Raw genomic sequence first — 279,373 nt, 5'->3', positions numbered from 1 at the left:
CCAGGCTGGGCCTGGTGACCAGAAAAACAGGTGATTAGAAGATTGAAACTTTCAACCCCACCCACCCATCCCAAATAAAGATTAAAACTGTGTAAGAACTCTTGAACATTGAGATTTGAAGAGCTGCTAGGTTAGTGAATACATCAAGGTGCTGGGTTGGGGGGTGAGCCCAGAGAGAGTATACTAGCCCTGCACCTCTTCTCTATGCAACTCCTCCATCTGGCTGTTCTGCATTGTACGCCTTTTTAATAAGTCAGTTAACGTAAGTAAACGTCCCCCTAAGTTCTGTGAGCCATTTTTCCAAATTATGGAACCCAAGGAGGGGATGGTGGGAACCCCAATTTAGAGCTGGTAAGTCAGAAATGCAGGGAGAGCCTATGCTTGTGATTGATGTCTGAAGTAAGAGTTATTTTATGGGACTGAGCCCTTAAACTGTGGGATCTGATGCTGTCTTCGGGTAGATAGTGTCAGATCTTAAGTTGCATTCGTTGAGGTTTTGGAGTGGTGGGGGGCTGGAACAGACAGGCAAGAAAGCATTCTTGAGATGTCTTTGGTGCAAAAACATGATTTTTTTATTTTTATTTTTTTAAATATTTTTATTTATTTCTAGGAGAGAGAGAGAGAGAGAGAGACAACGTGAGCAGGGGAGGGTCAGAGAGAGAGGGAGACACAGACTCTGAAACAGGCTCCAGGCTCTGAGCTGGCAGTCATCACAGAGCCCGACGCGGGGCTCAAACCCACGAACTGCGAGATCATGACCTAAGCGAAAGACGGACGCTCAACCGACTAAGCCACCTAGGCGCCCCAAAAAGGTGATTTTATTAAAGCATGGGGATAGGACCTGTGGACAGAAAGAAAGGCACTGGGGTTGTGAAGAGTGACTGATTATATGTTATGGAGTTGGGAGAGGTAAAGGCAAAAGGGAGGCATCCTAAAGGACTTTAATATGCTAAAGAGGACTCATCAGACACCAGAGGCCTTGCTGTTGTCCAGCAAAGGTTGTTTTCCCTCTAGGGTCGGAGTTCCTGGAGAAATGTTNTTTTTTTTTTTTTTTTTTAAAATATCTGGGATTCATTGTCTCACCCCTTGGAAGAATGAAGGAATGGACACAAAATGAGCAGCAGACAAGTTTATTAGAATATAAGATTTGAAAGGAAGAAGACTGTGAAAGCTCTCTATACCAAGAGGGAGCATTTGAAAGTGAACGTCTGTGTCTATAGGGCAAGTGTCCTCACTTTATAAGGTTCTGGTCAGCCCTCCCTCCCTTCCCCCTCCTTCCTTCTCAGGTTTTACCCTTACTGGCTGGTTAACTCCAGGAGCTGGGTTGTCCATTCCTGATTGGCTTGATTCCATTGTATGAGGTGTGTCTATGGCCAGGTAATCCCTGTGGGTCATATGTTTTATGGTTTACTACTTATTTTTAGTCAGGTCTTTGTTAAATTCCTGAGGGAAACCTGAGGGAGAGTAGGTGGTGTCTGTTACAGACTAAAGAGGAATCTTCCGCCTGAGGGGTTTTGCTAAGGTCAGACACTCCCAGCTTTGTTCCAAAATACGTGCTTCTCCCCACCCAGGGACCTCAGGGCTTAATTTTTCCCTCTCTGACTACTGAATCCTATCTTTTCCTATCATAAATGGGCGCAGATTATAAAAAACTTTAACTATCCTACCATTTCCCTCTTGTCTTTGTTTCCCACCTTACTATGAAGGGGAGAGTGATGTTGGGGCTCCAGGAAATGGAGTCTATAGGTTTCCAGAGATTAGGCTGTTGATAAGATTGCAATTTTCTTGTCATTTACTTAGACTTTTCTCAATTGATGGAGACTCATGCATGACTGTGATCCCCATCAGTTAACCATTTGTTTTCCCCTTTCCTTTGTTCTTGGGCAGCCAGGAGTGCCTGAGGAATGTCACACACATCCCACCTGCAGGTGGGGGTGTTGTTAGCTGGTGCTTTGCCCTAAGCTTTGCCTTATGCTTCCTCAGCGCTTATGTAGGACACCCAGTCAGTGTCTTCTTCTTTTTTTTTTTTTTCAAATTTCTGACAGAGAGAGACAGCGTGAGCAGGGGAGGGTCAGAGAGAGAGGGAGTCACAGAATCTGAAGCAGGCTCCAGGCTCTGAGCCAGCCATCAGCACAGAGCCCGATGCGGGGCTCAAACCCACGAACCATGAGATCATGACCTGAGCCAAAGTCGGATGCTTAACCGACTGAGCCACCCAGGCGTCCCCCAGTCAGTGTCTTCTAAGTGTTGGAGAAATCTTTGATGTGGGAAAATCTGTCCATCCTCCCAGGTGTCAGAGGCTTTGAAAGTAGAGAAGAATAGTTTTCCTCTAAAGGTTATTTCTACATTTTGCTACTGTGAACCATGCTGCTCTGAACATTACTGTACAAATACCTGCTTGAGCCCCTGCTTTCAGTCCTTTTGAGCATATACTAGAAGTGGACTTGCTGCATCATATCATGATTCTAGGTTTGATTTTTTGAGGAACTACCTTACCATTCTGCAGCAGCTGTACCATTTTACATTCCCACCAGCAGTGCAGGAGGGTTTCAGTTCCATTTCTCCACATTCTTTTCAACCTTGATTATTTTCTGTTTTTGTCTATTATTTGTTTATTGTTTTGTTTTCAGAATAGTCATCATAAAGGGTATGAACTGGTGTTTCATTGCAGTTATAATGTGCATTTCCCTAGGGATTAATGATGTTAAGCATCTCTTTATGTGTCTATTGACTATTTGCATATCTTCTTTGGAGAGATGTCTATTCAAGTCTTTTGCCTATTTCTTTTTTTTTATTTTTATTTTTTTTACACTTATTTATTTTTGAGAGACAAGAGTAAGACAGAGCATGAGCAGGGGAAGGGCAGAGAGAGAAGGAGACACAGAATCTGAAACAGGCTCCAGGCTCCAAGCAAGAGGTCAGCACAGAGCCTGATGCAGGGCCTGAAACCACAAAACCACGAGGTCATGACCTGAGCTGAAGTCAGACGACTGACTGAAACACCCAGGCATCCCATCTTTTGCCTATTTCTTAACTGGACTGTTTGTTTTTGTTGTCATTGAGCTATAGGAAATCCTTATTTATTCTGAATGTTAACCCTCTATTAAATAAATGACTTATAAGTGTTTTCTCACAATTCTGCATGTTGCCTTCTCTGTTAATAGTATCTTTTGACATACAACAGTTTTTAATTTTAACAAAGGACAATTTATCTATTTTTTTTTCTTTTATAGTTTATGCTTTTGGGGTCATATCCAAGAATTCTTTCTCATCCTTTGTAAAATTAAATGCATTTTGAAGAGCCTGATTCCCTAGAAGAGCTGTGCTATTGCTTTTCTTTTTGTTTTACAAACTGAAGCATTAGCATAATGATTACAACAAATAACGTAAATTCCTGTGTGATGTCATCTGAGTCTATATATGCCCTGGGCACTGTCACCTGTCCTGTCTTTCCTCCAAGATAGTAGAAATACTCTGGCTCTTAGGGGACAAATCACTCATAAAATAAACATATGAATAAATAATTACCAACATTGAAATATTTTAAAAGAATTTTAAAAACCTAGTCTAGTTTTCTCTTACAAGAGCACTGTGTGGTCAAGTGGTGATAGTGGTAATGGTAACATCTTCATCACATTTAATACGTGCTAGACACTTAAAAGCAGTTTGTTTTTTATTTCTTATTTTTAGTTTTTTGTTAAAAGGACTTTAAATCTGTTAACTAACTTAATCCTTACTATTATTATTGACAATTTAAAGGCTATGAAATTGAAGTATAAAAGCATTCAGTAACTTGCTCTGGATCACGTAGCGAGTAAGTCCTAGAGCCAGGATTCAAGGCCAGGTAGGCTGTTACAGTGCTGGTCTTTTCCACTTCACTGCGCTACCTCTAAATGACCAGTGATCAGAGGGGACACCACTGAACATGAAACAAACTCCTGTTTACAATGACACATATTCCAACGTTAAAAGGTCCCACTGTATCTTGTAGAAAAGAAAGATGCATGGTTGACATCTCTGAATCTACTTTTTCAATTTATTCATCACATAGTTACTAAATGTCTACTATGTACCAGGCACTGTTATGGATACTTGGGCTACAGACAGTCAAGTTTCCTGCTCGGATGGAACTTACAGTCTAGACAGGAAGAGTGACAATAAACAAGCCGACGACCATCCACTATAATGTCTGGTCATGGTATGTGCTGTGGAGAAAGTAGAGTGAGAGCACACAAGATGATGAGGAAGGCTACTTTAGTTCGGGTGTTCAGGTAAGATCTTTTTGGGGAGGAGGCCCTGGAACACAGACGTGAAGAAGTAAGGAAGAGAACCATGTAGTGAGGAACAACAGAGCCAGACTGCTTGGTACTGTGTGACCTTGGAAAAGTTTCTGGAATTTTCTGTCTCTCAGATTTTCTTATGGACAGAATATTTGTGTCCATCCAAAATTCCCATGTTGGAATCAATGTGGTGGTATTAGGAGATAAAACCTTTGAGAGGTAATTAGGTCATAAGGGTGAAGACTTCATACGTGGGATTAGTGTTCTTCTAAAGGAGACCACAGGGAGGCGCCTGGGTGGCTCAGTCAATTGAGTTTCAACTTCAGCTCAGGTCATGATCTCAGGGTTTGTGAGTTCAGGCCGCGTTGGGCTCTGTGCTGACAACTCAGAGCCTGGAGTCTGCTCTGGATTCTGTCTCCCTCTCTCTGCCCCTCTCCCACTCCCGCTTTGTCTCGTTCTCTTTCTCTCTCAAAAATAAATAAACATTAAAAAGGGGGGGGGGGCACAGGCAGCTTTCTAGCCCCCTTTCTGCCATGTGATGACACAAGGAGAGGTTGGCAGCCTGCAATTTGAAGGAGGGTTCTCACAAGAACCCGACCATGCTGACCCCCAAACTCAGATTTCCAGCCTCCAGAACTATGAGAAATCAGCTTCTTTACTGGCTACCCAGTCTTTGGCAATCTTTTGCAGCATCCTGAGCTGACTGAGACAGGTTCCTTGATCTATGAGACAGAGGTAGTTGCCTCAGGGTGTTGTGAAGATTAAGTGGTTTTCCAGTATCTCATTGATTCTAAGACCTTGTTTTTACTTTTTCACACCTCAGAATCACAATGTTCTTACAAGGAATGGGGCTCACCCCTGCTGGTGTCCATGCGGCAGTCCTGATAAAGTCGTTGATTGCTCATCGGCCAAGACTGTCACTGTTCCTGGTGACAAAACAGGATACTTGGAATTGTTCCATGTTTCAGGCCACAAGTCATTAAGGACCATCTTAGGATGGAACCTGAATCCTGACTATTGGGAAAGGTTCAAGGTGACACCTTATAGTAAGATTCAGAGAATGGGTGTCAGTGCCTTGAAAGAAAAGCTTGGAACTGGAATCCTAAAGTGAAGCACTCTCAAAACTTATTGAGAATAGTCTCCAGATGTAAATAAGTTTTAGAAATACATTAAATAACTTCTTTCTCTTATAGTTTTCTTTCTATGTGTGAACATTTGTGATCTCTGATTTTTAAAAAATGCATTAACATAAGCGCCATCTTTGCTAAGTATAAAATGAAAATTCAAATTCAAAGTACAAGAAAGCCATGTTCCTATTTAATTAGCATATTTTCATAATGGCTCATAAAATAATAACATATTTTATAGACAATGCATCTTAGCATCAGTGTAACGTAGGTGAATCTTTTAGAATAGTGCCCGATACTAAGTAAGAAAAAGTCATAAAAGGTTATATATTGTATGATTCCAATGCCAAGGTGAGACTATAGAGATGGTAAAAAGGTCAAGTGCTGCCAGGGGTTGGGAAATAAGAGATAAAAAGGTGGGGCACAAATGACCTTTAGGACAGTGAAACCACTCTATGGTACTATAATGCTGGATACATGTATATTAGGTCAACCCAGAGAAAGTACACCAAGAATGAGCCCTAATGTGAAGTATGGACTTTGGTTCAATTTATTTGAATACTTATAGTCAATGGAGGTTCATCAATCATAAAAAATGTGCCCTCTGTTGGGTGATGTGGATAATGGGGAGGCATACCCATGCTGTATTTGGGTAACCTGTGTACCTTTTGCTTAATTTTGCTGTGAACCTAAAACTGTTCTAAAAATTCAGATTTATTATTTTTTAAAGAAAAGCTGAGGGGCTTCTGGGTGGCTCAGTCTGTTAAGCATCCAGCTTCAGCTCAGGTCATGATCTTGTCATTCACAGGTTCAAGCCCTGCATTGGGCTCTGTGCTGACAGCTTAGAGCTTGGAACCTGCTTCATGGATACTGTCTTCCTCTCTCTCTCTACCCCTCCCTGTCTCATACTCTCTCTCTCAAAAATAAATAAAACAACACAGAATAAATAAATAAATAAATAAATAAATAAAACATTAAAAAAAAAAAAGAAAAGTTGAGGTCCTAGAATAAACTACAGATTTCTATGAATATTTTTCTAGTCATTTTTCTCTGCCTTATTGTGTTATCCATCTTCCGTCACACCCACAAAATAAGTAAGCACAGACCCAGAGGAGATGAAAACATCTCCAACTTGAGAAGAGAGTGTTCTAAGGAACTCAAGAGAGAAACATGTGAGGAAATTTGAAAAGTGGCACTGATACCCATCTTCCAAAGCTTTAACTTCAGGATGATGGATGTAGGGGATGATAATGCAATAATGCACTCAGAGGAATTGGAAAGTTTTTGACTAGTGGAGGTGTATGCTTTATTTGCCATCTGCCCTGGGAGGTGGGGAGCACCTGTGGAGTTCTCACACCATCATGGTCATGGTGTTTGAGGCATCCAGGCTGATGGGCCAGAGGTGAACTCAGCTCCTTCACTTACCAATGGAGCACTGAGATCAGCAAAATGTTTCTGATATAGCCAAGAGGATTGTGGGTGTGACATTGGAAGATAGAGAAAATGGGAATACGGGGGGACCAGGACAATTCCCTCATTTCATATGGTCAGTAGGCTCTGAGGGCTCCTAGAAAACTAGATACCATGTTAGAGGAAAAAAGATTGAGGAAAAAGTTTAAAGAGGTAGCGTTTCCCCTAAGAAAATAGAAGATGTCACGTTTTACTCTGAATTTGCCACATTGTATTTCATTACTGACAGGAGTAGGGTTCTTAAGGAAGAAATCATGTTTAGTTCTGTGGGGAAAAGGGGTAGTTCTAAGGCTATGACTTGAAAATTCTTACCTCCTATATGCATATATCCTTAGAAAAGCCATTAATTTGCACAAATTATGAGTGAGGCATAATGTCCTCTAAACCCATAATATGAAGAAAAATTTCTTCAACTACCAAGGAGTTTCCCTTATTTTGTAGTCACTTTCTTAGAGGAATATAGACAAAGAGTTTATCAAAATCATAAAAGAACAATAGTAGGTTCTTTTGAATGTTCACTTTGTTTCCAAAGGAAGAACTAGATTAAACTTTTGCAATTCAGTGATACACATACTTTTTATTGTATTCACTAGGAGAGGGAAGATGCCAGCCACTTTTTTCCACCATGGATTAATTGACATTCTAAAGAAATACTCAGGGAAGCTTGTTTTCCTTAAAAACAACAACAACAACAACAACAACAAATATGAACTCCTCCTACCTATATAGAAATTCCATCAGAAGATTGAGGGACCCTAAGAACAGACATAAACAGATTCGAGAAAATTTTGTGGGATAATCTACAATAAGAAAAGTCTCAAATGTTGTATGTAAACAAACAAACAAACAAAAAAAGGTGAATGCCAGATTGTGTGATCAACACAAGATGATTGCAAATGGAATGTGGGAGTTAATCCTGGGAATTCATGAGCAAGTCTGGACCTGCCCAGGAGGTCACCAACAGTTATGTCAGGAGAAAACATTTCATTCACAACAAAGAGTTCTCATAAGCAAAACTTAAAAGTAAAATGTTATAAATTATGGATTTCTTAATTTTGGATTCTTTGCCATTGGCACACACATGGCTTCATTAAGATGTCTGTGTCAGGGGCATCTGAGTGACTCAGCCAGTTAAGCATCTGGCTTCATCTCAGGTCATGATCTCATGGTTCATGAGTTCGAGCCCAGCATCAGGCTCTGTGCTGACAGCTCAGAGCCTGGAGCCTGCTTGGGATTCTGTGTTTTCCTCTCTCTCTGCCTTTCTCTTACTCGTACTCTGTCTCTACCTCAAAAAATAAATATTAAAAAATTTTTAATGTAAATAAATAAATAAATACATAAATAAATAAATAAAAGATGTCTGTGACAAAGTTGGGAGCACCTGGATGGATCTGTCAGTTAAGCATCTGGCTTCATCTCAGGTCGTGATCTCATGGTTCATGAGCTCAGAGCCTGGAGCCTGCTTGGGATTCTGTGTTTCCCTCTCTCTCTGCCCTTCTCTTACTTATGCTCTGTCTCTACCTCAAAAAATAAATATTAAATTTTTTCTATAAATAAATAAATAACGTCTGTGACAAAGTTGGGAGCACCGAGGTGGCTCTGTAGTTAGGTGTCCAACTCTTGATTTCAGCTCAGGTCATATCTCAGGGATTGAGCCCTCTGTTGGGTTGCATGGAGTAGATCTGAGCTTCCCCTCTTATTGAATAGTAAATTTCACATACGCTGGAATCAAGAGCTGGGAGAGACAAGGGCATCTGCAAACATTCATGAGCAGCACATTGCTCTTGTCTTAATGTCCTTTGCTTCAGTAAACAAGTCCATTTGGGAGATGGCCAGTGGTGGGTGTTGTTGGGATTTTCTTCAGCTGCACCAACACAAAGAAATCTTTTTATCTTTTTTAATTTTTAATCTTGATCTCATTTGGATTACATATATTTGTTAGTTTAAGAAACATATTTAAATTAAAAATCCTATGTTTGAGACTATTTTTCCATTTTGTAGTTTTTACCAGTTTTCCCAATAATGCCCTTTTCTGTTCCAGATCCAATTCAAAGTTATGCACTGTGCATACTTGTCATTTCTATATGGTCTTCTCCAATCTTCATGACAAAAATTTTTTAATAACTAAAAGTTTTGATATCTAATAAGTTTTCTAATCTATATAAATTGAAAACAAAAGGATAAAAAAAGCCTAAAAGTTAGATATGTCTATTACATGTGTCGAGAACGATTGAGAAAAAATGATGAAATATCTTCTTTTTTTTTTTTTAAGTAGAATTCACGCCCAGCACAGAGCCCAATACAGAGCCCAGTGTGGGGCTTGAACTCACAACCCTGAGATCAAGACCTGAACTGAGATCAAGAGTTGGATACTTACCCAATTGAGCCACCCAGGTGCATCATAATGAAGTATTTTTTTTTTTTAGTATTTTTTTAAAATTTATTTATTTCTAGGAGAGAGAGAGAGAGAGAGAGAGACAGCGTGAGCAGGGGAGGGTCAGAGAGAGAGGGAGATACAGACTCTGAAACAGGCTCCAGGCTCTGAGCTGGCAGTCAGCACAGAGCCCCACGCGGGGCTCGAACCCACAAACCGCGAGATCATGACCTAAGCGAAAGTCGAATGCTTAACAGACTAAGCCACCCAGGCGCCCCCATAATGAAGTATCTTAAACTGAAGAAACTAATGACTTTACATTGAATAAAAGTGAGCTCTTGTAATGTATAGCCCTGTGAGTTTTGACAAACCCATCCAGTTGCTCAACCACAGCAAACGAGGTATAGAAGAGCTTCATCAATCATAAAACTTTCTTTATTCTGCCACTTCATAGTCAGGACCTTAAAACACCCAAACTCCCCCTAAAACACTCAGCCTATGGCAACTACTTTATTGACAAAGTTATTCACATATTCATTTAACAACTTTCAATATCAGTAGAATGTGTAGTGACACTACTGTTCTCATTTCCAATACTGATAACTTATGACTTTTCTTTCTGATCACATTTACTGGAGACACATCAATTTTACTGACTTTAAACAGCTTTTGATTTTATTGATTTTTCTCTCCTGTGACTCTATTTTATATTTCATTGATTTTTATACAGATCTTGATTATTTCCTTCTTTCCTTTCTGGTTTAATATGCTCCTTTTCCTAGTTCCTTAAGATAGAAGCTGAGCTTAGTGATTAGAGAGTCTTCTTGTGTACTAAACATTTATTTCTAGCAATTTCCTTTCTTTTTTGTAATTTTTTTACATTTATTTATTTTTGAGAGAGAGAGACAGAATGTGAGAAGGGGAGGGGCAGAGAGAGAAGGAGACACAGAATCCAAAGCAGGCTCCAGACTCTGAGCTGTCAGCACAGAGCCCGACATGGGGCTTGAACTCACAAACTGCAAGTTTGTGACCCAGCTGAAGTTGGATACTTAACCAGCTGAGCCACCTAGGCAGCCCTAGCAATTTCCTTTCAAGTACTGCTTTATCTACTTTGAACACATTCAATACATTTTGTTTTATTTTCATTTGTTTAAAAATATTTTCTTTTTTTAAAAAAGTTTTTAAAAGTATATTTATTTATTTTAAGAGAGAGAGAAAGAGAGAGAGAAAGAGCAGGGGAGGATCAAAGAGAGGGAGAATCCCAAGCAGGCTCCTCATTCAGCGCAGCGCCTGATGCAGGGCTTGAACTCATGAACCTTGAGATCATGACCTGAGCCAAAATCAAGAGTCAGACGCTTAACCAACTGAGCCACCCAAGCACCCCTAAAAATATTTTCTAATTTCCACCAAGTCTTGCTCTTTGAGCCATGGGTTACTTAGAACTGTGTTGTTTAATTTCCAAAATTTTCAGGATCTTCTAGGTATTGTTCTGTTCATTACTAGTTCAATTTCTGAATGATAACATGTTTTGTATGATTTCAATTATTTTAAATTCATTAAAATTCAAGTTTGTTTTATGGATACACAATTTTATAGAAGGTGCTCTATTATGGTATATCTCCATCTGCACTTGAAAATAATGTGTATCCTACTCTTATTGGAAGGAATGTTCTATTAAAGTCATTTAGGTCAGACTTGTTTGATAGTGTTGTTTGTATCTTCTCTATCCTCACTGGTATTTAAAATCTATTTGTTTTATCAATTACTGAGACGGAAATATTGAAGTCACCAACAGTAATTGTGGATTAATCAATTTCTTCTTTTGTTATGATTTTTTGCTGCAGGCATTTTGAAAGTCCCATTGTTAGGTTCATATACATTTAGGATTACTATGTCTTCTTGATAAATTGACCTCTTTATCATTATTTAATAATGTCTGTCATCATCCCTGGTAATATTTCTTGTTCTAAAGTTTACTTTATCTGATATTTATCTTCTCCAGCTTTCTTTGGATTAGTGTTTTTATAATAAATCAATTTTTCATTTTTTTACTATTAACCTGTATTTAAAATTAGTTTTTTATAGATAGCATATAGTCGAGTTACTCTCTTATCCAATCTGATAATCTCCATCTTTTAGTTGATACATTTAGACTATTGATATGTGTTTGATTAAAACCTACCATTTTGTTTATTGATTTCTACTTGTCCCACGCATTCTTTTCTCCTGTTTTTCCCACTTGTTTTTGGATTGAGTATATTTTCATTTTCAATATTATCTCCACTTCTGGCCCAAATCTTTTTAAACAATTCTTTTTGAACAATTTTATTTTTAGTGGTTGTTCCAAGATTCACAATATTTGTGATTAAGAAAGCATGTTTCGAGCACCTGGGTGGCTCAGTTGGTTAAGCATCCAACTTCAGCTCAGGTCATGATCTCACGTTTGTGAGTTCGAGTCCCATGTCTGGCTCTGTGCTAACAGCTCAGTCTGGAGCCTGCTTTGGTGCTGTGTCCTCCCCCCCCCCGCCCCTCCCCTGCTTATGCTCTGTCTCTTTCTCTCTCTTTCAAGAATAAACTAATATTTTAAAAAATAAAGCATGTTTCCCTAAAAGAATATTATACAACTTCAAGTATTATTTAAGAACCTCCTGAAACATGCTCCCAATCCTTCCCTCCCATATCTGATACTGTTGCTGTCATGCATTTTACTTTTACATGCACCATGATGTATCACTACTCATTTTATTTTGGATGGCCAATTATTTTTTAGAGTGATTAGAAATAAAAAGGAAACTTTCATATTTTTATTTTCACCATTCCCAAAGATCTTCACTCTTGTGTACATCCAAGTTTCTCTCAGAGCATCTTCCTTTTGCCTGGAGAGTTGTCTTTAGCATGTCTTAGAGTATAAGTCTGCTAAAAAGAATTCTCTTGGCTTTTGTTTACTGATCCTTTCCTCAGCTGTACCGATTCTCTTGACGGGTCCCCTAAAGTTGGGCCCACTAGAGTTGTTTTTCATCTCTGGTACCCATTTTTTCCCAAGCATTTCTATTTGGTATCCTTTTTCAGTTTCAATTCTCTGGGTTGATGATATTCTTCCTCTGTTCACATGTGTTGTCCATCTTTTCTCCTAGAGGTTTCCATAGATTAATTGTTGTCCACTTAAACTAATGTCTAATAATTTCAATAATTGGGCTATCTCTGAGTCTCGTTCTATTAATTGCTTTCTTTCCTGAAAGTAGTTGTATTTTTTTTGTTTTGTTTTGTTTTGTTTTGTTTTGTTTTTGGATACTTGTTGTGGTATGTAGAATAGTAGAGTGAGGTTGATACTTTTTATGCCTGCAAATAGGAATACTGAATCTTCTGCTGGTGTTTGAGTAAATAGGGTCAGAAATCCAGCTGGTTCAATTTTATTCTTGCTTCAGGGTCCCACCAGTTTAATTCTTCTGATATTACCTTGTGCTTAAGGTAAGAGCTGGCTTACTAGATAGTTTTATCAATGTTGCTGCTCTACCCTCAGCTGTAGCCCTTCTCTGTGTACCTACATATCAGAGAAATTGTCTCTTTTGATACTCGTGCCTTTCACTCAGTGGTAGACTGATATTGCTTTACTTAGTGGTTGCTGCCATGGTAGTGGTAGTGGGGTAGTAGGGATACTCTTTTTTACCCTTCTTTTGCTTCATTCTTGGGCAGACCCTACATCAAGGGTCTCAGAGCTTCCTTAGTGATCTTGCCCTTCCACCAAAGTAGGAAATCTCATATTGTTTGGGCCTTGTACAGTTTCTAACCCTCCTCTAGTCATATGAGTTTTTCTTTTTCCCTTTTTCCCAGCTGAAATGAATATTAACGTATGCCCTGGGGAGCAGGAGGGTTTGCTGCCTTTCCACTGACAACTTAAATACTTGTTCCTTAGAGGAGAAGGGTCAGGGAAGGGTTTTGCGCTTTTTTTCCATAGTAGTGCCTTCTCCCCTGTTTAGGCCATCAAGAAAAGTTAGGATTGGGGCACTGGGTAGCTCAGTTGGTTAAGTGTCCAACTCTTGATCTCAGCTTAGATTATGAACTCATGGTTCGTGGGTTCTAGCCCCACATCAGGCTCTGTGGTGACAGCACGGAGCCTGCTTGGTATTCTCTGTCTCCACCCCTACCCCACCTGTGCTCTCTTTCAAAATAAATGAATAAACTTAAAAAAGAAAAGAAAAGTTAGGATTCTGTTGGATTTCCTGAAATCTTCTGTTGTACAGTAAGAGCAACATATAAAAAGTTTGACCACTTTAAAAAAAAAATACAGTTAACTAGAAATCATTTCACACAGAAACAATTCATTCAAGATTTATTTTTTCCTGGCTCAGTTATAAGCTTTGGAGAAAATGGTTATTAATTTGAACTAAGGTATAATAACTCTGGACCTCCGGGTGAGGTGCTAATTCAACACTGAGTAAGAATCTGGACATGAAAAAGTATCACTTCATGGTGAACAAGTCTCAGTCCACTGGAATGGAATGAATGTTCAGCAGTAAACACACAGATATGATCAAAGCCTCAGTGCTTTTAGACATAAATTTCCTAGTTCGGTCTATCTAAGAGTATCTGAAAATAGAACTCCTTCACTATTGTATCTCTAGCAGCTGTTCCTGGCATATAATGGTCACTTACCTCCCCATAACGTTTTTTCTATGACTTAATTAATGAATGAGAAAGTCCCATGTTTTTTGCACCATGAATTTTGAAGCCTCAAGGAGACACTGGGCTTTCTGCTATGTATAAGAGTATATGAGAGTCTCAGTCATTAATTGGAACAATAAAAGAGGTACACAAATTATATCTCGGGCTGGTAAACAGATAATGTAGTTGTGTTTCTTTAATGACATTCATGTTATTTTGTAAACTTCCACTTTATTTTATTTTTTTAATGTTTTGTTTATTTTTGAGAGAGAGAGACAGAGTATAGCCTGGGGACGGGCAGAGAGAGATGGGGACACAGAATCCAGAGCAGGTTCCAGCCTCTGAGCTGTCAGCACAGAGCCCAATGTGGGGCTGGAAGCCATAAACCATGAGACGTGTCCTGAGCCAAAGTCGGATGCTTAACTGACTGAGCCACCCAGATGACCCTGTAAACTTCATTTTCAACCCATTATTAATTTTGGACAAATCTCAACCAAAAAGAAGCAAATAAAGGAAATGGACTTAGAAAATTGGTGGTGGAATAAAAAATTTAAAGTAAAGTAAGCATGAGGGAAGAGCAATTCACCAATACGTATAATTAAATGCCATCTATTTGTCTAGCTTTATGACAGGCACTGTGGAATGCAGGTGCAAAACAGTATTGAAAAGAGTCTCATCAAATAGCTGCAATAGAACAAAAGTTGATAGAAAAACAAATTAAGAGGGGAAAAGAAGCCATATCTACACAAACATGTACCTTATTGACAAAAATATTTAAAAACTCAAAAAGAATTAGACAAAGAAGAAGTAAAACAAAGCAATGAGACCAACCAGTAGGATGTATTGATCATTTTAAGTCATCAAAGAATATCTAAAATCTATTGATCTATAGCAATTAATTACCCTTTCTCTGGCTAACCCACCTCTGAGAATCTAAAATTTTCTTCAACAATAAGTTGTGTTTTAGTCTAAGTTGTTTTTCACAATAAAAAATAAATCTTAAAAAATGTCAGGTTCTGTGCTGCCACCTTAACCTACTGTCACGGTCAGACTATGTTGCCTTGGCAACTTCACGAGATGAAATGTGCTGCTGTGTCTACCTGTGATGTCACAGCAGATGGCCTTGTCTTGGCAAGGTTCCTCTCTCCTTAGCTATTTTTTCTGTATGGACTATCTCAGCTTCATTATTCATAGGAAGGATCACACAATGTCCATTTTGAATGTGGTACACTTATAACTGTTAGGTTGTTCTAGAGTCCTTCATTTTCTTCCTCAATATCAGTCAATCAAAGCAGGACTGGAAGATAGGGGGTCCATAGGTTCCTGCAGTTTATACTGTTTGCTGCTTATGCAATATCCATTCCTTCCTTCCTCCTTCCTAATGTTGTTTAGGTAACCACCACTCACCACTCCCTGACAGTCATATTTGTGACTTTAGAATAGCTTAACTTGGGGTACCTGGGTGGCTCAGTGGCTTGAGCATTCAATTCTTGATTTTGGTTCAGGTCATGATCCCAAGGTTGTAGGATCCCAAGGTTCTCTCTCTCTCTCTCTCTCTCTTTCTTTCTCTCTCTCCCCCCCACACTCTTTCCCTCCCTCCTTCTGCTTCTTTCCCATGCTTGCTCTCTTTCTCTAAAAAAAATACAGAGAAAAAGAGAGAGAGAAATAGCTTGACTTACCTGCACTCCAGAAATGGATCCTAATAATTAAACCAGGTATAGTAATTCTATCCTATAGCTAGTGATTTATTCAGGGACCCAGGTTTAAGCAAATCAGTGCTCAGGCATTTCTTTGTGACTGTATTGGTACAGGATTGAGCATATGATCAATTTGGCTCAGTCAGATTACAAAGAATTTCTATTTTATGTTTGGAGGAAAGAATCTATTTCACTGGCTAGACAAGAACAAGGATTTTTTTTTTCCTGCAGTTACATGTTGGGAGCACATGGGATGCAAGCCCAACCCAAAGCTGAGAATTGGGGGAAGGGCAGCACAGAAAGAAGAAATGGAATAAAGCTGGGGTTTCTCAAATCATGTAGGTGCATAGACTAGAGATGATCTGCTATCTAGAGTGAGGACCTGAACATCTGCCACATGTCATGCAAGGGCTGCCCTAATGCGGATGCACAGTAAATGTTCATGGAAGTATGGTAGGAAAGAAATAGATGAGTTGGTTAGTTCTTGTACAGTAGTCTGCCCCCTGCAGAATTACATACCCATAAACATTTTTTGAAGAAAACTGAGGATGATAAAAGTGATATGTCCAAGCTTTCATTACTCTTCTTCAAAACACTGTAGCTCAGAAATGCTCACTTTCTTTGACTTCATGTCTTCATATCTTGCTACTCCTTTATACACACTTGGAACTCTTAGTATACTGGACCCACTTGCTGCTCCTCAAGAACCAAGTGTCCCCTCACACTCACTTGTGCCTGAGCCCTAGGTCCTTCTCTCCTAGTCTGTCTGACAAACTCCTTCTCCTCTATTAAGAAGGGATCTTGAAAAACTTTCTTGACTGTCTCTTACAAGATTTGGGTCTTCCATGATAACTTGTGTATCTCTTTTCATTAATCTTTATTTACTTCCTGACTCATGCATACTTGAGACCTCTTGTATAATCTAAATTTGTATTTTTCTTACCTTGAATTAGTACCACTTACTTTCCTCCGTATTAGTTTGCAATGGATATTTTCCCACTGCTTTCTTTCAACTTCTTTGCCATAATAAAATTATTTGGAATTCAAATTGCATTCTCCAAGGAGTTATCCTCACTTTCCATTCTAGAAAAATACTGACAGAGCTGCCTAGATAGTAAAAGCCTGTGGTCTTTATAGATAGGAACGTCCTTTAAAGATTATCTAATCAATATATCTGTTTCAATGATTAGGAATCTGAGGTCAAAGAGGTGAAATTACTTCTCCAAGTTTATAGAGCTACTATATACTAAAGCCAAAACAGAAACCCTGATATTCCAATAGACGGTCAAGTGTGATGAATTTTTCCCCCGAGTGCTAAAGGCAATGCCAAATATACCATCTTAAATTCAACGTACTCATGATTTTATGATTAAAATACTAAACATCAGCTGAGTAATCTCACATTAATTTCAGAACCTCTGGTCACAGGTGTGACCACAGGGTACTACAAGCCAATAAATAACATATTTAGGTAGGATCACAACATGTGTCAGAAAAGATAGAGTTAGCACAGAGCAAGATAACTAGCAAAAAATGTTTTATACCCCCAGAACTAGTCTTAGAATTTGGGGTTCTTAAAACTGAAAGGGACCCCTACAACCGCCTTCTATGTGTCAAGCATTTCAATAGGCTATTATATTTATTCAATACAAAACAAATAATGTTGAGGAAATTATTAACTTCTGTTTTTAAGATGGCAGGACTTGGGTTCAGATAAGATAATTTACTCAAATCTATAGCCAAGAAATTATGGAGCTGATCTACAAACACAGGTGTGCCCAGCTCCAAGGCGGTAGCCTTTTGTACCTAAATCAGATTTACCTCCTTCAACCACAGGATTCTCCTTTACATATTACAGGGAGCTGGGTCCCTATCTTCATCTGAAATACCATAGTCTGGGGTAGATTCTCTTTTGAGACATAGCTCTTTCTATATTTGAATGGCTCTGAGTTTTCTTCCTAAGTTTTGACCTGCAGAGTTGCCTGCCAGAAACTTCCAATGAGTCTTTTGGAACAAACCTAAACAAACTAATTCTTTAAGTCCATTTTCCCCCACCTTCCCTCACCCTGAGTCTTCATTTCTTCAGAGAAAACAGTATTAATTTTAACTATTCCTTGTAAAACTTTCCTCCTGGGCAACTTCCCAGGTGGCACTTCTTGCACCTTATATTTTATAATTGCCAGTGTCACTGCTGAAGTGCAGCACTCAGAACAGGACACAATACTCCACTTGTAGTCTGTTTTCCACTTGATACAGAGGGCATTAAGTTTCAATGAATGCATTTGAAGTTTATTAGCTTTTCATCAGGATCCCAGTGCACTAAGACAGATTTTCTGAGCACCACTCTGCAAGGCTTGAGAACACTCAAGAAACTCTCAAAATCTAAGCCAACAACACTTAAGAGTTATCTCATTAAAAGGAAACACTGTTAACACGCAGTCAAATGCCGCCGAATTAGATCTCAAGTCCCAACATTAAAGACTTTTACAGGAAATTACAAGCTACTCAGTCCCTGTGTTACTTTTGTTCAATTAGCTATAGAGCTGAGTTATCCTTGGTAGAACTTTTGCAAGCATCTGTGCTGAGATGTGCATTGGCCTTCATCTGATGCCATTTCCATGAACACCCCAGTTATTGAAACCAGGTCATAAGAATAACAGAACCACAAATTCCAAATTGGGTCATCATATGCTAATATATTTAATTCATTCCTCTGATTGCACTTTTAAAGAATGCTTTTTACTTTAATGGGTTCACAGACCACCTGTTGAACCCTTCTCTCCCACACAAGAGACAGTCAGCAACCAGCCTAGAAAATCATTTTTCTCTATGTCCTCAATAACCAAGAAAAAGAGTGGTCAAAGAAATGTTCAACCAACACTAAATAACACAGACCTTTTACACTGTCTGTGCAGAAGCAATATGTTAGAAGAAAATAATACCTTTTGAATGTCACAGCTAATAAATACTGTTTGTATGCTTGTGATAGATAAAAGCCTTAACTAGATTATAAATTAGATAAAGAGCATTTCTGCCTTTGGCACCATATTGCATACATGGTAGATAAAGCTGTATACATTTGCATGAATAAATGAATGAACCAGTAGAATCAAACCTACTAATGGTTGACATTGGCTTCAATCATTAGGTTTGAGTGTTTCTTGGTGGAGCCTTTAGATCCTCTTTCAGTGAGATGGCCTTTAGATTTTTTGATGTCGTTTCTTATTAGTAATGCCCATAATCAGTGCCTCTGGACAAAGTCAGATTCCTCAGTTTCATATTCTTTCATAATTTGGTTGGATGAATGAGTGTCCTGAACTTCGCCACACATATGGTTTTATTCTTCTATTTTGGGAGAGATGATCTGATCAAAAAGAATATTTTTGATCAGGTCCATCTGGTCCAGACACAGACCTTCCAGGCTAATAAAATAGGCCTTATCACATACATGGGTTTAGGAAAAGGTCAGATGTTTTTGACAGTATTCTGACAGAATTATTATTCTGTAAGGAGTAAGGTAAAAATTTATGTTAATAGGGCAAATGTGTTGTTTTCATAACTCATAAGGATATAAGTTATCTTAGAAGAAAATATTTACTTTGATGAAGAGTGTTTGCTCTTAGGTAATTTGTGATGTATTGATATAGAGAGTAATTTGAAAGCAGAAAATACAATCTTTCTCACTCATAGAATGAGAACTTGTACCTTGCCATTTTATGTAAGATATCAAAACTTGGGCTAAGAAAATCCTTTCATGTCCAGCAAAGGTATTAGTTAAGATAAAGACTGGGGCCTTGTTCTCAAGTATAGACCACGCACACATACACATACACACACACACACACACACACACACACACACACACACACACACACACGTTTGCCCTCTACCACATAGTAGAGTAAGGAGCATCACAGTGGATTAAAGTAGGTGGGTGAGGGAACCTGTTGCAGCAGAGCTACAATAGCACTTACTGCATTGTGTCATTGTATTTATTATTTGACTATTTGGCTAATGCTTGTTTCTATACACTCCTGTGTACTCCTCCCTCTTGTACCTCTGGTTCCTACTCTGATGCCTAGCATGTAGTACTCTATTTAAATGAATGAAGGGTAAATACATAAACAAAAAATTCCCTTTCTTAGTAAAAATAAAATCCATAGTCTTCCAGGTTGGAACCAGAAGGAGAATCTTTCAGTAGTGAGGCGTGGCTGGTAAATCAGCCCAAGTCTGTCCCAGTGATTCATCTTTCCTTTTGGGATTTATCACTCATTGTCCCTGACATCTCCATGGTGGCCTACATCCTCTTCATATTCTTGTCCAGGTAGGGACACTGGACTTCTCTCTTAATATCTTTTATTCTAGATGATAAAAAATGGGGGCGCCTGGGTGGCTTAGTCGGTTAAAGCGTCCGACTTTCACTTAGGTCATGATCTCGCGGTTCGTGGGTTCGAGCCCCGCGTCGGGCTCTGTGCTGACTGCCAGCTCAGAGCCTGGAGCCTGCTTCAGATTCTGTGTCTCCCTCTCTCTCTGACCCTCCCCTGCTCGCGCTGTCTCTCTCTCTCTCTCCTAGAAATAAATAAAACATTAAAAAAAATTTTTTTTAAAGATGGAGAACTAGAACATCCAAATAAAATTTTATTGCAGACTTATGGGTAATAAAAGGAAAGTAAACACAGAGTGCCAAGAGCTTCAACAGTCCAGTTTAAAGAGGGCTTTTTAAAAATCTTGAGTGGTGTAACAATAAATTATCGGATAGATTACAATAATATAAAAGAAACCTAAATAAGTTAATATTTGTTTCTTAATAAAATACTAAAATGGGTTTGTAAATGCTATAACCATGAAATATTTCAGACCATGTGGTCTAAATTTCTGTATTTTCAGGGAATCCAAAATATGAAAAGAATTACCAACCATTATAGACGGCTATAAGAGATAGAACTGAAATTCAGTCCTTTCGACATCCAATCCAGCTCTTTGGTCCCCCAACTTAATGTTAATTACCAACTGCCCAATATTTAAAGTTCCTGTGGGCCCTAATCACTGAAATCTAAAATAGATTATAAATCAGATTAATTCTGCTTGTGATATTTTTATTAAAAAACACTTTATCTTTTTAACTTCTTATTATTTTGTAACTGAAGATGTAACCCAATGGATTAAAGAAACCTTGATAGCTACTGTTCGCTGATGAATGTGTTTGTAAGGTAGTAAGACAGGAAAGAGAAAAGGTAGTTGCTTGTTTAGAAAATGATAGACTTCAGAGATAATTACAACTTCTCTTTCAATTTGTCAGATGGAGTTTTGTGGATAATTCAGTAGACAATCACATTCAGGAGATGATCACATAAGAAAGGAATGAATTGAATTGTTCTGGGCCAAGGGTGTGATGGAAGAGGTCTTCAAGGCTGGATTAAGATGGTGATACAAAGGGAATGTTGAGCAAATTGCCTGGAAGGAGCATGAGAATGGGAAGAAGAAATGGAGACAAGGGAAGTGAGGTAGTTTATTTACCTAGAACATCTGCCTAGAAGCTTTCCAATTCTTTCAGGTAGCCAACTGACCTCTATTAGATTGTCTACCTGGAATCGGATATTGCACCATCTCACAAAGCTATATCTCCAAGTGCACTGCACTCAGAAATGGCTACTTTGCTAAGTTCTTAGATGAACAATTGCTATTAAGGAAGCTCAATCATAACACTAGAAGAGAGAAATGAAAGTCATGATGTAGGCAACAACTTCTGCCAAAGCAGCCTTTGGGCTAAACTCTGGAAAGATGTTATCATTTTCCAAGGGAATTAGACCACACTAAATGATAAACCTTTGTAGAAAAGAGAGCAGGCATGGTCATTAGGACAGGATGAGGGAAAACTAGGTTATCTACAGAGCCTGGAAAAAGACTATAGCGTGCAATGTTAATGGACTGAGCAAGTTTGGATGTGATTTTGACAAGCACAAGAATCAGAATTCTCATCAGAGGGAATAAATACGTCCCTGGGAGTTGCCATAAGGAAACACGCCAAATCTGAGTTACGTATTGGACCTAGCTAATAAGTTGTCACTGGACGTAACTAGAGGATGGGAGAGAACCAAGACAAAGCACCTTGGAATTCTATGGATTGGGGCAGCTATAGGAGTGTTGAAGGGAAATACTTGGGATATATATCAGGCACTCAGTATTTATTCAGTGCACCAAGGCTGAGTCTGTGGCACCAAAGTCCATCTACCTTTGGTGCACTGGATAAGAAAAGTGATTCAGAGATTAAAAGCATTGTTTCTAAATCCTGGCTTTGCAGCTTCCCAGCTATGGGGCTTTGGGGACATAAATTAATTAATCTATTTGGACCTCGGTTTCCCTACTTGTGTAACGAGATAATGCCTAACTCATGGACCTTAGCAAGAAGATTAAAGGAAATACTGTTTTAGTTCATAGTTCAGTATGTGGCACATAGTCAGTAAATGGTCAATACATTATTTTAATTATTTTTTTACAGATAAGAGCAAAAATTGTTAATGTGCCTGTGGCTCTAACCAGAACTGGCAGGAACTAGATGAGCTTGCCTAACAGCGGTGGCATGAGATCTAGTTGAGCAAGCCAAGGAAACTGAAGAATTTAGAGGTACAAGATGGGTCTCAACTGTCAAAGGGTCCATCTTTGTTTCCTTAATTAATTAATTAATTTTATTTTATTTTATTTTTCTGGAGAGAGAAAACATGTGAGCAAGTGTAGGGGGCAGATAGAGAGAGAGAATCTTAAGCAGGCTCCATATTTAGCATGGAACCCAACACAGAGCTTGTTCCCATGACTTTGGGATCATGGCCTGAGCCAAAATCAAGAGTGAGAGGCTCAGCTTACTGTGCTACCCAGGTGCCCCAAGGGGGCCATCTTTGAATGCATCTATTTAGTTAATTTCTTCTAAAGTTTCTTGCCAAAAGTGGAGTACAGAGGGGCACCTGGATGCCTCAATCGGTTAAGTGCCCAACTCCTGGTTTCGGCTGACTCATGTCATGACCTCATGGTTTGTGGGTATGAACCTCGCGTCAGGCTCTCTGCTGACAATGTGGAACCTGCTTGGGATTCTCTTTCTCTCCCTCTCTCTCTGCTCTCCACCTATTTGTGCTCTCTCTCTCTTAAAATTAATAAATAAACTTTAAAAAGATGGAGTACAGAAATTTCATGTTCTAGTGTCTGCAAAGTTTTATTGTTTTAAGAATCATAGAAGGTCCAAAGCTAGCATTTCAAATTAAGACTCTGCTGGATATGCTTTACTCCATAGAGATGAGGCATTTAAACCATTGGAACATAAGAGTATACTTGTACTGCAGAATACTCTAAAAAACACTTGGATAAGAATTCATTTTGTTAAGTAGTTAAGTAGTTCCCCTGTAATCTTGTTCAGACTATCAATTGACATGGCAAAATTTCACTTTAGATAATGGAGAAAATATATTTTAGTCCAATTTCTGCCCATACCATCACAAATCTATGGGATCTGGATAAATGAGATTTTACTGTGCCTGAGAATATTAGGGGATTTCCTAAAGAGATTTACAAATGTAAGTCAAATCAACTTCACAGTTACTGAAGACTCCTATCTCCCCATCAGTTGTGAGCGTGGAGACACAGTGTAATATAATAATCCTAATCAGAAAAGTCATTTTAAGCTTAATTTAGTAAAGAAGAAAAAACATAGACCAGAGATCTGCTCCACATGAAATACATAGAGTTGTGGAGATTTAACTCTGCCCAAGAGAAATCCAAGATATGGAATTTATCCATCTATTCAACAACAGGAAAATTGAATTGAGTGTCTATGGCACTGGGGAGACAGAAGTAAGTACAAAAAATAAAGCGCCTGTCCCCATGGACCTTACATTCTAGTGCAGGGAGACAGATAATAAATACATAAATGAACACACATATATAATGTAATTCAGGTGGAGATAAAAGTAATTAGGGAAAAATATAGCAGAATTAGTACTGGTAGATGAATGGGAGAAGATGCTTTTACAGACAGCATGTCAGGGGTGGGCTCTCTATGGAGGGTACAGGTGAACAGAGACCAGAATAATATGAGGAGGTGAATTTAGCAGAAGCCAGGCATGGCAGAGTCCTCTGAGACATTCCATCAACCTTTGTCCTGCCAACCACAGAGGCTTCTGCCTTGACAGCAATGCCCCTCTGAGACTTGGAGAAATGACTCCTTTTTTCTCCAAAGATGTGCAGCAAGGACACAACTCCTATCTGCCATGTACTCTACCACCTCTATCACCACCAATTTTCACCACTTTCTACTGCCATCACTAGTTTAATATTAATGGTCTGTCATTATGGATGTAGCAGCTCAACTTTTCAAGTACTTAGATACTCAAGTGTCTGTATCTTATGAGTCTAGGTAAAAAGAAAGAAAAACATATGCAAGAACTAACTTAGGTAGCTTAAAACATCTTCTATATCCTCAAAGCCTTTGGAGCGAAGTCTCCTTGGAACAAATAGAAAGAAGATGAAGTTCTTCAGATGGGAGGGGGGATGTTTGTGTTTTTTAAAAGATATTAAATATTCATTCTGTGAGTTTCTTGTCAGTGCGAGACACTTCCCAATTAATTGAGGTCAAGAGTGAAGGTAGAAAAGAGATAAAAAGATATCATGCATTGGTCATATTCTGAAGGAGACAAGACACTGAGATATAATGGTTGAAAGTATGAGATTTGAGTCAAATAATTTCAAAGCTCAGTTCTTAATTGTGTGGTCTTAAGTTAACGAATCTTACTGGGCTTCAATTTCCTCAAGTGTGCAATGAAACCTATTGACTTGGTCCTTCATCATATTATTATTGGTCTCTGCCGGGAGATTATCTCCAAACTTATGGATTAATCACACCCTTCCTCCAGCTAAGTTTCACTTAATTGAACAATAAGGAAATAACACAGTGAGTTCACTTTATTAGAATCAGGAATGAAGGCAGAATGTTCTGGTGCCCAGAGGATGATCCCATACTGAACCTATTCTGTTGTCATTCCTGGATTCTAGTTATCTCCTGTCTCTAAGAAGTTCTCCAGATGAAAGAGTTGTACCATTAACATGATAGATAAGATCAAAGCTGCTGTCCCTGACTTAAGTTCCTTCACAAGGCTTGGTTTTAAAAAGAAGTTTCTAGAAAACAATGAACTCAATATATTCAAAGCCCAATGCCCCTTGTACCAAATTTACCTTCCGCAGTTCCCAGGCTAGTGGAGGGACCACAGAGAGCACTCGCATGGCTGTACTCATTGGCAACATGACTCATGTATCAGATGCACTTCATTCTGGCAGGCATGTAGAGGCCCTTTTCCCTTTGGTATCAGGAATAAACTAGCTCCTTGACAACCGGCATGAAGTCTGCCTACCTGGTGCTGATAGAGGAAGAGGGAAAAAAAAAGGCTTATAAGCCTATGGGGGCGTTGGGGAGACAGCATAGAGTCATATGTGTGTCTGTACAGGGAGTAGTTAGGGGAAGAGATGAACACTGAAACATGCCTCTTGTCAATATGCTTATTTGATAATGATGAATGTATTAAATAGAAGTATGCATATAAAGTAGTAACAGCACTGTGCATCTAGTAAGCATTCAGTACACGATGGCTGCTCTTCTAATTAATAACCATGAAGCATGCTTGCATTGGTCAGGAGTAATATGATAGCAAGAAACAGAACCCAAGGTTAAACTACCTTCAACAGGGGCACCTGGGTTGCTCAGTCAGTTAAGTGTGTGACTTTGGCTCAGGTCATGATCTCTCGCTTCAGATCCTCTGTGCTCCTCTCATTTTGCCCATCCCCTGCCTTCTCTCTCTCTATCTCAAAAATAACTAAACAGTTAAACTACCTTAGACCGAAAAAAGGAGTTTTTTAATGTATCAGTCAGAAAAAAACAGAAAGCACAATTAGTTATCAGAGAGAATCATATATAAGAAATAGTTTCATGGATGTAGGAAGGCTGAAAGGACAAAAAAGGAACCCTGAGCTAACACACAGATGGTAACTTGCAGGAAGGACACCTCCCTTGGCTGGGGCACAAAACAAAAGAAGTAAGCTTCCAGAACCACGGATCTCAGAGAAGTGGCTCTGTGGCCCTAATGCTTAGACTTTTGAGGAAATGGCTATTTCCACCCCCGCTACTATTGGTTCCTCTGAACGGTGGTGAAGAATCAGCAACTGAGTGACAACTGCCACCGCTGGGAAGACACTGGTAATAATAGCCAGATAACAGAAAGGAAGCCCCTGCCTTTCTCTTTGGGTCTCCTTCTCTCCTTCTACTGTTTCCTGTAAGTGAGAAAAAAAAAAAAAAAAAAACAGCTGGAAGAGAGTTGTGGGAAATGCAGTTTGCAGAATATAGAAAGGCAGGATGGAGCAGAGAGACAACAGGTAAATAATTGGCAAATTGGTCATGGATTACAAGGAAGGTTCAACTCAGAAACCACAGAAACCAGGACATGGATGTCTGGACCCATTATCTCTTCTCGAATTTTTGTTCCTCACTGCTCATCAACTTAGGTGGTCTGTTCTCCATGGATGTAAGCCATAGCCTACCAACACTGACCCCTTACAACTTTGGCCACTTACGGAGAGAGCTTAGTTGTTTTTTTTTTATTCTAGTTTTAAAAATCTTAAGAATGATGCTAACTAAACTTCCAGCTAGAAATATAAGCTCCATCTATAACAAGCCAAATATGACCGAGAACATAGGAATTGCCACAGGAAAAAAAAACAAAACAAAATACCAGAGTAGGTATTGGAGAAGAAACCAAGAAGTGGATGCAGCCAGGTCTCAGGATAGGGATCTTGGAAAGACAAAACAAAAGCTAGCCTCCGCAATGGTAGCAAGGGACCGAAGACAGAAAAAAAAAATGCTTTGGAGTAGGAGAAGCAGGGATGGAGGAAAATTTCTCAAATGGCTGGTCGCTGAGGTGAGTTGTTGAATCCAACAGCCTGTGGAAAGTGGAGGAGCCTAGAAAGGGCTTCAAGGGGAGAAGAAACATTGTTTGGAAAGATGTGGAGACCTAAAAACACCCATGATGTCCAGGGCCCAAAAAGTAATCAATTTGGTGCAGAGGGAATAAAAGTGAGTATTTAGTAAGAACTAAAAAGCTAAATTAGGGGCAAAACATGGAATACCTGGCTAAAATGCATTTTTAAAAATTCTTTAGACATAGAGATTTACAGAGTTTCATGCTGCAGGAGTTAGGAAGGATGGATGACAGAGGGAAATAGAACACAGGGGATACTATTGCAGTATAAGAATCTGTGCCCTTAGAGGTTTGCCCAGGTGAATTGAAACTTAACTAAATTATGTCTGCCTCCACCTTAGTCTTGCTCTAATATGAACTTGACCTCAATTTGCAGAACTTTTTGTGTTTTTGCTATTTTTTCCTCTTCAAGGTGGAATGAATAAAATTGTGCTGGTTGACTTAGATCATGCATATGAAATAGTTGACTTGGGGGAAGCAGAGATGAGGGCATCTCAAACTTGTACTCACAAGGGGTATTTCTGTTCTCTTTTGTAATATTTCAGTGATGAATCACTAATATTTTTGGAGACACCAAAATTCCCACAAGAATCAGGCTTGTACTCTAAAGTTTTCATGTAGCCTCTGTTTTGCTCTCGGAATACCATAGTTAACACTGAGGCATGGATCCCATTGTGACTCCTTCCTTTCCTTCACTTCCTTTTGGCCCGAATCCCATTAACTACTGCACCACAGTGAGAAGAGGAAGAGAAAGATCAGAGCAGTGAAATGTCAGGCATTTGTTTGTTCTTCAGGATTCTCAGGAATCTGGAGCAGGCACAATAAGGAAATAAGCTAACAGAGCCAACTTTGCCATATATGAGCTGAGCTGGTGACCAGGGTCTTCTCGGTTTCTTCATTTTTATTGTGAGAATAAGAACAATTGTATTTTACAGATAATATAAAGACAAAATGAGGTAATATTTGCAATTAAAAAAAATCACTTCTTAAGTCCTTTCTGATTTTTAAACATGGACAATCTAATGGCCACATGAATGGAACTGAGGCCAGAATTCACTCACTAGCCTATTTTGGTTCAGGTGACGTTTGTGGACCTTGCTGCTTGGCTTTTCTCTCCAATTCCCCTGCCATGTTTAGTGGCCAGCAGGCTCAGAGGCGTTCAAGATCAGAGATAAGGATGCCCAAATTTCTAGGTGGGCCGAAATCTGAGAAGGACCCAGAACTCAGAAAAGTTAGAGCTACTCTGGGAATAACTTCAGCTATCAGATGGATGAACCAACTTGAAAGCAACTTCCAGGATTGCTACCTATATGAGAATGTTGACTAAACAGAAGATGATAATAAAAAAAAAAATGTGTGAGCGAAGACACAATCATAACTGTTTCTTAACAAAGTGTGCAATTATAATCAAGTTGTGTTTTTCCTAGATAGGCAGTAACTCAGTCAGTCACTCAAAGGCAGCAGCTTTAAAACTTCTGAGAACTTCTAATTATCCCCAGGGTAAAACCCAAACTCCCTGTCCCTTATCTCTGGGTCCCTTCCTAAACTGGCTCCAATGTATTGCCTTCACAATCCCAGTTTCTCTCCCTGGACAACTCTTCCTCTATTGGATCCAGCCTTCTCATGACTCTGTGCCTTTGGGGCTGGTGGCTCCCTCTCCCCAACTGTCCCATTGCCACTTCTACTCTCTTTTCATAACAGAGATAAGATATCACTTCCTCTGAGAAGATGGGCATTTGTACTTCCTCCCTCCTTATAATGCATCCAACCTAAAACCCAACTATTAAAGTACATTGTCTTTCAACTAGACTATGGGTAGTCCCTTCAAGGCAGAAGGTAGGGCTGATTCATGATTACATTCCACCTCCCTGTCTCTCTCTACTCCAGTTTGGCATTATAAAATCTTTACAAAGAATGGGGGAAAATATCTGTTTTGCATGAATATCTACCCCTGAACACAATCTTTTCTGGGTTCACCCTTTCAATGAGAGCTAGGGTCCCACAGACCTTGTCATAGTCCTAGTATGCCACCTACTAACTATGTGGCCATGGTCAAGTTACTTAACTTCTTTGAGCCTCAGTTCTTTTGTTTTTGTAATGAGAATGGTAATAATAATTACATTCTGTAGGAAATATGAGGACCAAATAAGAAAATATTTACAATTTTTAAAAATATAAGTAAAAGAAATGCCACATACAAATTAAATATTTTAAAGTGGAAACAACTATGTGGGTTTTTTAAGGTATGTACTCAGAGGGTTAGAGTAGAAAGTAAAATTCAGCCAGACAGGAAACAATAAACAAAAGAAAGGAGGTGAAGATAATTAGAGCATTTCATAAATGGCTTCTGATAAGAGGTAAATAGAAGTGGCTAATATTAATATCTGAAATGAAAAGTTGAGAATTTTTCCAGAGATTAATCAATGGCTTCTTGTGGTAGAATGTAAAAGTCACAGTACTGTTTTAATATTGACATTAAAACTCAAATGTTAATACAATAATTTCTATTAAAGTACAAAAAATGCAAATTTTTATTTCAAGAGCAGAATACATTGTTTAGCTCTTTTCCTTCTGCTGTGTTTCTCTATTGCTTTATTACATCCACCCTTCAAAACCAGTTTCTAGGTTTTACTCCATTCCCCTTCTAGCCTCTCAATTCAGGCTGTATAGTTCTGCCCCTCCTCTCACATAAAAACCATTTTTAAAAAGTGTTTTTCAAAGCAGCTTGGAAAATCTGAGTCATACAATCAAGTCACTTATAATCTCCACCTAGATCAGAGGTTGAAAAGGAAAAAACCTCACTTTTCTATCTTTTATAGAGGGAAAAACCCAGTTCCTTCCTACTGTGGGTCTGTATCCCAGTGTCTCCTTAACTTCTTACCCAGGACACTTCCCTTCTGACACAAAATGCATAGAGGCTTTTCCCCACACCAAGCAATTCTTTGTGACACCAGTTGGGTGTCTTACAACTTAATTCTGACACTATCTTCTGGAGAAAATGTCAAACCACACAGGTTAAGGGTTCTGTCTCACAAGACCAAGATTGCTCGTCTCCCCACATACACTTCAGAAGCCAGTGCCAAGCCCACATTATCACCCACTGGCTATGAATCAGGTTCCTTCAACCCCGTCCTCAGTTTTGATTAATTTGCCAGAGTGGCTCACAGAACTCAGGACAACACCTACTTACTTTGAACCGGTTGATTCAAGGGCATGATAAAGGACACAGACGAACAGCCAGATGAAGAGACACATAGCATGAGGTCTGGGAGGGTCATGAGCACAGGGGCTTCTGTCCTGGGGCACTGGGGGCCATCACCCTCCCGGGTGGAAGCCCTCTAAACCCCATACTATGGAGATTTTATAGAGGCTCAATTACGAAGGCAGGATCAATTATTAACTCCATTCCCAGCCCCTCTCCCCTCTCTGGAGGATGAGATGCAGGGCTGAAAGTTCTAAGCTTCTAATCCTGCCTTGGTCTTTCTGTTGACTAGTCCCCACCCCAAGGGCCATCCAGGAGCCCACTCAGAGCTGCCTCATTAGAACAAAAGTTGCTCCTAGTGCTCTTATCACTTAGGAATTTATAAGGGTTTTAAAAAAATTTTTTTAATGTTTTATTTATTTCTGAGAGAGAGAGAGAGCAGGGGAGGGTCAGAGAGAGAGGGAGACACAGAATCTGAAGCAGGCTCCAGTCTCTGAGCTGTCAGCACAGAGCCCAAAGGGGCTCAAACCCACTAACTGTGAGATCATGACCTGAGCCGAAGTCAAACACTTACCCGCTTAACCGACTGAGCCACTCAGATGCCTCAGGAATTTATAAGGGTTTTAGGAGCCTTGTGCAGGAACCAGGGGGCAGAAACCAATATATACATTTTTTCTATTATCTCACAGTGGTCGGCTGCAATTACAAGAATACAATGTAGTTTGTGAGTCATTTTGAGGAGAGAAATAAAATACATCAGAGACACATCCTTCTCTTATAACTATGTGAAATGACAGTTGAAGATTTTAGGGGGAAAATAGATCGAAAAGTAATTGAAAGGTAAACTGGAACTGGGAGAGTAATAAAACAAAGGACAGCTATAATGAAAGTTACCCAATTATAATTCTCTGGGGAATATGAAATAATACCCTATCAAATTCTCTATCACAAAAGGCATTAATTTAAGGCCTGCAATTGTGAATACTTTTTCCAATCAAAGATTTCCATGGAGTCACAATAGTGGTATATAAACCATATAAACAATCAGTTAATGAAATGAGCCATAAAGAATGAGACAAGCAACTCTAATATTAACTATATATGCAGCTTCTCTCTTGCTTTTCCTTTTTATGGAGCAATGAGAAATGGGTGATGGGTATCAATAAAATTGAATGTGTGCACAGTAAAACAGCATTACTTAACTGGAGGGCATGTGGTCAGTCACCTGAACTGCTGATGGTAGAGTCTGATTGTCTGGAGATCATGGGAATGACAAAATGGGCAAATCAAAGTCATATTCCTATGGCATACATTGACCTCACACAGGTTCTAGTTTAAGATGCACTTTTTTTTTTAATTTTTATTTTTTATATTTATTTATTTTTGAGAGACAGAGAGAGACAGAGCACAAGTGGGGAGGGGGCAAAGTGAGAAGGAGACAGAATCCAAAGCAGGCTCTAGGCTCTGAGCTGTCAGCACAGAGCCCAACGCGGGGCTCAAACTCACAAACTGTGAGATCATGACCCAACCTGAAATTGGATGCTTCACAGACCCAGGTGCCCCTAAGATGCACTTACTTTTAAATTTTAAAGTAACCTTAATAATTATTTGGGTTACTCAAGATAAAACTGTTCTCTTCTTTTTCTTTCTTTTTTTTATTTTCTCTCTCTCTTTGGGTTAAATAAAGTAGAATACAGAAAAGTTTAAAGAAAATAATTAAACACCAACAGCAATGCCAGCACACAAAATAACCACTTTTGGTATTTTGTGTATTTCATTCTAATCTTTTTTTCATTGTATATGAATATGAATATATTGAAAAATGAAAATCATTCTCTCTATATAATTCATACCCTGCCTTTTTCATAGTGATCATTATTTTAAGCCCAGAGCTAACAAGTTTGGTTGTCTAAAATATTCAGAGCATTTTTGAAACAGCAAATTGTAAGAGAGGTTCAGGGACTGTTAAAGGAAAATATGCTCTCAACTCTCAAATGAATGCTTGAGAGTGTAGTAAGATAGAAAAATCTTTGAGTGAAGAAAATAATAAAAAGCTCAGGATTAGAGAGGAACTCGAAGAATATATAATTTAACCATTGTGCAAATGTTAATTCTTTCTAAGGCATCTTTGCAGAAGGAATACCTTAGCTACAAAGAATGTAGTACTTCCCAATGGAGTCCTTTCCATTTCCAGAGTGGTTCTTATACTAGTTAGGGCCGGGCTAGTATCTGTAACAGGTAATCTAGGCCAATAAATCTAGTCAAGTCAAGTCCAAAATAGGTTACCTAACTGGTAGCAGGCTCCCCTCCAGGTACTGATTCAGGGCATGATCTCCTTTCATCTCTGGCATGTAGCTTCCAAGGCTTCTAGTATCATCCACATGAAGCCAGTGGAAAGAGAAAGAGCATGGAGGATTATACAAGGAAGTTGTCCATGGAGCAGGCCTGAAAGCAGCAAATGTCACATTCTATTGGTAGGGATTTAATCACATGGACATACCTAACTCCAAAGAAGCCTGGGAAATGTGTCTAACTTTGTGCCCATGACAGGGAGACACTGGTTTTTGTAAATGACTAGTCCTTGGATGCCACGGTTTTATTCATCAGAGAGTTCATTCTCATGTTGAGCCAAAATTCCACATAGATTGGTTCTAATTCTGCCCCCAAGATAAGATAAAATAATTCAAATCCCTCATTCACAAGATAGCCCTTCACATGTTTAAAGAATTCATGTCTCTCATACGTCTTATTTTCTTTAATCTAAATACCCCCAGTTTCTTTAACTTATTCATGTGACATTACTATTAAAGCATAGTCATTTGGGGCCATTTGATATAGAAATAAGCACATTTATATACAGCAGTATACCCCCAAAACATGAATTTTTAGGCATGAATATAATAACTATTATACATAATACAACCTTCAGTTATCTATAAATAATTAAGCTTACAGGCAAAGTATGTAACACATTTAAAATATATGTCACTGAAAAATCATTAGAATAAAAAGGAACCCATTTTTTAAAAAAAAAGTTAAGTTCATGTGACAAGGTGTTATGATGGTACTTGTTTGCCCTATCTTAGTATCAGTTGAGGCACTCATACTGTACATGTCAGGATTTCAAAATGAGTCAGAGACATAATTCCTCCCTTGTTCATATTCTCACAAATCAGATTTACAAAGAAAATAATCCTGAGAAAATTGCCAGTGTCTCTTAAACTTCTCAGTCAGATAAAAAATAAAAGTGGGGCTGGATTTTTAAAAAAGTGGGATAGGAGATGTCTCTGAGGAGTACATTTGCCTTGCTGCAAGTCTCTACTTGGCTCACTTTGAAGAAGTGAAGTTAAAATCTTCTCAACTCCTGTCCTAGTGAAGTGAGCTTCAAGACGACCACTTGGAGTGATTCTGTGTGTCCTCTGCAGTTGGGAGGTACCAAGGAGAAGACTAGTGTCTAAGAAAGCAGAAGTAGACTGTGGGCTAGGTAGAAAGTGAGGAAGAAGTTGATTGATTAGTGTAGGGACCCAGAGCCAGGGTCGCTGTCACAGTGAGATCAGCCTTTATTCCAGAGTCTGACAGGGCAAACAATATAGGCGTGTTTCCTATGGATTGTGTGTGAGTCACACAGGCCATACAGTGTAGAGTCTTCACGAGCCTTATTTAAGAGTAAGCCAGATGAGCAAGAAGATACCCAGGAACTGAGAAAGTAATTGCAAGTCTTACCATTGAGAATAGCAATGCATCTGCCCAGGTCAAAAGAAATGGAAGAGAGTAGATTTAGCACAGCATTTACATAGAGTCCACAAAAGCACTTCAAGAGAAAGTCAGCCTTAATTATATTATAGGTCCATCCAGAGCTACCAATTTAATAATATTCCAGGGTCATTAGCACATAAAGCTATACAGTCAAGTAAAAACTTTCCCATCACTTTATCTCACCTCCCCACTCTTTGCCATATGCAAAGGTAGCATGTGAAGACCAGATGGGAAGGGACAGGAGAAAGAAAATCCAGATGTCCCATTCCTGCTGTGAGCTCCAGTTCAAAGCAGACCCAACTGGGGGAGGGAACAAAATGTGGGTTCAGAGTTTTTATTAAAATCTTACACAAAGCATTCCAAATACTGAATTGAAAATGTGCTTACAACTTAAAATAACTGTAACACTGTGTGTTTTCTAAGATTGAGCCAAAAAAAAAAAAATTATGAGATCTTCCCAATTTTCATTCAGGCATGAGGGGAAGATGATCACAAGTAGTTTGTTCAACATACTGTTTCCACTTGGGTATTTGGAAACTTTACTAATGTGGAACACCTCCTTCTCAGATGATTCCAGATAAAAGGAATTTTTATCTAAAATAAAAAGTGATTTAGTATAACCATAGGACATGTGACAGGGAACAAACAATTAGGAATACCTCCTGTCTGAATAGGATTGGCTATGTTTTGGTAACAAATAAGCCCAGACCCTAGCGGTCTTACACATACTAGTTTATTGTCACTCACAAAGTCTCCTTTAGGTCAGACAGCTCTCTGTGGCTGTTCCCTTCCAAACAGGGGTCCAGACTCCTTCTATTTCGTGGCTATACCATCTGAAAAAAATAGCTTCCAAAGTTACACAAGAGAACACTTGCAGAGCTCATGCCCACTCTCAAATGTTGCTGTGTGGGAATGATCCATGTCATGTTTGCTCAGACGACTCTCCAGAATTAGTCACATGGTTCGGTTCTACCTGACTGGAAGGGCCCAGAGCGTGTTCCTTTGTGGTCAGGAGGGAAAGGAAAGCTGGATGAGGTGGGCATCAGTTAGTTTGTGCAGGGATCCAAACCTCCTGACTGGCTACTGCAGTGTAGATAAGGACATTTAACATTGCATCACTGGGAGGGGAGGGTCATAATGTTCCTGTTCCTTCCTAACTGGAAATTCAGTTTTAATCTCGTGTCTCTCTTAGGAGGTAACTGTGCCAGAGGGAGAGGAGCACAATAATACACCCCTCCGCTACTGGGGAGGCATGCAATCTGGAGAGAAGTGAGGCATGGAGAGAGGTGAGAACAGTGAGGTTACCCAAAATACTATTGGTTTAAATATATAGATATATGGTTATTGGGTTAACAAACAATAGTGACTGGAAAGTTGCAAAATATATTTAAAGGAACGTTCTCCAAGGAAATGTCTGATAAAAATTAGTATTTGAAGCACTTATTAAGGATCAGCATGAAACAGAAACATATCTAAATGATGCTGACTGTCTCAGAAGGCCAGGGATAGGCATTGTGATAATACTGGTGACTTGATTAAATGCACTCAATATGTCCCAAAATGAGCAACATATTATATGGACTATTTATCCTTATTACAGAATAAAGAATGTATTGTGATACTCATTTTGTATATGATAAACAAGAAGAGATGAACTAAGGTCATATGAGCTAGGATTCTTTTAGCTATAAGCAACAGAAACCATTGTTTACATAATTTGGAAATGTACTTTCTCATTTAACAGCAAGTCTAGAGGGCCAGAGCAAGGGCAACTCCAAGGCTTAAGCCTATCACCAGGGTGCCAAGCTGTTTCCATTCTTCCAATCTATTCTCCTTTTGATCATAAGACAGCTGCCACCAGGATATGCTTCCCAACTAACATCTAGTTGGAGAAGGAAAATAAAACCGTTTTCCCTTTCTCAGAAGCCACCTGTTTTCCACCAGATCAGTGGTTCTCAACTGAGGATAATTATTCCTCCCCAGGGAAATTTGGCAATGTCTGGAGACATTTTTGGTTGTCATGACAGGGAGTAGAGGCATTACTAGCATCTAGAGGGTATAGATGCTTCTTTGGGATATGTGCAAGATAGTCTCCCACAACAGAGCATTATTCAATACAAAAGATCAATGGTATTGAGGTTGAAGAACCTTGTGTTGTTAGACTGAAGCTACGTAAGGCCAGAAACACATATGTGCACACCAGTTTATCCCAGCATGTAGCAGAGTGCCTGACACATAGAAAGTATGTGGTAAATATTTGCTTAAAACTCATGGAATAAATTTGATCCACATAATGGTTCTGTGGTGTAGTCAGGGTGGATAGCATTACTCCTTTTTTTTTTTTTTTTTTTTTTCAGGAAAAGATGTTTAGGTTCAGAGAGCTTAAGTGTCTAACTCAAAGTGAATGTCACTAAATCAAGATTCAAAGTAAACCTTTCTAAAAATATGTAGTAGTATTCTTCCTCCTTCCCCATGCTTCTTCATCAGTATAGATCTTGGTCTAGAACTATGTTCAGCTAGATTTCAAGAAGCCATGACTCAAGGTGACACACAGAGATCATCAGTTCCTAAAGCTAGGTTGCATCAGCTTTACACAACTTTTCTCTAGATACAGATCGACACTTATTTTGCAATTCATTATTGGAGTCTACCTACATGGGAAGCCTTTGCCCCTGGCCCCAGAGACTGGGATGCTACTTCAGTTTTTTTCTGTGAAGCAGGACTGAGATCTCAACAACCAAAGATGGAGCTGGATGTTTTCTGTGCTCCTATTTTTGCCGTTTCCTTCTCTCTGCTACTGGAAAGACTTTGATAGTTTGAGTGATCTACAGGGAAGTGAGGCAAGTTGTCCACTCTCTTTATCTGATTCTGGATGTTTTTATAAAACGTCTCCACATGAAAGATTAGATAAGTGTCCATGCCCTGGGTTTCTTGAAGATATCTGGGATTTGAAAGTTCATGAGGATTAGGAAGGACCTTCAAGGATTGCTGAGAGCAGATATCTAATTCTTAGCTTTTTGTTACTCCAATCTTCCCCAAGAGATTACTGGCATGATCGGACAGCACACATAAGTCATCTCTTGCCCAGTAGGAGTTAAATACATATTCTCTTCCTGTATCTCTTTTCATCCCTGGACATTTAAGTCCCAGATCAATCTTAAACCAAAGAGTAAAGTTTGAGGTCATACAGAAACCCTGTTATTCATGGTATTGAAGGGAAGTACCTAAAAAATGAGCCTTATATGTAAAAAGGACCTGACTGTCACCTTCATTTCTCTTCTTCTTTACTTGATCACTCAACTATTTTATTGAAACATGGAAACTAATGATTTTTTTTAAAAAAACCTTGGAGTAAGAAGACAGCCTCTCTAAATGGTCATGAAGACAAGGATGCTACCCAAGAGAAGTAATGTCACCAGTTGACAAATATTTATTGAGCCTGCTCTGTGTAACATTGCACTGGACTCTCTGGAAGGCTCAGAGACGCTTTAGACTCAGGTCCCATCTCCAGAAGCTCACACTACCTCTAATTTAAAATCTCATGGGTTGTACAAGGTATAAACTTGGTAGAACTGAATACTAAGTGTCTATAATTAACAATAATGTATTATAACCTCTGAAAAGAAGTCTCAAGACAATATGGGAAAAAATGGACAAATCTAGGGTGATAGAAATTAATTGTAAACAATTTAGTACAACATGGAAATTGTTGGCTCCATTTGAGAAGTTTTCAGAAATCAGATCAGATATGAGATCATCTTTAAAGAATGCAAAGTATTTAGGTAGAATAAGTTCACAACATATTGCCCAGGCCAATTTGCCAAAATAATTTCTTTTCACAAGTAGTAGTTGATTTGGTTTACTAGTTTCCAAAACATACACAACTCCAGGAAATGATTCATCATTTCTGCTATTTTGTTTTTAAATTGAGATTACTGAAATCTCTACTCTAAAAAAACCAAACTCTCAAGGTAATTTCAAATATATATGAAATTTGTTCCGTTGTTCCCTGGAGTTCTTACATAGTTCCCAGGGTGTGGGTAAATATAACACATCAAGGAAATCGTGAGTCAATAACACCAGTCTGTAGTTCTGAGCCACTACTTGTAGAGTTTTAGAGCACCTTCCCTAACTCCCATTTCCTTCTGTGGCCTACATGGTCCGAGGGGCGTCAGCTTTACTCCTTAGCCACTGGTGCCAGTCATCTGCATTTCACCACTGGCCTATTGATCTCTCTTCTCCAAAGCCAGAATGATCTTTCTAAACCTCAAATCTGAACCTAACACTACTTTGATCAGTGTAATCAGCGGTTCCTCATTACTCGTAGCAATGTCTACAGGGTTTGTGTACTCCTGTGGATAATCAAAACATGCCAAGTACAGTTTTTAGAGAATTGATTTCCAGATACCTAACTTCCATTCATGCTTTCCTAAAGTTGATGTCCCTGAAAAGGCACCATCAGCTAGAATATCCTTTTCTCTACTTTCCAAAAAATAGCCAAACATCACACTCATTCTAAATTGCTTTGGGAAATTCCTTAGGTTGTAAACAACCTCAAGGTACCACAGAAGAGAACAGTTTGAAATATTAGTATCGATATGGAGAATGTGAATATCTCTCATGAGTGAGTAGAAAAACTCTACTGCAAGTTTGGTGGGTTCTGCATTCCTTGTCTGCACTGCTAGAAGAAATTGAGAGAACTTAAACTGAAAGCTTGCTACTAAACATAGGCACATAAAAAATTCCATAAACTTGGCAATATTTCTGTAACAAAATATCTTCCACTTCTATCTTCTTATTTATATGAAACACTTATCAAAATCTAAGTTTTTAAAAACAATAGCAAATTCAATAGAGTTGATGTTTACCCTTGACTCATTCTAGCAAAAATTAATGTTTACTCATGGATTTTTAAAACCAACTTTTAAAATAGTCACTATCCTTTTTACTAAGAAATTTACTAAGGAATTTTAACGTCTGTTTACTAATTATCAAAATGTATATTTTTGGATGTTTGTCAGGCTATACATGTACTATATCAATTTTAGACAGTTTTACTAGCCAAGTATGTTTGTTGCTAATTTAGAAAAATGTTTTCACTTTTCAAAGTTTCAAACTATTTTTTGAATTTCAGGATTCTGGGTAAGGAATTAAGACATTGTTCTTATGCAAATAGTCATAATGATAACTCAATCAAGAAAAATGTGATAAAGATTTATGGTTACAGAAAATTTTGAAGTGTTAAAATATTTTTCTCTTAGGGAAATATGAAATAATCAATGAAATGTTTTCATAAATAAAAGTTATTAAGATAAAATTCTGAACAGAACCACATTTCTGTAGAAGAGTAGAGGTTCATACAAATGGAGTTTGTTTCTAAGATGGTTAGCCATCTTAGAAAGATGTCAATTCAAGAAGGGTTCAAATGGTGGCCTTTTGAATTGTTTGAAAAACATCTTTCTCTTATTGATAGAGATCCTGTCTCTGGCGGGTAACTGTGTGTACTCTGAGACACGTAAATGTTGAGGGTAATTAGGGTGTTCCCAGTAGCAGTGAAGTTTGCAGAGGAAAGTGCCTCCTACCAAAAGGAAGCAGGCCTGGAGCTGACCCAGGAGGAAACCTGAAAAGAGAAACTGAATTCAGGTCTGTGCCTAAGAGCTACAGGGATAGCTACTTTTATAGCAAGCACACATTGCTCTTTGTGTGGTACTTCATTAACAGCGTTCATAAGTACTTTGCTCTGTAGAGTTTATAACCTTTTAAGATCCTAGAATGATTTAAAATATGCAAAAGACTAATCTGGTTGATCACCAAAGAAACAAGAGACACCGCAGCCCAAGCCTATTCAAGAAAAATATTCTTTGAATCAGATGTTACCGAACATCTTTTTCAGAGCACAGAATAACACAACCATCAAATTTCAGTTCCTTCTTATAAAATCACACCCATTATATAACGCGGTAAAGTGAGAGTAGAGGAAATATTAGGCACTTCAGGACAAATTAACTTAATCATGCAACTTTCACTCTTTTTCCCAAGATGTATATATATCTATGTATCTTATATACAAAAAAAAAAATCTTTGTAGGCCTCAGTTTCTTCATCTGCAAAATGGGGATAATAGTAATTGTATCTCTTTCATAGGATTGTTTGCAGGTATTAGAAATAATGTGTGCAAATACTTAAAACAATATCTGGAATACATTAAACACTCTTTAAGGGTCTACATTTACTATCAAAATAGTGCCATAGCATTCGCAGATTATTCATGACTTAGATCATTTGTGAACAAACTCAAGGCTGAGGCTGCTATCCCAAATACCGGAAATCACTGTGAGATTTTTATAATTTCACAGAAGAAGGAGCTTAGATCTAGGCTGGGAAAGAATTTAAATGCACACACACACACACACACACACAATTTGAAGACCAGAAAGAAACAAGAAATATACATTTTTAAAAGGTGTTTTTCATAATAGCCACTAAAAATGAGAATGCTACATGAACCTAACAAATAAATATGAGTAAGACTTTTATAGAAAAAATTATAAAATCTTATTGAAAGACTCTAAAGACAGAAATAATGAATTGGAAAACTTTTAGATGTCTTAAGATTCTTTTAAGATTCTTCCCCAAATTGTTTGATGAAGAAATGAAACATAAAATCCTAAAATGTTTCCATGTAATTTGATGTTACGGGCTCATGTCTCCTCAGAATTCATGTGCTGAAGTCTTAACCCCAGTACCTCAAATTGTGACTGTATGTAAAGATAGGGCTTTTATTTATTTATTTATTTATTTTTTACAAATAGTTTATTGTCAAATTAGTTTCCACATAACACTCAGTGCTCATCCCCACAAGTGTCCTCCTCCATGCCCATCCCCTCCTCCCCCCCAAGGATAGGGCTTTTAAAGAAGTAATTAAGTTAAAATTGAGATTATTAGTGTAAAGTTGAAAATAAGCATACCTCGGGGCACCTGGGTGGCTTTAGGCATTCGACTTTTGATTTGGCTCTGGTCACGATCTCACAATTCATGAGATTGAGCCCTGAGTCAGGCTCTGTGCTAGGGATTCTCCCTCTCTCTAAATAAATAAATAAATAAACTTAAAAATTAAAAAAAAAAAAAAGAAAAAAGCATACCCCATAATCCAATATTTCAACTCTGTTGTATATACCTTGAATGCATTTTAATAGGCACACAGCAACATGTAGAAGAATGTTCAGAGAAGCACTTTTTTGTAATAATAGATAATTGAAAAAAGCCTAACTAATCACCTCCAGGTAAATGATTGCATGATTTAACCACAGTGGATTCTATTTACCAGTGAAAATAAATGAATTAAAGCACCAGAAGTAAACATGATTCTTCTTACAACCATAATAATTAGATTAAGAAGTTAAGTTGCAAAAAAAAAATGTGTAATGAGATGCCACTGATATCAAATTAAAATGAAAACTATTGCTAATGTAAACACGCATGTGAGGTAAAAAAATATTTTTTAAAAAGAAATCAGAATTATCAAGATGAAATTTGGAACAGTATTTCTGAGTGGGTAGTGAGATGGCTTGAGGGATAGATAACAGATATCCCATCACTTTGGATAATAATAAAAAAATAAAATTAAGCTTTTTGTACTAGATTTATATCTTTTATGTATCTTAAATTTATACTTTCTATATATCTTAAATACTTTATAATACCTTAAATAAAACAGCAATTTCACTATAGTTTCTGTTACATCCAAATTATTAAAAACAAGTTACTTTACTAGCAATAATTATCTCCTTCTCTAGCTATAATTTATCATTTCCCATAATTACTTTTATTTTTTTCTCAGAGGGATGACTTCCATAAAAATAAAGATGCTTTTGTTTCTTTTTTCTTTTTTTAAATTTTTAAAAATGTTTATTTCTGAGAGACAGATTACAAGTGGGGGAGGGGCAGAGAGAGAGAGGGAGACACAAAATCCAATGCAGGCTCCAAGCTCTGACCTGTCTGCACAGGGCCCGACACGGGGCTTGAACCCACAAACCAGGGGATCATGACCTGAGCCAAAGTCAGACACTTAACTGACTGAGCCACCCAGGCACCTCAAGATGCTTATGTTTCAAAACGGTAAAGGTTGACAATGTTGTAGAAAAATGTGGCTAAAAGACTGTTCGTATCTCTTTACACTGAATGACAAGAAAATGCAACAGATAAATCTCTCACCTGAGAGACCAAAGACTTTTCCTTAGTAAGGATGACCACAGTTCAGCATCCAAACAGGATCTCTTTTGACAGTGAAATGGAGAAGTATTAAATTAAAGTAAATGGAGAAATAATAAACCCAGAACATGAAGTATAAAGAGGGACTGTCCTGGACAATCTACCCTCAGTTGTTCACTTCACTGACCAATGCTTTTTGTTTCATTCACCAATTATTATACTGAGGTTTCTTTATTAACATCACAGAGGCACCTGCATAAACGAAGTAGTTTGTGTCCCTGTCATAGTTTCCTCCTTATTAAAGCTGATTCCTGGGGCGCCTGGGTGGCTTAGTCGGTTAAGCGTCCGACTTTCGCTTAGGTCATGATCTCTCAGTTCGTGGGTTCGAGCCCCGCGTCGGGCTCTGTGCTGACTGCCAGCTCAGAGCCTGGAGCCTGTTTCAGCCTGTGACTCCCTCTCTCTCTGACCCTCCCCTGCTCACGCTGTCTCTCTCTCTCTCCTAAAAATAAATAAAAACATTAAAAAAAAATTTTTTTTAAAGCTGATTCCTAGATTTCCATTTCTGACAAATTGTTAAGCAGTCTGGAGAGAAGTTTCTGGTATATAACATTAAAAGAGCGCTTGAAAGAAGTATTTTAAAGGTGTCGTTGAGCTAGAGCAAAATAAGGTCTAAACACTGCAGCCCAGAAACGATAAACAAGGGGGAAATCAGCAAGGTCAGGTAACTCAGGAGTAGTAGTGTCTTTTTATTTTTTTACTCTTTATTTATTGTTGACAGAGTGTGTGTGAGCGGAGGAGGGGCAGAAAGAAACACAGAATCCAAAGCAGGCTCTAGGCTCTGAGCTGTCAGCACAGACCCTGACATAGGGCTCGAACCCACGAACTGTGAGATCATGACCTGAGGTAAAGTCAGTCACTTAACTGACTGAGCCACCCAGGCACCCCAAGAGTAGTAGTGTCTTGAAAGTATCTGATTCTGGTGGCCAAGAGTTTGGGCATTAATGCTTCAATGGGGCCACAAAGACCATTCCTGGGAGCTGAGTAAATGGGAAGGCAGTCCAGAACCATGTTTTCAAGCAGGAGCAGAGAAACTGACATCCTTCAGGGATGATTAGGTAGAGAAGGTGAAATACCCTGTAGAGGGAGAGAGTGAAAATACTTGCCTTCTCAGCATTGACTGTGAGTGAGAAGGTAAAAAGAAAACAAATCTCCCCAGAGAATTCTCAACGCAAGCCCAGAGTCACATAACTTTGGGCAAGAATTTATACTTCTTTGTGGCCTGACAACTTGAAATAAAATTTAAACTCGATTTAAAACTTAGTTGAAAGCAATCCTAAGTTGGTAGTGTCTGACGGGTACCTGACAGAGCATAAGTATATCTTTTTTTAGGGGAGTTCACATTAAATTCAGTCTTAAAATATATANAAACTATATATCTATATATATATATTATAACCTGTATATACACATACAGATTAAATTTTCAGTCACATGAGCTTACAGTCAAAACGTGTGAAGCAAAATGCAACAGAAGCAACCAGTAGAACTAGAACCAGTAAGATTTGAAAAGATTTTTTTTAATGTTTATTTATTTTTGAGACAGGGTGTGAGCAGGGGAGGGGCAGAGAGAGGGAGACACAGAATCAGAAGCAGGCTCCAGGCTCCAAGCTGTCAGTACACAACCTGACACGGGGCTCGAACTCACAGACCATGAGATCATGACCTGAGCCAAAGTCGGAATCTTAACCGACTGAGCCACTCAGGAGCCCCAAGATTTAAAAAAAAAGATAGAAAAGTAAAAAATTCTTTAAAAGAAATGGCCAGTGCGGAACCCAATGCAGGGCTTGAACTCATGACCTTGAGACCAAGACTTGAGCTGAGACCAAGACCAGGACACAACAGACTGAGCCACTCAGGTGCCCCAGACACAGTGAGATTTATATACAAAAATTAACAAATATATATTTTAAAAGCAGGTTTGATATGCTTGAAGAACCAATAGGAGTATCAAAGTATGGCCAGAAAGATGTGGAAAAGAAAACAAAACTTTTAGAAGTGAAAAATATAATAATTGAAATGAGAACTCAATACATTAGACAGAGCTAAAGATAGAGATTTAGAAAAAATTTAGAAGGTTTAGAAAAAAGAAATTTCACAGATTGCATCATAGAAGATTATTTCCTTTTTAGTCATCTTTTGTTCTTGATTTTGAACATTTGTTTGTAAATAACTCGTAGATCAAAGGAGAATTTATCTTGGAAAAGAGAAAATATTTAAAACTGAATGTAAAAAATAAACATAATGAAACTTGAGACGTCCAGCTAAAGCAATATTTGAAGGAATTTTATACCATAAATGGTAATATTAGAAAATAAAAAGACAGGGGGCACAGTCGGTTAAGCATCAAACTACAATTTAGGTCATGATCCTGTGGTTTGTGTGTTTGAGCCCTGCATTGGGATCTGTGCTGACAGCTCAGAGCCTGGAGCCTGCTTTGGATTCTGTGTCTCCCTCTCTCTCTCTGCTCCTACTTCACTCGTGATCTGTCTCTTTCTCTCTCAAAAATAAGTAAACATTAAAAGAAAATTAAAATAAAAAAGAAAAGAAAAAGAGGGAAGGCTTAACATATGCCAGCCAAGCATTGTATCTAAGAAATTAGAATTAATAGAAGAGAATAAGCTCTGTGAAAGTAGAATGAAAGAGATTCTAAAACAAGAGAGCAACAGATTGAATAAACACTGGGATACAATAGATTCAACAAACCACATCCAGTAATATACAACAAAATGAATATGTAACATCTGTATTATATTTATCCCAGCTACTCAGAGTTTAAAATGTTAGGGGGGCTCCTGAGTGGCTCAGGGGGTTAAGCATCCGACTTTGGCTCAGGTCATGATCTCACGGTTCGTGGGTTCCAGCCCCCTGTGCTGGAACAGCTAGCTCAGAGCCTGGAGCCTGCTTCAGATTCTGTATTTCCCTCTCTCAATGACCCTCCCCTGCTCACACTGTTTCTCTCTCTCTCTCTCTCTCTCTCTCAGAAATAAATTAAAAAAAAAATTTAAAAATGTTAGAAAACCAATTAATAGGGACATCTGGGTTGCTCAGTCAGTTAAGTGTCCAATCTCTACTCAGGTCATGATCTCACAGTTTGTGAGTTTGAGTCCCAGGTTGGGCTGTGTACTGATAGCAAAGAGCCTGGAGCCTGCTTCGGATTGTGTCCCTCCCCTTTCTCTCCCCCTCCCCCCACTTGCTCTCTCTCTCTCAAAAACAAATAAACATAAAAAAAAACTCCTTTGAAAAAAAAGAAAACCAGTTACTATAACTGGACACATTATGTTCTTTATAAAAGAAGTAAAAGTGGTATGAAAAATCTCAATAGCCATAGGAAGTACATTCAATAAAATTCAGCACCTATTCATAATAATAATTCCTTGTAAATTAGGAAACAAAGGAGATTTCCTTCATCTGATATACTTTATCTCTCTAAACTTGATGAGAAAATATCATTTCAAAGTGGCACCTATAATTCCTTCATTTTATAATAAGGCCTGGCTCATACTGAAAAAATATAACTCCCTGGTCTTCAATTTTGTTACTTGTAAAGTGGAGATAATAGCCTCTATATCACAGCATACAGATAAAAGAAATACTGCATTTCCTGTGCTTAGCATAGCATTTGGCTCAAGGTAAGCTCAACAAATGGCTGTAATTTTTATCTTTGTATTTCCACGTCCATTTCCCTTTTGAAGTAATTCATCCTTTAAAATCCTACTTAAACATTCCTGGTTTTATATTTTGCTGCACATTGGAGGATGAAGGTAAGAAGTCTACATCCAAGACTAGGACTAAATGTTCAAGGTAGAACAGCGCCTCCCTGAGGTCAAGGAGAGTTTGGCAGTCGTCCGCTCCAGTCCCTCCAAGATCACTGCATTGTCAGGGAGAGAGCTGAGATGGAAGGTTCAGTTCAGCTGCCACTTGGTCTTGGGACCAACACCAGCTACATAATTGGCAGAGCCTGGTGCAGAATGAAAATGTGGGGTCCCTTGTTTAAAATTAACCAGAATTTCAAGACAGCAATAGTAGAATGTTTAAACCAAGCATGGGACCCTTTGAGCTATGGAGGCTCTGTGTGATTGCAAACATTGCCTGTCCATGAAGCTGGCTCTGCCTCGAAGCAGCTCTCTCTATTTTTACTTTTGGAAAAACAGGATTTAATTCTTAAATATTGAAACCATTGAGTTTCTTATGTACAACCTTGAGTTTCAATTTGGGAATTCCCTGGAAGGCATATGTGAGACAGCTCTGTTTCCTTTCATAGAGTGATTTTGGTGTGTAAATCAACTCTATTTGCATTCTCCTTTTAACATTGTAGGCTCACACATCTTAATAAGAATAAAACTCTCCATAAATGTAATTAATTTTGAAGATGATCTTAAGTGAAAAATGAAATTTGTTATAATGGTTATCTCTGAGGAAGGAGGGAAATGATGAGAATTTTGGAGAACATGAAAAAAGAGCTTCAATCTGTATTTCATTGCTAAATATAAAGACACTTACATTTCGATAAAGCTGGGTAATAAGTACATATACACTAATATATTAAACTCTTCAAGCTTCTGTGTTTGCCATATTTTACAATAAAAGTATTTCTAAAGAACCCAAGACAAAGAAATTAAAATCTTTAAATTTAATTTTGGGGAGTAAAGACAATAATTAAAATTCCAGTTATGTCACTCAGTATGGTTGCTTAACCTTAAATGTGTTACTTTAACACCTTGTGCTTCCGTTCTCTTCTTATGAATTAAGAAGGTTAAATGTATAATCCTCAGTGTAATTTTTGAACTATTAATTTTTGCTTCTATGAAACAAAGAATATATTTAGAATATAATTTGAAATGAGTTATACTTTAGGAAATGAATTATATTTTAGTCAATGCATATAATTGATTGTAAACTGATAGGGTAACATAATAAAAAATCAAAACGTCAAACTGAAAAGATCTTTCAAATACATAGATATTTTTCCTTCTCTGGTCTTCACTATTCAAAATAGTTTTAGCAATCTTGTGCAGTCATTTGGTCAAAATATCATCTAATAATTTAGCACAGAACTAAAAACTCAAATGCCTATAGGTGAGACATATAAATAACAGGAGGGGCGCCCAAGTGGCTCAGTAGGTTAAGTGCCTGGCTCTTGATTTCAGCCCAGACCATGATCTTGCGGTTTGTAGGACTGAGCCCTGTGTCATGCTCTGCACTGACAGCACTCAGCCTGCTTGGGATTCTCTGTCTCCCCTTCACTCTGCCCCTCCTCCATTCATACACACTATAAACAAACAAATAAATAAATGGATAAAAGATGTCAGGTGTGGCACAACGGAGTGGTGAGGACCATGGCAACTTGGAGAAGATGTGCCCTGGCTAACTAGGCAATCACCAGACAACTCCAGTTTATTATCACTGTGTGTCTGGGAGCCCAATATTGATAATACTTTCCATTCATCAGGAGAAACCTGGACTTTCATAAGATGAATTCTGGTTTTTATTTCTTGGCAGTTAATCCAGCTCTATTTTTTTAAAAAGTAAATTGTTTATCAATTAAAAAATATCAAAGGGCTTGACTTAATTCATGGTTCTAGTGCTTTACTGGCCTAAGAATTCTGAACTGAAGTGTGTTCATTGGTCTTTATGCTCAGTTTTGAGGTTTTTAGTAATACTACTCTTAAGCACATGGAATTGTGGCTGTTATATATTGGCTCCCAGGTTATCACCCACCTTTACATTTTTTGGTGACTGCAGTTCCTGACTCACTCTCATTCTCTCCATACCCTCAAATTTAACTCTTAGTAATTTCCATTTTATGCACGTATTATGTTTTCACAGCATGGCTGATCATATGTTTAATGTCTCTCTCTCAATGATCGTACATCCACTCTACCTCTGCCTCCATACTCCCGAAGTCAAACTGTCAAGATTCTTATCTGCAACCACTCTGATCATCATCTCTCTTCTTTCCAGCTTATTCTCTCTACCTGACTACTGGTTCCAATGATCTTTTGACTCTTCAAGGCACTTCTAAGGTACAAGGTTTGTTCATACAAATAAGTTATAGACTCAGGACTAAAGTGGACTCCCCCCCACCCCAACCCTGATCAACTGCTTCACTCCTCTAATCAATTGATCATTCTACCTTTCCACTCTTTCTTATACTTCTTTATTACTTAAAATTCCAAGGTCAATATTTATAATCACTTGCTTGCACATATGAAATCTCTTGTGCATCGCTCACTTCATCTTACATGCAGGCAAAACCATAGTCCTGGCAATCCAGTATTTCTCCACTATTTCACATCTGCATCTCAGCTGGAGGTGCCTAGGAGAACACACTCAACCATGCTGACAGAGGTCATCTTTAAATGCTGACCAAGAACCTCAAATATGTCCTTAATGCTGACAGATCATTGTCCCATCGTTCCCTAGTCATCATAGGCAGTATGTGGTAAGATACAATGAAAGGTTATGAGAAAAATGGATAACCTAAGTGCATGGCTAGGGAATTAGCATCCATGCCGGAAGCCCACTAATCTAATATTTATTCAGGAAGAGGTTCAAAATTTGTTAAAGGACTAAAGACTAAGCAAGGTGAAAATGCTGTTGCAAGTCTTAATGTAGCTCTTGAGCATGGCAATGGTTCAATGCTTATTGGACTCTATAACCATCAAAGCAGTGATGAGGAAACAAGCAAGCATTGGGATGTTCTATGGCTGCTCTGGAGAGCATCAGTGTGTGCATGTGTGCATGTGGACCCATTCGAGCGGGCAAGGATGGGGTAGGGGTGTGGGGCTTTAGAGTGAGGTGGTGCTCAACAGCCTGTGCTAATTTTCAATGTTAATGAAACTGATCTTTTTTGGAAAAAGTTCTCTGAGACAACATCTACCGATTCAAACCTGGAAAAATCTGAACTTGGCTTAAATCTCTGAAGGAACAAATCACACTTCGATTTGGTTAGAACCGCATCAAGGAAACACAGGTGAAAACCCCTTCCAACACTTTAAAGTTATGAACAAATTGATTCAGAAATCACTTATGAAACCCAACCTGCTTTATATTTTTAAAAGGAAAGATTTTATAATTATATAACTACAATAATGACAAAAACATTGACTTTTGAGTTCTGTTTAGTTATGTCTTTTTATAACACTAGACTAAGAATCTTGAGGAAAGAAATTATATCTTTTATCTTTGTATTCCTAGTACCTAGTAATTTCTGTTAAAGTGAGCACTTAGAAAATTGTAGGTAGGTTAAATGAATCATTGATAATCAATGATAACACAAGCAGCATTAAATTCTAAGGCAACAAAAAATTCCCAAGAATGTACATATGTTATAGACTATGGCTAGAAAATTTTAAATCTTTTTCCTTGAAAAGTAAGTTAAAGTACAAGGGTGGAAACATTGTGTTTTGAAGTTCTTTCTCAGTTAACTAAAATTCTTCTCTTCTCTGGGCATTTTGGTTAATTAAAAATTGTATTGTATTTTGAATTAACATTTGGAAGTCTGATAGTGGAAACCGGCTGTTTACTGTGTTCAGTGCAGTTCCAAAATTAAAATTAAAGATTAAAGGAATAAAAATCAGAGAGCTCAATGTCCTTTCAGACACTGAGAACTGTTTATTTCAAGCCTCTGCCTCCTCTTTTTATTCACATGAATTCATTTCTGAATTAACCTTCTTCATCATTTATTTTCTTACTATTTCGCAGCCTGATGACACATCCAAGGTCCAGACAGATTTGGGAAATAGGTGATTCAGTTGGAGGAGCTTAGGCAACATACACGCACACAAAATTTCCCTGGTGCCTTAGTTTCTTCATTTCTTATCTCAATTCAATTTTTTGAGTGCCTCCTATATTCTGGTAACTGGGCTTGGATGTTCACAAAGATTATCTGATTTCATCCTCATAAGAATTTTACAGGGTGGTTCTTCTTATGTTCATTTTCTAGAAGAGAAATCTGTGGCTCACAGAGGTGAAGTTATTTCATCAAGATCAAATGACAAGCAAGCAAATGAGAATTAAAAACTAGATCTATATGATGCCCAAGGCCATGCATTTGCCACTAAACCATGCAACTACCTTGCAGTAAAAATGGTAGTTTGAGTGCAGTTCAATAAGAATGACCAGAGTTAATGAAAATGCATAAAAAATAAGGAAGATATTGTTAATCCTGAATCCAAAGAAAGATCCCTGCTTCATGCTATAGAGTTTGATTGTTATCATTTATATAAATAATACCAATCACCCAAGTTAAAAATTTGGTGGTCATCTCAGTATCCCCCATCTTCCACATCCCCCATGTTCAATGTAGGTATATGATAGTACATCCTATTTTAAGAAAATTCTGTGTACAAGGTTTGTTCATACAGTTAAGTTACAGACTCAGAACTGAAGTGGACCTTCCCTCCAGATCAACTGCTTTACTCCTCAGATGAATAAATTGAAATTCAGGAAGTTTAAGTCACCTGCCCAAGGTCATCTGACAAGGCAGCAAGTGGGAAGAGCTTGAATAGAACTCTCTTGATGGTCTATTAGCACTCTTTTCTTTACTTCTCGTTGTCACCTTTGCAAGGGATGGCATGGTGCTATCAAATGATACATTCATCAAGTATTTACTGAATACCTATTATGTAACAGGCACTGCGATATAATGATAAGCAAAAGGATGTAGTGATAAACAAAACAGTCATAGTCTCTGTCCTCTTGAGATTTACAGTTTAGGGGGAGTTAGAATTATTAAATAATTGCACAAATATGTAAATACATTCTATGATAAATATGATAAAGAAGTACAAAGTGCTGCTATGCAAATAGAGTCAATCTGATATGACAGGGTAGTTTAGATGGATGGGAAGTCAGGCTAAATTTTTCTAAGGATGTGACGTTTGAACCAAAATGAAGGTGATGGAATCACAGCTCAGTATGGCTTCTGCCTACAGCTGCCATAGAGACTTGGTTTTCAAAAGCTCAAAAGATTAACAAAGCCAAAATCAAGTTCACACATAAACTACCTGGTTCAGTCCAGAAGCATGGTTCCCCCAGCCCAGTATAATGTTCTGAAAAGTGAAGTTAAAATGGATCTTTGAATTGAATGCTGAGCAGTTACTTCTGGAAGCTGATTCATCAATGCTAGGAAGGGTATTCAAAAGCAGCTTGAGGTCAAACAAATAAGAATTGAAACACTGGGGTTATTATTCGTGTCAAAGTTGGACAAAGGAGATTCGTGAGTAGTTGTAAAACTGGGGAGTATGTTGTGTTTGTTGTCCACTTGTTAGTATCACCTCTAGTCCCTTTTAAGGCTAAGAATTACATTACCCAGAATACCCTTATCTGTAAGTTTCTGGGTTAAGATTTGCTAGTGGAAGAACTTGCATGAGATTTGAAAAACAGAAGTGAAGGATAAGCTATTATAATTGCAATATCATGGCAGTCACGAGTGGCAGCCTTCCAAACCATCTTCCAAAACTCTTACTTTTAAGTTGCAGTGGTTGCAGACTTCTCCAGAAGTGGCAGTTTCTGTTCTCTAGTCTAGGGCTTTGGTTGATGTCACAGTGAAACTTTCTCCCATCATCCAGCGTTAGGCTAGCAGATATCCCAGATCCCCCAGATCCTTATTTGTAAGCTTGAATTTCTATACTCAAGTAATTGTTTTCATTTTACATGTTAAAGCTTTGTTTTCCTGACCAAGCCAAAATGAATGCAACTTTTGTTATTAAAAATACTCTCAAGGGCATAGAAACTTGTTAATAGGAATGTTGCATTGATTCTCTGATTTGATTAGATTAATAACCTTCATTTTTAGTGGTAGTGAGTCACTGGTAGTTCATGGCAGGCAGTAGCAAAACACATTACTTAAATTATCACTGTCATTACCTGGAGTCAAATACCTTTAGAAGTCAAGGCTGTGAGCTTCTGCAGTAGAGCATTATAATGGAAATAAGTGTATTATAACTGTTGGATGGGCTGGTTGCTTCTACATGTAATGGAGAATTTCAGATGGGAGAGATATATTTAGGCCTCTAAAGTTACTGCCTAGGATTAGATAAATAATAAGAAAACTCATATGACTACCTTGAAGGAAACTCTATCCCCAATAGTCTCAGAGTTGCAGTTTCTGACAACCAAATCCAAGGTATTTTTTTTTTCTCTCATGTTAAATTTAGGGGATTGATTGGGAAAGAGCAGGACCCTAAAAACTGGGCTGAGAACATCTGGTAGATTTTAATTAAGCTAAGGACCTGGAACTTCCAAATTCCCCTGAGCCTCTCTTGCCAGTAGAAGCAGGCTTTCCTTCCCTGTGTGAGAGGGTTAGGCTCTTCTTGCCCACAAAACCTGTAATGACCACTCCAAAGACAGCTTCCTTATAGGTAAATGCTGATCCTTAAAAACAACCCCATCACCTCTATTGATACTAGACCTGTTGTATGACTCTATACTCAGTATAGTTCAGATGGACAGGCATTGAGTATAAAATCTTACCAATTATATCAGCAGAAACTTGGAAAATACAGATGAGAAGAGATCTTAAGACAGGTAACCAAAGTAAAAATAAATGAGTGGGAACCACATCAAACTAAAAGTTTCTACACATCAAAAGAAAGCCCCAACAAGAAGAAAATATAACCTATGGGATGGGAGAAAATATTCTCAAATCATATTTCTGATAAAGGGTTAATATTCAAAAAATATAAAGAACTCATATAGTTCAAGGACAAAAGCAAACAAAAACAAATCCAATTTTAAAATGAGCTTTTCCTAAAAAAACATATAAATGATGGCCAACCGGCACGTGAAAAAATGTTCAATGTCACTAATCATAAGGAAAATGAGAAGTCACAATAAGCCATCACCTCACACCTATTAGAATAGCTATTTTAAAAAGACTAGAAATAACAAGTGTTATTGAGGATGTGGAAGAAGAGAATGCTTACGCGCTGTTGGTGAGAATGTAAATTGTGCAGCAACTATGGAAAACAATATGGAGTTTCCTCAAAAATTAAAAATAGAACTACCATATGATCCAAGATTCCCACTTCTGGGTATATATCCAAAGGAAATGAAAATAGGATATCAAAAAGATATCTGGATGCTCATATCATTACAACATTATTCACAATAGCCAAGACATGAGTACAACCTAAGTGTCCATCAACAGATGAAAGGATAAAGAAGATGTCATGTATATGTACAATGGAATATTATTAAGCCATGAGAAAATAAAATATCTTGCCATTTGCTACAATATGGATGGGTCTTGAGAGCATTATGCTAAGTAAAATAAGCCAGACAAAGACAAATACCAAATTGTATCATTTATATGTGGAATCTATATATTTTTTAAGTCAAACTCATAGAAACACAGAGTTGAAAAGTGGTTTCAAGGACTAGGGTGTGGGAGGATAGGGAGAGGTTGGTAAAAGGATATAAATAATTATTTTTAAAGAAGAGATTTTAAGGTCATTCAACAAAGGTGGGAAAGAATATAATATTGAATCAGACTGAATTTATTAAGATGGTTGCATCAACTAGAGATTCTGAACTCAATGTACTAGCTCAATCAGCTGAAAATGACTAACAGTTTCTAGATGGGTTGACTGAATGTAGGCCCGTTAGTGGTCTCTAATTATAATGAAGCTAAGATATCAGAACTCCCTTGGTATACAATAGAGCAGCGTTTTTCAATTTTGGCACTATTGACATTTGGAGTCAGATAATTCTTTGTTGAGGGTGGAGGGAGACTGCAGTTTATCTAATGCTCAGTAGTATCTCTAACTATTACCTACTAGATGCTTGTTAGTACGTCTCCCAATTTATGCCAATTAAAAACGTCTCTAAATATTGTCAAATGTACCCTGTGGGAGCAAAATTGGCTTCAGCTGAGAGCCATTGCTTTAGAGGAAGGTATCCAAAGGCTTATGGAGATATGAATGCTGGAGTAGATTTATTACGAATGGTCTGCTTACCAACCTGCTAGTTATATCATCTGGAGGGTTTAGAGTACACACTCTTCAACAAGGCTTTGAGAAATAAATTGATTAAGTCACTGGCAGCATCCTTAAAAGGTTCTGTATTGGCAATTATCTGGCAATAAAGTAAGAAATACTGCCATGGAAATAGGCTCTGAATTTGGTGGGTGTTGAAATCCCTGAGTTATGGGATCCAAGAAGTAATCGAAATGATTTGGCCTGTAGAAATCTTTGGTGGTGGCTAATTTATCATGGGATTCCTTGGACCACAATGAACCACCTTCTTCATTCATATAAGCAAAGCAAAAAACAAAACAAAACAAAACAAAAACACCAAACTCGATCATCAAAAGAGATCTGACATGAATCAATACAATAGATGGTCATGCGTCTCCAGAAAATTCCCAGACTTGAGCCAAGTGACAGATATAGAGCCCCTTTAAAAGGGAGACATTAGGTATGATAAGGAGAGTAATATCTTCCCAAAGATGTCCACATCCTAATCTCTAGAACTTGAGGCTATGTCATGTTATAGAGCGAAAGAGAAACCATGGCTATAGACAGAATTACAGTTTCTAATCAGCTGACCTCAAAATAAAGAGATTATCCTAGATTATCCAAGTATAATTACAAGGTCCTTAAAAGATGGCAGATAGAAGCAGAAGAGTCAGAACTGAAGAGATGGCCTTGTGGGAAAGTGTCTACTGATCACTGCTGGTTTTGAAGATTTGAGGGGATAATGAGCAGTGCAGGTAGCCTCTGGAAAAGGCAAGTTGAATCTGGAATGGACAAGAAAATAGATTGTCCCCTAGAGCCTCTTGAGAGGAATAAAACCTTGGGGCGCCTGGGTGGCTTAGTCGGTTAAGCGTCCGACTTTTGCTTAGGTCATGATTTCGTGGTTCGTGGGTTCGAGCCCCGCGTCGGGCTCTGTGCTGACTGCCAGCTCAGAGTCTGGAGCCTGTTTCAGTCTGTCTCTCCCTCTCTCTCTAACCCTCCCCTGCTCACGCTGTCTCTCTCTCTCCTAGAAATAAATAAAACATTAAAAAAAAAAAAACCTTAATTTTAGGCCAGTGAGACCCACATTTGGACCTCTAACATCCAAAATTGTTAAGGTATAAATTTGTATTTCTATTGTTTTAAACCACTACATTTGTCTACTACAGCAGACACAGGAAACTAGTAATACATTAGGTTACTTTAAGTAAAGGATCTGTTGTACTTATAAATATTGTCAATAAATCTGCCTCCCAACCTTTCCCAAAGGGACTTGTGTCCATTTACCAGGGTGACTACATACTGAATAAATGGAAGTAGCCACACTTTCCCGGGATGAACAAAATTAACTGAACTGAGGTTCATTCCCTTAGACCTATATGCCATCGTGCTCCAACAGTCTAAGTAGGGACTTACAGAGGTTGGGTGGTTGGCTAATAGAGTTTCAGCCCATGTGTTTTTATAAGGTCATCGTGTCGCCAAGCCTCTCACTGTTTACCTAGTTCTGAATGCATAGCTCAATGCATTAGGCACATTCAGACTTCTCATATTAGTTTCTTGATCTGTGGAGTGATAGCCATTATGGTAGGAAAGCCCTCTCTCTACTATAATAATACACCTAAAGTAATGCTGGATCAAAGACTTGAAAAATAAAGCATATTGGTTTCTACCACTTTACCCATTTGACCAACTACTTGGCTGGTGCAGAGAAAAAATACCTAATCGGATGGTGACTTTAGCTGAAGCTATTGACCACATATGGAGTTTTACTGGGACAAATCAGCACAGCTCCTGATATCTGGTATACAGCTATTGATCTAATGGATGCCTTTCTTCCCCCTACATTTGTTGGTAAACACAACCAGTGGTTTTCTTTCCTATAGAGGGCATAGCAATACACCCTCACTAGGTCACCTTATCTCACACCTCTGTAATACTTCAGTCCTCAAGGACCTTGATTATCTAGGTATTCCACAGAACAGTATTCTGGTCTACTGCTCTGATGATATCAGGCTCACTGGAACTGCTAAGCAGGAAGTGCCTAATATCCTTGAATACCTTAATAAAATCTATACATCTATACATGTCAGAAGGTGGGTCCACAAAATTCAGAGCTTGCAAACTCAGTGAAATTTCTAGGAATTCTGTTGTCTGGGATATATTGAGTTAGTACCTGCAAAGTGAAAAATATGTGGCTCCAATTACATAGAAAAGATACAACACTTAGTATACCTCTTTGGATTTTGAGGCAATCTATACTTCATTTAGAAATTCTGCTTTGATCCATTTAGTGAGTAATCTCTTAATAATGACAGTTTTGAGTAGGAAACAAGAGCAAGTGAAAGCTATGTGACAAGTCCAGGCTGCTTCCTGTTCAAGCTGCCTTACTGCTTGAAAATAACCCTGCATATTCAATGGTGGGGAAGTATCTGCAACAGATATGAATTCTATATAGAGTCATTGGCAGGTCCCTAGAGATAAGTAACAGTTTAGACCTTTTGAATTTTGGAGTAAAGTTATGTTGTCTTCTGAAGATCATCATTTTTCTTTTGAGAAATAGCTTTTGGTTTTCTCCTCGATCCTGGAAGAGACTTTTTTTTCCCCCTAAGAAACTAGACTGGACCCAATGGCTCTGGATTCACAGAATCCACAGAGTCCCAGCCCCATTGAGCCCCACCTTTCAGAAGCAGCTGTCTGAGAAGTCTGATGATAAGACCAGGCCCTTGGGTTATTCCTGAGTGAGGGAGGTATGTCTGGCACCCAAAGCTGCCTCCTCAGAAGGATTTGTGCCCAGCAAGCAGGGGCAGGCCAGGTGGGAAACTCACACAAAGAAATGATCGACAGCATCTATGTATTGGATAATTGCAAGTTCTTTCCTAATAAGATACATCCCATAGCTGTATTCAGATATTTGTATATTTCATCCAGTTAGGGGAGAAGGGGAAGAGACGTAGGTGAAAGACACAGATATATTGACAGAAATGTTTCAGAGTGAATGTTTGATATCGGCCACCAAACAAAATACACCTTCTCATAAAGTGAGAAGATTTTCTCATAAAATGTGTGTTGTCTGGCTCACCAAATTATAGATCTGGGTAAGTCTGACAGCGCTTCATCATCAAGCAGAAGTGGCGTATACAAGATAGGGCTCAAGCAGGTCTCGAAAGCAGAAGCAATTTGCACAGTAATTACTCAGGCTACTACAGTTCTTACTCCTATTGCCAGACTTCTTTACCTCAGTCAGCACTTTTAGCTTCATGGTGAGTCCCCTATGGCCAGTTCATTGACAAAAACAAAGCTCGTTCACAGATGATCTACATTATACCCTGGTGGATATAAGTGGGTAGCTGCAACATTGCTCATCGCTCAGGAGTGACCCTAATGAATGATGGTGAAGGGAAATCTTCCCAGTACAAAGAATGCTGAGCACCATACTTTATTATCCATTTTTTCTTAGACAGAACTATAGGCAGAGATATAGATCTTTACTGTTTTATGGGCAGTAGCTAACAGTTTCGTTAGATGGTCATACAATTGAAAAACATAGATTTGCAAAATTGTTTACAAAGAGGTCTGGAGAAGAGATACATGGTTTGAATTTCCCAAACTGACGTCGAATATAAGGATATTTGTGCCCTCATATAAATGCTGACTGGAAGCTACCACAGTAGAGGGGACTTTCAATAATCAGATAAACAATATAACCCCACGTGCGGATGTCAGTCAGTCTTTCTCCAGCCACATCTTTTCTTGCCCAATGTGCTTATGATCAAAATGACCATAGCAGCAGGGTTTAAGACTGTATACACTCATCAAGGCTGTTGGCGATAGTTTCTACTGAGTGACCAATCTGGACCAAAGCAAGGATCAGTACTGAGTTCCTCTCTATGGAAATATTTTCTGGGAGGGCTGGCCAGCTGCTTAGTGGCAGTGATTTGCTCTTACAGAAACAAACATTTATTTTGGATGTAAATTTGCCTTCCTTGTCTGTAATGCTTGTACTAACCCCACAACCTGTGGACTTATATAATGCCTTATTCATCATCAGGTTATTCCACACAGGCATTGCTCTTACCCAAGGAAGCAATTTTGCAGTGAATGTAATATGGCTATAGGCTCATGTCCTCAGAATTCAGAATCCACTTGTCTCGTCATGTCTCCCATTACCCTGAAGCAGCTGACCTAATATAAGAGTAGCATTGCCATTTAAGATATAGGCCTGTAGCTGCTTGACAAACTTTGCAAGACTGGGAAAATGTCCTCAGGATACTGTATATATTCTGAATCAACAATAATGTTATTTTGCTCAATGCCAGGATGCATGGATTTAGGAACCACAAGGACAAACTGGCTCCTCTCATTACTACCTCTAATGATCCACTAGCAGTTTTTCCATTTCCATTAGTATCACTTGGGCTTGCTGATTTTAAGATCTTAATTCCTAGAATCAGGGGACACACAACAATTATTATTAATTAGAAGCTGTAACTGCCATCTGGCCATTATGAGTACCTTATGCCACAGAACCAGACACAAAGTAGGGTGTTACTATAGTTGTTGGGGTAATTCATTCCAATTATAGAGGGGAAATTGGGTTGCCACTACAAAAGGGGAGTAAAGTTAATATGACTAGAACCCAGAATATCCCGCAGGGTGTCTCTTATTACTCCTATATTCTGCAGCAAAAGATAATGAAGTTCTATAGAAACCAATACAGATAGGAGCACTAATGACAGAGATCCTCCAAGGGGATCCTTCAAGAGGATTTGCTCCACTGGGCAAAGAACCACAGCGAACTGAGCCGCTTACTGAAGACAAACAGACTAAGGGAAGTTTAGTAGGATAAGAAACATAGAAATAGCAATTATGGCCAAATTATTCCTTGTAGCAATAATAATTGTAGTGATTATACTCACTTTCTTTATTGGCTTGATTTATTTATATTTACATAAGCTAATGAATTATTTGTTTCTTTTTCCTTTCTTCATTGTCATGTTATCTAATACTAGTTATTTTAATCATAGTTACCTGTCTATTTCAATATTAAATTATAGGATTTCAAAGAGATAAATGTAACTCAGTTTAAGATGATTAGACATAATCTAGGGATAGTCAAAATGACCTATGAGACTTAAGTCTCCTCTTTGGGAAGATTGCTTGTTGGTCTTTAGTTGTTAAAAGAAGGTTGCATTGTTCTAATTAAAAGCATGATGTTATTTTATTCTACAATTTGAGGCTAAATGTGATAAAAAGAAATCAGCGTAGATGTCAAATTTCCAAAGGAGTGATGCTGATAAAGTCTTGTCAATTTAGTAGTATCTTGACTTCCCCCCCTTTTGAGCCTAGAAAATATGTTCCCTAAAATCTCCTTCCCTATATGGTTCTGGATTATAATTTTCCAATGAGAACAACTTTCTTGAGATTTAGAAGGTAGATGCAAAGCAAAGGAACTTTGGGAAAGTCCTTGAAATCCCATGTGGTGGGCTTCCAGATGTCTTCCTCAGTCAGCAATCACTGAGGTTTGAAAACTTCCCTTCGCTGCTTCTTTGCTTCAGTCTGACATTTGCGACTGTTTCTTGATTCTCCAGCCTTGGTCAAGACTGACACTTCCCCAACTCTTTCTATATTTGTGTAAACCTTTATTATTAAACCCAATTATACTCATTTATACTTCTGATATCACAACTGTCTTGAACAAACTCAGACATGCAGGGAGTGATCATCTATTGCTGTTTTATATTTAGCTGTGGCCTCTGCAACAGTGATGTTCGGTGATGTAATATGGCAAGTGGAAATTGGACACCAATTCTATGCAGTAAAACTAGAAAAAGGACCAGAATCATAAGCAGGTCTTGTGAAGAATAAGTAGGAAAATTAAAGGAAATCAGGTATATGAATCACGATAAAACATTAGAGAGCATTCAGGCATCCAGAGCTCACCCAAAGCACACTGATACCTCGCTGAAAGCATAAATAATTGTAGGCTTCACCTACTGGTAGGAATGAGTGCAATTACTAACAGTCTCTAGAGCTTTTGTCAGAGAAGATTCACAAGAAATGCAGTTGCAGTTACAGACGAAAGGTATCAATGATGCTGTTTCAAAGGAATTGAAAAAGACATGGCCAAAATAGGGATACAAATGCACCTAGGGTTGTTATAGATCAGGACTAAAACTAGGGCAAAACTTATAATCCACAATATTCAAATAATATGCTAGATTATAACCAACCTTAATGAAATTAATAACCACCATATTACTTATTTTTCACAGAGAAAATATATTTCCCATCTCAAATCCATTTTTCAGGTCTACCCTGTGTATCTAATTTATAGTGCAGAGTTTCTCATTTAATACAATTTATATTCCTATTACTATTTATCAAGCAACCCTGAAACTGAAATGATTTATTTCACAAGACCCTTTTCTTATTCCATTTTATGGGTATAATAATTTGATTAAACTGTCAACTGTAAAAGTGATTAAGATTTATAGAACTTAGTAATTTGTCCTTTTTAATGGTAGAAACGTTATACCATGGTCTATTTCCAGTGGAGTGACTGAATAGGGGAACAGCTATTTAAAAAAAGTTGCATAAGCAACTCTGATTTGTGTGTGTGTGTAAATCCTAAGCCACTCTCAAACTTTAAAGGCTTCAGAGAAAAATAAATGGTTAATATTACAGCGTGGGCACACATTGATCCATTTAAATTAGCAACCTTCAAAAATATTTGGGCATACTACCTGACTGTACTGATGGTAGATTCTGCCATGAGTTGGATTGGACAATAATCACAGAACCCACAGGAAGCAGTTGGAGATGCAACACTTTTTATTGGATTACGGACTGTGTGAAAACACTGCCCAATTTCAACTGATAAACACACTTGCATGTATGCATGCACATCTGTATATATGACGCATACCACATACTCATACATACACATCATAAAATGAAAAGTGAGTCATACATATGTTATTTACTTCCAGCTGGAAAATCAGAGTAGTTTTCAGGTCACTTGATGTGACAGGCCTAATTGCAACAGGAGCTCCCCAGGCTCCTCCCACTTCTGCTGGCTCCTAGTCGTGCTCCCTTCAAATGGGTTCTGTTGACAAGACACCTTCTGGACATTTGCTGACAGGGACAAGTAGCTTATGGGTTTTAAGGGAAAAGGATTTGCTAAATAAAGCTTCAGTCGAAGGCTTCACCTCTGTCTCCCAGAGGTCAGGGTGCTAAAGTCCTTGGTAGCTATGGAAATCACAAGGTGAACCAATGAATTATTTACATTTTAGAGCTTGCTGCTTGACACTGACCCCAAGTTAAACCCAGTTAGGAAACTAAACTCATGCGATTGTATTTTCAAAAGGAAAATGCAGAGTGAGAAAGCTTCTTTTTTTATAATCAAATAATTAGTGGTGGGTGTGCTTCTCTGATTTACTGTTAAAGACCAATTCTAGCCTAATCTAAACCTCAACACATCATCCTCATGAAATTAAGTCTACCAAGAGTCAAGGCTCTTTTTACGTGAATAGATTCTAAGTCTACCAAGAGTCAAGGCTCTTCTTATGTGAATAGATTCTATATGGCTTTAGGTCCTTGGCTAATATGACATATGACGTATTCAGATGTCTTTATTTCCTTTTGATTCCTTCCTTTGGTCTAGCACATGACTTATTTAGGTTGTAGGAGGTGCTGAATACCAGTGAAAAACACTATTTTAAGATGGAGATGACTTCATTTGGGCTTGATTCTTAAAAGGTTTATTGGTTTTATTCTATCCATGTCTTTGAACAAAGTTGACAAAGTTGATTCTTATTTTGGCTAATGATCTTTAAAAAGAAAGGAGCTTCATTTAGGACTTCTTTGCAAGTGACAAATAGCCAACCTGACTTTGCTTGAGCAAAATGGGGAAGTTATCCATTATTCTAACTGTAGGAAGGTCAGAAGCAAGAGGAGGGGAAAAAGGCGGAGGTGCTCACAGGCCCAGAGGGCTGGCTCTCTCTCCCTCTTTCTCCTTGTCAGTTGCATTCCCTCCTACACACAGGCTTTGTCTAGGTGAAGGGCATGACTGCCATGGCTCCAGGTTTACATTCTTACTGCTTGTGTACCTAACAGGAAAAGGCTCCTTACTCACAAGTATGACCCTCAGGGAAGAATTCTAATTGGGTAATAATACCTAATTCTAAGGCATTATTGGCTCAGCTTTGGCCAGGTATGTCTCCCTTGACCAAACATTGTGTCTGAGGAGCTATAGCCATGTCGGGAGATGACAGCAACCACTTCTTCATGACAGAGTGTAGAAGGGAGAGGAAGGGAATTTCTCTCCTCAGAAGGGGAGTGGTGTTACCAGAGCAAAGGAGGAATATTGAATCCCAAAAATAATAATTAATATTCTCAAGCAAATTTACAATCTCGTAATTGCAAGGTTAAGTCCTGGGCTTTAGAGTCACACAATTATGAGCTCAAATCCCAGTTCTGACTACCTCCTGTTTTCTTCGACACGTTATTTACTACTTCTGAGCCTCTATTTTCTCATCTGTAAATTAGGACTAGAATACCGAAAGCAGGTTTGGGGGATTTACTTGAAATAATGGCCACATATTACCTAATGGACTACCTATAAAATGCTCCATAAAATATAGAATACTATGAAATGCCTAATAAACTTGGCTATTATCTCAGTGCCCTGTGGTTTTTGTTTCTGGTTGCTCTAATAACCCCACTAACCAGATTTGGCTTTTGGAACCCATCTGAGAGGTAATTTTCTGGGCTTATGTTCCTACTGGGATATTCCCAGAGCTCTCTCATAAAAAATGATGTATTTGTTTATCAAATAATTTTTAACACCAAATAGTCATCCAGCTTTGTGTTATCTGTTGGAGGGAATGTCAAAGAAATAGAAGGTATGCTTTCTTTCTCATAGACTTTTTTAGGTAATAACTAATAGACACAAAATAATTAGGTGATGACAAGCTATGTAATTGGAAGCTGATGTGCAACATGTAGTAGGAGTTAAGAGAATGGAAGATCCATGTGCTTGATTTCCTGGAGAGGATTTGAGTTTGACATTGAAAAAAGCATGGCATTACAGAAATAAAAGTAGGCATTTCAGGTTAGGTGAGTTCAAGGAGAGAATGGCTAGAGCAAAATGGGGCAAGTATTGTGGTTTGAAAGAGGGTTTGCTTTCAAAGACCCCCCCCCTCACTTTAACACATAAGCACAGATTTTATTCCCACAGCTATGAGAAATGAATAAGGAAGATCTCAGCCCTAGGAACCACAATAAGAAGCAAATGTAGATTTAGGATGTGTTAAGGCATATGTGTGATATGGGAAGGGTGGTGAAGGGCAGATAAATAGTTCAGAAGCCAAGGAAATATACAGTGTGAAATATTAAGGATAAATAAAGATGAAGTCCAAAATGTGGTTATATTTTTAATGCCTAAGACTTAATGGAAATGAAGATCATCGGCATTGAGAAAGTCAAGCAACTGTGAAGCAGGCATGTTGGATCATGGAAGGGATGCTGAAGTCATGAATAATGAGGCCAGGTGGTGAGGTAAAGAGGATTATGATATAGTTGCTGAAGTCATAGATAAAAGTTTAACCTGGAGTTGGTTTAGGGTTGGTCAAAAGAGAAACAACCAAAATGGAAAAAAGTAAGCGAGATGGATTCTAAAAGATTTTGTGGTCATGGCAGCAAGTGATTGACACAGAGGTTGAAATGGGGAACTAAGAAAATGCTCTTCACCTAGTGAGTTGGGGATGAAGGGTAGGATATGGGAGAGGGAGATGGCCTCCCATAGAGTAGATATAGAAGAAAGACAAAATATGCCATTAAAGGAAAACCAGGACTGAGGTTAGGCAACCTCAGTTGCCTCAGTTGCCTCAGTTAGACTATAGGCATTTTTATTGACCATAGAAGAGGAAGTCCAGGACATTGAAAGGGCTACTGAAGGGGAAATTGAGGCTGAGGAAAGATAAGGATGGCAGTAGGGCTGGATTAGGACAGGTCTGTAAGAGCATCTTATTTGTCTTTGAAAAAGCAACTCAAGCAACATCTCTTCTCACAAACTTTGCTTCCTCTCTACCCCAGCTGTTCCTCTTTTGTGTCATCTTACCTCAGAACATTTATAAATCTATGTTTAATTCTTGGTTTTCTCATCTGCTTCCTCCCCTGTGCAATAAGCTTCTTGAAAGGATTGCGACGTTTTCATCTTTGTGTCCCAAAGCCTTAAAGTTCCTGGGCAGAGACAATTCTTAACATATCTTTGTTGGATGAAGAAATGAATGAATGTGAATGTGGAAGTGATATATACCACTGGCACATAACACTCCACATCCCTTGCCCACAATGTTTATTGGGTTGGTTTGCTGTCACTGTCCAATGGAAGTATAATGTGAGCTATAAATGTGAACCACAGCTATAATTTAAACTTTCCAAGTGCACATTTTATTTAATCAAATATATAAAATATTATTTCAACATAAAATCAATATAAACATTATTAATGAGGTATTTTAGATTCTCTTTTTGTACCCTCTTTGGAGTCTGGTGTGCATTTTGATACTTAGATCACATCTCAGTTCAGGCTAGGCATGTTTTAAGTGCTAAATAGCCACATGTAGCTAGTGACTAGATAGTATAATTCTAGATTCTAGAACATACATCGTTCTTTCCCTTTCGATGGCCTCTACACTTTCCTCTGTTTAGATTACTCTTCCTCTAGCTCTTCTAAAACATATGTATTTTTATTATATCATTCATAAAAGGCTATAGACACAACATGTAAACATATGTAAATATTTATATACGCACTATATGTAAATTTTATAGCGATTGACACAATGAAGGTTTATTTCTTGCACATTCAAAAACCAATATAGATCAAGTAGGTACTTACCATTTGGGAGGGATAAAGAGGTCAGGAGTATGTGTAGGATGTTTGCAAAGGCTAGGGCTGGAAAATTCCATTGCCTTAATTTAGCCATATAACTTCACCCAGATGTGAGAAAGGCCAACAGATATAGTTTCTTGTATATCCAGATAGAGAAAATGGGGTGATAGACGTATCACTGCTTCTGACACAATTTTATAAATTTTTATTCCTAACTTTTCTAGCCAGCATCCAGAGAACAGGACTAAATATTACATAACAATGATGATAAAAAACACTTAAGTCTTATTCCTGGTTTTAATAAAGTTGTTTCATTGTGTCTCCATTGAATAAGATGATAGATTTGGGGAAAAGACTTGTGTATTCTATCATTCTAAGGAAGTTTTTATTTCTTTTGTTGTCAGTAAGGTTTTTATTTTATTTTATTTATTTTTCAAAGGTTTATTTGTTTTGAGAAAGGAGAGAGAAAGAGGAAGAGAGAGAGAGAATGAGCAGGGTAGGGGCAGAGAGAGAGGGTGACAGAGAATCTAAGCAGTTTCTGCACTGACAGTGCAGAGCCTGACAGGGGCTCCAACCCACAAACCGTGAGTTCATGACCTGAGCTGAAATCAAGAGTCAGAAGCTTAACCAATTGAGTCACCCAGGCGCTCCAGGGTTTTTATTTATTTAATGAGTAATATAAAATTTATCAACTATTTTTTCAGCAACTGTAACTTAATATTGTGAATTATATTTATAGATTTTTAAAATGTTGAGCTATTTTTTTCTTACCCCTAGAACAGTCTAACTTATTGTGATATACATGTATATATGTACGTATGTACATATATATACATACACACATACATGTATATATATGTATATATATAATATTTTTGACAAGCTGGATTTTGTTTGCTGCTATTTTATCTAAAAATTTTGCGTGATATTCAGGAATAAGAATGAACTATAGTTTCTCTTTTTATTAATTTCATCAGATTTTATAATTCTTAAAATGATTTTTGGAACTTTATCTTTCTCTAGTTTCTTGAGCTGCTCAAGTTGCATCTGGATTAACCGATTCTTCAAAGAGGAAAAGAATTCCTCTGGGCTTGGGCCAGTTATTTTTGCTGTGGGTCTGTGCTTCAAGCATATTGTCACTGGGCAATACCCATTATATCACTGATTACAGCTATAGCATTCAAACATTTTTAATGAGAATGTTTTTACTACTTTCATGCACTCTTTATGGCCCTCAGTATGCTCTTTTAACATAGCACTCTGATCTTATTTATTGTTGCTATACCCCAAAAATTATAGCAAAAGCAAAAAAAAAAAAAATAGGGTTTTTAAATGCCTTTCCAGTTTTCTACATTTCCTCTGGGTGCTTCCGCTACTTTACTGAGCTGTAATTGTTTACTTTCTTCCACTTTTGAAGCTACTGACTCTTCTCATGTACTCAGCCTTTATTGCTTATCTTTATCCATGTAGGTCAAATTAAGCAGTACTCCTGATATGCAGTCCTTCAGTATTCCAGGAGGTCTGGGCAGGGATAGACCAGTGAATGGTAAGCATACCAGGGCATGTCTCATATTTGGGATAAGCAGTCCAAGAAGTAGGGTCCGCTTCCCCCTTCCCCACCTCTCCCGCAGAGAGGAGGGTGACTATGGGGTCTGCAGCTTTTCTCAGGATGCAGCAAGTGAGAATATATGATGAACCTCTCAAGTATGCTGAATGAGATTAATGTGGCATTCTGAGTCCCTCTGGATCATGAATCCTTTTGTAAGTTTTATCTTAGCTGAACTGAGTAATGTCTCTTGTAGACAGCTTTTCTTTCAGTTGCTCTCCCCATAGTTATTTTGGTAATAGTGCTCCTTCTTTCTTTGACAATGTCTTTTCTACCCCTCCAATTATATAGGGGGTTCCTACTATTAAGGGTTGTTTGTCATAGAAATTTGCGTACCTCCTCCCCACGTTTAGTCACAGTGTGGTGGGCATGTGATGAAGTTCAGTGTAAACCCATTTTGGTGTAAATGTGTCCAGCATGATAACTCACCAACCTGGTCCCATTGATTGGTCCAAAGGGTGAACAATGAGCCAAGCCAGGTCAGTTAGAGCCCTGCTCCGGAAGTTTTTTGGAAGTAGGTCTTGAATCATCAGGCTGTGAAGATGTGAGTTTAATGGATTTAAATGGCCAGCTCTCAGATTACAGGGGGAAAATCTAATAAGAGAACACAAGCTGACATGCTGAGAGAAACAGAGTTGTGACTACTTGGTTCTGGTAAGAGTTTCCTGGAACATTCTAGTTCTTGCTTTCTCTCAGCTGTGCAATCCTTTATGTAATTCTATGAGCTGCCCAAATAAAGCCCCCTTTGACCATGTCAGTTCCATCTGGCATTTTTCATTCTAACCAAGAGTATGATGAGTATGGGCTTTCTCTCTCTGTCATTCTCTCTCTCTCTCTCTCTCTCTAAGTGTATGTATATATACTTAGCCCTTTCACTCCATGGAAATCTAACTCTTGCAGTGTTGATTTCTGGGACTTGGACAATATTTTCTCTTCTATATTCATTGAATTGCCTCAGTGGGAACAGAAGAGGGACAGAATCAAATGCCACCCTAAGATAACTATCTTGGAGATATATCTATATTTGTATATCCATATTGATATGTCTATACATACATATATATCTATTTATTAAACATTGCATCTATGTTAATTTTTTTCTTCCTCCCTTTGTTACTCAGTTCTCCTGATTTTCTTTCTCTTTGTGAACTACAAACAGATTTCCCCCCAAACACTAAAATTGGGAAACTGGGAAGAAATTAGACTTTTATAGTAATAATACAATAGGATTTGATTCCAAAAAAACATATGTAATGGGACATCACCACCACACAAATGTTATTTCAGGAAAAAAAATTAAGTGTCTAGTGACTTCAGCAGTGAAGTTTTGGGGCTCGGACTGGTGCAGGCACTGAGCACCTGGTATGATCTGGGCACATGCTCATCATCCTGGAATAAATTCCTAGGCAGTCCCTGCACTCTGATGCAAGTTAGTAATTTAACCAACCTTTTCCACAGGCCCTCTGACATCCATTTAAAATTTGCAAAAAATATTCCATTATTACAGCAGCTAAAAATTGCTCTTTGTGCTTGTTGGTAAGCAAAAACTGTACTAGGAAATCATAAAATTTGAGCCACTGTATAATGTGGTATTTTTGTTCTTGAGAAAAAAACTTTTTTTCCCAAAAACCTGTGAGAAGGCAGAATTAAGATGCTTAATCTGTTCTGATAACATACTTGAGCAATTTTTTATTTGAAGCAGAATTTTGTTCTTCAGGTGTTCTTATTGTTGGTAATTAGCAATTGGCACTTACAGTTGGTAATAAAGTTGCACAAAGTTTAACCAAGTTTGGGACTAGTCTTACCACCTTTAACTACACATCCCTTTCTCGGTCCTTCTCTGACAATTCTATCTGGACACTTCTTTTTCCTGTAAACACCCCACTGACAAAAAAGTCTTTGAACTGTCTTTCTGTCTCTACCTAGCTGCCTTGTTGTATGCCTAAAACAAAACCGATATGCGTCCATACTAAGTGTATCTGAGGAGTTTGCTCTAATGCACCGCAAAATGTACACTGGGTGAGAGGAAGCAGGCAGCCCGAGTTTCTCTGGTTCTCTTGGTCCCTTATTTCTCTGACAATAATCCCCACACCTCAGTGCTTGCATTTACTTCCAGATTTTATCTGAGCCATTTTTCTTACTTAGAACTCCGTCTTTTATTTAGAACTGCCACTCCAAGTCCAGTCCATTTTTTCTGAACTCTAAACTTCCACCTTTGAAAGTGGACCTTCCCTAACCTCCTTTGTTTTCAATCCTTCTTCCAGTCACCTGTCCCTTGGAACCTCAGAACGCTCCACATGTTATACCCCTGGATGCATCACCTTGTCTACCACTACGTTGTTCTCTGTGCATGTGGTATAACTCTCAGCTGCAACCTTCTCTGATGCCTCTGGCAGCCCTTTGGTAGTAATAGCACTAATATAAAAAAGCTAACATGGGGGGTTTATTATACTCCAGACACAATACTAAGTAATTTACCGGCAAGGTATTTAGAATACTGTTTGGCACATAGTAAGTAATTAATAAAGATTTGTTATTACTGCTATTTATAGCCCTATGAACTTGATGTTATTTTTATCTCCACTTCACAGATAAGGAAACTGTGAGGCACAGGGAGTTACATAACTTGTACAGGATCACAGAACTCATTAAGTGCCAGAGACAGAACTTGATCCCAGTCTGTTTGATGCCAACATTTATCCATGTTCTTAACCACTACAAAAAAAAAAATTGGCTAAATGCACATACACCAATGAATCTTTTTCATGCAGTTTTCAAAACAGTGTAAGTTGTACTCAATACAGGTTTTACTTCGTAACTCTTCTCTTTTAAAATTTGATGTCCTTATAGATATAATGAAAAAGTCACAAGTATTTGTGCCTCCCTGGAGAGTGTTGTTTTGAAATTTCAAGACCATTGAAATATGTGTCCTTAGGGAGAACGAGGAGTTTTTAAAACTTCTAAGTTGCTGTGAAATTGCAGTTTTTGGTTTTTCATTTGTTTGTTTTAACTGCCCGTATGCCCTCCGGTCAGCTTTTTGAGTTATATTTTCTTCCATAGTTTTTAGCCAGCAATCCCTCGTATTTGCTCTGGTAGAAAGAGCTAGACTATTTCAAGGGCTAAGCAATATTAAGAGTTTGTGGGTATGTTTATAACATACATGATTAATAATAATAATAGAGATTCAACACTGATCGTGTCGTGCATCTTACTTCTTAAAGGTCTTGCATCTGATGCTCATCATTGCTCTGTGATGTTACGGCTTTTCTCCCAATCCTGGTGCTAGATTGGAGAAATGACCACTTCTGCTGTTGTCCCCTAGAGTTCTACAGTCGAGTTTCCCTTTCTTCTGAACTCCCCTCCTCCTCCTCCGTCCCACGTGTCGCCGCCTGCTTCTTCCTTAGCTGTCAGAGCCTGCTTGAAGGGAACCGAAGCTCGCCGGACCCCAGGGCCCGAGGCCTTCGGAAAGGCTCCCGGGGCCCTTGGGGACCTGTCAGGTGACAGATTCTCAGCCCAAGCAGGCCGGGTGCCGTAACCCTTCCCACTTAGGCAGCAGCCCGGCGGGCACCCAGATCCCATCCCTGGAAGCAGCAAAACCCTGGGCTCCACCCACCCCTGCGGCCAGAAGCCGGCACCACAGCTTCCCTCCGGATTTCCACCCGGGCGAACGAAAGGGCTCAAGGCGGTTACAGATGCCGGAGGCGCGGGGCGAAAAGCGGTGTCCTTTAGAAGAAAGTTGGTTTCTCACAGGGCCTGCGGTGGGCGGCACGGCCCGGCTCCACCTGGGGAAGGAGGNGCGCGGGCTCGGCCGCCCTGCCTGCTGCCCTCTCTCCCGCCTCCCGCCCCAGAAATGATCTCAAGCGTTGCCAGTTTGATTCCAGAGCCCCGCTCGGGTGGGTTCTTTTGTTTCTTTGTTTTAATGACAGTTCCCAGCCCTTGGGCATGTCATGCGCGATTAATTCCCTGGCTCTGTTGAAGGCAGCTGGGATGAAATTTCTTCTGCATCATCCTTTTGGGGATAATTGCTTATAATGTGACGTCAGCCGGACTGATTTTTCTCTCTTGAAAGAGAGAGAGAGAGGGAGAGGCGGGAGAGGTTGGAGAGAGAGACAGACAGACAGACAGACAGACTCACGGACGTGTGTGGAGGCCACAGACATTAATATTTGGGAAGGTGGGATTCCTTCAGGGCAAAAGGAGACGGGAATAGAAGCTTAAAAGTGTGCGGCTAAGACCTCAGATTGCAGGGAATCATTAAGAAGTTTTTCTTTAAAAAAAAAATCCTCTCCTCAGAGAGCCACTTAGGTGCTCCTTTCATGCCCGAGTCCCCCGTTAAGGTGGCAACGTCTGATAATTAATCTCGGGTACCCAGCCGCTGCAATAGGCTTAAGAAGACGAAGAGGAGGGGCGGGGAAGTGCGTCACCAGGTGGGGAAGGGGCTGTGCGTTGGGTGACAAGCGGGAGGGGTGGGGGTGGAGGGGAATAGGGACGGAAAATAGGTTCTGTGTGCTCTCCCGGGGTATTGTGTCAGGAGATGCAGGCTGGCTACCATGTGACGCGGTCCAGAGCTGAAGGGATTGGCCGAGGCAGCGCAGGCGGTGCAGCTCGGCCGGCTTGCCGTTCCTCTCCCTTTCTCTCGCAGCATCTTCCTGGGAGCCTGTAGGTGAAGCAGCACCAGCAGCATCCATGGCCTATCTTTGGGGTTAACACTTGTCTCATTTGGCTTCAGCAGTGGACGGAGCAGACCTCTCGGCAGCAGCGTCGTGAGGACTCAGCTGGGACCTGGAATCGTATCCTCCTGTATTTTTTCAGACTCCTTGGAAATTAAGGAATGCAATTCTGCCACCATGATGGAAGGTAGGATGCTTTCTGCTGTGGTTGACTGGCTTCACGCACGGTTTGGGCAGAACAGCGTTGAAGAATGTGTGCAGCCTGTGTCTGTGGCTGCTCTAGAACCTGGTTGCCAGGATTTGCAAGCAGAAATGCTGCAGTTTGCTTGCAGCGGACCAGGGCTCAGACTAATGGAATCAAACCACAAGGCTTCTGTTTAGCTCAGAACCTACAGAGCTCGCAGCTCGTTTGAGAGAGAGGGGGAAAAAAAACAAAAAACAAAAAACCCTAAAGTGCTTCCAGGGAGCTGAGATAGAGCTAAGAAAGCTTGCAGAGCAAATAAGTTGGGAGAGAAGATAAGGTTTTCTGCTCAGGGTTCCTTGGACTACACTGATTAAACATTTACAATGGAAACTTGTTTTCTGAAATTGACATTAGATAGGAGAGGTCATTGACTGGGCTATCCATGCTGTCATTTACAGTGAACTGTTAAAAAATGTTTCTTAATTTTTGTAAGATATTTTTATCTCTGGAATTTACGTCTTATTGTTGGGGTGAGAGGTGCAGCAAATTTGGTCCATAAACTATAGTTATATGGGGATGTCATTGCAACAGAATGAGCAAAATGAGGAAAATATCTGGGCCTCTTAGCCCTGGGTTCAGGGTCTTATCAGTTTAAAAAAAGAATGTTGTGCTTCCTAAATGCATTCTCGTGCAATGATTCTTAGCCAGGCTCCAAATGATTACTTACTGATTACCTTTTTGTGTTCAGGATTGAGTATAAGAAGGAACTTTCCCCGGGGAGATGTTGTTTAAACTAGATTTTATTCTGCTAAATTACCCTTCCAAGCCTGAGATAGTGACAGCAAAGGTTGCCTCAAAAAAGCAGCAAGCTGATTAAGAAAGAAGCAGGCAGCTCTACCCGGGCTTTGATTTTGTTTTCACACTACAGGATGGTGCAAAACTCCTGGCCTTTCCTAAGATGACAGGCAGAAATTTGTCCCCAGCCTGGATTTCACAATGCAGAATCGAGTGCATAATAGGTCTCAAATCAGCCATGAAAATGGCAGAGAGGCCACCTCTTAAAGCCAAGGTCTGTCCTACAGATTTTAAACATTCCTTAGAAATTTACCAAAATGGAATCAGAGGAGGATGGTTTCAAAAAGCAGTGGTGTAGCCTGCACTTATTTGGCAGAAATGAATTCTTTTCACTCTTTCTGTCATCATGTCAAAAATTGTTAATGTAATTCAGGGGAGTGAAGAATTCTACAGCCATGGCCCACAGATTTTAGAAAATAGCCTTAGAAGAGAGATTGGGTATCGTTTTATTATGAAGCCTCGTCTTTTTGCAAAGGGCTCTCAAGCTAGTTCTTTAAAATACAGGTCTAAATAAACTGAAATTATGAATGCTCTAAGATTAAATCATTTTCATTAATTCCAAATGAATTTAATCTTTGAATAACAAGGTAGGACAAAGTATATTAGTGATACACTTTTCAATGTAAACTCAGGTGGATTACCCTCTTCAGAAAAAAAAAAAATCTTGTCTACAGAGGCACTCTATTTCTCCAGCTAAATTTCAGTGGTAGCATCTCTTAAAAACAAATCTGCATACATTCTGATTAGGTTTGCATCTTACACACGGAAGTGGAAGATCATTCATTTTTACTTCTTACTTTACAAACTATGGAGTTCAAGCATCCTTTTTGAAGGAAGTCGCATTTATTGATGCTCATTAATGACTCTCCTGGAAATATTGTCTATTGTGCCATCCCAGATTGTCAGTTCAGAGCCCTATGATAAGCTTATCTGAGCAGCCTAAACTGAAATGAGAACTGTAACAAAGACGTGTGTAGAAGCTGAATTAGCACTATTGCTCTGGTTTTGCCAGATTTATCTAATGAAGGATGTTTTTTTAGCACTGTTTTGAATTAGAGGTGACATTATGGATGCAGTTGTCTTCCATCAGATCCCTGCAAACGAAAATGGACAAGTGTTACCATTGGCTTCAAAATTTACATGAAACTAGTAATTTATATCTACCCACAGTTCCTACTTAAATGCTTTTCAAGTCTTATTATCTTAATGGTTCCTGACCTTAGAAAGGCAGGTAGGAGTTTTAACCAGCAATCAGTTTGCCTAGCAATAGCATTTCCACTTAGTTGCCAGTCTTTTTGGCAATATGTGCATGTTTCTGATATTTCATCCCAGAATTTCATCCCTCCAAATAGCTCTTATTCTGAAGATGTGGCATCGCAGTTATTATATACACTTAATTCACCCCTAGAGGAAGTTAGCCTGTTCTATCTATCACAATAACCTTGGAAAGATAAGGAACCCCCTAAAAGTCACCCTAAAATTCCATCATGGAAGCCTTCTGCTGAAACCTCAGTGGGCTCTGAGAATGTGTCACCCAACAGTAAGATAGTTAAAATGATGTCTCTCCTCAATTAGTACATGTCTCACACAAACACATATACACACGCACACACACACACACACTGTTTTACACACACATGTAGTCATCAACACATGTACATTATTAAGAAAGGGAAAGAGCCTACATTTACATTGTGTGTATATATATATATATATTTCTATATTCACCAAAGTCTGTTAGTCTGCTGCTCAGGAAAACCATGGCCATGGCAACTTTTCAAAGCCACTTCTCTACTTTGTGTAAAACAGGCGTAAACAAATAGTCTTCAGAATGGCTCATAGTTTAGTTTTGTGTTCTTGTTTTGATGGAACAAGATATGAGCTCCATTCATTCAATGCCTATGCAAAATTCTGGTCGTAGATGAGGAACGTTACTACCTCCCCAGTGATACTAACATCATACAAGGTAGTGAAATAATTCTGCAGGGACCTCCAACATGTTACCACTAGTTTATGGCCCCACGATTCCTTTCAAATATTTTTATTTAGAAACATGCATTCTAATTTTATATTTGATTCGTTTATTCCTGCAGTCTTTATTTTTTGGCAGTAGTTGGTATTGAGTTGTGTCTTTCCTAAAGTATGCCACATGATATGGAGCCTTATGTGGTATGAATGTGAAGGGAAGGAGGGTGAGGACAGGGAGTTATATGCTTAAAGGCACATGCATGGGTTAAGCTGACAATGCCGTCTATGTGATTTGTGCAGCTCTTCAAAGATTCTGTTGTTTTCACATATTATTATTAAAGCTTGAAAATGCCATTTTAGCTACCCCTTCCAAGGTAAGTGAAGCTAAGTCAAGGTTTCTTAGGATGTCTGTTTACTTGTAGGGCAGCCTGGGAAGTTGTCCCTTGTCTTGAAGAACTGCACCAAAAATACTTGTTTTTAGTTCCCTGGTCGGGCTCTTAAGTACTGTACTGGAAGGATACATTTTGAGGCACCAATGCTTTCATCCAGTATAACAATTTTTAAGATTAACAAGCCTATTGTTAAGGGCTGACTGGATATAATTGATTTAATAAGTTTCATTATATTTACTATTCACAATAACCTGTGAATAAGTGCGTTCTGCATGCAATAGTTTTGGTGTCCTTTTTCTAAATTGCAAAAATAAAAAAATAATATTTTGAGGCAGGAAAATGGCAGAATGGAATTTGAATGCAAGTTCATGTTTTTTTAAGTCAATTCAAGTTCTAATAAATGGTATAAAATGAATTAGAGTTCTTTATTATGTCATATATATATTACCTTCTTGAATTTTAGAGGAAAAAGAGTGAGCCTACATTGTCACCTGACTGTTTTGCCACCAGCATATTTACCTCAGAAGACATAATTATTACACGTTTTTCGTGAATTATCATAGATGGAGTTGAGAATTTATTTAACAACAAAGCTCATATTTTTGACCCTTCATAACATCTTAATAGGGACTGTTTTTAAATTTGTATCAAGATGGGCATCTTAACCTAATTGAAAACTAGGACTCGATTTCTTTTGTGACATATTCTGTCTCTCTCTCTCTTTTAAATATGAATACTCACAGGACCATGCCTTTTAATTCCTCATTATTGCCTTTTATCCCCCAAATTATTGTCTAGACAATTTTGAACAATGCTAGATTAATTGAACTTCTGTTTGTTGCAATGAACCTTAGAGTTTTTTTTTTGTTTTTTTTTTTCTCCTCCGTCTAGAAATAGAGTTTTATTTATTTGGAAAATTCTTTGATGTGATCAAAAAAAGAACAAAGCATTTTTAAGCTGGAACTATTCATTTTCTAGTTAACTGAGAAGTTTTAAAGGGAATTCTCCTAACTTCCCAGAAATAGTGAAGTTATTTTGGAAAATCTTAAGCATGCATATGAGATTCTAATACGTGGGCCATCGTTTACGTAATTTCTCTCCTTCCTCAAGGCTCTGTGTTAGAAAGGACCTTCTTATATGACTAAGTTCCCATTCAATTCCAGAGATCAACTTTAAGTCGCTACAAAGAATATGCAGTTTTAAAAAAGTTATCTTAGGTAAACCATTCTAGAAGACTCTGGATAAATCTTTCTGTTGGATTTGACACATGCATTATCCATGTTTCAGATAAACAAATTGCAGGAAGTCACCAGATCACAATATTTTTGTTCCTGAAAGTTTGTTTATGAATTGCTCGCTTGAAACAAGTTTTCCCATAGGAATAATGGTATATATATGATGATTAAATTCCTACACTAGTCCTTCAAAGGCTATTAACCCATTATCTAGTTGAAATACTAAATATTTGCAGTGAAATGTGTGAAGAACAGTACCATTACTACAGCAAGTAGTCAGAAGAGAACAATTGAATTAANTCCAATTAGAGGACAGTGAGATGGAGAGAAAATCTGAAGGTAGTTTTTAGGTATATTTTCAGAAGTTTTAGAGACATGACACTGGATTTTCAATTATGTTCAACTTTACCTCCATACTTGTGGCTTACCTTTTCTCAATTCAATTTTATTGTATATACTGCTGGTAAACTGTGATTACTTTCATTATGTAAACTCACAAATGGAGTTAATAAAGGGAGAGAGAATTTACTGAGATGATGGTATAGGAGTTGAAAGTGAGAAAACATTTAAAGAATTCTAAGGGATTTGGGCTCATGTGTCTGAAAAAGTCCCTGAGGAATAATAAGGAGGAGATCAGAGATAGACAGGAACTGGCGGGTATGGAAAGGGCAGGATCGCTTTAAGGAGAAGGTAGGGTGTGTGGCAGAGGTGTTGGGTCTAACCGGTGTCTATACTGACTAACAAATATTTCTGTGGGCACAGGGATGGTTTGCTTAGAGGGAGAGGGCTGCTGGGGATGGAGCTTTAGACTTGGAGAGGGGTCAGTCCCCTTTCTTGAAGGATATATACCATTTAACTGTATACACAGAATGTCATGAAGATATTTAGAATCTTTATTTAAATATCTTTTATCTTGTGACTTCTTTGTTTAAAAAAACTTCTCTCTCTTCTCATTTCTGTTAAAATTCATTGCTTACAGGTAGCTGCACGCTATGGCCTGCTGTGCCTCTCCAAGCTCATTGAATGCCTTACTGCCACTCTCAGAGTGTTTAGAACAAATGCTTTCCTGCCTCAGGACTTTTGCTCTGCCTAGAACACTATTTTGCCAATTCATGGAGTGACCGATTTTCTTGGGGTCCTAGAAAAATTGCCACCTTCTCGGGAAGTCTTCCCAACCATCCTGCCATCCCAAGCTCTCAAACACGCAACCTGGGCCACTGAGGACATCCCAGTCTGCCCTCTCTCCTCAGAGATGTATTTATGATTCATGGTTATTTAATGGTGTATGGGCTGAATTTCTCAGTGAGAGGTAAGCTCCACAAAGGCAGGAATCTGGTCTATCATATTCATCTCCTTATCCTTAGTTCTTGACACACAGTGGACACTTAGTGTGTATATTTATTGAATAAGTGAGTAAAACTAGATGTAAATGACTCCAGTGACTTCATATGGTACACTGTAAGGTATTATTTGGGACATTATAGTGGATGTAGGAAAAATAAATGCGCAAATTTGTTTTCTGGATGGAGAATAAACATGAAATAAGAAAAACAATGTATTTGGAGTGGGATATTGTGAGGCACGGGTAATACATTTTGAGAAGCAAAAGAAAAGAAATAGTCCATTTGAAAATATATGCAGGAGCTCGAATTATTTTGGTGATTAGCTCCAAAGAAATGATTTTACAATGCAAAGAGACAAGTTATAGCACCGCCATCCGAAGAAATTCCCAGAAATTCCCAGGAACAGTGTTGTCAATATGCTGTACATATTTTTCCTCCTTTTTCTCCCTTCTGCTCTCATTTATTTCTGCTTTTCCTTTCTCCTCTTCTCTCATTCTTCCACCCCATCTTTCTCTTCCTGGGGAGTCTGCTTTTCTCTGGTTTATGACCAAATCTGAAAATACTGGCTCCTAGAGCTAGAGTTTGACTTGGAATTTGGCAAAGCATAAATAAATGAATATAAATGAGTGTAATGTTGTATGATATATTTGTGCAAGCAGTGTAAGTGTGTGATGGTATATGAGATTTTTGAATGCCAAATTATTCCTGATTGGAGAATTCATTAGTCTTGGAAACTCAATGTGTTTGTTGAATTTGTGCAGTTTGGATTTTTTTTTTTTTTGGTAGAAAGAGCATGGACCCAGAAGTCAGACATGGGTTTGAATCTTAGGTGTTGTGACTGTTTGGCTGTGTGCCTTGAAAAGGTTGCTGCAACTTCCCGCGGTTCTGTTTACTTGCAAACAAAATAAGAGAATTGATCTGCCTACCTCTGGAACTTCTAGCTCTAAGAATTTCTGGCATTCATTGAATAGTTTGGATTCTCCGTTCTTACTCTCTCCAAGGTTTAAATTGAATGATTGACCCCTTTTCCTCCCATCTCAAAATATACATGCCCCCAACACAAAAATAATTCCAGTGTACTACTATCTGCCTTTTGTTGGATACTTCTCCTCGGCTGCTCCTTGCATGTATTCCATAAGTTGGTTTTGCACCTTTACAGTATTGGAAGACAAAAGTGCAGTTCTGCAACCCTTATTGATAGCCCTTAACATAGAACTACTGTCTGTGCATTCATCAGAAATTGCATGAAATTATATGAATGCATGCTAGGTGTTCAGTCCTGTTCTACATGCTAGAGGTTCAATGGTGAACAACAGAAACAAAGTCCTGCCTATGTGGAGCTTCCTGTTTAGTGCAGGAGGGATGGGAACTAAAATGAAACACAGAGTACATTTGATGAGGATAAGAACTTTGGAGAAGAATGGAGTGGAGGGAGGGGATGGAGGAAGTAATGGAAGGATGGGGTTGATAGGGTTGCCATGGTAAATAAGGTGATGGACGGCCTCACTGAGAAGCCATATAAGCACAGACTTGAAGGAGCAGAGGGAATGAGCGGCCATGTAATTATTTGGAGGAACAATCCAAAGCTGCAGGAAGAAAAACATGTGCAAAGGCCTCAGAATATGGGCAGAACAGCTAGAATAAAGAAGGGGATGTTCAAGAGAGGGACTTAAAGGTAATACACAAGTAGACACTTGTGAATCTTCAATGGTAGGAAAGCCTGCTTCCTTTTGCATTAGTCACCATGAGCCTGTGTTATCCACGTGTCTAGTGACAGGTGGGAGTTCAGAAGCCTGGCATTCTGATGCTGGTTTTGGGCTGCTTCTTGGACTCATTCTTTCCACATATTTAAAGTAAACAGATGAATATCTTGCTCTTACCGTACGTAGCTCATGGTTCCAAGCCCAAAGTTAGAGCTGAGTGTTCAGCTCCAACTTTAGGCTTGAACATTTTCACACAAGAGAAATGGCCCCATGATAAAGGTGACTCTGGAATTAGAATCACATATCAATTCAGAGATGTGTGACTATATACAAAAGACCTTCATTTTTATTTTTTGTTCATATCAACTGCTTCTCTTAATCAAGACTAGTATTTTAGGATTTTTAAAAAGAACCATGCAGAGTGACTCATGGTACATATCTTTAACAAACAGTATAATGAGTAAAATATTGTACTCACTTAGGACATTGTCATAAGATTATGTGACATTTGCATACAATTCAAACTTCCCAAAATGTTTCAGTTATTCAGCCAATAAATCTGGAGTGTTTTTCTTAGTTTCAGGTATTCTAGGCACTATGAATATGATAGATGGGGATAAAGGCAGCTGTGGGCTCTGTCCTCAGAAGCTTAGAGTCCAGTGCAATGTTCTTACACACTGATGTACATATGCTTTTTATTCTCACATCATCCCTATATGGTGGGAAGATATAGGTATTACTACCTTTATTTCAAATAGGAGGAAAGTAGGGCCCAGTGACTTTAAGTGACTTGTTCGAGTGGCAGAACCAGCATTTATTTACTATGCTTGACTCTTAACTGCTCATACCTGAAATTGTTTGGCCCGGGTCTCTGGCTGACAAGCAAACAAAAGATTGACTAGATTGGAAACAGTATTTCAAAAGCCATCTTTTGCTTAGTATTAAGCAAAGTAATTTTATGAGCAGGTTACCATCGTTCAGATCAGCCATCAGCTTGAAGAAGGTCACCTAACACAGAAGTGTTTTATCCCCTTTCAGTGACACTCCCTGGTTTCCCAGAATTTTATGATGAGGAGGGAAATGTGATATCAACCAGCCAGTGGACGCTAAACTTTCACAGCTTACCTTCTACACAATGCTTTATCAAAAAGCCTGGCTCCCACTATGAACAAAAGCCCTTTCTCCCGGAGAAGGACAGTTTGGTGTTCACTGATATTCTGTGAAAGCCTTGGCCATATCAGGAAGACATGATGGTGTGTGCTGCCATTGAAGATTAACCAATCTAGAATCTGGTCCAACCTCATTTTGCAATTGAGGAGACCAAAACCAAATAACTTACCCAAAGATTTTTATTTTCTCTGTAAGAATTCAAAGTTGTTGTTTTTTTTTTTTTTTTTTTTAAGTAATGATTCCAAAAATATGAATAGACAAAGACTGGGAACCCATGGTGTCTTTCACGTTCAAAGGTGCTGAGACTGGTTGGGTGACTGCCCAAAGACACACAAATGAATGTGTCCCCAGGGTCCACCACTCTACTGAGTACACACACAATGTGGCCATTTATAGCTCTCTCCTGCGCTTCCGTGTCTCGTGCATCTGATGTCAATGAGTCAGCGCTGTGTAGAGGGAAGAACCAGGACTTGAAGGGGCTGGATCTCCTGACTAGTTCTATGACCTTGAGTGAGTTCTGGAAGTGCTTTGGCCTCTGCATCCCCATTTGTAAGGTAGGAATAATGCCGGTTTCCTACCTCGTAGACTCATTGTGAAGATCAAATGAGATAATAAATGGGAAAACATTTGAAGAAGTGTGGTGCATACACCAGTTATTTTCTCAGGTCATTCTCTCTCAGCTTGATTATTACATGTGGTTCTTAGCATTCAGTGACTAGACATTCCCGCTTGCTGTTTTACCTTTCAAGTGGATTATTGCTGCACCCTCTTTTGCAGATAGGTTTACAGATTTCTCTCCTCTCTTCACCATACTGTTAATTACTAGTGTATTTTTTCATCCTCCATTCTCGGTGTCCATGGGCTACACTACCCCTTTCTTGACCATGGAAGGCATCACAATCAATCTCATCCATCTTTTTCTCTGGCATCAACATTTATCTCAACGTCATATTCCAGGCTGCCTCTGGCCAGTTGTTTGAATTGACACAGGGGATGATATCATATTGTTTTCCCTACCATGAGCAGTTTCCCAAAGTTGAAAAAAATAATGACTAAACCTGGAATGCAGGTGGTCTTGCTGTGCAGCCAACCTTTACAGATGCCCTTAGTGGGTCACTGAAAAATGACATGTGAAAAAATTGCTCACAGCACCACATATAGCAGCAGTGATAGAAAATGGTCTGTAAGCCCTATAACAGGTAGGACCTCACTCCTGTACTATAGACTCTAATCACCAAGTTTTTCTTAGCCTCCTTGTTCCTGCAATTCAAATAACTGTGTCTACCAAGTAGCCAAACCACAGTCAGAGTGTTTGGAGTCACTCCTGATTTCTCCTTCCTCCTAAAAGATCTTGGTTCTCTCCCTTTTATCCTCTGCTACCACCCCGATCAGACTTTGGTGCTTCCAATCCGTGCTCCTAATAGCCATCAAAGACATCACTTTCCCCACTTGCCTTTGATTATTCCCATGCTTCTAAGATGAAGTGCAAATGCCCTAGTGTGCGGTCTAACACTTTCATATGCAGGCTGCCTTATCTGCTCATACCCCACTGTGCCAGCCAGACACGGGGGCTCCGTGACCATCTCTTTCCCTTGCATATGCTCTTCTTTCCCTTCTGCATGGTCACAGTCTGTTCTGATCACTCAAGGTTAAACGGAAGTGCCCTTCTTCCATGAAGCCACCCCACATCCCCCCACATTAAAAGTGAGGTTCTCCCTGAGCTCACTTAGCTCTCAGTTCTTGCCCTCCAAAGCCTCATATCAGAAAGTTTAAGAGCACTGGCTCTGGAGTCAGAATGACCTAAGTTAAACCTCATGTAGGTGACCTTGGGAAGCTGATGACCCTGCTTGTTCATCTGGAAAATGGAAGTGATAATAACAGTTAACTTTCTCATGGGTAATTTAATCACATGAGGTCCTAAAGGTTAAACCAGAAAGGGCACTTATAGCCGCAAGTTCCCCAAAGATACGGAACCAATAGATTAAGAGGGAAGGAAAGAGTGAAAGAGAGACAGAAGGAGAAAGGGAAAGAATGAGGGAGAGGGACAGAGAAAGACAGAGACAGAGAGGGAGAAAGAGATATTTTTAAGGAACTGGTTCACTTGATTGTGGGGACTGGTACTGCAAGTCTCACATCCATAGATCTGGCTGGCAGGTAGGGTTTGATGCTGCATTCTTGAGGTAACTCCCAATAAATCATAGCTGCTATTTTCTGTTCTTATACCTACCTTGTTTGCTCCTCCCCCAAGAACCAAGGACTCTGCCAGAGCAAGGACTGCGTCTCATTCAATTTTGTATTCTCAATGTGGCATGTGTAAGTGCTCAGTAAAAATTGAGTAAATGAATGAATGCTATTGAGGGATCGCATTTTGGGGGGAAATATGCAAGCCACCCAATATACGGTTATCATGAGAATTATAGGAGTTAATATATGCAAAACATTAGGAAGAGAATTTGGTCTGTAGTAAAGGTGTATGAAATGTTACTGTGTTGGGAGCATTGAAGGCTCCAGTATGGTTCCTGGATGCCAGGCAGCCCCCAGGACTGTGCACCCTCTCCTCTCCCCAGAGCACACATCTTCTGCTTAGGGTCACTCTGGCTGAAAGCCACACTCTAGTTCAGGAGCATGCAGTTGCTCTAGTTATGTATCTCACACAGTCTGCCTGACTGCTTTAATTGTTTTCTCTCATTTTAAAAGAGACCAGGTTTCAGTGTAAAAAACTCAGAAAATAGGAAGATAACAAAGAAGACATTGAAATCACCAATTATCTCATTATTATGGAATTAGTAACCACTGCTAACAATTTGGTGAGTGTAAAACATGGACTTTGGGGACAATCTGAGGCTCTACAAGCCTCAGTGATATTAGCAGTCAAGAGGGTGAAATAACACCTTCCGCATAAGACTGTGGGGGAATGAAGTAACATAATGTATGGACTTCAATTGGCATTTACCTGGCTTATTAAGTAAGCACTCAGTGAATGTTAGCTCTTAATAGTTTTACAGGCAAAACAAATATTTATGTCACAGAACCCAATTTGATCTGTACATGTGTATGCATACATGTGTATATATACACACACACAGACATACACTGCTTTTACACTTGACATTAGATTATAACCACTCTCCTAGGCAGTGTGTACATTTGTTAAGAGTATAGGATCTGGAAGCAAACTTCCCAGTTGCAAATCTTGACCTCTGTACACTTGCCAGCTGTGTAAGTTTAGGCAAATCATTTAGCCCCTTTGTGCTTCAGTTTCTTCTTCTGTATGAGATAATCCCTATCTGAAAAGGCTAATAAAGATTAGATGAATTTAGTATATTATACATAGTTATTATTATTTTTATAATATGTAATATATATGTGATATATAATATACATAAAGACAGTATTTGGTAGAGAGTAAATGCTCAGTCAGGAAATGTTAACTCATTATCATCCTCATGAAATAGTCTCCAGAAGCATCATTTTTATGGGTTGTAGACTATTCCGTTGCATCACAATTTATATTGTCAGACATTTAGACTGTTAGTTGGAGCTTGATTTGTATATTGAACTAGAATGGCTCATATTAATGAGTCACATGGTGGGTCATGAAGTCTTCATTTTCATTTAAAAGATAGCCCTGTGAGGTGGTAGGAGTTCTGCATTGGGTTCTAGTCCTGACACTGCTCCAGCCAACTGAGTGACGTTGGACAAGCAATTTAACATTGGGGAGAAAAAGCAAAGTAGTAGAAAGAGAAATTGATTTTAATTCAAAAAATTCTAACATCTCCTGGCACCATTCTTTATTAGCTATGAGGACAAGGCCAAAAATTTGCCAGGTGGGTAGGAATTGATTTTTTATGTCCTCTTTGAAAGTATTTTGGGCAAGTCACCATCTTCTCTATTTTCCCATCTGTGGAATGGCAAATGAGCTTCCCTGCCCTTTCTCATTTGGTTGTAAATATCAAAGCACAAAATAAATGTGAAAGTACTTTGAAAAGCAATAAATTTACATATAAATATAAAGTACTATTAGGGCTGTTGTTCTGTTGAATATCTTAGACACTTTCCAAATGCACATTAGGTTAAATAAGTTTGAAGGTGCTAACCAGTTTTAACATGCCCACCTCCTACTACAAGGCTTTCTGGATGCATCCCTACTATAGTTACCTGTACTCCCAGTAACTTCCACCCTTCCTGCATACAAATGATTTTCTTCATTCCTGGATACTAGGAATGTACACCTTTCCTCATTTGATGAATCATTTATGTGAACGGGAAAAGCTACATAGGATTTTGTGAAACTGGGTAAAAATATTGTTTCTAATAATGAATATGCAGTGGGACCATTTAAAATGCATTTTAAAGTGTGTTCAAATGAGATCTGTCTTGGACTAGTTACAAAACCAAATATAGTTCTGTGTATAATCTCAGCAAGGTCTAATCCATGCAATCTAATTGCCAGATCAAATTATGTAATCTGGATTTCTTCTCTTGAGTTTTCCTCTATCTTCTGTCTTTGTGGCAACCCACACTTCACATAGACAGATTGAAGAATAGAGTTTGTTGCTGCCTTGATGAATTTTGGCTAAGATACCGAGGAAGTTTCTTAGTGGCAATGAAGTGCTGTGAGCTAGCCGTGGTTCTAGTTGTGAGATTCAAGTGAGCAAAACACAGAGAGTCCTTGCTCTCCTGGAGATTGCATCCAACTACGAGGAAACAAGACTCACAAACGAAATTAATAAACAAGATAATTTCAGATGGTGGTAAAATCAATGAAAGAAAAAAAGAATCGTGTGTTAAAGAGTGGGGAGTCCTGGTGAAATCTCCTTTAGGTGGTCAGGGAAGGCATGTAAACTGACCCTTCCTCATGATGTGACACGTAAAGATCTGTGAGCAGTGTATTTCAGGAGTGAGAACTGCTGGGGTAAAAAACTGCCTGGAACTTGGTAAAACTCAAGGAACAAAAGAAAAGCTAACGTGGCTGGAGACCAGTGAAGGGAGGGAAAGGAAACAAGAGAGAAAGAAGGCAAGATCAGATGAAATAAGGCTATGTGAGCAATGGAGATGGATCTGGAATTGATTGGGAGGCAATGGAAAGCCACTGGAGGGGTTTAAGGAGAAGGTCATATTTCCATTTGCATCTTTAAACAATTACTTTGGATGTTGGATGGACTTGAATAGCTACAGATGGCCTTCTGGTTTTTTTTTAATGTTATTGTTTTGAGAGGAGATTGTCTTGAATCTGTGTTTGAGTAATAACTACTCTGACTTTATTTAATAGTTATGTTAATTTTCTGGAAAGCTAAGAGAGATTGAAAGGGATTGTGGTGTCCTTCCCCCAGCCACTCAGCACTGTCACTGCTGAGGTCTGAAGGCTCAGGTGATGGTTTAATTCAGCTATTGAATAAACTCTTTCTAACCCAAATAGTTCTGATGTTAGATTTTTTTCAGAGGCACGTTGACAGGTAAAAAAGATGAAGATCTTAGAATATACCATGTGCTTTTTTTCTCATGTACTTGTTTTTAAATGTCTTTGACACACTTCAATTATTTGATAGTCATTTTCATACTGTAGCAGCTAGTTTATTAGGCTGGCTTTCATCACTGAAGCTCTTTCCCTCCAAGCAAGATCTAAAAGATCAAAGTGCTTAAGAGATCTTGCTGTTGACAGAGGTTGACCTCTCCATGTTCCATTTCTCTCCACAAATTTTTCTATGAAAACCTGTGTCCTCGCTAAATTCCATCGAAAGAGATTCCTACTGTCTCTCATAACCAGGCTGTACTCCTCCAGCTCTGTAGCTCCCCTCCTCCTACCTTCAAACTCTCTATTCTCTAAAATGTATTTATAACCCAAAGAAAAATATGTGGAGCTTCCTGTATGTGGGACTTGTTCCTGTTCCAATCTTCATTATACTAAGGACTCTGTTTTTCTTTTCTAATTACTAATATGATATAACAGACACATGCTCTGGCTTAGAAGTCAAAACAGACCTGGGTTCAAGTCCTGCCTGTGCAACTTACTGGCCGTTTGCATTTGGGCAAGCCTCACTTTCAGCTTGTGTTTGTTTGTTTCTTTCTTTCTTAGCTTTTTAATCTATCACAAATTTACAAGACTGTCAGCAAGTATTTATTAAGGTGCTAGGTACATATGGTAAGTAAACATGAACACAGGTCTTGTGGACCCTTACAGGATAGTGACATAGACATGAAATTAATACAGATAAATAAATGATTATAAATGAGCAAAGTGCTATAAAGGGAGCACTGGATGAGACTCTCAAAGAGCTTTTTAAATATGGACCTAACCTGATAAGATGAGGGTAAGTCAGAATTGTTGTGCAAGCATCACATGACACTTTGCTTTTAATATATGGTAGTTCCCCCTTTTCTGTGGGTCTGCTTTTGGTAGTTTTAGTTACACATGGTCAAATCTGCCTTCTGACCTTCAGAACATCAGTAGCAGCCTAACACTACGTCACAATGCCTACATCATTCACCTCCCTTCATCTCATCACATAGACATTCTGTCATCTCACATCATCACAAGAAGAATGAGTATTGTACAATAAGATATTTTGAGAGGGAGACCACATTCACATAGCTTTTACTATAGTAGATTCTTACAGTTGTTCTTTTTATTGTTGCCAATCTCTTACTGTGCCTAGTTTATAAACTAAAGTTTATCATAGGTATGTGTGTGTATGAAAAACAATAATTATAGGTTTCTTCGGTACTATCTGTAGTTTCAGGCATCCACTTTGGGGTTTTGGGAGGTATCTCCCATAGATGAGAGGGGACTACTGTATGACCTTTGCGTTCAGTTGATCACAGCTATTGTTATTGTTATTGTTATCATTATGGTTGTCACTGTTAATATTACACACACTCCATGCTTGTACATACTGGATGCACTGAGTTTTCCCAGAGCTTGTTACCTGGTGCTTCAAAAATGTCTATTGACTGTGTTCTTGGTTACTTGCCTAGAACTGTTCTACATCTGTGCTCCCTGACTCCTGCCAGCTTACTTCATTTGTGACCTGGTATCTAAGTAGTTGCTAGGGCTAGCCACTCACATTTTGGATACCATCCATCCTTGACTCTCCCAGATTCCTTAGAAAGCTCCTGATCTTACTGCTCTATCTCCTACACGAATGTCAACCAAATCCCAATGTGACAACTGCTGTGTCATTATGCTATGCTTCTGAAGGAGAAATCTTTTAGAAAACTTTTGAAAGCAGAGAGTGCTTCCCTCTTTCTTGAAGCCCTTTATTTTTTTTTAATATTTTATTTACTTTTGAGAGAGAGATAGAGACACATGAGCGGGGAGGGTCAGAGAGAAAGGGAGACACAGAATCTGAAGCAGGCTCCAGGCTAGCTGTCAGCACAGAGCCCGATGTGGGGCTCGAACCCACGAACCGTGCGATCATGGCCTGAGTTGAAGTCGGACGCTTAACCAACTGAGCCACCCAGGCTCCCCCCACCCCCCGCCCCAGAAGCCCTTTAAAGAGTCCATTGCTACACCCACTCTGTACTATAAGCACCTGTTCTGGCTCAGTTATGGCCCTGAAGGATATTTCTTCCTGTTACTTTTACAGTCTTTTTTAAAAATATTTTTAATGTTTATTTATTTTTGAGAGAGAGAGTGAGTGCATGTGAGGGGGGGAGGGGCAGAGAGAGAGAGACACACACACAGAACAGAAGCAGGCTCCAGGCTCTGCACTGTCAGCACAGAGCCTGATGCAGGGCTCAAACCCATGAACCATGAGTTCAGGACCTGGGTTAAGCTGGATGCATAACCAACTTAGCCACCCAGATGCCCCAGTTTTCCAGTCTTTTTTATTCATCATTGACCCAGAGGCAAGCCCATAATAATATTCAGACTTTTCCATTTTTCCATACCAAAGCCTGTGAAAGCTTTTTAAATTTTGATGTTGCAGGTGCATATGTGATACAAACATCTGCTCATGGTAGACTCTTGATTTTCCCAGCTGATAGGTGAGAGCAATAGCTCTTTAGGGTCCTTACCTCTAAATCGCCTCTTCAACTGGAATTGCTCATAACTGAGTTTGGTTCTTCCCATTCTCCAGGTAGACTTGACTACTAGGCAGCTGCCCAGCAACTTACCAAAAGATGGCTGCCCCAGACCAATCCTAGATCTCTGGATGTTGTGTAATAAGAAATACTAAGAATAACATTCGCCCTGAAATACACCATAATTTCTCTCTTTTTAAAGGTTTATTTACCTTTGAGAGAGAGAGAGAGCATGAGTGGGGGAGGGACAGAGAGACAGGGGGGATAGAGAATCTAAAGTGGGCTCGGCGCTGACAGCAGTGAGCCCAATGTGGGGTTTGAACTCACGAACCATGAGATCATCACCTGAGGTGAAGTCAGACACTTAATCGACTGAGCCAGTCAGGTGCCCCACGCCATAAGTTCTCTTAACAAGTAGGTGTAACTACTTTGCTCCCCAGGAGGAAGAAACATTCAAGAAGGGCTCAGATTTATTAATGTAAAAACAGCTACTATTCCTTGAGCTCCTACTATGTGCTGGAAATTGTTCTTCAATTTTCCATGGGCATTTGTCTCATTTGCAATAATTATGTGAGGTTACTAGTATGGTCATTATCTCCATTATGTCAATGAGAGAATGGAAAATCAGAGTTTATGACTTGCCCAAATATTTAGGACTTGGACACTGATCTCTCTGACTTCCAAACTTATGTTGTGAGCCACTAAATAATATTGTCCTTCAAATTTTACCTTTGAAAAATTAGATGAAGATATTCTCAGGTAAGGGCAAAACAGTGGCATCATCTGCACCACAGCAATTGAAACTGCAATAAGTAATTCTGTGCCAGCATGCTTGCCTATTTCTTCTCACCATACAAATACTAAATTTGAGGAGATGCCTGTCCAGTTCCTGTAATACTATGAAGCATCTGTAATACCTCATATATAAATTTCTGGCTAATAAAGAACATGAGTAGATAATTATGGAAGTAACAAAATGATTATCCAGAATGCCTTTGTTTGGATTGTTTTTAATCCAATTGGCTTACAGCTTCTCACTCTTTGTAGGTTTCTATGGTGTTGTATGTTAAAGCAAACTTTAATAAACTGTGGTGGATATTTCGGAGAAACTTGCAATGCTCTCTTCAGCACTTAATGCACTTTTCCCATGCTAGACTGAGAAATCTATTTCCTCTTCTTGCTTAACAATCTACTGAGCACATTTCGTTTCAGTTATCATAGAATTTCTATTTTCTAGCATTTGAGAGGCAATTCAGTCATCAGCTGACCTTTGTTTAATATGAGAAATAAAGTGATTTTGACTGTGTGGTTCCATTTTAATGGCTTCATTGTAGTTAAGGCTTAACACTGCTTTTGATCGCAATATTACTAACAGCTGCTCAGTCCTCAATAACTATAACAAAATGTGTATTTTAGAAACGTGTAAAAATATGCAGATCCTCTCCAAGTTTATTTATAAACTCAAAATAGAGCATTTATCCTATTTATTTTGCAGTAAATACAAGTATAGCCCTCAGGTATTGCCTTTTGACCTGCACTTTGGGTTTCTTGTTTTCATTCCAAGTTCTTTCATCAAAGCAGGGAAAACATCAGTATAGATGAACTCTCTATATAGGGCACATGTATCCAAAGTGTGCAAAGTCCACGACTCTGTAGATTCTCTAAGGGCAAAAATGGCTCATAGAAAAGTAGACCATGGTCACCTGAGGGGGTTAGTAGTCACAGTCATTATTATTACTAAGTATAATAGAAGAGTGTACCAGGCTTCGAGTGAGGGGCTGTATAAAATGGCATACCACTTATCTCTCACCATAACCCTATGAAGGTTATTCTTAGTCCCATTTGATAAATAAAGAAAATGAGGCCCAAGGTTACGTGCCCAAGGAGGAGGTGGCAGAGCAGCGTGGAACCACCAAGTTCCAATCCTATAATCTCTGAACCACTGTGTTTAGTGACTGCCAGCCACCATTGTGAGCCTGTCTGGGGCAGCTGGGCTGGTGAGGCTCTTGTCCATTGTCAAGAGCTGCCAAAGACTTCACATGGGACCTCTTTATCACCACTTATCACCCCGTCTGAGCTCTCGAGTCTGCCTTTTTGATGGGCTATGTATTGTTCAGAACCTGTACTAACTTCAGTGAACTCATTTAGCAACACAGCCTCCAGGGCTGTCCTACTCTGTGAGCCTCTGCTGTGTCCTTATCTGCACAGTGTGCGATTTTGCACTGTGACACTGCCTCCTCTTCTCTCTTCTTTCCTTGTTTCTCCTTGTGTTCTCATAGGTGGTTTGCTTTCTGTGTTCCTGCTCTGTGGTCTCCGCTCTTTATGCTCCCCTCATTCAATCGGATTCGGTAGTGGCAGAGTAGCCTTAATGAGGCAGCAAGCAGCCTCTTGAGCTAGACCACTTGGGTCAAATCCTGACCCCCGTCACTAACTAGTTGTGCAGTCTTGACTCATTTACTTCTCTGTGCCTCTGTTTTCAGTTTTAAAATCAATATTACAATAATAATACATATCTCAGAGATTTATTATGAGGATTGAATGAGCTGATACATATGAAGTGCTTAGTTTAGTGCCTGGCACATAGTAATTGCTCATCTAACCTTTTTTGTTTGTTTCATTTTTACATTTACATACTGGCAGGTATTTTATGTCAAGAAATCCATCATTTGTTTGAGGGAGAAGTGCCTTCAACCACACAAGGAAAACCCTTCCCCCAGGAAGAAAACAAAACGAGTTCTCCCTTTAAGATGCTTCCCATTCCTTCATTTTCAAGTTCCCTTTGGCCACAACACAAGTTGGCCGACTGCCACTGGGGCCTCAGAGACCAAAACATCAGCCAAGTTTTGTTTTACTCTTAACTCTTGCAATTCCTGTCTCTCCAGCTCCCTGCCGTCTGCATTTACAACGCAGGGAGGTGTTGACAGTAGCTTCACATTTGGGGCTTGAGTCGCAGATGACCTGGGCCTTGTGGTTTTAGGGGCTGGGCAGAAAGCTGCAGGAATAATGGCTTTATGATCACTTGCCCCACAACAGACGTGCACCAGAGCATGTATTACAACTTTTTGTGCAGGTGGCGAGGAGTGCGTGTAAAGGTGAATTCTTCCAAATGACCCTCAGAGCCAGCTGTGCCCAGTGCTTTTCATAAAGCATTACGTTTGATAATCACTGGCTCCTCTTACAGATGGTATTATTTTTTCCATTTTAAAAATAAGGTCATCAACAATGAGGCTGAGAGAAGTGAAGTAATTTGACTGATATCTACCTGGTTCCAATGTCTATGCTCTTCACCACCCGCCATCCTGCTCTCTTTGCTTTGTTGTAGACTTTCTTACCTATACTACCTTCTTCTGACCTCAGTGTCCTTATCTGTAAAACGAGAGGATTCTGCACGATGATTTGGAGTTCACTTCCAGCTCTGACATTCTGACATTCTGGATCAACCTCTGAGCTTAGACACCCTCTGAGTGTCCATCCAGAGGGTATGAACTGGCCTCATTCGCTCCCTGCTGCTTGGTTTAGGCTGCAACTGTCTGCAACTCTGTGTCTTAATCACATTCCAGCTCCCATTTCCGTGTCTCCTGTACTGACCAAACACACTTTGTTCTATGACTCCTGGGCAAATCCTATACAGAATCCAAGAGCTTCAAGAATTCTCTTCTGGTGGTTGTTGAATATGTGTTCCCTTGATCCATAAGTTTATGCAATTTCAGAAGAAAAGATGCTCTGCAGAATCTAAACAGGTTGGAGTTGAGTGGAGAAAAGAGGGAACTCAACAGCCATTGAGCTCCACTGGTTTAAATATCTTTTGCTTTGCTTTTTACAATCTTGTGAGATTAGATACTTGCTTCAAGGCTCATACAGAAGGCCCTATAGCCTGTGCAGGGAATTCAAATTTGAGTCTGCCTGTGTTTTGTAGATGAGGCTATAACCTTTACCTTAGTGAATGGTAGAAAGAGGCACTAGATTAGATATTTCATTCCAGTTTTCCTACTAATTTTTAATGTGCTATCTTGATTAAGATACTCTCCATTGATCAAATCAGTCTATAAAATTGATTATCTTTAAACTGAGTAATCTTAGGGACTCTGTGTCTTGAGCTGTGTTAATGGTTTAATTATCTCAACTGTTTGGGAGGACATGGGATCATTTTTTATTCTTTTTTGTGCTTTATCTTCTAGTTTCAGTCACCAAGTACTATCAGTTCTGATTTTACTTTTTTTAATGTTTATTTATTTTTGGAGAGAGAGAGAGTTAGTGAGCAGGGAAGGGGCAGAGAAATTGGGAGACAGAGGATCCCAAACAAGCTCTGCACTGTCAGCCCAGAGCCCGATGTGGGGCTCGAACCCATTAACTATGAGATTGTGACCTAAGCTGAAGTAGGACGCTTAACCAACTGAGCCACCCAGGCACCCCAATGTCAGCTCTGATCTTAAAATGACTCTCTCTGTGTTCTTCTTTCCTATTTCCACCATCCACTATGGTGAATCTAGAACTTATTTCACTCCTGAAATCCTGAAATAGATTTCAAGTTGTCCATATTCCCAAGCTCTACCCAATATTCCTCCCAGTTCTTCGTATATTTCCTCCTTATGTATATATGCTTGTTCCCTTTTTACTCTTGTCCAACACCTCAATTGTTCTTTTTCTGTTGTTTGTAGCATCAATAAAAATCTCTCTTTATTTTGTTCTCTGCACAAAATAAACTTTCTGTTCTTCCATGTCCACCATCTTTATCTTATCTGTGAACCTTTGCCAAGGCTGTTTTCTGCATCTCTTCATTGAATTCTTCCAAATCCTTCAAGGTCCAGCCTGAGTACAAAAACAGCCCTGTCCCTCTTGTTCATCAAGAACATATTCTGAGCATAAGCCTGATGCCAGGCACATAATGAGCAATTAGTAAATATTTGTTGAATTAATGTACAACTCCCTCTCATCAAGGTACCCTTGATCGCTTCTTCCATCATTTATGTCAGGATTTTTAAAAACCCAATAATACTAATTTAGCATCTCTGTAGTGTTATAGTTTCGGAGAGGTGCTTTGTTTCATACTAAAGGAAGAACAAAATGCATGAAATCAAAAAAGATTTTTGAAGTGACCAAATCCTGGCCTTAGCCAGGGTCTCTTATAGACCCAAGGAGCAGGAAGTTCCTCCTGTGTCAGCGTCATCAGTGTTGGGCCCTGTCTTGAGTGCTCTATCAATGCTTTACTTACTGAACCACTACAGCAACATTGTGAGGCAGGTTCTACATTATCCCCATTTTACTGATGTGAAAACTGAGGCCCAGAGAGGTTAAGTAATTTACCCAAGATAAAGCTAGAACATGGTTAAATCAGGTTTCAGATTCAAGCATTATGGCTACAAGGTGTATAATTACCTCTCACACCACTGCAAATCATAAGAAAATATGTAACATATTAGTAGACTAACCCCAAGAATGAAAAAAAAAACCCTCTTAAGTCAGACTTTATAGTCAATGGAACACAGTATCACCTTACTTGGAATGGGTAGCCCTTTAGATTTAGCTCTCATTTATTCATAATCCCCAGTAAGATGCTCTCCTAGCTGTTTATACATAGATACACTCTAGTATTTTGGCAGTAAGTGATAACAACCTTGCCCTGGCTGGAGCTCCTCTTTTTCTTCTGAAGGGTCTTCTCCAGCCCTCTGAAATGCCACATGGCTAATGACTGAATGTGCCTTCTTTAAGGAAGCTCTGCTTCCTGGAGCTTCTCTGGCATGCTGTCCTGGAGGCTCTGAGCTGCAAGCCTCTAATCAGCTGAATAAGAATGAAGTGGGCATTTGTATTTCCCCACTGATTGAGTTGGCTCAACCTGATGTAGGTTCAAATTCACAAAAGCATAGACAGGCTCGCTTCCAGGCTTGCAATGGAGATGGAGGAAGGCAGGCTGTGTGCCCGGCTTCCTTGCAAAGCATGGCATTGGATATGTGTCACTGGTACCCTTTAAAACCAAGGCTCCAGAACTCCCCCTCACCCACCCAGAAGTCATGGGATGACTTGTGCAAGATGCCCTACTTCTGATGCCAACTAGACCCTGTTCAAATGAGCGTTCAGATCAGAAAGTGTTTTTAAAGGGTGAATGCATCCATCATGGATAAAATGATCTGTAACACAAGATGTCTCAAACTGTTCCCCATTGGTTTTTCAAGCTTCATATTTGTGCTATACTTGAAAGCTTTTTCTAAGAAAAGCCTAACCTTCATCATGTGAATTCCAGTTATTTAAGAGAATGTCAACCTGGTTAAATTATGTTTTCTGAGTCCATGCTTGACAAAAATTAGAGTAGTATCCTGATGTTTACTAGTTTAACTCTCAGGTTTCCATTATTCATATAAAGCATTTTAGATTCACAATAAGGAGTAATTTGTAGGTTTCCTAAGGTGTGACTATGAATCACCCACTTAGAGATGCAGGGGTTTAGGTGGGGATCAATTAGAGAGTAGACTTAATTTGGGTCCAACATCTGCATCTCATATGTGCTTTGTTATTCTCTCAGGTAAGAATTATAATTTGGGAATTCTCATCCAAATGTCAAGGGTAAACTCTACATCAGAATCAGTGAAATAGCTTTAGATTTTTGTAAAAATGGTTGTAACATAAGGATTTTGGAATTTTCCCATTCAAAACCTATGGCCAATATTGCTAATCAATCAACTACCCGCCCAAGTACGGCCTGCTTGAGAATCATCTACAAAAAGTTCATTGTATTTGGTATTCAAAGATGCGAACATTGCTCACTTACTGGGATTTGAAAGGTCTAAAATAAGTTGCCTCTGTTTTTTCTCTTTTTAATTTGAGCTTGACTATGCACAAGTCTGAGTCTCTTAGACATTGCCAGCCATTCTCCAAACACATCAGGAAGATGGGTCTCTTCATTTGGTCTGCCCACCGCTGGCAATGAGACTGAGACAGATGTTTTGGGAGGATATAAAGAAGAAAAATAGGAATTGGGGCCACATCTCATGCATGAGAAAAATATTGATGACACTTCCATGTAGGCACGATGATGTGCCTCATCCCTCAACCAGAAGGTGCCTCTACCTGTGGTACCTTAGAACAACCTGCTTTTTGGCTTTATTTAAAAAGTTTGCCACACACAAAAAATAACTTTTGCTAGGAGCAGAATTTTACTAATCTAAAAAAAACCCCAAAATTTAAAAAATCACAGATCTTATGGATTTGTGATTCAGTTTCAAATACTTAATATTTTTGGATTATTATAACAATCAGATTATAGGGCTATTTTCATATTAGTTTGCCCACTAACGTATGAGGCCCATGAGGAAGGAGGATGTTTTTTCTTTTTTAACTTTGTATCCAAGAAAATTAGCAACATATCTTGATTTGAATTAAGAAATGAATAAATGGTATTTAGTCTGAATGGTTTTCTCAAGTCTTATTCACCATGAACCAATCTTGGACCTGTTCCAATGACAATTTCTCTTCATTGGAAAAAGTTTTCTGAAAGTAGAGACAACTGCATCCATTTCTCTTCTGTTCATTTTTATCCTGAGAGCAGCGCTGGCTTCACGTGTACAGTGGCATAAGGCTTAGAAGGGCCCTGCCCTTGGCGTAGTGCTCTACTATTACTTTCTTAACATTCTTGATAATTCTTGGGACACGATTGGGGTGCCTGGGTGGCTCAGTCGTTTAAGTGTCTGGCTTCAGTTCAGGTCATGATCTCATGGCACGTGAGTTTGAGCCCCGCATTGAGCTCTGTGCTGTCAGCTCAAAGCCTGGAGCTGCTTTGGATTCTGTGTCTCCTCTTCTCTCTCTGCCCCCCCACCCCCACCCCGTTCATGATCTGTCTCTCTTTCAAAAGTAAATAAACACTAAATTTTTTTTCTAATTCTTGGGGTGCCTGAGTGGCTTAATTGGTTAAGCGTCTGACTTCAGCTCAGGCCATAATCTCAAAGTTCGCGAGTTTGAGCCCTGCATCTGGCTCACTGCTATCAGCACAGAGCCAGCTTTGGATACTCTGTCTCCCTCGCTCTCTGACCCTCCGTCCTCTCAAAAATGAATAAACATTTACAAAAAATTCTTAAAAATTCTTGAATCAGGGACCCTGCATTCTCATTCTGCACCAGGCCCCACACATTGTGTCCCAGGTTCTGCCTGAGTGCCTGGTGTGCTACCCTGGCAGCTGTGGGTTGGTCTTTCCTTCCAATTCAGCTTTCCCTGCCTCAAGTGGAATTCACCAGTAATGGTTGTTTGTGAAGTGTGGCTCCAGTTGTTTAATAAAAAAGCCCTCTATTGCAGGCGTATCAGGGAGAAGCGTTCCTTGTCACCTGGGCTTCAGAGGAATAGTTCTAGAATCCTCGATGTAGGCATTGTGATTTGGTTTCAAAGAGTCAAAGAGAAAAATCTTTAGAGGAGGCAACCAGGAGAGGGGCTGGCACAGAGAAGTGACTCAGACTCTTCCCTCCAGCTAGAAACAAGGGAAAGGGGAGGGAAGCTGACCCTGGAAAGCTCCTCAAGAAATACCTGGGGAATCATATTTATGGGCCCTTTTCTCCTGCTTCTCTTTCAGAACTCAAGTATCCTGGGAGAATGCTTCTCCAACTTTAATGTGGATAGAAACACCTATCAATCTTATCAAAAATGCATGTTCTGCTGCAGTAGGTCAGGGTTGGGGCTTGAGATTCTGCATTTCAAATACGCTTATGGTTTCACCAGCATTGTGCAGCATAGTTACTCTGCCTAGATGCTATGAATTTTACAGTAAGCAATTAAAAAACAGCCACACTTCTTGAAAACATTTCTGGAAGACATAGTGAACTACCAAAAACTACTTTTTAAAAAAGTTTATTTATTTATTGTGTGAGAGAGAGCAGGAGCTGGGGAGGGGCAGAGTGAGAGAAGAGAAAGAATCCCAAGCAGACTCTAAACTGTCAGCACAGAGCCTGATGTGGGGCTCAATCTCACAAATCAATGAGATCATGACCCGAGCCAAAACCAAGAGTCAGATATTTAACCAACTGAGTCCAAGCACCATCAAAAACTACTTTTAAAAATATGTTAGGAGAATTTGTTTCTTGATATGAATTGCTATGGTTTGAAAATGCATTGAGTGAACCTTTGGTCCTCATTTATTAATGAATGCTGCTAATAAAAAAAAAAAAAGGCAGGCAAAGTTGTGGGTAAAAAGACAGACTCTGAAACACAATTGCTTGAGTTTAAGCCTTTGTTATGTCACTAAGTAGCTGTGTGACCTGACACAAGTTACTTAACCTCTTTATGCTTTAGGCTCCTCATCTGTGAAGTGAGGATAAGAAAAACCACTCTCTCTCTTTTGGTTGTCATGAATATTAAATGTGCATAAATAGAAGAATGCTTGGCATATGCTAAGTGCTCTGTAAGTATTAACACATTTGCATGTTTTTACATGCTTTCCATGAGATAGTCCCCACATTACACACTTTGTCTCTAATCTTCAAAACAGACTTACAAGGTAGTATTGCAAATGTCAATAACTAACAATAGATAACATTAATTGAGGACCTACCATGTACCAGGTACTATTTTGGGTACCAACTAGACATCATCTCATTGAATCCTCATAGTAACCCATAGAAATATGGTTTTTCTTGTCATCCAGTTGAGGAAACTTGAAGTACAGAGATCAGTTAGAAAAAACTATGTTTCTTCTTTGTAGATGTGGAGAACTAGTCCTAGGGCGTGGCAGAGGAGCATCATGAGAAAAGAGAGAGGGCTGCATTGCTCTGCAAAATAGAGAGCTGAATTGCTCTACAAAATGAAGTTGGACAAATCTGAAGTATCTAGGAATTTCCCTGGAGGGGACATGGAAAGGAGCAAGGAGTGAGGGGCTGAGATAGATAAAGAGATTTGGCAGGTGTAAGGTCCTCTGTGACAGTCACAACATGTGACTTTTAAGAATAGAGCTATTTAAAATTCGGTTTTACGTGACCTGCTTTCCTGTAACCCTTTCTTTGTCATTCCCTATTCGTTGTTGTTGTTAAAGTCTATTACCCACTCCTCTCTAATACGTAATATTTAGAGGAAATTGGGAAAAAAAAGTGGGGGGAGACATTGTCCTGAACTTTATTTTACATCAGTACAGAGAAATAAAAAATCAGCCATGAAGAAAAACACAGTATCAAGAATTCAGTGTAAAAAGATCATCTGAACAAGATACACCTAAGAGGAACATGACCCACCCAGTAAACCTTGGAGGTACCGAGGGGGGTAAGTGAGTATATCATGGTCTACAGAGTTAGGGCTTGAGGCATTTCTGTTCAGTCCTGAGAGGTGTTACATAGGCCAGAGGAGCCACGGTTGTTCATTTGGCTGACTCCTAGGTTATTTGAAGGAACACAGTATGATGTAGCAAGAATGGACTTTAGTAACACATATGTAGTCCAGAATCTTCCTTTAACAGATGTGGAACCCCAAGACCAGTGAGGAAAGTGACTTGCTCAGTTCCAAACAAAGAGGGGCATAGAAAAGACCACAACCAGATCCTCTGACTGTGAGCTTGGAGGGCAGTTCTCTCTGTCCCTGTCTCTTTCACACAAGATGATTCTGTGCTTTGAGGATGCTTTGGGAAAGTCCTAGTGATTTAGAGCTCTCCAGTGGGCTGACTGGCTTAGCATCTGGGAAATTCTGAATCACATCGGATGGAATGTTTTGTTTACTTCCTCCCCACAGTGCTAAAGGGGAAGAAGGGTTCTTTTTTTCCCTCCAGCTAATTTGCTAAAAACAGTAAATAATTTCCCAGTTCATCTGGTCTCACTTGCAACCAATGCCTTCCCGTGGCCATCTATTTGCTAGTTTCAGAGAATGAATATCATTTGAAATATTTTACTTCTCAGAAGTTAGTCAAGAGAAGGAGGAAAGTCTCTCCATTAAGTGCTCTTAGTAAACCTGCTATACCTCTGACTAGTAATAAATTTAACACAAAGCTCCTAAGGCAGTCAGTACATCCTGGGATGGCCATGCTTCACAGATTGTGAAGCCAGGACCGTTAACAATCATCTGCTTCATTTGGTCAGAAGCGCTTTTTTAAACCAAATTAAACTCAACACCCATTAAATAAAAATCAACAAAACTAGATCCACCCAAAATTAAGTTAGGGGTTGACAACATCTTTTTGTTTGTTTGTTTGTTTGTTTGTTTAAATTTACATCCAAGTTAGTTAGTGTACAGTGCAACAGTGATTTCAGGAATAGATTCCTTAGTGCTTCTTACCCATTTAGCCCATCTTCCCTCCAGCAACCCTCTGTTTGTTCTCCGTATTTAAGTCTCTTATGTTTTTCCCCCTCCCTGTTTTTATATTATTTCTGCTTCTCTTCCCTTATTTTCATCTGTTTTGTATCTTAAAGTCCTATGAGTGAAGTCATATGATATTTGTCTTTCTCTGACTAATTTCGCTTAGCATGATACCCTCTAGTTCCATCCACATAGCTGCAAATGGCAAGATTTCATTCTTTTTGAAATACACCGAGTAATAGTCCATTGTGTGTGTGTGTGTGTGTGTGTGTGTGTGTGTATACATACATACATACTACATCTTCTTTATCCATTCATCCATCGATGGATATTTGGACTCTTTCCATACTCTGGCTATTGTGGATAGAGCTGCTATAAACATTGGGGTGCATGTGTCCCTTCAAAACAGCATACCTGTATTCCTTAGACAAATACCTAGTAGTGCCATTGCTGGATCATAGGGTAGTTCTATTTTTAATTTTTTGAGGAACCTCCATACTGTTTTCCAGAGTGGGCTGCACCAGTTTGCATTCCCACCAACAGTGCAAATGAGATCCTCTTTCTCTGCATCCTCGCCAACCTCTGTTGTTGCCTGAGTTGTTAACATTAGCCATTCTGACAGGTGTGAGGTGGTATCTCATTGTGGTTTCAATTTGTATTTCCCTGATGATGAGTGATGTGGAGCAGTTTTTCATGTGTAGGTTGGCCATCTGGGTGTCATCTTTGGAGAAGTGTCTATGTCTTTTGGTTGTTTCTTCACTAGATTATTTGTTTTTGGGTGTTGAGTTTGATAAGTTCTTTATAGATTTTGGATACTAACCCTTTATCTGATATGTTGTTTGCAAATATTTTCTTCCATTGTGTCAGTTGCCTTTTAGTTTTGATGATTGTTTCCTTCACTGTGCAGAAGCCTTTATTTTGATAAGGTCCCAATAATTCATTTTTGCTTTTATTTCCCTTGCCTCCAGAGATGTGTTAAGTAAGAAGTTGCTGCAGCCAAGGTCAAACAGGTTTTTGTCTGCTTTCACCTCAAGGATTTTGATGGGAGGCTGAGAACATCTTAATCCCCTCCTTACCCTGGAGTCACAGTCCCTGAGGCAGGTCCCAAAAGAAGAAATTAGATAACTACTAAACTTGTCCAGTGACAAGTTGAGTGTCAGTGTAACCCTACCAAGGTCCTGTGTCTAATGAATGCATGTCTGAAACTGAACTCAGGCCTCTTCAATCCCAGTTCACTGACTCCCTGTATCTCACTTGCATGGTAAATGCTCTCGACTTCTGTTGGAGAGCGAAGGGATGAGGCTAGATTGGCAATATGTCACTGTGTGCAGTAACCAGGAAAAATTCAGTGAGTCAGAGTCAGAGGAAGCTGTGGTTTGACTTGACTGATTTGAACTAATGCATACAAACACACAAAAGATTATTTTGTGGAATTCTTGAGAGACTTGAGATTTCTGTATCATCTGCCATTTCCTCTTTACATTGGTCCAAATATGGTGCAAAGATGCCCTGCAGTTTACACTACAAAAATTATTCTTTTTGTAAAAGTATGGGTGGTGGGAGATATTCACTATACCATACAAGGAAAAGGGGATTAACTTTGATTGAATGCCCACAGGAGAGTCACACAGTCTGTTAGCTGTGGGAACTTTGGCCAGTTACTTCATCCTGATACTTTGGTCACTTCCCTCCCAAGGAGAGAATGAGAGAGAAATGAGATGTGACACATGGAGCCCTTGGCATAGGGTCTGCTATAGTAAGGATGCAATGGTATTGACTATTACTGCTACTCCTATGATGATGATGATGATGATGATGATGATGATGATATAGTAAGCATACAATGGTATTAACTATTACTACTACTGCTATGATGAAGAGGAGGAGGAAGAGGAAGAGGGGAGGAGGAGAAGAAGGAAGAGGAGAAGAAGAAGGAGGAGGAGAAGGAGAAGGAGAAGAAGAAGAAGAAGAAAGAAGAAGAAGAAGAAGAAGAAGAAGGGAACACTAACAAAGAGAAGAGCNACTGGGTGTTATGTGGAAACTAATTTGACAATAAACTATTTGTAAAAAAAAAAAAAAGAGAGAGAGAAGAGCAAGGAGAAGAGGAAAGGGAAGAGGAAGAAGGAGAGAGGTGGAGGGGAGAGGGTGAGGGAGAAGAGAAAGAGGAAAAAGAAGAAGAAACTGGCTTAATAGCAATACTCCTTACAATAATTCTGTGGGGTTTGTAGTTACCAAAGGTCTCATTTTCCAAAATGGAGAAATGGAGCTCTGGAGAGGTTAAACACCTTGCCCCAAGTCACACAAGTAGGAAAGGGCAGAAAATGAGGACAACCCGACTCCAGTGCCCATTTGCTTTCTTCTGCAATGGCCCCTGATAAATTTCTATACTCACTTAATTTCAGGGGGGAAAGCTTTCTGCCATTGCATAGCCATTGCCATGTAATTAGAGTGTTTCCCTTTTTCTTTTGTGCTAGAACACTTGGAACCAAATTTCTTGCCCAAGTGTAATTATCTCATTAACTCCAAAAGAATTTATCCTTTCCTTCTATTTACATGGACTTATTTTCAGTGGCCTGGTTTTTATTTATTTTCTGTTTAAACATTGGACTATATTTCCCTTGGGTATATCTTTCCAAAAACTGTTTAGGTTATCAGAAACAAGTGGAAATTCAAACTTAGGAATTTAAGGGCTGTATTAGGTTGTGGGAGGTATAAAGAGGATAAATCTAGGTCTCTGACATCAAGAAACTTACCGTTTGAGGAAAATAAAATATATACATGAAAATGACAAGGCAGTAAATAAATTCCAAGTGAGGGGGTAGGAGCAGAAAATACAAGACAGCTCTGAAGAAAGGGAGAGTTTCTAAAACGGGAGCCCAGTAGAAAGGACTCTGACATTTGGGCTTAGAGTGTTCCACAAAACAAAGTATGTAACGGTGGAATCCAAAAACTGGAAGACTCATTCCTCTAAGAAAGTTACATAAATCATTTGCTTACTCATTTATTCAACACACTTTACCTCCCGCCTGCTAGTCTTTGTGTGCATTCCAGGCAGTGAGCACAACAGGGATGGGCTTTGCCCCTGTGGATTATAAAATCCAGTCCTTAAAGAAAAACGTTATTTGTTCTACTGTGTTGTGCTTCTAGGAGAAAGCAAAGAGCAAGAGGTACCAAATTAGAAGATTCCAGTCTGAATTTTAAATATTCATCTCATTCCCATTTGCCAGCCCATTTTCTTAAAAAGCAAGTTTTATTCAAGTAAAGTTTTCTAGGTTGTTATGGTTTCCATTAGGTTCAACCCAGACCACTCATTACGCCGAGAGAAAGACGTATTCATTTCAGTGTCTTCCTTTTACTGGGGGAAATTAACCATTCAGCTAGAATATACTGAAATTTAAACCAGTAACTATGTAAATCTTATTATTAGAAGGGCACTAGGGTGATTTCCCTTATGGTAAGCAATGCACTCAGCACACTCTGCCAGTGACTTTGCTATTGGAATCATGGAATCTTAAGATCAATGTGAATAATGAGCAAGTGTTGTCCTGTAGGGCCATCAACCTTCCTCAGAGCTGATTCTTATTCTCTTCATCACTTTGACTTCAGAGACATTTGGAAGAACAACTGACAATTTGGAAAGAGTAACTTTTATATTTTACTCCAAAATTTTTTATTTTAACCAGCAAAGAAAAAAAATACTTTTTCTGGGGAAAGTGTTCTTTTATTCATTTTTGGAATAATGGATTTCCTAGTATGCAGAACAATCTAGTTCAGTGGAATAACATCAGGCTGAGAAAGGGGAGAACTGAGTTTTAGTCCTGACCTCTACTCAGTGGGTTTTTAAAACATGTATTTAAGTGTTTTTTTTTTTAATTTTTGAGAGAGAGAGAGAGAGAGAGGAAAGCGTGAGCCAGCTAGGGAGGGGCAGAGACAGGAAGATGCAGAATCTGAAACAGATCCAGGCTCTGAGCTGTCAGTACAGAGACCAATGAGGGACTTGAACCCACAAACTGTAAGATCACGACCTGAGCCAAAGTTGGATGCTCAACCGACTGAGCCATCCAGGCACAACTCAGTGGGTTTTAGCTTTTTATCTATGAAGGGGGGATGGTAATGTAATCAGGATGACTATGAAATCTGTACAAACCAGAGAATATTTTATTATTGTTTTCACCTTCCTAGAATGCATTTACTCTTTTTATGGTAGTGGTATCCAAAATTTCCTTTGGATCTGGCCGCTCCTCTATATGGACAACTGCATATGGCACAGACCTAGCCAATCAGAAAGTAAAATAACTACATTGATTGCATCAGAGATGGACAAATTATACATACTGGTTCAATCAGGATGCAAAAGCAGTAGTGGCAGAAGGCACTTGTCTTGTCCCTGATCTTAGTGAGAAAGCTTTGAGTTTCTCATTAGTAAATGTAATGTTAGCTCTAGGGTTTTGTGATGTGCCTTATGAAGTTGAGGAATATCCCTTCTAGTCTTTGCTGAGTTTTATCATCAATGACTCTTGGCTTTTGTCAAATATTTTTCTTCATCCACTTATATGATCGTGGGATTTTTCTTCTTTACCCATTGGTGTGATTATATTAATTTGTTTTTGAATGTAGAACCAACCTCAGACGCCTGGGATAAATCCTACTTGGTTGTGGTGTTTAATTCTTTGTATATATTGTGGGATTCAATTTGTTAGTATTTTGTTAAGGATTGTTGCGTCTGTGTTCATGAGAGATACTGATCTTTAGTTTTCTTTTCATGTAATATCTTTGTCTGGTTTTGGCAGTAGGGTAATGCTGGCCTCCTAGACTGAGTTAGGAAGTATTCCCTCTACATCTTCCTTCTGGAAGAATTTTACAGAATTGGTATGATTTCTTCCTTGAAGGTTTAGTGGGATTTGCCAGTATACAGATCTGAGCCTGATGCTGTTTTGAGAGACTACTAATTATTTATTCAAGTTCTTTAATAGATATAGATCTTTTCAGATTTTTAATTTATTTTTGTATGAAGTTTGGTAGATTATACCTTTCAAAAATTGGTACATTTCATATATATTATCAAATTTGTTGGCCTAATATTCCTTTATTATCCTTTTAATGTCCTTGGGATCTGTAATAATGTCTCCTCTTTCATTTTTGATATATGTAATTTTGTATCATCTCTCTCTTTGTCTTTTATTTTTTTCAGTTAGCCTGGCTAGAGGCTTATTGGTTTTATTCATCTTTAAAAACACAGATTTTGGCTTTGATAATTTGTTATTACTTCTAATGCTCTTGACTTTACCATGTGAAATGCTACCCAGTGGATATGTCTGAATTCTCACATTATCACCATCCTAGAAACTTTCTGAAACTTCTGTATAATTTGAGGCTAAAAAAAATCAAAATTCATCCCTACATTTCTATAATCCCGATATATATTCTGAGGAATACATTTAGATTCATTTAGGTATTTCTTTACATCCCTGGGCTATAGAATTTGAAATATACTTTAAACTGTTAATCAGTTTCCTGAGGTACTAATAATCCATAGAGAAATATCTTGAAGGCAAGTCAAATTTGAAGGATGTTTCTAATTTTCTACCCAGCTATCAGTAATAGTGTAAACATCTAATCAGTCTTCTATTTTAGAAGCTTCCACACTATCTCTCTACCCATCTATCCATCCATCCATTCATACTTGTATTCAACAAATATTTATGGAAATACTATTCAAGCACAGTGCTAAGAATTAAGGGTTCAGTATCGGGCAACATATGTGTAATTGTTTGCTGTCATGGAGCTTATATTCTTTTGTCCCCACCTGCTCCAACTCTTATCCCCCATTTAAACTTGGAGCAAATTTCCAACCTTCCAATAATTCTACTCCAGAATTATTTCTTGAATATGACATTGTGTCTGTTTATCTATTGTTCATGATTTAGGCCACACCCCCTTCACTGCTTCTGTAGTGCAGTAATGCCTGATTTTCCTAGCATCCCTATGAGTGCAGCAACCAGATATTAAGTGCCTTTCAATGGGATGCAATGTAAAGTATACAATACAACCTGTGAAATAGTATTGCCTTAAAAAATTGAAGCTGAATATTTAGGCCTTTTAAATTACCAGTTGTAGGAAGTAGGAAAAATATAAGAAAAGTTAAGTTAGGGGCACCTGGATGGCTTAGTCGGTTGAGCATCCAAATTCAGCTCAGGTCATGATCTCACGGTTTGTAAGTGGGAGCCTGCTTCTGTGTCTCCCTCTCTCTCTCTGCCCTTCCCTTGCTCATACTCTGTCTCTCTCCAAAATAAAACAATCATTAAAATTTTTTGAAAAGAAAAGTTAAATTGTACCAAGAAAGAAGCAAATAATACATGCAATATGTGGGACAGACTCAAGGACATTATACCAAGTTCATTTAGTAAGTCAATAGTATGGGAGTAATAAGAGGGTGGTATGAATAGGAAGAGCTCTGAGTTAAGATTTTTAAGAATCCTTACAACTTAGTGCAACATGGGAAATTAATTGGGATCCTCATTTGAGCAAACCTACAGCTAAAAAGATATTTACAAGATAATTGAGGACATTTCAGTCCACAACTGGTTAAATGATGCCAATACAATATTATTAATTTAGTTAGATGGGAAAATCTAATGTGGTTAGATAAGAATATATCCATATTTAGAGTTTCAGGGATAGAATGAAATCAGGTAAAAGGTTTGCTTTAAAACCCCTCATTTAAATAAAATGAGGAAAAAGTGGAAAATCTTGACAATTGTTGAGTGGCTGATCTATCTATCTATCTATGGTAATTTTTATATTATTCTTTTGTGTATATTTGTTTTTACGGTAAAACTAGCCCAACCATGTACTGTTTTCTTTAAAAAAAAAAAAAAAAGCCAATTCCTTGCTGGCTAAAGAGCAAAATCTAAATACATGAGCTTGCCATACATGGCCCTTTATAGACTGACACCAAAGTAGTTTCTAAGCTACTTTTCCATTCTCCATAATTCTACCTTGCATAACTCCCTTTTCCCTAAATCTGCCATGCCCTTTCATGACTCTGAAATCTTTGTGCCTCCTGTTACCACTGTCTAGAATTTCCTTGCTTTCCTTCTCACAGAACAAATGTGCTCATCCTTGAAGACTCAACACAATATATTTTCCACTGAGACAAGGAACTCAGTTAGAATTGGCCATCCTCTCCAAGCTTCCCCTTTACCCATGGCCCTCTTACAGTTCTTACTGTATTCTGTTGTAATTACCAAACCAATGTCTCTATATTCTTGGTTCCACCACTGTGTCCAAGAAACAAGGGGTGCTTGACACATATCTATCAAACAAATGCAATGCATGCAGAGTCAATCCCTTCTTTGTGAATGCCCTCCCAATGACCTAATGAGAGAAATATGGAAAGAACACTTTTCTTTCTTGCAGCCTTGAAATCTTCAGAAATTTAACTTCTCTAATATGGAAAGGCAATCACAGGCTACAGAAATATGTTAATATTTCATTCGTAAGCACCACCAACAAATTGACTCTGTCATTAAGATTTAATGATTTTTAGACTAGCTGGGATTTATCTTTAGAAAAACACTGAGACTTGATTCCTTTAATGAACCTTTTCCCCTGACCCAGCAATACCTCATTTCTACTTAATTGCTTTGTGTTGACATTAGGTTTAGTTCCTTGGGTTCCTCCTCAAGATATAGCCTGATGGAGGCTGCTGCCAGACTGTTTGGTTACAAAGTATTATTTTTTCCTTAAAACTCTTGAGTTAAGAGGTATGAAACCATGTGCTTTCCTTTTCTTTTTCTTTTCTTTCTTTTTTTGTTTACACTTGGGGACTTTGTATATTATTACTTTGAAAGGAGTTTCAAATTTTCTGAGTGATTTTAAATCAAATAATCATTTTTTGTTAAAATGTTGACAGTTGTAATCTACATACAAGACATTGAATGTGTGTGTGCATTCTCTAGATAAATGAATCTCTTCTTTTTTAATTAATTTTTTTTATTTTAGAGAGAGAGCATGAGCAAGTGAGAGACNAGAGAGAGAGAGAGAGAGAGAGAGAGAGAGAGAGAGAGAGAGAGAATTCCAAGCAGGCTCCATGCTCACTGTGAAGCCTTACATGGGACTCCATCCAACCACCCAGGGATCATGACTTGAGCCAAAATCAAGACTTGGAGGATGCTCAACCAACTGAGCCACCCAGGTGCCCTTGAATCTCCACTCTATTATGGTGATAGGGTTTAAAGACCCTACAGCAGAGACATTAAAAGTTTGGGCATGAGTCATTGACAAGATAATATGGTATATCCATACAATAGGATGCTATTCAGCAACAAAAAGGAATGAAGTACTGGTACATGCTACATAAATGAACCTTAAAAATGTTGTGTCAAATGAAAGGAGCTAGTCATAAAAGATCATATATTGTATTATTCAATTTATAGGAAATATCCAGAATAGGTGAATCTATAAAGACATAAAAAAGGATTAGTGGTTGTCTATGGCTGGTGGGTGGGTGGATAGGGGGTTGGGAGAAATGGGGAGAGACTGCAAATGGGTTTCTTTGTGGAGTGATCAAAATGTTCCAGAATTTAATGCCAGTGATGGCTGCAACTCAGTGAACATACTAAAAACCATTGAATTGTAAAGGTAGGGTATATAAAATGAATCTCAATAAAACCATTATTTTTCTTTAAAGCTTAGGCATGAGAATTGGATGCCATGTATTTAGGGTAATGCTGACTGATGTAACAAACAAACTGAAACATTATTGTGGTTTCACACCAGCAAATTCGTTTGCCTTCTCATTTACATAACAGTCCAATGCAAGTATTCCTCATAGGTGAGGAGCCTCCCATGCATTCACTCAGAGACCTTCTATCTCTGCCCATTGCTATGCTGCAGAGTCCTCTGCATTCACTAGGGAAAGGGAAAGGAAAGAGGCACATCCATTTCTTTGCTTGTGAGTGCTAGTATCACTTGCACTTAAATCCCATTGTATTGAATGACACACCTAATTGCAAATGTATTCTTGAAAATGTATCATAGTCATGTATCCAGAAACTAGAAAGAGAGAGGAAACTAGTTTGGCAAATGGCTATTCCGTCTCTGCTGTGGTCTCCCCACCCTTCACAGTCCTATCCATCCTCTTCCTTCTCCTTCGCCTTCAGCTTACTTGTGCTTGCCTCTGCTTGTTTGTCATGCTTTACTCATCACCTAATATAATTTGCTATCATATACAGTATCAATCCTTAATTAGGCACGTATAGTATATGTCTCTGAGAATAACAAGATTGTTTTTAATCCCTTAAAGGGAAGAAGAGTATGGTTTGCTTTATATGCAGCACATGGAGAGTTTTCAGTCTGTCCCATTGCTCCTTAATCCATAGTCTTTATCAAATCTGTTCTTGTTACTCCCCTTTTTAGAACATTCAGTGGCTTCCCACTGCACATAGCTATGGTTTTCACATGCCAGTCTGTAGACTGCTCCTGATCCATAATGAAGTGATCAAAATTAAGCGGTGTTGTGTGTATGTTTTATTTACAGTTGCCAACTGCCCTTGTTCAAGAAGTTTAGCTGTACATTATATCCTTCTGATCTTTGGGGTATTAAAACACTATTTTCGAAAGGGAGAGAGGCAAACCATGAGAGACTCTTGAATGCTGACAAAAACTGAGGACTGATGGATGTGGGGGGGAGGGGGGAGGGGCATGGAGGAGGACACTTGTGGGGATGAGCACTGAGTGTTATGTGGAAACTAATTTGACAATAAACTATTTGTAAAAAAAAAAACAAAAAACACTATTTTCGTTCAGGAACTCATGGTGCTAGTTGATTATTTTTAAATGCCCTTTCCATTCTAGAATACATTTAACCTTATACTTTGTCAAAATGTGGACCAGACACATTGACCACATGATGTGTGATTTTTGACCTTCTGCTTAGAAAGCTTGTGTCTATATGGGGTTCATGGTGATAAAAGTGAAGGATCTTCCAGAAATTTAAGGAATCTGGGAAGAGGATGGGAGGGCTTATTCTAGGCCATGTGTGAATTTCCTATAAGACTGATAGTGATACAATAGCCTACAGTCCTAACTATAGTCTGTAGAGGATGAAAAACTTCCTTCTGTCCCCTAAGTTCTGTGGTTGGCCTAAGAATTAAACTGACATCAGAGAGATTAATCAGAAAACAGTAAGCAAATTTATTTAAGATTTTTACGTGTACACAGGAGTCTAGAAGGAAAACGAAGACACAAAGAAGCTGTTAGGCCCAAAAGCTTATATGTCTTTTTACACAAAAAGGTGAATAGATTGTGGGCATGTGACAAGACAAAGCAGCTTGTGCTGGGGCAGTAAATTGTAGGACTGACTAGGAAATATATGGAGGAAACTAATGGAGGATCAGGGTTATCTGAGTAGGTTAGTTTGCACAGGTCCATTTTGGCATTGACTCTCATTCTCTGGTGATAAGAACATTCTTTCCTTCCTAGTGCAGAGAAGATACCTTTCTCATGGGAAATTTTATGACTTACTTTTAGGTAGAAAGGGAGGGTTCAGAGAGCCCTTATTGCACATGCTATTCCTCAAGTACCTTCAGCTCAGAATAATCAATATACCAAAGTGAAATATTTTGGGGTGGGATATTTTTTTTGGGCACCTGGCAGGCTCAGTCAGTAGAGCATGTGACTCTTGATCTCAGGTTCATGAGTTCAAGCCCCACATTGAATATGGGGCTTATTTAAAATAAATAAGTAAAATTTAAAAACATAAAGTTATTTTTTAAAAATTAAAAAAAAATTATTTCATTTGGCCAACTTTCTCATTCCTATATTCAAGTTGGCCGTACATTTACTTGTAGATACACATCAAAATTTTCTCTACCTGCTGTGGTTTTAGAGTAGAACCACTTAAAAATAACAGTCAAAATCCTCAAAACTAGAGTAGCAATAGCACAGATTTAGTAAATGGCTATTCTTTCAAACCCATGTGTGTTGACATTGAGTCAATGTGGGTTGTTATGTAAGTCATGCCAACCCTTTGGGCCTCAGTTTTCAACCATTAAAAAGGGAAGAGTGGGCCAGCATCTCTTCATTTCTAACACTGTATAAATGGAATTCTTCATGCCCAGTGCATATGTACTCCATGGTACAATCACATCAGGGGCTTTATTTTCTATCCATGGTTAGATTCGGATGAACTTCAAAGTAAATAAATATGTTTTGTATATTTAAAGCTTAAATAGAAACTACTCGTCAGCTGGGTATCTTGGAAAGACAACTAGAGACGGAGTTTGCCTTTGTTATCAGTTACTCATGCTCCAGACAGATCCACACTTCCCCTGCCAGTGACAGTTTTAGCATCACACCAGGAGCAATGTGCAATTTATTTTGTTTCTAGGACTTTTCTTCCTAGGAACATGTGGGCACTGGAGCCAGAAATGAAGGTGCAGAGATCCAAAGTGGGCCAATATTTATTTTTATGTTACAGCAAGTGGTCAAAAAATGAGAATTGACAGTACACTTAAAACTAATGTAGCACTGTGCATTAATTATACTGGAATGAAATAAATAATAAGAGAATTGATAGTAACAATATGGAGAATAGGACATGGGATTGGGTCCTTCTAGAGTCATAAAGATAAACATATTAAGTTATTGTTAACAAGGAAAGAGTTAATGTATCAGCATTGGCATTTTCTTGAAAAGAAGATGCTGATGGAAGTATGTACCAATTTTCAAATCACTAAGGATGAGGAAGAAAACCTGTGTAAGTTAGGCGAACTGAAATAATTGTAACCAAGTGGCTTCCCATTGCTGAACCCAGGTATTTAATCCCATTACAGTGTGGGGTCAGAAGCCTGGGTTTCTGCTTTTTTTAAGTTCGGCCACTTAACAGCTTTATGAATCTGTGCGAGTTATTTACTTTCAGCAGTCTGTGTCTTCATCTACAAGATGGAGATGGGAGTATAGGTAGTGGAAAGGATCTGAATAGATAGTGAACCCAATGGAATGGTAAGCACCACTCAAGCAATTGAGAACTATTTCTTTTTCTACACCAATCTTTAATATACATCCTGAGATCTCCTGGACTAGCCTCTTCTGTCTTCACCAGTTTTGCTCCAAAAATCCATCTATTTAAGTTTTTTTGGAAGTCTTTGTGGTTTTCTTTTCTTCTCCTATTCTTGTCCTTTCCTTTTTTTCTCATCCCTGTTCTCAGGGTAGGTAGGAATGGGTACTGGCCGTATGCCAAACTGTTCTTGAAAGAATATGCCTTCACATTAGCCTCGTGTCATCTGAAGTTCAGGATCTGGGAATTATTCTTCAGTGATTACAAACTAGACAGAAAGAGTGATTGTCTTATTTTCCCTCCCACCTCCTTCCCAGGCAGAGCTACTGACTGCTCAGGCTGCAGCATCAGCTGGGTTGTGCCTGGTGCATGGAGTGCAGCTGCAGCCGCAGAGCTGAGAGCTCCATTTTCTTTTTTGAGAAGGCCAACTGCCAGTTAGTTGGGTCACACTCGAGTGTCTTGAATAACTACCGAAGTGCTCTACTCTAGCGGGGGGTTTTCTCCCACGGAAAGCCCACGCTGTCACTGGAACTGCCTTTCTCCCATCTGTGCTTATGAAATGTGTTTGCCATTGTTTCGAATTCCATTCCAAATATGAATTCCTCCATCAAGGCCCTTCTTGGTCTCTCTTCTGGACTTCTCCTCCTCTCAGCTCATGGCATGTGCTTATAGCAGAGGCTCCTATCTCTAAGTCTCCTTGAATCATCTGGTGAAGTATTGAAGGGCTTGTTCATGTAAAGGGACCCTTTGAAGAACATTTGCCATTCATAGACTAATCTTGAACAATTTCTTTTAATATACTTGTTTTTTGGTTTGATAACCATTCTCTATTTTTAATCCATTGTAACTCGGGTGCTTAAATCAATTAATTAACTTTATCCTTCCTGGCTTCTGATTCTGACTACATGGGACAATAGTCACAAGTGAAGTACACAGGGAGAGTCATAGGGCTATCTTAACTGGAGGTGTTACCTTCATTTATTTGTATTACAGTGACAGGTGTGCCTGTCTTATTTCTGTCCTCTAAGCAAGATTCCAAAGACTTGTTTTTCTATATAAAATGAGGCTTTGAACATAGCAAGTACTCAAATGATGAATAATTTGAATCTGATGAGCTAATTTACTTAGCAGTCTAGAAAAGTGATACTAATCCATCTGTGTGTGTGTGTGTGTGTGTGCACGTGCATGTGTGCATGTGTGTTGTGTACCCAGAGAGAAGAGAAATAGGAAGGACACCATGGCAGGAGGCTTGATCCTAGGTTACATTTTGATTTTCTTTATCACTTTTGTATTTTTCCTTCTTATGTGAAGTCAGGATAAATCCAGATGATCAATTTTAGCTTCAAGATTGGTTTCTTGGAATCATTCTCCTATTAACACATGTTCTAATCAAAATACCACATTGTCATTTATAAATTAGTGTGACATTTTCAAAACCTTACCTCCTGCAGAGACATTTTATTTTAATCTTTCTTCATTATCAAATATGAGCTCCTACTATGTCCTGAAACAGGGCATTACTGGGGATGGAGAATATCCAGTGCCATGTAAGAATTCCCCAATCTGGGAGCTCTTATGGGAGCTCTTATGCTTGAGCTCAACCCTGGAGATTCTGAGTCAGGATATCTGGGGTGGGTCAGGTGCTGGAAATAGGTATCTTTAAAAACTCCCCAAAAGGCACCTGTGTGACTCAGTCAGTTGAACGTTCAACTCTAGATTTTGGCTCAGGTCATGATCACAGAGTTGTGAGATCGAGTCCTGTGTTGTTCTCTGTGCTGAGCTTGGAGCCTACTTGGGATTCTCTCCCTCCCTCCCTCCCTCTCGCCCTCTCCCCACTTGCACATGCTCTCTTTCTCTCTCTCTAAAAGAGAATAAAAAGTTCCCCAAATGGGACTAATGAACAATGGACATGGGAACCACTGGAGTGAAAAGATTGGGTCTGGCCATTGTGAGTTTGTAAGCTGCTCAGGAAGATTAGACATAAGAAAAAATAACTCAGAAACTTTAATTATGTTATGAAATATATAATTTATGTGTTTAAAGTACTTTGCCATTGGTGAAACATTTTATAAAGTGCTCTCATATACCCCATTCTTTCTATAAATTAGATAAAGCCATTATTTTTATTCTATTTTTTAATGGGTATTGAGGCAAAGACGTTAACTCAATTGCCTAGAAACCCTAAGTGCTGACCAAGCCCAGATTCAAATACCCCCTTCCCTTTACTCAACAAACTTACCTAGTTGTCTGAGGAATCTGATCATGGTGAAACAACTATCTAGAAGAGCAAGAGGAGAAAACTTTAAGGTTGTCTACAAGTGAAATAACACTGATTATCCAAAGACATATCTGTGACCATTTGTTTTCCAGGTTATCTGGATGAAAATCCGCTGAAATAAAAAGCTGAACTTTTTTCTCTTCCTCTTAAAGTATGTCAGAGTGTGGTCTCANCCATGCTCATGGATAGGAAGAATAAATATAGTTAAGATGTCATCACTTTTGTCCATCTTGGTGTTCCATCCTTACTGTCAGGATGAACCAAGTTTCATTTTTGTCATTTGTTTTTATTCTTTTTCAAGAAACGAAAGTGAGGAGAAACCATTTCTGTCCTGTCTTCCCACCATGTCAGTATCCAACATGCTCTTTGTCAAGGCTAGATGTCCTCAGCTCTACCCATTTTTCACTTAGCTCAGCCCTTTATGTTAATGTCTCTGAAGACACCCAGGAAGATAGTTGGCATAAGATGGTAGACATGGGGTTGCCCAATATCAGAAGTCTTTGTAAGGTTCTGTAAAATGATAGGGACAGATGTAACCATTTCACAGAATAGAGAAATAGATATATATGAGATTAGGGCAGCTCTATAAGATTAGAAAATGAAATCTATATGAGATTATGGAAGAAGGCTGACTTCATAGGACAAGGATTGTAAAGATACCACTTAGATCATGGTTCTCGATTCTGTCTATGCAGCAAAGTACCTATAGAACAAAGAGCCCCTGTGGAAGGCTGTTTATTATTTGGGCACTGCTGGCTTCCCCAGTCTAATGCCCCCTATTCTGGTCCAAACAGATCACTTGTGGTTCTTACAACATTCTTACTTTCTTATCTACTTTTGCCTTGGCTCATGTTATTCATTTTGATAAAAGTAAGAATCATCCTTGTTCATGATCCCTGGAGGACCTTCCCTAATTTTATAATATCTACTCACAACTCTGTTCAAGTGTTATGTTTTCCTTCAAAGCCTTTCTTTTTCTCTTTTGGTGACAGCCCCACCAAAATACAACCCACCATTCTCCCCTCTTCCCCATCTTAGTAAATAAATGCCAATCTTGTTCTTGAAGTTGCTTTGACCAAAAATTTTGAGTCATCCTGATTTTTCTTTGTTTCTCACCCACCTCGTCCAATCAGCCAACTTTTCTATTTCTCCTGTCAGAATATATCCCCGATATAATCACTTCTCACTATCTCCAAAGCTTTTACCTTGATGTAAGACCCAGTCTACTCTCAGATGGTGTAGCCTCCTAATTACCTTCTCCATTTTCATCTTAGCCCCATTTCTATCTATTATCTACATGACAGTGAGGGCAATCTCTTTACAATGTAGAGCAGATCATGCCACAGTTCTTTAGGACAACTGAAAGGCTCTCCATCTCACTCAACAAAAAGACCGAACTTGAACAACTATTCATGAGCCCCTATGTAACCTAGAGTCCCACTATCTCTCTGACTTCCTCTTCTGTGCTTCTCTTCAACATTAAGATCCTTACTGTTTCCTATACATTCAAGCCTTTAGCTGCCCCCTGGATCTTTGCACTTGCTTCCCTTCTGTCTGGAACCCTCTTTCTCTGATAACCACATGGTACATTCCCTTACTTCATTCAGGTCTCTGCTCAGATATCTCCTAACCAGAGAGGCCTCTCTTGAGTATACCACATAATTTGAGCATACCACATTTGAAGTAGCAAACACTACTTCAAATACCTACCACCTGAATCTGCTTTTTCCCATCAAGATTACTTTTCTCCACTAGATACAAGATATATTACTTACTTGTCCATCATCCAATTCTCCATATACAGCAAGAAGTTTATTTGTTACTATGTCTTCAGTGCTCAGTATAGTACTTGGTACATTATTTTCTGATCTTCCAGCTGTGACCTATAGAAAACCTAGCATAGATACCAAAGTCTTAAAAGAAAAATATATATATGAAAAATATAAAGTATATGTATTATAGTTTATCTTATATATATTATATATGAATTATAGACATTTATGGGAACAATGGATTAATTTTATTCTGTAAGTTTTTTCTTGCTATAGTTACTTGTTTTAACAGTGATAGCAAAACTTGAGACCTTCCCCTGTACCAAAATACTCTGAGATATGAGAGTAAATGATAAAGCCTCACTATTTTAGACTAATAAAGCCCACTCTGTTTAAATTACCAATTCATTCATTTAAGGCAGGGTAATATAGTGGTCAAGACTCTATAATCAGGCTCTGTATTTTTCAATTCTAGCTTCAACTGTTACTAGTTGTGTGTCCTTGGAAAAGTTTTTAACATCTATGTTTTTTGTACATAAATGAGGATGATAATATATTACTTCCTCATTCAATGAGAGGATTTAACTATATATATCCATAAAACACTTAAAATACTGCCTTGTAAATAGTAAAAGCTTAATCTTAGCTATTGTTATGGTTATTATTATAAAATATAGTTTTAAAGGATGCCTGGGTAGCTTGGTCAGTTGAGCGTAGGACTTGGGCTCAGGTTCTGATCTTGGGGTTTGTGGGTTTGAGCCCCATGTCAGGTTCTGTGCTGACAGCTTGGGGCCTGGAGCCTGCTTCCGATTCTGTCTGCCCCTCCCCCTCTCACACTCGTGTGTGTGTGTGTGTGTGTGTGTGTGTGTATACATAGTTTTTATTACTTTTTAGTTGCACATAATAATTTTCAACAATGTATTTTCCAGTAGGTCCTGCTGTTCTTGACTCAAAGAATATATAGAAACTATGATTAACATTGATTTCTATAAAAATAATTCATGTATTAGAGTGTATACATACTTTTATGTTCAAAATCTATAATAAAACGGTAGATTATAATCTGGCTAATGCTTGGGCACTGTAATCTAATTTACCTTACAAAGTGTCAGCTGTTCATGTCCCACCTGAGGGTCCACATGAGCTCACAAGGGATAACCTCTCATTCTGTGTGTGGCGTACTTTTAACAGTCGATGTGGGACCTGATGACCAATGTGTACCTTGAAGAGCTACAGCGTTTCCACTAATTTCCACTAATGCATGTCTTATTAGAAACAAGACTAGGTCACCAGCTACTACAGCATCAGAATTACACAAAAAGAAAAGGAGAAGCATTGAACCATAGCTCAGAAAGGACAATGATGACTTCTGAATCTCTCACCTCCCAGAAGGGAGAGAGGGCCTGTCATGTTAGTGGTGATGACAGGGTTGGAATCTGTGTCTTCCCAAGTCTGCTCAACTCTCCTTCCACTCTGCCTGTTCATGGACTGGTAAAGGAGGTTGTGGCTCATTTAGAAATCCCAGGAAAGTCATCTTGACTTGAAAAAGGCTCATAAATTCTGAATGAGAATAAGTGGACTAGAATAGTAACAGGATGCATAATATAAAACATCACTTATTGTGTAGTGTTGTCTTTGAAAACGAATGGCTTTGCTCTGAGGTATTTTTTTCTCAGGGGAAGTGGTCAAAAGAACTGGCAAGTGAAGATAGAAGGACTTTACTGTTCAGCATCCCTTCCAGGGATACTCTGTATGAAAACGGGTCAGGTCCCATGACTACAAATATGAATGGAGAGTCATTGTTCTCTGGAAGATCTGGGGAAAAGCATTTACCTCTGCTTTTGATTAAATGAGGAGAAAACACACTTCACAGACTGAACATGATTTTTTTCTTTTGTGTAAAGGGCTTTGCTAATTTATGTCAGTGGAAAAGCAGTTAACTCTTTCTAGCCAAAGACATAGGAAGCAATAGAGCTCTCCGTGCATAAAATGAGCCAAAAAGATGACCCTCCTTGAGTAATCTAAGATTATGGTAAGATAAATTAACCCACACATTTAATTCTTAAATCCTCAGGACTTTCTTTACTTTAACAAAGTGACAGTCAGTTGTACTATGGTAGAAAGACTACTAACCTATTGGTACATGTTACCTTCAGCCAAAGGAAATTTAAATTCCAGTTTGTGAAAAAAAATATAGATTAAGGAATGATTTTATCTTATGCAAATTTATAAAATTCTTTAATACATTAAGTCTCTTATGTGTTTCACATCACTTGAGTCATAAATATCTGCATTACACATGGCTTTTTACATTTTGCCTAAAAATTATATATCCAGAATAAGGTGACACAGATATGGCTATAAGCACCTCAAATTATATATGACTTCCTAAATTAGACACCCTGCTATAACGGTATGTCAGAAAAGTGCGAGCAGTTCTGACGAAGCTGGATTTGAACAGGAAATGAGCTACCAGCTCCAGACAGCAGTAGGAACATTGGGAATATTCTCAAAGTGTGCTCACCAAATTACTTGCACTAGAATCCCCTGAAGTGGGGATTATAAATTCTGATTAAACCCGTTCTGCTGCATGTCATGGAATGGGTCCCAGTAACTGTATTAAGTTACTTCATTTGTCCATATGCATCCTAAAGTTTGTCAGCCATTACGACTATTTGCCTAGAGGCTGAGTTTCACCTTTGCAAAAGTTGATGGTGCTTTTATTTTAATAAATAAAACTCCAAGTTCCTGAGTTTGTGATTAAATACATATAAGCAGAGTGCCGAGCTGGCTCAGTCAATTAAACCTCCGACTCTTGATTTTGGCTCAGGTCATGATCTCACGGTTCGTGAGTTCGAGCCCCACATCAGGCTCTACTCTGACAGCAGGGAGCCTGCTTGGTATTCAGTCTCTCTCTCTATCCCTCCCCTGCTTGCTCTTTATATCTTTCTCAATGTAAATACAAATTAAAAAAATACACATAAGCATAATTCTCTGAGCCCAAATACCCATTCATTAGGTGGACGCTTATACCGTCTCAGCTGCACTTTGTTTACATCTTGGTTAGGGTCTTTTATTTCCTACCAAGCAGAAATTTGTGGTATCTTTCTTCTTCATCTTCCTTTGTCACATGGTACTGCATTTAAACAAATGGCTAGCTCCTTCTGTCCCACTATGATCTCCATGAAAGAAGGAAAATTATTGCTAGGAGATCATTTTTTATTATCACTCAAGAAAATGGAGTCATTGTGTATAAATTTGCCCCCTTGAAACATTAGAGAGCAATATTAAAATAATAGGCAAGGAGGAGCCCTTGGATGGCTCAGTTGGTTAAGCATCTGACTCTTGGTTTCGACTTGGGCCATGATCATATGGTTTGTGGTTCGAGTCCCATATTGGGCTCTGCACTGTCAGCGTTGAGTATGCTTGGGATTCTCTCTCTTCCCCTTTCTCTACCCCTTCCCTGTGCTCTCTCTCTTTTTCGGTCTCTCAAAATAAATAAATAAATAATAGGCAAAGACTGTTGTTTATACCCCAAGTTGCCCCTGACTCACTTTCAGTCTCTTAGAAGGTACTTGCTCTCTCTCACCCTGAGTATCTTCAACTGTTAAAGGTGAACATTTTAGAACGTCTCTTCCTCCACTGAACTGTTAGAGGAAGTGAAGCAATGGTGTTTCGATGTACTGTGAAGGACAGATTTATTAACATGCAGGATTTCTCAATATCTGAGGCCAAGCGATCCAAGGCAGAGAAATATTCAGTCTAATAATACATGGTAACTTGATTTTTACCATAAAAGAAAAGAAATAAGAATTAATTGAAGAGAATTAATTTTTCACTATTTCTAGTGGATCTTCCTTCCTGTATTTCACATTTCATTTTAAGTCTGTGATCTAGAAAGGTCTGCATGAAGCTAACAGTGCAGTTAACATTCACAATGTCCCATTCTCATTCTTCATTCTTACCTCTCTTTTGATTTCACATTTAATTTGTGTTTTATTCTTTGTAGACCATTAGCAATAGATTCTGAGTTGAACATTTTCTTAGAACTAACCAAAACACCATTATTATTAAGTGTCCTTTAAGTTTTTAAATAAGAGAAATATACTACCTCCCTGACTCTGGCCCTCAAAAAGTAAGATTTGGTAGAAATGTGATAACAAAAATCTACCTAACACAAGAAACAACAGCAGAACCCTTACCTTATGAACTTTTTCCCCCAACAATAAAACACAGGCCTGCTTTAATCAATATGAAATCACAGCTTATGTTCTGTTTAGCATGTAAGTATATCATCATTAATTTTCTTCACTTAGGTTCCTAATGTGTACACAGTAACTTTTTTTTTTTTTTTAATGGGAATGAGAGTAAAGAAAAGGTGAAAGGCTCAGGGATTTCTCATGACTGGAAGGAAATGAAATGAATTAATTGAATGTTTGCTGAAGAAGATAAGAACTGCCTATTTTATTTTTTTTTTTATTTTTTTTTNAGAGGACATCCAGATGGCCAACAGACACATGAAACGATGCTCAGCATCCCTCCTCATCAGGGAAATACAAATCAAGACCTGCCTATTTTAGACTTTGTTTCCTTAAATCATCTGGGCACAAAAATTTCCTCTGTCATCAACCCGCATTTCTCTTCTTTCTTAAAAACAAAACAAAACAAATTCCCTGAACCCTGGACTAGAAGGTCAAGAGTCCTAAAAGCAAATTCAAACTGTCAGCCTTTCCAGTCCATGAATTCCATGAAGATGGGTTTTCCCAGGACCTCTGAGCTTGTGATGGGACCTTATGCCTCCCCAACATTGAGCTTCCGAAGGGTACCTGTGGTGAAAACCCAACAAACACTCTCCGGATGCTCCATTCCTTTATGTCTAATGATCCTAAGCCCTGAAGACTCAACAGGTGAGGTGTTTGACAACACATTCCTAAAACATTATCTTTTAGTAAAGACTTTTAAAAGGAATCATCTTCAGAACTCATGGGAATAGCTTGTATGCTTAAGCTTTCCATGGCTATAAAATTATACACCTCCTTCTGAATATCAAGGTCCTACCCAGTTCTACTTGCCTTGCATAAGTCTTGTCTCTCCTATAAAATTATCGTCTAATGTTACATAAAATTTGTATTGTATTTATAGATGGAAACACACAGTTTGCCACATGATGATAGAATGCTGTGTATTCTCTTTTTATTATCTCTGTGTTTTTACTTCTCCATCAAGTTTTTTAATTCCTTGAGAACAGAAATTAGATTAAGATTTCAAGAGACCCTAGGTACCAAAAGATTTTGGCATCTATCTACAACCACATCTAATTCAAAATAAAAATGACCTTATTCAGTCAAATAAGCATAGGAAAGTCTAACAAATTTCAAAAATTTCTATACTCATTCTGGGAAATGTCATTCTTTAAAATTGTTTTTTTCTCATTTTGGTGCCCTAAGTAAATATATAGGTGGCCTTTTGGGTCATCCTGATCTGTCTTAAGATAAAAACAAATATTACCCTCCCTGTGTGTTCTCAGGAATAATTTGATCCTGTCAACATCTGTTGGATTAACAGTGTCCTGGAGTAAATTTCTGTAAAATGGGAAGACACATTAGAAAATAATTTTCTTCTGAATTATTGGGTTTTAAGTATGTTTTCTGTATATCGGATTTTTTTAAAATAAGGAAGACATTCTATTACTGTCAGTCATCCCCTTGTGCTCCTTTTTGATCTGCTCCAACAGAAAGTCCATTCTCATCAATGTTTCTGCATTAGTGAGTGATGTGAAATTTGCTAAATATTTTTAGAGGAGATGGAGATATTTTAATATGATGCACTCACAATAAACTTGAAATCTTCTGTGTTCATTGGTTTTTCTCCAAAGTTGAGCATTGACCATACCACTTCAGGGACAGGGGAAAGGAGTCTTTGACATTTCTGTCTATCCTACAACCTCTCTCTACATTCTGGATTTTGTATCAAAGTCCTAAAGCATCTTCAAATATCATATGTTTGCACGTATAGGAGGATTAGGAGGAACTTGACAGAGGAACAAGGGGGAGAAGAAGGGCGGAAATGGTGGGGGAAAGGGAGAGAGGCAAACCATGAGAGACTCTTGAATGCTGACAAAAACTGAGGACTGATGGATGGGGGGGGGAGGGGGGGATGGGCATGGAGGAGGACACTTGTGGGGATGAGCACTGAGTGTTATGTGGAAACTAATTTGACAATAAACTATTTGTAAAAAATAAAAAAAATAAAAAAAAAGTCCTAAAGCATCTTATCAAACCATTTCTAAACAATACCAGATTCCCCCTTACCAGAAATCTTCACCCAATTACTAAACAATACAATTGTCTCAGATAATTGTACCTCATTTAGGCTGAGAATTTGATTATTAGGCTCAGCATACGTCTGTGAGAATGATCATGTCTAGGTCATGGGCACATTCTTCTTGACCCCCATTTTGATAAAGCCTCTTCTTTTGCCAGTCTGTTCATTTTTTCTCTTTTAATAGAGAATATTTTAGATTCATCCCAAAATTGAGTGGAAAACACAGAGAGTCTTGTATCCTCTCTGCCCCTACACACAGATAGCCTCTCCCACTATCAACATCCCCCATTATCTAATGGTACATTTGTTACAATTGATGAACCTACACTGACACCCCATTATCAGCCAAATTCCATAGTTTACACTGTGGTTCACGCTTTGTATTGTACATTCTATGGGTTTGGACAAATATTTAATGACATGTATCCACCATTGTGGTATCCTACTGAATAGTTCCATTGCCTTTAAAATCTTTTGTGTTCCACCTATTCACCCATCCCTTTCCATTTAACCCTGGCAACCACTAATCTTTTTTACTGTCTTCATAGTTTTGCCTTTTCCAAAATGTCATGTGTTTGGAAGCATACGATGTGCAGCCTTTTTTCAGATTGGCTTCTTTCACTTAGTAATATGCATTTGAGTTTCCTCCATATCTTCATAGCTGGATAGCTCATTTATTTTTAGCACTGAATAATATTTCATTATCTGGAGGTGCCCTGGTTTATTTATCCATTCACCTACTGAAGACATCTTGGTTGCCTCCATGTTTTGGCAATTATGAGTAAAGCTACTGTAAACATCCATGTGTAGTTTTTTTTTGTGTGTACATTAAGTTTTCACCTCCTTTGGTAAATACTAAGGAGCTCAATTGCTAGGTAAGAGTGTGTTTATAGGAAACTGCTCTAATGGCTGTATCATTTTGCATTCCCACCAGCACCAAATGATATTCTCTTGTTCCAAAGTTCTGTTCATTTTTCACATGGGTTGGAGGAGTCAGGTGCACTTACTACTATGTGTGACTGATTAGGCCCATGGTTCCCTTGTAAAACTGTCTTCTAGTCATTTAGGAAAAACATAATACTGTTGTGAGCTGTAAGACACATTGAATTTCACTTGAGGTCACAAACAGACCCAGCTGAGACCCAGTTCTGCTCCTCATTTGCCATATAATGTGCCAATTATTTTTTAAATCTCATACACTCTTGTTTCCTCTTCTCCTAAATAAAGCTAAGAGATACCCACATAATTTAAAGAACATTTATTTAATAATATTCTTTAAAACATTTTTAAAATGTTTATTTATTACCAAGAGACAGACCATGAGCAGGGGAAGGGCAGAGACGGGGAGACACAGAATCCATAGCAGGCTCCAGGCTCTGAACTATCAAAACAAAGGCTGATGTGGGCTTGAACTCACGAGTTGCAAGATCATGACCTGAGCCAAAGGTGGATGCTCAACCAACTGAGCCACCCAGGTGCCCTACTAATAATATTCTTAAATTAGAGAATAAAACAAATATTCTGATAGGCTTTACAAGTTTCCTCATGAATAATATGGAAGGTGAAATAAAAGAATTGCATTAATGATTACCTAATAACAAGAATGTGTTTTTCTTTTTCACAACTTAATATTATAAAGTGCAATGCGAGTATAAATTTAGAAATTTAAATTACTGCTATATCTACCAACTGTAGAAGTGAGAATGAAGAGTATTCGTGGGATGCTTTAATGGGAATAAATAATATATGTGAAAGAAAAAATAGAAACACTTTATGTTTGTTTAAATGTTAACATTAAATTCCTAATATTTATTTAGTTCTCAAAATTATTTCCTTCTACTTCCTTGTAGGTCTCATGGGGGAAATGTGTTGCAATCTATTAGACCTGTTATTATTATTTTTTTAAGTTTATTTATTTATTTTGAGAGAGAGTGCGAGTGAGGAAGAGGCTGGGCGGGGGGTGGGGGGGGAGAGAAGCCCAAGCAGGCTCCCGACTATCAGCGTGGAGCCCCGATATGGGGCTTGAACTCACAAACCATGATATCATGGCCTGAGCCAAAACCGTGAGTCAGACGCCTAATTAACTGAGTCAGCCAGACGCCCCAGACCTGTTATTATTAACATAATTTCTCACCTTGCAAGTGCTAAAATATAATCACAGCCATTTTGTTTTCAGTAGTTCTATCATTTATGATGAGATTTGTGCTGTGGTTTGCTAGCATGTTGAAGAAGGGTGTGGCTTAGGAAGGCTAGCTCAGGACTAAGCAAAGTGGCTTGAAAAAACTCACTCGAGTCTGTCTCCGTTTCCCAGGTCTAATCTTTAACCTTTGGGGATCCAGGCACTTGATTTTGCCAGTGCTCACAGATGAGCAAGCCCCAGGAATGTGGGAATGATCATGCAGCCCAGACTTACCAGAGATTTGTATATTAAATGTAATTCTGTTTATTAGCTTATAATGATAAAGAAAAGGCTGAGGGGAAGGAAAAGCAGTGGAGGCAGACACCAAAGGCTTCCTTTTCCTAACCTTTAAGCCTCAGGTCTCATCTGTGAATGGAGATAATAATAGGAACCAACTTCATAAGATTGTGTGAGAATTAATGAGATAGTGTATATAAAATATATTAGTACCCTGCTTGTCACTTACTAAACATTCAAATAACAGAAGAACAGAGAACTTTTAGCTCCTTTGGTCACTGTTTTCTCTCTCAGAATGAACCACCTTATTGATATGGGTAGATTTGGAATAAAAAGGAGGCAGGAGACTGTATTGAAGGAATTCCTGGCTTAAGCCATCCTTTCCGACTACAGAGATAAATTTTCCAGTGATGCCCGGCTTGCCGGCAGCTCCTTCCCTGAACAATGCCAGAGACATACTCATCAGATTTAATTTTCTAAACATTTTTTTTTACATATTTCATGTGGCTTGTTGATCTTTCTTTAAACTCTAACACCACTGCTGACAAACAACTGGCACAGATGTGGCAATATCTCCACCAATACCTGGGGCAGATCAGGAACCAGTTGGGTTCTGCTTCTGCTCAGCCTGGACTCATCCTCTGAATCATTGTCACGGCCCTCCAGGCAGCCACTTCTGATAGCTCATAATTTTTACTGGAAGTGAAATGTATTTGCCATCCTGGAAATAGGCCACAATGAAGTCACCTGACCTCACTTCTAGCTTAAAACACATTATTTCTCATCACTGTGTGCTGTTTCCATTAATCAGATGTTCACCTTGCTATGGCATCTTATGGTGCCTCCCAGATACCTTCCATAACCTCACAAAATATGAGAGGATAAAGGTAAAAGTTATATTGATGAGCTCCTGAGTTCTACTGTGAGGTATCATGTATGTAAGAGTTTGTACTTTGGCATTTCCAGTCATTCGATTTCTTGAACTAGTCATGACGTTTATTATAAGGGTGAATGGTTAAACCACTCCATGGAATCCACATTACAACTCAATAACAAAAAGAATGTATTAGAGGGGCACATGGCTGGCTCAGTCAATTAAGCGTCCAACTTTTGATTGCAGTTCAGGTTATGATCTCATGGTTTTGTGAGTTCAAGCTCCATGTCGAGCTCTGTGCTGGCAGTGTGGAGCCTGCTTGGGATTCTCTCTCTCCCTGTCTCTCTCTCACCCCCGCCCCCTCAAAATAAATAAATCAACATAAAAAAAGAATGAACTAGTGATACATACAGCAAACTGGATGGGTCTTGGGGAATTATATTATATTAGATTATATTGAAAAAGCCAGTCTCAAGAGGTTACATACCATATGATTGCATTTACATCACATTTTTAAAATGACAAAATTACAGAATGGAAAAGAGATCAATGGTTACCAGAAGTTAGGAAGAGGAAAGAGAAGGAGGTAGTTGTGTCTGCTAAAGAGCAGTACAAGGAGAGAGGTTTCAGAAGAAATCAACGCTGCCTAAGCCTTAATCTTGGACTTCTAGTTTCTAGAACTGTGAGAAAATAAATTGCTGTTATTTAAGCCAAAAAATAAAAGTAGTACAAAGAGTCCTTGTAATAGAACTGTTCTGTAGTTCAACTGTTTTGGCAGTCACAAGAAGCTACATATGTTATAAAACTGTACTTAAAAGTACATATATACACACCACACACACACACACACACACACACACACACACATACACAAATACATGTAAATCTGGTAAAATCTGAATAGTTGGGTGAATTATATCCATGCCAATTTCCTGGTTGTGATATTGGACTATACTCATACAAGATTTGTCATTGGAATGGAAAATGGTTCTTTATTATTTCTTACAACTGCATGTGAATCTATAATTATCTCAATAGATTTTTTAAAGGTCTGAAGTGAGATTTTGGGAATTGCAATCGCATGTTATAGGAATTTAGGTATCAGATAAAGAGAACTGTTTCTTTTTTTATTTTAGAGAGAGAGAGCAAACAGGGGAGAGGGGCAGAATTTTAAGCAGGCTCCATGCTCCACTCAGAACCAGACACAGGACTCGATCTCACAACCCCAGGATCACGACTTGAGCAGAAGTTAAGAGTCAGACGCTCAACCATTTGAGCCACTCAGGCACCCCAAGAATTGTTTCTTTAGGATAGTAGGAGAGAATGATGCTCAGATGTTTCAGGCACCTAACGTGGCTGTGTTCTTACTATTTCCTAATATTGCTACCTTGGTAACTGTTCTCAAAGACGTATTTGCTCCCTTACTTGACCTGAATCACTGATACTATGGCAGACAGTTGTTGATCTAACATTCTATCAGCCTGAGAACTTTATTTAAAACTTGGGAGGGTATTTGTTTATAGTTATATATTTTCTATTTTTAATACAAAATAGTAAATAAATAAGCAAAAATGTAATCTGGATCTTTTTCCTTAAAAATGGAAGAGGGAGAGTGTTCTGGAGTTCTGTATATTTTGGCCACAAGTGGCAAACATGTAGTATGTATGTTGCCAGCCTCTGCTCCTAAGTCAATGGCATACGTCACAAGCGGATCGTGGCACCTCACTTTTAAAAAAAAGTATTTTTAATGTTTTATTTATTTCTGAGAGAGACAGCGTGAGCAGGGAAGGGTCAGAGGGAAGGAGATACAGAATCTGAAGCAGGGTCCAGGCTCTGAGCTAGCTGTCAGCACAGAGCCCGACATGGGGCTTGAACCCACGAACCGTGAGATCATGACCTGAGCTGAAGTCGGACACTTAACCGACTGAGCCACCCAAGCACTTCAGCACTTCACTTTTTGAAGAGCCTGAAGTTTTCCTCAGAATCCTTCTTAACAGAACACTTCAGAGAGCCATTAACACAAGATGGAGCCCCAGAGTCAGCATTTATGTCCTAATTCTCCTCAGAATATGGGATTTTTCTGGTATGTAAGATTTTTCTAGAGTATTCTATTCCCTGTCTATGCAAAAAACAATGCATTAACATTATTTTCCTCCCCCAGCTTCACCTCCTCTCAATGTGATTCACATACTTGCTGATATGCCTTTTTCTTTCATAAATAAAAGTTCCCCCAATTGAGTGTTTTTGTACTTAAATACAACATTCCTTAAAAAGTAGTGCCATATGCAGCTGGCAAATTGTGAGTAGATATTAATTCCTTTACTGTTCAAGCAGGAAAAGATCACAACTGGCCGGGTAGGACAAAGTAAGTTCTCTTGGGCATGTACATATTTTTAAATATGTGTGCTCCTTTTTGCAATAATTAACACATGCTGGCAACCTTCAGTGACAATGATTATCAGTACCTAGATACTGACACCAGTGACTTTTGATAATAAAGGTGCATTTTAATCCAGAAGAAAGGGGGAAATAAACAATTTAAACTTATTTTCTTTACATAAACTATGTCCAGACTACTATAAGAAAAACAACAAAAACCTAACAAATTATCGAGCTACTTACCTGAAAGATATAATTTATCTAGTCCAGATGCTTCCTGATCACCTATTATGTGCTAGCATCATAGTTTCCAAACTGTGTGCCAAGATGTCCCAGAATACTAAATATACTTTAAATTTTCATGGGAAAGACAGTAATACATGTCAGCCACTGAACGAACTTAACGTATCGCACACTTTCAACCTTAGACCATGCTATGTTCCTTCAGATGACTATGTTTTCAGACCTGGGTTTTAAATGGTAACTGATAAAAAGCAAGTATAGCATGAAAATCAATGTAGAACATGAAATGAAAGAGGCAGTGTTCTGCGCAGATCCCAACAGACACGTGCATCTCATTAGCAAGTAATTGTAGTTATTCACCAATACAATAAAATTTTTATTTTTTTAGTTTCAATTTATGTGTGTTTGCTTCATAAAATTACTTCATAAAATTACTTGTCTTAAGGACAAGAAAATACTCATTAAGTTATTTGTACCTAACAACTTAATGAACGGAGCTGTCAGATACTTCCATTGTTTGAAAGTCTTACTTAGATACCAAGGGAGTTTGGGAACATATGCTTTAGGGCACTGAGGAACATGTTTCATCCATGCTACCTCATTTATTCCTCATGAAATCCCATAAGGTAGGTATGATCAGCCAGAAGAAGTTGAGACATGTAGAGTCTTGGTGACCTGTCCGAGTCTAAACCGCTGGCTGGTAAGTGACTAAGGCTGCAGGGTCTTAGTGACCTGCCTAAAAATTCATAGCAAATCAGGCAGAACTGAAACAAAATCCTGGTGTCTTGATTCCCCTCCTGGGACAGCCATACTTTCCAAATCCTCGTTTGTCTTCTTTCTTCCAAATTTGACTTTACTATATGAAGAGGTGGGCTTCCTTTCTACATATCTTATTTAATCATGAGTATTTGTGCTATTTTAATTGCTGCCCTCTTGATTTTTAGTGTGTGAGGAAAATGTACAAGATATTATGGGGTGAGGATTTTTGTTCACTTTGAATAAATGCTAAAATAATATTAATATAGCTTCTGGCTCCTGTAACTAAGAAGACCTTGAGGCCTTTCAGAGGGCATTGTTCTCTCCTCGGGTTTCCTGTAGCTAAATGTCTGATCCTGTGTTTCAGGGAATTGGACACTTGGGATCTATTTTCAGCCTGATGAGCTCCAATTTAACACTGAAGAGAGTCTGGATTTTCCCATCAGCCCTCAGAAACAATCCCTGATACCATCTTGTTAGGCCAGAGGGGCAGCCAGTATTAAAACCCAAGTTTCAATGAATGCTGATACAACGTTTATAAGACTTTACACGTTGGCCTCTATTATTATGGGTATTTCATTTTTTGTTTGTTTATTTATTTATTTTGAGAGAGAGAGAGAGAGTGAGCACATGTGCATGAGCAGGGGAGAGGCAGAGAGAAGGGGAGAGAGAGAATCCCAACCCATATGGGGCTGATCCCCCAAACCATGAGATAGTGACCTGAGCCAAAAACAAGACTCAGACGCTTAACCAGCTGAACCACCCAGGCATCCATGTAATGGGTATTTTAAAACGCAGCTTCCCAGAGCTTTGGTGAGCTTTTGCATTGTTTTTGTTCAGTGGCATTTAACATGCAGGCTTATGAACAGCCTGATAAACATTCACTTCTTTCTACCTTTGGCTTTATTTCAATAAACTTTTAGAAATGTAATTGTCTAAAAAGATTTATTACAAAGATGTGTGATTATGACTTGCTCTAGACAAAAATTTGCATCTACGACTTCATCTTTCTTTGGTTTGAATAGCCTTCATTTGTTCAGATATTTCTTGCATATATATTATTTACCAGTCATTCTGCTAGAAACTGGAGATGCAAGCACAGAGCTCCCCCCTCTTATAAATGGAAGTCATGAAAATGAAAAGTCATAGCCATGAAGTAGTTGCAATGATAAGGCTTTAGTGATAAGACAGTTGTAATGACAAGGCATTTCCAAGTTCTGATGGCTGTGGCAAGGAAAAGAGTAACCCGTTCTCTCTAGGTGATGCTTGCAAGGCAACCTTTACAGAGGACGTGATGGCTGAGTTTTATCCAGAAGCTGGAAGAGGCCTTTTGCTGGATGAGCATGTTGAGAAAGGGAAGTCAAAGCAGAAAGAGGCGTGCACTCAGCAACCTGAGGCTGAGATGCACGTCATTAGGAGATGTGAGTAGTTGAGTGTAAGTGGGCTGTGGAATGGCACAGAGAGGCCAGCAGGAGGTAGAGCTAGTGAGTAGAGTGTTGTGATGAAGTCTCATACACCATTCAGCAATATGGATTTATGAGGAAAAGAACTGACGGGCTGTAAGCAAGAGTATGACATGATCAGACTTGCAGATATGAAGAACCACTCTGCCAGTAGTGTGGAGAATAGCTGGGAATAGGTAAGAAACCCAAAACAGGAAGACCTACTCCAAGATCCTGCTGCCCCTTACGGAGATAACTGTGTAGTCCTCCTGTCACTGAACAGAACAGAAATAACTGGACTGGATTTACACCAGGGTTTTACTGGAAACTGTATTTTAGAGTAAATCTGCGAGAAAATTTAAATGTTATTAAAAGTATTTTTAAAGGCGTATGAATCAAATTTACCAATGTGAAGTTGCTCAAGGCTTTGTCTTGTTAGACATAGTGACCACTGTATATGACTGGTTCTAGTACCTTCACTGATGCCTCTGCTGGATGGCCACATGGTATGGCAGAAAGTGGAAAGTGCATCACCTATCCATGTCTTTTTTTTTTCATTGAGTTTTTTAATTCCTCTAAATTTTCTTATCTGTAAAAGGCCAATAATAATTAACTATTTGGTAGTGGTCAGGATTATCTGAGATCATTTAATCTTATATAGAGTACAATACCTGACATAGAGTATTTGGTCAATAAGAGTTAGCTCCCTTCTTGCACCTTATTGCAGAAAATGTTTCATGTGTTATATTAAGAAATCCAGGTGGCCACTGCCATATTTCCAACATTTTCTTCACATAGGGCTCCAGAATAGGGTCAGTCTTTCCACGTGACAGAACGAATAGCTCTTCCTCATATGTCCACCTTTCAAATATCCATTTCTCCCCAGGGTTCAGACTTCACATTGACTCTATTCTCAGGAAGCATCATAGCATAGAGGAAAAAGTAGAGATGTGGAAGTCAGACTTTGATCTCTGCTCTGCCACTTACTGTGAGAACTTGGACAAGTTATTTACCTTCTCTGGGCCTCAGCTTTTTCACTTCTTATATAAGGGCTATATTGTTTATCTCATAGGGTTGTTTTGAAGACTAACAGGTACTCATTTTAGGATGAACTCTCATCCACCCTGAGGGTTGAAGCACTACTTATATCCTGACATTCATATTCCTGAATTTCAGAGTGGTATACCCAAATGCCAACTGGATGTTCCCATTTGCATCTCTGTCAGGCATCTTAAAGTTAACATGTTTATGAACTCAACTCCCCCTTAAACTTATTCTCCTGTTTGTCTGTATTCACAGCACAATACATGATGTTGTTATATATCCTAGTTAGTTAAAATAGAAATATAAGTCTCTGCCTTTGTTCAATGAGAAGGTCCTGTTAATTTTAGCTCCTAATTTTTCCTTTTTATTTTATCCCTTTTTCTCCATTTCAACTATCATGGGCATCATCATCTCTCACTTGGATCACTGTAAAATCCTTTCCATTTAGTTCTCAGGCCTTTAGTCTTGCCTACATGGTCACTAGAGTTTTCTACCAAACAACATATCTGATAATGTCAGTACCTGCTTAAAATCCTTCAGTGTTTTCCCACTGCCTTCTGTATAAAGTCTGAACTATTTAATAAATGACTTAAAACTTGCCATAACCTTGGCCATTTCTTTCAGCCTCATTTTCCTGATTTATTGTATATTCCAGTTGCTCTGAATTGCTTTTAGGCTCCCACGTGCACCGTGCTATTTCTCACCTCCATGTCTTCATGCTGTCCATCTCTGACTGTATGTAACCCTCTCTCCGGATGTTTTTCTCTTCAGTACTTTGTACTGAATCTACCACTACCACTGCTACTATCCTGGAAAACCTGGGTATGGGGGTGGGGGGGAGATGCTGGAGGGACACCTCTAAATACAGTTTAGTGTGAGAAGTGTCAGTATGTCCTTGCACCTCTCTATTTGCCTTCCCAAGCCCAGGAAATAAGGACTGGTCCTCGTTAAATGCTTCCTGAACTGAACTCAACTGAACTGAACTGTCATATTAATTGTTAATGCGACTGATATTTTTGGTATTTTTTTCTTTTCATTTCTTTTCCATTTCTTTACTTTTCTTACTTTTTCTTCTTCTTCTCCTCCTCCTCCCCCTTCCTTCTCCCTCTCCTCTTTCTTTTTCTTCTCCTTCTTCTCCTCCTCACCTCCCCCTTCATCTTTTCCTTCCTCTCCTCCTCCTTCTCTTCCTTCTTCTTCTAAGCAGGAATTATTTCGGTGGGATGACTTTCTAAACCTCCTCTATAGTACCTGGCCTCCTGGGAGAGTATAAGGCAAACACTATCTGTATGGTAAAAGCTTATTCACTTAGACTTTAGTCATTGACAACTTGTGATGATTTAGGACTCCAACCTTTGCCTAACAGTGCAAATCTCCTCAGTATGAACATAAAGGGAATGCTTGACTTTGAAGAATACAAATGTTGGTCCTGCTCAAAAGAAGTATAAAGAATCTACTAAGAGCAACTTTGTGCTTCTTTAATAAAACTCATATGTGTTTTTCTTTCCACTGTTTTTGCCAGAGGTTTTGGTGGAGGTTATTTTTTGATCATGTATGTACATATGAAAATAGAATTCTAAGATCTATAATTGAAAGGAAACTAAATGAGCTAACCCAGTGTTTTCAAGAAAAAGTTTTTATACTGACCCCCAGAGTAACAAAAAAAATGTTACATTGAACCCAGGCATACATACATACATACACAGATTAAAAGTAAAGTATTTTACAAAATACAAAAACAAAACTATCCTTCCTATAGGAAGGATATTTTCTATTCCATTTCATTTTTAAAATGCTTTTCAAAACCCAATAAATTGATTTTGTGACCCACTAATAAGTGATTGTGTGCAGTTTGAAAAATCCTGATCTGATTCAGCTTCCATTCTGAGGTAGAAATCCTTTCTTTATTATAGTCAGATAATAAAGCATTGTATTTAATCAGTGCATGGACCCTTTCTCTGTAGACCCCACTTTCCCAATGCAGGGTCCCAAGCACCTCTCTGTAATTCCTCCACACACAGACACTCCTGGTGTCAGGGGAACAGAGAGGAAATGATTGAGCTGAAAACCCATGTCTGGAGAAGCCAGACTCAGCATCCTATACTGTATGGATTTTCTACTAGAGGGTATCTGTATAAGTCCAAATAGATAGGAAGGGTTTAAGATTAGTGTAGTAGAAAGAAACTTGCCATAGGATTTCAGCACCCTTAGATTTTGTTCACGTGACCCAGGCCTCTCAGTGCCTGAGTAATATACTGGCTGCATCAGAACCACCTAGGAAATGTTTTTATGTATAAATTCCTGGGCCTCAACCCCAGAATTATGAGCACTGTCATGAGTGAGGCCTGGGAATGTGAATGCTCCCTGCATGATCCACAGGTGTGACCATGACAGGAAACCTCTGATTTGGGCTTTATGAACCCTGTTCTCTTCTTCCAGAGAACAATCACATAGTCTGTCTTTCTGCAATGGTTATTATGGGGAACAAATGAAATAGTGTGTCTAAAAGCCCCCAAAACAGGCACAAGGTACCCATATGAAGGAAGGTCTTCTAACTTTTCCCACCACTCTGGGAAAGTTAACATTACTTTTCTGAATTTTGAAATTCCAGATTCAGTTGTAATGTTTAGGTGAGAATAATAAATATACCCAAATTGCCAAATGTAGAACAGAAAGAAGTTTAAGATTCTTTTCCTAATGTGCATGCTCTTTCTATGCTTACCTAGAAAATTCTTAATTATAACTGAGTATTAAAAATAGAGATTTTTATTTTTAAAATAAGTTTAGGGGCACGTGGGTGGCTCTATCGGTTAAACATCCAACTTTTGCTTAGGTCATGATCTCATGGTTCATGCATTTGAGTCCCACACTGGGGTCTGTGCTGACAGCTCAGAGCCTGGAGCCTGCTTCAGATTCTGTGTGTCTCTCTCTCTCTGCCCCTCCCCCATTCACACGCTGTCTCTCTCTCTCTCACAGTTTTTCTCCCTCTCAAAAATAAATAAACATTAAAAAGTAAGTTTAAATATTTGTTATAACACCAGAAATGTTCTAGAACTTAAAAAAAATGTTTCACCTAAATTTTTAGAAATGTTGCAGAATGAAGGTCTCACTTAAAACTGGTCTTTCTGAAACAAAGTGACATGATCAGCTAGTTGTTACAAGTAGAAGACAGTGGAATTTGTGTGTGTACTTGTTTTCTCCCGTTTTACAAATGTATATCAGAAGAAAGATATGAGAAAGTTCATCTTATACTTTATTTTATTATTTTTAAAAATTATTAATGTTTACTTTTAAGAGAGAGAGAGACAGTGTGAGTGGGGGAGGGGCAGAGAGAGCGGGAAAGATAGAATCCAAAGCAGGTGCCAGGCTCTGAGCTGTCAGCATAGAGCCCGATGCGGGGCTCGAACTCACCAGCAGTGAGATCATGAACTGAACTGAAGTCGGATGCTCAAAGACTGAGCCACCTAGGTGCCCCTCATCTTATATTTTATAAGCAAGTAAAGCTTAAATGAATCAGTCTTAAAATACATGAAAAATGTCAAGCTAATGCTATTTGACAGTGGTTAGTTTTGGGAAACGAGAAGGGATAGGAAGTGTTCAGTCTTTGAGAAGAGGGTATTAAAAGTTATGCAGCCTATTTATTAAAAAGAAAACACTTTCTTTCATGGTGTTTCTCAAGAATAGATCTTTATTTCTTAATGTAGGACATATAGTGGGATTTATATATAAAATTACTTTCTGTGTAGCATTTATATATCAAACCCCACACATTTATGGTGAGTGAATTCAGAGACTGTCTTGGTTAGAGGCCCAGAAGAGTTAGATTTCCATTTTTAAAATGGGTAATCAATGCTTTCTCAATGGCTTGAGATACAATTAGGACAACTTTAGAACTGAAACTGAAGGACTGGAATTAGAATATTTGCTTGTCTGACTTCTGATAAAGCATCTGAAGTGTAAAGCTATGCTGGAAAAAGAATGAGAAGAACCAATCACACAGGCCACACCAACTGGGCTGCAAAACACATTGAGAGACCCTTTATTAAAAGCTTGATATAAATTCTCAGGATAGGAAAGCCTAATCTTTTGAGGCACAATATTTAAGGTAAGATTTAGGAAAGAAGGAAAAATGAAATAGAGAGAACAGTACTCAGGATGGCTGACATGATTTCCGATAGACCTGTATCTGAGCCATTGCTTCCCAGCTGTCCCCCAAAACCTGATAAGAAAAGTGGTTCTGGCATATTTTTTAAAAATTTTCTGTAGCCAGATATAACTGAGCTGCTTGAACCACAGATGAATGTTGGAATGTGCTGATGTGGGAAATTATACTAAGAATCAGAAAGGAGTCTGAAAGAAATTAATTAAAGGTTTTCATCCTCCTCCTTTTTATTATATTACTGACCGAAAATAACAATGCATTAATATGTGTCAGACAGCACTCTATAGTTTACGAGTCCCCTTTGCATGTATTATGTTATTTGACTTTCATAGGAACCTAGTGAGATAGCTAGAATCTGTCCCTGGAAAAATATCTCTAAGGTTAGCTAAGTACGATGAAATGTCTGAGAAGAAAAAGTTATTGAAAAAAAGGAAGCCACTTTTCCACACATCGAAGTTACCAAGACTATAAAGTTTACTCCTTGAATTAATTATTGGGATCTGAATTTTAGCTCATAGTATGGCAGAATGGTCTGTGTAGGAAAACTACTAGAATACAAAAACAGAAAGACTCTGACATGATGTACGAGGTAGAAGCCTGCATTTCCATCATGGAGGTCTCAGAAAATGAGATTTCTCCACTGAAGAACCATATGAAATTTCCAAAATAGTCAAGATTGTGAAATATGGATAATTTTGTACAGTATACCTTAAAGAGAAAGATCATTTTCTAGATTTGTTGTGTGTGTAAACCCGAGTCGGCTTTGTTATGTGATTTTGACCAAGTCCATTTAACTTTCCCTAAACCCATCTCCTCAACTGTGACAAAATATTTTCTTCATAGGACACTTGGCAAAATATGCTTTCTGATTAATATCTAGTTCATAAAACACTGTCACTGCTCTGTAACTACAAATGTGAGTTATTGCATTGGATTAGCAAAATGGTGGCTGGTTTGTGTAATCTGAGACAGTGCAGTCTTCCCTGGCCAAACTGTAGCCCCTTACTTCTGACTATGAGTTGTCTGGAGGTTTTCCCATTCCTCAATCCAACACCTGTCATTCACCAAGCTTTCCCTACTCTGTCTCCTAAATAACTTTTAGTCTGCTCTTTCTGTTTCCATTACCACTTTTAGGCCCCCATTCTATGTCTTGGCTAGATTGTTGTGATGGTCTCTAAACTGGTCTCCTGCTTCTCGTCTTCACCACTTAATCCATCTTCCCCACTGCATAGAAATCTAACCATGTAAATATTTTGCTAAAAGCCTAAATGTGCTTCCTAATAACCTACAGAACAAAGTCCAACTCACTTAGTGTGACATGTGGACACCCTATGACCTGATCTTTATCTACTTTTTTTAGCCCCATCTCCTATCACTGTCTCTTTCTTACTTAGTGTGACTAACAAATAGCAAATAGCTTTTATTTCTCCATACATATCATCCATTTCATCCTTTTGTGACCATGTTTGTGTGTGGCTTCCTTGGTCTGGAATGTTAATCTCACTTTTTTGCTCCCACCAGACTCTTACTTATCTTTTGGGACTCAGATTATGCATATCAGATGGGACTCCTCTCTAATTCTTCAGGTTATGGTGGGTGCCTTTCCTCTGTCCTCTCATGGACTCTTAACTGCTGCATGTAGGTGTAACCTAATGTCATGCTATACTGAAATTATATATTTATGAATCTCTCATACTACTCAGCAGTGCTTCTCAAAGGCAGAAGCTCTATCTTATTAATTCTGTAGCCCAATACATAGAATAATTTCCAGTGTGAAGCGGGTGATCAATAAGCATTTGCCAAAAGTTTTCAGGTTGCTGGAGGCAGTTACTAAGGGAGAAGCCAGGCTCAGTTCTGAGCATGACTTTGGAAGACATCATGTGGGCAGATATTAAAGGCTTTCTTACCTGACTAGGTAGTTGCTCTATGGCAGTGGCTCTGCAGGTTGAGAGCCCCATGGGCAGGGTTCTCTGGATACACAAGTCCTCAAACTGACTGCTTACCTCTTCCCATTTACCTTGCCCAAGAGGTAGAGAAATGAAAGAAGACATAGAAATGGGGAACTGAAGAATCAAAGAAGGGAAATGGGAACTCAAAGAAGGCTGAAGAGATGTGACACTTCTAAAACATTTCCCTAACAGATTGTAATGTGTCTTGTTTTCAACCTGGACACTTGAAATTAATTTAAGGAGACTGGCATCATGGTCATTATAACAGACTGTGTCTTACTAGGATGTGTGGGGAGGCAATGAGTCTAGATACCACAAAACTACTGTTATCTGGTGTGTCCCAGAGCTCTTAACAAATACAGCCAAACAATGACTCATGACCCTGTATGAGCCAACACAAGCTGATATTCTTGCCATGACAGTCATAAAGGCTTTTACTTTCCATCTACAAGGAAATATAGGTGAAAGCTAATTTGGTGTCTGAGGGTGAATGGAAACAGGATATGAAGTTTCCTCATTACTGCCTGATACCACTGATTGTCTCTGTGGCTCAATTAGCCACATCTTGAAAGAAAAGGCAGCATGAGTCTGAATGCTCCTGGAAGGAAGCCCAGTTCTCCAGGTAAGGTTTCAAATGCTTTGTGGCTCAGCCAAGACCATGTGACCTTAGTGTTGGAATCCACCTGAGTATTCTAGGAGGTGCAGGTCACCTTTTCTCCTCCATGCATATCTTTTCAGCTGAGGAAGATTTGAAGTCTCTCAGACATGTGGAATTTTAAGATACTGGAAGCACAGAGTTAGATCTCACTTTTGAATAAGTACTTTTAAAAACATTATATAGTATGGGACGCCTCGGTGGCTTAGTCGGTTAAGCGTCCGACTTTCACTTAGGTCATGATCTTGCGGTTCGTGGGTTCGAGCCCCGCGTCAGGCTCTGTGCTGACTGCCAGCTCAGAGCCTGGAGCTTGTTTCAGTCTGTGACTCCCTCTCTCTCTGACCCTCCCCTGCTCACGCTGTCTCTCTCTCTCTCTCTCCTAGAAATAAAAAAAAAAAAACCCTTTAAAAAAATTAAAAAAAAACATTATTTAGTAGGAAAACAAAATACTAGACTTGGAGTCAGACACAAATATATTTAAATATTAGTGCAATTTAGTAACCAGGGGGTCTTACACTAGTCATATAATATCTTTGAGCCTCTGGCTACCCATGAAATAATGCATGAATGATACCTGCCCAGCAGGATGTATGGACTCAGTGACGTGAGACATGTGAGAGGGCTTACCATTGTAATTAGCACACAGTAGGAACTCTATTTTTTCTTTGTTTATTACTGCTAATGACCAAGCTCTTTAGTTTCTATTTCTGCTCCTGAACTAAATAGGTTTTTATTTTCCTCCTCTATCCAGTTTTAAAAGCTGTGGTCTAAAAAGCACTGTAGCTGTTTGTAACAGAAACAGATGGATGACTAAACCAGCCAGAAGAAAAATAGGGAGGCTCCACCAGAGAGACATAACAGAGGGCTCGGCTGATTGACTGTAATTTAGGACATCCATCATCATGGGTCCAAGGACAAACACTATGAATTCTAAGCCTGACTCAGGCACTGATTCCTTCTAAAGTGTTAAATAACTCACTTAATATCTGACGAAGATTCACCACAATGCTTGGCATAGCTGGGTTGTCTCAGCCAAGATCATTTATTATACACTATCATTACACATTAATGCAAAAAAATAATTGAGTTCCTAAACAATAAGGGACTTAACTTGGGTCTGTGATACATTTAGGCAGTCTATAAATTCCCTACACGCGTTGGTAGATATATGTGCATGCCAATATTTTATGGGAAGAGGATCCATAGCTTTTATTAGATTCTCAATGAAGTCTGTGACCAAAAAGAAGTTAAGAGCTACCACTACATACTAACAGACCTTTCTTGTTATAGTTAGGCCATTTTCATGAGTATGTTTTTCCTGGAATCCTAAAACATTCCCCCTGATGAAAAAAAGATTGGATTCATGCATTGTTTCTATGAACTATACTATCTTGTAATGGGATTTTTACTACATTAGTTTCTCAACAGAATTCAAACATATTCCAAGGTTTAAACTGCTGATAAAAGATGGTTGAATTTATAGCACTCTTCTCCTAACCATGAACTTTCTCTATCATTCTCTCATTTCAAAAAACCAAAATATCAACTGAGCATCTCAAACAATGAGTTTCTTGAGGATAAGGAACCAAGGCTTGGCGTTTTATTGCACCCAAAGGCCAGGTAGCCCAGCAACCTCAATGCATTACTTATAAATCAAACCTGCTGTCTACTGGAGAGCACCCTTAGGCAGCTGTGAAGAAGGAAGCTGTTTCAAGCATGATCTACTGTTGTGCATAGGTGAGTGACAGACAATGCACCATAGTGGTAGTAGAGGGAGGGAGGGAGTTTGCTAGTGATTGATGGTTGAGAGTATTTGAAACAAAGAAGCCAAAGTCACTGCCTCTAGTGCTGAAATAAAAACTAGTAATTCAGAGATAGAAACGAGGTCCTTTCCCCCCTTGCCTTCTGACTGTGTGGCTGACTCTGTTCTATCACAGGGGAGTCCTGAAAGGCTTAGAGTGAAGCCCCAGCATCCCACCCCCTCCTAACCAGGGGACAGTATGTCACAAATATGCTTGATGAACCTCTTTAATTTCTTCAGAGGTGAGGCCAACTCAAAAGGTTAGGACTTGTTCGGCAAAGGAAGTATTTCATCCCACATGCAAACCACTGACTTAGTTCTGTATTGTTTTTTGCTTTCCTGACCACAAACTTATTTTTCTATAATACTGATAGCAAGAGACTGGAGCAGACCATTTAGAACAGATATTCCCAAGAGTGCTGAGAGGAGACTAGGGAATCATGAGATCACTGGGTCTCATGAGCTAGTTTAACAAGTGCATGGTCGGGGCACTGTGTGCACCAACTGCTCTCTACTCAGCCCCCCAGCAGACATGTGTACATGAGTCAAAAGCATGGGCCTTGGGTTCCAACAAGCCTGAATGTGACCCATAACACGTCATTTACTATCCCTACCATGTTGGAAATTTGTGGTGCTTTGCTGAGAGGTGTTCCTCATCTGCAAAGCAGGGATGGTTATACCCACATCACAGTGTGGGGCTGTGAGTTCTAATGAGATAATCCATGAACATTACATGATGGCATTTGACAAATTCTAGGTAGCCTTCTTCCACAGAATATAATTTTCTAAAAATAAATACATTTTTACATATAACATAAATAAAATGTAATATATGTTACATTTGGAAATATAAAAAGTTAGGTTTTAATGTATTATGTTAATATATATTCTAGATATATATTAATATATGTCTTTAAAATATATGTAAAATATATTCTTAAATGTCAATATTCCTTCTGTTTTTTATGCAAAGACCAAACATACTGAATCTATTTTTTGATGGTGAAGGTAGCATTTTTGCACCTATTTGAGACAACTTAAAAAGTGCTTTTTATATGTATCATTGTTTTATTTAGAATTCCAATTAACACCCCGTGCTGTAATTCAAAAAGCCATCGGGCACTGTTCATTGGGCTGGTAGCCCCCAGATAAAAGTCCTTTCCTTCTCTGGACAGTGTGATGCATCTTTTCCTCTTTGGCAGCTGCCCTAACTACCTATGTTTAACTTTGCCTCTTTGACTCATTCTATTTGTCTATTGCCCTTCTGGTCTGGAAAAGGAGATCAATAATGTTGTTCCATCTGTCCTTAAAGCAAGAGGGAACAGGCACTGAGGGAGAGTCTGAGGGTGTCTTTTGTGTTATGTACACAAGGGTGAGTATACCTTACTTGTGCATACATACCCAAGTGTGACACCTTCTTTCACCTTTCCTTCTACTTCTTCATTTACTTCGCTGTATTTTTAGGACTTTGGCTGTATCTATGATTCATTCTCTTAGATAAGTAAAGACTTGCAAGTGAATATTTAGTGGAGGTTATTTTCTCAGTGATGGAAAAAGTCTTAACTTGAAAACTCCTTGTTCAATCGCTTATACCAAATAATGATGGAGAAGGTCATTTTTAGCACTTGAGTCTTTGCCTGGCGTGCAACTGTGTTTTCAATTCAGTGAATGTTCACTGACTGTCTGCTGTATATATGGCACTAAATTTGGTTCATAGATGGGGCACAAGATAAATAAGTAGTGGGTTCCATTCTCAAGTAGCTTAAAGTTTAAAAGAACAAAGATAATGTAAACTGTAATAGGAGGCAAAAGTTTGGTAAGTTCTATAATGAAGTCATAAGTGAAGTTTGGAAGAATCCAAGGGGGAAAAAATTCGATTCTGTAGGAAAACTTCCTACAGACATAGGTGGGCATTTCTGAGCCAGCTTGAGGATGGGTGGGTTTCCATGGGTATGGTTTGAAGAGAAGGTCGTCCACAGAGATAGTTCTCCAAACAGAGGCTAACACCAAGGTCATGAATATACTTGTTTAAGGAATGAGGAGAAGGTTTGTTTGGTTGCAGAGCAAAGTGTTCAAAGAGTAATGATGACAGACAACACTGGAGAACTATGATAGACCTGGTCCTAAGTGCCACACTAAGTAAGGAGTTCTGTCTTCTGATGACTTCAGAACAGATTGAATTCCACTGAAATCACTGAGGTGGGCTGTACTTACACCAAGTGACTGAGGTAGGAAGGTGTGTGCATGTGTTTACGTGGCCATAAAAAAAAAAAAGAAAGGAAAAAAAACTAGAGCTAGCCTTGGTTTTCAAGGGATTTTCAGAGGAGAAATATCTGGGGCAGCCTGACTAGCATGCTGCAAAACTTTGAATTAAGCATACAAGTTCTCTTATAAATGTGACTGTTCCAGGAAGAACAAAATACATTTGTGGACAGTAACACATAATTTGCTTAATTCAGATTCAGCATTAGGATCTTGGCATTTCTACAGATTCCATTTCTAATGACTTTTTTTCTGTTTTGTTTTGTTTTCTATTATTAAAGTCGCTTTTTACTTTCCTCCTGTCTTTGAGGTTATAGTCTCATAAATTGTAAAGTCTTTTTAGAGTACTTAACAGAAAATTTAATCAAAATGCTAAGCCACATTTTAGCTAAAAAGGTATTAGTGTCATTGGAAATGTGATTCAGATGGCTAGGGCAATGTTGTTCTGCCAAATAGGGGTTCCTGAAACTGTTCTAGACATTTAAAGTAATGAGATATGTTTCGCATTGAAGTAGAAACAAAAACCATATTCATACATGGTAATTTAGAGTACTAGAGAAGATGGATATGTAGTTTTGTGTTCTTTCTCTCTACATATACACGTACACATATTTAAATTTTTATATTCGTCTATATTCATCATACACACACACACACACACACATATGTCCACTCATATTTGAGCTGAAGTCAAGCATGAGAGTTCGAGTCCAGTTCCCTCTATAATTCTGTGGCTGGGGGCCTATTACTTTAAACTTTGAGGGCTTTAGTTTTGCTGATCTAGTACCAAACCAGATGTTGATCTCCACTCTGCTATTCTGTGACTTAATTACCTGTCAGTTGTGCCATGTTATTTCCTCTTTTTTGTACTTTAATGGAAGCTGATTAAAACCCCTTCCAAGAAAAAAAAATTGGCTTAAAGTATGATTTGGAGGTTGGTTAAAAACCTCAAAGCCTTCTTCAACCATTACCTTTAGGGGGAATAAGTATTTCAGCAAACCATACCATAGATTTTTATTAATCCAAAAATTTTTAAGAATTTATCCTGGGATCAGTTTTATATTCAGACTCAATTTGTAGAAAATAATGATGTGACAAGCCATTGATTTTGATAAGAACATTATTTATTAAGCGTGATTTATTTAGTTTTCATAGCAATCCTATGACAGAAGATCCATTTAGTAGATAAGCATACTGAGGCTGAGAAAGGTGTAAATTTGTTCAAATTAACGCAAGGAACCAGTGGCAGGACCAGTTAGTTATATGGGACTAGAGCTCATGGCTGCAGAGAAGTGATAGCATCTTTCATCCATGCAGGGAATGAAAGACAGCTAGCTGACTTCCAAAGAGCCCAGTTCCCTTGCTAGATCACAAAGCTTTTGCTGGGGAGTGGCTTCAAAGACCGGGACTCTGTTTTTAAGCATCACTTACATCTAGGTGAGACCATTTGGTATACAAGCCATGTTCTTCTGGTCAGTGGTATATAAGTAAGACTGTCTCTTTCCTAGCTGAGGTGGTAACGTATCTGAGATGCCTTCTCCTACTCTCTTTCTCTTCCACAGCAATCTTAGAGGTGTGTCTTAAAGGTGACAGCTTTATGAGATGGAAGGAGCCTAGGTGAACAGACTGGATGTATATATATAAAATATATATTTATATTAATATTTGATATATATCAAAAAGGCTTTATATATATGAAATTGATATTTATATATAATGAAATTTATATACATAAATCATATATATGAAATTTATATTTGATATATATCAAAAAGGCTTTTTATATATATGTATGTATGTATGTGAACTAACAGCACTCCCTGATGGATTGGCTGTGGAGAAGAAGGGAAAGGAGGAGTTCAAGGTGTTTCCTAGGTTTCTAGATGAAGCATCTTAGAAGATGATAGTAACGGTACCATTTTACTTGGAGAGAAACCCCCTGACAAAGAAACTGGCTTGCGAGGAAGTTCAGCTTTCGATGACCCATGCTTCATGTGAACATCTGTCATTAGCTTGTTAGAGTGGTGAAAAGTGGGCAAGATTTTATAGAATCTTAAAGTTAACATATCCAAAAGAATAAACCAGAAAATATAACTAGGCTTGTGAGGGGAAATGCATGTTCCTTCCCTTTTCATATTAACAAGGAAAGAAAAGAACCTTACTAGTTTCACTGGATTGGATTATTTTTAGATGATATATACTACCACACTTTAATGTTTTTCAACCCTCAATTAAGATGATAATAATAATCACACAAATAAATAAAGATATTGCTTTCTGCTTGGGTAGCATTTAATTTATGTATCCAAATCCATTTTCTCATTTAATACAATAATCATAGGAAGCAGGTATTTTACAGTTTAGGAAGCTGAATTCTGGAGAGATTAATTGATTTTTTTTTCAACATCATATTGAATGGTTAGTGGTAAAGCTACGTCTGGTTTCAGGCCTGACTGCAAATGTAACACAACTCTTTGAGGGGAGTTGAGTTCAGGAAGTATGGAGGTTTCAACAGAAGGCTCTTAATTAGTTTGAATCTCAAGTAGGATTATCAAAAGTAATATATTTACATACTGTCACAAATGGTAAACTCTTATGTGGTAAGAAATATTGAGGAATTCAGGAAATTTAAATACTTTGGTTAAAGTTTCTATACAGAATCTAACTCAAATGTTAGTTTTCAAATAACTAGTCTAGCACAGTACTTTTGGCAAAAGAATACGCAATGTAATTTTATCTCTTGATGATTTAGAACAGACTCATTTCATTTATTTAGCATATCATAGTGACATTAAATTAATTACTTTTGGAGCTTTCTGGAACTAGGTAATAGATGATGTTACTTTCCTTTTCAAATACTTTTTAAAAAAATTTTTAATGTTTATTTTTGAGAGTGAGACAGGGTGAGAGCAGGAGAGAGGCAGAGAGAGAGAGACACAGAATTTGAAGCAGGCTCCAGGCTCTGATGTGTCAGCACAGAGGCAGATGAGGGCTCGAACACACGAGCTGTGAGATCATGACCTGAGCTGAAGTTGGACACTTAAGACACTTAACCAACTGACCCACCCACGTGTCCCTTGAATACTTTCAATGACTGCTCATTGCTCTTAAAATCTAAAGTCTCTAACTTGACCTTCAAGAAGTTGAGTAATATGGCCCTGCACTTCTGCAGCTTATATCATTCTTCACCTCAAACACCACAAAATTATGCATACATGTCACAGTGATGAAGAGATAAAGAGTTAAAGAAAGTGGGTGGCAACTACTTAGTTGAAGGTGGCTGTTTTAAGGTTATTTAGCAACTGATCTATGATCTCACACAATTCAAAGACAATATTAGATATGGTATTCCTAGCCCAGAAGCGTCTCTGGCACATGACAGATATTCAACAGGTTCCTATTCTATCAACCACTGAATGAAAAGATGCGGAGGTCTTCTATAGTGATCACAAATACTCTGGAAATTGCACAACTCTGAGCACCAATTAAAACGCTAGGGTTATATCCCTGGCCATTACTGGGATATTGGTGAAGAGAATACTGACCAATATGGAAAAATTCCATTCCAACCTTGCTAGATAAGTATGAAGACCTAGAACCAAAGAATCATTAGTAGAATAACAAACATCAACTTAAATGTTTGGAATGTAAGATTTATAAGCATGTCCATTTAGCCATGCTGAGGGTATTGCTTGATAATCTGCAAGCCTACCAAGGGTTAACTTCCCAAGAGCATTAAGTTGATATTTTCTGCCTCCAATGAGAATAGACCAAAGGGGATCAGGTTTTCATCACAATTAGATAGATTTATGTTATCCCACAGGAATAATTTCATGACAATGAATTTTGTTATCTGTTAGGATTTATAGCCAAAGGATGGATGGATGGAGGGTAGGGGAATAAGCACATGGATAATCATTGTCATTATGAACCTTGTAAATGGGATCAATCCACATGCATTCCAGAGGCCTTTAAGTCCTCTCAAAAGAACTTAGAGCTGAATTCTCTATTTAGTTCCCTTTTGAGATCTGTATCTTTTGTGTGTGTTTATCTGATGACTGATCTTCTTTCTTAAAAATATTTCCTTTATATATATATAAGTTTTTAAACCATTTGTATTCTATTTTGGAAGTAGGCTTCATGGTTTCTTAGTAAATGAAATTGGCTAACGGCCTGTGATGTGTTGGCTTGGCTGTGCCATGTAAATCTCCTTTCCCCTTGTCCATCTCTGTGCCTCCGCCTAGTAGGCTAGAATTAAACCACAAGAATCCTATGTAGAATGTGTTCCAGCTTTCTTTTCCAATTCACCTTTGAAGAATTTAACTAAGAGCACTAAATGGCACATGTAATAACAATTTAGAGGTTTTACCAAAGTACTTGCTCTCTCCTCTTTGGGTGAAATATAAAAAGGCTCATAAAAAGATTTTTGTTATTGTTCAGTTTGCTTTCTTTGGGATTTATTTCCTTGTTGAAAATGGAGTGTTTTGGAAATGAAATTTGGTGAATTACAATTCAATTGAATTTTTCTGTTTATGCCTGAAAACCAGAGTCCATCTGAACAGGATCATTAACTTCAATTTAGTCTACATGTCAATGTCAGGCAGGGGAGGGACTGGAGATGGAGGGGAAAGAAGAGAATCAGTGAATGTGGGGAAAGAGAATGAGAGAGAGGAAGAGGAAATAAGAGGGAAACCATTTTACAGAACAAGGTTCTCGTGGAACAAGTCAAATTACTTTCGTGTTTGAAGTGTTATTTCCCAAGCAAAGCATGTGTGTCTCCTCGTCACGGTGAAAGCAGGAAACTCCAAATTCAATATACTGCTAATCCAAGTAGAAGTAACATTGGTTTATTTTCAGATCACACTGGGAAGACCAGCTGATTAAGTTCGTAATAGACTTGCACATAGATAGTAAAGGCTTCATCAATGCTGTATTTTTCTGCTACAGGAGATAGTTATATTTCCTTAAAAGACTTTGAATCTTGTAATCCCCAGTTATCTGTTGTGATAGATGTTACTAAATTACATTTATTGAGACAAAGTTTGGTTTTGCTATTAAAACTGTAACCCAGGAAAGCTCAAGATTTTGAAATTTTGATTATTGCCGATTTTTTACTGTATTTTTTATTTCTAAAGGAATAGATCTAGAAATCGGGCATTTAGTTGCTTTTATGTAATCAGTTGAAGTAGTTGGTTCCCAAATGCTTTGTAACTATCAAAACTGTAAGAAAAGCAAGAGAAATCTGCATAAAGTGGTGCACAATATAATGTAGGTGTTACACAGGACTTTTATACCCACTTAAACTTTACCAAAGCTTTTATGATGGACAGCTGAGAAAACTGAGACTCAGAGGTTAAGTTACTTGCCCCAGGATATAGAGAAGATGACATTTGAACCCAAGTCTTTCAGAGCTCATCCCTTCTAACTTTCATTACAACTACTTCTTCCCATGGATATTTCTACTCAGATCTTAATAAAAGTTGTTCACCTGCTTAAAATTCCTCCTAATTCCACTCAGCTGCTTCATTACATTAATAATAGCATACCAGACACTAATTTCCTTTTGTGGCAAATCTGTTCCATGACCAACTTCTCTTTAACATTTTCTTCCATGTCACCAAATGTCAAATATTTCTTTAAAAAAAAAAAGTCATCACTGTTTTTAGCTCCTTGAAGTTCTGAGTTGCCTTCTAGCAGTCTCTATTTTAGTGCATGAACATGAACTCTCATATAGCAAATCTGAATTTCCAGGTGTCGTCCATCTCACACCCTTTTGAAATCCAATACTAATTGTGTACATTATCAGGATGTACATTTCTCTCAGTAAGCTCACCTCAGAATGATTGGGCACCATATTTGTGATAATTAAGTACAAAGAACACCTGGATTTCCTTTGAGTCACATAAAAATGAAGGAAAAGCATTCAGACCAAAGGGCACATGCCCATCAAGTTTGGACAATTTTGATTAGAATTGCAAATATATAGAGTAACCAGCAAACATTTGCTGAGTGACTACCATGTACTAAGTACGGCCAGACACTGAACTCACCTTTATTAAGCAGTTCCCATATCTTAGGCAGTAGTCTAAGTACTGAAAACCCTAAACATAAAAAACCATGAGAAAGGCTGAACTTCATCTCAACCTGTCTTACATTGTTCTGTAAGATCCTCTGACAAAGAGTCTGAATTGGACTATAGTACCTATATTTAAAACTTAGAGGAAGAGCCGACATGCAAAGAATCTTAATCTTTCCTGACAGAAAGACAGTGACCATCATAATGAAGAGATATTGACAGTGTAGAGTTATTGTCAATATGCGGCATTAGGTCCAGGGCAATTAAATTTGCCTGTTTTATATTACTGAGACCAAGTGCTTGGCCTGGGTTCCTGCAGAAAAAAAATAATTCCATTACATATGATTCACCTCTGAGTAACCCTCCAAGCTGAAGGCTTGAGCTAAAAATTTACATTATTATATAAATAATTGATTTAGTAAACATTTATTGGGTGTCCTTATGTTCACTGGACAGTGATCAAAGACTTAAACATACAAAATACAGTCTTCATATGTAAGAAATGTGCATCCTAATTTTCCTAAAAATGTATTTCAATTTTTCAAAAATCTAGTTATTTTTTGTTTGTTTTTTTAATGAAGAGAGCAAAACGAATTTTGATGACTGCCAAAATTATATTCAGACACATGAAGACAGTGAACTCTGGAGTGAGGCAGAAGGGACTCTGATGGGGTCTGTCAGCTACTAGCTGTGTGCCCGGGTACCACTTACTCCTCATGCTCCATGGTATATAATCAATACAGTAATAGCTCATGTGATAAACCAATTGCTGCCAACAAGCTAATAGGACAGTGACCATTTTACATTCAGATTCTCCTTACTGTCCTACAGCTAGCAGCGGAATGTCTTTTCTGGACAAGGACAAAAAGGAGAGTGTCATTGGCGGGACTCTCCTCTTAGACTCTCACATGGCAAGATGGCATCTCTGGTTAAGGTCAGCAGTGTCTTCTGTGTGGCCAGGTCTCAGCTCCTGCCTAGAGGATGTTCGCACCTCAGTTTCTCTTTTTCTGGACTCAGTTCCAGGACTATTACCTCAACTTGTCCATCTACAGAACCAGTCTTCATTTCTAGGGAGAACAAAATTTCAAATGGGATTTTTGGGGCACCTGGGTGGCTTAGTCAGTTAAGCATCCGACTTTCGCTTTGGTCATGATCTCACAGTTCGTGGGTTCGAGCCCCGCGTCGGGCTCTGTGCTGACTGCCAGCTCAGAGCCTGGAGCCTATTTCAGAGTCTGTATCTCTCTCTCTCTCTGACCCTCCCCTGCTCACGCTGTCTCTCTCTCTCTCTCTCCTAGAAATAAAAATATTTTTAAAAAATTTTCAAATGGGATTTTTAAAAATAAAACAGAAGACATAAAACCAACCAAGCAAAAACCCTGTAGGTTCTTTTGAGTATCAGATTTTGACGTTTGATCTAAAATTAATATAGAGTCCAAATTTTTCTTTTTGGAAGTTCCCTCTGAACAATTCTGTTTTCAGTGTAACATTTAAAGGCTCATATTCAGAATTTAGCATTTGTTTAATGAGTTCTTATAGAACAGTTGTACTCAGGAGAGAAGAAAATGGATCAAGGTAATTGTTTTTCTGCTGTACTATTTCTTCTTCACCTGCAGAGCTGTATACTCTTAAAGCCAGGAAGTTCTAAGGTAATTTGACTTTTTAAAAAATTATCTCAGGGAAGTTTCAGAGAACAACACTAGTAAACACAATTTGTGTTTTAAATTTAAAAGATATTTTCTTAAGTTAACAAAAAGACTTTCCAACTTTTTGGACCTGTCATAAGAAATGTATTTTACATATGGGTATACTACAGTTCGTTTGTCCATTTATCTATTGATAGAGAACTATTTCATTACAAAAATTTTTTATTATTGAAGTATAGTTGACATACAATGTTATGCTACTTTCAGGTACAAACATAATGATTCGACAATTCTATATACTATGCAATGCCTACCTCAATAAGTATAGATAGTTACCATCTGTCATCATGAGAACTATTTCATTTTGAGGAGGATTTTATTCAGAAAATGATTGTAAACTAAATGATCAGGCACACCTTTATAGGTTTAATTGTATATATGTAATTAGTGGAAACTAAAGGCTTTTGAAGTAATCTGATATCAATTTATAAAAGCCTGAGTATGAGAAGTACTGTATATTTAGAAGCTCATGAAATAGTACTATGCCTGACCTATAGATCAGGGTTCACCTATACACAGATTGCAAGTGAAACCATGTGGGTTTGCCCCAGGGAGAGGGTGTAGAGGACCCTAGGACAAAGTCCTGAAGAACTTCAACATTTGGGGAAAAATAGAGGTAGAGGAGCCTCCAATTTCCTCCCTGGAGATGATGATAATAAAATCTAACTTAGGCAGTTATTTGAGAAGAAAACACCTCCTACTTTTTCACATAAATGAGACAACAGATGAAAAGCAACTGGTGCCTGGCTTGTAGGTAATGATAACTAATAACATTATACTGATGAAATGTCTTCTTAGTCTTTCTTTTTCTTATGCTATCACAGTTGTAAATTTCTGTACCCTTTGCTTTATGTTATGATCTTGTAACATCACATCCAGTATCACCTACTTTGAAATGAGCTTTCCCACCCTCCTAAAATATCAGTCTATTTTTAACTTCATTGTTGTTCCCAGACTTGACTAGCTCCTCTCATGATACCAAAGGAAACTAAAAGAATCTAAACTAGGTGGAGAGTAGCTAGAGGCACAAGCCAGACTTCCTGTGTGGCTGCAGTTCTGGATGCACACTGGAGGATGTTCTCGCTTCCTCAGCTTGGAAAGGAATTAGCCCGAGATCATCAAGACAATAAGATTCTTTCCCTTATTATCTCTTTGCTTTGATATTGACAAGGAAACAGTTATTTCAATTCTTAAAAACAAGTGATTTCCCCCCCTCCCATTTCTGGTAAAGAATAGTTGACAAATATTCATAACCCAACCTAAAAAAAATTGTAGAAAATGACTTGAAAATTTTCATGAAGTTCTGGAGTCAGAAGTGGAAAATATTACTCCCTTTCAAAAAATTTCTTTGAATGTTTTTTAACGAACTCTGAAAAGTCATGACCACATGTGTACATTCACTTTTAACACAATTGGTACGATTATTTCTTTCTGGATCTTCTCAAAGAGCTGTTAAGATACAAATAACTTCTACATTTCATAACTTTGTTTGCTTTAGTCTTCTAGAGTTATCTTCATGCTTTCTTAAATTTCTCAAATCTTTCCACTTCTCAAGGGGGAAAAATGTTTCCAATGCTTTCTCTTATTTGACAATTTGATTAGTTCTGTTTTTCTGGAATGTCACATATTTGGTGTATTCCCACATATATTCCGTGTATAAAAATGTATTCTAGGTATGGGAATACAACATTCAGTGAAATTAAAATTACAGATTGGCATAACATTTTGTGAATGTGTGCAAATTCTTTATTCCCTTATTATTGGCCAATTTGTTATAGACAGAGATTGAAACACAAAGAGATATAACTTATACTAAGCTACACAATTTAAAGTGATGCTGGAAATGAATGCTGTCACCTGAATCCTGATCCTGTGTACTTTTCACTGGGAAATGGACAGTTCATGGTGTTGTGATTTTGTTCATATTGGCTATTGTCCAAATTTGGTGGTCAAAACAGGACGGAGTCTATGGAAAACTACCATTGCCTGTTCTCTTAGTAATTTAATACAAGAATTACTGGAATTTATGTGTATTTTCTGATCTATTTGGTGGAACATGCTTTCTCTTATGGTCAAGTTACAGAAAATAAAATGATTCAAAAACATAAGATAATAATAGCATTTGTTTTAAAGTCCTGTAAAAACCAGGAGTGATTAGTGAAATATTGGCATTCACTGTGACCCTAAACCTGAATTAGAACATGGAAAAGCCAATTAAGAGGCCTGAACCCAAGGAAAATTATGAGAAGAAATTGATGATTGTCACTATGATATTTTTTCCCTTTAAGGGGAGAAGGCAATTAGATGTAAGAAGGAAGGAAATGTTTAATGATTAAAATTAAAAATGAGGGTGCTTGGGTGGCTCAGTTGGTTGAGCATCCCACTTTTGATTTCAGCTCAGGTCATGATTTCAGGGCCATGGGATTGAGCCCTGTGTCAGGCTCCATACTTCGAACAGTTCTTATGGTTTCTCTTTCTCTCTCCCTCTTCCTCTCACCCCCACTGATGCTCGCTCTCTCACTCTCTCTGTCTCTGTCTCTGTCTCTCTCTCAAATTAAAAAAAAATGAATGGGGGAAGGTGTTCCTAAATATTACGGGTGGGTAGTTTTAAATGCCAATGAGTTTTCCTATAAACTCGTGAAGAGTAATGAAGAGCTTAATGTGGGAAGAGATTTTTTTTTTAAACAAACACTGACATTTTAAAGACCTAACCATCTTAAATGGAATGACTATTAAAATGCAAAATTAGACTGAACAGAGGCATTTTAGGGATCACATATGAGTAGAATCCTAAGAGCCAGATAATGAATGACTCACATAATCTGAGCGGTTTGGGCTGACTCACATGTTTTGGAAGAAGGTGTCATCAAATCTCTGATTCTGTCAATGTTTTTCCCCTTTGTTCCACCTGTTAGTGCCAAACAAATCCTGAAATTCAGTGACTTTTCCAGCTCCAACTTGTCAATAAATCTTTCCAAACCACCAGTAAGGCTTTGAAATATATAGATAAGTATTTGGTATATCTGAATAATACTCGCTAAGAAACATGAGCCACATATGTAACTATGGAACGTGTAGGAGATCAGAATCCAGACAGAGCCTTGACAAGGTAATGGGAGAGCCAAGACTGGGTTTGGTTTGTCCGAGATGGAAGAAAGGAGGCTTCTTCATCCAATACTTCCTGAATGATGCTTTCTGGAAGATATTTTAAATCAACAAGTGTTATTTGGTACCAGGTGTAAGGAACATACAGAAGGAATCCTTGGCCTGTGTCCTAGAAAGGCTCACAGCCTGTAAAGGAAAATGACATAGGTACTAAGTGGAACAATTTGATATATAAAAATATATCTAAGAGCAACATTGGGGACGGGGAGCATAGAACGGTCAGCTTCTTACACCTCTAGGACTGAGAAGCCCTCACAGAGGAGGTGGCATTTGGCTGGGCCTTGATGGATGATTGAAGTTCTAAATATCTAAATAGGAAAAGCACCTCACTCAGAGGTAGGAACCATATATAGAAGAAGGAGACACTAGAATACAGATGTTGGGGTATGTTCAGAGAATGGTTAATAATAACCAGTGTCACTGCAGCATTGAAGAATTAGGAAAAGATGAGATGGGAATATGGGTGGCTAAGATGTGTCCAGTCAGTGTAGCTCTCTTGTTCATATAATCTGTATCTTGGATTGGTTCTAGCCTCAGGAATATGTCTCACCCAAAAATTGCAGTTTATCTAAATCTGTGATATGGTTTCTTGGCAAAGGACCAATTTGGTGGTGAATAATAGTAATCTAAGAAAAGCTTGCAATCTTTTCTATATCTAGCCCTGATCTCCTTTCCATTCTTTATATTCTTAGGTTGATCAGACAGCTAAGAACTTACAGTGCTGAGTCTTTGATAAACATCTGTCAAAAATAATAATGAATCATATGCACATGCACACAGAGATTCATACATACAAATGTGGAAGCTTTCATTGCTTTTTAAATATTCAAATTTAACTGGTATGTTGCAACTTCAAAAATTTCATTCACTTGGGGACGCCCAGGTGGCTCAGTTGGTTGAGCTTCAGACTTTGGCTCAGGTCATGATCACACAGTTCATGAGTTCGAGCCCTGATATTGTTCACTTGAATGTTGCTAGGAGCATTCAAAGAGAAAAGTGATCTCCTTGACCTTTTGGGTTTTTTTTTTCCACAGGATTGAAAAAACGTACAAGGAAGGCCTTTGGAATACGGAAGAAAGAAAAGGACACTGATTCGACGTATGTACTTTGGGGCAGCACAGCAGCTCAGCTGCAGCTGAGGGACCACATGTGGCTGTGTGGTGTGGTCAGCTGCACGGCAGAATAAAGAGCCCATTAAGCCCCCTATTTGGCTAGAATCTCTGAAAGTGACAAAAGGGGAAAATCAACAGTTGTTTGGACACAGGTGAAACCAAAGAGGGCTACATTTACTGCTCACCTTTAGCTTTTCATCCCATATATTTTTATCATGCATAAACTTGAGCACAGTATTTGAGCACTGCACTGTGTCCTTGTCCTCCAAGGGATAAAATATCATGGGATAAAATATCTGCTGTACCAAAGAAATATCTTCCATATAACAAAATGACATAACATATTTGAAATGCCTCCTATGGTAGTTAGTGTTTAGTAACTGCTCATTCAATGGGAGTGAATGCTACTCTTACTATTACTAATACAAATTAGTGTGTGGTAAGTTCCTTATGAGCAGTTAAAAATGGAATTTCATGAAAATTTGAGGGTGGGGAAACTCATGTTTGGACAGGTGATCAGTGAAGCCTTAGAGAAGGAAGAACCTTGAGTTTGGACTTCAAGAAGATGAGGACATGCATCTCAGTGCAAAGGGAACAATGACAGTCAAAGCAGAGAGATGACAGTCAAAGCAGAGTAAAGTAGGTATGCAGGACCAGGTGGCTAAGACAGTTTGTCTACCTGACAGCTGCAGGTAAAGGTGGGAATGGGAGGTGAGGCTGGAAGGGAGACCAGGCCCAGAAAAGAAGAGCTTCAAGGACCAACGTGATGTGTCTGGGCTTCCTTCCTTAGGAATGGGCAACCTTGAAGCTTTGAAGCCTTTTAAACCAGATAGTGTTAAAAAAGTTTTGTAATGGGAAGAATTTTTTTTTTTTTTTGGTCTAGATATCACTTGTGAAAATCTCCTGTTCTTACCTTTTCCTTATGCTTTTTCTTTTGGTAAATAATTATTTCATGGAAATGACACTGTGGTCTTACAAGTTGTTTTAAATGATTGAATTAGGAATGCATTTCTGAGGATTATATCATTTCCACTAGTTCTTAAGAAATTGCCATTTTCTAAACACTAACCAGCCAGGTGTGATGGTTCTTTCACCAAAGTAAGAAGACTGGGGTTCTAGTTCCAGCATTGCCAAGAACTCCCCGGCCTTCGGAATACATTTTCCTTTCCTGGGCCTCAGTTTCCACTGATTAGACGGAATCTAATTCCCCAAAAGGACCAGACATCATGCCAGTTCAACTGTCAGCAACATCTGTTGTCACCTACAAAGTGCCATGTGTTCTGTGGTCACTACTGGACACATCTCAGGAGAACATCACTAGCAAAAACCAAACCATGTTTTTCTGAAGGCAGTGTCTGTAATGGACTGCATGTAATCTCTGGTGTGTGAAGAAAGTTAAAAAGGAAAAAGAAAGCTCCCTCAAAAGGGAAAAAGGGTCAGACAACCTCTCCAGGACAGGCCACAGCTAATTTGCAAGTGGCCAAAACACTGCTCTTCCATCACCATTTCTAAAGGTGTGAAAATAAAGCAGTTATTCCTCATGGCTTTGGGGAGACACCCCCATATCTCTCTGAAGCACCCTAATGAAAAATTTGCTTGTAGAATCCTAACCATCTCTTAACTTACCATCTGAGCACCCCAGATTACTTACTTGATAGAAAACTAGCCAGACACTTGTTCTAATATTTGTTTAGAGAGAGAAAGGGAGACACAGAATCTGAAGCATGTTCCAAGCTCTGGGCTGTCAGCACAGAGCCCGACATGGGACTTGAACCCACAAACCGTGAGATCATGACCTGAGCCAAAGTCGGAGGCTTAACTGACTGAGCCGCCCAGGCACCCCAGCCATAAACTTGTTCTACCAGCAATGATGGTCAAAGGACATGCTGTTTAGTGTAAACCTTTGCTTTTCATGAATGCCTGCTCTCTAATTGGGTCATGCATCATTCCTGCAAAAGGCTGGGAAGATGTTCTGGCAATTTACTGTTAGGTAATGCTTATGTTCATCTGCAATCATTGAAACCTTGTTGATGCAAACTGTTTTCAGGACTGTCACAACTCTGTGAGTGTTGCCAAGCAACCCGCTCCAGTTGCCGGCCAGCTCCAACTATAGCTGATTGAACCTCCTTAGTTAGTGAGTGAGGTTGGGACCAGAGCTTCCTGATTTGATCATCACTACAGTGGCTGATAGAGGAAAGGAGAGAGCCTGTGCTAAGTGGCAGGCCCTGCGCAGGGTATTTTTGTATTCACTGATACCCTTTTTAATCCTCACAGCGATTCAATCAGGTTAGAAATAATATATCAATTTTAGGAATAAGAAATCAGTGCCAAAAGGGATTAAGTAACTCTCTGAAGGCTATCTGGAAAATAAGGGTTGGAGTCAGAATTCTAGTCCAGAATCATGTCCATTCTCTACCACCCAGAAGAAAAAGACTGGATGGGCAAAATTATAATCAAGACCAGTAGCAGAGTAAAAGAGAAAAGGCCGTAGCTGCAAGAGGGAACTGACATTTCTTAAAATAGAGACAAAGGCTCATGGCAGATGATTAGTTTTCAAATAGAAGTCAGTAAATATAATGGGTTCACTGCTAAAAAGAAAACAAAATTATTAAAAATATATGTATCACACTTGGAAAGGGGGGTGGGGTTAGGAAATGCATTGAAAACACATGCTCAAGCGTCTGAGACTGCTAACATCTCTCTACTCCCCATCCTAGGTCACAACATTTCATGAGTATTTACTCTACTCGAGGCACTATTTCAGGCTCTTCACTTCTGTTAACTCAGTGAATCCTTTAATGGGCCTATGGGGTATATGTCATTTTCATAGCTATTTAGTAGATGAAAGTGAGACACAAAAGGGTTAAAGAACTTGCCCAAGGTTATGCAGTTACGAATCTAAGTTCACTGAATCCAGGCAGTCTGGAATTACCGCCAGTTGTCTTCACTGCCGTGCTTATGGCCACCAGACTAGGAAACACAGGCCCCATGCCATCAATGGTTAAGACAAAGGCAGAATAGGACACTACGCTTCTATGCCCAATTACAAGTGTTTCTGATTACAAGTTTTGAAATGCCATCCCTATAGCTGCGACATGCAGGAGATCAAGAGGCCTCTCATTTAGATCACCTATTGATATGCCCTTGTACCTGAACCAATAGTGGGCAACACACAGCCCGGCCTATCTCAGGACCCTTGTCTTCCTATCTATAACATGCTGCTCCCAAAGACATCCCCCCAAGGATCAGTGCTTTTGGATATGTCTTACCCCACCGTTGGCAAATCATCTCTCTCTCAGTTCCCTCAGTACAGGTTTGCTCTCTTAGTAAGAAATGCTTATTTTTTTGCGGTGTATAAATCTGAAAAGGGAAAGTTGGCTTTGATAAGTGTGGGGCAGTACCTTTCCTCTATGCTTTCTGTCCACCCTTGGCTTATTGGTAACTTTGGTAACCCACTAGATTTACTCACCTGTCTCATTCTTTTTACGACGAGCATGTCTTCTTCATTGTTTCTATTCCCTGATTCTAGTCTAGTGCCTGGCCCATTGTAAGCACTCAATATTTGTTCAATGGATTATAACTTTTATCTTCCTGACCTTTGTTTTAGATGAAATTTCTTTGAACCAACTAATTCCCATAGCCAGGTTCAAAGACCCCAAGATTTCTGTCAGCTCCTATGGGTCTTTCAAAATCTGGGGCCTCCCTGCTTCTAGTCCATGTATCTCTGATTTACCTCTGCAGCCACACAGACACAGAACTGCTTATGAAAAATGATAAACTCCCATCAAGAGTTTTATAATCCAAATTAAATATCTTGCTAATTTGAAAGGGGTGTTAGCAGGAAAGGGAAATCATATCTTGGAGCCCAGAAGATGTGCTCCTTACTCTCTGCATTTCTCTCCCTCTCTCTCTCTCTCTTTCTCTCTTCCTCTCTCCTTCTCCTGTCTCCTCCTCCCCCCACTATGAATCAATAAGGAATGTTGTTACTTGGTCCCACCTCCTAAAGAACATCCCCAACCATACCAAACTCCATAAGACTTCAGAGTCCACCTCAAACGCTTATTAAGTTTTTCTTCCAAACAATGCAGGTCCTCATCTATGCATAATTCCAGCCCCCATGTTAATAGAATAACATTTTCCTAGCTCCTTACAGAGTGAACTAAAATGGGAAGTTATAAAGCTACAGTGACTACCCTCTAACTTCTCCTTTCCTCTGGCTCCTCCAGTTGTTTCCCAAAGAACAATAATATCACTTGCTTTGAAGTCTAACATGGCTGCAAGTAGTCAGTTTTGTGTTCTCAGTGATGAGACATTATGAAAGAGAATGAGAAAAATCATAACCAATGAATATTTTTGAATAGTTAGTATGTGCCAGGAACTAATTAGAAGTTCTTTTATATACTTTATCTTATTTCAACAGACTCCGAGAGATTAAGTAATGTATTCAAGGTCACAGAACTAATGAGTGGTGGAGTCTGGACACCCAGGTTCATCCTACTCTAGAACCTTTACTGCTAGGCACTGCAGCACAGTGTCACCATGGATGAACTTTCCTGGACTTAGGTCATCAAGTGAGCCATTTAGCAAGCATTGTCCTCCATTTTGTGCTCTCTTGAAATGAGAGGAGCAGTAAGTGTATAAACACAGAAGAACATACAGATCTTCAAAGTAAATAGAAAAATACCATAGGAGTTCCTTTCTATAGGGAAAAATTCAAGACCAGTCACAAGGGAGAAGATGAGAGAAGGCAGGTCCGTTTACATTCCATGTGGTAGTTTAAATGGAGCCGGCTGAGTGGGACAGACTCTTAATAAAAAGTGAACTAAGACACCGCGGCAGCAACTTGTGCCTTTTACAGTTTTTAATGAGAATCTGCCTTCCCCTGCCCCACACAGACACACATCCCATGCTCAAATATCATTCAACTAATTTGTTTTGAATTAGTTTTCATTACCAGGTTCACTGGGGTGGGAACACAGGAAAGGGGGAGAGGAGGTCGTTTGTGATTCTTATTGTTGTACATTAGTCTATGTAGCAAGAATGATTCATTTTCCTAATAACTGCCAATTTCTTTTTGTTACAGAGGTTCACCAGATAGAGATGGAATTGTAAGTATTTAAATGACCATTTTCAGTAGGTTTGCATTTCAATATATATACTATGTTTAAATTTCTTAAAGCCCCATTTCTATTTTTTTTTCTTTTTTGTAGGGAAAAAAATAGCTTAAATGGCTTTTCAGACCTCTTGCTGTTGTAATTTTCTGTAGTAATTGCATGGGACATATAAATGCAGTCTTGGTCAAGTTAAACTTATTTATTGCATTCACCTAAAACCCTGCCCCAGAGTAGGCAAGCAAACCTCATCAATATGGTGGGTCAAAAGCCAGACAGTTCCTGCAGGGGCTGCTACCATTAACTGTTATTTCATTTCCAATTTAATGATATAATAGCTCATTATGTGAAAATGTTTTTCTCCAACAGAGGCCACAAAGTCATAATGGAGCTTAGATCCAATAAAATTGAAAGAAGGTTTTCCCCTTTAGTTGAGTTGCAGATACATTTTCTATATTAAATTCCTAAGTAGGGAATGGTCTCCAAACCACTTATGCCTGAATTTACAGCCTGGAGGAGGAAAATGTGTCCACTGGGTTTAGGTTTAACAGTAACTCCGACTCCTTGCTGGCCACCAGATTTCTTGCTTTTTAAAGAAGTCTATGGCCCATGGGCTTGGATTTATCAGAGTTGAGCTTATGGGAGTCTGTACCAACTTCTAAAATGACTTCCTTTGAATCTAAATCAGAGTCCTATTCAGAAGGTTCAAAAGAACAGCTGTTACTGAAAAAAAAAATGGACTCACATTAGGCTCATTGGGCTGGAGTGGGAACTAAAATAAATCTGGTGGTTAAAAATATTTTTAAAAAAAAATCATCCTTTATAATATTATACTCAAATTGAGGTGTTAATTGCAGCTGTAGCAGAGAAGTTTTTTCTTCCATGCTTGACTCAAGGTTCTTAGCTTTGGGGTCCCTTTTGCATTCATGTAGTTCTCGCCATGAAATGTTAAGAAAATAGACTGAAATTGATCAGACATTGGGTAACACTATAATCAAGGCTCTATTCAGCAGGGGAAAAAAAAGACCCAGAAGACTCAGCTTCTCCTCACCTCTTGCTTCTGGCTCAGAGCCCTCTCGTTAACTCTGTCTCAGGTACTCTCTGCTTCTGTCTTGGTCCGCTCCCTGGGTTCTCTAGTCCTCTTCATTCTGACCTTGGCAAGGCTCTGTTAGCTAGTCTCTTGCTTTCTGTCCCCGCTGCTCCCAAGCTAGACTGCTATTTCCTGCTTCTCTCCCTCTGCCACCTCAATCTTGTCCCTTTTTCTCTAATGCCCCGCTCCTCCTGCCCTCCCCCACCTCCTCACCCCCTACCCCATTGCCACCTCTGTGTTTTCTGCTCTTCTAGGGACTGCCAGTTTAAATCTCTGGGAGAACCTCAGCCCTGGCATGTAGGTACAGCCCTGGCATGCAGCTGGCAATTATGAGTATGTGCTGCATTCAAGAGCCCAGCTGTGATTCTGTGGACTCATGTACCCTAACTCAGGGCTTCATATCCGAGCTCCCTGAGATCTCTGACTCCGCCACCAATCCAAGTAATATATTTATCTGCACTTGCGCCCTCCTTGTTCCCTAATTGGAAATGCCATAAATATCACTGGTCGTGATTTTAGGAAAGAGGAATCATTTAATTTTGACTTCTTAGGAAATAAAGCAGACCTGTTTGAAAAAGGCCGCATTCTACATAAATGTTCTCAGAAGCAGGGTGTACAGCTTCCTAGGTAATTGGAAATTATTAGCCAGCTGCTAGTTTTACCATTTGGAAATACTCCCCAAATTTCCCTCACTCACTATGGTCACCAAGTTTTGAGAATTCCTTATCATTATCAATACTGTAAGGAGGTCAAGTTTCTGTTCACATTCAGTCCTTAGAGATCTCAATTTACTTTAAACCCAAACTGATTTCCTTAATACCTTGTGTCTGTGAACCCAGGCACACTTCCTTTTATCCTTTACCTGGCTGATTCAACTCCCAAATACTCTTTTGAGTATCTGCAGTTGAAATGCATGGTTTCACTAATGTGGTTCTGCAAACTACAGGTGGTGGTGCACTCAATACTGATAAACAGCTACGCAAAAAGTTCAATGTACTGATGCTTATTTAATTTCAGTTTCTCAAAACTTAATGAAGCCCATCTCTGGTGACCATGTTTTCAGGGCTAGTCTACAGAGGCTTCATGGCAGGGCTGCATGTGTGAAGGTGGGCTTGCCTCGGTCTCCACTGCTGAATGTACCCCCAGCAGAGCTGTCTGGCATGATGTCTGAGACTTCAGACAGCTGCGAGTGACAATGCATTCTAACCCAGAGACCATCTCAAATTTGTGCAGGGTGCACTCAGACATTTTCTTAAGCAGATCAGATTTCCATCAACACAGGCTGGGGCAGGGAAAAGGGAATCACAGCCATTGCTGTGAGGGGGTTTCTGCTCATCCTGAACACATGTGCAGGAAAGGGCCCAGATTTGAAGCCGACAGCAGTTCATGCTGTACGTATTCACAGCCCTCAGGAAAGCTTGGCTAAAGAGGGGTATATGGTAGAGCTTGACTTTTTGGACTTCTGTTGGAAATATAACCATTTTTATTTAGTCTCTTTGGTGTGTCCTGGTGTCTGTTTTCTACCTGTAAATTAAGTCCTGGCTGAATGAGGACCAGATCCATGTAATCCCTAGTGCCTGGGATGCATCTTCCTACTCCCTCCTTCTCCTGGCCTAGCCACACTGGCCTGCTGAATAGAGCCTCATTATGGGCCCCAAAGTCCACTCCTTGCTAAAGGAACCCTGCCAAGATTGGTAGGCCCTACGATTTGGCCTAGAAACTGTTTCTTCTATGGTATGTTTGCTGACTCCATGTGATTCTTTATATGTGTCTTAAAGAACAAACAGATCCTTTAACAACTTTTTTCTACATGAAAACAATCAATTCCAGCAGCCCAGCCCACATGAACCACCCTACAATAACAAAGCAGAGTGTGCGCGTGAAGGAGGAAAAAAAGTTTCGGTAAGGAAACAGATTTTAGTTTAAAATTTCCAAGGGGTTGTAGAAACAGTGAGTAAAATCCCAACTTGAAATTTGGAAAAAACAGTGGCATTTATTTAACCAATCTAAGAAAAACTTTCTTAGCTATTTCCAAATTATTCTTGAATATCCAAGACCAATTTTAAATCAGCCATATAGACCTTATATATTGATGTCTGAATACACTTTGAAAGACTGATGGGATATAAAAGACATGTGTTTTCTTTGTCTTAGACAAAGGATAGGGATTCAAATTTTTAAAATAATATGCTATCTATAAGAAAACTTTGGCTATAATATAAACAACACCACACAACTTGAGTAGTCATTTGTTAGGATAAACACAATCTTAGTAACATCAGGAATTTGGCAGGACCTTGGCTTGTGGGAACTAATATACTCAACCAAAAGACAGTGAGTCAGGGATGCTGATCCAGGCCCAGACTATACAGCAACTATTACCGTGTTGTCTGATACAGTAGCCACATGAGCTTATTCAAATTTCAGTTCCTCAGTAGCACCTGCCACATTTCAAGTACTCCATAGCTAATTGTGGCTGGTGGCTACTGTATTGGAGAGCCCACATATAGAATATTTTCATCTTCACAGATAGTTCTATTGAACAGTACTGTTCTATGGGATTATTTACAAAGTGAATCCTCTCTTGACTCGGTGCCAAAAAGATAATTTTTAAGTAGAATACCATGTATCTTTAATACTTTGTATCTAGGGAACACTACAGGGCCATGTGCTGACCTCAGAAAAGAGGAGCATTCACAGTAGAAATCGAGAAATTTGGTGAATGTGTAATTGAACACAGTTATTGATTTAGCCCATCATACTACTGGAGAGCAGATAATAAACCTGACCAAAGTAAAATACCTATTAAAGCATGACTAATATTAATATGAGCCTCAATTATCTTTAAATAACAGTCATATATTCAAGTGAGAAAAGTTGCTTATGCTTATTGTAGAATTTTAGAAAAGAAACAAGTAAAAGAATATGCAACTCCAGCTCGAAGAGAAAAATCACTGTTTATGTGTTAGTGAATATCCAATACTGCTTTTACTATGAGGCCTAGTTTTTAAATATTTTCCTACTTATATTCTTTCTTGTTTCTTCAATGTTTTCTGATCAAAAATCAAAACAGCCATTACCTTCCGTATTACTACTATGAGCTGTACCTTGCTTTGGTGGTTTAACCAAGAGAATTGCTTTTTTCTTGGGGTTTGATCAAAAGAATTTCAGCCAGGCTCGAGCCAAACTTAAATTTGATAACTTCCACTTGTGAAACCAATATGTTTGTAATGATCTGCTAGCATGAATGAGGCCAAATTGTCCATTCCTCTGATAAAGCCAAGTTTGTGTGTGCTTACGTGCTGAAGAGCTGCCCCTAAGTGTATTGTTTATGATTTGTTGTTTGTGTTTGGTATTTGTGTTAAAAATGTTCCTAGTTTAAAAGAAAAATTCTTTTTATAGGTTTTGCTTTCTCTCCTTTCATTTCAGTCTTCTGTATTGGTTTCCATGGAAACCGGGAATTTTTTCACTCAGCCCTGATCCAGAAAAATCAGGAACTTTTTATTCATAATGTTGAGTATATGTTCTCAGGAAAGACACACACACACACACACACACACACACCACTTATTTATTTAGCTGAACATATAAACTATCTTGGTTGTAAAGGGCTTTGATTATGGGAATGAGACTATTATGGAAGCAAACTAGAATTTTGAACTCAGTAATTTACCTAACCTGCTTGATTTTTAGATAACAATCTTTTGTATTGGAGAATTGTTTGAAATCAAACTCTATATTAATAGTAATACTACAGTGATCACAAAATTCATGCATTTAGTTCTTTCGAATCAACTTAGTCATTTGATTTCCCATTATTATAAATTAAATTGTATATTAAATGTATTAAAATGCTTGTTAAAAATAATTTGGAGAATTTTGCAAAGAAGTCCTATGGAAAGAGATTGGTAAAGTATGAATTTAAAAAGAGTAAATATGACAAAAAGAAATTAGGAACCATATCCATTCTCCATGGGAGAGGTTTTTTATTATTAGATGGCACATTATGTAATGGAGCATGTCCTTAACTCCATAGCTTATAGAGGTACAAACGTGGCAGGTTTTAAAAATGTCCTTTGTCCAAAGTAGGTAGAGTATCACTGAAACACTAATTCAATAAGGCAATTCTGTGATAAGGTTAAAATGATGTAATCTGACAAAGTATATAATCTTTGTCAGGAGCAAAATAAAAAAGAGGGTCACAGAGTCCCGGGGTCTGGAGGCCTGGCAGAGTTCTTGTATTTGTGCATTCTAGTGCAGTGGTAGCATATAGGAAGAGGAAGAAAGAGGGCATGGACACAATATCTATGATGCCTTACCCACTGTTCACTCCAACTAAACTAGGCTAGTTCTTAGAATGCCCAGTCCCAATGTTCAGTAAGTACTAATCACTGACGATGGTTACTAGGTTACTTCTAATTTGCTTTTCTAGTGATACGCATACGTGAAAACTTACTTCTCCTACCCATTTGTCAAATTAGATGTCAGCTGTTCATGTTGTAGTTCAAGTGGATTTTATCTGTGACTGTAAAATTAGAAGTCTTGTCCTCAAGACTCATGCTTCACCATTTGATATGTGCTGTTCTGAGATCTGCTAGTGCTCCATGACATACCATTGTTCTATGTGTTAAATACAGGAATGTTGTTGAATGGACCCTCCCTTAACCAACCTGATTTGTGTTTTTGTCTTTTGCTCACAAAAAGTAGGGAATCCTAGAAATTTCTGTTTGTATGATGCCACATCCTTTTTCAAATGCTTGTGGCCATATATCATGATTGTTTAAGTGCTAAAATAGAACTTGAAAAGAATCCAGAGAGTAATGTTGATACATCTTGCAATGATGTATGCCCACGAAGCCATAGAACACACAGATGACAGAAACCCACAATCAACCTTTGGATTCTATTTTAATAATTTGATAAGAAAAGCCACTTGAAAAGAATATCAACCCTACTTTTACTACCTAGGAACTGACTTAACTTGGAGTTGATTTCCCTTACATTGTATCAAGGGGGTGGTTAGGGAAAAGTTGAGTCAGTGTTAGAAAAGCTAAAGGAAGATTAGTTAGTGACTTGGAGGAATACTCTTTAGATATATTGGAACTAATAATTGTATATGAGAACAACATGGCAGTTTAAATGTTTCCATTTTATATATATACGTGATTATATCCCCTGAAGGTATAGAGGATTAAACTATACTGTAGGTGCTTCTAATTTTTCAGTAACCAATAAAATTTGAACAGCTAACTGTTACCACCCCTATGCTTAGGTATCCTACAGTCTTTTGTGAAATAAATATGTAAGCTCTTTTATGCAGTGTCACGGCAGCTCAATTTACCATTCAGTTACACCAATGTGGCTGCTTAATAGGCTGCTCTAATTTGTCTTTCCAGTGCTGGATTTTGATAGCTCTTGCTAAATACAGATATGAGTTAAGTGTTCTTTGTTCCTTGTCTTTTATTCTAATGTTTCACTTCTAAATTTATTTTCGAATTTATTGCAGAAGAAAAGTAATGGGGCACCAAATGGATTTTATGCAGAAATTGATTGGGAAAGATACGTGAGTATCAGAAGATTGTTTTTCTTTATTAAGTATTTCACAATTTGAAAATGAGTTGAGACACCTTATGCTTATAATAGGACATAGAAATAAGTGAAACATTCTCCATCTCATTAGGCAGTGCCTGGCTTAGGGTGGTTATGTAGGTTCAGAGCCTTAGGGTTTGTTAGACTGAGTTCAAGAAATAGCCCCTCTGCAGATCAATCAGCTGTGTGAGGCTTTGGGATAGTTATTTCCTGACCAACAGAAATGAAGTCAGTAGTTACTTTATAACATTGTTGAAAGGATTCGATGAGCTAATTATTTGCAGATCGTTTCAGTTCCTGCCTAGCCTGTGATATGTGTTTTAAAAAAATGCCTTTTAAAATATTAACTCCAAATGTTGCAGTACTGTTCTATTTCTAAGCAGCTTTGAGAATCAAGTCAAGTCAGTTAACCTCTGGGGTTTGGTCTCATAGTGTCTTAGTCCATTCAGGCTGCTATAACAAAAATACTGTAAACTTAGTGGATTCTAAACAACATAAATTTATTTCTAACAGTTGTATAGGCTGAGAAGTCCATGGTCATGGTGCTGGCAAATGTAGTGTCTTTTGTGTCTGGTTGAGGGCCCATTTTCTGGTTTGTACCTGGTACCTTCTGGCTGTAACCTCAATGGGATCTCCTTTGTAAGGGCACTAATCCCAATGATGATGGCTCCTCCCTTAGGACTTAATCGCCTCCCAAAAGCCCCGCTTCCTAACACCATCATTTTGGGGTTAAGATTTCAACACAGGAATTTCAGGGGAGTGCAAACATTCAGACCATAGCACAAAACAATTAATAGAACCTCATGGTACAGACTTTTCCCAGGTCAAGTGACAATCACTTGTTGCTTTTCAATGAGTGAGGGTGACTCTCAGCTAGGACCTAAACCCTCCATTTGATTCCCCTGGAAACTGATTTACATCATCATCACCCACTTCATCAACCACAACAGGACAGCCACAGTGATTCTTGGATATCTAATCATATAAAACATGTAAATCATATTCACATCAAAGATCATCTCTATTTTACAGTAGGTGCCTAAATTCACAATCCCTACAAAATGCTTTTGCATGTATATCCTTTAGAGACTGTCTTGACCAAACCTCCCCTTGCATAAAAATTAAGTTTAATGTTAAAGCTTTTGCATTTGTTGATAATAACTTTATTTGTACAATAAATAATGCCAACCCTTATTGAATGTTCCCTATTTGTCAGTTATAATATTAAATGCTGTGAAATCCTTACCACCTTAAAAAGCAAATGCTACATTATTTGCATTTTATAGAAAAGAAAACCAAAGCTCAGCAGGTTAAATTCTTTTTTTTTAAAGTTTATCACTTTACCTTGAGAGAGAAAGAGAGAGAAATTGAGTAGGGGAGGGGCATAGAGAGACAGAGAGAGAGAGAATCCCAAGCAGGCTCTGTACTGTCAGCACAGAATCCAAACCGAAATGGGGCTCAAACTCAGGAACTTTGAGATCATAACCTGAGATGAAATCAAGATTTGGATGCCCAACCAGCTGAGCCACCCAGTTTCCCCAGCAGGTTAAATCCTTGATGCTACCCTCTCCTCCACTCTAAACTGTGTCACTCTGCCAACCTCATCACCTGATCCTCTCGTATCTGTTTCCCGGGACTGGGATCTTTTAGATATTTTTAGCAGTTCAAGCCTCTAAAATCTCTGCAGACCCCTCTGTTACCCTAAACCCGAATTGTTCACAAATAATGTGATAAAGGAAACTACTAAATATTAAGAAAATGTGATTTCTTTTCCCAGATTAATTCTTCTTTGCCAAGAAAGACTTCTATTAGATTTTGTAGGATTCTTTAATACAAAAAATGGGATATTATAAGCAAACAAGAAGTATGACAATAAAAATATCAAATTACCCATCAAAGTATATATTATCCCATATAAACCCTACACTCCAGCACTGTCCCTGGTCAACATGTGAATGCTTAAATGGAGCATAATTTTCCTCAAATGTGTTTAGTCCTTGAAACTAATCAGGTCACATAGGAATTATTGTTGTGATTATACATTAGACGTCACTTTCTCTGAGTAATAAGAAAAGTTTTATTCTTAAGAGATTATGTCATCTTGCCTTTGGCAGAGAGAGGTGAGAGTAGGGAAGGCCCCAGGGAAGATTAGCCTTTAAGCAAAACCCTTAAGTATAGTAGGGGTTAACTGGCAGAACATTTGAGAGAAGAGAATTCCAAGCAGAGAGAATGGCATTTATGAGGACCCTGAAATGGAAAAGGGCTTACGCATTGAAACCATAAAAATGAACAATGAAATGAAGGCCTTGCTGCTGAGGAGGATCTGGGAAGGGAGTCTCAGATGTAGAGCCCAGTCAGACAGGGCTGTGGGCTGCACAGTGGCCTTGGGCTTTCATTCCAAGTGCAGTGAGAAGCCAAGGTCAAGTTTTTTAGCAGGGAAGTGACCTCAATACACTTGGATTTTTAAAAAGATAACCTCAAGTACTGAAGAAGGGCAAGAGAGAAACAATAAACACTCAATAAATCGTGGCTTTTTTCCATAGCATTCAGTCCTTTTTTCTCTCTCTTTTTTTTTATTAAAGTTTTTTTTTTTTAATGTTTTATTTATTTCTAGGAGAGAGAGAGACAGCATGAGCAGGGGAGGGTCAGAGAGAGAGGGAGCGACAGACTTTGAAACAGGGTCCAGGCTCCGAGCTGGCAGTCAGCACAGAGCCCGACGCGGGGCTCGAACCCACGAACTGTGAGATCATGACCTGAGCGAAAGTCGGACGCTTAACCGACTAAGCCACCCGGGCGCCCCAGGCCTTTTTTCTCTCTATGGTCATGGTGCTTTAATTGCTTCAGTGCCTCCAAAATCTCTCTCTCTAGCTCCGTCCTTTCTCTCTTCCAGCCTCTAACCTCCACTTTAAAAGAGCCACCTTTGAATGGCTTCACCCTCATCTCTAAGGCATAAGAGTATAGTCTCACATACCTGGAGTTCGGGCACAGGTCTGCCATTGGCTGGGTGTGTTTCCTTGCAAAATGGCATCTCATTTCTCTTAGTTTCCTCCTCAGTGACTGGGATAATTCTTTCCACATAGGATTGTTATGAAGGTTCAATGAAACAAAGTGGGGGTCACAGTACTTACATATAATAGGAACTCAAAGATAGTAATACTAATCCCAATCAGGCAGATTCTCTTTTATCTTTCCTTTCCTTAAAAATGTTAGTTGCCTGCTGTTACAATTAGTTCAGTCAGGAATAGCAGCAGTCTCCGAAGATTTGACATTAGAAATCTTGGAGTCTCCTTGAACCTTCCATCTCCTTTTTATCCTATGACAGATGTTACAAAGAACTAAGCTTATTCTTAAAAAAGTCCTTGATTCATCACTTCCCACCACCAAGAACTTGGTCCATACTCTTAGCACATCTCCCCTGAGTGGATACAAGTTTTTGAATGAGCTTTTCTCTCTCCAGTCTCTTCTGCCCACAGTCTATTCCTGAAGCATGTTTCCAAAACATCTTTAGAGGCTACTTTCTACCCTGAGAAGCTGCAGCAGCTGTATCAAGTTTGAACTCTTCCTCCAGTGCATTGGCCATCCATGGTCTTATTTCCTATGTTTCCCACTGTGCAGCTTCCTTTCCAGTCAGTCATCTTTGTTGTTGCCTCTGTCTTTCCCCATCTGAACCATACTGTCCATTCCTGTCTTGGTGTCTCTTCCTTACAGCCTCTTCCTTACCACCGACTCCCCTCCACCCTCTCCATCTGTCCTGAAAGGCGCATACAGACCCCTTGGATCCATTCAAGCTTCCCTAGTTTCCTCGTCCTTCAAACTCCTGGCACTGATGTTTTGTGATTTTTTTAATTTAAAAAAAAATTTTTTTTGAGAGAGAGAGAGAGAGACAGTGAATGAGTGACAGATGGGGCAGAGAGGGAGACACAGAATCTGAAGAAGGCTCCAGGCTCCTCGCTGTCAGCACAGAGCCTGACATGGGGTTTGTACCCATAAACTGTGAGATCATGACCTAAGCTGAAGTCAGATGCTCAACCGAGTGAGACACCCAGGCGCCATGATGTTTTGTGTATTATATTTTACTTTTTAAAATGTTTTGCCTGCTAAAATACATTTCAATTTTCCAGAGGAAAAATAATTTGCATTTTGTATTCCCCTATGTTGCTTAGCACAGACCTTGGCTTACACGAAATGCATGATAAATTCTCTTTGAATGTTTCCTTTCCTTGACAGTTGATTCCTAGTTTTTTTTTTTTTTCTCTGATAAGAAGACTCTCCAGGTATTTTTGAATAAATATCTAAGTATATATTGCTCAGCATCCACTTCCAAAGGTTAAAATAAGAGACCTGTCTACATCTTTAAATAGAAAACTCTAGAAGGAAAATTAATAATTCCTTGATCATTGTCAGGATAATAAATGCTGAATGTGCACTTGTATTTTATAGAACTCCCCTGAGCTGGATGAAGAAGGCTACAGCATCAGACCTGAGGAACCCGGCTATATCCTTTATTTTATTTTTATTTTAATCTTTATTTTCTATAGGAAAACTGTATGATAAAGTCAGATTTTTGAAAAGGTGCTGAAATCACCCGAGCTTCCTGAGTCCTGTTGTCCCTAATATTAGAAATGAATAAACAGCAGAGAACAGCCTGATCACTAACAAGCAGGCATTTTGCCTTGATCTATTCATAGAAAAGAGAGAGAGGAGAAAGAGAAAAATGTGCTGAGAAACGACTGTGTACATTCTGGGTACCAGGTTGTCTGCTAACACCTGATATGACCATGTCATTTATTGTGACTAGAAAATAACTCTTACCTGTGCTCTCCCCACAAACCATCTCTGGGCAGAGAGCATCCCTGAAGTAGTGGAAACTCATCACAAATCATCCCAAGAGTGGCCTTCCTCTCTTCATGGACAGGGAAGCTCCCCTGGGCCTGTCCTCATTTGTGCTGAGTGGGATGTAACAAATGGCCACCTGCAGCATGTTCCTAGGAAAGGTAAATAAATTTGAACCCTTTCTTGATCTGCTCTTTTATTTGTCTGTGTATTTTCCTTTGATTTCCTGCCATCTAAGGATACCTTTGCTGCCTCTATATGCAGTCACTCTTGTCTTATACTCATCATTGCTTCCTAATAGAAAAAAGAGTCCTGTATCCTTAACTGTGTTCTACCTACCAAAGGAAAGCACTTTTATTCTTCGAGTGAATCAGAAGAGGAAGAAGAATCACACAAGAAATTCAATATCAAGATTAAGCCATTGCAATCTAAAGACATTGTTAAGAGTGCTGTGACCGTGGATGAGCTGAAGGCATCGATAGGCAACATTGCACTTTCCCCATCACCAGTGGTGAGTGGTGTTTATGCCAAGTTTTGACAAGTTTGGACATAGAGCTATGTTCTGCCAAATAGATCAGAAACCCCTTAAACCGGAGGCTGGCATGTAGTCACTCTTTTATGAATTTTATGTGAATCTTAAACAGCTCATTCTGTTTTAGAAAGGTATGTTCAATTTATATTTCAGTTTTTGTGCTTTTCAAAATGACAAAAAATGCATGGGACCACATTTCTTTTTGGCTTAGTTTCCTGTAAGCATTTGAAAAAGAAAGAAAAACAACAAAAAGTATCCAGAGTTACTTCTGAAGTAATTAAAAATAATATGAAGTTTACATATTTACTAACAGTGATTTTATTTAAGTTTATTTATTTACTTAGAGAGAGAGCTGGGGAGGGGCAGAGAGGGAGAGAGAGAATCCAAGCAGTCTCCACACTGGCAGTATGGAGCCAGATGCAGGGCTCATACTCAGGAACCATGAGATCATGACCTGAACGTAAATCTAGAGTCAGACGCTTAACCGACTGAGCCACCCAGGTGCCCCTACTAACAGTGATTTTTAAAAACATATCGTAGTGTCTTTTTTTTTTTTTATGACATAACACCTAGAAACTCATGGGAAGAAAACTAAGGAAATTATTTTTCTTAATAAAACAAAACAAAACACCAACCTTTTCATTGCTCTGCTCCCAAAAGAAATATTAATCTAATATCACAGATCATAATCTAAAGATACTAAGATCCATAATCTTCATTATATTTTATTATGAAATTGTTTTAAATACTCTCACCTTTCAGGCACCTAAAATATAGGCAGCCCTTACTGACATTATTCAATTGATATTTTTCTACAATTTCTTCTTCTTTCCTCCAGTTCTCCTATACTAGATTTCTATAGTTGCTGAATTCTGAGTTCCAACATGTACAGTATTTTTTCAGTGGTGTTTGCTAAATGCTACAACTGTTTTCTAAAATTAGCTGTGATGAGCAGATGAAGGTTCTCAAACTAGCAGCTAACATGTTCTTGGCATCTTCTTCAGAAAGATGTGATCTTCCTACAGCACCCTTCTGACAGAGGTAGTTAATAATTGCTGAACCATTTTTGAGGCACTTTTTAAAAAATCTCAACTAAACTTTCTAAAGAAGTTGTAATCATCTATCCTTTGAGAATAAATATTTGCCTTCCTGGGATGAATAAAATCTATAATGATGGCTTCTTCAGTGCTTAGTGCTTATAATGGCCTTTATCACTACTGTTAGTGATGAATAAAATGATTGCTAATGATAATCAACCATAAGAAATGATATTTCAGGTGATTTTTAATATATGCCACTTGCTATTTTAAGATGTTTCCCTGAAAAAAAGGAGCCATGAAATATATGAGTTTTCTTTCCCTTTGACAATGGCAAGTACAGATTTAAAACCCACAGTTAGGGCTGCCATACCAGTGATTTCTAGTAAGAGGGGCATTTTAAGTCCATACATTTTGACTTTCAGTTGACATCTTTCAAATAATTTTTCACTTACTGAACTGTTTTTTAAAATTAATTATAAAAATTTATCTAAGCTCCTGAAACCAGTTTATATCTACTTTTCTGTAGGGTCTAATACACATAGTGGGCATTTGAAAGTTACCTAGGGGTAAGTGTTAAAAGATCATGGGATTAAATGAGCAGATTTATGTGAAAGAAAACTTACCAAAAAAGGGGAAAAGAAAGAAAAGAGAACTTCCTAAAACAGTAGCAGGCATACAGTATGTATTTGCCAAAAGCTAGTTGCATCTAGGAAAGAAGAAATCCTCTCTATCGAAAAGAGTGTTTCCTCGGGTTCTAGCAGATATTCCTCCAACCAGCTATGTTGCTGATGGTGCAGCAAGAAGAGCGGTTGTTTACTCTGAGCTCTTCTCAACACCTATTTTCAAGGTAATATCTTGACAGAATGTGGTTAAGACTCTAGTTAGGGACACCCAGAGAGAGTGATTACCGACATTAGGCTGTTTCTGCATGCCAGCAACACCACAAATTAAGGGACTCTCAGACCCCTACCACCACCATCCCCTGTACCCCTGGCTTGTTCCTTCTAATGTGGGAACTTGGCTCTCCCCATTACTATGATTCCCCAGTATTTGTGATTTTTGATATTTAGTATAGGGGAATGAGCTATTATTGCTACTTTAGGGAAAGGTAAGCGTGTTTCTGGATATACATAAGTAAAAAGAGAGATTGTAACTGGGAACATATTCTGGGTTTTAGAATCCTTAGCATCTTCTAGATAATCCATGTGTACCTATATTTCAGAAATTACATATGCGGTGTGTTATCTCTGGAACCAGATAAGTAGAAAAAACCTCCAAAATCCAGCTAGTGCCATGATAAAAATGGCAGATCCTTTGTGCAACTTTAGATGTTTCCAACCAAATAATCAGACATTTGTACATGTACATTTAATTCAGGTGCAAAAAGGGAAATAGAGTCTACAGTAGTCAATAATATATCAGTATATTTCACATCGGTTATGGTTCTTATGCTACAATATCTTCAATCATTACACTAATAGAAATAGAGGAAATTCCAAATGGTAAGCTATTCCTAACAATGGCTTATGCTGGATTTCTCATTTCTGTTTCTTTTAAAGAATTTTAAGATTAAGTTGTGTTTCACTTTTTTTGTTCATCCATCTGTGAATATGTATCAATGAATTTTAACCCATTTGATATCTCTTATCATGAATTTCTTCTCATTTTATTTGAATAGCTCCCTGTACACACTACATGGTCAAATTACTCAATAAATGGATGGATGGATGGATGAATGGATGGATGGATGGATGGTTGAATGAATGAATGCATAATATATATCTATGTGTATATATAATATAAACCTATCTGAAAATTACTTGTCCCCAAAACAAAGCATCAGAAGCATAGAAAATCAGGGTATTAATTGCTGGTAAAAATCCTACTGTATAGACAAACATAATTTTAGTCCAGGTCTTTCCTTAGCCCTTGAGTTTTATACAGAAGTAAAATATAATATGGGCCAGGATAAGGCTGAGCACCAAAAAAGAAGAGGGAATGATGTAAGGGTTAACTCACAGGAAAGCATGTTAATTTCCATTCTTTTCATGTTGTAGTCTCCTGTTACTATGCTGATTGGGCAAAGAATGAACAGCACTGAGATTTTAGTTGTTGATTTTGGTATCTGTACAAGTTAGAATACTGGTACAGCTGCTTTAACACAGAGCAAAATAGTAATGGCTTAAACAAAATAAGTGGTATATTTTTCTCTCATGTAAAAGTCAAAACTGGTAGGCACCTCAGATGGGTAATTGAGCCCTAGGGGTTATTCAAGAACCCAGAAACTATTGTTCACCTTTCTGAGGCTAATGCTGTCTTACTACCCACCTTCAGTCATCTCCATGTTCCAACCTTGGGATGAAGGAAAGAGAAAATAAAAGGCAAGTGATTTCCTTTAAAGGTTTCACTCAGAGTCGGCAAACATCACTACCACTAGCCATATTTTAGTCACATGTCCACATTAGCTATAAGGGAGTCTGGGAAATGTAGTTTTTGGCAGAGTTCTGCCAAAGACTACAAAGGAGTAAATGAACAGTGGTGAGTATTGACAATTTCTGCCACTGTATCTTAAATAATCTCAGATTACCTCTGGGAATTCATCAGGAAATGGATTTTTCCCCGTTTACCTTCTATTATTCCTAGAATCTATTGAACCCAGGAAGTTTCCTTTTAAAAATTTCTAATCACTAAATTCTAAATATGAGTGATGCTATGCTACATGCTAGCCAGGAGCAGATAAACAGAAACAAATTTCATTAAAATTCCAGCTTGTTTGGTTGATACTGACCCTTTCAATAGTAATAGTGCTTCCTCTGTCTTACAAAGTACACTGCTTTTTTGAGGCAGGCTGTTTCATTATTGAAAGAAGTTAGTAAGCCCAAATGCTATCTCTGTGTAACTTTTGTCCTTGATTGTAGCTGTGCTGTTTAGAAGATTAACAAAGGACAAAAAACCTTTTCCAACTCCAAGTTTACTGTGCAACTTATTTATTAAGGAGTGACCTTGGGCTCAACTCTTGTGGGGTAGGGTGGGGCACGTAAGCTGTGTTACACGCCCAGCAACAGCCTGAGCTGACCATACAAGGAACTCTAGAGCTAAACTGTCCCTTCAGTGTTGTCCTGAGTTTGATTGACATGAATAACCTTTATACTACTACATCAGTCTGTTCTCTGATATGGGCAAGCTAAGAAGGGGAATGACCTTGGGTGAAGTGGCTTTCTGGAGCTGAAGCAGATCCTGAAGTGTTGTACCAATAGCACACTCCTAGCAGCTGCTACAAGAAGCCCCTTCGAAGAGGAATCTGTGTGGTAGCTTTTGGTGTCCACCCCAAATTTTCTATACCTGAAATAGTGCTTTTTATATATCATTGCCATTCAATATGTGCTTGTGTGCGTGAGTAAATTAGTGAGTGAACAAATACGTGAGCTGGACCAGGCCAAAGACAAAACACTGTGGCATGTCACCACCCTCTGATTTTTCATCCATTGATAACACTTCAGCGAACCTCCTTGTTCGCCTTACAATGACTGGCCTAACTGTGCTCTCATCCTGGTCACGTATTCCCATTTTGGCCAAACCAATCATGGAGATGTCATTAAGCACAAAGATGAATTTGAGAGACATGAGATGCCTGCTTGCCTAAATCTGCCAGACCAGAAAAACTATACAGAGATAATGATGGGTTTAATATGCCATAACTATTTCTTTGTGCTGGCGCCTAAGATTATAACCTTTTCCAAGTGCTTTCTAGTCATCTGTTTACATCATTTTCTCTAGAATTTTGGATTAATAGGAGGCAGTTTTGTGGTCTGCTATGTTCTACCTGTGTAACCTTAGAAAAGCCCCATCATTGTTTGGAGATTCTGTTTCCTTTTCTGTAAAGTGAGGTCTTTATAGCCTTTTTGTGCAGATTACTGTTGATGTCCAGCACACCACATCCTCTTTGACTTTTCGTACCTGTGCTTAGCACAGTGCATGGCATACATTAGGCACGTATGTAGTTATTTAATAAATGACCACATGAACGAAGCATGCAGAAGATCCTAGCCACAGTATCTGATGCACAATTAGTACTTTGCAATTGTTGCTTCTTCATTGCTAGTTTGCATGATTATGGATGCTAAGATGTATGTCGTCTGACAAGTGGAGACCCAGGAAGGCTAGTGGTGTAATTCACTCTACTCAAGTCCAGAGGCTTGAGAACAGGGGAGCGGATAACATAAATCCCAATCCCAGGGCAAGAGAAGATGAGATGAGATGTTTCAGCTCAAACAGTGAGGCAGAAAAGGGAGTGAATTCTTCCTTACTCTGCCTTTTATTCTATTTAGGCCCTCATAGATTGCATAATGCCCACCCACATAGAGGAAGGGTTTACTTTACTGAATCCACCAATTCAAATGCTAATCTCATCCAGAAACAACCTTACAGACATACCCAGAAATATAATATTTATTCTGGGTACTCCATGGCCAGGCAAGTTTACATATAAAATTAACCACCACATTAGTCTATATATACATATATTTTTTTTCTTTTTCTTCCTTAATTGAGAGTCATGGCTTTGCTTTCCCAGTTCCCGTCTCCTGCCCTAAAAGCATTCTGTGTTTTCATGTTTCAGATTATAATATACCTGCATCCTGAGACTTGAATTCAGTTAAAGGGGTTTGGGATCTTTTGAATATCTTAGAATTTAATTCTGGACCAAACTGGATCTACCTTTTAAAGGAACTACTTTTAAGATAATTTTTTTTCATACTGGACATATGTGACTGATATTTCATTAAACACAAATAGAAACTTTGTACTTATGCCCTGAAGGAACTGGTGTATGTGGGAAAGACATTGAAATCTGAAAGACCTGAACTGAACTCCTTGCTAACAGTACTGCTTAGGCAAGTTTCTTAAACCTATTTGAGTCTCCATTTCTTCATATCTAAAATGGAAATAACAGGGGTGCCTGGGTGGCTCAGTTGGGTAAGCGTCTGACTCTTGATTTTGGCTCAGGTCATGATCTCACAGTTTGTGTGTTTGAGCCCTGTGTCGGAATCTATGTTCATGAGTTCAAGCCCCACCTCATGCTTTGTGCTGACAGCTCAGAACCTGGAGCCTGCTTGGGATTCTCTCTCTCCCTGTCTCTCTGCCTCTCCCCTGCTCTCTCTCTCTCTCAAAATAAATAAAATAGTTTTAAATAAATAAATAAACAAACAAACAAATAAATAAATAAACAAATAAATAAATACAATAAAATAGGAATACATACTCCTACCTACCTTACAAGATGGTTTTGGGGATGTCCATCCCTTTCTGTGAATACAGCATATAGATTACTCCTTCTAAAGGAGGACATGGAAACAGGGACATGACATGAGTGGTTTTTCTGTATGTGTGCCTTTATACCACATTCCCTACATTCAGGGTAAGAGCACCGCTCCATTACATCTTTCAAAAAAGGCTTTGTTCTTATAAAGTAAAATTATTTCTGAAAATTGCCAAAGAAAATAATGGGTACAAGATCGAACTGTAAGAAAATATGCCTTTACAAAAAGCAACAAAATGAAAATTCAACATACAATTGAATACAATTCCATTTTATTTTATTTTATTTATTTTATTTTTTAAATGTTTATTTTTGAGAGAGACTGAGAGCATGAACGGGGTGGTGCAGAGAGTGAAGGAGAAAGAAGATCCAAAGCAGGCTCCCACGCTGACAGCAGACAGCCTGATGTGGGGCTTGAACTCATGAACCATAAGATTATGACCCGAGCTGAAGTCAGATGCTTAACTGACTAAGCCACTCAGGCACCCCACAATTCTATTTTAGATCACTTGAGAGAAATGGAAATAGACACTTTAGTAATGTCACAATTACTCAAACAACTTGCCTTGGGCAAGTTATAAAACCTATACTTTGGACCTTGAGGGTGTTATGCTGAGCGAAATAAGTCAGGCAGAGAAGGACAAATATCATATGTTTGCACGTATAGGAGGATTAGGAGGAACTTGACGGAGGAACAAGGGGAAGAAGAAGGGCGGAAATGGTGGGGGAAAGGGAGAGAGGCAAACCATGAGAGACTCTTGAATGCTGACAAAAACTGAGGACTGATGGATGTGGGGGGGAGGAGGGTTGGGCATGGAGGAGGGCACTTGTGGGGATGAGCACTGGGTGTTATGTGGAAACTAATTTGACAATAAACTATTTGTTAAAAAAAAACACCTATACTTTGGTTTCTTCATCTATAAATGAAGATAATTACCATACATACTTCATAGAGCTATCGTGAAGGTTGAATGAGTTAATACATATAAAGTATCACTATGCATACTACATTTAGAGATTATTCCCTTGTTGTCAGGATGTTCTGCAAAGCCTAGGGCACAATTTAAAGCATATCATTAATATATGCAATAAATTGGGAAACCCAAATAGCCCAAAGTCATTTAGAGACAAGATCAGTAATAACCTTGTCCATAAAACTGGGCAAATTAATAAAATAACTTTTTTTGTGTGATGCCTATGAACTGGTTTAGGAGGACATTTCTGAAACATTCCTAAATTGTTTTGAGTAACATAAAACCCCCCTAAACAAGTATGGATCTTCTTCAAAAGACTGTGTTGAAGGCTAATATTCACGATGGGATCCTATATTGTGCATTCCATGTTACATTATTTAATGTGGAACTGACATCTTTTCCCACTCCTCTTCAAATCAATTCATCAAATATTTGGTAAGCACTTTCCATGTTATCAGGCACTGAGGGCTAATATCACAAATAATGGGCAAACTTTATCCAACCTTCTTGCTAACACTCTGCCTACAAATTTATCAGATAACAATGTCACTAGCTGCACGCAGACACTGAACTTCCTCTCGTGGTCCAAACCCCTGCCTGTGTTCACTGCAGTTTCCAGATTGGAGTTATGGTCTTCTATTTCCCCTCTGGCCTCCACTGCAGTCTCCTTGCTCCCTCACTGCTCCTCAGGTCTTGGATGCGGACACCTCCATTGCCCTCAGATCCCCCAAGGAGTGCTGTCTCTGATCCGTCTGCAGCTCACTAGCTACTTTGAAACTTGTGGTTCCCACAGTTCTCCTGGAAGTGAAAAGACAGATGCTATGGTTTCATTCTTGCCATAGTAGCATCTTTTCCTTTCCTCGTGTGCTACCCTTGATGCCTTTACATTTGTTTTTTTGGTAAGCCACAAACCCTGCTGGCTTACCTCAAGAAGTTGTCTTGAACGACAAGTGTTTAGTTCTGTACTAAAAATTTTTGCTCTGGAGTAAGTCAGAAGGAAGTTCGTGTTCTGGCTCTGCTCTCATTATTCATGTGACCCTGGACTAGTTGCTTAAACCTTTAAGCCTCAGTCAAGGCTTAGCCAAGTGTAAAATGAAGCTAACACTACTACTCACCTCATAGAGTCCATGTAAGAATTAAGGAAGTGGTACATGTAAAGTACTTAGTGCTTTGTAAGTAAATTTATATACATAAGGCCCAAAGGAGGTGCTTAGTAAATATAGCTATTATTAATCAGAACAACAATAGAGTATTCATGGTGACTACTTGTCAACATCCTTTAAGGTCATAGACCACTTTGAAAACTCACGATGGTGATGGTGGTGGTGGTGGCAGCTGTAAAAATTTGAGTGCTGTGTGTCAGATGCCTCACACATATTAATTCATTTATCCTCATAGCAACTCTATGAGATAGGCACTATTATTACCCATGTCTTACAGATGAGAAAATTAAGGCAGGGAAGTATTAAGGTCACCCAAGATGTCACAGCTAATAAGCAAAGTTCCTGTGATTTAAACCCAGAAGTTCTGATTTCTAATTGAGAACTCTTACCCACTACATTATGCTACTTTTGATGAAAGCTATTGGCTCTCTTTCCAGGGGAAAAATAAAAAGTTTATTAGCTCATCGAAAACATTTTGCAAACAACTTCTGAGCACCCAACGAACTATCACTCTGAAGGCTATCGCTTTGATGGTCCCCATAGGACTCTTGATCCCAGCTCAGAAGCCCACCTCACAGGCTTTCTTCCCCCTCAATCCACAGACATACCTTCTATGGTACGTCCTGTGCCATTTTGTGACAATACAGCAAGACTGAGCTGACAGTTCAGGCAGCCTTAATTGCTGCTGTGTCATGTGTGATTTCTAGTTTATTAAAAGTCTCTCATTTTATATGAAGACTTCATGCACTTTTGTTTTAAATGTTAAAGAATGATACTTCATTTTATATGAGTCACATATTTCAGTTCCCCTAGTCAATCAGCAAAATTTTTTTACATTGAAGATTTATTATAATAATGGTTTACAGTTTATATATGCTGTCATAATCAAAAAGATGGAATGACCAGCCACACTACCAAGCAGGCAGAGAGGTGGTGATCTCCCCATTATACAGAAGAAATCAACTCAGAAAGACTGAGATGCTGCTGAAGGTCTGAGGACCAGGACTTGACTTTCAGTATCTGCCTCCTTTCTGCCAAGTTAAAAACACAGTAGGCTTTTTTCATCTACAGAGTAAGGGTCTATAATTCCATTATCTTTAAATCCTCTCAGCGTGAATACTCTGCTGCATATTCTGACTCAAGAATCTCTGTGGGAAGCTCTCTGTTTTAGGGACAGTTTGGAGAGATAGCAAGGAGACCAGGAAAGAGAACATTTCCTTGAGGCACACTGGTTGAGTAGGAAGAACACAGGCTTTTGAATCTATATCTTCTTATCGGTGTCCATGGGCAAGTTCCTTAACATGGAGCTTCAGTTACCAAATCTATAAGATGGGAACAAGAAGATCCATCCTCTTGCAGGACTGATGTGAAGGGAACATGAGATTATGCTGTAAAATGCCCAGTTAGGTGCCTGTCTCCCAGGAGGGGCTCTTTAAGTATCAGTTTCCTTTCATCCCCTCTGTTCTTTAAGTTAAGAGACTTGTAAGAGTGAGAAAGAAAATAAAAATAGAGAGGGAGGACTTGAACAAAGTTAAGGAGAAGAGGGCTGATAGAAATGATGTAGGAGCAGGTGTTGACCTCACCCTGGTGCCTTCTCCCCTTCCCCTACAAAATTCATTGCTACAAGGAATTAAAGAATTTGGCATGGCCTTCTGAGGACTTATTAGTTTAAGCTTATTCCTGATGCTTTGCAATCCATAACAGAGTTATTTAATAAAAAAATATGGGGAGAGGGGGATAAGCTTTGAACTGGAGAAAGTCTGGTGCTGTTTGCCTATTCCAGGTGGCCCACCCACACTGCCACCCCCAAATTAGCCTGCCAGTGAGTAAAATCCATGAGTTTGCTGCTGCTTGGTAACACCGCCCCCTTTCCTGTCCTCACTTTGGCAGAAGGTTCAGCACCCCATTGAGTTCAGTAAAAACAAAGAGTCATCAGTGGGGGAGGAGAGCTCAAGTCTCCTACACACTGCCATTCGCTCAAGATTGCTGCAGGGTGCAAGGGGAGGCTAAGGGGTGCATTCAGATGCTAAGTGCTCAGCGCAGACCTCAACTGTAGCTGGTAGGGGGGAAGAGGGTGAGCTTGGGTTCTAGTCTTTAAGGAGAACTTCCCAGGGCAAACAAGATCAGGATTGGGTCTAGACCAGATATATAAGCTGCCACACCCCGTTCCAAATTCTGAGCAGACACTGTGACCAGATCCCCCCCACCCCACCCCCTGGCCTTACAGAGGACAGATGAAGAAATGAGTAGGACCTTCCTTTTTCAAAATATGTTGTTCTCTTTCCTACATGCTAATAAGCCATGGACTGCAGAAGAATTCGTTTCATACCTGAGATGTATTTGTTCTTCATTACTAATTATTTTTTCTTAGGGAATTTTTCATTGCTTCCAGTTTCTGACCTTTAAAATAAAAATAGCATTTTTCCCATGCTTTTTGTGCCCATCCTGTGCTGGTAAGAAGAAATCTGTGTGTTGGATGTTTTGATCTTCTTGAAAATGGGCAGAATATGAATTCAATCTGGATTGCCTTTGTCATTATTTCACCAATTAATGTTGGTTGGACCCTCTGATCATATGGTCTTTTGCTCCACTTTGTGAGGGGTAAGAATTAGAATTTCCTTGCATAAATCCAGATTCTTCCATCTTGTTCTAGCTCAGACAACTACATCTGATTGGGGAGGATGGTTTCAGAAACATGATTACCAAGATTAGAGACCTAACACCCTCAATATCTGTTACCAGCTTAAAATCTAATTGAGACAATATAGCCACAATTTTGACACATAAAAATATTAATATGTCCTCAACCAGAGGCAGGAAATTCTTGAATTACATGCTTTTAATTACAACACTAATTATAATCAAAAAGGCCAATTTTTAAAAATATTTTTTAATGTTTTTAAAATTTATTTCTGAAAGAGAGACAGCATGAGCAGGGAGGGCCAGAGAGAGAGGGAGATACAGAATCTGAAGCAGGTTCCAGGCTCTGAGCTAGCTGTCAGCACAGAGCCCTAAGCAGGGCTCTAACCCACGAACTGTGAGATCATGACCTGAGGCGAAGTAGGACGCTTAACCGACTGAGCCACCCAGGTGCCCCAAAAAGGCTAATTTTTGTATCATTATGTTCCTCTGCCTTGGTTGTGCTAGTCTTACTGGTATACAGTTTGAATCTAAAACTTTTTATTAACTAATGGCCATAATCAGAGTAGATTGGGCTCTGTAATGAAGCAATCGATCTGAAAAATAAGTTTGTAACAGTATAATTTGTGATCGATTCAGTAAGTGTTGGGTTATGTCATCCAGCACCCAGACCTGCAGATTCTTATCCCATGAATGGGGCCTTCCCTCAAGACCTACAACATTGGGTGACATGTAGCAGGTACTTAGAAAATACTTGGTTGGTTGAATGGATGGTCTTCACTGTGGGAAATAAAATGGAACTTGGTATTTTGCTATGACAAAATGCAATGTGCATCCCTCACATTATTTTATAAGGAGAGCAGATTTATAGCTCTCCATTTCTTTGATCTTAACCCTTGCAATTCACCCATTTTTCTGCATTATTGGATGCATGAATAATATGAACAATAACTTTCTTCTCTTATGGTTTGCAAGTTCTTTTTTTAAAGTTTAACTTAACGTGTTCTTCTTTTCTGAGGGCCAGTATTTTGTCATAATTGTCTTCCCCTGATCTCACATATCCAGTGAGATGTCTGTTCTCCTATCTATTTTTTTAAATGTTTGTTTATTTTTGAGAGAGAGAGAGAGAGAGAGAGAGAGAGAGAGAGGGAGAATGTAAGTGGGGGAGGAGCAGAGAAAGAGAGAGACACAGATTCTGAAGCAGGCTCTAGACTTGGAGCTGTCAGCACAGAACCTGATGCAGGGATCGAACTCATGAACTATGAAATCAGGACCTAAGCCAAAGTTGGACCCTTAACTAACTGAGCCACCAGGCGTCCCTGTTCTCCAATCTAAAGCCTCAGGTTTGGGGCACTTAGTACATACTGTCTTATCATTTTTACAATATTATGTTTATTTTTGTACTAAGGAGTTTCTATAAGTGTCCAAATAATAGTATAAAGATAAGTATAGCAATATAAAAAAAGAGCCCCTGGAAGGAGAATTGTTTTTGCTGCCCAAAACAATCTACAGCAGTGGATGTACTTTTTAATTGTTTTAGAAAAAAAACCAAACTCTTGGAATGTGAATCACTCAAATTCATTATGTCAGAAAATGTTTCCTTGGCAACTGGGGGAAATTTCAGAATGAACAGAATATAGGTGAGATTTCTTTCTCTCTAACAGACAGCCCTTCACTGCCCACAGACGGTAGGAGCCATCATTGGAATCGGCTACCAGCACAGCAGTGGTACAGGGCCAGTAAGCCGCTATGACCTCTTGTCCTGAAACGGCCAACAGACAGGGAGGGCAGGGTGGACTGTCCTTACTCTGTTTTGCCCCGTACAAACTCCCTTTCCACTTCCTAACCTATTTGAAACCCCTCTCTTTTGTTTTTTTAACTTGATACTTAGGGAATCAAAATCAGCTTCCCAAGGGTAACGAAAAATGACAGCATATGTCACATCTAGGCATTTTCTGAGATTGATTCATCTGTTTCAGCTATGCCACTTCTCCGCAACCAACAGTTACTAAACCCCTACAATGGAGAATTCCTGCTAAGAAACAGCCATACGCTGCATTGGAACAGAGCAAAGCCAAAGTCTCTGCAGTGGCCTCCAAGACCATCATGGTGGGGACGCCCGCAACATGCAGGGTACCTCCTGCCACTCTTCCTTGTCATCCCACTCTAACCTGGCTCCTTGGCCAAGCCTCCTTCCCCCAGATGGCCACAGTGTGACCTCCCTCTAAAGCTCAAGAGTTTGTTCAAGCCACGTTCTGAATGGCCTTCCCTAACTACCATATTGAAAAATCACAAAACTCTCTACCCTGGCACTCCCAAACCTCTTTATTTGCTCTACTTTTAAAAATTGCATTTATCATCTCCTGAAGTCCCAAACACTTTGCTTATTTATTATGTTCATTATTTGTTATCAATCTCCTTCCTCTGGTCCCCAAAATAAGCTTATTGGAGTTTTTTGGCTATTATTCTTATTGCTTTGTTCACCAATATGCCTAGGGTAATGTCTAGTCTTAATAGACACCCAATAAATATCTGAATAAATTACCCTTTTGCTCCTTTTGTCATACATAACTGATAAGAAGTGGTTATACTTATAATCTAATCTCATTCGTTAAATATAAAGATCCAAAATAGAGCCATCGTATTTTTAAGGTTAAACAGCTGCAGACTCCAAAGAAGCTTATAGGTTAGACTTGGTTTTTTGTGTCTTGGTTCCACTCTTATGAAACTTGATGCCAAAAATTCCCATGGCAGCTGGTTCCTTGTTAAGAGTTCAGGGATGTATTTAGAACATAAAACCTCTGTGTGAGGATCACTAAACTCTGCTGTATGTGTTCTTCATTCACCTCTGTTAGCTTCAGCTCTGGGTCTTAAACTAAGTTCAGCTGTAAATGTTGCTACTTTTGAGCCCCTTGAGCAGAAATGTAGGCTTTAACAAGACCTAACTTGAATGACTCCTTGCACTAGAAAGTGGTTTAGAGGAAGGATGAGCTGCCTTTCAACAAGGCTTGCAAATTAGAGAATTATTCTTTCTCAAGCCATAGCACAGGAAAATCCCTGCATGAGAGACGATTCATTGATTATATTTTAGGTATATGTTTTGTCCAGTCCAAAAATGCACTCATTCTGTTTCTCTGTACAAGTGCATCCAGAGGTATACATCTCTTTTCCAGTTCTCTTAGTAGCTTTTCTACAATTAAAAAATCAACTCTGATGCCATGAGCTCATTTTAAATCAAGAAATGTCTTTGTTTTCTTCAAAGGAGAATTATCTGATAGGGTTTTTTTTTTCTTTGTCTATTCACGTGACATTCTGAAGAAATCCTTAAGTCAGAGGTCATAGCCTAGGTGTTGGAACTGCTAACAATTAAAGCAAAACAACATATTGAATAAAAAATGGTTTAATCATCATGAAGTCTGGAATGGGAAGGTGTGGGGAGGGGGAACAGTGCTTATCATTTGTGTCTTTGTGTTAATTCTGATTCTAATTTAATACAGTACATTTAATTCTAAGAAAAGCCTGAGAAATTTACTTTATAATCAGAGTTTAATTCCAAGGTCTGAAACCATGCCTAGAAACACAAATTCACATCCTGAAAAGCTCATTCCCTGAGACCTGCTCTGATAGATAGGCCTGATGTATTTAACTCTTTTCTTTGGAAAGATCCAAGATTATTTTCCAGGCTCTTCCATCTGTGAGCTTTTAGCTGATAAGGCCCTGAGAATGGGTTAATCAGTTTAGGGCACTTGGTCTGTGCCATCGGCCCATGCTGACCACGCTGTGGGGAGGTAGGTAAGCTGCGAACCGGACCCAGGTCTGCTCCTGTGTAACGGTGTAGGCTTGGAATTTATCTGAGCCTCCTTTTCCTCACTGGTAAATTAGAAATAACAAGGACACCAAGGTAAAGGTAATAGTAAGTTCTCAGTTAACATTACCTCAGTGTCATCCACATCTTTTAATCTTCTCAACATTCCTACAATTCCACAACAACTTCCTACAACAATTCCGCAACAAATCTACATCCCTACCATATAGAATTGAGAGGCAGTACAGCTTGCTCAAAGACATCCAGAAAATAAGGGGTTAAGCTAATTTAAATATATAAAAGCTCCTGCTCACCTTCCGTGACAATTCCTTTGAAGCTGTTTGATTTTAACCCAAGAATTTCTTTTGTCTGTAGGTTGAGAACATGGACCTTAATAACTAATTTCTCTGTGCTATTTACCTAGGGTCTGGGACCAAAAGCACGAAGAATGTCAGTGCCTATTTTGACCCTCAGTTATTCTGCAGCATTAGTTTTTGGCTATGAGAGAACATGCTTCCCTCGAGATCTGATCACACAGCTCTTTACTAATGTTTGTACAAAACTGTGCTATTTCCTGGGAGCTTTTGTAACATATATCTGACCCTGGAGTCACTAATAGCAGAGAGACCAACAGTTAAGTAGCAGCTAAGTGAAACATTTATAGGAGCTGGTGAAGGAACCATTACAATGGGGTCACATCCCTTGAGGCATATACAATTCAGCTTTATTTCAAAGAGCAGTTCATCTTTCTGTATTTTAAAAGACATTATGGTTCAAACATTTTATAGTGTTTTAATGGCCTCCAGAAAGGGAATTCCTAAACATCTGTGAATGCCTCCAGTGTGCCTAGCACTGTTTGGGACCAGAGAGAGTCCGTTCATGACCGTTACTGTGAGCTAATAATCGAGTGGAGACACCTAAATAAAACAGGACAAAATAAGAACTGCAAAAAATATGCTAGCAATGTGTGCCTTTGTTTTTCTGAGGCTAATAAATAAATGCCAGGCAACAGAAAGACCTTCAATATGAGTTTGTTCCTTTAAGCAAAAGGAATGTGCTGTGATCAAATAAGAGAAGGGAACAACTGGTTCTGATGGGAAATCTTGGAGAAGGCCTCATGGAAGAAAAGGTCCTGGCCTTAAAAAATAAGTAAAATAGTAGTTGAGGGAGAAGGAGAAGGAATCAAAGGCCACAGAGGTAACCCGAGCAGAAGGCAGGGAAGTGTGTGAGTGGAGCGAACATTCAGATGGCCAGGAGCCTCCACAGTTAAGCATGGGCTTCATGCAGACAGCAGTGGAAGGTGAAGGTGTGAGGGTAAATTGGAGCCCATCGTGAAGGCCTAACTGACACAGAATGGAACGTGTGTTCTAATTTCTGTATGACTGGGAGGTTTTGAAACAGCAGAGTAATATATTCACTTCACTGTTTTTGAAAAATAATTTTGGAGGTAAGCAGAGGATGAATTTAGGAGATGAAACTGGAAACAGGACCATCAGCCAGGAAGTGCATGTACAAGGTCAGTGGAACTCTACCGTCAGCCAGACATGAGGCCTTCACCAAGACAGTTGCCCAGGAAATAAAAGAGCATTCTGAGGGGCCAGCGACCACTCATTAGGAAAATAATCTGCTAATGTCCATGGGAAGTGGGGAGACATAAAATATGGTATGAAAGAATTGGTGATTCTAGGCAGGGTATCTTGAGAGAAGATGATGGGTACCAGGTTCCCTGACAAAACTGAAGTTTCTGGATAATCTCATGTTTTGATTTTATGACCATGCTCAGCTCCATTGCAATAATAGCATCTTCCAAATCACAAAACATAATTTTCCATTTTCAAGGCACAAATCTATTTGATAAAAGCTATTTGATAAAAGCATTCAAAAGAGAGGTTACCATGTGCCTTACTGAAGGCCACACCAAAGCCTTCTACAGCTTGAACTTACAGGGGAGGCAAAACTTTATCTCTACCCACATAGGCTTTCAGCTGAGACTGTAACAAAAAGACAGGTCAATAAGAGAAAAACAAACAGAAGTATATTAACAAGCACACCTCCCGTATACATGAGAAACACCCAGGAAAAATAAGTAACTCAAAGAGGTGGCTTTCGAATTCTGAATTAGGGGAGGGGATGTAGGCCTCTGAAGGGAGAGAATCTGATCTTTAGGCAAGGTGAAAGAGCCCTTAGGAGAATAGACAGGAAGAATGGTTTATGACAAAGTTTGTCACAGCGTGGGATCCACTTCTAGTTTCCTCTCCATGTTATGAGTCAGTCCTTCCTGACTGATAACACCCCTGGGAAGGGGATTGATGACATTTCTTTTGGAGGATTTATCTTTAGACAGATGAGGATTGTTCAGAGAAAGCATCTCCCTGCATTTACTGATTTCAAATGCTTGCAGTTCAAAATGATCAGTATACCAAAGTAACGTATTTTGGGGTGCTACATTCTGCCGTTCTTCAAGCCAGAGCCAGTGACGTACGGGTGACTGTGTCAGAAACCCAGAGGAAACCATTAAAGAGTAATTCCTTGAGAGCTGCTGTAAGTGAAGTTATTCTGAGGCTTGAGCTGCTGCTTCTTGAAAATACTTTTCACTTCTCTCATTTTTCTCTTCTTTTTCCTCCTCATGCTACGCTTTTTAGAGGAAAAGTCCGGTAAGGAATAAGTCCTTTCCACATTTTGGCCAAACATTATTTATTCTCTTCAGTTCCGTCATCTGCATATCCAATGATTGACTGTGTTTAACACCTAAACAGGATTTTGAATTTTAAAAACAAACCTTTGTGAACCAGGACAAGGCCTAATTATACCCCGTGCAGAAAAAAGGAAGTTGGTTGCTAAGTGATTTTACAAGCCTATTATTAAGGGCCAGAGGGTAATTTTGTAGAGATTTATGTCTGCCTCAAAAACAGGCATGTGATCAAATATTTTAGGTATTAAGTGTTATTTATTGCAATTTCTCCTGGGATTAGTCAAGCTACACATACATACCATAAGCTCAGCAAACACTTTGTTAAGTTAATTTCTTGTTTAATGCACAACATGATAGCATCCATGAATGAAGGCCTCTGAAGCTGGCCTACAAGAGGGAAGTTGTCTTTTTTATTTAATTTCTCATCTAATCAGAAAAATATCCCCTTCTGGAGTTGCAGAGACAGAAAAGGAAGATCTTTGTAAAACGCAAAGCAACTCTTCCACAGTCCTCTTTAGTATCAGTGAGTGATTTTTAGTGGCAGCACAAATGTGCCATGATGTACCTACATCACTGTTTATATTAGGACAACAATGAAACAGATCTACTGAAAAAAAAAATCTCAGTTGCCAGGTGTATTGGGAGCATGTTCCCAGGATGCCAATAGTCGGCTGACTAGAAAATATGCAAATGCTGTTTGCAAGTTAATGAGCCCCGAGAAGGGTTTGGTGGTTGGTTGTACTTACCTCACCTAGGTGGATGCTGCAATAAGTGCTGCAACGTGTCATCCTGTCCATTGTCCCCAGCCTGGCAGTCCCGGTACCACCTGCAGGCTACGACACTTGTAGGAAGTCCCAGTGATAGGAGGGAGGAGAGGTGGAAGACAGAGAAGAACACAAAAGGAGATCAAAATATTACAATTTATAGAAATATGAACCCAATGCTTTTTTGTTTCTAAAAATAAAGCAAGTGCTTGTTATTATCACTATGGCTCATACTAAGACGAATGGCCCACCTCTGAGTAATTGAGAGTCAACTACACATTACATACTTTGTGGCATACAATTTTATTGGTATGCTTTAGTAGCCTTTCTTTACATTTTGTCAACTGCACTTATTCTTGACTCTGAATCTTTCTCGGAATTATCCAAATTTGGCCACTTCAAATATTGACTGACTCATGTGGCCTGAAGTTGACCTACGGTGTCTTAACAATTCCCTGTTCCTCATTGGTTTCCACCCTGTTGTCCTCATAGCAGTTTTAACTACAAGTAACCCTTTTCCTTGAGAGCTGTTTGTTTCCACGGGTGAGTCTCCCTCCCATTTCCTTGCCTCATTTTCCTGTGGAAATGCCCATCTTGTTGAGTCCTCAATCTGATCGAGTCTTAATGACATCTAGCAGGCTCTTTGTTTATCTTCCCAAATGGAGATTCAGAAGATCATCTCAACCAAGTCCTATTGGATATGATAGGTAGTCACTGGAACAAATCTAAAAAGACACAAACACCTATAGGGGGTGGGCGAGGGGGAGAAGTGTTTGCCGGATAGCTAGCCTTCACCATAAGCATTTAAAAGCAAGTCAGAATATTGGCTGGAATGAAAATAATGAGCATAATGATCACATATTCTAATTCTTTCCTAGAAAATGCTCTAACATGAATCACTGAATTTGCTGTTACTAGCCTGTATAAAAATATTTGTTTGGTGCTTTGTAGCTTTTCACGCATTTTCCTCTGGTCCCCCATAGCACTGAATTTAGCAAATGAGGACGTTGTAAAGCTTCAAAAACTGAGGCTGATTTAGTGATTTTGATGAGCAAGACATATTGTGTTTGGTTACTTCTTTTTATAAATATCTTAAAACACCCGCATTGGCTAAGACTAAGGTGTCCTAGTAGGCTGAATTTAAATTAATCCTTTTGTGCAAAAAATAACAAAGCAACGCTAGTGTGGAATGAGGACACTGTGGAAACTATGAGGACATAGGCTGAAATATTATTTTAGGAAGGCATATTCATGTTGCAAAATATATACTTTTTAGAAATGCAACATGTTCTAACCAAAGATCTTCATTCTAGTGACCAAATCAGAAATTATTAGTGTATGCCCACTTTGAAAATAGCCTCAAGGTACAAAGTAAGAGTTATCTCTTTTCGGAACACCGAAATAAAAGTAGAGGGAATACTAAAATGCTTCCAAAATGTTCTCCAGAACGTACCAGAAGGTCAAGAGAAATCTAGGAATTGAGAAATTAATATTTAAATAGGAACACAGGAATTGGTTCAGAAAATGAACAGACCAATTACAAAGTCCCTGTTTGAGTTATCAGGTGAAATAATAAGAAGAGTAGATAAAATTTACTGAGAGCTTATTATTTGTGATACAGAAGCCTGCAATCAGAGACAAATTGGCCACCTGCAGATTCTGAACAACTGAATAAGTGTTTTGTTTGCTTGTGCAGTGAAAAACAACTGTAGCTCACATTTAAAAGCCAGAATGTTTGAAATTTTAAATCAGGATGTGCTGCTTCTCTCCATAACTGAAGATCTGGCAACATTAAGCCCACAGTTTTGCAAGGCAGGCATGGTGTACCCAGTTAGTGGCAAGTTCACCAAAGCTCTGTGAAAGACACATGCCCTTGCAGACAGCACCCTGCTCCTTGCCCAGCACCCATCTGAGTTTGCCACTCAGCACGTTGTGTTCAACTTATAGAATATATCAAGACCAGATACAAATGAGTTTCCTTACACCTTTGAAGCTAATTCTTTACATTGGCAGAGCAAAGGCAGAACGCTTCAAGGCTTCAAAGTTCTTGGGAAATGAGAAAGAGTAAAATAAAACTTTTAACAGACAAAGGCCCTTCTCTCCTGGCTCATTCACATTTTGTTGTCAAAATTGTTGTCCAGCAGAGCCTATAACTGCTTTATGCACCTTAATGGTGATAATGAACATATATGAAGTCCTTCAATCTGACGTGTAGAATATTTTTCTTTTGAAAGTTTCAAATAGCTCTTAATTATGGACTGTGAGGCTTTTCTCTCCTCAGCTTCTAGCTGGGTCTTCTCAATTCTGGATAATAAGCTGTGACTGCATGAACTTGAACAGTTTTTCCCAGAGGAAGGCGTTTTGCAAGTGGACCTTTTGACATGCAATCTCATAATGTTGTCTTTCACTAGAAAAAAAATACGAAAAGGAACTATTGATTAAAATACTCATTGGAAATTAAGATATGACTTAATGTGGGGAGATTAATGTAATTCAAATTATTTTGAAAAGTGTTCTCTATAATCTTAAATGAATAAAGTTTCTTTGTATGTAAGGCTGTGCCTCTGTCTGGGAGCAATCTTCATTTTGTTTTTGCATTACTTTGCATAATTTTATCTTGGGGAAATTTGTGTCACTTTTAATCTCCTCTTTGCTGTAGCTTATGCTACTTTTAAAAGTGGATTGTTTGCCATAAAATTGAAGCTAAAATCATATATCCCCACATTTTTTTCTTAGAGAAAAATTTCAGTCTGATCATTAAAAGAATTATAAAGTCTAAATTTTCATTAGTGAATTCCTCTTAAAACACAGTATGAATTAGTCAATAAAAGAATTTGAGCCCAGAAATACATATTCATAAGGTTTTTTCTGATTTAATGTAAATTATATTCACGCATATAGACAAATTTACAAGAAAGGTGAGAAAAATATGGAGCAGAACCTGGAAAATAAGGCAGATGAGAAAGTCTAAAATATTATAAGTAAAATTGACTAAAGTAACCAAGGCTAAAGTGATGAGTTTTGTCACAGAACATTCAAGACAGGAAGTAAGCATTCATAGTTCTCTGCCTCAGGAGCCCTCTGACAATGTAAGTCAGAATGAGACCAGAGGTATAAGTTCTGTCTCTAGCTCTACCCAATTCTTAGCTGTGCGTCTCAGAGCCTCACTTTCCCTGCTTTTTCAAAAGGGCAGTTGGACCAGATATCCATGGAGGCCTCCCAGCTATAAAACACTAGAGACTTGTTTCCTGTCTACATTCTAGAGAGTAGAACCATCCTCTTTATCTGAGCAACCTTCTGGATACTTACATATTTGTGCTTCTGGCCTGGATTTGGGGATTTGGGCAATACTAGAGGTTCCCGATAACCTCTAGTACCTTCATGGGGTAGCCCATATTTTGAAAGCAAAACTCTGAGCAAAACCTCTTTCCCTATTCACATCATAGTCACTCTTCTTACTGCAGAAAAACTTTACAGAGGGAGGGTAATCAGAGATTGTTGGGGTAAATTGATAGCAGCCATAGACCGGGTTTCAGAAGTGAAAGAGAGAAGTCGTATGTCTGCTTGTTGTGTTATTACAGACAGCATCTGGTCCACCGTTGTTCTACTGATGCTGGACAGTTTGCATTACTGCCATCCGTGCTTGTCAGGGGCTACTCGTCTTCTCTGTCACATTCCTACCCATTGGGAGAGACTGCCCAAATCACCAGGCCAAGAACAGACACTTCAAAACAAAAGTCCTTACTCCATAGGACACCAAAGAGAAGAGCCAGGCAAACAAGAGGTCTTTTTAATCCTGCTGTCTGATTTGCGGAGGCTCCAATTTACTCCAAATCATGTGGGAAACACATTATGTCTATGGTGTTTGCTAACACCCTGTTGTGTGGAGAAATGCTTTTCTCTGTAGTACCTAGTCTCTAAAACCTCCTCTCCAAATAATCTGGAGAGAAACTCCTTATGACAAAACATCAAAAGCTGTCAGTGAAATTTTCTTGTATGTTTCTGTCTTTTTCTTGTGTACACTTCACTGAAAGAGTACAGCCGGTCAACAAAGCTATTTATATCATAGATAACTTCTCTTTAGGGTTCTCCAAAACTTCTTTATGGTGTAAATAAGCCATAGGCATGATGACTGCCTATCTTTCTTTGGCCTGATTACTTGGAGTGCATGTTTGGTTGGCTGTTTATGAAATCTTCTATTACCCAAGCCTGTTGACTGATCCATCATTCTCTGACTAGGTATCTGTTCTCTCTTCCTTTTTGCTGATCACAGAGGCGCAGCCCGGTAAGAACTCTCAACATTTTTACCTTAAACATGTATCGAGAAAATTGTTGTCAAGGCAGGGTGGCCAGGTTTGGCTTTCCGTTAAATTTATGATAACCCAATATGAATGAAGTAGATGAATTAGAGTTACTGGTTGGAAGCCATTAGCCATAGTCAAGATATTTTAGGACTATCAGAGCACTTTTTAATAACAAACTAAATTTATATGTAAGTATCCCAACCCTAGTGCTAAATTTAAAAAATATGTGTGTGCATGTGTGTGTGTGTGTGTGTATGCAGGTGTGCATGTGTATGTGTGTGTATGCAAGGCCTGGAGATTGGCCAGAAAGCACCATAGAAGTTTACAGAAAAGTGATAATAAAGAATAAGAAAGCTATGAAGAAAGTTTTTTAAGCTACATTGTTTTAAAGCCTGAATTTGAAGTAAATTCCTGGACCATAATCTATGTTGGTCAGTATACACTGATACATAATAATATATAAACATAATTTCTATCTTGGGAGGAAGAGACCTGTTTTCAAGTCAATACTAAGCTATCACATAATTATGTATTTCATCACTGAAGACAAATCAGTATTAGTTTGCATTGCTCAAAGTGAAAAATCAGCTACTTTTCTCACGTTGAAAAGTGTGATGTATTTAAAGTAACAAAAAGAAGGGTCTTTGCCTTGTTTGAAATGACCCCCATCTGCCTTGAGAGAGGAAATGGATCTGAAAACAGCAACCTCTGAAGTGCCCACCGTGACTACAAGCCAATTTGATTAATTGGTTATTATTTGGGGCCAATACTCTGGCGCCAGGTGACAAGCTGGTGGTTCTTTGTTTAAATCACATGCTGATGATCAAAGATAACACCTCCAGGGGCTGCTATTCAGGTGTGGATGATTCCTACCCAGCAGTTAGGTGACATCTGAGATTATGACAAGTTACTCTTTTTTTTTTTTTTAAGGAAAACAAGGGGACTAACTAATTCAAAATAAAGGCAATTTATTCACAATCTACATGTAAGGACAATCATTGAAAAGAGGAAAATGTGGTCACTTGGAAAGGAGAAGAGTTTTTAACTCAATGGGCTTTCTCCTGAATGTGGTTTGTGTGGTCGACATAACCTTAACCTTGTTCTAGATTGCCATGCTGCAACTCCAAGGCCATCACAGAGCTGTATGCTGGATCCAGCTGACAATGGGACTTTCTTTTCTGTTGCTGCTGATTTGCTGCTGAGCATTCGAATATCTGTTCCTTTCTAAATTGATATTATTTTATTCTTCCTAATTTCTAAACAGCAGAGTTTTCTTGCCTATCTCTACCACATCTTGCTTGCACTTAACTGGTGTTTGTTCATTTATGAGGAGTATTTAATAAACATGTTACAGAGGCTTCTTGTTTACTGCCTCTCAAAATGAACACCTAAGTAATGAATTGATACACCCAGAACCGACGAATACAAAAGAAGCTTAGTACCTTGTTTTGTTTCATGAGTATTACATTTTTAATAAAAGAGGTAGGATAGAGAGACCAAAAGGTCTTCAATACAACCTCTGGGCTCCCCTGTCTCTTGGGTTTCAGGTCTCACAATTCCAGGAGAATCCTGTTCCCTCAATGCCAACCTTGTGATTGCCTACTTGGAAGTAGAGCCTGATATCTTTACTTCAGACCCATAAAAGTCTGACTCTCTGAGGTTCCAAAGCCTAGAACAACATTTTAATTCCATTTAGACAATTTGTTCTCTTGTTACTTATGTCTATAGAGTCTTAGTTTCCAAAAGCCAATTTGTATCCAAATTCCCATGATGACTATAGCTGATTTAAATGACCATATTTAATTTAAATGTTTATTAATTTTAAAAAACATGTTAACTTAATCAGACATATTAATTTTAAATGCTCATTTATTAAAATAAATAGAACAAGTCTCTATTTTAAAAACCTTTACTAACAATGGAATAATTCCCTATAATAATGGCACATACACACAGATTGTATTATTAGGCAAGAGAAGTCAGGAAATACACAGTGAAAGATTGAACCATTTGTTACAACACATCTAGTGAAATTATGCTCAGATTGAAACTGCTCCTCTACCATAAATGAGTTCAAATCAAGACAGAAAATTCTGTGAAATCCATAGGAAGGAAGGTAAGAAGTGTCTTCTGGATCTGTTAATAGAAGGCACTACATCTGGTCCTGCACTGTTCATGTTATTATTCGAGAGAAGAGAACGTATCTGTGACCAGCCACCAAACACATGGTCACATCCTTTGGAATACTTTCCTATACTTGCACTCTCCCCTTCCCCCGCTCTGTGCCCCTCATTCTCCTAAGGCAGGCCCTTCCAAGCCCATGATGCCACACTTTCAGAGCTCTATTTTTCTGGTAGCACCCCAGGCTAAGAACCTTTCATCTCAGTTTTGAATCAGAACTTTTTATGTAATCAGTCTTTCTGTTATCAGAATAAGTTTCTGCTAGGGTATTATAAAAACTAGACCATACCTTCTCCAAGGTGTGCCAGGGCTGTTTGCATTCTTATAGAATCACAATGCCTTGAGCTAAAGGAATGACTTTCAACTGGTGGATTGGTGGTCCCTATGGCAGACAAGTGAAAGAAATGGAGGTGGGAAGGGCAGTTGGGGAGAATAAAATTACCTGGCGCCCTGATTAAAACAGCCCATTCAGCGACAATGTCTCCAAGTTTTCCTTCCCTTTAACATTTGCTACTTATACCTTTAAAAATTACTTGCTGCTTATACCTTTAAAAATTACATTAGTAAGCTATTGACTGTTTTTACTAACAACATATGGACCTCCCTCACCTTAATAAAAACAGACAATACTCCTAATACATTCTATAATTTTCAAACATCAAGCATATGCTAAACTTGGATTTATTTTTCTGATAGACGTCAAGGTTGTTTTTTTAATTGAACTATTCAATATTTGCTTAATTTACCAAATCTATGCAGGTAAGGGATTTTTCTGGTTCAGAAGACTTATAATTTACCCTTCCTTTCTCTCTCTAAACCTTGAGTAAAATTAAAAACTGATGTGTGTGTGTGTGTGTGTGTGTACAATTTCCAACTTGAATGCAGTTCTGAGAAAAATTTCATTTTTCCCATCTGCATTTCTGAGTACAGTTTGATTGCAATGACAGAAATATACATATTGTACATAACATATATGTGGTCTTAAACCTTATAGTGTCTATTTCTAATTCTAGGGTGCAATTAAAAGGAACTTATCCAGTAAGTATATCCTAGCTACCAGAAATAGAGTAACGTTTAAAAGAAGAAATAGTTCCTTGGATCTCGCAGTATATATATATGTTTACATTTCAATTATACACTCTTGGGCTTGATTTTTAAGGCTTACAAATGTTTTACTTTTACAGCAAAGAAATCTTATAATGACAAAGGGGCCTGGTGGGTCCTGAATAATTAATATTAAAGTTCTGAAGATGAATATGGTTTTGGAAAAGCATTGCTACTTTCTTCTTATATTTGTCAACTTTTGCTGTATCATTTGACTTTAGAAATGAATTTAATTAAGCGTGTTTGTTGATGGGGTGGGGAGAGGAGAGGAACAGAAGGAACTGAAGGTAGATGCAACTTACCCATTCATAATGTTATCTGATATAAAAATTTCAGTCACCCAAAGTGATATGATACAAGTTATAATATATGCAGGGCATGATTTTCCTCTGCTACATATAACATATTCTAGGGAATTCTAAATTCAGGGCTGTTAGTTAAAGATATAACATTTTCTTGGCATTTCAAGAAAAGAACAGGCAAATAATGCTGGATTCCTGTACTATGTACATATGGCCTGGCTTAGTATTCTCTTATGGTAATTGGGAGGCAGGACTGCTCAAGGCGGCAGACATTTGAAGAATGGTAGGCTATTCTGCTAAACTCTGCAGTGTACAACTCTTCTGTTTGACAGCTTATCATGGTAATTCCTTGGTTAATTAGGTTTTGCAAATGCCAGATAAAATGCTACTACATATGTCTGATATGTGGCTGTTGCATTGCCGGGGTAGATGGTTTGTTTTGTAAAATTTTCATATTGAGTTGCTTATTGGTGGGATGTAAATCTCTAAGTGTTTCCAAACATAGCTCAGAAGATGTATAAGAAAGGAATAGTAAAAATATGCCTACAAAGTTTCTTTGTCCTGTATATCAGGTGAAGAAGTGGCAAGACCTAGGCGTTCCACACCAACTCCAGAACTTACGAGGTGAGCATTGAAGACATTAGCTGTGTTTTATATAAGGTGTCACCCATTGTCAACAATTAAGCAGATCTCTTTTAGGCTAAGCTTTCAACTTCTGTTAATAAAGGGCCTGTTTGTATGTGTCAGTCCATAGCATGATTCAAGGGTATTATCATTTCTCACAAGTTCAGCCTGCGGGAGACACTTACAGAAGAACTGGATAGTCATCTAAAGTGACTATAAGAATGTGAAGACCCCTCACTAATGGGAAAGTTAAAGTCTATATGAACAGATCTTTTGATGATTGGAATGCTGATATGATATATGATTATATGTCCCTATGAAGAATAGCCTATTTAGTTGGCTTCAATTTCGTGATACATTCCACCTGTCATACACCAAAAGAATCTATTTTGCTTCTTGGTTTTTGGCAAAATGCTGTATGTTGCATTGTCTATTCTTTGTGTTAAGTATGGTACAAACAGGCATTGTTTTCCAAAAAGACTACTATTTTTATTTAAAAGCTGAATTCGTTTAATTTTCCCTCCTTCTCCTGGCCCCCTTCCAGTTCCCCTCTTACTCCCACTGCACACACAGAACTTATCAGATCCGGGAGGGGAATCGGGTCTAGGAAGAAATGAAGATTATGCAGCCTTCTGTCAATAATCATTTTAAGTAATGATTAGGAGAAAGGATAAGAATTTTACTCATTTCCTCCCTTCTTCTTGATTCTCAATGTTCTTCTTTTTCTGATATGTGCTGTATATTTAAGGTATTAGGAGGTTATAACTAGTCTTTGTGAATGTGTTGGTTGGGGAAAGAGGATGGAAATTAGAAACTAGTAGGACCTAATTTCATATTCAAACGCAAACTTCCTGGGTGACTTGTCATTTAACTTCCCTTTGCAGGACTTTCATAATCACAAACCGCATTAACTTCAATACAGAGATGTGATGCAGACAAATAAAAATGGTATTCAAGATCTGAAGAGACTAAATGCTTTGCAATAAATTCTTATCTCTCATATTATCTCTTCTAGGCATAGAAAATCATGATGACTTGAAAGAGTTTCTCAACTTCTTTCTAATGGACCGTTATATTGGTACTCCAGTGAGAACTAGGGGTCTTATGTCCCGCCAATTCTCGTGTCCATACTAAATCTGACACTCTTACATATACTTTCTGGCCCCCTAGGAGCTTGTATACATGCACACAGATGTACACAAATACAAACACACATAATCTGCTTACCATGAAAAATATTTGAGAACTTGCATATATTTTAGCATTAATATCCCCTTTCTCTATGTTTTGTTTTAATGGGTGTAATTTAGCAAAAAGCCTCCAGATGACACTACGGCCCTTGCTCCCCTCTTCGGTCCTCCATTAGAATCAGCTTTTGATGAACAGAAGACAGAAGGTAGGAAAAACGTGGATCTCTATAGATTTTTCTTTTCATTAAAGTATAACTTACCTAGAGGAAAGGCATGTGTTTTGAGCTATGTACCATCAGAGCCTCACGTGAAAGAAAAGTTCTGATCCAGGTGTGCTGTGAGGACAAGAGTTTCATTTGCAAACCTCTAGTATTTTAGGATTTGAAACTTTGCTTCTGGAAATATCAAATAACCAACAAGTTCACTCCTCAAAAGTGGTCAGTAAGGATTACTGCAAATCTAAACAAATCACTGGGAATAAGTTAGGGAATAAGTGCTCTGGGGGCCAAACAGTCATCGTTGTGGACCCAGACCTTAAACTTCCTGTCACAGTCACTGTCACTGTGATCTAGCCTCTCTGACCACATTTGCTCTCTTCACCTCGTCAACAGAGGTGTCAGTTGGATTGCTCACTGCAGACTTGCTTGTAGGCTTAAGACCCAGGAATGACCTTGAATCATGGAGCAACTTAGAAACAAAATGCTGTGGAAAAAAAATATCAACTCAGCCATTATTATCGGGCTTACCCATTAAACATTTATTCCTAGAACTGAATATTTAACGTTTTGAAATTAACCATCTTTTTTGGATGGCTATAAATAATGTATACTTGCAGACATAAATGAAACGTTTTATAAAAGGGGTCTAATCTATTCCTGAAATGTATTTATATCCAATGCATGTATTTCCAGTAGCTGTGTTTGGTAATATGGGATGTTTTATTTTAAAAAATCATTTGGTTTAAAAGCACTATGGTATAGGGGCGCCTGGGTGGCTTAGTGGTTAAGCGTCCGACTTTCGCTTAGGTCATGATCTCGCGGTTCGTGGGTTCGGGCCCCGCGTCGGGCTCTGTGCTGACTGCCAGCTCAGAGCCTGGAGCCTGTTTCAGTCTGTGACTCCCTCTCTCTCTGACCCTCCCCTGCTCACGCTATCTCTCTCTCTCTCTCCTAGAAATAAATAAAACATTTTAAAAAAATAAAATAAAATAAAAGCACTATGGTATATATATAATAAAATGTTATTTTTTATACTGTTGGGCAAAGAAATCAAACTTAACTGTTAAGGACAATAGGACTTGAAAGCATAAGGAGTAAACTAAGGTATTGTAACAGAGACTCCAAAATATAGGGAGTTAAACAATATAGAATTTTATTTCTGTCTTATGTAAACAGTGTAAACAATACAGGACTGGTAGGGTGGTTCTGCTATTCTCAGTATGTGGCCTTCATCCCTAGGTCCATGGGAGCTGCTCCAGCTCTCATCATCCCCCAGTGAGAATAGAGAGGGGGCGGGGGACAGGGAGGACCAGTGGAACTCACTGCCAATTCTCCTGAAAGCAAAATCTGGAAGAGACGCGCATCGCTTTAACCAGAGCCAATCAGAGAGAATTTAGTGCCATATGGCCCGCTAGAATTTCTTTTTTTTTTTTAATTTCTTTAATGTTTTATTTATTTCTGAGAGAGAGAGACAGCGTGAGCAGGGGAGGGTCAGAGAGAGAGGGAGATACAGAATCAGAAGCAGGCTCCAGACTCTGAGCTAGTGGTCAGCACAGAGCCCGATGCGGGGCTCGAACCCACGAACCGTGTGATCATGACCTGAGCCGAAGTCGGATGCTCAACTGACTGAGCCACCCAGGCATCCCTAGAATTTCTTAAGTATAGAAGAAATGGAGAATCGATACTGGAAGACCGCTAGCAGTCAACTGCATCGAAATATGTTTCAATGATATACTTAGGAAAATGCATAAGGAACATACCTAAATTCCCTTTTAGGTATTTAAATGTCTACAACTTAGAATCCCTAATCAAGGTGGCCTTGTGATGGTTATCAGTTGTCTTATTAACTCAACTATGATCAATTTTGCTTTTAATGACATAAGTGTGTAGTGACTAAAGGTGGGATTTGGTTTGTTACATCTGAATCTACCTATTAAAGGAATCCCATAACTGTATGGAAACCTGATTTACAAAATAGAAAACAGTTCTTTTAAAAAAAAAAAGTTTATTTATTTTGAGAGAGAGTGTAGGGAAGAGGTAGAGAGAAAAGGAAAGAGAAAATCCCAAGCAGACTGTGCGCTGTCAGTGCAGAGCCCATTACAGAGCTCCATTTCATGAACCATTAGATCATGACCTGAGCTGAAAGCAAGAGTCGGTCGCTTAACCTACTGAGCTACCCAGGTGCCCCTAGAAAACAGTTCTTAAAAAATCAAGGTGGTGTCCCACATCAAATCCATGAAAAAAAAAATGCGGCTTCATGTCTTTGGAGAATGTATGCTTTCATATTAAAACAAAATATAACTAAGACCATCTTTGTGTTTATTGTGGAGAGGAGAGACATACTTGAACTTGTCCATGAGCCTAGCTTCCATTTTCTTTTTTAAAACCTTTTTAAATGTTTATTTATGTTTGAGAGAGAGAGAGAGATAGAATGCGATTGGGGGTGGGGCAGAGAGAAAGGAAGACGCAGAATCCAAAGCAGGCTCCAGGCTCTGAGCTATCAGCACAGAGCCTGATGTGGGACTTGAACTCAGGAATGGCAATATCACGACCTGAGCTGAAGTCGAACACTTAACCAACTGAGCTACCCAGGTGCCTCTGACTTGCTTTTTCTTGAAGTGGTTTCATCCCTCCAAAGTTCTACAAAATTCCAGCATTTGCCCAAGCACACTCTGCTCTTCCAATATCTACACTTACCTTCTATATCTACTCACTCTCATTGCATTTCATTAATTCTTCCATCACTAACTTATAAGGCCTGGGGGTAAAATTTGTATTGTGGAGTCGGATGTGCACACCCAGGATCGGATTTCAGATCCTCTGTTTCACCAGGTAGCTCTTGGGCACATTATTTAATCCTTTAATCTTTACTTCCTCTACTGAAAAAGGCGCTAATCAACCACAGAGCGGTGTTGTGAGGATTAGAATATTTAATAATATTCTGGCCTTGTGATAAGTGTGCTATATGCATTTTGTGTACGTTTAATTTATATGTATTATCTCCTGTAATCCTTTTAGTAACTCTCAGATTGCTCTTATTATCTCTACACTGAAGGAAAGGAAGCTCTGAGGTGAAACAAATGGCCCAAGTTCCTACAGTCTTAGAGGCTGGATTCAAATTCATATCCCTCTAACTTCCCAGCCTGTGTTTTACAACATGATGAATTACAGGCAGTCTTCCATAGATCCTGGCACATGATATGTACAGAGAAGGCCTAGTTGTTTACATTGTTACCATAAAAATAAAAAAAAATCTAAACAAGGAGACAGAAGATATGGAAGCAACCTTAGGTTCAGTGTCATTAGGCCCAATATCTAACTTTAGGTGTTGAGGCCCTTGTTTATTTTTTTGGTTCTCTTAAGATATTTACCAAACACTTTTAGAATAATTTCACTTCTTTTTAGGATGCCGTAAAAGGTTTATTTAAAGACCCTATATGATCCTTTAAAGATATGAACCACTCTCCAGAACCCAGACATTTACAGTTTTGAAGCATACTCATACCAAACTTTAAATAAACCAACTTGAAATGAACATGCATAGATGGGATTAATGCCTGGATCTTCAAATGGGTGCCCAAAACAGAGCCAGTACGTGTACTGACATTCAGAATGTCCTTAAGTGACCAACCAGGAAGAAAATGCTGATGCTATATTTTGAAAGATTTTATTTAGCTATGTGTGCACACACAGACACCTCACCATCACCACACACATACACACACACACACACACACACACACACACACACACACACACATATCCCACTGCCATTTCCATTCTTTGCTTTAAAAGCAGTGAGAAACAACACATTTCTAAATTACTTTGCTAGGACTAAGGTAAGAGGGAGATAATTTTGTGAAACTCATCTTTAAATTGAAATTTTAAGCTCTAAAATCCAGGAATGTTTCTTTTTTGTACTCACCCTGGGAAATTTTTTTTTTTATGTTTCCAGTTCTTTTAGATCAGCCTGAGATATGGGGTTCAGGCCAACCAATTAATCCAAGCATCGAGTCGCCAAAGTTAACAAGGCCTTTTCCCACTGGAAGTAAGTTATGTGTCTGCTCTGTCTGGAAAAATAAGTGACTCATTTTACTGTCTGTCGGCATAGTAAAATTAGGCAACTCTTAGAAAGTACATAAGCAACATTTGGATTATATAATATTAAGAAAAGATGTTATTCTTTTTTTAAGTTTATTTATTTTATTTTAAGGGAGAGAGAAGGAGAGAGAGAGAGAGAGAATAAGTGGAGGAGGGGGACAGGGTGGGGAAAGAATCCCAAGTAGGCCCCATGTTCAGTGCAGACTGACATGGGACTCGATCCCACGACTGCGAGATCATGACCTGAGCCTATATCAAGAGTCAGATGCTTAACTGAGCCACTCAGGAGCCCCAGAAAAGAGATTATTCCAGTAGGCTTCAGAGTTAAAGGAGTCTAGGACACTTTGTCAAGGCAGGAATAATATAGCAAAATTATTAACTTTGAATCACAGCCTCTTCTGACATCGTACAGGCTTGTTCATTCATTCATTCAACGTGCATATAGAAGAGAGAGAAGAGAGTAAGCTAGAGAATCTATCCTACTCCAGATACTGGGCTATCACACAACACAGAAGTGAACAAGTCAGATAGTCTCTGCTAGTCTTATAGGACAAGGAGGATGCACAGAACAGAAAGGACACATTGAGAAGAAAGAGGGATAATTGGAGAGCAAGACAAATGGTGCTATTTGGTGGCAAGCTGAGGAAGGAGGTCAGGGCAAACTTGTCTTAAAGCAGGGCCATCAATGATGCTGCCCCAGCATGCCCCCCACCCTTCCCGTCCTCCTGAAGATGCTGATAGCCCTTCACCTGTGGTGGGCTGAGCTATTGGGCCTAGATGGCTCGCTCATTTGGTCAAGCCACCCACTTGATGGATTTCTTGAGTTCTCATTTCAGTAAACTTCTCATAGCATATGTGCTTGTGGAAAGCACTCCTTAAAATGCCTGTGGGAAGAAAATTGAGTCTCAGAGAAAGATGTTTGGTGGTGAGATGGGAGGCAGAGAGTATTTTCCCTTTGTGGGAAATTAATACTATATATATACCAATTAATACTTTACCAGTTCAGCCTTCCCAGGGCTCTGCATTATAGGTCCTAAAACTAATCACAGGAATCATCCAAGGAAATTCCTAATCAAAGTCCCAGAGTTTGCTGGGGACAGTGCTATAAAACCAGGTGATTCGATCTTTCCAAGGATACTTCCCTCATAAAACAGGATAGGAAAAACAGCATCACCAATAACTATTTTAAACATCTAAACTTTCAAAGATGTGTTTTTGAAAGAATTTGAGCCCCAGTGGTGTGATTTTGAACGTTTCTCTATGCTACTGGGAAACAAAGCCAGTGAAAAAGCTCTAACTTCCTTGAAAAGCTTCCTTTAGAAACTGAGCCATCCAGCTTATTTCTAGAAAACCTTTCCTAGATGCCAAGAACGTCCATAAATGAAATGTTTATGTAGATGATGTATTGACTTTAAAACCAATTATTGACATTTTTAGAGTTTTATGAGTTTTGTGTTCTGCGGTTACACTTAGCACAGCAAAGGCTGTTGTATAATGGATATGTATTGTATAATTTTGCTTGTTTCATGGTTGCAGCATAAATTTGTTATTTTAAATTATTAGACATTTATGGTATTTTGTGTATTTTTATTGATTATGATCTCAAATTTTGCAGAGGATCTTAATCAAAACCAGAGCCCTTGATGGACTTTCAGCTTCTGTAGAAAAACATGATCCATTTGAGGTGTCGTTTTCAGAAGCTCATAACTAAACCGTGTATTTCTGGTCTTTTAGGATGGTAGCTGTTAGCCATGGCTGTTGTACAGAAAGATGGATGCTCTCTAAAATTAAATGAAATCAAGTGAAGGTGGAATGACAGAAGAGGGGCTCTTTCTAATGCAGGCAGGGAGAGGGTACTGTAAGAGCTCTCCAGCTAGGACCCAGCTGACCCACTCTGCTTTTAGGTTATGAAAGATTGGGCAACATTCAGATTCACAAACCAGTTGGGGCTGGTTTGTGAGATTAGGGTGAGCTCTGAATCTACTAAATGCAGTGGGTGACAGGAAAACATACATTTAAAGAAAGAATAAAGAGCTCCTGGGTGGCTCAGTCGGTTGAGCGTCAGACTTCACTGTGAGTTCAAGCCCCACATCAGGCTCACTCTTTCAGCACCGAAGCTGTCAGTGATCTGTTCCCCCTCTCTTTGCCCCTCTGCTGCTCACACTCTCTCTTTGTCTCTCTCCCAAACATAAATAAACATTTTTTAAAAAGAAATAAAAGAATAAGAAAAAAAATATACCTGTTGAAATAGTAATCCCTAACGTTGCCCACAAAATGACAAGTACAGTTCAGAAGGCTAAATAATTGCTGGGTTTGGGAGGTAATACAGCGCTTTTTCTATCTCAGAGGTATTGTTTACCCATAAGTAAACAATTCTCTTGTTTACCCACAAGAGAATCTTTGTATTCTTCCTTGCAAATCATATTGCTTCAGACTTTTAAAAATATCTAAAAATTTAAGATGTATAACTTTCTTTTGAGGGGGGAGAGAGGAAAAGGGAGAAGAGAGAAAATGTTAAACAGGCTCTGTGCCCAGCATGGAGCCCGATCTCACAACTGTGAGATCATGACCTGAGCCAAACTTAAGAGTCGGACACTTAACTGACTGAGCAACCCAGGCGCCAGTAAGATGTATAATTTTGAGAAATCTTTCCAGACTCAACCTGGGCAATACTATCTTGACTATCTTGACTATCTTCACCCCTCACTTGAGCCTATACCAAGATAATTCTTATTCCTCAACCATACCCTGGATTGTAATCATCTGTTAACATGATATTCATTCATTCAATCATAAATTCCTTGAGGACAGAGGCCCTTTTATTTACCCTTCTGCCCCTAGTTCCTAGTACAGGATACAGAACTTTATTGGTGCCTGAAGTTTGTCAAATAAAGGAATGAATAAGGGGTGCCTGGGTGGCTCAGTTGGTTAAGTGTCCGACTTCAGCTCTGGTCACGATCTCATGGTTTGTGGGTTCGACCCCCGCATTGGTCTCTGTGCTGACAGCTCGGAGCCTGGAGCCCACTTCAGATTCTATCTCCCTCTCTCTCTGCCCCTTCCCCACTTGTTCTCTGTCTCTTAAAAATTAATAAACATTTAAAAAAATTTTTAAAGGAATGAAAAAATAAAATGATGACATTATTACTATTTGACATTTTTTTGACAAATTCTTATTATCATAAAACAGAAGAATCTGAATAGGTCCTGCTTCAGTTTTGTGGCTCTGAACTTAGACATATGCAGACCATTAATGGTTATATCCAACAGCAGGAATATGAATGAAAGCGCACATGCTGCTGGCCTGCAGAATACTGTGCAATTTAAGGGAGAAGAGGATCAATAATGTTTGGCATCTGTGTCTTTGCAGCACCTCCACCACTGCCTCCCAAAAATGTACCAGCCACCCCACCCCGAACAGGCTCCCCGCTAACAGTTGCACCAGGTGAGCTTCTGTTTTTCCTGTTCTGGGATGATACGGCCGTCAGCAGTGACCCTGGACCTCAACATGGATGTGTCAGAAGCTGTAGGCACTAAGCATGAAAATGTTTGCATTTAAAGTATCACCTTCAGGTTTCACAAAACAGTTCTCTTTCTCAACTAATTTTCCCTCTGTCTCATTTTGTTGAATGAAAGCCACGTTTCCCTGTGAAATGAAAGAAAAAAAATCTCAATATCAAAAGTCCTTGTTTAATTGGCATGTCACTTCATTGGATCTCATTTTAATGATTTACAGATTCAAAATCTCAAGGCATAATCGTATTGTCCCAAGAAACAATATTTTTTTTCTAGAATTAAAACTACAAATTAAAACTATGTCTAGTCTACTAAGACATAGAATGGCTCCCAGGATGTGCAGCATATGGGTAAGCTTGGGAAGTGGGAGATTTTTTTCCCCCAGTAATCCTGGATAACACCATGGCAAAGAGAGGTGTAAGGATAATGAAATATGGCCAAGGAATTGCCTGCCACATGACTTTAGACAGATTATTTGTAAGGCACATTTTACCTTCTATTAAAATCACTACTACATATTCATGGGATTTATAATCTATTACTGAGCTAGCAAGTCAAAAGCAGTAATTGCTATTTTACATGTCTGGACCCTTAGAATATGATTCTTTATCACCTTTGGAATTCTGTTACAGCTTCATCCTTTGCTATTTATGCAGCCTGGTGAGCTTGATAGTTACAGAGTAGGTATTTATCAACAAGACCAAGTGCAAGGTATAGTCCTTTTTGAAATTTATATTGATTAAAACCCAACGAAGAGTCATCCAGAGTGTCATAGGTAAAGGTGTTTCCAAGTTCAAATCATTTTGGCTCCTTGTATTACCAGTAAATCTGTTAGAGACAAATAACTCTACCAGTGACAAAATTATAAATATTGTGGGACATGCAAACTGCTACCCCATTTATCTGTGGTCATGGAACCTTGCAGGTTAACATTTTCAAACATGAAACATGGAAGTACTAAGCCAGTTCTTAGAGCCAATGTCTTCTTTAAAGATAAAGTTCCTTCTGTTCTTGCCTCACAATTATTCGGGAACAGTTTCTAATTTCAATGGTTTTTCAAAAGTGCACTTCTCACAGTGCCGTTTTTACCAAGCATTCCTTATCAAGCTGCACAAGATAGTTTTCATTTTTTTCCCCTTTATTACTGGTAAGAATGAAATGTTTAGGCCAGAGACTTTCTGTTTCATGACTCTGGATGGATGGATCTCACAGCAATGACTACAAAGTTAACAGGTTGGACTTGATGAGAAAAGAAATTATAAAGATGTTTTTGTAATTTTCCTCCCTGTTAAGCAAATATATACGTAGTAGTTCTAATAAGTAGTAAATGTCTTCTCAGTGACCTGTATGTGTTGTATGTGGGGTGTATATGTGTGTGTTTGTAAATATATATGTGGGGATAGTCCTTTAAATAATCTTTGTACTGTGTTTCTGATGTATTTAGGGTAGAGGATGTATAGCTAATTATGATACTTTTTTAAACTAACAGGTATTAATAGTTTCACCAAACATTTGAATATGCTCGAGTAGACAGTCTTTCTCAAATATGAGGGTGATTTTCAGCTATCCAAAATTTTTCTACCCTATTGTCTATATTTCAGTAGGCCAGACCTTCAGAAGGGACCTCCCTTCTGGAATGTGGTTCCAGAGACTATACTCTGTGAGCCTTCTCAAAGTGCAGGCTTTTCAAAGTGATCACACTTGGCACTCTTGTGAGCAGCCTTCGAGAGCGGCAGCACGCTCAGCGCTTTCAGAGGTGGTAAAAATAGCTAACTGGGGTCACCCAGCAAAAAGGGTAAAATAACAACATAAAATGACGATGCTCACATTATGGAGGTGGGGAACTCTCTCCTCCCCTTCAACTCTGATCTAGTTATTTTGACTGCTCACAAGGCAATCTATTTACTCTTCCTTACCTCACCCCTCCCACCCCTACCCCATACAAATAATATTCACAAACTTAATTAAAGTTAAAAATCAACTACTTTAACCACAGGAAGTGACCAGTCAGCCACAGAGGTCAAAATTGAAAAACTACCATCAATCAATGACTTGGACAGCATTTTTGGCCCAGTGTTGTCCCCCAAGTCTGTTGCTGTTAATGCTGAAGAGAAGTGGGTCCATTTTTCTGATACGTCCCCGGAACATGTTACTCCAGAGTTGACTCCAAGGGAAAAGGTGGTGTCCCCACCAGCTGCATCAGACAACCCATCTGACTCCCCAGCTCTGGGCCCCCCGGGCCCTCCAGGCCCCCCGGGCCCCCCAGGACCCCCTGGTCCTCCTCGCAATGTACCGTCGCCGCTCAATTTAGAAGAAGTCCAGAAGAAAATCGCTGAGCAGACCTTCATTAAAGATGATTACTTAGAAACAATCTCATCTCCCAAAGATTTTGGGTTGGGACAGAGAGCAACCCCACCTCCCCCACCACCACCCACCTACAGGACTGTGGTTTCATCCCCTGGACCTGGCTCGGGCAGTGGTACGGGGACCACCAGTGGTACGTCTTACTGTTTGAGTGTGCTTCATGTGACCGGGAATGGCCGTGGCTGCTGCAGTGTGAGCAACGCCCTCCTCCTGCCTGGCAGCTGGCTTTAGAGCTTCAGCCATCCCTCCTTTAGTTTGGGTGTTCTGTGGCCCCATGGCATGTCCTAGTGCATCAAATGCTAACCGTCATAGTGCGAGTCTGTGGATGTGTTCTGCCCTCCGCTCCTAGCCCTTAGGAGTGCCCTGCTTTCCACCCTGCAGATAGGAAGTGTATGTTTTTTAAAGGAAGCTGCTGTGTCATGGTTTGGGATTTAGGAAAGTTCTAGAAAGGCAGATTTCATAGCCAGTGAGTTTCATGTTAAGTGTATAATTTCCCTGTCAGATCCCTGTACAAGGGCCTTCATTTTTTAGTTTGTTTTGCTTTGTTTTCAGCTTTATTGGGNATATATATATATATATATATATATATATATATATATATAGCAAAAGCCTTCTTCCCATCAAGTTAACTAACACATCACATATTTACCTTTTTAGAGGATGGGTGGGTAGGGGAAGGGTGAGAACATTTAAGTTCTACTCTCTTAGCAAATTACAATTATACTATATGGGGTTATCAATTTTATAATACAGCATTATAGTCTCCACATTATACATTAGATCCTCAGACTATTCATCTTATAACTGAAAGTTTATACTTTTCTTCCCAAGGGTCCTAATTTTGGTAGGTGAATGTGTCCTTTCTTCTACTTTTTTCTTTTTTGTTTCTTTCTTTCTTTTTTTTTTTTGTAAGGGGAGAGCCATTAGCAATTAGAGTAATCCTTTTAATTACTTCAGAAAAAAGAAATAGGGTTTGAAAAGGAGATTTTAGGGGACGGCAAGAAGAATATGCCTTAGGGCATCCACAAGTTAGTCAAGCTGCCACTGAAAACAAATTATTTGCTGATTTTATTTTGATAAACTCATCAGCCTATGAAGTCAACTTTAAGTATGGTGACAGGTGATGGAAAAGTCTATCAGAAATGTACATTTGGGTCTCTATATGCAAATGCTGATATTAATCTCATATTTTGGATTTCTTTATTTGAAGTTTTATAGGATGAGAACACCTGCCATGCAAACCAAAGACAGATCAAGATTTTCTAATGTATCTTTTTCCATAGTTTTTATTCCACCGGTGTTCACATTTATACAGTGAGAGCTTCGGCGCTCCCTCCTGTGCTTGTGGGTTCGGTTGGGGCACCTTCTTGGAGGTGCCATGTGCTTTTCGCTTTTCAGTTGCTTTGGAAGAGATGACCAAGTTTATGCTATTTAGATCTAGTAAGAGACAGGAAGGAAAGGCATTTGTCTCTATTCTAAATGTCAGTTATTATTGCTGCCTCTTTTAATGAAGTAGTTCAGTGCTTGCTCTGTGTGTGAAAATTCCTATGCTTTAAGCATCCAAGCTGATCAAGGAGAGGGCTGGAGATTCGCCTGTACCACACACAGGTGGTACAGGTTTATATCGATGTTTTACATCATTACATGTGCCCCATGTACCTTCCTCCACTAAAAAAGGAAAACTATTTGGTACTCAAATTAGTTTCAGGAACATTGTGTTAAAACAAAATCAGCAGGCTTTTTTTACTATAGGATTTCTGATAACCTTTATTTTGCCAATAATAGCAGCTATAGTTTCTTCTCCTGGGTATCATCTTAATGCTTTGGGCACAGTATTTCGCCCATACAACAACCCCATGTGATAAATGCTCTTATTTCTCCTATTTTACAGATGGGAAAACTGAGGCTCAGAAATGTCAAGTAGTTTTCCCAGGTTTACACAGCTACAGGTGATAGACTTGGGATATTCAGTTATACTCAGGTCTATCTGATTCTGAACCTGTGTTCTTAACCACTGTGCTCTCCAGGCACTCTTTTAGGGTTTAGTTACAAAATATCCCAAAATTACTTGACCACTGATACCCACCTCTACTGCACTGTGTCATCAACAAGGTCACCAAGTGTTTTCTTCCAAAACCCACTTCTCTGTGCTCCCATCTATGCTTCTACAGGGTTAGAGTAACCACTTCCAACCTCTGATGCTTTTTTAGATCATTTTTGGGATATAAGCCTCTTTACTTATCTGTAAAGGTAATAAAGGGACCCTAAGTAAAACTTTCAGTTCAGACCTCAAACCCACAGAAGCTGGCTGATCATTGTCTATGATGCTCTCTTTTCTGGGAGAGGCTCTCAGTCTTCTGAAAAGACCTCTAGAGGAATAACCCCCTCATTCCAGTGGTAGGCCACTGTGTTTTCCTCAAAATGGACATGATCAGGTGGGGAAAGGGAGGCCAAAGCAGTTTTGTTGCTCATCTATTTCTTCCATCCCCTTCCACAAGACTCTAGAAGATGTTTAATTGAATTGACCACTGATCTAATGAGTGAAGAAGGGAGCCTTGGTTTTCTTTCTGAAATTTTTGAGAATTTTATTGTCATCTTTACATTTAGCTTCCGTACCCTTATTTGAGATTATTTTCAAGTGTTACCAGTAAAGACTATTGATTCCTTTTTTAAAGAATNCTGCTGTTAATGCACTGCCTGACATGGGGCTTGGACTCACAAACCATGAGATCATGACCTGAACCAAAATCAAGAGTTGGACCCTTAACTGACTGAGCCACCCAGGTGCCCAAAAGACTATTGATTCTTAATGATGGAGCTAGATAAAAACTATACTTTGCTGGTATGAAAAGATTGAATTAAAAAAAATTTTTTTTTAATGTTTATTTATTATTGAGAGACAGAGAGAGACAGAGCATGAAAGGGGTAGGGACAGAGAGAGAGGAAGACGCAGAATCCAAAGCAGCCTCCAGGCTCCAACCGTCAGCACAGAGCTCGAGGTGGGGCTTGAACCCACGAGCCACAAGATCATGACCTGAGCTGAAGTCAGAAGCTTAACCAAACAAGCTGCCGAGGCACCCTAAAAGATTGAATTTTTAAGTGGAAGATTGAACTGGGTCAATGAACCTCATGAATAAATAAAAACTTTGCACCATTATCTCCATAATTAAGTCCCAGTTTATTTGCCATTTAATGTTTTATTGATGGAATATATACAGACTAGCAGAAATGTAAATTTATGATTAAAACAATGAGAGATGGCCTCATGTTTTAAATATTAGCAATGCTTCTCAAGACCTCCTTTTTATAATACTTAGCCTGATGAGACTAGCTTTTCCTGTACATCTCAAACTATATTTAACTGGGTACCATTATGCTTACTTTTTAAATTTTAGTCACTTGGTCACTAACCATATTTAGATAGTACTCATGGTTTTGTCCATCAGTTGCGTTACCTGATGTTGAAAAATAGTTGGAAGTTAAGAATTTGCTTTAAGAAGTTCAATTTCCTGGGGCGCCTGGGCGGCTTAGTCGGTTGAGCGTCCGACTTTCGCTTAGGTCATGATCTCGCAGTTCGTGGGTTCGAGCCCCGCGTCGGGCTCTGTGCTGACTGCCAGCTCAGAGCCTGGAGCCTGTTTCAGTCTGTGACTCCCTCTCTCTCTGACCCTCCCCTGCTCACGCTGTCTCTCTCTCTCTCCTGGAAATAAATAAAAACATTAAAAAAAAATTTTTTTTTTTAAAAAATTAAAAAAAAAAAAAAAAAAGAAGTTCAATTTCCTTATGGCAAAGTTATAAATACCTAGTTTGGCCAGAACTTTGCTTTATTGGAATGCAGATGATGCTTCTCTGGGCAAAGGCCATTTCCTGTGGGTTGTGTGCCAGGGGATGGAAGGGAGAAAAAGTTTTATTGGTCTGTAGCAAGGTTAAAGACTAGGGAAAGAGAAGGGCGCCTGGGTAGCTCAGTTGGTTGAGCGTCCGACTTTGGCTCAGGGCATGATCTCGTGGTTCATGGGTTCGAGTCCTGCATCGGGCTCTGTGCTGACAGCTAGCTCAGAGCCTGGAGACTGTTTCAGATTCTGTGCCTCCTTCTCTCTCTGATCCTCCCCTGCTCATGCTGTCTCTATCTCTCTCTCAAAAATAAATAAAATTAAAAAAAAAAAAGACTAGGGAAAGAAAGATGTTAGTAAAGATAGAACGTTCAGTGCAACATTTTCCAACTTGAGAAACTAAGACAATATTAAAAGATGTTTTACACACACGCACACACACACACACTTATAAACAAATGAATGTGAGCTACCTGCGGTTGAATTGAACAAATATATTTCCTAACTACAAGTCTTTTTAGAGTGGCAGAATCTAAACAGGAAAGCCACTAGCCAACAAAGAGAAATGAATGTTGAATCAATAGTTACATGGTTTTCAGGGGGCCACCAAAGACACTATGCTAGAACTTTAAGTTGAAGCAGCAATGGATTGAGAGCATATTATTGGTTGCCAACTTTTTTGAACTCACAAAACTCAAATAACATACATGTGATTTTTAAAGTTAAACTTTAAAAATACCCAGTGCTGTTTTTTCCAGTGCTGCTCTTGGGAATAAATACTGCTTAAAGAAGAAATGAAAGTATAATTCCAGATCAAAGAATGAGGATAGAGATATACAAACAATCTTCTACACTCAGAATATGAAACAGTTGTGCAATCTTACAAAAGCATAGGAAGCCTTAGTTCATTCAAGAAATACCCCTCAAACCCTAAATACCCTCCGCTAAACCTCAGGGTTCTGTTAAGAGGATTTTGCTTCTTAACCACTGCCTCAGTGTGTTTCCAATTGCATAACAAATTAATTAAATCAATTCGGTTAGGAAAAAGTGAAAGGAAAAGGAAAACAGTTAACTAACCACTTTTTTTCCTTGGCTTTTTGTTATGTCTGTATAATCTAGTCCCTTTAATTTGTATAGCATTTTATACTTTCCTAAACACTTCATATGCATTTTCCGTTTTGTTTGTTATAATTATCTTCTAAGGTAGAAAGATATAATTTTTTAAAATAGGAAGCTGATGCTCAGAGAAGTTAATATCCCACAGCTGATAAGAAGCAGACAGAGCCAGAACTCAAGAGGAACTGAGTTCGTCCAGTTTTTTGGGTTTTTTCTTTTTCATTGTTCACACTTCCTTGATGACAACCCCACATTACTTTCCCAAGCAATACTGATAGTGGTTTTTAAAACTTTTCTTCCTGGAACATGTAGAAGGATAAGCAGCTGACCTTTTCCTGAACTGGATTCAGAAGACTATTTCTTAGAAACAGAATAGATAGACCATGGATAGATATTTTGAACCATTCCTATGTCATGGTTTTCCAGTGAAACAGAACCTAGAAAAAGCCCCATGAAACTTCCTGACAAACACTTTATTGTTTCAAGGTTTATTTTCCATCTCTTTGCTGTCACTTCTATTTCCTGAAAACATCCTGGGTGTAAATCTATTAAGTTAAAAGAAAACTTTGTAGTGGGACCTGTCAAAACACATCTTACTTTTTTTTATTCAAGAAAAGATTAGCCAAAGACTCAAAATATTTACGTTGAGAGAGATGTGTGCAATCTGCTGATGCAAATGTAAGAGCAGGCTTTATGCAAAATGTGGAACTTCACAGTCCACATAAAGCTGCAAGACATTGCATTTAAGATCTTGGGCTTTGGAGTTAAGTAGACCATTTGAGTTGTGTGATTTTGAGCAAGTTACTGAATATCTCTGAGCTTTAGCTCTGATTAGGATAACTACAATACTTTCCTGCAAAACTTAGTATGGGGATAAGACAATATATGTAAAGTGCCTAACANAAAAAAAAAAAAAAAAAAAAAAAAAAAAAAGGTGGCAGAGGTGGAGAGGCAGTAGAGGTAGGGATGGAGGTTGCAGTAATTTTAGTAGGATTTCACACTAAGAATAAGAATTTTATAAAATAGAAACATAGCGCTCTGTTTGCTGTTCAATGTCAAAGCTCTTTGAGAATCTGAAAATCTGTAGATCAACAAGATGCTGGTCTAGGATTGCCCAGAGAGTGTGGATTTGTGGCATATTGGACGGGAAGATAGGAGTAAGCAATTATTTTCTTTTTTAACAAATGTTTGTTTATTTATTTTTGAGAGAGAGGAACAGAGTGTGAGCAGGGAGGAGCTGACAGAGGCAGAGACACAGAACTTGAAGTAGTCTCCAGCCGCTGAGTGTGGAGCCCAACGCGGGGCTCGAACTCACAAAAGAATGATCTGAGCCAAAGTCCGATGCTTACCTGACTAAGCCACCCAGGCGGCCCTGTGTGGTTAATTTTCTGAGACAGGGTTTCTTAGATTTTTCTTGGAACGAGCGGATACCTGAGCTTCTAACCAAAGTGACAAAACCTCTAGAGTGGTTGGAACTTTTCTGAACAAGAACTATTGGGAACATTGATCTGAATTTCTCGAGGTGTTTAGCCAAATAGTTTATCCACGTGTCGCAGACATCTGGCTAAAGATAGGCAGAGCCCTGAGTCTAGAGACCCTACTGGTGTGCTGATTAGTGTGCATGCCTCTGTGTGTCTTCTGTGTTTCCCCTGCTTGTCATTGACAGCCAGAAAAGTAAATCCAAGAGGCTCTTTTAAAAATCACCACAAAAATCATCATGGGCAAACTCTACCTACAAGAGATCCCAAAGCAGCCTCTTTCAAAACACACAATCCTCTAAATTCAGTCTGTTTCTGTTACTAAGATGCAACATACTCTTGCCACATCTCATTTACTTTCTTCTATGCTGTCCTTTGCTGGCCATCAAGGGTTTACTTACATTTTTTAAAGCTAGCACTCATATTTTGAAGCACAGTAAAAAGGATAATTTTCTTATACATGTTTTAAAAAATATATGTATATATATAATGTAGAAAAATCAACCACCTTCCTTCAAGGTCTAACCTCCACTTTCACCTTGGACATAAATTCTGAATATGCAAAAACAAAGAGAATTTACTCTAAGTTCAGTGTGCATGTGGTCAAAATGAAAGGTACTCACCACCCGGCTAAAAGGGTCTTAAAGCGTATTTTCCATCACAGAGAGTAATGAAAGGATTTACCTTTCACTGGGTGTCACATGACAACAAAAGGCGATAAGCTTCAGCTTCTGCCATCGACTATAGTTCGACTGAGTGATTTTTTTTCTTTATTAGAAAAAAACAAACAAACAAACAAAAAACACTAGATGCTAGAGTGTTGGGGGGTCCTGACTGCTAAGGTGAAGAAAAGTATCCGGGACTGGCACTGTGGGTGCGGATGGGGAAGGAGGGTCACATGATGACAGCTCTTGGCCACATGTGTTTCCAGCCGTTTGTAATACCTGCTTGTTTTTCAGGCGCATCATCCCCTGCTCGGCCAGCCACTCCTTTGGTTCCCTGCAGTAGCACCACCCCTCCACCGCCTCCTCCCCGGCCTCCATCTCGGCCAAAGCTACCTCCAGGAAAACCTGGAGTTGGAGATGTGGTATGTTCCCTTCTGCCCTGGCTTAGTCAGAGACTCATGGTGAGAATGACAAATAGAAGCCAAAATGCCTTACCACAGGCTATCTCAAGGGCTGCAGATCACTGGTACAAATGGCCCTGACAGATGGCATCTTAAAGGCAGTCAATGTAGGATGGGAGTACATTTCAGCCCTCCCCAGATCACTACCATCTTTCAAGTCAAGGTCTAAAATGGTAGGAATAGGATGCTGGAGCTGTCAGTTCTTCTACAATGGGTTTGATGCAGATTAAGATAGGAATACTCAATTGTGCTAAATCCTTTAAAAAGGGAGGTGTTTCCTTTTCACCCTACTTATCTGTTTTTGGAAGACTCCAGGAGAGGGTAAGTCCTGGTTTCCATCCCTAGACTAAGAGAACTTATTAGTGTTAGGCACATCGTGTGAATATGTAGGAGGGCGGGAGCCTGATAAATTTGTTCCAGACATTTCTTGCATCATGTTTTAAGGCTGAAGAGGTGGAAAACAGTCTGTGTGAACAATTAAGAGACTTCTGGAAGAGCTCAATTTCTTTGATATCTGCACACAGGAATCACAAATTGGTGATGTCCATAATATTTAGTTTAGCTAGCACAGTTTAGTATATTGTATGTAAATATCTTTCAGTGGGTATGAGCTCTCACATGAGGTTACCTGCTTAGTCCCTGAGGACATGTATGTTCACAGTCCTGAAACATCACTGACCGCGTCACAGTTCTCAGCTTCTCTAAGCCTGATACACCTGCTGAGTATAGCACACCATGGTTCATGGCTCCTCTAGGTCCATCCATAAGCTCCTATATGGATATAATCAATTTCAAGATAACAATGGCATCACCCATACTTTTTTAAGAACCTGAGTTCTCATATCTGGGGCTGGGGGATGTCAAAAACATGGAACAAAAGTACTACCACCTGTGTATCTAATTTTCCATGTCTTTTCTTTTTCCTGCAGCCCAGACCGTTTAGCCCACCCATACATTCTTCCAGTCCTCCTCCGATAGCACCCCTTGCCCGAGCTGAAAGTACATCTTCAATATCGTCCACCAATTCCCTGAGTGCAGCCACCACTCCCACAGTTGGTAAAAATTATCTCCTCTCTTTTAATCCATTTATTGTTTTGACTGGCTGTTTTTTATGATCTGAAAACCTCAAGGCCCTGTATTTCTGGTTGAAATTATTTTGCTCTGTGTTCCGCTACTATCAGCTGACTCTTCTTTTAAAAGCACCTTCTCAGCAAAGGAGGCAAAACACTTTAACTAAGCAGATAAACAAACAAACAAAAAAGAACATTAACACCTATATTTTGCAGGAATTCTCTCATGCTATTCCATACAGAGCTACTCATAAAAGTAAAGAGGAAACCGTCAAATAAGGTCCTGTAATGTATATATTATTTCTTATAATAAAAACAGTCTCCTTTGAGGAGGAATATTTAAGTGCCAATTGTGTACCACATCAGAAACCACAAAAATTTAGATCTTTTATTTTCTTGAAACTTTCATTTCTTCATCATTTTTGGTTGTCCTTTTGTTGACAGATGGTATAAGTGTTGGCATTGTGGGACTTGAACAGCCTTTTTGACATTTTTTTTCTAGTGCTTTTCAGTGATGTGTGGTCAATTTTCCCCGAGAAATAAGTCATTGCTGGCATTTTCATTAAATGCCTTTGTGCCTCTTTCCTTATGGTGTGATGAAAGTCAAGAGTTGAGAATGGCTACTCAGCTGGATGGTTTTCCCAGGTTTAAATGCCTCGTTTTGCCTGGAGCCTCTTCCCTCTTCCCAAGGCTGATCTGTTTCGACACTTCTTTACCCATATTCCATAAGCTGCTGCCTCTCTCACGTTTGCATGGTGTCTCTGACCTGGGGCTCTCCCGTTCCACTTTTCCCCGTTGTCTTCCTTTATTGTCTGAGCTCCCCTCCAAGTCTTCCGTATCATAACCAGCTGGCCCATCCTGCATTGCTTGGGAGAATCATTAACCCAAAGCTAAATGAATTCCTGCTATTATTTACCAAAGAGGAACACACTACAGAGCTGTCCATGTGGGAAGTAGTTTGATCAAAGCCTGCAGCTCTTCTGGAGAACCTGTTTTCCCAGGGTGTGCTTTGTAGGGTCCCCAAAGAGAATTTCAACTACATTGTCTGTTGTATATTTAGAATCATACCAGCCCAAAAGAAGCCTTCAAATTTGGTGAAAATACAGCCAGCTATCCAGTTTTGTAAGACTCACTAACAGACAGATATTTAACATTATTTATGTAGCCAAGTCCATTCTTTCTCTGCATCATCAATTGAGGTAATCTGGGGCTTCCTATGTTAAGATGCCCAGTAGGTCACTTCTCTCTGGGGTTTTTGTTCTTTTTTTCTGTAACATCTCAACCTTATTTTTTTTAATGTTTATTTACTTATTTTGAGGGAGAAAGAGATTACAAGAGCACGAGAGAGGGAGGGGCAGAGAGAGAGAGAATCCCAAGCAGGCTCTGTGCTGTCAATGAGGAGCCCAACATGGGGCTCAATCTCACGAACTCTGAGATCATGGCCTGAGCTGAAATCAAAAGTCTGATGTTCAACCAACTGAACCATCCAGGCACACTCCAACCTTATTTTTGAACACTCTCTAATATTCTTGATTGCTACAGCCATTTCACCACTCCTTCTCTGATTTTTGTTTTTGTTTTATTTTTTTCCTCAAGATCATTTGTTCTACCTATTCTACGTGATTTTCCTGGTTGGTCAGAGAAGAAATTAAGAATAAGCTATCACTCAGAAAGCAGAGCTCAAGTGACATCAGATGGCTGATTAACATACTCTTTAAACTCATCGAGATTCATAGAGAAAATTACACACAGAATTTGAAGTGTGCCATGTTTTATACAATGTGTTTTTATACTCCCTGCTGCAGAAATCTCAAATCCTGGCCAGTGGGACTTTGATTCTTAGCACGTCTAGTGTGCATTCTTTCAAGATGAATGACACAGAGGTTAAAAAAAATTAAGCCACCTGAGAGGATACTCACATTGCTTCATTGCTGAGGAGCATTCTGATTTAATTTGTTTGGTTCTGTTATTTTTATATGGTTTTCGTCTTCCTTATTATCCTATTCTTTATTTCCAGTTGCTGTGGGTCACCTGACAGCAACTTCTCTCTGAAGCAAATACGTTGTCAAATGACTGCCCAACAGCTTCTGTGTATTGCTGTTTATCTCTTTTTGGAGAGAACGTGCTTTGATCATTTAGCACAAAGGGGCTGACTATTCATGGCTGACGTGCAATGTCAACTTTATGTAGACAAACAGCATTGGGGCGAATAGAGAATTTCAGCAGAAATTTTTGAGATTGGTGGCTCAACATTTCCCTCCTACCACACAATACTTTTTTGACATTTCCTGTGACATTTGAGCCCAAACTGGGGCAAGTGTGGTGGAAACTTTGTACATATTTCTTTGTACTTGCTTATGGCAAAGTTTAACGTAATTGAAGGACTAAATTTTTAAAATGAAGTCTCATCTTCCCACACAATTTCTGTAAAAATACATCCCCTCTAAAGATTTTAGACATAAAACCTTTCATGAAAGCTGATTATAAAGTCGTAAATCTGATGCCACACCTGAAACTAGGACTTTGTGTGCACTGTCACACTCAGATAACGAAGATCCCCTCTGGAACTGTACATCACTGAATTTAAGACACCTTCTATCAGAAGATACACTGTTATTTTATACATGGCTAAGAAAGGAAGGAGGAAAACCGCCAAGTGAGCTAAGATGCAATGCCTTCTTAATTAATTTCTTCTTAATTTTAAGACCCATCCCTAATTCAGAGATGTTAAAATGTGAAAAGTGCATATATCAGAATCAATGAAATATATAAGAAACTCCTTTTGTATAAGGAAAACTCATAGCCCTTTCACTATTTGATTTTGGGGGGAAAGTCCTATTTATATGATGGGAATAGAGAAAATGTTTAAAATTATTCTCAGAAACAAACCCTTAGACATATAAGGATAAACAGAGCTATCTCTAATTTTAATATCCATTTTTATTAAATTTTTCTTATGTCTACGGGTGATAGGGGTTTGTTTGTTTTTTAGATGTTTAAAAAATCTTTTGTTGGTACCCCAATGCAATAAGACTATCATAAAGACCATTTTTCATGGTTAAATTCACTGTGAATTATATTACTTTGCTGTTAATTATGCATTTTCAATTGAATCTTTAACATCCTCCACCCCCACCCCCGGAAATCTGAATGAAGAGGAACCATTTCATTTACAGGCACCAGAGGAAGTATCAGGTGGATTTCTATGTTTCCTTTGGTGAAGAACTTTGAGAAAAAGTGATTTCTATTCAGTACTGAAACATTAGTCATTGCATCTAAATCTTATATTTCCTCTAAGCCTTTGTCTCTCCAGGCTGGGTGGCAATTCTGAATTGGAGAAGCATTCTTCTAAAACTGCTTGTATTAATGCCACTTACTCTGTACAGAAAACCCTTTGGAGATGGATATTCCTAATCTCAATTAAAAATTCCCACATTTAATTTTAGTCTTTTTTTTCTCTATACTATTTGTTTTGGAAAACCTGTCTCTATGTCTGGCTTCCCCATCTCAGATCAATTTGAGGCAATTTCCATGGCTAGTTCTTAAGGAAATTTTTCCTTCTATACTTCATTTGACTGTTGCCTTTATTTAAGGGAAGCACAGAGATATCCACTAACTCATCTTTTAAGTTCCCTGATTTAGTTATGATGTTTTCTTCTAAGCCCTCAGTATCCACAACCACCATAAAACAAGTATGAGCATGTTATTCAACCCTATTTTGAAGCTTCATCTCAAAAAACAAATGGCGGTATTGGAGGCTTCTCATTTTGCTTTTTGCAGTGGTATTTTTTGTTGTTTTTTTTTTGTTTGTTTTTTTTTGCTGTGTGAAGTTTGCTTTCTATTCTTTTTTTAAGTTTTTAAATTTAATTCCAATCCAGTTAATATACAGTTTTATTAGTTACACGTGTACAATATAGTGATTCAACAATTCTATACATTACTCAGTGCCCATCATGATGGAGGTTCCTCATTTTAAAGAGATTGTAAATACGAAGTTAGTCCCTCAAAAGAAAGCAATAACAGGTATGAAAGAGTATTATAACATTCAGTTACTGCCAATGTAACTGTTTTGCTTCCCAGTTTCTGGACAGATTATGGAGGGTCCTTCTTAGTGCCAGTTCCATTTGTCCTGTTCCTCTCTTCCTCTCCTTCAGGTATTACCGACATTGCATCCACTTGTTCCACCCACCAAAGAAGCCACCTGTGTAATTAAAAACCGATTGACAGGTGATATCCTGAAACCTGAAAAGTTGACAAGGAAGTAGTTTCCCCGCTGTACTTCCTAAGTCTGGGAGACAAGCCAGTAGAATATTTTTCCAAGAAACCCTGTTTATAGAATAATTGTACTATCCTCATCCATTTCCTTATCTCCTCTACATTATAGGGGGGATTCTCCTTTATTGGTCTCTATACAGACTTACTCAATTTTTTATTGAAATTGTAATAACACTCAAGAACTGTGGAACTCAGTGCTTTTTTTGATCACGTACAATAGAACTCTAATTACCTGTATTTGTTAGTTGGGGAGAAAGGAGACCATGTGCAAAGATCTGGAATGACTGGGGTCCAGAGCAACTGTTGTGATCAATTTACAAAGGCATTTGGCATGACTGGGTACCATGGCCAAAGATGGAATTACAGTAATGTTGTCCAATATTAACAGGCCATAACTACTAAAAACAGGTGCAAGGCAAACTGAATTTGGACACTGATGAGTTGGAAATGGGATACTTCATTCAGCACCCTCAGATTTATACTGTTGCCTTTTTTATGGTCTCATTGAAAGCTTACTCTTTCCCACTGGGGCAGGGGGAAGGCAATCCTGAGTGATCCCATTGAGCTCTCAGCACTCTGCCAAGTGGTTCTGTTGATGGACCTGTGTCTGGCCACTTGAGAATTGTGCCTGAGTGAAATACACTTACGCAAGTTAATTATTGATGATAGTGCCTTTAAACAACTCCCTGAAAAGGTGGGGGCATGGTTCCTTCCATGGAGCTGACTTCAGCCAAATTCACAGATGCTAAAACCTGGCATTTTCAAAATTTTAATTTTTTCTCATAGAACCATCATGAAATAAGCACATCACCTTTTTATACTCTATCGTTATCCCAGTATATCAGGTTTTGTTTCCTTTTTCCATTAATATCATTCTTGTGTTTCAGTCCGTGAAGCGTACTGCCTGATTTCATTTGGGATTTGTATTTGTGTTTTTGTTTTCCATTCCTTTATATTTCTTTGGTTCGTAGTGTCAGAAGATGATGTTTTTTATGACAAACTGCCCTCGTTTGAAAGGCGCTGTGAAACGCTGGCAGGTATGGTGCTAGCCGAGTGAACTCTAGATATCTAGACCTTAAAAATCCAAGCCATTATGCCATCTGAATGCTATAAACTTCATGGACATGCTACTCACCTCATGAGTGCCTGGTGCCTCTCAGATGCACCCTATTTATTGTTCATCGTGGAATTCCTGCCCCCCAATTTTTTTTGAGTGAACATATTAAAAAATTGAGCAGGTTGCATGACAGTTTCTCTAAAGGTTTGAAAAAGGTGAGATCCCATTGCTTTGTGACTTTACAAAGGAAGGAATAATTTAACTGCTCAGAATTACATGTCCAGTGACTGCTTTTTAATTTAAAATATAATAGAGCACTGTTAGTAATCTTGTTTTCTCTTTGGTACATAGGTAAAGGGTGTTTTGTGTCTGGATGCCTAAGGTGATTCCAGGGGAGGGGACGGAAGATATGTGACTTCTTCCAGGAACTTTAAATTGATATGCAATGCTGTTGTCATTTAAAACCTAAGCTAAGTTTGACATAACCCGTAACTCCAAGTTTATCTTTTTGCAAATATAGAAGGGGATGACATTGAAGATGAAATGGATACAGCAATTGCTGAATGACAGTTTGCCCAAACTAGTGCAGTTAAAATATGCTGACGCCCCTGCATGGCCAGGAAGACTTCTGCTCCATGCGCTCAAGCACCGAGTATCCAGCTACCAACAACACATGCCCATCCCTTTAGGCCTCCACAGCTTTGCTTTTGCTTTTTGTTTCCTGAACTAAAAACCAAACAAAACATAGATTGCCAGCCTTCCCATTTTCCTGCACGTTAATGGCATGCAGTGCCTCTGCCCTCCCCCATAGTGAGATTAATGACCTGTAACTCATACTGTGTCCTTCTCTCTCCCTCTCCCTAACCTTTCCCATCCCGCTTCAACTCCTGGCCATACAGAGAATGAACAGCCTTCCCTCGTTTGGTTTGACAGAGGAAAGTTTTATTTGACTTTTGAAGGTAAGTAGTACATAGCATACCAGATTCTAATTTATACCCCTCATCCTTTTTTCCCATCTGCATTTCCAAATCCCAGTTCTCTTCAAAAGACCTGGTCCCACTTTCTATATACAAATGCTATGGCTACTTAGAAAATATTAAACACTAAAGAAAATACGACTTGAATTTGGTTTGTATGGGATCTTCAATTTTTCATATTAAGAAAAAACACATTTAAAAAACCAAGCTGATTTGCAGTTAACATTGGTTACTTAATTAACCGTGTTAAATTGAAAAAAAAAAAGAAAAAGAAAACAACAACACCTTTTTCAGACAAGGAACTTAACTCTGTCAACCAGGGCCCTTTCCTTACTCTTTTTCAAATGCAATAAACAAATGTAAGGATATTTTTGGTTGGAATTGGCTTTTAATCTTGTTTTGGATAATTAATACTTCTGATGCAATATCCATTCATATGAAACATAAATATGTATTCATGTTCTTATGACAAGGAATGCTGCATGGGAGATCAGAAAAATGAGGGAAAGAACAAAAAGGAGTATTTTAGTAAGTTCTGTTTGCATCTCCTGAAATTGCACCGGGCATGGCTGCAGTAAAATGGACAGCTGTCACTGGACTCGCCATTTTAGAAGATTAAGGAGAATATATATAAATATAATGTCAGATATTTAACCTCCATGTTGGATATTTTTATATTCTGAATCAAGGATGAGCATTCTTCTGTTTTATATTTAAATTAGCAATCATTTTAACAGGCCAGGCATTTGATAAAAAGTCCTATTTAAGCTAATTGTGGGGAAAGTTTAAGTAATTTAATTTGTGGGCCCTCTTACCCATAAATATTTGTCACATAAGCTCCCACTTTCTACCATTTGATTGATTGATTGATTGATTGATTTTATTAAAGCACGGGGACAGGACCTGTGGGCAGAAGTAGCTGTACTGGGGCTGTGATGAGTGAGCTGAGGGAGGTAAAGACAAAAGGGAGGCTTCCAAAAGGACTTTCATATGCTAAAGAGGACTCAGAAGATACCTGAGGCCTTGCTATTGTCAAGCAAAGGTGGTTTTCCCTCTAGTAAGTCATTAACATTAAGACAAGACAGTACGGAGTTTATGGGAGGAATGTTTTAGTCTGCCTCTCTCAATGTGTCAATAGACGAGGTTGTAAGGAAATTTAATTTTATTTATATTTTCATCTTGCCTTTGTTCCCCACATCACCATGAAAAGGAGGGTGGTGTTAGGGCTCCAGGAAATTGAGTCTATGGGTTTCTGGAAGTTAGGCTATTGGTAAGATTGCCTTTTTCTTGTCATTTACTAAGACATTTGTAAGCTGATGGAGACTCATGTCCTGCGTGACTGTGATCTCTTTTTTACCATTTTAAATAGCTAAATTTCTCCTAGGATCAAAAGTTGGCCAAAACGTATTCTACTCTAGAATCGAATCTAAACATTGAGCTTCTCTTTGTGTTTCATGATAACAAAAAGAATTTTCCTAACTTGAGTGTGGGTTTTATCACAATTTTAAAAATCTGAATGACTGATACAGATTTTTAAGTGGCTTGTGAGATGTGGCTTTTTTCTCCCAGTGCTGAATTTTCCTTACAAGATCGTCTTAGAGATCGAAATCCTTAGCTTGGAGTAGCTTGGATAGCAGCAGGGGAAAAAATATGATCTGATTTAAAGCTTTCCAAATACCTGATGTCTCATCCTGGCTCAGGTGGAGGACAGGCAGTCTTGGGGGGATGGTGCATGTTTCCCACATGATGTCAGAAGCCTTCATCTCCTCAGGTTAGTGCTTTTGTAATAATCATGATGCAAAATCCACAAATTTAGGACCTTCTAAACTTTCTCTTTGGATCCGATGGAACTAAAAAGTACCCAGGTGTCTTTTTACTGATCAGCACATCTCAAAAGAAGAAGCTACCATAGAATAGGTTGGTAATCCCAAAGTACAGCAAATACCTGCTTATGTAAAGGGCCTATCTCTGGTTCAGTTTGGCCACAGCAGAAGCTGTAGCTTACCCTGTTTTAACCAAGAAATGAAACAGTATGCTACTGCCTGCACTCAGGTAATTGGGGCTCCATAAAAAACGACGTGGATAGTTTTTATTGTTTCCATTTATTTTGGCTTTATTTTTTTTATTTTTTTTAAATGTTTTATTTATTTCTAGGAGAGAGAGAGAGAGAGAGCGTGAGCAGAGGAGGGTCAGAGAGAGAGGGAGTCACAGACTGAAACAGGCTCCAGGCTCTGAGCCGGCAGTCAGCACAGAGCCCGACGCGGGGCTTGAACCCACGAACCGCGAGATCATGACCTAAGCGAAAGTCGGACGCTTAACCGACTAAGCCACCCAGGCGCCCCTTATTTTGGCTTTAGAGTGTCTATTGGCTCATTTGTTTGTGTTTGAGTTTGGGTTTCTTTAAATAGAAAGAGAAAGACTTCTTTGAAGATACCCATCGAAAGAAAGCGTTAGATTGTTAGGTTGTTGGTTTGTTTTTAAAATACACATTATCAAATAAATGTAAGTATTAGTAACTGTGTAAAATAACATAATGTGAACTACATCTTTTTTCCATTTTAGGAAAATATAATAATAGTACGTAATTTTTTACATATTAATATAAAACATAATATTAGGTATCTAAAGTTGGCAATCTAAAGTTGCCATTCTAATTAGTAAGATCTGAATTTCTTAAGCATCTTAATTTGGGCCAAGAGAGTCATGCAAGAAGGAGTTGGGGTTTTTTTTCTTTAACATTTATTCATTTTTCAGAGACAGAGAGGGACAGAGCGTGAGTGGGGGGTGGGGGAGAATGGGAGCAGAGAGAGTGGAGACAATCCAAAGCAGGCTCCATCCTCTGAGCTGTCAGCACAGAGCCTGATGTGGGGTTTGAACCCATGAACCATGAGATCATGACCTGAGTCAAAGTCGGACACATAACCAACTGAGCCACCCAGGTGCCCCACGAGAAGGAGTTTAAATAGAAATAAATCAGAATCTCTAGTGCCGTGTTACCTTCATGCTGGACTTTGCTCAAGTCAAGGGAGTACAGACAAGGCTTCCCAAGGGACTACAGGAGCAGCCATGTCACAAATATATACCCCTACTTATCTCATTAAGGAATGTATATGCAGATAAAAGTACATTAAAATGAACTTCAGGACTTAGGAGAAACTACACATGACACTTTGCCACCTGATCAAGAATGACTATGTCTGAAGAATGGAGAAGGCTTGTTTTCACCATTTATGTACAATAGCCTCAGTTATTTTTAGCTAGTGTAATGTGGAAGGATTTTTTAAATTTTCCACTGTGATGATAAGTAACATGAAAATAATGACATGTTAAATTTCCTTGAGAATAGTGCCCCTACACAAAAGGACTGTCATTCAATATGTTTTATTGAGTAGCACTTCTAGCATATTCTTCCAGGGCACCCTGGTTTTACCCACATTTGTTTATTCATATTACTGTTTTCTTCAATTCTTCATTCAGGGAGTACAGAAGAAAGAGAGAGATTCCCAGGTCAAAATATTCATCTGTTCTTTTTTTTTTTTCAATGTTTATTTATTTTTGAGAGACAGAAAGAGACAGAGCATGAGCAGGGGAGGGGCAGAGAGAGAGGAAGACACAGAATCCGAAGCAGGCTCCAGGCTCTGAGCTGTCAGCACAGAGCCTGATATGGGGCTCAAACTAATGGACTATGAGAGCATGACCTGGTTTGAATTTGGACACTTAACTGATTGAGCCACCCAGGTGCCCCCTTTTTCTTTTAATTTTTTTTAAATGTTTTATTTATTTATGAGAGAGAGAGAGAGAGAGAGAGACAGCGTGAGCAGGGTACGGGCAGATAGAGAAGGAGATACAGAATCTGAAATAAACTCCAGGCTCTGAGCTAGCTCTCAGCACAGATCTTGATGCGGGGCTCGAACCCACGAACCATGAGATCATGACCTATGCTGAAGTCGGACGCTTAACCGACTGTGCCACCCAGGCGCCCCTCTTTTAATTTTTTTTAATGTTTATTTTTGAGAGACAGAGCATGAAGAGGGGAAGAATATTCATCTGTTCTAAATAGCTTTTAAATTATTATTTATTGGCATCTAAATAGTGTTTTTATAGTGTTCAAAGCCTTAGCTGGTCTCATGTGTTACTTTGTTCTTACAGTGCTCTAGACATTGTACTTACTCAGTAAGTGTTTGAGCCACTGAACAACCAACCAACTTACCAACTAATGAACATTGGCTTATGAATTTATTTGGAGATAAACATGATATGATTCATAGTTCCAAATTTGATTTAAAAAGAAAGATAGAAAAGTGTTAAACAATGGTTCTAACTTACAAGAGTTCCAAAGCTTTTCTTAGTGTTTCACTTTTACAAACAATTTCACTAAAATCTTAACCTATTTAAGCTGGGCTTAAAAAAAAAAGTAAGGATTTAAAAAGGTGATAACTTTTTAAATTAATTCATCCAAGAGTATATCGTATCGAAGCTTTCAAGTATTCTTCTGAAATGGAAGGAAGGGAAAGCTGTTTCCATGACAAGTAGAAAATGTGACTACTCTGTATTTGAATAATTCTCTAAGGCATTTCAACTTCAAGATGTTTCCAGAAATGTGCTGTCCCTTTCCTTGATTAGCTTATTTAACTACAAAATCATCTTGTATCTGGTAATGAAAAACAAAGAAACAACAACAGCAAAAAAACCCTGCAACCATTCTTAAGTGTCCTCATGTCTGAATATCATCTCCACCCTCTCTCTGTGCATAGAGGCTCTTGCACACTCATCTCTAGAGTGCTCTGTGCTCCCGTTATTGCTCTTACCCCTATCACGCCTTCGGGAATGTCACATCCTTAGCAACACCCTCCTCTCCATTCGCAGGCTGTCAGCCAACTACGCCCACCTGTTTCCTTAACTGAATCCCAGCTCTCCCCAGGGACCATCACTTCTGTAGCACTCTTCACAGAAAGTACTCCCGTCTTCTGTAGGCCATATGTCATGGGACTAGGTGGTGTTTCAGTTCTCCCAATACCCTCTCACCACTTCCAGACCACCTGCTGTTGTGCCTTGTGCAGCCACCTGATAACTCCACCTCCTACCCCTCCTTCCTGCTGTCCACTCCTGACCGGCAGTGTTCCTTCACTGCAGGCTTAGAGATGCTGGAAGCTCTTTTGTTCCCTCTTCTTCACCTTGCTCCCTACCTTTAGCCTGTGACATAGATTGATGTGGATGATGCATCTAACACCCTGGTTTTAAGGCCTCTTTGACTTCGGCAGCTCCAACAGACTTTCTCTCCACACTACTCAGTAATCCACACCTCTGGCTACATCTTATAAATGGTCCCCACTGGCAAGTGTCATGCTGTATATCTCATAATTACCAACAATTAGTCGCCCTTTCTGTACACTAAGGACTACATGAGGCAGTGACTTTTTTTTTTCACTGAAGAAATATGTATTGAGTAGTGCTGTGTGCTAGTACTGTGTAAGCACTCCCCAGTAGGAAGCAAAACAGAAAAATATCCCTGTCACCATGGAGCTTACATTCTGAGGTGGAGAATCCAAAATAAAATGATAAATAAGGAAAATAGATAACATGGAGATGGTAGTAAGCTCTACAGACAGAGAAAAAGAAAATAGGGAAATACATTCCCAATGGAGCAAATTAGAGATGGTAATTTTAAATAGGAGTAACTGAAGTAAGGAAAGTAAATAATAAATAATATCTCAGTGCTCACGTGCAAAGTACGTCCTACTATTATGTGATTTCATCTGTATCCCTCATTGATGAAGAAATTAGGATTCAAAGAATATAATTAACTTTCGCAGGATCACTCAGCCAGAAAGAGACACAGGAGGAATTTAAACCCAGGTGGCCTAGCTGGAGATCTAGGATGATGCTGTGCACACATGACTTCATTCAGTCTTTACAAACAACCACCACCCTTGAGGTGGGTGGTTCTGGTGGGGTTTCCCCGAATCTCCTAACCTTCCAACTCTCCAGTCTCCTGACTATACCTTGTCTTCGACTTCACTGAGACTCCTAGTCTCGTGTCCAGTCCATTCGCAGTACACGAGCACTAGCCTACATGCAAGTTCTTTTCTAGACCCTGTGGAGGAAAAATATGTTTCTGGAATGACTTCGATTATCTATACAACAGCAGCTACACCTCCCTCTTTGGAATTACATTGTCTATGTGAAAAGAATAAACTCTTGGACATATTAAATTTCTGACCTCCTTCAGCATGTTTTTTTTTTAATTTTTTTTTTAATGTTTTATTTATTTCTAGGAGAGAGAGAGAGAGAGACAGCGTGAGCAGGGGAGGGTCAGAGAGAGAGGGAGTCACAGACTGAAACAGGCTCCAGGCTCTGAGCTGGCAGTCAGCACAGAGCCCGACGCGGGGCTCGAACCCACGAACCGCGAGATCATGACCTAAGCGAAAGTCGGACGCTTAACCGACTAAGCCACCCAGGCGCCCCTCCTTCAGCATGTTTTTAAAATATCTCTACTTGATCATTGCTAAGACGCAATCCTAGAGAAGGACCACTCGACTTTCCTTACCTTGGCAGAGTAAGAACATCCTGCAAGGCCACATGCCAGAAGGATATTAATTTATTCATCTGAGAGTCACTAGGGAAAGGAAAATTGGAAGGTGTGACCAGTTTTCTGGGAAGCAACTCTTTTGCCAAACTCACAGTCTTCTTCAAGTGGGAAGTGGCCACCAATTGTCCCCACTGCTCTGTAGGCCCTTTTCAGTCAACAATGTGATAAAGTCACTGGGCACCCAACTCTGCAAACCACTGTTAAGTACAACCAGGTTAAGAAAAAATGTATACAAACATAAGAAGCAGTGATGCAAGACCATCTTCATGAAAAATACTATGATCACACTCCTTAGCTATTCTTAATGTCTAAATGTAAACTATATGGTAAATAAAAAATGTGAAATCCTTTCTGTTAATAACTGAAGGTCACAGAGACCTTTTTTAAATAGCCCAACTTGTTAGCATCCAACTGAGCTGAACCCGCAAAATGTTCTTCCCGATAGATCTGCTGAGGGTTTCAGAATTCACGTTGCTTCTTCATGAAAAACAAGTTGCCTGCTTCTGACCAACATGCTGATATTTCACTTGGGTTCTTGCCCTTTGAAGCAGTTGTCCTGTCTCACTCATATTTACTATATGACTGGATTGCTGAAAAATGACCAGAAAGTAAGTGAAAGAGAAACCTCTTTCTTTGCACTACTCACAGCACTTCTGACACTAGATGTATGTAGTTTTTTTCTCCCTTATGCTAAACAATTCTGACACTAGTAACTTGGAGTTAGTGCAGACCCCAGAGGTTAAGGGCTCAGTCCCCCGAGAATGCCCCCTTCCCACTTCAGATGTCAATCGCAAGTCCCAGGTTGTCACCTGTCCTTCTGATTGACCAGCTATAAATTGAAGGTTCTTACAAAGGCCCAACTTGGATTTAGTAATTTGCTACAACGGCTCATGGAATTGAGCTTTACAGTATATTACCTTACATTATGAGGGATACACTCAGGAACAGCCAGATGAAAGGCATACATAGGGCAGTTTTGGGGGAGGGGGCATAGAGCTTCCATGCCCTGAGTATGCCACCCTTCTAGTACCTTGATGTGTTTATCCAACTGGAAGACCTCCAATCTCATTGTTTAGGAGCTTGATAGAGGCTCTTTGCATAGGCATGATTGCCCATGGGTGATTAAGTCTATCTCCAGGCTCTCTCCTCTCTTCCAGAGGTTGGGGAATGGGACAGAAAGTTCCAACCATCTAATTACATGATTGGCTCCTCTGGCAAAGAGCCCCCATCCTCCAAGAGTCTCCTCATTAGTACAAACTCAAGTATGGCTGAAAGAGGCTTATTTTGAATAACAGAAGAGTCCCTTCTCATCCTTATTACTCAAGAAATTACAAGGGTTTTATGAGTTCTATTGCCAGGAACTGGAACAAAAGACCAAATATGTATTTCTTAATATCATGGTCAGCAAAGTGTTCCCTGTTTTTGCCCTGATGTCTAGGCCATATTTGTGAACAGGCTGTTACGGAAGACATGAATGTACAGAATTCATATCAGAATTCAATCCATTTAAATAGTTGTAAAAGAGCATAAGAGTAGGTGGTAGCTTCTATTTTGAGTCACCAAGCAAGGGGTACCTAGCTAGTGAAAAGATCATTGTATTTGGATTCTGCATTTCCGGGGTGCTGCTGCTGATGCCAATATTTCTGATGCTCTATCACTGATAAACCCTTACCATGGACCACATCTTGTGCTAATTACTCCATATCCATACTCTCATGTAAACCCACACAGCAACTGTATGATGTGGGAACTATTGTTACTCACACTTTACAGATGAGTAAACAGAGAGCCTCTGTTTACTCATCTGATCTCTCGGTTTACTCATCTGATAACACCACTAGTAAGTGAGTGAACTGGTTCAGGGGGAGTTAAGAGTTGCGTTAGAAAACCAATGTTCCCAGCTACTATAATATTCAAATCTTGACTGACCAATAACCATGTAACTTTGAGAATTTAATGTCTCTGAGCCTCTGTTTTATAATATAATAACCACTTTGCCTGACAGTTAGGAAAATCAAGTAAGATAGATTTTTTTTGTTTGAATGTACTATATCATGTGAAAGGTTTTTTTCGCTTTCTTTTGTTTTTATTAAGACTTTGTTTTACAGCAGTTTTAGATTCACAGTAAAATTGAGAGGAAAGTATAGAAATTTTCTATATATACCCCACCCCCATACATGCGTAGCCTCTCCCATTATCAACATCCCTGACCAGAGTGGTACATTTTCCACATCTGATAAACCTACATTCATGCATCATAATCACTCAAAGCCCATAGTTTACATTAGGCTTCATTCTTGGTATTTTATATCCTATGGGTTTGGACAACTGTACAATGATGTATATCCACCATTATCATACAGAATATTTTCACTGCCCTAAAAATCCTGTTTATCTCTCCCCTGGCCCTCAACCCTTGGCAACCACTGATCTTTTTGCTGTCTCTATAGTTTTTGCTTTTCCAAAATGTTATATAGTTGGAATTCTATGATATGTAGCCTTTTCAGATTGGCTTCTTTCACTTGGTAGTATGTATTTAAGGTTCTTCCATATCTTTTTATAGCTTGATAGCCTTGAAAAGTTTTTATTATTTATACTTTGATTTGCATTCAAACTGAATGAGGAAAATTAAGGACAGAGGCCAAAATGTTCTGTATGCAAGATGCATTTGTTTCTTGTGTCTACTATTTTCCTGATCTTCAAAGTAACCCGTGGGTCTCTGGTGTGACCGAGTCCAGGAGGTTTCTCTTGTATCTCCATCAGACTCACTGATGGTGTATTTTCTTCTCTTATGGCCATAACAGTCCTAAATATATAGTTGTTTCTGAATATGTCCCTAACTCAAAAGAAAATGGATAATTCAATAACTTTAAAATACATAAATTTTAGGGGCATGTGGGTGGCTCAGTCAGTTGAGTGTTCGACTTTGGCTCAGGTCATGGTCTGTGAGTTCAAGCCCTACATCGGGCTCTGTGATGACAGCTCAGAGCCTGGCGCCTGTTTTGGTCTGTGTCTCCCTCTCTCCTTGCACCTCCCCTGCTCGTGCTCTGTCTCTCTCAAAAATAAATAAAAACTTTTAAAATAAAAAAAAATACATAAATATTAGACTGTCTTGCTTTGCTCAAGATTGAAGACTTTTACTCCCCAGCAAAGAAAATGAACTAAGAGTTTGAATTACACATGCCTGGGCACAGAAGTAAATTGTATAATGGCATTTCCCATCTGACTGGGGTTACCAAATAGAGAAGAATGAAATCAACACAAAGCCCTAGAAAGAAGAGTTGCCTTATGTAGACAATTTTGAAACATAAAGCATGAGTTAAAATCTTCCCTTGAGCAAGAAAAGGGAACTAAAGTCAATGATGAATAAAATAGAAAAGGAAAATAATATTCACTCATGCATTCCTTCTTCAGTAGTTAACAAGCTTTCCATGAGTTGACTCCAAGCCCCTATGCATAGGGTAAGGTAGAGATAAAGTGATATGGTTTCTGCCTTCTAGAAAGTCACAAGAAATCAAGGAAAAAGACACTTCCTGTAAAAGGCATACTATAGCAAATGCCATCATAGTATTTAAAAAGTGCTGGAAACATCTGAATAACAGATGGACTTCTAACCTGGAAGAATCTGAGATAACTTCTGGAGGTAGACAGACTTGAGCTGGCTGGTGTTAAGGGAAGGAACTCAGACAACTAAGAGTGTCCCAACTTGAAGAAGTGATTTGAACAAAATCACTCAGGTGAGCAATGTCTAGATTATATTCAGAAATGGTAAACACTAGGAGAGAAGAAGAATGTTTTTAAAAATATCTTGAGGGGCGCCTGGGTGGCTTAGTCGGTTACGCGTCCGACTTTCCCTTAGGTCATGATCTTGCGGTTCGTGGGTTCGAGCCCCGCGTCGGGCTCTGTGCTGACTGCCAGCTCAGAGCCTGGAGCCTGTTTCAGAGTCTGTGTCTCCCTCTCTCTCTGACCCTCCCCTGTTCACGCTGTCTCTCTCTCTCTCTCTCCTAGAAATAAATAAAAAATTTAAAAAAAATGAACTAAATTTTCTTAAAAAAATAAATAAATAAATAAAAATAAAAAAATAAAAATATCTTGAAAAATAAGTAGAGATCATAATCTAAAAGGCTTTATATACTGAGAAAAAATTTGAATTACAATCCCTATGCAAGGTGAAATTTTTGAGAATTTTTTGAGAGAGGATGTGGTATAATCATCTTTGATTTTTAGGATTAGAAGCAAGGAGAAATTTGGGGATTTACTGAAGCAGTTCAAGAGAAGTATTAGGGACAGACAGACAGAACCATTTTCATATTGAGATTTGAAAAACATCATTGAGGTAGAATCATTTGAAATCTACTAGGATGTGGAAAGGAGTGAAAACTTCTATCCTGAGACACTGGGAAAAGGGTACTGTTGTAAACCAGGAGAAACGGGTCTCCAAGAATACTAGATTTGGTTAGAAAAGCAATGGGTTGCTTTAGGGACCTCTCAACTTTAAGATCCTGCACCTTCCATGTAGATGAATCCAGGAGTAAACAGACTGTGGAAATTTGGGAGTCATTTGCTTAGAGATAAGTGCTGCATCCATGGAGATAAGGGTTTAATCTTGGGGCATGCCTGCATCAAAGCCATATGGGAAGAAGAATGCATAGTGACTTAGAACTTTCTCTATTGTATCCTTAAATAGCCACACAAATACTGTATTTTAATTTTTTTTAGTGTCTATTTTTGACAGAGAGAGAGAGAGAGAGAGAGAGAGAGAAGGAGTGTGAGTGGGGGTGGGGCAAAGAGAAAGGGAGACACAGAATCCAAAGCAGGCTCCAGGCTCTGAGCTGTCAGCACAGAGCCCCATGTGAGGCTTGAACTGCCAGACTATGAGATCATGACCTGAGCTAAAGTCAGACGCTTAACTGACTGAGCCACCCAGGCATCCCATTAGTGATTACTTTTTAATGCATGGTATTCAGTGGATATGTTTTTGTAGAATATATTACATGCCTAGATCTTTTGTCTCAGTTGTTCATGTTCATGGCAATGCCTAACTGGCTGACCCAGTTGTACCTGTTATGACTGTTAGTTACCCTATGTATCAGATAGGAAAATTGCAGACATCAAGCCTAGAAGGGAAATACCAGCTTTCAGATAGCTGTTATTGAGAATACAAGTCAACATAGAGATGATGCACTGCCTCCTTTCCCTAACTGCTTCCCATCAAAGCCTTTGTCCTCTTTGGGTGTGTGTCCTACTCATCTGTCTTATAATCTTTTATCTTTACATACTTTTCCTTCATTCTGATACACAGATATGACCACTCAAAAGTGAACATAGTATGAGACGAAGGATATTTTTAGTATTTGTTGTATACATCAAAAGCAATGTAATGACTTGTATAAACCTTAAAAATAATTGAATAATAAATTTTGTATTTTTATGCTTATTAATAGAAAGAAAATCATTTTTTATAGGATACTTCATTTTTCTTCTTCCATGTAGGGGATATTTTACAATATTGCAAAATATTGTAATATTACCTACCTATCCCCATAATATATCTATAAACATATCTGTCATGTTCAGAAAAAGGAATTTGTTGTGTTATGATATTATAGAGTTTGACTTGAAATACTCTTCATGTTACCTCCAATATGTATAGGCCTAGATGTGCTTATAGTTAATACTCCTTAGCATGAGACAGGACTGTCTTCATATGTTTATATATACATATATACATATATGTGTATATAAACATATATATACATGTGTGTATACATATGTATATATGTGCATATACACACATGTGTGTATATACATATATGTACATATATACATATGTGTTTATATATACATATACATATATATGAAATTGATTATGATGGATGCATAGCAAATGCTATGGTTTTCTCTATTTACTAATTCTGCAGTAGGTAAGTATCTGATAGGGAAAACAGTGAACAAATTTGTGGAATAAGGCCTTGATAATATTGCTAGAGGGACAGATACTGTTATGGCTCTGTTCGTTCAATCAGCAAGTGTTTACTGAGTCCCTATTATGTGCATGGTACCATGAAAGGCATTAGGTCTACAGTAGTGAACAAGAAAGGCAGGTTTCAACCTTCATGGAGCATAGAAGTCAGACATTAAACAAGTAGCTACAATAATGTGCAGAGATGTTATATTCAGGAGATAGATATTATGGAGGCATCCAGCAAGGAAACTTAACCTGGCCTAGCAGTTAGAGAGAGCTTCCAAAGGAAAAGATGAAAGTCTAGAGTCTACTTTGAAGCAATATAAAATGTTGCTGAGTTAGAGTTCTGATATAAAATCTTATGTAATGTAAAAATGTTAACCTAAAGGTATATTGGGTATTATCCTAGATATTAAGAATAAAAAAGGAGTCCCCAATTAATTTATATCCATTTACTCTCAGCACATGCAATATACACATGCGTGCACACACATACACACAGATAAAGAAAAATATATGACATATATACACAGAATATATATACATATATTGTACTATATATATACACACACACAGAGAATATATATATATATACACAGACAGAGAGAGAGAATGTATATACATGTATAGATGGAGAGAGAGGAATATGTGTGTGTGTGCACGTGCAGATCCCTGCATTGTCTCTGACATTAGCCTCAGCTATAGGTAACTTAACTAACCTCTCTAAGTCTTGTTCCTCCTATGGAAATTGAAGTAACAACAGTACCTAGTGCATAAGGTTGTTGTGAAGATGATTAAGTCGTGAAGTACTGAGGTCAGTGCATGCAAAGCGCTCAATAACCATTAGCTGTTAGCACTATTCTCCAACTTCATACTTCCCTTGCTTATGTCTGTGTTTTGTTTAGTTTTTGTCTGCTTTGGAGAAGGCTGGGTTGTAGCACTCTAGTCTTCTTCCACATAAAACATGTGGCAACTTGATCTTTGGTGAGTTGCTACAAGGCCTCCCTCCTTGTCAGCAGGGACAAAGTGCAATCTTTCCCCCACTGCTTATGGAGGAAGAGAACGATTTGGAAGCAGAATGCATCATCCTCCCTGCCATACACCCCCTGCTTCCACCAGAGCCTATCATTAAAGCTGACTTGTTGAGACTAATGATCTGCCTGGTGATACACTCCTCAGGGTGCCGTGTATGCTGATGGGAGATGCTGGAAGAAAATCTGTTACCATCTCTTTTATTAAAGGATTTGTAAATCATGGCATTTCAGCATATTTGACAACTAATTTCAAACTCCCTGAGAAGAGAATGGAGAAGCTGAGAATCACCAGGGGGAACTGCTTTACCTTTGCAATAGTTGCAAACCTTTCTTTTCATTATTATTTTGTATCCTGTAAGAACAGTTATCCATCAATTAAGACTGCCCATCCTGTTGTACTCTGGACTCTAGCTACCCCAGACAGAGGAGAACCCTGACCACCCCCTACAGAGAGGAAAACTGACATACTGAATGAAGTAGTTCAAAGAGGTGATGTCAAGATTCCAGAGAATCTCCTATTTCTTCTTTTCCTTCCTTCCTTCCTTCTTTCCTTCCTTCCTTCCTTTCTTTCTTTCTTTCTCTTTCTTTCTCTTTCTTTCCTTCTTTCTTTCTCTCTCTCTCTCTTTCTTTCTTTCTTTCTTTCTTTCTTTCTTTCTTTCTTTCTTTCCTTCTTTCTTTCGAGAGATAGTGAGAGAGCAAGTGTAAGTGGGGAGAGGGGCAAAAGGAGAGAGAGAGAGAGAGAGAGAGAGAGAGAGAGAGAATCTTAAGCAGGCCCCATGCTTACATGGAGCCTAATGCGGGGCTCAGTGTCACATTCCTGTGATCATGACCTGAGCCAAAATCAAGAGTCGGACACCCAACTAAACGAGCCACGCAGGTGCTCCAAGGGAATCTCCTATTTCTTAGCCATTTCATGTATGTGGAATGAATATATTTAATCAGTGCTGTAAATATCCCTGAGATTTTAGTTATTTGTGAAAGCCCTTTGTAAACTACAAAGTACTATGCACATGTAATCATTTCCTGAAATAATCAACATTAATGAATGTTTAATATGTGCTAAGAGTTTTGCACTCATTGCTTCATTTTTTAACTCAGAGATTGATTTGGATGCATCAAGATATGGCATTTAAGACAAAGCCTTAAGAGAAGCTTTGCCTTTAAGATTTCCACCCCTTTGTGTCTTCAGCTATTTTGCAACATGCATGTGGTAGTAATTTCTGGTCAAGCATGGACTCTTAGCAGACAGCAGTTTTCATGGACTAGTTCCACTTCTTCTAGCCATGCTGTATTAAGTCACCAGGACATGAGTAATTTGGGCCTGGGATTTCTTTTCCTGCTGGCACACATTCACACAGACAGCATGTGCTATTTACAATTGTGTTTCTTGGTTTCATATTCAAAATAATTACAGCATGCCTTCTCCTAAAATCTGTTTTAAAGGCTTGAAATATGCCTCTGAGAACACAAAAGGTTATTTTGGAGAAGTGTCACAAAGGAGCCAGTGTGACGTTAATTTCTCAGGGATATGTTGGTGACTTTCAAGAGTTGCCATTGTCATTGTTAAGCATGAGCCTGGAAAGATGAATCATGAGTTTTTTAATGTGGGTTACTCCTCTCCTTAGATTTTGCCTTTTTTGGACTCTGCTCACAGCCCATTCTCCATGATACTGGCGGTTCAAATTACAGGCTTTCAGACAGTCAGATTACAATAATATTTTTCATGCCTCTCCATTCATAAATATCAGCCCTCTGGGGGAATAACTTTTAGTAGTGTTCAAAATTACCAGCATCCATTTTCTTACTATAAGAACAAGAACCATTCAAGAAATAAATAATGGAGAAATATAAAAACCTCAGTGATATTTAATATCTAACTTTCAATTTCTATTTATATTTTTTGCCACAATATCAAAGTAATGCATGCTCTTTAAAGAAAATTTAGAAAATCAGAAAAATATAAAGAGAATGAAATAAGTCTAATAACCATAAATAACCACTGTTACCATTGGTGTATTTCATTTCCAAAATTTTTCATGTGATGTGACTGTGTATGTGTGTGTGTGTGTGTCTGCATGTACAGTGTATATTTTTATAACTATGCATCCTTTTATTTTTGTATATGATAATGTCCACCATGCTATTAAAATGTGTTTTTTAATGTTTATTTCTGAGAGAGAGCAAGCGGGGAAGGGCAAAGAGAATGGAGACAGAGGATCCAAAGCAGACTCTATGCTGACAGCAAAGAGTCTGATGCAGAGTTTGGCTTGCAAACCATGAAATCATGACCTGAGCCAAAGTCAGACATTTAACTGGCTGAGCCACCCAGGTGCTCTTTTTAATATGTATTTTAAAATAGCTCATAGGGGGGCAACTGGGTGGCTCAGTCATTTAAGTATCTGACTGCTGCTCAGGTCATGATCCCACAGTTTGTGAGTTTGAGCCCTGCATCTGGCTCTGTGCTGACAGCTCAGCCTGGAGTGTGTTTTGGATTCTGTATCTCCCTCTCTCTCTGCCTCTCCCCTGATTGTGCTCTCTCTCTCTCTCTCTCTCAAAAATAAATATTAAAAAATATCTCATAGTTTGTTTTATTCTGGTCACAAAGTTGATTGAAGCACATTATTTTTAAAAATTCAAACAGTATGGGGACACCTGGGTGGCTCAGTCGGTTAAGCATCCGACTTCAGCTCAGGTCATGATCTCACAGTTCGTGGGTTCGAGCCCCACATTGCACTCTGTGCTGACAGCTAGCTCAGAGCCTGGAGCCTGTTTCAGATTCTGTGTCTCCCTCTCTCTCTGACCCTCCCCTGCTCATGCTGTCCCTCTCTCCAAGAAATAAATTAAAAACGTTAAAAAAATTCAAACAGTATGGAAAGATATATAAAGGAGTAAACACAGAGAAAGAAGGAAATCCTGCTGTTTGCAGCAATATGGATGGGTCTTGAAGGCACTTGCTAAGTGAAATTAGCCAGATAGAGAAAGACAAATACTGCAAGATATCACTTATTTGTAGAATTTGAAACAAAAACAAAAGCAAGTCAAACTCACAGAAACAGAATATAAAGTGGTTGCCAGGGGCTGGCAGGTAGAGGAAATAGGAAGAATTTGATAAAGGGTACAAACTTTCAACTATACAATGAATAATGTCTGACGATCTACTATATAAGATGGTGACTATAGATGATGGCAATGTATGTACAATTAAAATTTGCCAGGCGAGTAGAACTTAAATGTTCTCACACAAACAATGTAAGGTAATGGATGTGTTAATTAACCAGATAGAAGGAATCCTTTCACAATGTATGTGTGTATCAAATCATCATGATGTACACTTTAAATTTATTATAATTTTATTTCTCAATTATACTTCAATAAAGCTGAAGGGGAAAATGATCCTAATACAATATAAAAAAGAGTAAATACAACCTTGAAACTACACTGTTGAGAGATTAGTAGAGAGGACATTTTTAACATTTGGTGGAAAATGTTGGAAGAAAATCTCTCTGTACATATCTGTATACACCCGTGTGGTGCATTTGCTTGATTCCAAGGGGCCATCCATTGGGATACGCTCCACTGGTTTAATAAGAATTTTTCAGGTGCAAAATAAATTTCATTAAATGTAGAAAGGCATTTTTTTCCAACCAACATTAATAAACCAAACATTTTCTAAACAACAGTTATAAACCAAATTCAAGCCACTATCTTTAATTGGAAATTGAGTTTAAACCTATTTCATATTCAGAGTAAAAGATAGATCTAAATTCTGGCCATCAGCAGTTATGTTTAATATCTCAGTGACTTGATCCTTTTTAGATCACATGTTCATAACCTTGACCTCTTTCTTCTCTTTGACATTGATACTTTCATTTGGGGGCACATCAAAAATTCTAGGCTTTTGTCTGCTTCAGTATTCCTGAGTTTATTTATAAATTGCCAAAGGTAAACAGCTTTTTTGAAAGTCACCTAGAAGTTTTTGACAGATACAGTTTTAGCACCTGAATTATATATTCTTTCGTGATGCATAATTCGGTTGTAACCCATGTGTCCCATCTTTCAGAATTCCATGCTTTCATTTGCAAAGGATGTGGCACCTGCATGCCTCACATAGCCTGGTACATGACTTTCTATCCCTTGTATACAAATAACGTTCCCCTTTATTACTGCATCAGATGAAATCTTTTAAAAACATCAATTTTAAGGGGAAATAAGGGCCCAAATGTAAGTTAAATTTTAATCATGTGAGGCTACCAATTCAAGTCATTCAGCTCAAATGAGGAGACCATTACGTGCGCCAAAAACTTCTACTCATGGTTACATTCCCACAAGTCCAAGCAAAGACAGTGGTAAAACATTCTCTGTTAGCAGCTGCCAGGTTTCTTTTGACATTGTTTACAAGATGCATCTCAACTTCAGAAATGTTAAAATGTTTTCAAAAGTATGTTTCTTAAAATCAAAGAAATATATTACATAGAAGTTTATGTTAGTAGTATATAATTTGCTCTATAAGCTTCAGTCAATAGTAGCCATTTCTTTTTATTTTTTAAGTTTATTTATTTATTTTGAAAGAGTGCACCCAAGCAGGGGAGGAGCAGAGGGAGAGGGAGAGAATCTCAAGCAGGCTTCATACTGTAAGTGTGGAACCCAATGCAGGGCTCAAACTCATGAACCACAAGATTGTGACCCAAGCCAAAGCTGAATACTTAACCGACTGAGCCACCCAAGTGCCCCAATAGTAGCCATTTTAGTTGCATTTTACATTTGCAATATGTGTGTATACACATGTATGTGTATGTATATATACATGTATATGTACATATACATCTGTATAACCATGCTAATGGTTCCATAGTATTATATGCATGTACCTATCTTCTGTTAAGCGATATTTAGGTTTTTACCTTTTTATTGCTATTATGTAAAATGGTGCAATGAGCAGCCTTAAACCTATATCCTCATGTACTCATTTTAATTTGTTCTAAAGATAAATTGCTAAAAATGGAATGGCTATATTAAAGGGTATGCACATTTTAAACATTTTAAACACATTTACTACATTATTGCCAAAAGTCTCTCCAAAAATTCATACCAGCATTATGATTAGCAATCTTTCCGTGCCCTTATCAACACAGTTGTATCAATATTTTTCACTTTTTCCAGTCTAGTTGGGAAACTGTGATATGTGACAGTTTTCAACTCCATTTTTAATTACTGAAAACTTGTTAACAACTGTGTAACATTTCATTGTCGTGAATCACGATTTCTTTCACTTCAATTATTAGGCATTTAAATTGCTTCAAGTTTTTTCATATGCAGTGAACATCTTTGCATATAATTCTTTGGCCTGAAGATATTTTCTTAGAATAGATTCTTAAAATTGGAATTATGGGCCAAAATTGTGCAGCTTTTAAAAGCTCATGGTACACATTGTCAAGCAGCTTTCTAGAAACTTTTACTTCAACTAACATTATTTTACACTGCTTATTTCATGAAGTATTGGTTTTTCAGATCTTTTCTAAACTGAAAGGGTAAAAGTTTCTCTCCTCCTGATGCATTTCTTTGGTAACTAGTGAGGCTGAACTTTTCATGCTTTTTAAGCCATTTATGGGTTTTTGGTGGATATCTTGTTCCTTTTTATAAATCTTCTTGTTTCCCACTTGTACTTGAGAAAGACTCTAACAGGCTAAATGTTTGTGTTGTCAACTCCCAGGCCATATTCAAGTAGCCACCACTTCTCTAAAAAGGCACCATGCTTTGCACAGAAAAACATACTCCCTCTACCCAAATGGCTTGAATGTCTTTTTTGGAACCTTTAACTCTCCCCATTTCTTAATAGACTCCTTGCTCATTCTCTTGGTGCTCTTGGACCTGTGTCACTCTCCCCTACCATTGCATTCTGGCCTTGCTCCTGTTTGGTCTGGAGACTGACCCAGGCTCTCTCCAGCTTCTCTGACTGTATCAAATCTCCTGACTATATTCACCTCCACCCTGCCTCAGCTCAGGGACTGCTTTTGTTGCTCAGAAGAATACCTCTCCCCGGCTTGACCAAGCCCTCCAGCCTTTCTCTCCTGTATGCTGTTCCTTTGTATGTATGGTCCTTACTAGATATTGTTCCAAGTATCTTGACTAATTTATGGTAATTCTGGCACTGTAGATATTATTTACTCAGTGTAAGTTTGAAGAAAGAAACTATTATCCTTAAGCAAAACTGGTGCTTTGCTAAAGTTTTTCCCAAGAAAGATGACAAGGTATACAAGGACATCCACATCCATGGCTCTTTTAAAACTGGAAACCAGTGGAGATCAAGTTTTTTTACATTTTCCCCTCCTCTTACCCAGGTAGTCTTTTTAGATCTTTGTTTTCCCCTAATCACTCCCCAGTAGAATTTTAGCATCACAGATGCACTATACATCTGGTTGTGTACTGTATGTGTATCTGTGTGCTTTATACATAAAAAGTTAAGATTTCTTTGTCTCCCCCAAAAAAGCCAATTTTCACACCGTTTAGGGTGATACTACCCCACTGAGGATGCCACTGAGCCCAGCTGGATCTTGGAGCAAAACTCACTAACATGAATGGGCAAACATTGGTAATATAAGGTAGTGCTTAAGAATGCAATTGGGGGCCCTCTGGGAGCCTCAGTCGGTTCAGTGTCAGGCTCTTGATTTTAGATCAGGTCATGACCTCATGGTCGTGGGATCGAGCCCATGCCTAATATGGAGCCTGTTGAGGATTCTCTCTCTCTCTCTCCCGCCCTCTCCTTCTCTCTCTGTCTCTTTCCTTCTGCCCCCTCCCCTGCTCTCTCTCTTTCTCTCTCTCTAAAATAAAATTAGAAAAAAGAAAAAAAGAATGCCATTGAAACTACATCTGGTTTTTGGTCCTAGCACCTCTACTTACTGTAGAGCAAGTTCCTTGAGAAAATTATGTAATTTTACCAAGATTCAATTCCTTCAATGGTAAAATATACATAATGTTGGAATGTACCTCAAAAAGCTGTTTTGAAAGTAGAAGACAAAATGCATATAAAGTATTCAGCACAGTAGCCATCGTGCATAAGTGATCTACATAAATTAGCTTTTGAGATCATTATTCATATTCTTTGCTGTATGAGTATATAGCAGCCTTAGATGCGGGATCAAACAAAATCCTAGAACTGTCTGTATGAAATTGTCTAGTATTTGGTCATACGAGTCCTCATACCAAAAACATTTTCATTATGGCTTTGTCTCCCACCTTGTGTCCATTTTTAACAATAGTCCTTATGTTGAATATGGTTGTTGTAACTTTGATGATGAAAACAAAGTATAATATTTTTATTTTCTGAGTAAAAAATATTAGATGCTCTTTATCTTGGGATATGAGAACCCCAAGTAGCAATTGGGGGAACAACTTTTAGAAGCCTCTGGTTTTATCATCTATAAAATAGTGATAATAATGTTTTTTCCCCTTAAAAGTGTGAGGATTCATGTAAGGTAATACATGTAAAACATTTAGCAAAGTCACTAGAACAAAAGTATATGCTCAATTTAGCTCTCATCCCAACATTATTATTTATTAGACTAGGCTAGAGCATTTATTAGGCTACCAAAAATTATCAAATAGACAAAAACATACAAATATACCAAAAATATACAAAAGAATTAATGTATAGAGTGCTGTATACACACGAACACATATATACAACATACACATATAGAGTTCATATAATTTAAACCAATGTACAAATATATATTTGTTATATTTGCATATTTTATGTTGTGTATATATATATGGATATATACAACATATACATATTTATTTCATATAATTTAAACCAACTACTTTATGTAACTTTATAACACTCAAAGATGTAGAGAAGAAAAATTAGAACATTTTTTATGTAATAACTTTCTTTTGACTCCTTTTCTTATAAACCTATCTTAATTTTTTTGAAAATGAGGCAGCTGTGATTTTCAAAAAGTAACATTGCTTTGTTAATCATCACTTCAGCTAAGATTCCCAAGGTCACAAGAGCACAAGTTACTTTCCTAAATTAAGCTCTCTGGATACAATTCTTTCTACTGACTAAGAACTTGTAATTTCTTTATCACCTCTGGTGTATTATGTGCATACAGTGTTGAAGGGAGCCTGAAACAATGCATTATATATTGTGACTGCCAGGCAGATTTTTCCTTATTGTTCATGGTAATGGCTATCATTTACTGAACGTTCATGATGTGCAAGTAGGTACTTAGCGAAATTCTTCACCCAAGTGTGATTATTGACATTTTTGCAGTTATTGGATTTTGTAGGAAAGTGAAGACCAATATGACATGTAAGTACTTATAACATTAGTCTTCATTCTAATAGCATTTTTCATAAATGAACACTAGCATCTATAGCATGTATCACTATTCATTACATAAATGCAGTCAATCAGTTTCTCCATAAATGTCTGATCTTACAAACAATAGACATACAGTGCAAATAAAGTACACATTTGTTGAAAAGTGGAATTGCTGATTGTAGGATAGATACAGGATTCTAAAAAGTTAGTGAAGCCAATGGCATAAAGATCTTTAGTTTATACTCAAAGTTATTGTCAGTAGAGGGGTTAGCAAAAATGAAACTATTAATAACTGAAGAAGAAAAGGAAACTTCCACATATACACTTCAAAAAAAAAAATCAAGACATTGAGAAAGAAGCCCTTAGATACTTTATAAAACTCTCAATTACCTCTGCAATAATAGCTCACTTTATGGTCATGAATCAAAGCCAAATCTGAACCTAGATTGGTGTGTAAAGCTCTCATACAATATTTCAGAAAAGTTAACTGTTTGCTCAAAATAGCAACATGAAAGATTTTTGTTCAAGAACTCACTAATTATTTGATTGTAGTGTGTTAAAAGATTTTTTCACAAATTTAGTCCATGACAATTTTGAGTCCCAATCAAGCCTTTTATTACTATACACTATGAAATTTTAGGAACCACATAAATACATTCATTTTTAAGTGATTTTTTTCTGATACTGACTATCATCAGATAGCAAAGACATTCTATATCATCATATTTGTCATAACATCTGTAGGAGGTACCATCTCCATTTCACAAAATGATGAAGCTGGATGTCAGAGAGGTTAAGTAATTTGCTCAAGATCACAGAGTAAAGTCAGGATTCAAATGTATTTCAATCTAATTCCAACATTCTTTGTCTCTATGACTGTACCATATAGGATATCATCTGTAAATTATCATAGAATTGAATATAATTATCTTTTTATTAATACTAACCAATGTGAACCACAAAAAAGGAAAAGAAAAGAAGAGCTAACCCAGCTCCTACTGCCCACTACTTTATACAACTCTTGGAATTTCTTCTTTCTTCATTTATGCATTCTGAGACTTTCTATTCCTTCCATCTGTTGGTTCCATCTCCAGCATTCCTACTTGTGAATGTAAGGTTCATTTCCCCCCACTGCCTACAGCTGGCCTGGCAGAATAAGTGATTATTTGGGTTGCTAGACTGCAAGGGTGGAAAGGTCTGCAAACAAACAAGACCACCCTCTCCTGCTGTTCATGCTTCAAGCTGTGCCTTCAGAGTGACTGTTTCTGACCCCAGATGAACAGAAGGTAAAACTTCCGGCTCTTCTGCCACCTGGGCTTTTATAAGTGCAAACCCTCGCTACACTCAGACAAGGTTGCGAGCACCGATGTCAGTGTCCTGGTTTAATGGAGATGCAGCTGGAGTAACAGAGCTGCCCAAGGTCAGATATGAACTAAGCACAGTCAAGGCTGAATGTCACACCCTCTGACAGTCCTCAACTCTTTACTGTAACAGCAAAGCATCAGGGCTAAAAGTATAGGTTACTTGCTCTCTGAACTTGAGCTAGTTACTTAAGCTCCCAACTCTTCCTCTGTAGGAAAAGGTTGTTAAAGACAGCCCCTACCACCTGCTGAGACAGTTGTATGAATGAAAGGAGATAGTCCAAGTGAAGCATCACAGGAGGTTGGCACAAAGTTAGGACACAGTAAACAGTAGTTATTACCATTTATTGAGCATATATAGACAAATGCTACAAACACCACTGAGGGGAGCACTACTTTGACACAAATTCATATTAAATTTAAAACAATTGAAAATAAAGTGCTCTTCACGGACTGCTTTTGATGTAAAGAAAGTTGTAACCTGCAATGTTACAAAGTGGAAAACATGATAGACAAAATGAAGAAGAGGGTACAGAAAGAGGAGGTGAGCCCTGCCCACAGCCCAGGTTTGCTTCATGCACACCTTGATTACATGCCTCACCTCCACGCCAGCAGTGTGGAACCAGGCAGCTCCTCAATCTGGCACGCTAACATTCATTTATTTGTAAAGTTTACCTTCTTGTACTCTTACTCAGTTTTTGTGCCTGAGTATTTTGCTTCCTCTTGTCCTCATTTTTTCCATCTTTCTTTCTTACAAATCTGTCTCTTTCTCCCCCTTCCCCTCCCTTTTTCTTCTTTCCCATGTTTACATATATAATCTATACTCCACACTTACACTAATATTGCAATTGACTGTTCAGGAAATGCTTCCCCAAATTAATGACCTTTGAAAGATGTCATATTGTTGCCAAGATTTAATTCTTTTTTAGCTTTAGGTTGTGTGTGTGTGTGTGTGTGTGTGTGTGTGTGTGTGTGATGTTGCTTGGTAATGAGAGTGATAGAAAACTGCCTTTGAGAAAATATCGCCTCACATTGGTGACTCTATGTGCCTTTCTCCAGTTCTCAAAACTCCCCAAGTGTGTATGCCAATTGCTTTCTAGGACCCTAGAATTGCCATTCTGTCAGAAGTCCACAGCTAGTGGGACAGCTAGTGGGGACACCACAGATGTACCATCAGATGCCCAACATAATTTTGTTCCGATTTCTGTGCGTTAGAACAAATTAGGTAGGAGTGTGGGATTCAGAGTCAGTCAATCCTAGATTTGCGTCTCAATGTTGTTCATACTGCTTACTAACTGGGTAACTGTGGACAAGGCTACTGCATGGCTTGGAATCTCAAAATTCTCCTCTTTAAAACAAGGACAATAATGATGGTTGCTTTATAGGGATATTATCAGAATAAAGGGTTAATATAAGTAAAGCTCTTTGAATAGTTCTTGGGCTTCAATAAGTACTGTAGAACAAAATCTGTGCTACTGATTTTGATTTTGTTAGAGTCAGGACCTAGAATCGAATTTTAGCTGTACTGCTTTCTAGCAGAGCGATCTTGGGCTAGTAAAATAGAGATAATTATATTGAGCCTGTCCATTTCTTCAGTGTATGAAGAACAAAAAGCCATCTTAGTTTTTGATATTTATTATGTTGAAGTATATACATAGTAAATACCGTTTCTACCTTGAATTCTTTAAAAATAATCATTAACAGTAACATAATAATTATAATATTAAGCTATTCTCTAACTTCATATAGTGCATTTTATCTTTCACTTGGGTCCATACTGTAAGTTCCATGAAGGGAGGGGCATAACACTCAGCACTTAGCAGAGTGCTTAATTATTGCAGGGATTTACATTTGAATGAATCAAAAGAAAACATGCATTCAACCAGCTTTTATGTCCTAAGGGTCCAAGCATTGTATCAAGCAATTTTAACAGATATATAGCCACTTGCGTGATCTGCAAAAAAAAAAAGTAAGCATACATGCATAGAATTCATTGTTCTTATGATAATAGAATCTTAGTGATGGAAGAATCCTAAAAATGCTAGTCTGTCTCTATGCTCAGAGAAGAATACCATTTGTGATATCATCTTTCTCTTTCTGCCTAAATAACTACTCAACTTAAAAGAACCAACTCCAATTCAACAACCTTGGAAAGGGCACCCAGACAAAATAACAGCAACAAAAACAATAGCAATGCATGTTTTTCAAGTACACACTATGCAGATTCCCTGGTGGTCTAGTGGTTAGGATTCGGCGCTCTCAAGTACACACTATGCTAAGTGCTTGACAAGTATTATTACATTTGATGTTCACCACAAGACTTTAAACATAGATATTATTATTATCTGTTCTATTTTAAGGAGGAGAAACAGAGTCACAGATTAAATAGCTTGCCCCTACTCATACAGACTGCAAGTGGAGCAACAAGGATTCACACGCAAGTCGACATGACTCCAGAGCTGAAGTTTCCTTTTTTTAAATCACAGAACAGCCTCCTTGTATTGCTCACTTAGCAATTAATTTCACAGTGAAATAATCTCATAGTGCTGTCACCTGAACTGTTAAGGTCTCGCTTGCATATGTTACTGTGATTCGATTTTCCAAATGTTTATCTTATTTCCTGAAAGTTTCCATATTTGTGTTCCCACCACTCTCTTGCACACAGTGGAGGCTCAGTAAATGTTTGACAGATCCTCAAACCTTCAATGAAGGGAGACTGTTTTCAAAGAAGCTTATTTTTGTGTTAGAAAATTGTTCCTACAGTTTAAAAAACCTTAAGTGCCTATAAACAACTTAAAATCACAGAACCCTAAAACAGAGACTCTTTGGTCCAAAAGTAAAGTGACTAGCCCAAGGTCACAAAGCTGTTAAGTTGTAGAGCCACGGCCATGAACTCTGGTCCCTCGAGTCACTGTCCAGTTATACTGTAGAAGATCTTTGAAAATAGTTTCTAGGCTTCTGTCAGTCCTCTCAAGCCATGAGGCTTAAGTTTCCCACCATCTTAGATTCTCCTGGTTTTAGTCTAGTTTTCTAATAATCGTATTAGCAGATACTCTCACAGGTTCTAAAGGGGAACAGAAGCTTTTGTTCTTTATTAATAGCATTTTCATTGAGTATAAACTTTATGTGCAATAATCTGACATTCTTAGGAATAAAACATTTATCTGCCTTATGGTTTGGTCATCCAGCTTATGGTAATAAAACTTATATACCTTATGGAAACAATTAAAAAGGAAAAGAAAACCAATTTACACAAAGATGGATTTAGAATAACTGCTACCTAGAAGTGGCCCAACATTTGGAGACTGTAGAATAATACAGATTTGTCAAAAGTGGTATGGAGACCAGATAGCAATAAGGAAAATTATGCAATAAATGGAAAAGTAACGCTAAAAAATGGCATATTGACTGCAATGCATCAAGATGCGAAGAACCTAGAATTGTAAACCGTGGATCCTTTGAGTTAAAGGGTTCTTTGTAAAGTTTTGATGTTTTCTTCTCTCCTGACATTATACATTAAATCTAAATAAGGGCTATAGTGTCCATCGGTAAAACATAGTTTGAATATAGGATTTCTGGAGGGAATGGGAGTGGTGGGCAATGAAGGTAGGCATGAGTCAGACCACATGTCTAAGTACATTTTGACTGCTGTAACAAATTATCACAGCCAGGTGGCTTATAAAAGGCATACATTTATTTCTCAAAGTTCTGGAAATTTATAAATTCAAGATCATGGTGTCAGTGGCTGGGTCCTCAAGAAAGCCCTCTTTCAGGGTGCAGATTGCCAGACTTACTGTGTCCTCATGTGGTGGAAGGGAGAAGCTAGCTCTCTGGGGCCTCTTTGGTAAGAGCATGAATCCCAGTCATTAGTGTTCCACCCTCATGGCTGTAGCACCTGCCAGAGGCCCACTTCCTAATACCATCATGTTGTGCACTAGATTTTCAACATACGAATTTAGGAGGACACAAACATCCAGACCATAGCACTGCAGGTGGTGTTGTACACCATTATGCTGAAGAGCTTGGTCTTCAGCTTGTGAGTAAGTGACCTGATTATCATCTGGTGAGTTTTAAAACAAGGCATGCAAAACAAAAAGCATTGAAGCCATCATTTCGAGGGATCCATATGTTACTCACCCACTGATGTAGTCCAATCGGTGACACGTTCAGAGCCCAGCCAGCAATAGACAATTGATGATCAATTCCAAAAAAAAAAAAAAAGAAAAAATATTTTTTTCACATGTTCTTTCCACAAGCTGTAATTGTTTAATTAATTTTAACCTTGGCATATAAGAATTCCACATTTGCTTTTGCTGAGGGTTTTCATCTCAGTTTCAGCCCGGTATTCCAAAAGATCATTTTTAGCACCTTCAATGACTCTGTCATTATTTAAGATAACCTCTGCATTATCTTAAATTGTAATAATAATCATAATAATTGCTAATCATTATTGAGTGCTTACTGTGTACCAAGCACTGTGTTAAATGTTTTACCTCATTTTATCCTCTGATGGGCTTACAGAGTGGGTGTCATTATACTATCCCTGCCAAAGGTCGTATACATAACAGATGTTAGAAATAATACTCAATCGCAAGTATGTCTAATGCCAAATCTCGTGCTCTTAGGCACTACAGTGTGTCATTTCTGAGCATCTCTCCCAGCTTTATCAGCGGCACTAAAGAGCCCAGACTAAGGAGAGAACTCTAGGATATTCCACTAGAGACTTCCCTTGCAACAGGTGTAAAACCACTGATTCATGCTCACCGGGTATTGTGATTCATCTACTACCCAGTTCACTTGGCAAGACTATTATCTACCCAAACTTCACAATTTTATTCACACAAATAGCATGGGAAACTATTAAATGCCCTGCAAGATTGAAGAACATTATGTCTATGACATTCCCTTTATCTGCTAACATCTGCATTTCTTGTCAATTTTATCTTTTTCTTTCTAAGAGGTATCTTCACCTACATATTGTCTCTGTCCCTGAATTATCTGCCACTCTATCACTAGAGCAATGGAAACTCAAGCCCCATCATAACCACCCCTCATTATTTCAAATACTTCAGAGGCCTCCCATCTTCTAGAGATAGTGCTCTTAACATCTGTTTCAGGACTCCCAAGGACAATTTCAAATTATATGAATCCTGTATATGGGTGCACTCCGCTTTGAAAAGCATCCATGGATTTGTATTCAAATATCAAAAGGTAATTATGATTTTAATGCTTATAAATCACCTATATAATAAATAATTTTTCCGAAATAAACGGAACTTTTCATGACCTAATTTCTAACCTCTGCCCAAACCTCATTTTCTTGCTTGTCCCACCACATTCACACCCATTCACATGCAAACAGTGCCATACTTCCTGTGGTTTCTCAAAATGCCATGTTTGCTCAGTTCCACACATATGTGTAGGCTAGCCCTTCTTCCTTCTCCCCCTCATGAGATCTTATTCACTGTCAAACTTCAGTTCCAACATCACTTTTTCAATGAAATCCTCCCTGTCCTTTCCACTTGCTTCCTTCATTTACCTAGAGAGTATATGTAAAACATATAGTAAATATGCAACAAATAATGGTGATGGAGGTAATGCTGGTAGTGAATGTTTTTGATTATAATATTAGCAAACTGAACGGTAACTCCTTGAGGACAGGGATAATGTGTAATTTGACTTTGAATCTCCAGAACCTACCATAGTGTCTTATACACAGTAGATAGTAAGCTCACGTTTGTTGATCAATTAGCAAGTCCAAGATATTGAAAACCAAGGGAAGATAGCAAAAGAAGAGACTTGCATGAATGAGATTTACCAGAGAAAACTTTATTGAGGAGGAAGATACACAAACGGTAGTTTTCATTAATGTTTATTTGTTTTTAAGAGAGAGCATGAGAGGAGGTGGGGCAGAGAGAGATGGGTACAGAGGATCCAAAATGGGCTGTGCACTGACAGCAGCCAGTGCAATGTGGGTCTTGAACTCAAGAACTGTGAGATCATGACCTGAGCCGAAGTCTAACCTTCAACCAGAAGCCCCAAAGGGTGGGTTTTTAAATAGCCAGAAGAGATTACAGAAATTACTGAAGGTAAAAGAAAAAAGACGTAGTATGTAGTCTGCTTCAGGGTGGGAAGAGTAAATGTGTTTTGCTTGATAGGAAGAAGCAATGACCGCCAACACAATTAAATACTTTGTCATTACGAAACCTTTACTGTTCAGTACCATGCCTAGAGATTAACATCAAAGACAACAATCTTAAATGTTGCTCTTTTCAGAAACCTCAAGTTCTATAAAAATCATAAAAGAAAATGCTTCATTTAGATAAACTATATGGTATAATGAGGGAAAATGTGAGCTTTATAGGGCAGCCAATCTGGATTTGAATTTTAGTTTTGTCACCTAACTGTTACCTTGGGCGAGAAGGTATCCTTCTCTCTTTGAGCTTTCGTTTTCTCTTCTGCAGAATGGAAATAATAAGGGTTACCCTAAAGGGCTGCTATGGGGTTGGAATGAGGTAATTCATGTAAGGTATCTAGTGCAGCGCACGGTAGATAGCAGGTCCTCAATAAACATGAGCGCCACTGGGACTGCTTATAGTGCGAATGATGCATTGGTGTGTCTGTGCTAAGTCAAGGTGTACCTTATGGTGTGTATGGTTTTGGACATGTAAACTTGAGCCTACTTGATCTGCAGTCAATTGGGCTTTTCAAAACAGAAATAATCCAGAAAAGGACAATGTGTGACATGGTACCCCGTGGCCGTTTGTCTCTTTAAAGTAAAGAAACACAAGTTTTGAGTGTGTAGGCATTTGTATAAGGTAAATGTTCATATAAGCTAGTAAGTTTTCCTTACTAACTACCTGCTGTACAAACTGTCATTCAAATACTGCCTTACGCTTTATTTAAAACACTGAAAACCCCCTATGACTTATTCTTCTGCTTGGATTTTTTCTGTAGAAAAATATGTAACTGAATTAATTTCAAGTGTGTGTGTTTGTAAACCAGCCAAATATTTCCTTTTAAATACTTGAGCTCTCTGTTGAATATACACACGTAGTTCTTAGCACTTTACATTTTTTCAGTAGTAGATTGCATTCTTTTATCCTTTAATGGGCTTTTAGTTCCACGCATACTAATATGTCCCCTATGTCCATATTAAACGAAAGTTTTTCATTTCGTGCAGGTTCTTCCAGGGGACCCAGCCCCCTGACCATGGGAGCCCAGGACACCCTCCCTGTTGCAGCAGCATTTACAGAAACAGTCAATGCCTACTTCAAAGGAGCAGATCCAAGCAAGTAAGCCTGGGACTTGGTCCACTGGATTCTCCAAACTCTATCCCACTCAGCGGGGGACACCCTAAATATAACTATTTCATTCCTTATCCTAAAACCAAGAAAAAAAAATCCTAGAATGGAGGAGAACATTTAATTAGAAATATTAATTCACTGCTTTTTTAAAAAACGTGCTAAAGGACCAATAATTTATTATCTTACTATCCAGAAATCTCTGGTTCAGTTTTGAATACAAGTTATAGACAATTCTAACACAACTCCGTAGAAAACATTTGCTATCTCACAAAAGTAAGTGTCGAGACCATGTCTCTATTGTCATAGTTTTTAATGGATCTGAATCATTCACATATAAGCTGAAACATGGTGCATTGGAATGAGAACCTGGGACAAAACACATAGCTGTGTTCATAACACAGAGATTAGTAAGAGGACAGGTTATATGTTACCCTTACTAACTAAGGAAAAACTAGCCAAAACATGATAATTATGGCAAAGTAAACTCTAGAGAAATATGCACCACTCTGTATTTACATAGCCCGATTTCACTTATTTCAGTACATACTGAAGGTGCACTTGTCCTGAATGCATATATAATATGATTAAATATTTTACCTTTCTATAAGGAGTTCCATAGATAGAGTTCAGGAAGTTTGATTCTCTGCAATTACACCATTTATCTTATGTGTGTGCATAAGTGCATTTGTCTATCGAGAGGTCTACAACGTCCATCAATTTCACAAAGAGATTTATGATAAAAAAAAATTAAGAGTGATTATTAGTCTACTGAAAACAAAACACCAAAGTCAAACTGGCTTTCAAGTGTATCACTAATTCAATTCCACATCTGAATGTGATGGATAAACAAAGGCCAAACCTAAGTGAGGAAAGAATTGCTTTTTATTTTTTACGTATAAGGACCAGGGCTTAGGAATCCTTAGTATCCATGGAAATAGGAATTAGAAAAATAATAAATGTTCACACAGAACCCTAGACTATTTATGAAAATCTTTGAAGCAGTGATAATTAAATATAATTAAAACTTGGATCTCCACATATATTTTAAGTGGGAATTTATATGACTAATTGTGAATCTTCTTTACACTTCAGAAACACTAGTTTTTGTTTTTCAGCCTGAATCTAACAATATTATGCTGGGCAACATGATTAGTAACTCCACCTTAGGTGTTCTATCTAGGCAGCAGTATCTATCAACTTCCCTAAACGTTATGTCCTTTTTAACAACATTTAGAATTTATTCTAGGCCCAGACTATTGTAGAGAAACAAACACAAAGGACTCAGGTGTTTTAGTCCATTTGGGATGCTATAACAGAATACCGTAGACTGGGCAGCTTTTGAACCACAGAAGCTTACTTCTCATAGTTCTCGGAGCTGGGAAGTCTAAGATCAAGGCTCTAACAGATTCAGCATCTGACCAGAGCCAGCGTCCTGGTTCATAGTAACCTCAAATGGGGAGGGGGGAGCTAGGGAGCTCTTCAGGGTCGCTTTAATAAAGGCACTGANTCCCACAATGTTAGCATTTATTAGTGTTACAAAAATTTAGAAATACTAATATGTATTTTGATAATTAGATTATTCATATTTAATAAAATACATATATAATGGGAAAAAAAATAAAAATAAAAAAATAAAGGCACTGATCTCATTTAGGAGGGCCCTACCCTCATGACCTAATCACCTCCCAACAAGCACCATCATATTGGAGATTAGATTTCAGCATATACATTTTGGAAGGACACAAACATTCAGCCTGTAGCACTCTGGTTTCTCGCCTGTCTCCTTTCTCTCATCTTCAAAGCAGGATGGTAATTTACCACATCCACATATCAATAGGAATTAAAAACTACCTCTTACAGAGTATGCATTTGAACTGTTACCTCATATACGCATACTTGTATTTCTGTAGACTCTTCTTTGAACAATTTGTGTAACTTTCTGTAATACCAGTTCTAAGGATTATACTTATTGACTGACCTACCTATACCTTAGAAAGCTCAGGCTCATCAGAATTGAGAAAAGCAAGAAAAACACACCTTTAAAAGAATAAGAAAGAATAAAAAGTAGTCGAGTGTGGGGAGATGTCTATACCAGCATGAAAAACACTGGGAATCACCCAAGAATGAGTTCTTTTTTTGTCTGCTTACTCATTGGATTTCATTCATTAATTTATTCAGAGACCTAATTGGTAGTAGGAGAACTTTGCCCTCTAAAATGTATTCTCAAAGTATCACTCCTCTTCTCAAACTCCTCCTATCTTGTTTAAAGTAAAACCCTAATGCTTTACGACAGTCTATGGGACTCTACATTATCTGTCCTTTGTGACCCTTCCCCTGTTTCAGCTGCCACCTCTCTGATCTTGTCTCCATCTCTGGTGTCCTTATTCACTCCACTTTACCCACATTGGCTTCATGGCTGTTCCTCTGCCATTTGGCCAACCTCTTCTGTGTCTAAGAGTCTTAACATTTGTTGCTCCTCCAGCCTGGGTGAAATCTTCTCCAGCTACCTGGGCGATTGCCCCTCACCTCTTTCAGGATTCTTCAGCAGATTTATCAGAGACTTTCCCTGTCCACCTTATGCAAATAGCAACATTCCTTCCTACCCACTGTCAGCACTTTCTCCCCCACCCCCCATTGCCCTTCTCTCTAATTAACATGCTGCATGTTTTCAGTGTCCACTGTCTGGCTCTTCCCCCAACAGAATGTAAACTCCATGATAACTCGGACTTTGAGCATTTTCTTCATTCTTATATCCTGAGCACCTAAAGCAGGACCTGGCACCATTGCTGAATAAGTTGAGTTGAATTACTCCCCTAATAATTACAGAATGGCTGCTATGTGCCTGCAGTTGTGCTAGACAGGGGTTATATTGCTGATGAAGACAGTTGATATGGAAAGTAAGACTTGTGCATAAATATAATACAAAGTCCACGGTAGAAGAAGGGTAGTTATGGTGCAAAGGGAGCTAAGAAGCTTTTAATAATAATCTTCGTTAAATCCCAAGGAGTGGTATAGCAACCTACCAGCCACTTTGTAGGTCTGTGACTATTCCAGCTGGGTTCTCCATCCTGTTTCAGTTTGCCCACACACTAGAGCAGGTATAAGGGCAGGTGTGCACCTGTGATGCTGGTAACCATGACCTTGGCATTCTAGCGATGTGGTGCTTGAGCCAAATTAATATTAGTGTTTTTCTTATGCCCTTCCAAATTAACTATGCGTTGGACGTGTAGATGACTGCATATACTGAGTCTGTTTTCAATTATATTGCCATAAGTAGTTGCCATATATATTGTATATTGGTAGATGAGAGAGTCAATAATTTCATTGAAATTATGAGATCTGAAATTTATGAACAGATCATGAAGTGACATTCTTCTAAATTTAATTTCACCTCCAGTCAGTGAATCATTTTAATTACTGTTCCTTTGTTATTCACTTTAAAGGAAACAACCCAAGTTCAAAAATTCTATCATGTGGTGAGCAGGGGAAGAGGATAAAGTCAAACACAGCAGCACATAGAGAAATGATACAGAAAAGGCGTGTGGACTTGCTTTTGCCTGTGGTTCCTTCTCATCCTGGACCCAAAGCCTTCCCATTTGCTTTCAAACCATACATTGGAAACAGAAATTTACCAGCTTAATTATTATATAGTATGATATATGATCCATTCTAGGATAGTTATAATCTTTCTCTGAGTATTCAGAACACTTGTAATAGGCATTTTGACACCTGAGTCCTTCTAAGTTGCTTTTAGGAAGAGAATTCCTTGATTTCTGCTGTTGGCTACGGAAATACATCTCCCATTATTCACTCCTATTTGAACAACCCAGACACAAACGGGTTAATTCTTTAATCCCCTGGAAATAAATATGTGTCTGTGCTATGTTCTCTCCTTCTCTTATCATCATATTTCAATTATTTATTCAAGCATCTGTCTTCCCACTTAAACTGGAAGTTTGGGTGAGGACATTTGTCCTGTTTCTCACTGCCCATTCTAGGGCACTATATAATAGCTAGTACATTGTATAGGCACTCTATATATAATGTATAACATTAAATGTATGAATTTATTTTAACATTTTATTGAGTTCCTACTCTGCACTAGATTCTGTGTAATTTGCCTCCCTAGAACCCAAGACACAGCACTTGTCTTTATAATTGTAGGTAAGATACGTGCAAAGAAACTACAAAACAGTTTAAAAAACATCTGTACATTTACCTAAGGAACCTATAAAGGAAAAACTAAGGAAGGCCAATTTAAAAAACAAAACAAAAAAAAAAAAACATTAAGGAAGGCTTCAGAAAGGTCTGCCTTTGAACTGAGTCTTGAAACATGAAAAGGAATTTGCCTAGTACCCAAGCCAATGAAAGGAGTTTATAAGTAAAGGGCAAGAAGCTGCGCATGTGCAGAGGAGACTACGGGCTTGGTTATCAAAGCAGAGCATGAAAGTCATGTTTATGTGAGCCATGTGCTTCTGATGACCTCACATATCAAGTTCACACATTTCCTAACCAAAATTGCCCAGCATTTCTGTTGAATGGCTAACGTGGTACTGCCCGTGGCAATAGGAAGAACCCAGTTTAAAGTTACTTAGCCAGGTAACCTTGAAATTTTGTCATTTTTGACAAATGTTTCATTTGTGGGGACTCACATAATTTCAAATTTTATTCATAACGTGAGTTTGTTACTATTTCCATATCGCAGTATTTTAGATTTCCATAATTCAAGCTCACATGAAATGTCGCCGCATTGCATACTGATAGGAAAAATCACTAAGGTTAAATATTTTCCTTTAGTGAGTATGGGTTGAAAACACTAATTTTGTATACAAAATTTCAGATCATAGATACTGGATGAATTAATAAGTCAGTTAAGTTCTGACTGGACAACTTACTCAATCAGCAAATAAATTATAAATCTGGCTGTGACAGTAGACATGCAGTACAGAAATGTAATATACATGAAGAAGCTTGGTGCTTCTTATACTGCTTTACACTGACGACTTCTTTCATCAGCCATCCAACACTATGAGCCCTTGGAAGACAGAGGCCGTTTTGCTGAGTTTCAAATGGCCTCCCCCCTCAAAACAAACAAACAAATAAACATTACATGATTAGGAGTCAATAAATGTCTTATTGACTAAATAATGCCACTGCCTCCCCTCGCTGACCGGCTTTCAAAAGAGAAACTTTATCCCTCACCGAGACATCACTTAGACCTAATTTTGAGCAACCTGGAAAAGTCACTGAGCAGATTCCTTACCAATTAAATTCAGCCGCTATGCTGACAGCAATGTACTGAAGGATGGTAGGTGCTGAAGTCTGATTTAACAAGTGCTCTGACTAATTATTGTTTTCTTCTAAAGTTGTGAAGTAATATCCTGCACATCCACATGTTGAAAAGCATCAAAAATAGACTAGGCTTAAGGGAAAGTCAGGGCTCAGTCCCAGTAAATAATGCAGGGTTTATGTATCTGAAATACAGAAGACAGCAGAATTGGCATCCACACTGGGTGATCGGCAGTACTCTCCGGAAGAGAGGAAAGTTCAAACTTCTAGAAAGCTAAATTTTCATCCAGAGCAGTGCAGAGTTATGGATGACAATATCTGAATGAGGGGAGAGGGAGGGGAACATGGCTACCTTAGGAAGCTTACCTGCCCTCCACCCTTGACCTCAAACTAGGCTTATACATAGGAGGCTTTAGCTGTTCTTCCCATGAGCTATTTTAAATACATACCACGAACCATCTCCTCTGAGCCACATGTATCTCATTTTTCACAGTTACACAGCCTACAAAATGACTATGGGCCAAATGGAGTTCCCTATACTCAGGTGTTGAGCAGAGTTTCCATGTGTTAACCTCAATTTCCCTAGAAAGTACAGTCCTGAACTTAAAGTTACGGAACTAGTACAAGGGTAAGTTATCCAGATGTAGAGGGAAGTCGTAAAGAAGTTCACTCATTTTAAATATTTACTGTTTCCCAAAGAAGAATAATCCTTTTGAGGTTTCTGCTTCTGGCTGAAGTGTAGTAACAGGGATCGATTGATCTCTACTTGAAAATACCTTGAAAGTGGACAATCATATAAACAATGATTTGCCAGACATTGGATCTCAGGTAAAGGACAATAACCTCGAGGGGTGAGGTGTGCCATATGAATGCCCAAGGCTTCTTCCTTAAGGGTTTTCAGACATGACATGGTGGAAGTCCAGCAGACTCCCAGCTGTTTATGAGTTGTTGTCTCACTGAGGCATACACCACTACAAACTGCCTTAGGGGGTGACAGGGGAAGCTTCCACCGTGCACTGCAGAAGCTGGCTGTAGAGAAGGTGTGCACATGACAGGAGCCTGGAGCCAGAGAACCTGCCTGCATTGCATTGCAAGATCTGGGTACTGGGGTAGCCCAGACACATGCACTACAGGGGCCAGATACTAGGGAAGCTGCCTGTACCACCAGGCACTATCAAAGCCACATGGGCTGCCGTACCCACACACTGGGGATGCCATATGCTCTGCAGAGGTCACACACAAGCCTCTGTGCAGAGGCTGGCACTAGATATACCCTAAGTACTGCCCGAGCCTGCCTACCAAGTACCCCGGAACCAGGGAGGAAAAATCTGTTTCCTGCAATGTTCTTTTAGCGCCCTCTACTGACAAAATTAAACATAGTGCCTGCTGGCAAAGAAAAAGTCTATACAAAGGGCCCAATAATTTTCTCAGTGCAGGCAATAAAGGGTGAATTGGAACTACATTGATTTTATATAGAAATTGACACCATGATTTTAAATTTCATATTGACATGCAAAGAGCTGACAGAAACTAAATCAATTTTGAAAAAGAACAAAGTTGGTGAATTAATGCTACTTGATTTCTGTATGATCCAGTGATTCCCCTCCTTCATTTTGCAAGAGAAATGAGAGCATATTGTCCATACAAAGACCTGTACAATTACATTCATCACAGCTTTATTTGTAAGACTTAAAAACTGGAAAGAGTCCAAATATTTTTCAACAAATTAATGGATTAAAAAAAACTGTGGATAGCCATATGCTACACAGTGATAAAAAGTCACGAACTATTGATGCACACACTACATAGATGAATCTCAAAATAATTACAGAGTGGAAGAAGCCAAATGAAAAAACATCACATACTTTATGATTCTGTTTACACGAAATTCTAGAATGTGCAATCTAATATGTATTGTCAGCTATGTTCGCAATTGCTTAGGGATAAGGGGAAAGGTAGCAGAGAGATTCACAGAAATGCGTGAGGCAATTTCGAGGGGTACTGGGTATGTTCATTAACTTGATTGTGTGAGGACTTCACAGGTGTAAAATGTATTAAAAATTACACTACAAATGAGTGCCATTTATTGTATGTCAATTATGCCTCAACAAAGTGCTTTTAAAAAAAACAATTATTCTTCCTTTCAAATTATTATCTAATTGTCCTTACTTGTATGACTGATTTTTACAGTTTCAACCAAATAGACATGGAATAAAGATATAGTTCAATGGATGCCAGAAGTTTACCTCTTCAGTACAGAAAAGAATGTGTTCAAGACATCAATCATGTTACTGAGAACTAAAATAAGTCCCAGTCAATAGTGTGATAATGTCGTGCACTTGATTTATTATCTTCAAATACGTTACCAAAGATTCAGAAATCAAAGACAAAAAGAACCACCAGAATAGGTGATCTGTTTGTGAGGTTAACAGACAGAAGTTTCTACAGAAGGAAAAAAGCTGCATTTTTTCTTCTTACAGTTCAAAAACACGTTCAACAAATAGCGACTTTTTTGGTTAAGTGTTAACACAAAACCTTGCATTCTCAGGTCTTAGAAATGATTTAGTAGTTGACGGTGGAATTGTTTAAGAGCTTACCTTTTGTTTCTCCTGCTATTGTAACATTGTTGCATAAATCACTTCTTTTTTGCAACTGTTTTGATTCACAGCTTATTGACCTGGACTTCCTCTCTCTTTCCTCTCATGTGTTTTGATATGCCAGATGTATCGTGAAGATTACTGGAGAGATGGTGTTGTCTTTTCCTGCCGGCATCACCAGACACTTTGCCAACAATCCATCGCCAGCTGCTCTGACTTTTCGGGTGATAAATTTCAGCAGGTTAGAACACGTCCTGCCAAATCCCCAACTTCTCTGCTGGTAAATATATTTTGCATAATTTTTAGAGACGTGTGTAGCTTAGCACTGGATACTTAGATGAAGGATATATCGTAGCAAGAATTTAGCATGGTAGAGAAATTACCGCTATTCAGATACGTTTGTAGATTCAACACAGAAGTTTGCTACCTGTCAAAATATTTTGTGTGTGATCATGTGTCTATGCTTATATGTATTCTAATGGGCAACTATCTCAAGGGGCTGAAGAGACATTTAGAGTAATAAAATCTGTATTAGTGACAGTTGGTTATGCATTGTCTCTTTACTTACCATCAATAAACAATGGATGAGGACAGTGGGAAATAAGCCCAATTAAAGGAATAAAATCCACTTGTTGTATTAGCATCTTTAAAAGTCAAATGATATTTGAACTGTGAGCTAGTCTTCACATGAGCTAAAAAGTCTTTTTTGTGGAATATATAATTTTGCAGTAATGGTAATTGTTTTAATGGAACTTTATATGTATTCATAGAAGCTTATGTGAATTTGTTTATATAAATATAGTTACATGTTCTAACTGTTAAATCTGAGCATGGACATATCATACCTACAGGCATGTGGATTCACACAAACATACACTTGTATGGAGCTATTAAAAATGATCAACTATATGAGATAATTATTGGCAATTAATGAGATTTAAAAAATGTCATTCTTGACAGCCTCTTATCATTAAGTCCTGATATTTTACTTAAAAATCTCTCTCTAAAGTGGCCATTTTTTTTTCTTTACTGTGACCTGCCCTATCCAAGTGACCACTGTCATTTTCCTGGACCACTGAAAATGCTTTTTTCCTTCTTTTCCTGCATCCAAGCTTGCCCCCTTCCTGCGTTTTTTACACAACAGCTGAATGACTTCTCATGTGGTGAATCAAGTCATCCTCACATATAATTCTCAAGCGGCTTTGCATTGCATCTGTACGTGAATGCAAATAATTACCGCTGCCTTTGAGACCTTGAGTCATCTGCCCTTGCCTGCCTCTCTGTTATCATTTCCCACTGTCCTGCCTCAGAATCCTTGTAGCTCCAGCCAGGCTTGCCAGTCTTAAGAGCAGGCTGGGATTTGTGTGCTTGTTACCTCCACCTCCTATACTATTTCTGTCTCTCTTCACCTAGCCCTGCCCCACTCTCCAGACTTCAGCTCTGCTTGGTCTACCCCTGACCATTCCACTCCTCTTCCAACCCCAACCCCCGTTCTTAAACTAAATATGCTCTCTTGTTAATCCCTCTCAAGGTACCTTATTTTTTCCCATTGCTACTCTTGCTATAATTAATAATTATCTATCTGTGTTTCTTCTTTCATCCACCCCCCCCCATTAGACTGTAAAATCCACAAGAGAATGGAACATATCTCTTAGTTCAGCACTACATCCTCAGTACCTTCCACTACACCTGGCATCTAGTGAGGACTTAACTAACATTTGTTCAATGAATGAACAACTCAAATACCATTTAAAGAATTTATTCAACCTGGGTGTTTATGTAGAAATAGCTAAAGGTTGTCAGTATTAAGAATTTAAGGACCAACATAGTTGCTTTTTTCACTGAGTCAGACTTGTTCACTCCAGTGGTGACAAAACAGTCACAGGTCTGTCAGGTGACTACCAAGATCACCTCCCCCTCTTTGGTCTTCGTGGTGGTTTAACTGGCAAACTTGATTCCAGGTTTAAAAGTGTGGGAATACACGGTCACGCATTAAATAAAAAATAAATGTAAAACAATCAAGACTGGAAATCAGCAGCTTCTTATTTCACTTTCCCTCCTTGTTTTTGATGGTCACGTTGAGCCAGTTAATTTTATTTTCCAAGGTTCCTCCATCTGAATTTAGGAGTTATGAGCCATCATCTCACTGGTTTGTTAATAAGACGAGTGTGATTGTTACAGTTTTTGTTGCATCTTTAGACTCTTATGTGGCCAAGTTTTTAAACATATATGCAAGAGTTTTATACTTATATTAATATTGCAGTCCTATGAATTGAATTAACACTCTGAGTATGTTTTTGCCTGACAAAATATTACATAGACCCTTACATTACTATTATTATTTGCTAAAGCAAAAATGAAAAATACTCATTAATTTAGACCTTATAAACTCTAAATATTTGATTATTGTGTCAGGGCTGTGATTGGTAACCCAAGGCCGTGTAGCCTATGTGGGTTTGTTATGTAGGACTGCTCTAACATCACTACTACCCGCCCTAGTTTTTAAAAGGCAGCATAAGCAAGTATTATTCTCGATCGCAGTACAAGCTTTTTAACATCTATTGCCTTAGGCCAGCCAGTTCTCGCATTTTGTGTTCTGAATTACTTCATTTAGGTTCACAGCTTGACACCTGAAGACCTTTGGGTTTGCAACCCCTCAACAGGGACCAAATTGAAGTTTACTTCTATTTTTCCATTATGGAAGGGGTTTGCTTGTAAAGAATATTCAGGAACAGTTGTGAAGCCAATCATGAGACTAAAGAATTCTCAAGACTTCTTGAGCATTCAAGAATCACTTCTCCATGTAGCTGGCATCTCTACTTGATTGGCAAAGCTTTCTTGAATACTTATTAAAGCAAGTTTTCTGAGGAATTATCATAGATATATGAGTTAGCTTACTTTGTTATTAAACTTAGAATATTGTCATTGAAAATTTCCCAACTATTCAGATCTACTTAGTACCAAATTAGTGACATGTTGCTGGATACTCATTCTGTATGTCTGTTTTGATACACTGGGAAAGTATAACCTGTAGTATACTGACCTGGGTTGGAATCCTGACTCTGTTACTTATTAGCTGCTACCCATAAGCAAATTATTTAATTTCACTGACTCAATCACTCTTATCTCCAGCCTCTGGATAACTTGGATGCTTTTAGGTAATAGAAGTTTAGACAGACCTCATCAGCATCCTTAGTTCAGTTTAACCAGGGACAGTGTCTCAGGGGCCAGGAATCTTTTCCTTCCACATCCTACATGCCCAGAGTTGTAGAGCTTTGTTTTGTCCTCTACAACCTATATCAGCACCCAGCAGAAGACACATGGGTCATGCTGAGACTTGGTCCCCACAGCCACTCCCTTCGAACAGATCAGCAGCGTTTTTAAAGCCCTGATGTTTTTCGACTCATTCTCTTAATTTGTTTGACTTTTGGAGGCTGAATCATAGCAACTTCCCTTTGACGTGCCTTCATCATTTTATTACTGTCATCCTATCTTCTTAACCTCCAATTTCCATTCAGTAAGTGAGTTTTATGTCAGGTTACTGAATTATTTGGGCCCTCAGTTTCCTATGTGGAAAGTGGACAGAGGCTACTCACATTCTTGACTGATTCTGCTTATCATTGAGACAAGCATTTTCAAGATACACTGGGTGAATGACGTATGGAGAGCCATCTGAGCAAACCTAACAAATCCTTAAGAATACCAAATTCCTGGGGGCACCTGGGTGGCTTAGTCGGTTAAGCGTCCAACTTTCGCTTAGGTCATGATCTCGCGGTTCGTGGGTTCGAGCCCCACGTCGGGCTCTGTGCTGACTGCCAGCTCGGAGCCTGGAGCCTGTTTCAGTCTGTGACTCCCTCTCTCTCTGACCCTCCCCTGCTCACGCTGTCTCTCCCTCTCTCTCTCCTAGAAATAAATAAAACATTAAAAAATTAAAAAAAAAAAAAAGAATACCAAATTCCTGAATGCATCAAGACTACACTTCTCAAGAGTAACTACCATGATTATTATTATTTAAATTCCAGGACCATCTTGTAGGTGCAGCAACTATTTCTTGATTTATGTGCTCTCAGATGAAATACTATGGTAGTTTTAGGATCACCCTTTTCTCCTCAGTTGGAGATAAAGACTGAATTTACATTTGGCCAAATATTTAACTCAGTAATTTCTGAGAAACTACTGTTCGAGTGAATTAAAAAAATCAATATACTCAACTCCTTGATTGTATTAACTGACTAATTCAGAGGAAACTGTGGTCATGTAGAAAGGGCTATTGAGTTTGGGTTAATAAATAATTCACTCTTTAAAGCAACCAGTTATCATCAGGTTTGGTTGATATTACTGGGCACTCGCTGAAATTCATAGCAATACAATCACGCTTCCTTATGTGTATTAATCTATTAACATAATATCATTCAGAACTGCAATTGTACTGAAGCCATACTACTGTTAGTAATATGATCTTTATAGATTGTCATAGATGAATTTAGAAATCAGATGACACTTTGCTAAGATGTTTCTTTGAGTGGATAATATTTGTCACAAGATGCTACTCAGCAATTTTTTCTTCTCAACTAAATAGCGATAATACTCAAAATGATGCCAATACCAAGGAATTCTGGGTAAACATGCCAAATTTGATGACTCACCTAAAGAAAGTGTCGGAACAAAAACCCCAGGCTACATATTATAATGTGGACATGCTCAAATATCAGGTAAGCCTATTCATATGATCAGAGTGTCTCTTCCACATTATAATTGTGTCTTCTAACATGTCTAACATTAAATAAAAGTAAATAAAATAACATTCCTTTTAATCTAACTTTTAAAAGCTATAATTTATAAGAAAACAGAAACTTAAAAGGCAACTTGGAGACTATAAAAATGAAGTTGCAGAAAATTTCAATAATTGAGGTGATAAATATTGGTAAACTAGTTCACTGTGGTGATAATACACCCTATGTGTTGGAAAACACTTATTCATATTGTTGTAAGGAAAACTCTAAAGGGCAAATATTTATATGATGGTACATTTTACAAAAATGCAAATGAATGTAATGTTTGTCCTGTAAGAATAATATCATCTCAGCTTTGGACGTTATCAATAAAACAGAACAAACATGTGATACCACAGAAATTCATCACTTGTACAAAATATAATTTAAAATGCCTTTTATATACCTTTTATTTCCAAAACACTTAAACACATTAGTGACTGCTTTAAGCTTCTGAGAGAAATGAAAAGGAGCGAGAAAAGGAAACTCCAGGGAAATTTTTCTCTGAATGAGAAGTTAACTTTCAAGGCACATGCATGGTTCTTATTCCCACAAGGGTAAAAATAAAACTGTACTTGTTGTCTTTCCCAGACGTTCATTACAAACACCACATCTACATTTTCACTTCAGATTAAAAACATTTTTTAACTTTTAAATCTTGTGGGATTTTTTTTTAGTCTCCATCCTGTTTGTCTTTAAGTGAACCTAGAAAGCAGACAAAATTCATGTACTGCAACATGAGGTGGGTGTAAAGTATTAAAGTGTAGGCAAGAAACTGAATTCTGGAATTAAGTCAGCTTTCTACTGGCCATTGATTTTAGGCACTTAATCTGCCTGAATCTCTGTTTCCTCACCTGCAAATAAGGATAATAATGATTCCTACCTAGACGGGTTTTTTAATTTTAATTTACATCCAAGTTAGGTAAAATATAGTGTAAAAATGATCTCAGGAGTAGAATTTAGTGATTCATCACTTGCACGTAACACCCAGTACTGATTCCAACAAGTGTCCTCCTTAATGCCCCTTGCCCACTTAGCCCATCCCCCCTTCCAAAATCCCTCCAGCAAACCTCTGTTTGTTCTCTGTATTTAAGAGTCTCTTATGGTTTTCCCCCGTCTTTGTTTTTATATTATTTTTGCTTCTCTTCCCTTATGTTCCTCTGTTTTGTATCTTAAATTCCACAGATGAGTGAAGTCATATGATATTTGTCTTTCTCTGACCGACTAATTTCACTTAGCATAATACCTTCTAGTTCCATCCATTGTTGCAAATGGTAGGGTTTCATATATATACCACATCCTCTTTATCCATTCATTCATCAGTGGACATTTGGGGTCTTTCCATGCTTTGGCTATTGTCAACAGCACTGTTACACTCATTGGGGTGCATGTGCCCCTTTGAAACAGCACTCCTATATCCTTTGGGTACATACCTAGTAGTGTAATTACTGGGTTGTAAGGTAATTCTATTTTCATTTTTTGAGGAACCTCTATAGAGTTTTCAAGAGTGGCTGCACCAGTTCGCATTCCCACCAGTAGTGCAAAAGGGTTCCTCTTTCTCTGCATCCTCGCCAACATCTGTTGTTGCCTGAGTTGTTAATTTTAGCCATTTTGACAAGTGGTTTTGATTTGTATTTCCCTGATGATGAGTAAAGTTGAGCATTTTTTCATGTGTCTATTAGTCATCTGGATGTCTTCTTTGGAAAAGTGTCTATTCATGTCTTTTGCCCATTTCTTCATTAGATTGTTTTTTGGGTGTTGAGTTTGATAAGTTCTTTATAGATTATGGATATTAACCCTTTATCCAATATGTCATTTGCAAATATGTTCTCCCAATCTATTGGTTGCCTTTTAGTTTTGCTGATTGTTTCCTTCACTGTGCAGAAGCTTTTTATCTTGATGAGGTCCCAGTAGTTCATTTTCGCTTTTGTTTCTCTTGCCTCTGGAGACATATCAAGTAAGAAGTTGCTGTGGCTGAGGTCAAAAAAGTTGTTGCCTGTTTTCTCCTCTAGGATTTTGATGGCTTCCTGTCTTACATTTAGGTCTTTCATCCATTTTGAATTTATTTTTCTGTATGGTGTAAGAAAGTGGTCCAGGTTCATTCTTCTGCATGTCGCTGACCAGTTTTCCCAAGACCATTTGCTGAAGAGACTATCTTTTTTTTCCCATTGGGTATTCTTTCCTGCTTTGTCAAAGATAGTTGACCATACATGTACGGGTCCATTTCTGGGTTCTCTATTCTGTTCCTTTGATCTGTGTCTCTGTTTTTGTGCCAGTCCCATACTGTCTTGATGATGACAGCTTTGTAATATAGCTTGTAGTCCAGAACTGTGATGCCTCCAGCTTTGGGTTTTTTTTTCCAGATTGCCTTGGCTATTTGTGGTCTTTTCTGACGCCATACAAAATTTAGGGTTGTTGGTTCTAGCTCTGTGAAGAATGCTGGTGTTATTTTGATAGGGATTGCATTGAATATGTAGATTGCTTTGAGTAGTATAGACATTTTAACAATATTTGTTTTTCCTACCCAGGAGTATGGAATATTTTTATTTCTTTTTTGGGGGGTGTTTGTGTGTGTGTGTGTGTGTGTGTGCATCTTCACTGTCTTTCATAAGCTTTCTATAGTTTTCAGTGTATAGATTTTTCACCTCTTTGGTTAGGTTTATTCCTAGGTATTTTATGGGTTTTGGTGCAATTGTAAGTGAGATCAATTCCTTGATTTCTCTTTCTGCTGCTTCATTACNACTGTGATGCCTCCAGCTTTGGGTTTTTTTTTCCAGATTGCCTTGGCTATTTGTGGTCTTTTCTGACGCCATACAAAATTTAGGGTTGTTGGTTCTAGCTCTGTGAAGAATGCTGGTGTTATTTTGATAGGGATTGCATTGAATATGTAGATTGCTTTGAGTAGTATAGACATTTTAACAATATTTGTTTTTCCTACCCAGGAGTATGGAATATTTTTATTTCTTTTTTGGGGGGTGTTTGTGTGTGTGTGTGTGTGTGTGTGCATCTTCACTGTCTTTCATAAGCTTTCTATAGTTTTCAGTGTATAGATTTTTCACCTCTTTGGTTAGGTTTATTCCTAGGTATTTTATGGGTTTTGGTGCAATTGTAAGTGAGATCAATTCCTTGATTTCTCTTTCTGCTGCTTCATTACTGGCATATAGAAATGCAACCAATTTCTGTACATTGATTTTATATCCTGCAACTTTGCTGAATTCATGCATCAGTTCTAGCAGATTTTTGGTGTAGTCTTTGGGTTTTCCACATAAAGTACAGTGTCATCTGCAAAGAGTGAGAGTTTGACTTCCTCCTTGCTGATTTGGATGCCTTTTATTTCTTTGTGTTGTCAGATTGCTGAGGATAGGACGTCCAACACTATGTTGAATAACAGTCCTACCTAGATGTTTAATAAGTTCTTGTGAGGAACTAATAGCCTAATATATTTCAAAGTATTTGTAACATATAAGTAGCCCTAGGTCTGCTGTTTTGTTTTAAAGTGAGCTCTGAGGAATCCCGTTTGTTGTTTAGTTGTGGCTGTGCTGTTTTCCAACCATGCAAGGAATTGGGTAGGAATCACAGCAAGCATTTTGGGGGATTGCCCTCAAATCTCCACATGTTTCATTTCTGGCCACCAGGAACATCCAATCAAAAAGACACCTGTACGAATTCAAAAAGCACTGTCACTGGGTAGAGAAGCCACTGTGAAGTTGAGAACTACCACTGAGACAGGGCAGGAATAGGCGGGGAGGGGTCAGTCTGCTCTGCTTTTACTTTACCTTATGTAACGTATTTCCAAAGCACAGTTCATTTGCAGAAGCTTGTGCTGTTAAAAATATTTCAAGTATAAAATCTTATAATGGTTATCCAACTAAAATTGTCATGGAAGGCCATGTCTGTCATATTATAAAAGAACCCATATCTGGACTTGTTTCTGTAGCAACCACTGTTTCCCTGTGAGCTCCACCTACCCTCAGTCCCCTTCCCCAGGTGTCCATCTGTGCGGGCGTTGCTAGGCCAATACAGAGCTGTTTATAGTCTTTTAAATTGCCAAAACTCATACTCCACAAATAAAACTGCAAGGGCATGGAGTGCCTGGGTGGCTCAGTTAGTTTAGCATCCAACTTTTGATTTAGGCTCAGGTCATGATCTCACTATTAGTGAGACTGAACCCCATGTCAGGCTCTGCACTGACAGCATGGAGCCTGCTTGGGATTTTCGGCCTCTTTCTCTCTCTGTCCCACACCAGTTCACACATGCATGCTCATNTTAGCATCCAACTTTTGATTTAGGCTCAGGTCATGATCTCACTATTAGTGAGACTGAACCCCATGTCAGGCTCTGCACTGACAGCATGGAGCCTGCTTGGGATTCTCAGCCTCCTTCTCTCTCTGTCCCACACCAGTTCACACATGCATGCTCGTTCTCTCTCTCTCTCTCAAAATAAATAAATAAAGTTTAAAAAACTGCAAGGGCATAGACATTACCCACACAGCCCCTGCAGTGTACGTACATGTGCTGGCAAAAGAAGCATCTCCTAGAGCATCATCACAGTAAACAATTGAGGCATAATAACATTGTGAACTTCTCACTGTGGACCCAGAAATCAAGTTGGTATTATTGTCTTTAGATAAGACAATATTGCTGATTCTGCAAATGTGGCTTTTCCTGGGTCAAAGTCACCATTGATTCTAATTAGAATTGACAGGAAACAGTAGAATGTACCCATTCTAGTTAGAGGATCTTTGTTCAAGTGCTCACTCTGGCAGATCCCAAAGGAGTAGTAATAATCTGCTTTGTCAAACTCACTGGTNTTGCTGTGGCTGAGGTCAAAAAAGTTGTTGCCTGTTTTCTCCTCTAGGATTTTGATGGCTTCCTGTCTTACATTTAGGTCTTTCATCCATTTTGAATTTATTTTTCTGTATGGTGTAAGAAAGTGGTCCAGGTTCATTCTTCTGCATGTCGCTGACCAGTTTTCCCAAGACCATTTGCTGAAGAGACTATCTTTTTTTTCCCATTGGATATTCTTTCCTGCTTTGTCAAAGATAGTTGACCATACATGTACGGGTCCATTTCTGGGTTCTCTATTCTGNATAATCTGCTTTGTCAAACTCACTGGTGTGCTGTGAAGAGAAAGTATGATAAGAGTATCAGCAGATAATCTGTATGAAAACATTAATGCTTTTACTAAGTGCTAGTCACTATGCTGACTGTTCACATAAAATATTTTCAATCTTCCTGACAATTCTAGGGGGAGATATTATTATTATAATTCCCCTTTGGCAGAAGAAGAAATAACTAAGGCTCAGGGAGCTTTGGTTACTGGTCCAAGATTAGCTTGTAAGTAACAGTCAGAACACAATCCAAGCCTGTCTAACTCCTTGGCCTCAGCAACTAACCAGCTCCTAACCACCTCCCTAACTGACCTAAAGTGCATTGTAAGCTCTAAAGTGCTATGGAGATTTTAGTGGCAGATTTTTTGTTTTTAACTGGTAACAATTTACCTGTAGCACCCAGCTCTCTTCACAGGGCATCCTTCACAGTGATATTTACAGAGAGCTCATTTGTGAGCAGCACCAACAATATTATGACATTTTATAGCTAGGAGTATTCCCATGAGAGATAATCAGAGCTTCTGGCTTTGTTTCAGACTAATGGTCAAAGCTTAAATATTCTCTTTGCTGTCTTTTGGCAAGGTGTCTGCACAGGGCATTCAGTCCACACCCCTGAACCTGGCAGTGAACTGGCGATGTGAGCCGGCAAGCACTGACCTGCGCATAGATTACAAATACAATACAGATGCAATGACAACGGCTGTGGCCCTCAACAATGTGCAGTTCCTGGTCCCCATAGATGGAGGGGTAACCAAGCTCCAGGCCGTTCTCCCACCAGCAGTCTGGTAAGTAGACCCCAGTCTCCTTCCTCTTTACCAACGGGTTCTTTCTGGGCAAAGGGATCACAGAGTTCTTAGCATTTGTGTTTCCTACAGGAGGAGATCACAGTAGGCCTATGTGTCAGGGTTCTGAGCAGGGAACAGCAACCATTCTGTTCTGTTATTTTAGGCAGAAAATGATTTAACACAGGGATTCAGATGCTCACACAATGGTGGAAGTGCCAGAGGAACTAGCTTTAGGCTGGATCTCCAAGAATATTTCCCAGAACACTGCAGAACTTGCCTGCTAGTTCAGCCACAACCAAGAAGCAGAGATATTGGAGCTGCCCAATGGAGCCACTGAATGCAAGACCACACCACTGCCATGTTGATCCAAGGATAAGAAAGTTCCTACCGCACTGCCTTAACTACTTCTCAACACTCACAGAACTGGAGCCTGGACTGCATGGAGCACTTTGTTAGAAGATCCCCCACATCTCAGTTAGGTTGCTGGCCAGCAGAGAGTGGCAGGAGAATGGCCTCTGCCTCCCTTCCATCCTCCAAATCTCAAGCAGTGGATGTAACTGGTAGACCCTACTATGCATCTAGGACCCTAACTACAGGGGCATCTAAGAAATGTAGGGTTTTGTTTTATAGCCTCTGAACTATAAAAAGGCATCATTAGAGAAGGTATGGGAACAGATACTGAATAGATACTGAGTATCAATAGCAGCTGTTAAAAAGAACTTATTCTCTTAGAAAAAATACTCTAGTTTTTCTTTTTGCTTTTCTTAGAAGCAAAAAGGAGTACATTTTTTAAAAAGTCAGCCATATGATAGCTCCGGCTTAAGTTACCTGAATTAATTGGTTCACAGTTCTCATCTATGTTTTCAGTACATGTGTCAAAAAATGTAACTGCCTGTCCTCTACATGGTTTCCTTTCTGACAGTGTTGTGGCTAGTTATAATAAAGAACAGAAAAAAGAGAGAATTATAGATGGATGGATAGATGGATGCATGGATGGATGGATGGATGCATAGATAGGTACGTAGGTAGACAGATAAGTTTAAATTGTAGTTAACATTTTCAAGATCCATTTTTTAAGTTAGCACTATCTAGAAAAAATATAGCATCCATTAAACAAAAACCTGTGCATATGCAAAAGCCTTTTACTTATTTTATTTTTAGGAATGCTGAACAGCAAAGAATATTGTGGAAGATTCCTGATATTTCTCAGAAGTCAGAAAACGGAGGTAATGTCATCATTGGCTTTATTTTAATTAATATTTAAAGCTGAAATAACTTTCAGGTATTAGAAACTATTAACCAAAATACACTTAGCATTAAAAAACAAGCAAAATATTTCGCTCCACTTTGATATATACTTATTTCAACCAATAAAAGCAAATAATTCCTCACTGAATCCTCTACTTCCTTTTCTGTCCAACCCCACATCAGACTATTCTTCAAACAGAGAACAGCTTTTCATGAGACATTTTCATTTTGTATCAGATTTTAACTCCCTGATAATTTAGGTATTTCTCACTTTCCTCTGATATTAATCATAGCTTGGAAAATACACTGCCTTCCAAGTAGCATGCTCCCACATTTTGAAGTACCATTTGGCTGAATTACACTTTCATCAGTGTGCAGAAAGAGTTCCTCATAATATTTCATAATAAATTTCATTCACCACCGTTTTGTCACCAAAACCTATACTATTGTCTAGTAAGTTAGGTTGCGTGTGTTAACTTTTGAATACAATTTCCAAAACTATATCCATCAAGTTGTGTTGACTGTTATCTTGTAATGATACTCTTTTTATAGGGGTGGGTTCTTTATTGGCAAGATTTCAGTTATCTGAAGGCCCCAGCAAACCTTCCCCATTGGTTGTGCAATTCACAAGCGAAGGAAGCACTCTTTCTGGTTGTGACATTGAACTTGTTGGAGCAGGGTATCGGTTTTCACTCATCAAGAAAAGGTTTGCTGCAGGTAAGTGGGTATCCTGTGAGTTTCATTTGCAAAAAGAGTGTTGCCATAGCTACCCTTTCTTAAGAAGGAATAGTGTCTGATTTGTTCATTTGCTTTCTCTTCCTCTTTCCCACTCCCAATCCCCATTTATCGTCCCAATTAAAAAGCAAACCAACTGTAGAATTAGGTAAAAATGGGATAATAAACTGGAAGTCAGAAACTGGAAAGGCCCTGGCTATTTATCATAGCTCTGGCTCTGTTTCTTAGGTGGGGATGACCAGTCGTTTCCATTATATACATGTATACACTGAGGTTAATGGAGTAAATCCTATTTTTTTTATATTGACAAACAAAATAAATGCTATTTGCTTTTGAATTTACCTCTTATCTGAAAACTTTTTCTCCAACAGGACTTCATAGGTTTTAGACTTGTTAGACATAGCTGAGATCTGAGAAGATCTATCTTTCACTTTAATATAAGTAACCTGAAAGAATCTAGGCCAGGTATCAGAAATGGTTCCATGAGCTGAAGATGGCCATGAGACAATTGGTTGGCATCTATAATAATTGGTTGGCAAAGGAGTCCCCAGTACTAGGGTGATTACACTTATCAATGACTTTTTGGGATAACTCCTGTTTTTTTATGCTTGCTATACTTATGTAATTATCAGTTATAGCCCTTTCATTCTCAAAAATAACCCAGGTTATATGGTTACTACTCCTGTAACAAGTTGGGTTCCCATATCCAGGAACAAATCTCTCCCAGCCTATCCTAAAACCTAAGTCTCTGCAAAGGGTTCATACATGGAAATGTGAAAAGACAACTTGCTGTTCTGGGAAACCAAAAACTTAAAAAATTTGTTACTAGTAGTGCTATCCTCAAGATGCAGTAATTGACTTCTGCAGGTAGGGCAGGAAGAATAAAAATGTTGACCCCATATAATAATCACATTATGGAAGGTAACCTGTTGATATGTTGTTTTGTTTTGCAGGAAAATACTTGGCAGATAACTAATAAAATTGTATGCAAGGATTTGGAGGATCCATATAATGGAGGACTGTTGTATGAGAAACAGGTTTTAATTTTGGTTTGATGAAAACAAACCAAAATCTGCACTTGGGATATATCTGCTGGAAATGTCAGTGACTTTCAGCAATGATTTCCCTCACACAATACCATGGTGACCAGTCTTACAGTATTTACTTCTAGGTGTAATATTGTTAATGGTTTTAAAATGTAATTATTGTATTTGTAAATTGTACTCATTCCAGTAAGGCAGTTAGACACTTGAGTTTTAGCATTTTACCATTCCTGAAATGGGTGTAATTTCAATTGTGGTATGTAAATTTAATAGTAGTACTGTTGAATGGCACAATGCTTACAGAGGTAGATTGCATTTTGTCAATATATAAAATTTAAATATAATATTGATAGCTGTCATAAAGGGGGTGCCACATACAAAGAAAATTAAGTGGAACCAGAAAAAAAATCCTTCTTTTTCTTCAATCCTTAGTATGTTTTATTCTAGTGCTAAATAAAAATTCTATCTTCAAATATTTAGTGGCTTAAATTCAGAAACTATTTCAGAAAAAAAATTCTAAAGTTACAGCATATTCAAGAAAAGCATTAATTACCACTTTTTAAAAGCTTTTTTTTCAAACTGCAAATTTCATAAAAATGCAAACTATGTAAACAGGGCCTCTTATTTTTATAACTTGTGTAAAAAGGGAAAGCAATTCATATTTAAAGTTTAAGTATATGAAATTCTAACCAAGAGTAAAGAAAATGTTGAAGTCTTAACTGTGTCCCCCTCTCTCTACAGTTTAGCAAATGTGGAGACTGCTGAATAATATGAGACTAAAGCCAAAATTGTGATTTTAAAATTTCAAGACTTTCCATAGGTGAACTGGTTAACAGCTTTTGCACAATTACCCTGAACAGAGACTCTTTCATCTAGCATGCAGAATGGTCACATATCTTTCTCTTTACCTACAGGAATCGAAACACTAAGACTAAAATCTCAGAAAAAAAAATTTAGTCCCCTATTTAAGTCCATGAGGAAAATTTTAATCGTCATCATTTATTATTTGGGAAGGAAAAAAAAACCTTATAAATGAAACTCTATCCACATTATTGTGCAATATATTTCCTTTTGGCTAAGATTCATCATATGTAACTATAAATCCTTGCCACTCTTAGGGAATCAGAAACAGAGTTATCAAAAATTTATGTCATGATTTCATTGTTGCAAGGTGCGATTAATTACTGTAATTACTTGGTCTGGCCTCACACTGTGGGGATTCAGAATGGAGAAATCTTCAGGGGTGGGTCACAATTTCCTCTACCAATTGAAAATATAAAATTCCTTCTAAGTCACAGAACTTACTTTAAACATGAACCAACTCTTTTTCTAAGTTACACTGTTAAATAACTGTAATTATTAAGCTGTTAGTTGTTAAACTTTATTTTACATTCACTTATATTTGACAAAGAATCATTAGCCATTTAAATTTTAGAATCAAATTAAATTTTGTAAGTCTTACTTTTAAAAAGAGATTGTGACTGGCAATTGTTTATAGTGGAACTTTTTAAATTAATATTTATACTTCTCAATCAGTGCTTGCTACCGAGCGAATGTTCAAGAGTCTGTTTTACCTCAAAAGAATTTCTGCCATTCAAACACTCTCAGTTGGCTCCCCAAATAGTCTGATATTGATTTTTTGAACAAATTGTTAATATACTCATTTTAAGTAAAGATATTCAATTTGATTTTGAAGCCAAAATAGAAAATGCAAACTTTTTGCTCACATAAAACATGGGGAAACTTCAAACACTGTAACCAATGGAGAGTAAGCAGATAGTTGTAAGATAATTGAGAATTATCCAGCATACAAATATAAAAATTCATTTTTAAGTAATCAATCCATGAGAAAAACATATTGAATATTAATACAAAGCATATTAAAAATGTGTAATTACTGGTTCTTATGTCTTGCTCTTTATATTTTATTTTATATAGTTCTAGAGTGAATTAATAATTAAGCACAAAGGGTTTTTTTCAGAGTAATTTTGTTGATATTGTAAAAAATATAAATTAAAACATAGATTACAATAATCCTTAACATTATTCAAATGTTTCCAGGAACTAAATTTGAAGATCTCTTATGATCCCTTAATTGGTCTTTGTGAAATGGAATGAAAGTCATTGGCTTCATAATTATTAAACTTTCAATAACCAGAACTTCACTAGAGAATATATCACTTCTTCTTTCAGAAAATAGGTCAAAGAATAACACAATAAACTCGTGTCAGGGATTTAGATTCTGGTGGTTTTTTTTTTTTAATCTTATAGTTTATACCTGTTATACCTGTATCCATAGTACTGTACAATAAGAATTCATATTAGGAAAAATAATCCTAAACAATGCAAGAGTCTCTGCTATTTAAAAAAATTAAGTCAGGTTCATTATCAATTCCTAAAATTAAACAAAATGTGCAAGTATATAGTAATATTTTCAATACCAGAGGTTAAAATAAAAAGAAAGAGTCCTCATTAACCAGAACAGCATGTCCTGAGATTTATGATTTTAAAAGTTTCTGGTCTAACAAGATAGAAAGTATGAATGATATTGCTTTATTTTGACAACATGGAAAGTGTGTTTTTCTTTTTAAAATAAATTCCATATTTTCTTGATATTTTTAAAATAAATTCTTGTTAAGAATTAGTCTGAATTTTACCATAGTTGGGATTTATAATTCCTAAGAATTAAATTTTTAATTATTTTTAGAGCTCTGTTCTTCTCTACACTTACAGTCAAAATGAGAATTCACTGTATGGTATTTGGGAACATACTTAATCTATAGAGAAAGAATGTCTTCTTTCAAATGGTTTTGAGTGAATAGAGATGCTTTATTTTTGTTTTTATGTATTTTTACTCAATCTCAATCTGCAGAGTGTTTGAGGCAATAATTATACATATTTTCATTTCTAAATCTTCTTCTCAAAGAAGCCTGGTAACTACATTAACTCTACCACTAACTCCTGCTGTGTGACATTGGACGAATCACTGTCCTTCTCAGTTTCTCATCTTTAGAATGAGGTATTGGGATTGCCAGTGGTTTTCAAGCTTTTCTTAACAGCAGGACTTTTTCTACTAAAATTGCACATGGAATTCTGTTAGACAAAACAGTTCAAAGCCATGAATGAGTTCCTTCAGCAGTTTAAATCCGTACCCTCCCCCCCAACCAACACCATTTACACACCATCATAACATATCAACAACCTATAAGATTCCTCCCACCTCTGAAGTTCCATGATTCTACTAGACTCAGATAGATCCACTAGGC

At 38.5% G+C, this 279,373-nt stretch overlaps 1 protein-coding gene across 4 annotated transcripts; it reads left to right on the top strand.

Moving 5' to 3' along the window:
- The first annotated feature begins 63,411 nt into the window (after nt 1-63,411).
- SGIP1 (SH3GL interacting endocytic adaptor 1) lies at nt 63,412-278,072 on the top strand. Of its 4 annotated transcripts, none has more exons than XM_077776328.1 (24): nt 63,412-63,463; nt 71,038-71,165; nt 153,494-153,557; nt 158,655-158,679; nt 161,603-161,674; nt 165,279-165,335; nt 169,802-169,856; nt 170,530-170,705; nt 196,620-196,644; nt 197,585-197,636; nt 198,947-199,032; nt 202,997-203,089; nt 206,510-206,584; nt 208,652-209,152; nt 216,400-216,527; nt 217,496-217,622; nt 223,868-223,927; nt 254,404-254,515; nt 262,538-262,693; nt 266,993-267,125; nt 272,879-273,081; nt 274,243-274,307; nt 274,882-275,046; nt 276,018-278,072. In XM_077776328.1, the coding sequence occupies exons 2-24, from the start codon at nt 71,156-71,158 to the stop codon at nt 276,038-276,040; spliced, it is 2,463 nt and encodes an 820-aa protein (XP_077632454.1). In that variant the 5' UTR covers nt 63,412-63,463; nt 71,038-71,155; the 3' UTR covers nt 276,041-278,072. The 4 variants fall into 4 exon arrangements, with proteins under 4 accessions (XP_077632454.1, XP_077632451.1, XP_077632453.1 ...); XM_077776325.1 differs by lacking the exon at nt 63,412-63,463 and adding an exon at nt 63,488-63,558; XM_077776327.1 differs by lacking the exons at nt 63,412-63,463; nt 208,652-209,152 and adding an exon at nt 63,488-63,558.
- Nucleotides 278,073-279,373: the final 1,301 nt, after the last annotated feature.

The sequence above is a fragment of the Crocuta crocuta genome, unplaced genomic scaffold, assembly GCF_008692635.1.
Source record: "Crocuta crocuta isolate KB4526 unplaced genomic scaffold, BGI_CrCroc_1.0 scaffold17, whole genome shotgun sequence".
In the NCBI taxonomy this organism is placed as follows: Eukaryota; Metazoa; Chordata; class Mammalia; order Carnivora; family Hyaenidae; genus Crocuta; species Crocuta crocuta.
This window is presented reverse-complemented; position numbering and strand designations above follow the sequence as displayed.

Bases quoted from the DNA above. Each gene is read 5' to 3' on its own strand.
- SGIP1 (XM_077776325.1), top strand. The intron at 203,090-206,509 runs GTAAGTTATGTG...GTGTCTTTGCAG, and splicing joins AAGGCCTTTTCCCACTGGAA to CACCTCCACCACTGCCTCCC. The intron at 206,585-208,651 runs GTGAGCTTCTGT...CTTTAACCACAG, and splicing joins CCCGCTAACAGTTGCACCAG to GAAGTGACCAGTCAGCCACA.